Source organism: Talpa europaea (genome assembly GCF_964194135.1).
Source record: "Talpa europaea genome assembly, chromosome: 7".
Lineage (NCBI taxonomy): Eukaryota > Metazoa > Chordata > Mammalia > Eulipotyphla > Talpidae > Talpa > Talpa europaea.
The window spans coordinates 85,805,667-86,052,845 of record NC_140074.1 but is presented as its reverse complement, the minus strand read 5'-3'; the positions used below and the strand labels follow the sequence as shown (position 1 = coordinate 86,052,845).

The 247,179-nt window shown below is 43.2% G+C and overlaps 3 protein-coding genes and 1 pseudogene across 5 annotated transcripts; 2 read left to right on the top strand and 2 right to left on the bottom strand.

Moving 5' to 3' along the window:
- Positions 1–67,463: 67,463 nt before the first annotated feature.
- Positions 67,464–70,788, top strand: LIAT1 (ligand of ATE1; the record flags this gene model as incomplete). The annotated part of the gene is made up of 2 exons (XM_084237854.1): positions 67,464–67,665; positions 70,295–70,788. The coding sequence occupies 2 exons, from the start codon at positions 67,464–67,466 to the stop codon at positions 70,786–70,788; spliced, it is 696 nt and encodes a 231-aa protein (XP_084093980.1).
- A 15,944-nt stretch (positions 70,789–86,732) lies between these two features.
- On the bottom strand, positions 86,733–91,888 carry RFLNB (refilin B; the record flags this gene model as incomplete). The annotated part of the gene is made up of 3 exons (XM_084238785.1): positions 86,733–87,063; positions 88,809–88,918; positions 91,673–91,888. The coding sequence occupies 3 exons, from the start codon at positions 91,886–91,888 to the stop codon at positions 86,733–86,735; spliced, it is 657 nt and encodes a 218-aa protein (XP_084094911.1).
- A 17,252-nt stretch (positions 91,889–109,140) lies between these two features.
- On the bottom strand, positions 109,141–245,576 carry VPS53 (VPS53 subunit of GARP complex; the record flags this gene model as incomplete). 2 transcript variants are annotated; one of them, XM_084237193.1, is made up of 22 exons in its annotated part: positions 109,141–109,311; positions 109,758–109,862; positions 110,544–110,681; positions 120,568–120,637; positions 124,578–124,726; positions 136,035–136,113; positions 136,995–137,077; positions 142,822–142,969; positions 145,185–145,427; positions 158,793–158,887; positions 164,851–164,952; positions 180,504–180,645; positions 182,901–183,043; positions 183,784–183,927; positions 188,485–188,563; positions 195,691–195,810; positions 197,397–197,512; positions 200,354–200,440; positions 233,703–233,769; positions 235,367–235,416; positions 243,415–243,495; positions 245,490–245,576. In XM_084237193.1, the coding sequence occupies 22 exons, from the start codon at positions 245,574–245,576 to the stop codon at positions 109,141–109,143; spliced, it is 2,499 nt and encodes an 832-aa protein (XP_084093319.1). The 2 variants fall into 2 exon arrangements, with proteins under 2 accessions (XP_084093319.1, XP_084093320.1); XM_084237194.1 differs by lacking the exons at positions 109,141–109,311; positions 109,758–109,862; positions 110,544–110,681; positions 200,354–200,440 and having other exon boundaries at positions 120,559–120,637.
- LOC311173415 (signal recognition particle 14 kDa protein-like) lies at positions 202,916–203,238 on the top strand (annotated as a pseudogene). The gene has a single exon. The product of its transcript is annotated as a signal recognition particle 14 kDa protein-like (transcript).
- Positions 245,577–247,179: the final 1,603 nt, after the last annotated feature.

The following is a 247,179-nucleotide window of genomic DNA, read 5'->3' as shown; positions in this document are numbered from 1 at the left end:
AAGTGACAGTGACAAGATTGTACATGACTGGCAAGACATCAAAGGGTTAGAATCAGAAAGAGACACACCTCAGCAATTTTCAACTTAGCTGGCAAACCCGAGAGGGCATCTGATCCCTGCGCCTTCCAAGTACAGCCCGTGCTATACTTAGCACATTGTCTGGCAGGAGGGGTGTGGGCCAAGAGGCAGATGGCTAGACAGCCTGGGCAAACCCATCACAGCTCCAAACTTGGGACCCGCAGTTGTGGCCCCAGGCGCATGGGTGCAGCCTTCATGGGCTCTGGTCCCCAATCACAGTGCTCTCCGGAGGGGAAGAAGGGCAGGGAGTGGCAGCTGCAGACAGGACCACCACTCTACAACGCAGGGGGCACCATCCACAGGGATCATAATGAAAATAAGCACCCTCGGGAATCCTGCAGGGAGAAGACTCTGCTCCAGAACTTCCTATGGTTTACTTTATATAGTTGAACTTAGTTGGCTTTTTCCTTGCCATTGAGGACATGACCACCTCTGATGCATTCTGAAGAGAGGGTGTGTGTGTGTGTGTGTATTTGGGGGAGAAAAAGGAGGGGCAGAGATGAATCGGGGGGCATTTCAATACTGGAGCAAAGATGAAGGGCTATATATTTTTTTTTAAGATTTATTTTTTATTTTTTTATTTATTTGTTTGTTTGTTTGTTTATTTATACAAGCACTGGGTACAGTCAGAAGCGCGGGAGGGTGAGAGAATTCACCAGAGCCAGAGCGGGGAGCAGAGCAGGCAGAAGGACCGAAACACACTACTGAGGGGAGCAGCGGGTGGCAGGAGAGGTCTGTGTGCCATGTGGGACCCTCCTCCGGTGGCCGGGGAGCAGCCGGGGATCGAACTGGCGCTGCAGAGGCCGCGGGCAGCTTCTCAACCCAGCGCTCAACTGCTGCGCCACCAGGGAGGCCCTGAAGGGCTATATTGAGTTATTCACATCCCACCGGTCTAACCTTGCCTAGACCATTGGTTCTCACATACGGACTCGTACAGTCTTAAACATTATGAAGGTTAGAAATCAGCTGGCAGTTCCCCAAAAGTTAAACAGAATTACCATGGCCCAGAAACTACTTCTGGGTATCTACCTGAAGCAGTGAACAGAAAACAAGAAAACGTATGTTCACATAAAAATCTGTAGACGGATGTTCACAGCAGCATTCTTCATAATGGCCCCAAAGTAGAAACACTTCTCATGTCCATCAACCGAGGAATGGATAAAATGTGGCATACACATACAATGGAATATTACTTAGCCAGAAAAGGGAATGAAGTATGGACACATATTATAACTTGGATGAGTTTTTCAAGGTCTTGAAGACCTTGTGCTGTGTGAAAAACCTTGTGCTGTGTGAAAAACCTTGAAAAACCTTGTGCTGTGTGAAAGAGAGAAGCCAGTCACAAAATACCATATACTGTAATATTCCATTTATGTGGAATGTCCAAAACAGGCAAATCCATAGAAAAAGACAACTAGATTAGCGGTTGCCAGAGGCTCGGGCAGAGGAGAGGGGTAGGAAGGGATGGGAGTGACTTCTAATGGGTTCAGGGTTTCTATTTGGGGTGATGAAAATGAATTAGATAGTGGTGGCAGCTGCACAGGTTTGTGGATACACTAAAACCACCAGATGACATTTTAAAGTATGAATTTTATAGTATGTGAACTAAAGCTCATTCAACCATTATTAAAATTCTTGGGGACCCCAATGATATTGGTTGCATTTATTGACATTTACAGTATGTATCAGATATTAAAACAGAAAAATTTGTAATTCATTGAAAAATTATATATGCATGATGACCACATATTTTACCAAAAAACCTATACTTTTGAAAAAAAAGCAATTAGAAAAACATGATTTTACATTTTTATAAAGCTCAGTAATGTATGGCCTAGCAAGCTGGATATTCTTATATGATTTTGCATCCATTTTTTTTTGCAATATGTACACAAAGATGTGAAGGACAAAAAAGCACAGAGTACATGAAGGACATGCAGACTCTCACAGAGGTGTACTATAGTTGGAAAAGGGAGGGGTATTTTAATATCCTTTCCAGATAATTGTGACTGTTCCACAACGCATCAAAACTCAACAGATGGTAGTTTCTTAAAGATTTGTTCCAATGTGGCATATGAAACCATATCAGTGAACTTTTCCTCTGTACATTTGTGAATGAGATCAAGTCTCATAATTATGAAAACAGCTTTGACCTGTAGACCCCTAAAAGGTATTGGGGACCTCCAGACCATGGTTAATGAGCCACCGTTCCAGACCAGTGTCACCCATTTCCCCTGTGGCCAGCAGGGGGCAGCATGCAGGCTGCCCCTTACTCACAGGCAAAGGGATCTAGCCCCAAACTTTGTCCACCTGGCTCTGTCCCAAGGGGCACATCCAGGCATCTGCTTTCCACTGCCTGCTGTCTCAAAAAAAAGACCTGGGCACCTGTATGCCCCAAACGGCCATGTATGGAGACCCCACAGCCAGGCCCAGCACTGGGAAGGCTACTGGGGAGCAATGGTCACCAAAGGTCTCTTCATTTAAAGTCTTAATCTTTTTCCCAGTGATGTGAACATACAATCCAGGAAAACGCAATAGGGTCAAAAGTGACACGCTCATCAGACAACTTTAAACTGGTGTCTTCTTTCAGCCTTTAGTGCACTATGCTTTGTTTTGGTTTGTTTTAAAAATTTCTGATATCTTGTGAATAGCATAGTCACACGGCTGTGTGGGTGTGAAACGCGTTACTCTGTTCCAAGCAAACATTTAAAACATACTACAACTTAGAATCTCTGTTTCTTCGCTATTTTTCAATATTCTGGGAGCTTTAAGAAATGGGAGTGCCCAGGCGTCCCTGACCAGGAGAGGGTAAACCGGGTAGACTGGGGGTGGGCAGGGCCACCTGCCATCACCTGCCTCTGCCTGCAGGGGGCATCACTACTCTGAGGTCTGCAAGATATTGATTCCTGCCCATTCTGTGGGAGATGAGGACAGCCAAGAATGGAGGCGGCCCCTCTGCTCTGCCAGAAACTCCTGTAGAAGCAGGGGTACACATGTACTTCTCCCCAAGGTGAGAAGCAAGCCAGGGTCCTTTGGAGTGGGAATTTCATCTTCTGCAGAAGCTTCTGAACCAAGATTATGGAGTTGGGCAGGGGGAGAAGGCAGGAAGAAGGTGTCCTGTGTTCTCACACTCAAACCTTCACTTCTTTTACTTGGGGGGGTGGGGGAGACAAAGGGGAAAGATAGCTACAAAAGTAGAGATACAGAAATTCCTCACCTCAAATGAAACTCTAGGAAAGGAACCCCCTTTGCCCCCTTGGGTCACTTCCTAATAGGGACAGAGTTTGGGGATTACTGGTAAAGGAACCCCCAAACTAACATTAATCACGTTTCTGACCCATTTAGGTATGTTCCTTTTTCCTTTTTTTCCTCAAACTTTAGCTAAAACAACTCTGTGATGACCCACAGACTATTCCTTTTTATTTTTCCTAAATATGATGATGTTTTCTGATCAACAGAAGAGAGGGTACTAGATCAAGAAAAGGTCACACAGCTAGCTACGCCTGCCTATTCACCTTAACCAATGCTACTTTCTCTGCACCAGGTCACTTTTCAAGAGAAGGGTTTTGTAGCAGTTAGGATAAGCTGGAAAGACGACTCAACCAGGAGAGAAAAGACTAGAGAAAGTCTGGGTTTTATGCAAGTTTCCAAGAAGACAAGGAATAAGCCAGTTATTTTCCCTGGGCCTCTGTTTCCTCATGGGTACCCAATGGGTTGAGATGGCGGGGAGGGCTGCCCTGTGCAGTTTCAACACCTGATTCTGCCCTGCTGAGCTGCAGGAGGAGGGCTGAACCAGGGTCCTGGGCGGGAGGCTGGTGACTACGCCAACCTGGGAGGTAGGAACAGAGCCCCCACTCCAGCCTAGTTCCTAGAGAGGGGAGAAAGAGGGATCCCCCCTATCGCCCCAATGCCTTTGCTTCTGGAACTTCACAGAAGATGAGCCCACCAAGTGAAATGCTACAGAGAAGTCTAAGAGCATGGGAAGTCGTCACCTCCCCTGGGGCTCAGGGCACTGGCTGGCAAGGTCTTCAGCAATGGTTAAATCCTAACTGAACATGTCCACAGGAGTGGCTCTGAGTGAGAACTCAGCGTCCCTGCTGCCCCCTCTCCCCCACTGCTGTGCCTGCCCCAGGCTGTGGCTGACACCCCAGAAGGCACAGCTGTCCTTTACCCACACAGAGCAACCTTGGGACAGATGGTGGGAGAGGAAGGGCAGCTCGAGGAGCCACACTTTAGGAAAATGCCAACAGAGTCAGCTTGGGTTCTCCAAACCTCTCCAGTATGAGCCTGCTGTCAGCTCCCTGACTCCCAGCCGACTCCTGTCCCTGACTTTCCACATACTTGGAGGCTTCTCTGCCAAGCTGTGTGCCTACCACACATACCAAGCTGTGTGCCACCAACACACACCTTCTGGGCTCTGCTTTTCATCAGAGGGGGTCTCAAGGAGGAGGGTGAAGAGAGCCCCTCCCCAAGGCCTCATCAGGCCATGCGCTCTAACAGTTGGGTCCTGAAGTGAAGGCTGCACACCCTGGTATCTTAAAACCCTGCAGCAGGGGAAGGGGGAAAGGAGCGGCCTGGGTGATAGTTTCCCGAGAAAATTCTGTGGGATCCGTAGGCAACTTTCTGAGGTAGATCTGTGGAAACAGACATTTTAATAGGGAGATCCAATTCCCCTCTCCCTGAAGTCAAAAGTTCCTCAGTCACCTGAGGTGTTAATCATTGAGGCACAAGGAGCAGGCATAGCCGCCTCTCAGGCAGAATCAGCCTCAGGGGGTTGTCTCCTGGGCACTGTAGAAACACCATGAAGACACCCTAGACTCACTCATCACCAGCCCCCACACAACACATCTTAATGGAAGGCTTTCCAACTGTTTCTAGGTATTTGTGTGTAGATTTTACGTAAAATTGGGTTCCTACTACATACCCTGTTTGCTTATCACATTGTGTTATCTCACATTCTTAAAATTAAAAATCATGATTTTTAATGGATATATTTTTTAATGGATATATTTTGTGACTTTATTGTTTGGGGCACATAGGTTATTTCTAGCTTTGCTCTATTATGTATACTAAAATGGATGCCCTGGGAGATAAATCTGTGCATAAGATGTATTTATCTCTGATTATCTTTAGGATAAATTCCCAAAAGGGAAAGGAAGTATATATTTTTGAACTGTATTTCTGAGATAACTTTCTCTGTAACACTCATAGCCACTCAGAGCTGTCAGGGCAGGTCTCACACCCACTCTCTCCAAAGTGCTTCTAGAATTGTTCATGACAGAAAATTCTGCTGGACACAGCTGTGTCCCATCAGCCTGTTGTGGATTTTGTCAACTCAGGACTTAGAGATGGTAAAATTTATCTGTAAATCCCCAATAAAGTGGTTTTAATAACGCATACTCCTCTAGTGACTAAAAAGAGGCTCTCTCGGCAGATATTTCCACCTACTTAAAAGACGCCTTCTACCCCCTTAACAGACTTGGTGGGCTCAGACTCTAGTAAACTGAGCACTGGCCTCAGAGCCCCAAGCAACCAGGCGGTCAGTCACCCAACACCTGGTCAGTCACCCAACACCTTGCAAATTGCATGTTCTCCTCTCAGAAGGGGTGGGGGCGTCTGCCTCCCCTACAGCTCCTCATGAGGATGAACTAACAGCACACTCTTATCTACTCCAGAGAGAGCACAAACCGTTACCAATTCAGGAAGACACTGCTGTTTGACCCCCAAGCTTCCAAAACATACAAGCCCTTTACCACACTGCGGAAAATACTGCCAGCCATCAGTACTGTCCCTGAGATGCACCAATCATGAGAGAGATCCCGAGGAAAACAATCTGCCCTTAGAGTGGGCTGGGCACATCAGCCACGGGGTCTCCACCCGCCTCTCGGGGCACCTCCTCCTTCTCACCCACCCTCTTTCCCCACTGCTTCTCTCATCTTTAGGCCCTGGCATTTCCATCTGCTTAATTTTGTTTCAGGGAACTCTCACTGATACAGGAGAACAATGGACTGCTGCATGGTGTGATGGACAAACGTTCATCAAGTCACAGGGTCTGACCTTGTGGGGAGAGAAGAAATGATACAGGGAGAACAGCAGGCAAGAGGCAGGCAGCATGGAAGGGCAGAAGAAAACCCAGGAGTCTAGGAGCGGTCACCATGTGTAAAAGCAGACCCAAGTCACCAGGAAGCACAGGATGCTGGTTCCCAACAGCCTGGGAGAGGGCATGAAAGGCTGTCTAGCCACAGAAGATTCTGCAAGCCACCAGCATGGTGAAATATGCAGCCAGCCAAGAGCAGAAGCCAACCCTCAGACTCAGGAGCAGTGATAAAGAAATGTTGTAAACCACTGAGTTTGGGGGTGGTTGTTATGCAGTGGTGTTCTGGCAACATATAACTAACACAAAGAGCATGTGGCAAATAAAGCCCCAATCCTACCAAAACTCTTCCTGAGCTGCTCGTTTGATTTTCAAACTTGTGATCAGTGGAAGGGCTGAAAGCGTTGATGAGGGAGGCAAACAGGCATTGTAAGTGGTGAGCAGACCCACTTGGCTCCCGGCCCACTTTCCAAGGGCAGAGCCCTGAGGAGAGGGGCCTGGGGACAACCCCAGAGGCTTTCCAGGTGAGCTGTGCAGGGCTAGAAGAGGCTTCATCCCAAATGACATCTGGAAAGGACTCAGAGTCTGCATTCAGCCTCTGTGGGAAGAAATGCTGGGATCCTTTAGTCATGCCTGCTCTGGATGTGGGAGAGAGGCTGCACATTTTCTATCGCAGAAAGCTAGCTGCACTGGGCTAGGGTGGCTGGGAAGAGATGAGGGTTTAAGGAGGGAGGAAAAGCAGGTACAAATAGGAAAGAATACTTACCACCAAGCCAGTCCTTCCTGAAGTCTCAAAGACACTGTGTAAGAGCCCTAGGTTCTACACCAGGCATTAATATTCCAGGGAACCCTTAGCAACGGGCCCTGACATCTGCTCTGTTACTATGATATGGGAAACATGATAATAGCAGCAAGATAAGGTGAGCCCAGACATCAACATTTCCTCCACCTGTCACGCTGCACTGGGAGGATGAAAGATCCAGACAGGGAGCCTCAAAGGCCTGTCTGAAACCGCAAGGAGCCTCTCTGCAGGCTGATTATGCATGAGGCGTACCTCGAGTGGGTTTGGGAGATGAGAAGAGACACCCCGGGGAAGCTACTGTCTGACAAATGTCGCTAGAGCCCACCTTGTCAGCAGGTGCCCCACCAGACTGCTTCCTTGAGTGACTTGTTCCTGCCCCCACACCCCAGCTCCAGTTCTCCTCTTCTTATGGGACTTTGGACCTCCTGGGGCTCACCCATGTCCCCTTATGAGTAACCAGAGTGTAGTCCTTAAAGCCTGGAAACTTCACTTGCCCAAGAACCTTCAGTGGCTCCCAACTGCTAAGAGAAAACAACCCAGCTACACTACAGGCTGTCCATGATGTGGCCCAAGCTACCCTCTCACCTGCCACCACACCCCAAACTTACACTTGTCACTGGAAACCTGCACATGTTCTGGCTGCTCAGCCTTCTGATGTGGGGCACCTTGCCTAAACTACCACAGACACCTGGGGGATTCTCCAGCTCCTCCCACCCTCTAACTACTCCCATTTGCAACCAAGCCTTCCCTGCCTACAACATTTCATTCCACTTTGTTCCTAGGGAGTCTTTGGGCCTATTACCCCTATGAAGACTGAAGCTCTCGGGACACATCTCAGTGTCCCTGGGCCAGCACAGTGCCTCAAACTTGGCAGGTGACCAGCACACCTTTATGGAACAAATTCTAACCTCAGGGGTTCACTGCATCCCATGAAATAATGCCCAGCCTCCATGGCCTCCAGTTTGGAATTTAAGGCATGGCAGTATGACCCCTCCTCCCCGCCCCCTTCTCACCCTGCTTTCCTCACAGGCACACTCAGTCCCTCTCATTGGACAGGCCTCATCTGTCCTATTCAGGCCACTTTGGAAAGTGGCTTTACACCAACTAAAAACCCTGGGCAATCTAAAAAGGACTCCAGCTCTGGCACAGCAGGATATAACCAATGTTACAGTCACAGTCAAAAATGACAAATGACCTGGAAAAGGGTTCACAGCAAGACTGGGTACCAGAAGTAGAACCAAATGGTAGACACGCTCCATGGCCTAATGTGTGGAAGATGCAGTTATTGCAGCAGAGGGGCAGGATGGGGGGTTATGGGTGAGCTTATTTGTGTCATCATTTTCCAAGGGTGATTTAGCAAGAGTTAAACAAACAAGGTTGCCCTACCGAGCCTGCTCCTGCTCAGATTCCTTCTTAGGATGAGGCTAAGACTCTGTAGCCCCTGTTCAGATTCCTGCTGCCTCTCTTGTCTACGCCCTTTCAGAAGCAGTCAGTCCTGAGTACCCCACTGCCCATTCCCTACTGAATCACAGCTATTGTCCTCAGAAGGATAGGGAGCAGCTACTTTGGATTCGCTGCACTCATTCGTCCCACCAACATGCACTGAGTGTCAACAATACACCAGACACGTGCCTGGCATCTCAGTTGGCCGCAATGCGGGTAGGGGTTCTCCTCTGTGCCCCAGCAGGCCTGATGTGGTACAAGGTAGAAGGTGTCACATATTGCTGTGGATCATTTTCTCCCCAGAAAAGTAAATCCCTAACCCCTTTAATGGCCTAAAATGCCCCTTCTAGTGGACCCCAATCTCAGCCTGTCTGTATAACTGAAATCATTTTCTCCTTCCCAGGCTGAAACCCCTGGCAAAGTCGCCAAACAAAATGAGATGAAATGCAAAGCATTCTGCTTCCTTCCCTCTCTCTCTCTAAGTACCAGCCCACCAATTTTCACAGCCACAAGCTCTGCCTACTGGTACCCAGAGGCACAGCTCGCTTTTGTCATTTTTGAAAGGCAAGTAGGAGCCCCGGATCAAGACAATCAGAGCTGAAGGCAGCTAGCTACAGGACAACCAGACTCCTTGAAAAAGGAGTTAACCCTCCAGCACCCTCCAGGAGAGGATGGCAGCCAGGCTCAAAGCTGTGCTCGTTCCCAATAGTCCCCTAGGGCTGCCACAGCAAATCACCACAAGTCGGGAGGCCTAACAGTTGTAGAGTCTAGAAGTCCAAAACCAAGACAAAGCAGGGCGGACTTCTCTGAAGGACCTGAGGAAGAATCCATCTGTGCCCCTCACTTAGCTGCTGGCCTTCTGGCAATCCTTGACATGCGGCACTGCGTTGCTCCAATCTCTCTTCATCTTCACAAAGCCATCTTCCCTTTGTGTCTCACGTCTTCTCATAAGGATGCTCACATTGGATTAAGAATAAAGTAAATTCCAGTATGGCCTCATCTTAATCACTTCTGCATGCCCCTATTTCTAATTAAAGTCACACTCCGCATTTCAGGGGGTGCAAACTTCAACATATCTTTTTAGGAGACACAATTCAACCCATAATACATGGGGAAAAGAGAACCTAGACCCCACCTCTGGAATGGTGTCAGCAGACATGGTAGGCCCTTTATTATGTGTGCACAAATGTTTTTAATGAGGTCTAATATACTCCTCTGGAGTTTCTGGGATTCTAAGGAGTCTTAAATCCGAGGCAGGGAGTTGCCACAGTTGATGCAAGAAGACCGGCACAGGAAAACAATCTCCTTCGGTCATTGCTTACTTTGGGAGTCTTAACATGGGAACTGTGAATCTGGGTGGGAACAAATTATATCTTTAGTTTCAGTCAGCTACCACTGAACATTTCTATTTCCTTCATTTATGAGCTAGGCAAGAATGATGGTCACATTATCAGTGCCTGTGCCTTGGTCATCAATAGAATCAGATATTTTCCCATCACATTACAGAGCAGTAGAGATCTCGAAATGTTATTTATGCTCGTCCCTACTTATAAATTATAGTGTTATATAATTAAGTAGCAATATTAGTTATTAGACCTACTATAAGGCTATTTACTTCATGACAAAAAAAGCAGCACTCAGACTACTCTAGCAAACCTTATTTTTAAAAATATTCTGATAATAAGTCAATTGTTCCCTCTGTAATTCTGTTATTGAGAAAGCATTCACAGGATTTACACGACTATCAAAAAAAAAAGGGGCCGACGGCACACACACACACACACACACACACAGAGAGAAGATGGAATTAGAGCTCAGCTCCAAGGTTACCAGTATAAAATCAAGTCTACAGGGTAAGTAGATGTATGTGGCCCCAGGGATTCTCTGCTCAGAAAATGTCCACCCCTCCCTGGGGCTGCCAGGCACCTGGCTTGGTGAGGGTGTTAATACTGTTTGCCTTTTACTGCAAAAGCACAACCCTGCTTCCATGCATGCAATTTATGTGGGTCTGAAAAGACCAAGGCAAACAGAAATTTTGCAAAGGAAACCTGATTTTATTTCACACCTGGGAGCTGCTTGTTGAAGCAGCCCGAGAGAAACCTCTCCATAAAGCAGAGAAGCTTCTGGAAGCAAAACAGGCTTGCCCCTTCTCACCTGCTCGGTAAAGTCCCAGTCCTCAGGTTTGCTGACAGGGCCCAGCTTCTAGGTCCTGGGAGCAGCTTCCTGTACCAACAGCTCCCTTAGCGGCTTCTGCACAGCCCCCCAGGAACTAGCTTTCAGGTCGCTCTTCTCAGGCTCTGCCAGGTACTTCTCCATCCTTCTTCCGCCCACTTCACTAGAACTGGGGCGGGGACCCTGGCCCTGGCTGTTTGTTTAAATCAGCAGCCAAGGCAACCCCCAGCTGACCTAGCCTGCTATCTGCGGACCAGCTGTCCCCTCTCGTTCATGGAAACATAAACAGACGTTTCTCTGTTCCAACTCCAAGGTTAAGCACCGTGCTGCCCGGGCACCAGCTGTCAACTTCTCCGCACACTCCCTGTTTCTCTGGAAGGGGCTAAGACCCCAAACAAGTGGGGATGCCCATCAGGAATGACAACAGTGTAGAATGCCAAGGGTTCAGCCAACACTGGGGGGGGGGGGTGCGGGGGCACCTGTAGCGAGAAAGGGGACAGCCACAGGACATGGCTTTGGAATGGGGAAGATGAGTAGGGAAAGTAAATAAAGGCCAGACAGAACTACTGACACTTTTAGGAAGAGTGCACATATTTAAAAATGTTCTCAGCACATACTCTACCTGACCAAATTGGGAAGGGACAATAGCTGGTTTCACAGGGCACTGCCTACCTACCTGCTAGGTGCTTGGCACAGGTTGGCCAGCTGAGATTCATCACAATCCCAGGGGCAACCATCCTCTTCCTCCAGAGAAGTGGCACCAGACCCAAAGCTGCCACTGAAGGTGCTGCCACCGAAGGCCTAATACAGAGGGCACCCAGGAGCCAGTCTGGCCCAACAGAGCCCAGCTGAGCCCAGGTGGTTGCTCTCTCTGCCTCCAAGGAGCCCTGCAGGCAGCATGTGATGTCCAAAGAAAGCGAAAGGCCAGGGGGTATTATCTCCCATGCTCTCAGGAGTGTGCCAGGAGTTCATAGAAACCAAGATATACAGGAATTGGCCAAATAGTAGTTCTGAGAAGGTTACGTGGTCCAGAGTAGCCTGGAGGTACTGCAGGCTGTGTGTGTTTCCCAGAGTGGTGGAGCTGGGTTCCCAGTGTGAACCTCTTCCCTGCCTCCCTGCTGCTGCTGTGCACCCTAGCCCCAGAGCAGAGGGGAGGCAAAGGAGTGTGAACAGGCCTGGGAGGTCCCTACTCCCCACCAATCTACTGCCCTGGGTGCTCACCCAGATCTGTCACCCTATGATCCTGAGTGGTTTCCTGCCTCAAGGCTCCCTGCCCAGACCCAGCCTACCCTGCCACCAAAGGCCTGGCTCTGCTCAGACACTCCCAAATCAAGCCTAACATCCTCACCTAGGAGTTCATGACCATCCCCAACCTGCAAATTTGTCTCCAGACTAAGAGAAACAGTAGGCATCCTCCCCTGGGTCCAAGCCCATGTCTCCCCCAGGCAGGCCCCTCACTCCCCACTCCATACCCACTCCATACTCCCAGCCCCAAGCAACTACTCCCTCCTCTGCATCTTCATAAACACTTATCTTTTAACTCTTCTCAGCACTTCCCAGTTTCTGGTGGTTTGTGTGTCTGATCTCTGCTTTTGGGCCAAATGCCCCCATGGCAGCAGGACAAACCTCGTGGCTGGATGATACTCAAGACATGTGCACTGACTAGAATAGAATCGAGAGTCCAGAAATAAAACCATCTATATCAACTGATTTTTGACAAGGGTGTCAAGACCACTCCATGGGGAAAGAAGTCTTTTCAACAAACAGTGCTGGGACACATGGGTAGCCACATGCAGAAGAATGATGTTGGGCTCCTGTATCACATAATATAAAAAATTCAATCCTACAGGAATCAAAGACCTAAATGCAAGAGATAAACTATAAACTCTTGGAAGAAAAATCTTCCAGGACAAATAGGGGTAAATCTTCATGACCCCAGATTTAGAATTTTAGATATAACACCCAAAGCATAAATAACAAAAGACAAAATAAACTGGAATTTCTCAACATTAAAATCTTTTGTGCACCAAAGGCACTGTCAAGAAGGTGGGGAGACAACCCGGAGTGGGGCAAAATATTTTCAAATCATGTATCTGATAAGAATTTAGCATATCTACAGTAGCTAAAGAACTCTTACAACTCAGCAAAAAATGGGTAAAAGACTTCAATAGACATTTCTTCAAGGGAGATATACACATATCCAAAAGCACATGAAAAGATGCCCAAGAGCTTCTCACAACCCCAGCTATGAATGGGTAGATAAAACATTGTGTGACAAACAATGGAATATTATTTGGCCACAAAAGGTACAAAGTACTGATTCACGCTGCAGATGACTCACAGATGAACCTTGAAGTCATTAGTTAGAAGAAACATGTCACAAAAGGCCCCAGAGCCTATGACTCCATTTCTATGAAAATTCCAGGCAATCTGTAGAAACAGAAAGATTAGTGGTTGTCTAGGGCTTACAGAGGAAGAGGGCAGGCAACAGCTAAGCAGTATGGAGTTTCCTTCCGTGGTGATGAAAATGTCCTAAAACTGGCTGCAGTGACTATTCTGTGACTATACAGAAAAGTGCTGAATTACACAATTTAAATGGGTGACCTGTATGTCAATTATATCTCAATAAAGCTGCTAGGGAAGTCTTGGGGCACGGTAAAAAGAATGAGCCTGGGGTCTGAGCAGGACAGGCAGGCACAAGTGTCCAGTGGGCGAAGAGCTGGCCACTTACATTTCACCCCTGATGGTCTGGGGACAGATTAACTGCAAATTAACCTCAATAAAAAAACAACAGATGGTGCATTTGTGAAACACTGTGGGACGAGGTGAGAGGAGAGAAAGCAAATATGATCCAATGCTAAAGGTGACCAAATCGCAGTGGAGGCATGATGGGTTTCCTTGTGCTCACCTTCCAGCTTTTCTACAGTGATTGAAAATTTTCACAATAAAAACTTTAATAACGAGCTCTCATGGCTAAGATGGGAACAACTGAGTAATAAAGTAAGTAACAACAGTAGTGGATTATAATCTGTAAAATAAAATAAATGGTTCTAGGTCATTTTTCCCCATTTTAACAGCATAACTAATTGGCCATAAGGCAATTTTGACATTAAAAAAGGAGGAAAAATAAAAAGGATATTCAAAATGATACCATGAGACATGAAAAATTAGTAACAAAATTAAAAATATAAAATATTCAAATATGAATATATAATGACAAATATGTGAATATGCTTAAAAATGGGTGCAGATTCACAGTAATGCTGTGTAAAGAACCGTTTTTGCAGACTGTAGCTCACCACTCGTCTTCCAAGTCTTCCATTCATCGATAGTACTGAACGTTTTTTTTTTTTCAGTCATCAGACTTACTGGAAATGTTAGAATTAGAGTGCAAAGCCAGCTAGTACACACCGCTGTACTGGAAACTGATAACACGTCAGTCTGTTAAGAGTTGGATCTTTATTTTGTCATCGGAGAAATTAAACCAAACTGACAACTAGCTTCAATATAAATAAAGTCTGCCAAAGGCAGTTGATTGATTTGTCAACGGAGATGTGAAACTGAACTGTCAACCAGTTAGTTCTATTCTCTTTTATGGCAAAATCGTCTTATGGTCAATTAGTTACATGGTGAAAATGTCTGCACTTGTGATGAAGTTGACCAGACACGAAATTAAATACCTCTGAGTCCTTATGATATAAATAATTGAACAAATAAAGAATGGTGAGGGGGCCAGAAGATTCACCATTAAAACACCGTAGTAATAACTGTCACAGGCAAAATGCATGAATAGATACTAAAATTAGTAGGTGAGAGACTGAGAAGAAACAGTATTTGCATAGCCTCAAAGCATCTCCCCAAGGATCTGAATTAATTAATTACAAAGGGAAAAAAAATAGAAAACTTTATAGGGAAGAAACCTGGCAGGCACTACCCTAACCAAGTGACCATGACCAAAACCAGCCGGACAGGACACATGCACATCAGGGCTGGTCACTTCCATGGGATTCTTACTATAAACCCATAACCATGATCTAGCCACGAGACAGTACAGGACAAACCCAGACTGAGAGAATCCTATAAAATAACTGGCCGGTACTTTTAAAAAATGTGAAGGTCATGAAAATGAGGGGAAACATGAGGGGTGGTTATGCTGTTCTATAGGATGCCAACAGAGCAAGCTGGGTAAAGGATAAACAGGGACTCTGCCATTTTTGCAACTGTTATATAAGTAACAATTTCAAAATAAAAATCTTTAAAATTTTTCCATCATTAAAAATCAAGATTTTTTGTATTCAAGATGTCTATGTTTGGATTCATTTGCCCAACACAGATGTGATGTGATGGACTTCACAGGATGGGGTGTGCCCGGGAACACCTGAAGCAGTAGCTGAGATGAGGCCCACTCATGAGGGGTGGACTCAGATGTGATTCTGGCCCGGGGAGAGCAAGAGTTAGCTGAGGAAGGGATGATAGTGTCTGCCAGAGTTTTTGAGAACTCTGACACAGAGGAAAAGAGAGGACGATAATCTAGAATTTCACAAGTGTGGCCTTCTCTGAGTCAGGCAATTCATAAGACTTATCTTGTTTGAAACTTATCCTACTTGTATCATTTCTATATTTTATTTATTTATTTATATTTTAAAGATTTATTTATTTATTTATACAAGCACTGGGTACAGTCAGAAGCGCAGGAGGGTGAGAGAATCCATCAGAGCCAGAGCGGGGAGCAGAGCAGGCAGAAGGACCGAAGTACACTGCTGAGGGGAGCAGTGGGCGGCAGGAGAGGTCTGCGTGCCATGTGGGACCCTCCTCCGGTGGCCAGGGAGCAGCCGGGGATCGAAACAGCGCTGTAGAGGCTGCGGGCAGCTTCGCAACCCAGCGCTCAACCGCTACGCCACCAGGGAGGCCCCCATTTCTATATTTTAAAATGGCATGAATTAAATGCTGGATGACATTTTTAAATCACTTCCTCACCTACTTAGTAACTTGTTTTCATTAGTTTTGCTTTAACAGCCAGTAGGCACATCCCTGACCCCCTCCCTCACCCATCAACCTGGTTAATTAAGGCCAGCTTTGTCTCGTTACCTCTGTCTGTTATTAATGTATTCTCCTTGTGGGGAATTTATAGTGTGCTCACTGACCAGCCAGGGATCACGCTGACCTGGGCTCCAGAAAGGGGAAACAGGAGTATAGGAAAATGTTACTAATAGAATTGAAGGGGTGGGCATGTAGGTGTTCACTATGCAATCCTTTCAACTTTGCTTTATATTTAAATTTTTCATAATAAATTTTATAAAATAAAAGAGTCACATTACAAATGGGTATTTTAGGCATTCAAGGTGTAAACCCAATTCACCCTCTCAGTGGGAGAAAACAGACAATGAGCCTAGGAGGCTCCATTTGCAGAAAAACATGCCCTGTTCCTTCTCCCCACAGGTGTCTGCAGGTCCCAGGGCTTCTTGAAGGAAATAGAAGCAGTGGGATTTCCTGAAGTGGCAAAGGCATGGGGCCTGTAGAGACAGTCTCCACGTGAATACATTCAGTTCTCTGGGTCCAAAAGGAATTGGAAAATGGGCAGCTGCTTGTTTTTATTATGGCCAAATGAATTCAGCAACAGGTGCCCGGGCTGACCCCACCGGCCCCCAACTGCAAAGGACTTGTGGTTACGAGTTTGTTCTATGGGTCAAGTATCTAGGATTTACGTTCTGGCTCTGTGAATTGGCTCAGTGACCTTGGACAACTTTCTTTATTTCTCTAAGCCTTAATTGCCTCATCTGTAAAATGAGTAGCTGCCTCCTGGGGCTGTTGAAGAGAATAAATTAGATCAGTGGTTCTGAGTCAGGGTGACATTGGAATCCGGGACACATGGCAATGTCTGTAGACATTTGGAAGGGGGGTGCTACTGGCTACAACACAGTAGGGAGGAGGAGAAGAATGCTGCTAAACATCCTTACAGCCCCCTACAATATAAAATTACCCGGCTGAAAATGTTAAAAAGTCAAGTTTGTGAAACCCTGATTTATATAGTGCAGGTGACACCCAGCACAGGACCTCTGACATGTGCTCTTCAGTGAAAGTATGTCTTTTAATTATCTATTCCAAGAACCACCATGTATTGAAAATTTACTATTTGTCAAGTTTGGGGCCAAGTGCTTTCTATAGTCTATTCCTTTATTTTTCACGGCAGGTTTTAACACCCTCATTTTGCAGGTAAGCAAACTGAGGCTCAGATAGGTGAATAACCTACCCAAAGTCATACAATTATTTAAGTGGCAAAGCCCAAGATTTGAACTTCAAGTCAAGCTCTTCATCTCAAGGGTGTCCCAACATCTTAACGATAAACAGAACAATGTGTGTTTGAGGGCCTTTTCCACGCCAATCACCAGCCCCAATCTTCTTTCCTTGTCCTTTCAGACAAGTCAGAGATAATGAATAAGATTTTAAATGGGAAAGCACTATTTTCCCCCAAAAAAATACATACAATGGAATGTAATTCAGTCACAAAAATGAGCTATCAAACCGTGAACAGACATGGAGGAACTACAGCATATTGCAAAGTGAAAGAAGCCAATCTGAAAAACTACGTTCTGTATGATTCCAACTACATGACATTCTGAAAAAGGCAAAACTATAGAAAAAGTAAGATCAGAGGTCTGGAGGGAGACGGGGAAGAATGAATAGGTGCAGCACAGGTGGTTTTCAGGGCAATGAAGTGGTTGTCTTGTATGAGACTATAATGGTGGATATAAGTCATTATGCACTTGCTAAATACCATAAAATGTATGACACCAAGACTAGCTAACCCCTAATTTAAATCATAGACTTTAGTTAATAACATATCACTATTGGTTTATCAACTGTACCACATCAGAGTAAGATGCCATTAATGGGAAACTGGGAGAAAAAAGGGGGTCTATAGAAACCCCCTGGACTTGTGATGCAACGATTTTTGTCAACCCAAAACTTCAAAAAAAGGTTAAACAAAACCAACTCAAAATGGATTAAAGAACTAGACATAAGACCTGAAACCATAAAATATATCGAAGGAAATATAGGTGAAACACTACATGACATGTACCTCAAAGACATCTTTACAGACGCATCACCCAAAGCAGTGATAGTGAAGGCAAAGGTCAATAGCTGGGACTACATCAAATTAAAGAGCTCCTGCACAGCAAAAGAGACAATAACCAAAACAAAGAGAAATCCCACCGACTGGGAAAAATTTTTGCACCCAACACTAACGATAAAGGACTGATCACAAAAATCTACAAAGAGCTGATGAGACTCAACAAAAACAAAGAAAACAATCCAGTCAAAAAATAGGCAGAAGAGCTAAAAAGACACTTCTCCTAAGAGGAAATGCAAATGGCCAACAGGCATATGAAAAAATGTTCAACGTCACTTGCAATCAGGGAAATGCAAATCAAAACTACCATGAGATACCATCTCACACCAGTGAGAATGGCACATATTAAAAAAACTAGCAACAACAAATGTTGGCGAGGATGTGGAGAGAAAGGAACTCTCCTGCACTGCTTGGTGGGAGTGCAAACTGGTCCAGCCACTATGGAGAGCTGTGTGGAGATTCCTCAACCTACTAAAGATAGAGCTTCCATATGATCCAGCAATTCCACTCCTAGGTATTTACCCAAAGGACACAGAAACATTAATTCCAAAGAGCACCTGCACCCCTATGTATATAGCAGCACAATTTACAATAGCTAAGCTTTGGAAACAACCCAAATGCCCAAAAATAGATGACTGGATCAAGAAGCTGTGGTACATATACACCATGGAATATTACTCAGCATTCAAAAAAGATAAACACATGCAATTTGCAGCAACATGGATGACGCTGGAAGGGATCATGCTCAGCGAAATAAGCCAGAAAGAAAAAGAAAAATACCAGATGGCCTCACTCATAACAGGAATCTAGAAAACCTAAATAAGGGAGCAGGAAAAAGAATAACTATAAGAAAGAAAAAAATCAAAATCAACAAACAACTATGAACCAGAGACATACTTTGGTGGGGGCGTGGGGAAAGGAGGGATTGGGGTCCAAATCAGGGGGTTGCAATTGTATGGGGAATATAAAAATAAATAAATAAATTTTTTAAAAAGTTAAACACTATAATGCAATGAAAAAAATTGTAAAGTTTTCTTGTACAGAGGAAAAAATTACTAATCTTCATCCATGGGAAAGAATCTTGTGATAGCATTACATTTGTATAAAGTGTCACACCAGGGCCTACCCTGGTGGCGCAGCGGTTGAGCGCTGGGCTGCGAAGCTGCCCACAGCCTCTGCAGCGCCAGTTCGATCCCCAGCCACCGGGGTGAGGGTCCCAAATGGCGCGACATGGTGAATTCTCTCATTCTCCCACGCTTCTGACTGTACCCAGTGCTTGTATAAATAAATAAATAAAATCTAAAAAATAAAATAAAATAAAGTGTCACATCATTCAAAATGCTTTTGTGTTAACAATTTGATCTCTTCATCCTCTGCTGCAAACAAGGAAAGTGCCCGGTTCACTCCTTTATGCCACAAACATCTACTCCATCACATGGTCCTCGTTAGGGACACAGCCAAGTGCAGAAGACTGAAGGGTCAACAAATACTAGCTCCTGATTCTTTTTCTTCATGGAATGCGACACAACTCGGATCTACATTTGTTTCTTTACTTGTTACTGTCTGCATGGTTCCTGGGGAGAGGGACCCCCTCTGTCTTGTTTGTCCAGAACATCCAGTGTGGAGCTAGTGGGATGAATCCTCAATGAATCAGACAATGCTCTAGTATAAGCTGGGACTGAGAAAAGAATAGTGAGGCAGAGAGAAGGCACAGTTAAGATTCTCTTGTGGTTATCCCAGAAGGCTTCTAAGAGAAGAGCCTAGTAGAGGAAGGGAAAAGTAGGACTTGGCAGGCAGAAGACAGACATTCCAGGAAGACAGTCATCCTGGCAGAACTGCCAAAAAGGAAGAGGCCTCTCCGACTGCTAGAACTGGAAAGTAACTCAAAGAATTGTTAGGTAAGGTCATGAGCAACTGGGATACCCGGCTCCCGGGCACCAACTTTGGGCAGGGGAGAAAAGAGACCTGGGAGCACCCTGAAGCCATGAAAACAGCAAAGTGCACCTTGATTTTCCAGCTTTCACCTACATGAGAGAGTGAGCAAGGGCTGTACACCATCCCATCCCCTACAATTGCATCCATCCCCGACCCAGGAACCTTAAGTATGGCCAGAAACAGTTTGACTGTGAAATGTCTGTGAGGTCCAATCTTACCATTCTGCCCTGAATATATTATTTTAAAATTCAAGCAACATTTTCCCCTCCATTTAAGTGATATCCTTCCCAAAATATCTTCTAGTAAAATTGATGTTCAAGATTTCCCAAACTCTAGTTTTATGTAATAACAGTAGCAGCATCAGCTAACACTTAAACAGCACCTGGTCTGTATAACTCATGCAATCCCCAACGCAACACTGTAGGGTGCTGTTAGCACTCACATTTTACAGATGCACCCCTGCATTCTGGCGAGTTCATCCCACACCTAGATAGGGGAGCTCAGACAGTGACCCATTTTTCCCAAATTAAATATATTGTTCACAGTCTCACTCCTCCAAGACAACATCAAGTGCTTGAGTTTGGAAGCAGGCTGTAGTTAACCAGGTAACTTGGGACTAAATTTCTCCAATCCTATTTTCCCTTCTGTAAAGTGGGGATAACACCTTCCTCAACAGGTTTTGTCCAGGATGATCTCTGACAACAGAGTAAATGTTCCAAACACAGTATCTGCACATAGTAGGTCCTCAAAGGGAAATAAATATTCTGTTTTTTTAAAACCAAGCTGGTCTCTGAACTGGTGAACTACTCCCCACTACAAGGTAGACATGTGAGAGTTCAAACAAACAAAAACCTGTAACCCAAATGACAGTAGGTCCTGCTGATGAATGAAATCTTGACCAGCCAGGCTGTCTGGGCCAAACTGCAGGGCAGGAAGCTTTGTGCTTCCTCCTGTAGGAACTTGGTGCTCTAGTCCAGAGAGGAGCTTCCGTCAGCTGACCCCACACATTTCCCCCAGAACATTCCATGCATGGCCAGGAGATCCCAGGCACAGGTCACTGGGTCCACCTGGGAGAGGTGGGTACTATCTTCCCAGCGTCCATGCACATCCTCTGACTTGCATCCTTCCCCAGCTCCCCACTCTCTCCCCAACAGAGACCAAGGCTTGGCTTATCCCAAGAAGCCCTGCCTCTCTCCAGTGCCTCTAGGCTGCTCATCAGAGCCAGTGGAGACGGGTTGGTGGCTGGGCTCTGGGTTTTGGTCAAGGCCCTAGTTCTGCCTCCTATACTATCTTTACTTAGGCCCCTGACTCTTTATCATGCCTCCACTCCTGGTATCCACAAGTGAATGCATCTACTCCACGATAGTTATGAACAACTCTCCTCCTCAAGCACCTTCCATGGCTCCCTCTGCCCCCGAGTGAAGTTTAGAGTCTGCACTAGCAGACTCTACACGGTCCTCTACAATATAGTTCAAGCTCCCCAGCCAGTCCCTACAGGACTCATATGTCACAACCGACTTGGATTATGCCAAGATATGCACACATATTTCTAGACCTGAAAGTACAAATTCACCCTCTACACCTGGCTGTACCCTACTCATCCTCTATCTCACCTGACTCCTTTCTTTCTTATCTCTGAATTCCTCTAGCATGCCATGTCACCTGCCATCCCCACATGAATCCCACATAATTCTTAATATTTTCCTTTAAATCAGCTCACTCTTTTGCTTAACTTTATTTTCAAAGGAAACTTTAAATTATCTCCATCACAAATAGAAAACCCTATCATTTGCATAAATAGAAAACAACTGGAAAAAAAGTTATACTCTAGCATACATAATAATCATTTAAATATTTTCAATATTCATCTGTCCACTATGTTTAGTATTACTGGACAATATATTTAAAATCCTCTCACACTCTAAGAACACTTCCTTGGCTATTTATTTTTGCCTCCTTGTGACCCTTGGTTTTTCTGATAGTTAGTATCAGAAAAACTGATAGTTTTTCTGCTGGAGTTATCTGGTAACTTGTCTGTCATGTCCTGGTTGACCCCAAATGCGAGTACTTGGGGGGCACATATCCTACAGCCCCTCTTCCAGTGCTACACATAGTATGACATACAAAACAAATATTTATCCAACAGAATGTTCCAGTTTTTCAGTACCATTAACAAGGTCCCATTCTCCTGGCCCAAGGCCCATCTGCTGCTCCAATTTCTTCGAAAACACACTTCCCTTCTGCCCACCACCCACAAATCAACCCCTGGGATCTGAGATCCACTGGATCTCAGAAGATGGTAGTGAGAGTGTCCAAGTGTCAAGGAGGTGCCTGGAGAGGCCCCAGTCCTAGACCCTCGGTGTTCTTTTCCTCTGAAGCAGCAGGGTGTCGGCCAAGCCGGAAAAGCAGGTCTCCAGTAAACCATTAACTCAGCATGGACACACACCCTCCCCAGGACTTGGAAAAGTTCTGGGAAAACCCCCTTGTGAACTGTGCTCCCGGCTCCAGAAAACACAAAATTCATCTTCTGATCCCCTCAGAGCCAGAGACCCCAGAACACCTACCAGGAATCGAGGGGGCTTCGCCCGGGCCTGACTTGGCTGGGGCCCCAGACTGGAGCAGGAAGGCACACTCCCTCCCACCACTTGTTGTCAGGGCGACCCTGATGAAGATCTGAATCACTCAGACTTAAGTCAATAAGTGGCAGCCGAAGGGAATGGCCCAGCTGGAGCCAAACCAAGGCCTGGATTCTCCTTGGTGGATGGCAGCCTGGCTGAAGCCAGCCTGCTTGTTGGGGACCATCCTCCCTGGCAGAGTCTTCCCAAACTGGACAGACACCCCTTCATAGAGGGAGATCTCCTGTGGGAATGTTTGCATTCTTTTTTGGTGTTATTATTTTAGTTTGGGTACTTTTATAAATTTTAAGGATTTGGATTTTGTCAGAAAGGGCACATTTTATGGAAAGGTATCCAAACTATCTATTCCAGGCAGAGGTCGAGCAGGGCATGTCAGCATCTCATTGCTTCCTGAAGCCTCAGCTGCTAGGGCTGGGATGTCCATCTGGGTGTGGCTCCCCAGGAAGAAGGTAAATTGTGGCACAGATAACTTGACCAATGCAGTAAATGGAACAGGCACCCACGGGTGGCTCCAGGAAGACAAGGGTGATGAAATTGTTAGGGGGAAAAGGATGTCCCAAAGCTAATTCCATATAGGCTTTGTGGACTCCACCCCCACCCTAGGTCAAAGTCAAAGACACTGGGAACTCCAAATCCCATCATCACCAAAGGAAGGTGGCTGGGACCTGAGGGTGGGGTTAAGCAGCCAGGTGGATATAAAAGGCAGACACGTGGGCTTTGGGGGCTCCCCCATTTTGGCTCTCCGCCAGCTTGTAGCGTCCGTCCGGCCAGCTCTGAGAGTGACTTTGGGTTTCCAGGTCGTCGGATCGGGTAGGACGCATTAAAGACTTTATTTCCCTATTTTTTCCCTGAGTTGTACATTTTCCTTATTTCCTTTTCTCTTGTAAATAAACATTTTATTTACCTTTTGTGTGTGTGTGTAGTAGAGTATTCATAAGTCCCTTTAAAGCGCGCGGGTGAGGACCCACAGCCAGGAACCCGTTTTAATATCGGAGTTGCTCTATAACAAAATGAAATCCCCTGCAGAATCAGGAGTGCTTACCCCTGATATCTGAGTACAGTGGGAAGGAAGATGACAGGCTCTCCTTGTTAATCTTTTCATAGTACAGACAGGCTAATGACAGGAAAAATGTGTGGGGATAAGAAAAACACTATCTGGCAACCTATCCCTCATGGAACAAAAGCAGGTACCACCGAGAGGGACAGACATAATCATGAAGAGCTTCTCAAAATGAGTCCCAGGAGCCCTGGAAGTGACATGCACTTCTACAGGACTGCTGCCTGGAACAGGAATGGGGGAGTAAAAGGGGTGCATTCTACCAGAGCAACTTGGCTCTTGTTTTCTTCATATATTGGACTTGAAGGGAAGCTTTCATTTGAAGAAAAGATCCTATAGCTAATAGTGGTGAGAAGTGCTGATGTGTGATAACGGTTGTACCGGACAGGAGAATGTAATGTAAATCGTATCTGTGTGTGCTGGGAACCAGCTGGTCCTTCGTCTTGAATGTCTGCTCTGAGTTCAGGAGAAGTAACGAAGGAGAGGGGACTTCCTTGCCAGATCCAGCCCAGCTACAACCTTCCCCTAGTGGGACCATAGGCTGGACACTGCAGGTGACCCCAGGATCACATTAGAGCCTTAAGTCAAGTTGAGGCATTCAGGAAAGACCCAAACCTTAGAAGGCACAGGGGCCAAATGCAGACATCTGAGCCAGATTTGTGGATCTAGGGACTGATGGCCGGAGAGACAGGAGAAGTGGTGTCAGTAAATGGAGATGATCTTGGACAAACATGGTGATCAGAGTTGGTTTCCATGTGCTCCCAGAAGACGGTTGGTCCAGGATGGCCCAGACTGAGGATGTGAAGGAACCTGAGTGTGCATACTCCACACCACTGAGAACCACAGGCCCGCAGCCATGCTGCTATGCTGGGGCACCCTGAAAACTGTCTCCAGATTCCAGACAGCCATTTGCCCATGTGCAAATGGCCTTCTGCAATGAACATACATTTTATCCAGCATTACTTTCTTTGAGAATGACTCTTCCTCAGGGCAAGGAAATAATGCACCATCCTTCTGATGGGAAAAACCAGGCCTTTCTTCTTCTTCCTCAGGGGAATGTGACAGGGGTGACCAGTTAGAATATCCCCACACCCTGGGCACAGTGACTGACTAAGGGCTGGGCATGTGGCCAGGCCAGAGAGTCTTCGCTGGGCTCTCACCAGAGTAACTTTCTTATTCTTGCACTTTCTCTGTGAGTAAGCTGTGAGAACAATGTTGGCATGTCATGCCCACTGGCCATCTTGCTGCCACTAGGAGACAGTCCATCTAACGAGGAAGCCAGGAGGAGCTGAGCAATGGAGGAAAATAATTCTGCTGGCACTGTTAATTGCTGGATCCACTCATGCCTGAACCACTGCTTTGATTCTCAAGTTGCCAGAACCAGAGGCCCCTTTTTGCTTAAGCTAGTTTCAGTTGGGTCTTTATCATTTGCAACCACAGGTTCTCATTAAGTCCCCTATCCAGGAAGGAGGAGGAAAGGGAATGTACTAACTTGAGTAAGTCTGATGTCTTACTGCTCCCATTCTTGACTGGCCCTTTGGCGGTCTGTGTAAACAATGATGTGAGCCAGAGATGCCAGGGCAGTTGCTGCTTTCCTTTGAAGCACCCAGTGTTCATTTCAGGGCCTACTTTGGCTCCACTGCAACAATTACATGGTCCAGCAAGAGTTCCTCCACTGGCTTCCTCCACGGTCCCTGCGTGCTGTGCCAGCCTCCCCTGCCTGTCAGCAAGTGTGAGTTGTTCCCTCAGCATTCACCCAGACCACTACAGGGGGTTCATCAGTTCGCTCATGCCCCCAGGGATGGCCACAGCTGTCCCAAGTCATTTAAGACCCTGGCCCGTCTCCCAGTCTCCATGTTCAGACTCCATCATCCACCTCTGACAATCCATGGGGTGTGCCAGGCTCCTGGACTAGTGCAACTAGAATGAACATGAGCAGGAATCTTGTACACTGACTCGAGAGCCTTCAGCACCAATATATGGGGAGTGCGCGCATCTGTCAGCATCTCGTATAGAGGTCCCACTGCTGGAGAGTGAGGAGATGCTTCTTTCTCACATTCCAGTCAAAACATCGCTGAAGATTTGAACATGAAAGTAGGAGCCAAGATGCTTTAAAAATCTACGTGTAAGATTTTTAAGAAGGAGGCCAAAAGGAATACATTGAATGACTCATACATAAAGTAATGAGTAATTTGGTAATTAATACAAATAGAAAATAAAAGTTTTCATAGATAAGTGGCTGGAAAACATCTTTACAAGCTCAAGAGGAGAGAAATTACAACGATAAATCAATATCTGGAAAATAAAAGCACTGAAAGAAGCTATGCTCAAGATAACATGCTATGAATATAAGCTGGGCCAGGCCAGTGGGTGAGGGGAAGGGGAGTAAGCTGGCAGGTCCTAGGGAGAACCTGCCAGAAGGTGATTCCCAGGGGTGCACAGGCACAGGAGAGGCAGGCGGTGTAGTGAGTTCAGAAGCAAAAGCTACACATTCTCCCAGAGTACCGCCTCTACCATTCATAGCCAAACATGGGCCAAACATGATTTCCACAGCCTTCCTCCAGCCTGCCTCTGCCTGCCTGAGGTCCCTCTCACTCTGTCCCTACTCCACTCACAAATCCGCTGCCTTTCCCTCTGCTCCTAAGTCAGGCCTGGTAGGCAAAGCTCCAGTAGCTGGCTCAGACCCATCTTTCTTGGTACAGCCGCTCCTTTCCCTGACACTGCCCTAAGAGCTCCCCAAAGTAATTCTGGCTCCTCTACTCCAGCTCCCCCTCTCTGCCTATGGTCCTGTGGTCCTCAAGATGCCAGAAGTCCCTCCCCTCCACCCCATCCTTCCAGACCTAGCAAAGGGTGCTAACCATGCCTTCCTCCATCTCTCCTTCCCTCCGGAAGTATTAGTCTCTCCCTTCCTGAAGTCCCTCAGCTGCTCTCCTGTCCTCTCCCTTCACACTGAGCTTCTGCCACCTCATGCAGTATTCATTTGTGCCTTCATCTTCTTTCTGCTGGACACAATCTGCTTCATCTGTACACCCCTTTATTCTTTCATTCATTCATTCATTCCACAGTTATGTATTGAGCACCTGCTACAACTGGGGATCCATTATGAAAAAAGACACTGCCACCTTGGAACTCGTGTATCATGGGGGGAGACTAAACTAATAAGCATAAAAAATATCATATGAGCTGTGACATGGGCATGAGAGCCAGGTGAGAACAACAGGATTTGTGAGCGCTGATGCAGAAGATCAGTGGGGGAAGGCATCTCTGGGGAAGTGATGTCACGCTGGGACCAGAGGGATGAAGACAGGGGTCAGGCACACTCTCTAAGCACACAGAGGTGTTTTCCAAGTATCTGTAGAACAAATCAGTGGCTAATGAGTCAGCAATGCCTGGCGTGTCCCTATCCCTCCAGATACACTCACCCCCTCTCATCACCTGATGGGTCACTCCAACTGGCACCTACAGGGGTTTTATAGCAAATACACCTCTGCTGGAAAGAGAACATGCCCACCTATGTCACCTGTGAAGAGGTGCTTGCCACAACTTAATGTGGTTCTCTATTCAGAATTCCCTCTTGACTCCCTGATCCCACCATCACCCATAGCGCAGGAACAGCAAGTGGGGCTCGTCTTGCTGCTGTCCACAACACCACACCAGCAGGACTGTGAAACTCTCTGGCCTCAGTGGGCAACGGCTGTGACTGATGAGTGGGGTCTACCGTGGGAGCAGACCAGAGACAGCAGCACATGCGCCATACCAGGTCCTGCAGATGACCACCCAGGCAAGAAATTTCCTTCAGCTCTATTGGTCTGGAAAAGCTCTCAGCATCTGGTATCCTTTTCTTTATGGACCACATAAACCATGTAAATAATAATTTTCTTCCTTTGACTGCTCATTAGTTCAGAGCTAAATCTCTGGTTCAATGAGGTGCACTGTGTAGTTCTCCATGGCCTGAAAATGTATTCTCTCTCCTGGAGGCAGCCTTCAGTTAATCTATATTTTCTTGATCTTATTTTTATGGGTTTCTACCTAATCACACACACACGAAGATGCATATATATGTATATAAGATATGTATAGGCCTGGAATATAGCATCTACTTTACCTTTTATTATAAATACATATTTCTGTACTTCTTATATAGTCACTAGGGAAAGAGAAATATATATTCTTGTGGGAATTTTGTTTCCTTTATAAAACAAGATGGAGGAATAATTGGAAAGATGATGAATGACAGACAGGAAAACCAGGAAGAATAAGATACAGTCTTTGCCTTAAAGCATTCTGAATACTGTGACTCCAGTATGAGATTAGAGATCAAAAACCAGGCTTTCAGTCCCAGCTCTGACCAGATAAATAACTAAAGAGGGAAAAATTTACACACACATACACATACAGCCTCCCTACACCCAGGCAACCTGAAGTTTTTTATCAACTATTAAATGCGTATAAAACAATATGTCTTACTTACTTCACTGTGCTGTAACAGAAATTAAGTAGAGAGGTTCATCACTGCTCAGCAACAGTAAGGCACCAGCTATGTGTGTGCCACTGGCATCATTATTAGTATTGGAAACAACATTCCAGGCAGCCAGTCACGGCGGTAAATAAAAAGGCACAAAACCACATGGCCTCCTATCATGCTGCAGGAATTCAAAAAGGAATGAGCCTTCGGAGCCCACATCTGCATGCAGTGTCCTTCCCTGTCCCCCACTCTGACGTCTGAGGGCAGTGTGACTGAGGACTTCAGTTCCTTGCTTCTCACAGCAAGAGAAAAAGCACCATCCAGTATCAATCACCCTCCTTTGGACTGGAAACAGCTGCCCCTGGGCGAAGGTCCTGGGGCACTCAGCCCACTGGCAGTCTCTTGACCACAGAGTGCCTTTAAGGGCAGCCCAGCCATTACCTGCGGGCCTGTTGAAAGGGAATGAGCTGAGGCTGGAAAAACAGGGGCTATGCGAGGCCATGGCAGCCGACCCTCACAGATGCCTCCTGCAGGACTTCACAGACCTTTCCTGTCCCCAATCAGAGGCCCATTTATTCCACAGTCCCCAGGGTTTCCAGACATCTGAGAAAGTGCCACTGAGTTTCAAACATCAGGTGAAAATGAGACGACAATAACTGGGGTCCTTTTCAACAAGTTTTTAGTAGGCACGCGCTAAGTCTTTTCTGGGGGAATAGAATTCATAAAGGTAAGTAAGATTAATTACAAATTCTGGAGTATTCCCTGCCCAGTCAAGAGCTGAAACTAAAAACAAAAAGGGGAGGAGGGACACGGAGTCTGAGGGTCGTACTTGCAAACCAGTACTAATTTTAACTGATAAAATAAGGTCACAGGTAATTTATCCCTACAAATCCTAAGGAGTGAGGTAGGCAATCTCATCCAGAGACTTAGCCATAGGCACCTGGCATCCCTCCTGATGTCCCTTCTTCTCCCTGGCCTTACTGCCTAGTTCCCTGCCCAGCTGCCTTCAGGGTAGGCTCCAGAAGCCCCGAGGTTATGCCGTGGCCAGTTCCTTCAGGCTCACCTGACCGCTGCTCCAGGCACCCGTCAGCATGTAGCCCAAGCAGTTATGTCAAGATCCCTCCCTTTGGAATCTGGGAAATGGGTAGGTAAGAGAGTGAAATCTCAATTCAGCTGCTCTCTTGAACAATAAAATGCAAGTTTAGAAGCTGGCGGAGGGGCTACTTCCCCAAGTGGAAATGCCTAGGAAAGAGAAAATTCATCTGCAGAGAGGGAAAGAAGAGGGGAGGGGAAACTGAGACAAGCAAATGCAAAGAACAAGAGGGCTCCTGGGTTTCCTTCTGGCCTGTGTGCTTGATTCAGTCCTTCCAGGGGCCGAGGCTTCTATGAGATACTCCAGTGTTTTACAATAGTTTTTGTTCAACACTATTGTATTTATATACAGGCTGATTCTAGTTAACACAAGACCTGTGTAGGGTAAGGTAAAAGGGATCAGGCTTTTCTGCCCTCCTGCCATTAGGATAGATGACGGACCCCTGTGGTCCTGAGTGCATGCCTGATGGCGGGCACCTGGAGTAGGGTGTGGGCATGCTTAGGTGGGTACACCTAAGAGACTGGTTTATAAGGGTGGTGCAGCAGAGTGCGGTGTGGTGGTGGTGCGGTGTCAAGGGTGGAGGAGTGGAGTGTACGGCAGAGGACGGCTACTACAAACAACAGCAAAGAGCATGTGGCTGCTAGAACCATTCATAAACCTACCCGGAATGGGTTGGTTGCCTTACAACCTGCTTAATCAGGTTAGTGTAATGTCAACTTCCCTAACACCCACCCTCCTGGTCAGGAAGGAGGGTTCAGCTACTCTCTGGATTGATTAAGATTATCTGGGGGATTCACAGCAGAAGCCAATAGAGAGCAGAGATTTGGGTACCAGGTCTGGGCTTCCTCAATTGGGGTGACCTTAATGATAACCTCCCAAAATGCAGGTTCTTCTCACCTAGGCTACTGCCAAGTCACCCCAAATCCATTCCTAAACCTCTCCAAACTGTTCTCACATAGTCACAATGATCTCTTCAAAAGGCCAGTCCTGCAGTGAGACTGCCTATGAAAATCACCCAGGGGCTTCCACTGCTTTGATGATAAAACTATAATTCCCCCTCCCCAGCCCCCAATCATGTTGGGCCTCTGTATTTCCCTTAAGACATATCATATATTCCCTTTGGGGCCTGTGGACCCTGATACTTCTGCCTGGGGAATGCGCTCCCTAATTCTGCTCTTCCCAATCCCTTTTACCTAATTTAACATTTTTTAATTATCACCATTATTGAGATTTAATTTACAAAGCATAAAATTCACCCATTTAAAATGTACTGCGTGTGGGTGTTAGCATAGTCAGAGTTACGCAACCAGCACCACTATCTCTGACCGTTTTCATTGCCCCAAAAGGAAACCCTGTACCCACTATCTGCCACTCCCCAATCTCCCTCTCCCCAGCCCCTGGAAATCACTCATCTATTTTCTGTCTCTATGGATTTGCATATTCTGGATATTTCCTATAAATGGAATCAAACAATAGGTAGCCTCTTCTATTTTTGATTTCACTTTTTGTGTGCTGTAATCTTTATTTTTTTTTTCTGCTTGCTTTGGATTTAGTTTGTTCTTTTTCTAAGTTCTTAAGGTGAAAGGTTATTAATTTGAGGTCTGTCTTCTTAACATAGGGATTGACAGCTATAAATTTCTCCGTAAGCACTGTTTTCACTTTCTTGTTATCCCATAAACTTCAATATGTTGTACTTTCATTTTCATACATCTCGAAGTATCTTTAATTTCTCTTGTGATTTCTTCTTTGGCTCATTGGTTATAGAGGAGTATTTACTTTACTCATGTGTGAATTTCCCAAACATCCCTTTGTTATTGATTTTTAATTTCATTCCACTGTAGTCAGAGAACATATTTTGTATCAGTTCATCCCTTCAGAATTATCAAAACTTATTTAATAAACTTATTTATTGAAGCCTATTTTATGACCTAACATCTGGTCTCTCCTAGAGAACACATCATGTGTACCCTGATGTTGTAGGGATGTGATTTTCTGTAGATGTCTGTTATATATAGTTGGTCTATAGCTGGTCAAGTCTTCTGTAATCTTGTGAATCCTCTATCCATCTATCCATCACTATCCATCACAGAAATCAGAACACTGAAGTCTCCAACTACTATTTTGTTGAATTATTTACTTCTTCCTTCATTTCTGTTAGTTTTTGCTTCATGTATTTTTGGGGGTCTGCTAGATGCAAGCATGTTTATAAATGGTATGTTTTCCTGATAGGTTGACCTTTTTATCATTACAAAATAACCTTGTTTGTCTCTACTAAAAATTATAAGGTCTATTTTCTCCAATATTTAGTATACCCACTTCAACTCTTTCTTAGTTATTGCTTACAAGGTACGTCGTTTCCACTCTTGAACTTTCCTCTTATGTTATCTTTGAACCTAAAGTGTGCTTCTTGTAGACAGCACAGAATTGGTTTTTTTTACCCACACTGTTGATCTGTCTTCTATTGGACAGTTCAGTCCATTTGCATTTAGTATAATTACTGATAATATAGGATTTATGCCATTTTGCTATTTGTTTTCTGTATGTCGTCTGTGTTTTTGTTCTCATTATCATTCCATTACTGCCTTCTTTTGTGTTAACATCTCCAAGCATATTATTTTAATTCTCTTTTATTACCTATTATTTAGTTATTTTCTTAGTGGTTGCTCTGTAGAGTGCAATTAACATTTCATCCTAAAATAATCTAGCTCTGATGAATGTCAAATTAATTTCACTATGTACAAAGACTATGCTCTAATATAGCTATTTTCTCCCTTCTCCTCTGTGCTATTAATATTAAAGTTATACACAATACATCTTTGTACATAATAAATATGTCAACACAGTTTTATAACCATTGTTTTATGTAGATAGGGGAAGAAGAGAGTTACAAACAAAACACATCGCTACCTCTAAAGGTGCTCCTTATTTCTTCATATGGATGACTTACTGATTAATAGCCTTTCATTCAGCCTGAAGGACTCCCTTTAGCATTACTTATGGGGCATGTCTGATAGCAACAAATTCAGTTTTTACTTATCTGGAATGCCCTAATTTCACCTTCAGTTTTTTTTTTTTTTTTAAGATTTATTTGTTTATGCATACAAGAACTGGGGTACAGGCCAGAGGTGGGGGGGCAGGTGAAAGTATTCACCAGAGACAGACTGGGGAAGAGAACAGACAGACTGACTGAAATACACTGCTGAGGGGAGCAGCAGGCGAGATAGGAGAGGTCTGCTGCGCTATGTGGGTAGCTCCCTGGCCAGGGATCGAATTCATGCTGCAATGGCTACAGGTAGCTTCATAGGGTTGCATCTTAACCCCTTGCACCACCAGGGAGGCCCCCTTGAAGGATACTTTTTCCAGATATGGGATTCTGGGCTGACAGTCTTTTTCCTTCAGCACTTTCACTCTGCCATCCCACTGCCTTCAGGCTTCTACTGTCTCTCACGAGACAGCTGTTAATCTTATTAAGGAGCCTTTGCCTAATTAACTCTTACTCTTCAACTGTGACTATCTCTTCCTCCCTGGATGAGATCAGGTCCTTTGTACATGCCCTTCAGAGTTTTATTCATCTCCTCTGGAATGATGATCAAAGTGTAATTAAATAATTAATGACAGAAGTTGCTGTTTTATGTGTGTTTCCATTACTAGAATGCAAGTACCATAAGGCAAGAACCAGATCTGCCTTGTTACTACTCTATCGCCAGAGGCAGCACTGTGCCTGGGACATGGTAGTCTTCCAAAAAATATTTACTAAGTTAATGAATGAAATTCATCTAAAGTAGGCTGAATTCTTGGCCTAATTCTGCACTCTCTATAATAGCATGAAATAGCCACACCTTGCCACAGCCTAATGAAAGCCAGTGTGCTTCCTGGCCCTTGGCTTGGGACTGTCCGTCAAAGGTGCTCTGGCTAATGGGATGATAGTGGGGTAAGAGGTGAGCAAAGGCTTGAAATGTGCTGATACACGTGTTTGCTCTATTGTACTCCTATCTGTCACCCTCACAAACACCCGTGGGTGGTCACTGGTCCAAAGAGAAAAGAGATACATGGAATATACCTAAGCCAATTTACAGCTTAAAGTGAACTAAGTGCTACTAAGTACCACTGAGATCAGCCTAGATCAGCCAAACCTCACCCAACTCACAGATATGTGAGGGAGAAAGAAATACTTATTGCCATATGCCAGTGGGTTCTGGGTTTGTTACACAGCAATATTGTGGCAATAGATGACTGAGACATATGCCCCGACAAACTGGAAGAGTGGGAGGAAGTCCTGAGGAAGGTCTTACATCTGGTCCTCCATATGGCCCACAATGAGGTCCAGGCTGACTCTGCGGGCAGAGTCACGCCGCTCCTCCAGACTTACAGAATCAACTTCCCAGTACTCTACAGCCCCACAACCAGATAGCCTTTTCTTCCAGCAGCCTCCTCGAACAGCCCAAGTGTATTAAGGACTTACACAGTGTCAAGCAGACTCTAGGTGCTTGATAAGCATTGGTGCTCTTTGTCATCCTCCACCCACCCCTCACCAATGCCACCACTGGGCCTGAAAATGCATCTTCATGTCTCTGAAAATCTGCAGTTTTTCCAGTACTGTGGGGCAGGGGTAGGGTGGGAGATGCACACTAATCTGTCCCAGGGCTGATCCTTCCTATATCTCAATTGATCCAGACTCAGGCAAGAGTGACCTGGGTGCAATGCTTGCCCAGGCTCAGACAAAGAGGGGGAGGGGACAGGGATGCAGGCAGGCAGAGTCTACCGTCTCACACTGTAGCTGATTCAATGATGTATGACTCAAAATTATATTTATTCATTCAAAATTCATAACTGCCTATTTCAAGAATAGCTTAAGGCAGCTTAGGGGCTAAACACAATAAAAAATAAACAACTTAAGGATCAAAGAGAACAGAGGCCAGGCAGAAAGCAGAAAGAGAAGATGTCACCAAAAATCTGAAGATTAATCTGAGCAACAAATCTGACTCTAACTTTTCCAGCAGCCTATGAAACAAGGCAAGATACAGCTACAGAATTCAATATCAAATCAAAGCAGCGGCCCCTGAGTCTGAGAGTGAACCCCATTCACAGGCAGTCCCAAGGCCACAAGGACACTTATCAGGGCCAAACTGGGAAACCCGCAATACTAACAATAACAACTGTGACTAGCCACACACCAATCACTGCTCTAAATGCTTTGGACGAGACTTCTCATTTAGTCCTCATAACAAGACAGATACTATTATTTTCATTTTACAGACCAGGAAACTGAAGCCCGTAGAGGCAAAGTAACTTCTCGAGCTCATAGAAAGGAGTCTGGGGGAAAACCCTCAAGTCTAAACCCAGACACCAAACCCTTAATCCCTAAGCAAAACTTAGCTTCTGCTTTACTCATGCTGGGCCTACCACAGGCTGCAAACCCTGAGCACCAAGCCTCTGCCTCTTCCCCCACACTTCTGAAGATCCCCTGTCCTGACACTGCCCATTGCTGGACCTGCCTGGTGAGACCCCTGAAGACAATGGGCCTGGATTCCCACCTGCCAACTCCTGGACATGTGCCTTACCTTCCTGTCCCCCAATAACCCTGCAGTGCCAGCATGTTCCCCTTGACACCCAGGCTTCTCTCAGCTACTCCCCATCTGCCTCCATGTGTTGTCCACTCCCCTGCTGGTCCAAGATCCCAACACTAATGCTATTATAAAAGACATCTGTCAGCAATACCCAACATTGAGAGTGAGGTACACGGAATCTCCTCTACAGCGATGACGCCTGGAACGCCAGCCTTCAACTCCCTAGCAGCTGCCCTGTGGGCCTGTACAAGGTGGGGTCAGCCCACAGGTGAGACCAGGCTTCCCCTGGCCTGCCCTCTGTGCCCTGACCTCAGACTGGGACCTGAATGCAAAGTCTCTGGAATGATGATTTAGATTTTATACAAAGCCTCCTCGCTCCCATGATTCCCCCTTAGTTGAGGTGTCCCCTATCACCCAGTTCACCACACAATACCCAAACCTGAGGATGGGTCTGTGGAAGCCTGAGGCCATCCCAGTCCACAGACTTGTGTGAAATGAGAACAGGTACCCACCCCTTCCTAGAGATGCTTCTTTTACACTCATTTGAAAACTGTGGTAAAAAAAGCGATAATGCTAAAACAAGATGCTTTATACACATGTCAGGAAGCTTCCATCAAAAATCACACAAAGCAAAGTCCTCTTCCATGTGGTGCCTTTGTGTGGCACTCGATCTGCAAGACAACGACAGCAGGCCCACCATGCCTAGTCACCTGCAGCTCTGGCCCAGCGAGATACCGAAAGCATCTAGTTACCTGTTCCATGGTGCCTTGGAGATGGGGAGACTGTGGTAAACGATGATAGCCTGTTTCTGCCCAGCTCCAGTCAAAACTTTACGGTCCCAACAAGCCCAAAGAGTATAAGAAAGCTTTTCATCTCCAGGTTGGGGCCATCAGTCTCTCACGCAGTGGCTTCTAAAAATGAAGAAACCCCCAGCAAGATTAGAATTGGTAGCTAGAGGGGCCTCCCCAGTGGCGCAGCGGTTGAGCGCTGGGTTGCGAAGCTGCCCGCAGGCTCTGCAGTGCTGGTTCGATCCCCGGCTGCTCCCGCTGCTCCCCGGCCACCGGAGGAGGGTCCCACATGGCGCGCAGATCTCTCCTGCCGCCCGCTGCCTCCCCGGCCACCGGAGGAGGGTCCCACATGGCGCGCAGACCTCTCCTGCCGCCCGCTGCTCCCCTCAGCAGTGTGCTTCGGTCCTTCTGCCTGCTCTGCTCCCCGCTCTGGCCCTGGTGAATTCTCTCACCCTCCCACGCTTCTGACTGTACCCAGTACTTGTATAAATAAATAAAAATAAATAAATCTTAAAAAAAAATTAAAAAAAAAAAAAGAATTGGTAGCTAGAAATCACTGCAGGAAAGGCCATGAATGACAACTGGGAAAAAAGTCAACTTAGTGGGGGCTCCGAGACACAGACCAGACTGACTGCTACCATTCGGGGTTAAAAAGTATTTCACATTCATCTCTGACCTTTTCTTGCTGAACTTCACCCATGGCACCTTCCCTTTGATCAAATACTTTCCCAGACTGACATTAACAAGGACAAGCGCTGTTACAACCCAGAGGCCAGTCAAAATTGGGTCGCTTCCTATCACTAATCCATGTGATTCGATGACATTAAAAAAGAAACCAGAAGAGAATTCATTTCCTTTTTTGCTTTTAATTGAGGCCCCACTTAGAGCAGAATAAAGCAGATGTTGAGCCTTCTCAAGCGAATAGTTCCTGAGGGATGACACAAGAGAACTTCGGGCCCACCCTTATTTTCTGATCACCGCACCAAACACCTCCTCCCCTTGCCCCCTGTATTTTACATCGAGAAGCAAGAGAAATGAACCTGGTTTCCAAAAATGAAATCCAGAAAATAACACACACGCCTATGGTTCATTTTCTAAATTAAGCCAGTGTTTTCCATTAACTTTCCACTAGGGACTGAAAGAAAATTGTTCCAAAACTGCAAACTAAATTAAAAGTTAGGGGGTGAAAAACGCTTACCAAGCCCAAATGCAGTGAACTTTTTAAAGTTAGATCTGAAGTGACAACCTGTTTGAAAGTTTACTTTGTCAGCCCAGGAATCTAAGTAGTCAAATGGGATCATGTAAAAACTAAGGGATTGGTTTAAGACAGCTTCTACCCCTGAAGGTAGAACTCCAGTAAATTTTGGTATTATGTCTCTGATTTATAATTGTCTGTTTTTGCATTGTTGTGTTTTGTACTGTTATTATTTTTTTACACTGATGTCTTATTTGGTTCCCCTATATTTCTTTTATAAATGAAACCATCCGATATTTTTCTTTTTCATTCTGGCTTATTTCACTGAGCATAATTCCTTCCAGCTCCATCCACATTGCTGTGAATGGCATGAGTTTATCTTTTTTTGATTGCTGAATAATATTCCATCGTGTACATATACTACATCTTCTTGATCCAGTTATCTATTTTTAGGCATTTGGGTTATTTCCAGGTTTTATTTATTTATTTATTTTTTGTGTGGGACCCTCGCTGGCGGCCAGGGAACAAACCAGCACTGCAGAGGCTACGGGCAACGCTCAACCGCTGTGCCACCAGGGGAGGCCCTATTTCCAGGTTTTACCTATTGTAAATAGTGCTGCAATAAACATAGGTGTACAGGTAGTCTTTTGAATCAATGTTTTTGTGTCCTTTGGGTAGATCCCTAGGAGTGGAATTGCCAGGTCATATGGTAGCTCGATTTTTAGCAGACTGAGGAACCTCCAGACAACTTTCCATAGTGGTTGGACCAGTTTGCACTCCCACCAGCAACATAGGAGAGTTCCTTTTTCACTACATCCTCACCAACATTTGTTGTTGCTTGTTTTTTTGATATGTGCCATTATAAATCAGAGACATACTGCAGGGGAGGAGGAGGGAGAGAGATCAGAGGAGGGTGGGAAGAGCACAGAGGACTGTGGTGATGGTGCACGGGTGCCTTGGGGACGGAAATTCTATGGGGACTCAATCTGAGGAGGTGGGGGGGAAGCAAATATTGTTTTAAAAAAAATAAAATAAATAGAAAAATAAAAAATAATATTAATAAATAAAAAGTTTCATAAAATTAAAAAAAAATTTTGGTATTAGTAGTTGGGCACAACGTTAGGAGACTCTGGTTATAAGCAGGGGAAACCACATCTGACTGACATAGCAGGAATTCACTAGAGGTAAAGCTGATAGCTCAAAGCAACGGGAAGGCTGAAGATCCTGATATGGAAGAAAACAGGAATCCTGGTAGCTGCCAAGAGCCTCAGCTTCAAAGTCGCATAAGTTGCCACTGCAAGAATAAGTGGTTCCAATATCCTTTCCCTCCTTGCAAATTTACTCTGCTAAAGTTCAGACCCCACAAAGGATAGCCCAGTTAAGTAGCCCAGCTTGAGCCAAGATTCCACCTCTTGACAAGATTCCACCCCCTGACTTGGTGATGACCACAGGGGTGTGTTCACTTTGTAAAAATTATTCACGCAGTACATTAGGATTTGTGCAGTTTTCTGGATGGACCTTATGCTTAAAAAAAAATTACACCTAACCTATGACCCAGCAATCCTACTAGCAGAAGTAAAATTTGTAATGGAAATAATATAAAGAAATGAAAACAGGGCCTCCCCGGTGGCGCAATGGTTGAGCGCTGGGTTGCAAAGCTGCCCGCAGCCTCTGCAGCACCGGTTCAATCCCCGGCTGCTCCCTGGCCACCGGAGGAGGGTCCCACATGGCGCGCAGACCTCTCCTGCCGCCCGCTGCTCCCCTCAGCAGTGTACTTCGGTCCTTCTGCCTGCTCTGCTCCCTGCTCTGGCTCTGGTGAATTCTCTCACCCTCCCGCGCTTCTGACTGTACCCAGTGCTTGTATAAATAAATAAAAAAAAAATCTTTAAAAAAAAAAAAAGACATTAAAAAAAAAGAAATGAAAACATGGCAACAAAGGACTTATGGTCATGCTTTTTATAAGAGCTATATATTAAAAACGGCCCAGAGGTTCTATTAGCAGGTGAGTGGGTAAGCAAATCATACATTTTCATATAGTGGAACAGTACTCAGCAATAAAGATGAGGCGTTTGGGCAGTAATTAGGTATAGTTAAGGTCATGAGGAAGGGGCCTTCATGATAGGACTAGTGCTCTTCTGAGACACCAGACTTCCCTTGCTCCCTCTTTCCTTGCACATCATTAAGGCCCCAACCTCTCTATGTTTAAAAATAAAAATAATGAAAGAAAAACCAAACAGAAAAAAATCTGTTTACATAGATGTAGGTCAATAGCCATAGATAAACATGTTAAATAAAATGCAAGTTATAAAATCATATATAGAGGGCCTCCCCGGTGGCGCAGCAGTTGAGCGCTGGGTTGCGAAGCTGCCCGCAGCCTCTGCAGCGCCGGTTCGATCCCCGGCTGCTCCCTGGTCACCGGAGGAGGGTCCCACATGGCGCGCAGACCTCTCCTGCCGCCCGCTGCTCCCCTCAGCAGTGTACTTCGGTCCTTCTGCCTGCTCTGCTCCCCGCTCTGGCTCTGGTGAATTCTCTCACCCTCCCGCGCTTCTGACTGTACCCAGTGCTTGTATAAATAAATAATCTTTAAAAAAATAAAATAAAATCATATATAGAATGATATCAATTTTTTTAGATGTTAAATAGTGGATATCTCTGGGGGTTGGGAATCATAGATTTTTATATTCTTGTGCTTTTCTAAATTTTCCACATAATAAACACAAATTAATTTTATAATTATGAAAGGTGACCATTATTTTAAAGAAGTGTCTTGTCATGATTGAGTATCATCTGGAGCAGAGGGTACAGCTCTGCAGGACTTTAGGAGGATGGCTGACACTCAGCCAGAGCCTAAGGAAGGAGCCTGGCACAGCCTGGAGTCTGTCTTATTCGAGATGGCTCCATCGGGACAGACTCAGGCAAAGTGACAAAGAGCAAGCTCACAGCTCAACAGGGGGAAGAATTTCTATCTATGTGAGCTGCCTAAATGCAAAACCTTACACAGTGAGATTCCTGTCACAGTCCCTCCATCCATGACTCAGAGATGGATGGAGGAGGGGATCTTGTATCAGAAAGGGGTTAGAGTAGACATTAATTATGTAAGTACTTCTTTTATGAATTTAAAACAGAAATTCACATTTAAAAACAAGTGAATTTTGTGATATATATCACAGATATACAATATACATATATATGTTTAATATATATAAAGTATATACTTCAATAAAATTATTTTAAAATATTTAAAATATCACAGAAAATGCTGAATTTCTCTTTGATCATCCTCTCCTCATACACACACACACACACACACACACACACACTCACACACACACACACAAAATCAGGTCCCCTCACCTTTTCTCTAAAGCTAATAGCTGTTATAAGTTTGAAATGACTTTCTCTAAACCTTTTAGTATGCTTTTGCATGTGGGTGTGTGGTACATACATTTTATTCACAACAGAGGACTATGTGTATATATTTTTGCAGGGCACATCATAATGTACTCATCACTTTGCAACTTGCTTTCTTCATCTTACAACCTTAGAGATTCATCAATTACTATACAGTCATGCATTGCTTAACAACAGGGGTAAGTTGTTAGTTGATTTCATGGTGTGGGGACATCACAGAGTACAATCACACATATCTAGATGACACAACTTACTACACACCTTGACTTTATTCAGGGACCAGTTTTGTCATTAACTGCATAAAGATTTAACTAATTCCTTTTCTTTTTTTTTTTTTTTTTTAATTTTCTAGAGGCATGCTTTATTTATTTGTTTGCTGGTTTGTTTGTTTGTTTTTGTTTATACATGCACTGGGTACAGTCAGAAGTGCGGGAGGGTGAGAGAATTCACCAGAGCCAGAGCGGGGAGCAGAGCAGGCAGAAGGACCGAAGTACACTGCTGAGGGGAGCAGCGGGCGGCAGGAGAGGTCTGCGTGCCATGTGGGACCCTCCTCTGGTGGCCGGGGAGCAGCCGGGAATCGAACCGGCTGCAGAGGCTGCAGGCAGCTTCGCAACCCAGCGCTCAACCGCTGCGCTACCGGGGAGGCCCTAACTAATTCCTTTTCAAAGAAGCATAGTATTCGCAGGTAAAAACATTCCCAGTTTGTGCAGCTATTCTACTACCAGCAAACATTCAAACTTGTATATGGTTATGCCAGAGTTTCTTTAGGGCAGATCTTGAGAAGTAAAATCTCTATGTTGATTAAAAAAAAAAAGATGTTGCCATTTGGGATAACGCGGATGGAATGGGAGGGGATTATGCTAAGTCAAACAAGTTAGGGAGAGAAAGACAAATATGGGATGATCCATTCATATGTTGAAATATATGGAAACAAAACAAAGGAAGTGACAGAATTACACTAAACAAAGTCTAGAAATGACTGCAGAACTGAGGCCACCAGAAAGGGGGGGATGGGAACAAAGTGGGCAGGAGGCCCAGTAGTATACCCCACCGTGGCCCGGCGGGGTGGGGGCGCGGCCCAGTGCAGGGATTTGGGTGGTCAGGAGTGGGTGGAGTGTGTGCATCTGAGGTGTGAACCCGTTCCTCTGAAGGTTATAGAGTGATGGAAACCAGTGTTACTTCAAATGACTACATGAATGAGTGTCTATGTTGTGGGGCAGACACATATTTTACCAGGTCCTCCCAAATTGCTACCCATTGTGATGTTTCTTTCCAAACCTTGAATCCCATGCATTTAGAAATCTGATCCCAATAGAGTTTCTTCCTATCAGACTCAGTCCAGCATCTTGGTCTACTGGGATGTTCTGTGCCTGGGTTTTGCTCCATTATTCTACTATTCAAATCATCACCCAACAATGAGCTGGGAGGCCCTGGTCACTGGCAGCATTAACGCACAGGCCAAATGGCTGCCTGCTGTAACTACTCATTGAGGGGATTCCTGCAAGGAGAAGAGGCCTTTCTTAACTCCAAGACTTGGAATCAGAGGATGCTCCATCAGAGCAGGGAGCAGGGAATGACAAAGGGGTGGGGGCTGAGCAAGAGGAGGCTTTACAAACTCTGGCATCAACTCAACTGCTTATATTTTGGATCAGACCCAAAATGAAAACACACCAACTCATAATCAAGGCCTGAGTGCCAATGAGGCAGGCAAGGCTGGATATTGTTGATGTTCACTCTTTTCACCAGGCAAACCCACCATCAATTTCATAACGATGCCCACAACAGTCACTGCAACACCCAACCGATTAATTGTCCATGGTATACAAAGTGCTTTTACATAAGGTGCTAACTGCGTAACTGCCATCTTACATAAGGTGCTCTGGTATTTTTAGCAGCACAGAACTGCCATGTGAGAGGAGGGGCTGCTCTCCTGATGAACACCGCTGACATTACAGGCTGGTGCAGTCCTTGAAATTGCCGATGTTTTGCAGGCAGCTCATTGCTGTCGGAGGTTTGAGGATGTCTGTGCTGAGGCTGCAGCACCAGCTGGATCTGTAGTTTCCCACAAACCAGCGAAGGCAATGCACATCTCCTCTCTATCCCCAAGTATCACGGTAGTGAGGAAAGGGCCACTTCATGGACTCAGCAGAAACGGTCACCTTCTAGTTTAGTAAGCTCTCCCCAAACTGCATGGAGTGGAAGGTGACAGGAGGAAACCAGAGCTACTCCTGCTCCTACATCCCCAAGCCATCCCCCATAGAACGCGGGCATCCCCTCATGTCACCTCCTACTTGTCATGAGAACCCCAAGACTCCAGGCACAGTGAAGGCAGAGGTGTGGCTTCTCATAAGGGAATGGCATGTCTGTATTCATATCCTAAGCTTAGAGTCACTGCTGCCTATTTTCCTGTTTTGAAAAATATCACTGAAGTATGACACACATACAGACAAGTACACATCTCAAAATTGAGGAATTAGGACAATGTGAACACACCTATGTGACCAACACCCAGATAAAGTAACCAAATATCACCAGCCTCTCAGAAACCTTCCTCATAGCTCCAGGAACTCACTATCCTACTATCCTGGCTTCTAACACCTTCTTTAAAAAAAAAAAAAAATTTTTTTTTTAAAGATTTATTTATAAACACATGAACTGGGGTACAGGTCAGAGGTGTGGGGCTTGAGAGGATTCACCAGAGATAGAGCAGAGATAGAGCGGGAAACAGAACAGGCAGACTGACTGACATACACTGCTGAGAGGAGCAGCGGGCAAGACAGGAGAGGTCTGCTGTGCATGTGGGCAGCAGCCTGGCCGAGGATCGAACTTGTGGCGCAGAGGCTGCGGATACCTGGATAGCTTCACAGCGCTGTGCTTAACCCCTTGCACCACCAGGGAAGCCCTCAAACACCTCCTTAGTTTTGCCTTTCTTGCACTTTACATAAATGGTATCACACAGTACATGCTCTTTTTTTACCTTGTCCCTTAACTCAAATTGTGAATCATCCATGTTCTTCCATGTAGCTATAGTTGTTCATTCTCACTGAGGTATAGACGTCTATTGTATGTATTCACCCCCATTTATTTGCCCATTCTACTGCTGATGGACATTCGGTGATTTCAAATTATTTGGCCATTACAAATAGTGCCTTTTCACTGCAGCCTTCTGCTCATAGTAAGAATTGAAAACTACCACTTTAAGCCTCAAAAGCAACCCACCACACCTCCTCTCCAATTCACCCTTTCATTTTTTATAGACAGCCCTTGCTCTGCATGCACTGTGCCAAGTAAAGAGCACTGGCCTTTGGGGCAGACTGCCCATGACCGAAACCCAGCTCTACAACGCACTGCTGTATGTGCTCGGGCAGACACTGCCTGCTCTGTGCCTCAGCTTCCTTGCCTGCAAAATGGGGATAATACTATATCTCAAGTCACTTGGTTGAAGATTAAATAAGGAAATAGTGTCTGCGCACAGCAGGCACTCATCAATGTTGGTAGCTATGATTACTGCCAAAGCCACCCTGTCTTTCTAAGCACCCGAGGCACCCTGCTCTGATGGCACCTGTCAGGATGACTGAACAGGGCTTCACACAAGAGAGAGCAACTGAAATCACCACCTCTAACTGGAGCTGAGCTGCACCAAGGCTGCCCACACTGGGCCACTCTCCCTCTGCTTGCCAGTCATCAAGGATGCATGATGGCCACAGCTACTGTCCTTTTGCCCATGGGGTACCAGATTTCACCCAAAGTGTGACCTAAACCAGGGGCACCATTCTGGATCATTGTTTTGTTTTGTTTTGTTTGTGGGACCCTCGCCGGTGGCCGGGGAACGAACCGGCGCTGCTGAGGCTGTGGGCAGCCTCAAAGCCCAGCGCTCAACCACTGTGCCACCAGGGTAGGCCCTCTGGGATCACTGTTAATGGTGTGCCAGCAGCCTGTGATAAGGTGTTGGGGCACCGATGGTGACAAGAAATCACTATCTGGAAGAATATTTTTTTATCATCCATGCAAAAGGAGAGTGAAGTGGAGTCTTTCGGTTTTTTTAGGTGACAAAGAAGGAAAAAGCCCCTTGAAGTCTACAGTGCAAAGACCTAGGAGCAAGAGACTGGGGCTGCACACTATGGTTGCTATGGCAACCATATTTCACAGCAGGAGCTCATTTTCATATGACAGTGACCTGCTGAGGGAAGGGAAGGACGCAGTCTCAAGAAAGTTATTAAAGTGTTACTATTACAAGGGTGGAGGTGGTTTAGTTTACAAAAGGAAAGAGAGAAAAAGCATTTAAAAGAGTCAGAAGAGACAGAAATGAGAAATAACCCCAGGACCCCTGCTAGATTCTCTTCCGCAGCTCTTACGACACACACTTGCACACACACACACAAGTGGCCTATTTCAAAGGTCTGGTGTAGGCAGATGTCAAGGCCTCCCTGAGTCACAGTCCCACCAGTAACCACCTGTTCTGTTACAAAGTCCTCTCCTGGAGTCCAGCGGAGTCCCAAGCAACCAGCTGACCACGTCACCAGTACATTCCGCACGCCAGGTGCTGAAGGGATGCAAAAGACTTGTAATGCACACCTTGGACTGAAACACCTGCTTTCCTGGATAAACAGCAAGTCCTAGTATCAAAGAACAGTCTCAGGAGCCTGACTTGAGCTCTGCCTTTGCTTGCCACTATACAAGCTGTGTGATTTAGGCAGGTCATTGGACCTCTCTGGGTTTGTGTTCTCCTGGACAGAATGAAAGCAGAAGCCACACGCCTACCCCTCCAGGCGTGGTAAGCACCCCCTCCCCCTCGAGGGAACACCTGGCGCGGTTGGCACACTGCCCCACTTTTAAGGACCACTCAACAAACAGCTACTATGATTAAGAGCCAGAGAAGCATCTCTCACACCCAGGACACAAGTGCAGGCTGATAGCAGAGAACAAAGTATTAAACTGGGTGTAATCAATACATCAATAAGCTCAACAGGAGTACAGACAAAAGGAACCTGATGACTGGAACTGTCTAGGGTGATGGTCTTTGAGCGAGACTCTGTAGAATGACAGAGATGTTCTTGAAGGTTTGGAGGAGGGGTTCTTTCACCGAGCATCAACAGGGTGCCCATTCCAAGGGATCCAGGAGAAAAAGAACAGGTTTCAGGGACACAAAAGGAGGCAGATGTGGCTCCAAGGGCAAGGAGGAATGGGGAGGCCAGGAAAGGAGGTCCCAGAGCAGCCAGGGGAAGCTGCACCTGAGCTGGGTCCCAAGCGTGAAGGGCAAGAGGCCCACCTACGATGGGCAGGGAAGGGCAGTGCCTCAAGAGAAGCTTTCAGATTCCAGTGGAGGAGCTGGGCTTTGTGTGGGAGGAAACTCAAGCCTTTGAAGATTTCTGTAGGAGAGAAAAGCAACAGTTAGGGACCTGCAGCTGAGGGGTGACACACCAGATGGGCTGCTGGGGCTGGAGGGGGTTCTAGAATCCCCAACAGACCAGCTAAGGACTCTGGTCTGAGATGCTCAAGTCCTGGAGTAGAAGCCCAGGCACAAGGAGGGGAGGGAGGAAGTGATACTTTAGGGAATAGAGTGACAGAGGAGGAGGAGGCCCACTGCTGAGGAGTGACAACTGCCTCACAGGGGGAGACCAGACTGGAACATGCAGAATTTGGGGTGTCACTGAGGCATCCAAGAAGCCAGGACTGGGGCTGAAAATCAGAGGGGGAGTTCCCTGAGGGGTCCTGAAGAGAGTTCCCCAGAAGGTAATGACCAAAAAGAGGTCCCAGGCCTCCCTGGTGGCGCAAGGGGTTAAGCACCACAAGAGGTTAAGCACCACAGGGGTTAAGCACCACACTATGAAGCAATCTGCAGCTTCTGCATCCCTGGCCGGCCAGAGAGAAACCCACAAGGCGAAGCAGACCTCTCCTGTCCCACCTGCTGCTCCCCTCAGCAGCGCGTTTCAGTCAGTCTGCCTATTCTGTTCCCCACTCTGTCTCTGGTGAATCCTCTCACCCCCACCCCCCCCATCTCTGGCCTGTACCCCAGCTCTTGTATGCATAAATAAATTTTAAAAGGAAAAACAAAAAGAGGTCCCAAAAGAGAGGGAAGAGGGATCAGAAGAGAAGAAACAATGGAGAAGTAAGAACAAAACGGGGTGGGGGCTGTGGAGGAGCAGAAATCACAGCAGAGAAGGATGCTGAAAGGACATGGGCACACAGGGGCTGCTTCTCTGAGGAACCACCAGGCCCCCGAAGAGCAATGTTTGGAAACAAGATGACTTTCAGGAAAAGCAGCTTCAGCAGAGTGGTGGGGCAGCAGCCAGCCTGCAGAGGATTAAGAGAGAAGGCATGGAGCCGAGAGGCAGGCAGCAGGTGCAGAGCACTTGTGGGAAAATGTGAGAGGAGAGAGGAAAGGAAGCTTACTCAGAAGCTTACTCACTTCCCCCAAAAGATGGGAGGTGAAGTGGAGTCAGAGGGCGAGGATGGAGGGGCAGGGAGGGGCAGAATCTCTCAAGGGTGGGGTGGTGAGGGGTGGGGGTGAAGGGAGGGGTGAGGGGAGGGCGGGGAGAGCAGGACTGGGCTGCAGCCCTACCTCTGCCTGCCTGAACACCCCCCTCCCTTCAGAGTTTTCACTTCCACATCGCACCTTTCCCCAGGGCAACCTGGAGGAAGAGGGAGACAGGGGCTACAAACCACCCAGGGGGGGAAGCAGGTCCTCGGTCTCCACAGCAGCCAGACAGGGGGCAAAACTCCCGCCCCCGGCCCCAGCAGCGCCCTAGCGGCAGCTTTAGAGGGGGGTGCCACACCCGACAACACAGATGTCCCCCGCACAGTCGAGAGTCCAGGGCCTGAAGGCGGCGAGGGCCGCGGGCGGATTTCAGCACTTCCTCAACCCTCTGCCCTGGAAAAACAGGGGGGCCGGCCGCCTGGGAGTACTTTTTGGGAGGACTGGAACACAGAGCCCGGGCGGATGCTCAGGCCGGGAAGAGGTGGGCCGGATGGAGCCTGTCTGGCCGGGGCAAAGTCCCTCAGCCGCCCTCACACACCCCTGGACGCCGGCGCGCGGCGGAACCCCACGGGCAAGCGCCAGGCCCCCCGCGGCGCCCCCCCGCCGGCCGGAGCGCCGGGTCCTCCTCGCGGGCGATGCCGAGCGCCCAGGGGCAGGGGCGCGCCGCCCCCAAGCAGCTGCGCGGGGCGCAGTGCCGCGGCGCCCCCGAGCCCCCCCCCCCCCCCCCCCGCACCCCGGCACGTGCGCGCCCGGCAGGCGCGGGGTAAACACGCCACTTGTTGACGCGCGCGGGGCCGCTCGCCCCAGCGCCGCCTGCCGACCGCCGCCGCCCCGGCGCCCCGCCCGCCCCCGCCTCGCCCCACTGGCCCCTGATTTGGGGACGCCAGACGGCCTCCCTCGACCCCGAGCCGGCAGCAGGCCACGGGCCGAGCGCCAGGCGCCCCGGGGGCCGTCCCCAGGCACCGCCCGGGCAGCTCCGGGCCGGCCGCGGGATCCGGGCGAGGCCGGCGGCGGGCGCGCGGGCGCGCGGGCGCGGCGGGCAGGGGAGCGCGGCGCCAGGCCCTGCCCGCGCCCCGCCGGCTCCCGGGGCTCGCCCTCGCCCGTGCGCTGAGAGCGCGCAGAGCCCCCGGCACCCGTCCCCTCTGTGCCCCCGAGACCCCGTCGCCGATCCAGACACACTCCCCAGCCCGCTGGCACGGGGCCCCGAAAGGGGCGGCCCCACTTTTGCCAGACTTACCTGGGGCTTCAGCCCGGCCGCCGGGCGCGCTCCCCGGCTGCCCTCTGGCGGCGGCCGCAGGTAGCCCGGCCCGCCCCGACCCGCCCCGCCCCCTCCGGCCCGGGACCTGCCCCCAGGCGGCCCGGGGGTGGGGGAGCGCCCCTGGGGTTGGCTGCCCCCACCACTGCACGGGGCTCGACGGCCCCTTTTTGGTACCGGATAATAAACATCGCTCCCCAAGTAGCTTCAAGTGTCCAAAATCGAAAACCTTAGAACCTTAGAACCCGTTCTAAGAACTCCGGGAGGCAAAAGGAGGGCAGGAATGGGTTCTGCAGCGCAGCATGAGGGACAAACTGAGGCAGCTTGATACAGTCACTAAAGAGGCACAACAGGCTAAAGCTTCCACCATCCTGGTGTCCTGGCGTCAGCATTTCAAAAACATCTGTAGTGTCCTCCAGTTCAGCCACTCTGAGTTAGGTGCCTGGCATTGTATCCAGGTGAGGTAGGCGTGGGGGAGAAAGGAGAGGCAAGGCTAAGCACTGTTACCCACCCGCCCCCATTCTCTACCTAGAAAATAAGACAAAAAGAAAATTTTGTGAAATAATTTCCTGTAATAAAGCCAGAAATCAGTAGCTCAGTGATAACACAAACTGGGAGTCCTGGTTTCCCACAGTACACAGCAGCCCCCACCAGTATGTGGGCCAGACCTGCATTAGGGTTCTGGATCTTCCCTGTGTGAGAGGTGATCTTGGACAGGTGAGTAGTCTCTCTAAACTAGGACTGCCCAGTAAGCTTTCTGCAACTATGGAAATGTCACCTTGCTGAGCAGTCCCATGGTCAGTGGCCACATAGGATGGACTTTTTAATTTCATTTAATTGTACCTAATTTAAATTACCAGGATGGCTAGTGGCTAAGACTCATTTCTTTATGCAAAATGGACTTAATACTGTGAGGACTGAGTAAGATCATATAAGGGAAGCTCCTGACAGGCTGACTCACTAAGAGCTCAGTGGGGGGCAGTTATTAAAGTCATCACCACTGGTTAGAATAGTGAGAAGGGTCTTGCCTCAGTGCTAGAAAAAAATTAACCCCAAATTACATGCAGTTCGGTTCCCAAATAAGAGAGCTAAGACATCAAGAGTGGAAAGTATCAACCGCATCCCAGAACAAAGTTTAAGATATTTACAGGCTTTCAAAAATATCCAGCACCCCAGTTAAAATTCACCATGCCTGGCATCCAGTAAAGAATTACCAGGCAGACAAAGAAGCAGAAAAATGCCACTCATAATGAGAAAACTTAATTAACTGCAACTGACTCAGATATGACACAGATGATAGAATTAACAGACAAGGGTATTGAGACAGCATTTAAAACTACATTCCAAATGTTCAAGAAAGTAGAGGAAAACTTGATATGTCAAACAGGGACACGGAAGTTTTAAAAAAGAGCTAAATTGAACTTTTAGACATGAAAACTATAATATCCAAGATGAAAAATATACTGAATGGAATGAATGGCAGATTAGACATTGCAGAAGAAAAAATGGGTAGCTCACCTACATAATCTTCAATAATGTCTGCTTATCTCTCCAACACATTTAGATGGCAGCTTTGGGGGGAGAACGCAAAGACGGATTGAGTTTCAAGACACAGAACAGCTGAGGACACTGTAGAGCCCTCGTCAGGGAGCCTTGAGAGAGTAGTATCTCAGTTTAGGATGGGTCCTGCTTTGATTTCAAGACTTAGGGGCGCCCCAACTGATATCCTAATTATAAAGAGTTCTTTCCCAAATTTTCTATGGTGTTTTCTGCAAATTAGCCCCCAGCACTGGCAAACAGCTCCCATGTTCCTGAGACCACAGCCGATATTTGACTTGGATGATCTTTGAAATCTGCTTTGTGAGAAAAATGGGTAAAATGCCTGGTCTTCAAAACCTATTAATTAAGTGGGAAAAAATAGAAATGGAAAGAATAACCTCCAAGCAGTGGAATGCATGCCACAACCTGTAGGCTACTGTGTCCTGGGCAGCCTCTAAAGGAGGACCACCTTTATGCCCATTTTAATGCGGAGAACATTGAGATATAAATACCTTAAGTACTTTGCCCAAGGTCATACAACCAGGTAGTGGCGGAGCCATTATGCTATCTTACCCCTGTGGCTGTAGAAGATACAAAAGAAACAGATGAGTGAAGTACAGTGTGAGCTTTCCAGAGGAAACCCTTGCACAGGACTTGAAGGATGAGTAGTTGTCTACCAAGTGGGTCAGATGGGGAAATGGCATGCAGTTAAGAAGAAATAGCAGGTGCAAAGGCTCAGAGAAGACAAGAAAGTAAATGAGAAGTTGGGAGTGGCAAATGGGGATGCAGAGTAGAAAAGGAGCCCAGATGGTACGTTGGGACCAGGTGAGTCTGGCACAGTGGAGTTCGCCCTTTGTTTTCTTTTTTCCTCACAACTTGCCTTTCTTTTCTTTCTTTAAATCTTGGTAATAGGCTATTTTTAGACCAATTTTAAGTTTACAGAAAAATGGAGCAGATAATAGAGTTCCCATATCTACCCCCACACATAGCCTTGCAGTTTTTCGTTTTATTAACATTTGAATTAGTGTGGTACACTTGTTACAATTAATGAAGCAATATTGACCTGACAAGTAACCACTTGAGCTAAAACCTATCCAATAAACCAATATTGATACATTATTATTAACCTATATCTTTTCCCAGGAAACCATATGCAGAGATTTGAAGGATGAGTAGCAGTTTGCCAAGGGTCAAGCCGGGAAGGACAAGCAGGTGGAAGAAACAGCAGGTTGGAAGGCTCAGAGAAAACTAGAGGGAGTGTTGAAAAGTCAGATGTGGCAAACAGGGAAGCAGAGTATTTCCTTAGTTTTTGCCCAATATCCTTTTTATATTCCAGGATCCTATCCAAGATATTGTATTACATTTAGTTGCCATGTTTCCTTTTAGCTGTGACAGTTTCAGACTTTCCTTGTTGCTGCGGACCAGCACAGCAGTAGACGATGAGGCCGTCTCAGGGTTGAGAGACTGCGCAGGGTGGTCAGGGATTCGGTTAAAGAAATGACAAACAGACACACTTCAAGAAAGTGTAAATCTGAGTGCACTTTTATTTTTGTTAGTGGTCAGTATATATATGTTTTTTCTAAAGGCATAGGAACAGTGAACATCAAAGAAATCAGTTTGCTCATAGGTTTAGCTTATCATTGACAGGGCAGTGATTTATGTCCACAATACATCTGGACCTAGCTGCATTCCTAAGTAGACAGGTTATTAACTCTTTCTGTATTCTTGTACTAATTACTACTACTACTACCTACTTATGTTTACTCATAATTAATTGTCATGGGTGAATTTATATTATAATGCAGTTAATATCAAAGGTACTAAAGTTAAGCACATAATAGAAAGATTATTAAACCAACAATTCTATTATAACACAGTGTTTAGTAATGTTTCATTTGCATTAGCCTAATTATTGAATTACGTATGTTTTTTAATTAGCAATCAATGACCAGAAAAAGGAAAGATTTTAGAGAGACAGTTGTAGCAGAATAAAGTTTGTGGGCCTTGAGAAAGTGAGATAAGGTTCCAGGTGGTCAGCATTTCTTTTAATCATCTTTGTGGCGGCTTCTGGTGGTCGTTATCTCTTGGCAGGCATTCGGCTTCTCTGCATCTTAGGGAGTTTGCTGTTCTCCCCCTGCGCGCATGGTTCCTTGCCCACAAGGGACCTCAGGGACCATGGCAACAGCCATTAGCCCTGAGGGTCACTGCAGGGGGAGGTGCAGCACCTTGTACCTGATAACCTTGCCAGTTTTGAGAAGGACTTGTCAGGTATATTGTCAGGTACCCCACTGTTGGAGTTTGCGTGATGTTTTTTTCTCATAACTGGACTAGGACTATGGGTTTGGGGAAGAAGACAATGGAAGCAAAAAGTCATTTCCTCACACTGTATCAGGAGTGCACAGTATGGACATGATTATCACCATTAATGTTGGCCTTCATCACCTGGCTGAGGTAGTTTGGCAGGTTTCTCCACTCCGAAGTTATTCTCTTCCCAGGAGCCACTGCACACACCACGGAGTGGGGCTCCTCCTCCTTCAGGTTGGAATAGCTACACAATTTGTTTGGAATTCTTCTGTGTAGGATATTTGTCTCTTCTCCCCTGTTATATTGTCATATAATATATATATATTATTCATAGATAGATATATTTTCTTCCCAAGTCCAGGTCAGATTTCCTAAAAACCCTTCCAATTTCCTACATGATAAGAGCTATGGAACTACCCTTAGTTACAATGTCTGGTTTTTGTTCCAGGCTCCTGAAACAGCTCCAGAATGATAAAGGTATGAGGAGCCTGTTTTATTATTCATAATGGAGCTCCAATGGTTTCAGTCCCACCCCATTTGGTTGACTTAATCATCAGTGGCCTATGATCTGACGGGTCATGCTCTTGTAAGGAAGCCTCTGTAAAGATCCTAAAGGGGGGCCTCCCCGGTGGCGCAGCGGTTGAGTGCTGGGTTGCGAAGCTGCCCGCGGCCTCTGCAGCGCCGGTTCAATTCCCGGCTGCTCCCCGGCCACCGAAGGAGGGTCCCACATGGCGCGCAGACCTCTCCTGCCGCCCGCTGCTCCCCTCAACAGTGTACTTCGATCCTAAAGGGTTCAGAGAAATTCCAGGCTGGTGAACACATGGAGGTCGTGGGAGGGTGGTGTGTCTGGAGAGAGCATGGATGCTCTGTGCCCCTTCCCACACACCTTGCCCTCTGTGTGCATCTCTTCACTTAGCTGTTTATTTGTATCCTTTAATATATCCTTGGTAATAAGTTGATACCAGTAAGCAGACTGCTTGCTTGAGTTCTGGGAACCATTCCAGCAAATAATTGATCCTGACGTAGGAGGTCATGGGAATCCCTAATTTGTAGCCAATCAGAAGTACAGGAGGCCCAGACTCGATATTGACATATGGAGGGGTGGACATATGGTGGGATGGAGCCCTTAACCTGTGGGGTCTATGCTAACTCTGGAAGGATCAGGATTGGGTTCAATTGTAGGACACACAGCAATTATCAACTGAGAATTGAAGAATTTCTCTTTTTTTTTAAGATCAATTTATTTATACAAGAACTGGGGTACAGTCAGAGGCATGGGAGGGTGAGAAAATTCACCAGAGACAGAGCGGGGAGCAGAACAGGCAGATGGACCGAAGACACTGCTGAGGGGAGCCACGGGCGAGGCAGGAGAGGTCTGCCACACCATGTGGGAATCTCCCTGGCAAAGCCTGGGAATCGAACCCGCGCTGCAGAGGCTGCGGACAACCTCACAGCACTGCACTCAACCCACTGCACCACCAGGGAGGCCCGAGAATTGGAGAATTTCTTGTTGTAGAAAAACCCATACGTCAGTATTGTAAGTGTTGTTAGACTAAAAGGAAACAGAAGAAAGTTTTCCATTAATTGGTGTCAGAGAAGTGGGATTTGCTGGAACAGCTCTGACTCCCGGAAACGCGTGGTGGGGAAGTGAAAAAAATGAAAGGGAGAGAATGAAGAACCTTAGAGTCCTAGGCGGTCACGGCCTGGAGCAGTTCTCTGTGCTGAGTTAATAAAGGCAGATACTACCGATGGAATTTAGAGATCAATCCACCCCCAGTTGGTCCACTGAATGCGTAGGGAAATGCAAACTCCTTAGAAAAAGGCAAAATAGCCCATCCCTTGGTTATTGCTATCTATAATAATAGAATGAAATAATATTTATATATTATTAACATATATATTTATAATATTTCTATCTATAAAACTAAAATGAAATTAGAAGAGTTCTGGTTTGATGCTAGACTAAGCAGAAATCAGGTTAGTCTATGCTTTGACCATCAACCTCAAACCCCCGGGCCCCCAAGAGAAATATGCTGGGACAGCAGAAAGTACCTCTAGGATCTAGATTGTCACATTTTGTAGATTTGTACCATTAGCTTCCTGAGGCACCTTTTACTAAAATGGATTGTGAGTGTAGCTTAGGAGCAGTGACACTGGTTTTAAAAGCTGCAGCATGGAAGAGCATTTTGGGGTTGATGGACCCACAGCTCACTATGGAACATGCACAGATGACTATGCATGGTCCAGACACAAGACAAGTTATTCCCAGGGAAACAAGGAGCCTGGTAAACTGGATAAAAGCCACATCAGGTCTGTTTTCCCTAGGAAGGAAGACTATCCACCTCCCCCTATAAATGCCCAGGGGAACATCCTCCAATGAAACATGGGGACACTCCCCATGCCAGCCATGTGGGCTTTCTGATGCCTGGGGTAGTCGCCCCTGAGCAGGCCCTTTATACAGGTTGTGGTGAACACTGTGGTTAATGGAGACCTTTACATAGGCTCCCCATCTAACTTGACTGTTGTAAAACTGAGGGGCGTCCAGGAAACCTTATTGAATTTGCTGTCTCAGCTACCCCTCCTGAGCCTTACACATGCTAATAAAAGCCTTAGGCTAAGTAATGACAGAGTGGGGAAAGGCAGAAAGTTAAGGGACTGGGTTAAGCACAGGAGAAAATTTTAAATGGGTATCAAGAAAGGAGGCAAATAAAGCAAATATCAATAGGTGTGAAACGAAGAGGAAAGCAGAAAATCAGACTTGTCACAGCAGAGTGGAATTTCCTGAGAGTTGTTAAGAAAAGGGATGAATACAACAGACATTGATGTGGTTAAACAGAGGTTTTCACATACTTTTGGACAGACCAAAGGTACTCCCAGCTGATTCTCTGATATTAAAGGTCCCCAAACAAGTCTGCTGTATTTTCCCCAGTTTGGAGAAATTTCAAAAGGCAGAGATTATAAGAAACCTGAGCAGCAAAGCCTCAGGGACAGTGGTTAGTTAGATTCATCAAAATAAAGACTGAAAAAAGGGCCAGGTAGCGCAGTCCCTACTGGGGACCCCAAAACCTTTTTTGCCTTATGCCCATTAGAAAGAGAAGTTTGTACGACTCCTTTACATGGGAGCTCCAGGAATTGGGGTACCAAAATCCACTGGTGAAGCCCCAATTTCGGCTATGATTAGACAGAGAAAACATAGCCATAGAAGGGTTCATAGGACTGTGGGAGCTGGAATATTTAAGTCGACTTATCAATATATATAGATTGATAAGTGTCTCCTTTACCTGAATGTTTTAGGAGAATGGGCATTGTATTTCTGGTTGAAGAACTCTTTTTCAAAGCTATTAATAAAGTCCCAATGGATGCCACAGTTAGGAATGTGAGGGTTGATGGAATGAAGGTGAAGGCTTGTAGGAGAAATGATGCTTGAAGAGATTTTACATGGAGTGACCACGTGTCTTTTACTTGGTTTGTGTTATGGGGACATTGGGTCTGACCGAGGAACTATTAGCATGAGGAAACAGAAGGCATGTAAGTTGCCCTACACGCAATACTATTTGAATATGCTAAGTGGAAGCCAGTAAGATGGCTGAGCCCATGCAGTGGCTGTAGAAATAAATACAAACTACCGCTGGTAGATAAATGCTCTGGGTGTTAGAGTGTAGACTGGGGCTTAGGGCAAAACCTGTGAGTGCCTCCCAGCAACTAGCTGGCTCAGACAATAACTGAAGCTGCCACTATATTTAAAGGACAAAAATAGCCGTGATGTCCAAGAGGATGTTGGAGAAACTTTCCACTGGGGAGGGCACGCCCTGAAGAGTCCAGGGCGAGATGGAAATGGTTCTTTTGTGCAGGATCGTGCCCCAAGGGAATGCAACATGTGGATCTTCCCAAGAAGGGAGCCCCTGACCCCTGAGTACTGACTATGTGAGGTGCTACTGAGTCCTGAGTCCTGAGTCCTGAGGTGCTACTGAGTCCTGAGTACTGACTGTGTGAGGTGCTATAAACAGCTCTTGACTGACCATTAAAGAGTTTCTGGGCTTGTGGAGAGCAGTTCCAAAGTGAATGGACAACATCACAGTGCTGAAGCAGGGATGGTTCCTAAGTAAGAATCTGTGACAGCATTTTTAAACTTCATGTTATGATTCCTTAGAGTAAGGTGGGTGAGTTGGGCCTTCACCCCATCTGGTAAAATCGGGGTTAACAGTGAATGTGGCTACATTATCTGATGGTAAAAAATGCCCCACTTCGCTCAGGCAACATAGCTGAGCTTGGGGCTGTGCCTGTGTAACCTTACCCCATGTGAACGGGGTTGGGCTGAGGGGGAAGCACTTGCCAGACCAGTATTGCTGCCTGCAACTTAGACCAGCCCAGTGACCCAACCAAATGTCCCTTCTGAAAGCAGAAAATTTGGGGCATAAGTGGAGAGAAGGAGGCATAGCAGCTGAATGTGAAGGAATGAATAAGTGGGATATGCAATGAGGGAAATCTACGGTTGCCTGAGCAAGAGGCCACAGCAGGAGATGCTATTGTCTCTGAGCTCAATTACACCAGAAGTCCGAAAGGGTGAAGTTGTGTTTGCTGAGACCATTCCTGCTTCTGGAACCTGACAAGATGGAATGTAAAACTTAGCACCACACCCTGGGATACATTTTCATACTGTCATGTGATGATGGGTGGATAAATTACTTAGGACTACATGGCATTCTGCTAATGTGACACATCTGGACAAAAGTATTGAGAGGCAAGCAGAGTGTCTTCTTTTATCCTCCATTCACTCAATCATTGATTTATATCAGCATGTACTTTTGTTGGTGTTATTTGGAGTTATAAAGCAGTATGACTTCATTTTTTTTATTGCTCAAATTGCTCCCGCTTTGGCTATTAGGAACACTTTCACTTAGTTCTGGTGCCCCTTTGACATCTCCCTATTGTCTTGGCTTAAATAAATTGAGGCAAGCACAAGGGAGTTTATTAAGGAATCAAGATTAAGGCCTTGAGCCCAGAACCGCCTCCAGATAGCTCTGGGAGAGCTGTCCAAATTCCGAGCTTCTCAGTAAGGATTACATACAGTTTGCAAGGACCATTTCAAGGATTTCTGCAAAGAAAATCTGGATAGGGGTCCAGTTAATGTATCTCTCTGATGTGGTCTATGCATCAAGAAAAACAAAGAAGGTTGTTAAAATTAGAGCCTATCTTCTGGGAACTAGAGGTTTTGTCACAAATCTCTCACAAATCTCAGAGTTGACCTTCTTTGAAGTCGCTAATCTGTCTGGAGGTCACAACTTCCAAATGCTGGTTTGTTTTTTATCCTCCACAGAGAGAATGGGTTTCTTCCCTCTAGCATAGCCTCTTCACAGGATCTGACTAGCTGTGTCCTTACTCTTGACTGGTGCCCCTTAACTGGGACCAGCAATAGGGGTCCCCACCTAATGGCTAGCTTTGATTTTTGTTGTTTGGGTGAGAGGTACCTGTTTTCTTTAAGGTATTACAAGATCCTTGAGGCTCATCTCCATATTTCCTGTACCAGTCTTAGATTTAGCATTTTTCAAGGAGCCCTGCCTTCTATTATTGGGGAACAGTATTAGAAACCGTTCACGATCTGGTGGCCAGGTGTGCTCTTTATTACTAGACGCATACTTTTTGTAGTTAATAAACTCAAGAGGCCAAGGGACATTAGCCCTCCCCGTCCCATCCAATGCTCATGTCTGCTTATTCCCTGAGGACTTGGGGGTCTGGCTTCAAAGGGAAACTGGACATCAGGCCCTGGAGCAGAAGTGGGTCATGAGGAGGCAGTCTCAGTGCCTCAGTGCACTGAGGAAATATCCAAGTGACCTGCAGGCCAATGTGAAGGTTTCGGGGGTCTTGGTGCCTCCAAGTTGGCGAGGTAGTAAGTATCCAACCAGGGAATCATGCAAGGCTGCACCCTATAGATAGGGGGGGCCATGAAAAACTAGGTAACAATAGGAGTTAGGGCCCAATAGACATGATGATGCCTGAGTTTCTTGGGAAAGAGATCATGACTATGGGTTCTTGGCTGAAGAAGACTTTGGTTGTGCTGTGTCTGTGGGAGTGTTTACACTTCAAACTAATTTTTCAAAAAATGACCTGGGGCCACTTGTGTCAAAAACTCCTGAGCGTTCATGAAATATACAAATTCACAGGCCCTATTATTGAATTTGCAGATGAAGCCTGGAATATGTATTTTAATATATTCTCCCAAGGATTCTGGATGCACCCCATGGTTGACCTTTCCAGAAAAGATTGTAAGTCCATAGCCAGGATACCATCTAAGAGAGCATCTGTGACTCTTCTCTTTCTACAGATGCCACCATTGTCTGTGTTGCCTTGGTTCTGTTTTAGCCATGTATGGAAAAGTGGAGCAAACATTTTGCTCATTTTGAGTCTCTAACTCCTCAGCAAGAATGGCTTCTCTGATTCATACTATTTGCTCCTGTCAATAGGCTCATGGGCTCCATTTTTTTAGGGCACTATTTTTAAAATTTACTGTTGAAAATCTTTTCTTGGTGCTTTTAAGACGTGCATGTATCTCCTAGAATCTGGGAGTGTCTTTCTCAAGACCTGGGAGCCATTCCTTTGAAATGTACTTATCAGGAGGGACAGGGCCTCTGTGTCCTAGTCTCTGTGGAGAGTAGGAGCCTAAGTTAGCAGACACAGAGGGCCTAACCACACTGACATCGACACCTGATTTTGTGATTTTTCACTTTTTGGATTCTGCTTCAGTCCCTACTCGCTTCCCTGACTTACTCCCCTCATACCTATACACAGAGCAGAATTGCCCTCAGTTCTATTCCAGAGTTCTATGCAGCAGTCCCCTCTCCCTATTCATAGTTAATACATTCCAAGACCTCCAGCCATGGAAAATACCCTATATTTCTATATATAGATTATATTTCCCCCCCATACATACATATTTATGATAAACTTTAATTTGTAAACTAGGCACAGTAAAAGATTAACAACAATAACTAATACAATTAAAACAGTATATTGTAAAAGTTATGTGAATGTGGTCTCTCTCTTTCTCAAAATATCTTATTATATGTAACACTATTTGACTACAGTTGGCCATGGACAAGGGGGTGGTTTTGACTACCCCTAATAAGAATAAAAGAGTTCCTTTTTCTTGCTGCAGTAGAACTGAATAAAATCTGCCTTTACCTCCAGTGACTAGTGTCCAGCTTTATTTCTCTTTAACACTTTCTAGGAATGTTCCTGGTGAGACAGAGCCTTGAGGTTCTCTCACTACCTCAGAACCATTAGGCCTCTGGGACCCGCAGTTAAATAGCAGCCCACAAAGACAGGCAGGAGGGCAATTGTTTGGCTGTCAGCCAACAAGGCCTGGATCTATTCCCCCCCAGGATTTCCCCTTGCTTATTTATGCAGGAAGGCTCTCAAGAGGCAGGAGGTTTCCTATGGAAAGGGCAGCATAAATCAACTAATACAGGAAGAAACTTAGATCTTTGAGCTCTGGAAACAGGCTAGGAGCCAAGGTATAGGCACAGCCATTAACATGCTAAAGGAAACTAAAGTCCAAAGAGGGGACCCAACTTCCCCACCAGCACAGCACTGGATTACAGATGGCATTGTTATAGGACAGGGAGAGGGGCAGCCCAAACCCCGCAAACCTGCCTATTCTAAATGGGTTCTGCCATCCGCCGCATCAACACAAAACACATGGGACTTTAATGGGAAGGAACTTTAATAAAACTAGGAAACAATACAGGTAAGGCAAAGAGTCTAGTTTCTAAATGAAGCACCCAAAGTTACCCGTCCCCTCGTGGGTAAAACTCCATCCATATGGGATCGGCCCAGAACAAGGCCCCAAAGCCTGCTACAAGTCTAAAGCATCTTCCAGTGGGGACCCCCAGAAAAGGGTCACAAACAACCAGACAAGCCCGGAAGGAAAAGAGCAAAATCAACATCAAGATAAAAGCTGCCATGGTCACCTCCCCACGGGTCTCACCCACATCTGTGTCACCCTGTCCACGACCAAAAGACAAGCGCAGTTTCTTCATGTGTCTCTAGGCTCCATGTGCCTCCTCCAGGTCTCCGGGCTCCATCCTGCTTCCTTCCTCAGTCTCTTCTGCAGCTTCTCCTCTTCCTGCTCAGCTCCACCCTTCCTTGGGTGGGGCAGGGAACCTGGAACTTCCCCCTTTCCTGGGGACCACCCTGTTACAATCCCCCCTTTTAATTTTTATTCCACCATATCTATGGTGGCACAGATCTCAGGGTGTAATCTTAGGAGACAGTCTTTTTTTCAGGGTTACAATGTGTGTAAGAGAAGCAACAATTAGTCAGCAGCATTGTCCATGAATGTCCAGTATGAGTTTCATTACTTAAAAATAGTCCATTATCCAAGCCAAAATTAAAAAAATTTGGAGCATTGGCTAAAACAAGATAGCAAATATATCAAAATCACAGGGAAAAAATGTTAAAATGGTTCAACTTATGCAAAAACGAATTCTCTCAACCTTGATCCCAAACTTTTTTACAGCATAGCAAAAGTTTGCAAATTAAATTTACTTTTAAACCATTTTTCCTATTTTTGCATAAAATCACAGGGCAGAAATAACTAACAGCAATTTTTAGCTGGCTTTGTTGAAATATTCCATACAGGATCATAGCGAACCGATGCCATCCAGTCGATGTATGCTTCAGGTACAAAGTTGGTCTCATCAGACTCCACCTGGGCTTTCCTCTTCTTGAGGGTACTAGGGCATTTTCGTTGGCCGGGTTGTCCAGTCCTGCCAATGGAGGCAAGCTTCCTCACCTTCTTTGGAGGTCTCTGGAACCCTACAAACAAGGTAAACAGGTTCTCCTCTTCTTGGTTCAGCTCTTTTTCAACTTTCCGGAAGAATTCCACACAAAGCCACACAATCAAACTCACGTCCAATTTTTGTTAAAACAGACAAAATCCCTATGGAAGTTATGCAAAAACAGACTCTGAAATAAGTAGCAAAAATTACTGCCACTATTTGTATGTTGTGTTGGTATCAAGGGGAGAGAAAATGTGACAAGACTGTCTCCTAAGATTACACCCTGAGATCTGTGCCACCATAGATATGGTGGAATAAAAATTAAGAGGGGGGATTGTAACAGGGTGGTCCCCAGGAAAGAGGGAGGTTCCCTGCCCCTCCCAAGGGAGGGTGGAGCTGAGCAGGAAGAGGAGAAGCTGCAGAAGAGACTGAGGAAGGAAGCTGGATGGAGCCAGAAGGAGACCTGGAGGAGGCACATGGAGCCTAGAGACACGTGAAGAAACTGCGCTTGTCTTTTGGTCGTAGACTGGGTGACACAGATGTGGGTGAGACCCGTGGGGAGGTGACCATGGCAGCTTTTATCTTGATGTTGATTTTGCTCTTTTCCTTCCGGGCTTGTCCGGTTGTTTGTGACCCTTTTCTGGGGGTCCCCACTGGAAGATGCTTTAGACTTGTGGCAGGCTTTGGGGCCTTGTTCTGGGCCGATCCCATTTGGATGGAGTTTTACCCACGAGGGGATGGGTAACTTTGGGTGCTTCATTTAGAAACTAGACTCTTTGCCTTACCTGTATTGTTTCCTAGTTTTATTAAAGTTCCTTCCCATTAAAAAAAATAATAATAAATAAAATAAAATAACTATTAAACGCATGTGGTAAAAGTCAAGTATCACAAGTGATGAAAACTAAGGTCTTTTCATCCAAAGAGACAACCAATTTACCCTTTTCTTATATATTCTTTCAGCAGGATGCCAGGCATATACATATATAGATCTTCTTTGACTTATGATGGGGCTATATTCTACTTATTCCATCATAAGTTGAAAATATTCTAAGACAAAAATGCATTTAATACACCTAACCTACCGAACATCATAGCTTAGCTTAGCCTACTTTAAACTTGTTCAGAACACTTTTGTTAGCCTATAGTTGGGCAAAATCACCTAACATGAGGGAGGGTAGTGGGTGTAATAAGCCGCTCACCCTGCTCTGCACTTCGCTGCTCCTCTGTGAACACCTCTTGGCCCTTTGTCCTGAATCTGCCTAAACCAAGCTGCCTCATTCTGTTTTAGAAATTCCTAGTGGGGCCACAATATGAATATAGCGCGATTTATTTAACTGGTTGGTTAAAGAAAAAGGTTTTCTTTTTTAGTCTTGTTTGTTTGTTTAAGATATTATGAGGTAGAAGTGAAAATCAGGAATTGTTTAGAATGGGGTTACAAAAAGAGCAAAAATAAAGAGCAGGCCTGTTCTTACAGTTGGAAAGCTCAGGGCAAGCATACAGAGACACATACCATACGTCTAAATATTACAAGTCATAAATTAAATCAACAGACTGGTAAGTCAAATAAATGTTGTCTTCCTACCTTGACAAACAGACCTTCATGACAATCTGGAGGGCTGAATTTCAATTTGGAATTTCAGGCTCCTTGGGCTGGTTGTGTACCCAGCCCATGGCCCATCTTCATCTCTTCCCACTCCCAGCTCCATCCTGCACTGAGAAGGCTCTTGAATACACAGATCTGGATGCTTCCACCTGCCTGTTGAGTTTCCATCTGTGAAAAGTTGGCATCTGTAAAGCCATTTAAAAAATGGACTTGGAGAGCCATTACAGCAAAATCACATTACCGGCTCCTTGTACTGGGCCAAAAACCTTTGAAGTAGGCCAAAAAGCATTGTTCTAAGAAACCTTTGGCACACCCTGGTGACAAGGGGTTAAGCACAGCACTGTGAAGCTATCTGAAGCCTCTGCAGCATGAGTTCGATCCCCTCCCTGCCAGGTAGCTGACCCATATGGTACAACAGACCTCTCCTGTCTCGCCCGCTGCTCCCCTCAGCAGTGTATTTCAGTCAATCCACTTGTTCTGTTCCCCACTCTGTCTCTGGTGAATTCTGTCACCTCCTGCACCTCTGGCCTGTACCCCAATTCTTGTATGCATAAATAAATAAATCTTTGGGCCTCCCCGGTGGCGCAGCAGTTGAGCGCTGGGTTACAAAGCTGCCTGCAGCACGGGTTCGATCCCTGGCCGCCGGGCAAGTGTCCCACATGGCACGCAGACCTCTCCTGCCACCCGCTGCTCCCCTCAGCAGTGTATCCTCAGTCTGCCTGCTCTGCTCTCCCTTCTGGCTCTGGTGAGTTCTCTCACCCTCCCGCGCTTCTGACTGTACCCAGTGCTTGTATAAATAAATAAATAAATCTTAAAAAAAAAAACCTCCAATAGAATGGAGTCCAATAGAATGGACTAGAGAAATAGGCCAAATAGGCCCTATTGATAAGCAGGCTGCGGCCATTTAAGCACCAATTCCAAGGTGCTCAGATTGTGGATGAGAATTTGGGGAGTGGGTAGTTGCTCAGTGGGCAGACTCCTGTATTTCATGGACTTCCTGTCCCATAGGACAGCTGAGGCACAGTCAGTGCAGGGGCTCAGAAACAGCACCCCAGCCTGCTGGAGGGACCAGACGGAGCAGGTAGCAGAAAGAGACAGAGCTGCAAGCTCTATGCAGAGCATGCCCATGTTAGCGCTGGTCAAAGGGTCTTTTTTCCTTTTTTTTTTACATTTTATTTTATTGATTTATTAAGTTATATCTATTTTCTTATATTGTTGTTCATTTTCAGACAGTGTTTGATTTCCCCCCTCAGGCGTAGTCCCTGTAATTCTCCCACCACCACAGCACCCCTGATCAGTCACCCTAGTCCCTTGTGCTCTTCCCTCCCCTGCTTTGACCTCCCTCGCTCCCCCTTCCCTGCCGGATGCCTCTGTGGTCCACTCGCTGAGTTTTGTCTTTTAAAAGGACAGGTTTTTGAGGAAAAGGAGAAGGGAGGGCAGAGAGCTGCTGCTTTTGAAAAGAAAATGTTTGTGAAAATTGTGAAAAGAAATGGCTGCAGAGACACAGGCAGACAGCCTTGAGACAGAGCTGCCTCAAAAGGGAAACTTTGATCCATATAGAGATGAAACTTCAACTTTTACCTGCTTATAACCATAATAGCCATGAGACTACAAGGAGAACATGTAAACAAGGATGCTAAGAAGGAAACAAATAACGAAAATATCATCTCTTCTTTTTGTCATTGAAAAAAATTATAAAGTTCACTGTCTCCCCTCCAAGGCTTGTAGAACTGGGAATGTGGATTCCAGGCCCCACGTGGTGGCTAAGTAGCATTGAGAGGCTGAGTAAGTCACTTTGCATCATTCTGTCTGTTTCCTCAAAGATCAAACAGGGTTATACAATATTTGCCCAGTCTCTCCCTATTTGCAAGAGACTTTTGTTATTATTCAAAAAAAGTATTACTTTGCCACAGGTGAACTTTCCCTTTTAAAGCTGACTTGATTATGCTAAGCAAAGTAAGTTAGAAGGAAAAAGAGAAATACCAGATGGTTTCACTTACATGTGGGGTAAAGAGAAACAAAAGAAATGTATCAAGAAAAAAAAAAAAGACAAAACTTGCAGGCTGACCCCAGATCTGAGGCATCCAGCAGGGGAGCGGGAGGGAAAGGGATCAAAACACCCGAGGGAAGAGCTCAAGGGATTATGGATCCTGGGTGCTGCGGTGGTGGTGTTGGGGGGAAAAGGATGTCCTAAAGCTAATTCCATACAGGCTTTGTGGACTCCACCCCCACCCCAGACCAAAGCCATCAAGACACTGGGAACTCCAAATCCCATCCCCACCAAAGGGAAGGTGGCTGGGACCTGAGGGTGGGGTTAAGCAGCCAAGTTGGTATAAAGCCAGACACCTGGGCTTTGGGGGTTCCCCCATTTTGGCTCCCTGCCAGCTCGCCTGCTGGCCAGCTCGGAGAATGACTTTGGGTTTCCAGGTCGGTGGATCGGGTAGGACGCATTAAAGACTTTATTTCCCTATTTTCTCCCTGAGTTGTACATTTTCCTTATTTCCTTTTCCCTTGTAAAAAAAACCTTTTATAACCTTTTGTGTGTGCCTGCAGTGGAGTATTAATAAGTCCCTTGTAAGCGCGCGGGTGAGGACCCACAGCCAGGCAACCCGCTCAATATCAGGGCTGCCCTATAACAGCAGGCGGACTACAGGGACTACAGTGGAGGAGAGAAATTAAATAGTATCCAAAAAATTAACTAAGCTGTAAGAAAATAAATACACACACACACACACACACACACACTACATAAAGTAAAGCTGGTTTGGCTGGCTCAACATAACCTTCACTAAAATGGTCAATTGCCTCCTGCCAGACAAGCATCCAGGCAAGGAGGACTGAGAGGCAAGACAGACCAACCTTTAAGGGAGGGCAGCGAGCCTTTCCAAGTACCTGTCTGTGGGAACCAGGATGAGGTGTGTAGAGCACCTGAAAAGCAATTCCCAGACATCACTAGCAGGTGGTCATTTGCATAAAAGACCTTTATCATTTATGTTTCTCTTAGCTGCTAGGGACAAAAGGAGGCAGGCAAGGGGCAGATTCCAAGCACTCACTCATTTTATTTATTTTCTTATATCTTTCTATGCTGTGCTGTGCTGGCCACAGAGAACTTGGCAGTGGATGAGAGAACTATGTATATGTATTTAGAACCACAGATGGGGGCCTCCCCGGTGGCGCAGCGGTTGAGCGCTGGGTTGTGAAGCTGCCCGCAGCCTCTGCATCGCTGGTTCGATCCCCGGCTGCTCCCCGGCCACTGGAGGAGGGTCCCACATGGCGCGCAGACCCCTCCTGCTGCCCGCTGCTCCCCTCAGCAGTGTACTTCGGTCCTTCTGCCTGTTCTGCTCCCCGCTCTGACTCTGGTGAATTCTTTCACCCTCCCGCGCTTCTGACTGTACCCAGTGCTTGCATAAATAAATCTTCAAAAAAAAAAAATAGAACCACAGATGGGTCCTTTACAGAACCTGTGTCCACACAGGTACACGTGGTATGGCACTAATGACCATCATTACTAAGAGTCTAAGAGTGCCAAAACTTACAGACTTGGTTCAGCACCCCTCAAAATCCCTGCTGCCTATTTTGAAACACTAGACTAGCTGATTTGAAAATGTATATGGAAAAGCAAAGCTTCTACTCAAGAAATCTTCAAAGTGAATAAAATTAGAAGACTTACATTACCTGTATGAAGACTTACTATAAACTGCATAATCAGAACAGCATGGTTAGGCGGAGAGACAAATAGAGATCGATAGAATGGAACAGAATTCAGATTTGTACAACATACAATTAATCGAGTTTCTACAAAAGTACTAATTCAAGTCAATCAGGAAAGGAATGTCTTTTCAATGCAAATTGTTGGGACAACAGGAAATCCGTTTGGGAAAAAAAAATGAATCTTGACCCCTATCTGACTTTATTCACAAGATCTATTTGCGATGAATCATGGACCTGACCTTAAAACCCAGAACCATAAAACTTCTTTAAGAAAACAGAAACCATATTTGTGATGTAGGAGTAGGAAAAAATTATTTGGGCAAAATGCAAAAATGAAAAATTGATACAAATGGATTCATCAGAATTTAAAATTTCTACCTACTTAGAGACACCATTAAGACAATGAATATACAAGCTACAGACCTGGGAAAAATATCTTTGTAGTCACACATCTAACAAAGGATGTATGCAAGCATGTAAAGAACTTTTACAAATCAGTAACAAAAATATAATTTAATCCAATTGCAAAACGGGCAAAAGACTTCAATAGACACTTTACAAAGTAAGATACACAAAAGTCCAATCAGCAGTTTAAAAAGCATTCAGCATAATTAGTCATCAGGGAAATGACTCTCCAAATCACAGGGAAATAAAACTTGATAAGTACCAGAGTGGCTAAAATCAAAGCTATCTGTTTCTGCATAACTTATCATCTCCCAAACATTAGTAACATTAAGTTAATACCTTAAGCAAATACAATCATTTCATTATCTCTCACAGTTTCTTTGGGCCTGGAATTCAGGAAGGAGTTGGCTGGGTGGGGCTGGCTTGGGGGTCTCTCCTGCAGCTGCCACCACTATGGCTAGCTGTGGAAAAGTGGGGACTGCAGCAGCTGGGGAAGCTCTCACTTCACATAGTCTTAAGGTCTCTCCCTGTAGTCTGGTTTAGACTTCCTCACAGTATTGTGGCTCAGGGTACTCAGCCCTCTTCCCAGAAGGCTGAAGTCCTCAGGAACAAGTTTCCCCCTAAAAGGTGACTGCTGCACTACATTTTATGACCTACCCCAAGGAGTCACTGTGTCATTTTCCTCACATACTATTGCTACAAGTGAGTCAACAAACCACCTAGATAGAGCCAAGGGAAGTGGAATTAGACTTTATCTCTCCCTGTGTGTGTGGCAAGATTCTAGAAGAGCACTTGGGATCAGAGAGATTGTAACCAATTTTGGTAAACACAGTCTGTAGTGGATAAGCCTAGAAACACTGCTGACAGATCATACCAGGCCTTGTAAGCCACACTAAATTCAATATTGATATGGATTGTGATGGGAAACTACCAGAGAGTGTGTCATAAAGAGTTCATTCTTGCAGCTGTGTGGATAAAGAATGTGTGGGGTTGGAAGCAGAGTTCAAGGGCCAGACAAGGCAGTCAGTCCTAACCTAGTTGAGGACCCCAGGGAGGCAGTGGGGTCAAGGAAAGTCGCCAGGTTGCTGGCTGGCCCGGCTGTTTTGTTTACTGGGATGGAGAAAGATGGAAAGGTTTGTCTGGGATTGTGGAGCTTGAAAGGCCACAGTAGACGTGTAAGACTGGAACTAGGACGATGAAAATGTTGGTAAGAATAAACAACATTTTAAAAGGCAGAGGAGTAGGTGAGATACGTGTCAGCCCGAGCATTTAGAATCCCTCCCCACTGTCCCTCCTTGCACCACAGAGCCTACCAACTTCTCAGTCTGAAACATGCGAGCACACACCTGCATGCAAGGGACAAACTTGAGCGGTCAGGAAGGTTCCTGACCGCGCATGCGCAGAGTGGTCGCCATGGAGACGCGTGACTCCGGCCAGGCTCCGCGCTGGCTTGGCAGCCGCAGTTCCTGATCCCCGACATCTGGCTGTCCCGGGCGCAGGTCGCAGCCCCGCGGGCCGGGCGGATGGACGGCCGCAGCGGGGCCCGGGCGTTAGGGTACAGTGAAGCCGGAGAGGATGAGGACGAGAGCGAGGAGCCAGAGGGCAGCGCTGCGGCCTTGAAGGGGTCCAGACTGCCGCCTATAGCGGGCAGCACCTCCCAGCTGACCCAACGGAAGGTGAAGAAGAAAAAGAAGAAGAAGAGCAAGGGGTCGGGCAAGGGGGACGGTAAGAGGAACAACTAGTGCGGCAGCTTCCACACCTGAGATTCTTCTCTGAGGACACGCGCTCCTCACAGACACCCCTTTACCCGAGATGCCTTGTAGGGGCAGGAATGGACACAGTGCAGGTTTTCTGATCCAGCAGACCGGGTGGGAGGAGAGAGTCCTGGAGCCCTCAGGGGCTTTTGCAGGCTTTTATTGGGGTTTACCAGGTACACAGCAGGCAGGGGTACTGGGGGGCGGGGAGGCGGGCAGGCCTCCTAGCCCTGGGCAAGTCTTCACTCTGGGCTCTCCAGCGTTCTCTGGTGGTCTCTGCTGCTCTGCTCTCTCGGCTTCTCTGCTCTCCGGCTTCTTCTGGCATCCCCGTGACACTGCCCTTAAAAGCCCAGTCTTAGCCCAGGTGAATCCCATCTACATATGCCCAAACCCTACTCCAGATGCCCAGCATCAGGCATGCATTGGGGACCACAGGGTTCCGTCGTCTATCCTAATGGAGGGAGGGCAGAAAAATCTAATACTTTTACCTTACCCTACACCCCTTCAGACAGAAATCTGCCAGTCCCAAACAGAGCCTTCCCCTCCCCACACATGCCATGCACCGCAGCGCTAACCTGCAGACCACAATACCTAGAGACCCCTCCCCAGTCAGCAGAGACTTTTTATTACCACAGAGGCCACCAACTTTGCACTATCCTAACCTTACACACAGTCCCAAATCTTACAGGGATAACTCAACATCCATGTAGACCCCAACAGCAACTCAACTTTACACAGCTTTACACAGACACACTCTCAATTTCCTGACCCCTCAGCTGAAAGTGGTAATCCTAAACATCTATACCTTCCCCACAGAAGTCCCAAGCCCTCCTACGAGGATCTCATCCTCATGCAGAGACTTGGCCCACCCAAAAGGTACTAAGACCCAAGTGACGGATACAAACATGAACACAATCTCCTCCCTTCTGCCAAGAGGCCCTCCTTACATCATCCTCATTATATTCCAGACATCTGCTTCTGGGTGTTCTGTGGACACTCAATAAATGCATATAAATTGTCCTTCCTTACAGTCATCCTTCCTCACTCCACCAGCCAAGCTCAGTCTTAACTGCACACGCGCCAGCCATCACCCCGGTCACTGCTACATACATCCTCAGCAACAGCCCCGTATAACCATAACACCACCAAGCAAAACTAAAACACAAACACCCTATCAGGCACTCACATTTATAGTCCATACACACACACACACACACTCTGCTACACACCCACATGTGTAGGCCCCCTCCCAAATAGTTCTTGTGTACACACAACCATTATGCCACAGGTTCTCACTAAGGCTCTCCTGAGGACATTTCACATACACACAGCAACCCCTGCCACCCACCCACAGAGCCCCTACATCTCACCAACTTCCTTTCTTAGGAGCCCCAATTTCTCAACAAAGGCACTGAGTACGCATTTTATGGAGAAAGTGCAACCGTGACATACAATACACCTGTCTGCGTGCTGAAGTCTCCACTGTCACTGTGTGCTTGTCTGTCAGGGAGGTGGCTCTTACTGACCCTGGCACAGCAGCCCTTCCTCTAGGGTGACTATCCTGGGGTCAGTCTCCTGGGCCCTGGGCCCCCATGTGCAGAACTGGCACCCCTAATACCCTAATAAGCTGAGGCAGAGGGGCAGGAGCCTTCCCATGTCAACCTTGCAGTTTGCGGGAGGAGCAATAGGAAGATTATGATAACTTCTTCAGGTGGAATCATCATTTTAAAAGGGCAAAAAGATAATCCTAGCATTTAGGTCAAAAAGCCTGTGTGTGTCTGCAAAACAACATGGGGAGCTTTATCGTCTTTTTGGCTTAGCTTCTGACTCTAGAAACGGCAGTGGCATGTACCTCATACTGTCAGCAGGGGACACCAAAGTTTTCAGGGAGGAGGAGGTATGAGAAAACTTCGAAAGGGGATTTTGTTTTCTTTTCTCTTTTGGAGAGGGGAATAGTCCCAAGAAATAGAAGGATGAGCTGATGAAAGAACCACAATTTGTATTATTTTATGAACATGTTATGTAATTCAGAAATGCTATTAATAAAAGCAAAAATCAGTACAAGCCACACGGCAGAAATATTTCCTGGCTTGGCATGATACAGCTCCCTGCAGTCAGATGTAGGAAGCCTTCCTTGTTATTCTCCATTCTTCCATCATAAAGCGTCTAGACTAGCGCTAGAGTCATAGACGCATAGCACTGGAAAGGACCATGTGAGATGTGGAGAGGCGAAGTGGGGGATATAGTGGAAAGAACAAAGTACTGCGTGTCAGGCCTGCTTTCAAGTCCTAGCCCTGCCACTGGCCACTTGTGTCGGCAGTTACTGGGACTTTCAGAGTCTCCGTTTCCTCACCTGGAAAATAGGACCAAGAGCTTTCTCCAGGGGCACTGGCTCTTAGTATGTGCTGCATATGTGCTTCCTCTCTTCCTGAAAGCATATAGCCAGCTGGGGGGTATGTGCAAGGCTTGGCGGGAGTAGTCACATGAGTGCTAAAGAAGGAGGGGCCTCTACTCCTGTCCATCTTTGGTGATTTTGGTCCATCCCAAGTAGGCTGAGGGCAGGAATCATCCCCAAACGCTAACAAGGCTCATCTGCTCAGCAGATAAACATCAGAGCCGAGGCCTGAAGAATCAGCAACTGTCTTCATCCCTTCATGACATCTTAAGTGCCAGCAAAGATCATGACCCAGGGTCAGAGTACAGCCAGGAAAAGGGTGAAAACAAGCTCATCCCTTCTTACTCCTCCCCTGGAAGTCTCACCGACTTGGCCGAAATAGAAGAGAAGCTTTCAAACCAGATCAATGAAAGTCTGCGCTGGGATGGCATCCTGGCTGACCCGGAAGCAGAAAAAGAGAGGATTCGCATATATAAACTGAACCGAAGGAAGCGGTACCAGGTTTTCGCCCTCAAGGGCTTCCATTCTGACCCCTGTGCCAAGGAGACCCCGGAGAACTTACTCTTCCTCTCAGATAAAGACGGCATTATTAACAGCAGGCAGCCCTCATTAAAAGCTGACCACCCTAGTCAATACTTCACCGGAAACCTGACGGCCAAGCCCCTACACTCTGACTTAGCCACCACTCTGCCAGAGTAAAAATCTGCCCACGACACTGACAAGCTCATAATTCATCCTTATTCCAAGTTTATGTGTTTAAAAATAATAATAAAAGGAAATCAGGTCTACTTTTGAAGGAAGCAGATGTCTGGTGTGTGGATGAGGTCAACCTCTCCTTTCACCAAGATGCACTTCATTGCCCAGGAAAGCTACAATTTACGAACATAAGCAACGTATTGAACAAAGTTCTTTCCAGAATTTCCTTTTTCTTAAAGAAGCTGGCATGTCTTATTTAATTTCTCATCACAGATGTCTACAATCTGGCACCCCAAAAGAGAAAGTATAGATTATATCAATTCTAAATCTTTACTTTCAGGGGTAAAACGCCTCACACAGCATGTCTCTATAGGTCCAAGGAAAATACCTCAAATATCCTGGAGGCTTTTTTAAAATATATTCCCTGCCCATATGTGGCCTTTAAACTACATGGATTTCAAAACTTCACCACTGGGAGGTTATTATGAGAAGTCGCAAAAGAAATCTTGCTTCTCTTATAAATATGGTCTTTCCTTATCCCCAAGACAGCATTGTTTTTTAAAGATTTATTTATTTACACAAGAACCGGGGTACAGGCCAGATGCACGGGAGGGTGAGAGGATTCACAGAGATAGAGTGGGGAACAGAACAGGCAGAAGGACCGAAGTACACTGCTGAGGGGAGCAGCAGGTGAGACCAGAGAGGGCTGCACCGCCATGTGGGATTCTTGCTGGCCCGCCAGGATCAAACCCACGCTGCAGAGGCTGCAGACAGCTTCACAGTACGGTGCTCAAACGCCTGCGCCACTGGGGAGGCCCCCAAGACAGCATTTTAAACAGTTCTGGAGCATTAAAAATGTCCAAGTGTACTGCTTGTTCCAAATTAATATTCCTTCCGCAAATATTTATGAGGGAGACATGTTGTCTTACTTCGGGTTCTACCAGTAGCAGACCCTGAGACAAGGATGCACATGCCAGTGAGGCTGTTTCGGAGATGAAAGGAAAAGCAGCCCAGATCAGCACAGAGGATGCAGGGAAGGGAAGAGCCTGTCCAGGCAGCTCTTTAGGCAGCTTCCACACTGGGCTCGGCCCATGGGGAAGTACTGTCACAACTGGGGTGTTTATACTCCCTAAAGGCATTTATTTGGTCCAAGGGAGAGGGTAGTCTCTGGGGTAGCTTCAGTTACCTGTGTGCCTCATAGTGCAGGGCTCGAGAGGGAGAGAGCGGAGATTAAGATGAGGCCCCTGACTTCCAAGGAATTAAAATATTTTGGGGTAGGCAAGACATGCAGTGTACATAGAAGTTGGAAGCCTAAATAAAACATCACAGAATGCTTATTTGAAAGTTAAGGGAAAAGTGGTCACCTTGGTCCCGGGAGGCCCCCAGCTGACAGCACAGCCCTCTTTCCACCATTCCCTAATAGGCCAACTACAGAGTTTTCACAGTTTTGCCAGCATACCCTGGCAAGATGGAGTGAAGGAACTTTTGGAAAAGCCCTCCCCTCCCCTAGAGCAGAGTTTAGCAGCCTGGCCTGGCAGGGCCCCTGAAACAGACCAAAATGGCCAGGCTTGTCCAGGTTAAGGGGCATCCAGGGAATTAATCAAAGAAGAATTGGGCTTTGGACTCAGCTCCATGGACAGGAGGAGATGGGAAACATGCTAATGCTCAGCTAATGCTCTGCCTGAGGTAAAGACGGAAGAGGGTGTCTCAACTGGACTGGCATCTCCAAGGCCCTTTGCATTAACCACAGTGACTGGGTGTGGTGGCGGAAGAATCTGAGGGCACACCAGCCTTAGGATGTCTTGGTGGTTTAGCATTGTCTTCCAAGGGGGTGGGGGTGGCCCAAGATCACTGTCAGTCATGAGATATTCTAGGATAGTGGTTAAAATTTTGAGTTTTGACATCAGAGCTGAATTTATCTTTCCCAAGACTTACTAGCTGTGTGACCTCAGGCAAATTGCTTAACCTCTCTGAGACTATTTACCACATTTGAAAACAGGAACACAAATACCTACCTCTGTGGTGAGAATCAAATGCAGTGATCACAGCACCGGCCTCCCCCCTACCTGAAAGTAGAGCAATCCTAGTGAAACCTTTCCTAAGAGGAAACAACATAAAGCAAAGAGGCAATTACCATTCATATATATGGGGAAAATTTTGAATGTTCCAAGACCCAGAAAACAATCTACCAAAGACAAGAAGTACTAAAAATAAAAGAGAGAGAGAGGAAGAAAGATAACAAAATGGAGCAATTTGAGTCTGTGTAAAGGCAAATCGGAGTCAGGAGTCTGTTGAGGGACAGAGTCCCAGGTATGTCCAGGCAGGTGCTACATATTCAGGCAGGCCCAGGCACATCCACCTCAGAGAAGAAACTGAAACACAGTCCACTGACCTGTAACATTTCCACTCCCAGGACTGAAACAGCCAATCATGCAGACACTTATTGTTCACTTAATTTGCATGTTATTGTACCAATCAGAATTTGACTGACTTCTAATTTGCATAATGGACCTGAATGTGAGCTATCCTGCTTTTCTTTGTTGATAAGCCCTCCCTATCTGTGGACAACTGGAAAATTCCATTCAAGCACTTCTTGGGTCTGTGTCTTCTGGCTGCAGTCCTAAAGCCCCAAATAAACGCCTCCTCTTTGCTCCAACTTGACCAGGTTTCAGACCAGGTTAAAACAAATCATACCAAATAATGATTAAAAACTAAACACTAACATGAGTAAAAGCAGGAATGATATAAATGAAATACACAGCCTGTGTAAGGTAGTTCTAGGGAAGGCGCTCAGGCAACACCACTTGTGCTACTTGGGTGTTCCTCTATAATGATTCACTGGAAAACCAACACTGAACACTGAAACCAACACTTTACACCTTTTGATGTAAAGGTGCAAATCTTTGGACTTTTTTCAGTTAGCAAAAGCAGGTGGTAATATAGGCCTTTCATAAAAGCACAGTGGCTTAATGCACACTATAAGGCAGGGAGATACCAGTACCTCAGACCTTCAGCACAGTGCCTGTACCCAGGAAGCGCTCATCTATGGTAAGAGTTTTGATCAGTGATATCTTAGGTTATGGTGGCTACACAGACACTGCAGAAACTGTCTCAGGCAATGGTGTATAACTTCACAAAGAAATCTGGCTTTAGGAGCCTGGCAGGATGGTGGCAAAATGAAGACTCTGGGTTCACCTCCTCAAGACAGGCATAACAATACTCAAGTAAACCGAAGCCAATCCCTTGATGGAAAAACAGATTATCAGCATGTACAATAGAAGTATCAGATTGACTGAAAGGGGTAGGAAAAACTTGCAGTGAACTTTGTTTAAAATAATGGGGAGGAGCACAAGAGGGAGGAGCAACAGCTTTGCAGAACCCTCCAACAGCTACTGACTCAGGTATAAGACAACATCAGGGTTCCTAAGATTTGGCACTGCACTGGATAAGGGTGGGGGGTGGGCACGAGTAGGCACGCAGGATGGAGGGTGCATTGCTAAAGAGTGACAGAGGTGGGGGCACAGAGTGAGGATTAATGGCTTGAATCTGAGGCTCATCACACAGCCTGCATCAGGTGAGAACACATGGACCTCCTTATAGAAGAGGCTACTACTGAAGTCCAGGCTGAGATACCTGCCACCCCACTACAAAGAAATGCTTCACAACCGGAAGTTCAAATCCCTGAGTCTGCTGGGGTTGGTCCCTTGATGCCTAGTGCCCTGTTCCTCTTATAGATCTACTACCCCTCACCAGTACCAGTCCTTTGGCTATTCCAACAGGTGCAAAAACAACAGTTTACCCCTACTAAAACCCACAAAAAATAAAAAATAAGGAGACAGAAGAATGTTAGAATGGCATATATTAAAAAGACCCCTAAGAATAAATGCTGGAGAGGATGCAGAGAAAAATGAACCCTATTATACTACTGGTGGGAATAGGAACTAGTGAAATCTTTATGCAAAGCAATCTGGATTTACCTTAGAAAATTAAAATGGAAATAGTGTACGACCCAGCAATCCCACTCTTGGGTATACAGCCACGGAATATGAAATCATCTATTTAAAAAACCCATATGTTCCACAATAGTCACAAAAGCACTATTAACAATAGCTTGGACATGGAAGCAGCCTAAATCTCTTTCAATGGACAAACGGTATATACACATGATGGAGTATTCTATACCCACAAGAAAGGATCAAGTGAGGTCATTTTCAACAAAATTGGAAGAATTGGAGAGAATTATGTGCAGCAAAGTAAGTCAGAATGATAGGAACAAATATTGGATATTCACATTGCAGAAATTCAACAGCATAAAATATTTTCAAAAACTAATAGACATCAACAAACAGAGCTCCTGAGAGCTCTGAGGTTGAAAGAGAGGGGGGAGAAACAGAAGCAAGGGGTCACAAGGAATGCTGATAGGAAAACATAATGGAAGTATCTGAATACTGAGGGGGAAAATAGAAAGAAACCAGTCTTCAGTGGCTGGTCCATAGACGTCATTCATAGATGTAATTCAAACCAACCACAAAACAAATCCCAGAGGTCTGGAACAAGAGAGAATATAGGAGGAATGAAGCAAGTGTCTCAAAGACCAATATTCTGGGGAGGGAATTTTGGGTCAAATAGCAAAATGCCTACTTGTGGCCTGGAACCAATGGATGTCTTTGTTTTAGATTATAAATAGAGGAAGCAAGTAGGAATTAATGACCCCACAGCACAGAATTGGCTCCAACTCAAGCCAAGTTGGCTATATCTGTTTGGATCCCTCCAATGGCAAGGAACTGGAAACTGGCTTATCGACAAAAGGGAGTAATGGACTCATAAACCTAACGGTCCAGGGTTGACTGTGACTTCAGACATGGCTGGATCTAGGACACCATCCAAATTTGTCTCCATATCTTGCTTCTGCCTCCCCTTTTACTGGTTTCATGTTCAGGCAGTTTCCCATAACAGGACGACAAAATTGACCACTGAAATCCTTCTAGCTCTCTATAAGAAAGAGAGTGACTCCTATGTCCTTATACATGTTCATATCAATCCCAGCGAAGGTCTCCAGCCTGGCCCAGGTCAGAGGCTCATCACTGGGCTAATCCCAGCTTCCAAGGAAATGGAGTCATTGACTGCTGCACAGACCTAGGGTATGATGAGCAAAGGGGGAGAGCAAGAGCATATGAACCTTCTAGATACATGCCCTGGACAGATCATTTTAGAATTCATATAAAACCTTTATAGAATACAGTGAATCCCTGAAGAAATGTCAAGTAGAGATTTCCCATTACTCTCTAGATGAAGAACGATTCATTTTAAAAGCCCCTGACCAAAGGTCATGGGGATTGATTGCAAAATGAGTCAGTCTCAGTTGGCCTGGATCCACTGCACACTTATCTCTAGAACTACTGGTCTTGGCCAATACTACGGGATCCATTAACTAAAGAAGAACCATGTACCCATGTGTCCTTGAGTTGTTTGAATGTGTCCATCAATCAGAACTGTTTAGTAAGAATAATCGCATTTATGATTTGTACCTGGTATTGGTAGTGCCTAGGGGTGATTTTCAGTCTGGACACAGAGTTAGCATGTGCCTGCATGATGAGTTCATCAAAGACACTCCTACCATACGCACGGTAGACTTTGGACTTTTCCACACCAGTAGTCCTTGGAGACTGGGGAACAAAGTGCTCCCGTGCGAGCCCTGTGAATGTCCGCTGTGGGCACTCCAGGAGGACAAATTCCAGGGATATAAAGACTTTTGTGTGGGTTGGGGTGGTAGATGTTCCCCAGTGATCTGTGCCTCCTGGTATGTCCACATCCTTCCCCGGAAAAGCGCTGAACTTAAAGTGATGGGATGTCAATTCTGACATGGGGTTACAAAAAGAGACTGTGTTCTGGAGTAAGAAAGAAGGGTGAGTGGATGGAGCATCGGTGAAGGAATGGCAGAAAGGACTCCTGGGGCAAAGATCCTGGAGAGGTGGAGATCTCCATCAACTGACCCAGAGATCTCAGGTCTCTAACCAACATCCTTAAAAATGTGCAGGCTACCATATTGGCTTGCAGATAGCATAAAGTGTGACTCACCATGGTTTCTGATCCTGGTGTAAGGGATAGGCAAGCCATTTAACTCTGGTTTCTCTACTTAAATCACCGGAAAGCTGTGTAATGTTCTATACTCAGGTTTTGCTTTTCAAATTACAAAGGAAATGCACATAGACATAGGTCATAGACAGGAGACAAATGAAAAAATACAGATAAGCCAGGGTGTTTTTATTTATTTATTTTCATTTAAAAAATCATTTATTTATTTATTTAAATTTTATTTTTATATTCCCCATACAATTACAACCCCCTTATTTTGACCCCGAGCCCTCCTTTCTGCGCTCCCCACCCCCCCCATAGAGTGTCTCTGGTTCATAGTTGTTTGTTGATTTTGATATTTTCTTTCTTATAGTTATTCTTTTTCCTGGTCCCTTATTTCAGTTTTCTAGATTCCTGCTATGAGTGAGACCATCCGGCATTTTTCTTTTTCTTTCTAAGCCAGAGTGTTTTTAAACCTCTACTAGCCCCACTATGCAGAAAGAGCTAGCCTCCTCTGTTTCATATCCATCCATCTGGACCTACATACAGAAAAATAAGTTTAATGGGGAGAATACATGGTTTTTAAAATAATTCTCTTAAAAATGCTGCATGAACATCTTTCCTAAGTCACTACATTGATAGCTACATCATACTTTGCAATGCTTGCCTAGTGTTCTGTTGTATAGACTATTTATTCAATTCCTATTTGTGGACGTTTATTTGGTTTCCTATTTTCGGCTATTCTAAACAACTTTGCAAAGAACATCCTTATATGTACATTTTAGTGCAACTTTCCAGTGCTTTGGATACATTCTTGGAGGTGAAATTACAAGCCAAAAGATAATTAAAACAATAAACATGTGTAGAGCTTTTAACTCATGCCAGGTACTATACTTAGCATTTTGCATATATGAACTCATTTAATCCTCATGTCATCTCTATGAGAAAAAAAGAAACAACTGTTGCTACCTCCATTTTAAAGAAAGTTTAAGGGACTAACTCAAGGTCACACAGCTAATAAGAGATGGAGCTGATATCTTATCCCAGGCGGTCTGGTGAAGGGATCCAGAATACACCACTCCAAAATTTGCCACTTTGGTATAAGGATTGTTTTGAGTTGAAGGCAGTTGAGAACAAACAGATGTAGGAAAGTTCTTTGTTCTCCCCTTATCCATCTAAGAGCAGGGCATATTTCCCTTGTCGAAAGTGACATACATGCCCCCCTACTCCAGTACCAGGAATGAGGAGAGTGACTCTTGTCGCCAGAGACAGAGAGCCAGCACCAAGAGGAGGCTGCATAGACTTACTAGACTAACCTTTATCTTTCATTAGTTTCCCTGCTGTATTTCCTAGTCACTTTTCCATGATTTCTTGACCCCAGAAGCCCAAACACCTTTCCTTTTTCTTATCAATTCTCTTCAATGTATCACCCTTTGTTAAAATGGTATATAAGTTCCCAAGTCGAACTACTATTTTTGGGTTCTCACTTCTTTTCTGTGAAGCCCCCATGCATATAAACATTTTAAAATAAAATTTGTATGCCTTTTCTCCTGTTAATCTAATTCACAGGCATCGGTCACTGAACCTAAGAGGGTAGAAGAGATTTTTCCTGTCCTGCAACAGCTCAAGAGTCTATGTGGATCCCTACCACTATGTATAACTGCTTATTTTATTTTTTAAAAGATTTATTTATTTACACATACAAGAACTGGGGTGTAGGCCAGAGGTTTTGGGGGTGAGATGAGAAGATTCACCAGAGACAGAGTGGGGAACAGAACAGGCAGATCGACTGAAATACACTGCTGAGGGGAGCAGCGGGCGAGTCACGAGAGGTCTGCTGTGCCCTGTGGGTAGCTCCCCGGCCGGCCAGGAATCGAACTCATGTTGCAGTGGCTGTGCATGCATGGCTTGATAACACTGTGTTTTTAACCCCGGTGCCACCAGGCAGGCCCAAGTGCTTATTTTAAGTAAGTGAGACAGCTTAGGAAAAAGAAATTGCTAACTGGTAGGATGAGTTGCCTCAAGTCCTGTTTGAACAAGTGGACTAAATCATGGACTTGCCAGTCTGACCCACCACACTGACCATGAGAGCCTTAGGGCCTGACTAATGATTCTTTCACAGTTTCTCAGAGGGAGAAAGTTGAGAGCCCACACGCGTAGTTGGAATGTAACCCACCGGTGCATGCGCATGCGTGGCCCAACTGAGATGCTGCTCTCCTCCCTACCTCAGGGACTCACCCTTAAAATATTTCTCCCTAACTCCCCTCAGAGAGCCAGGCTACATTCCTTCCCATTGGGCTCCCTCACGCATGAGTATCTCTCACAAATTCTTGCCTGATTCATCTACACTAGTGCTCTCTGGTGAATTTTTTTCCTAGAGGGCAAAGGGCCTACTCTTTTGGGTCAAAGGCGCTGGAACATAAGTCCTTCCTTAACTTTCTCCAGAGTCAAATGGGAAGTGGTATTGGAAGACTATATGGATCTTTGCTTTTCTGTCTTTTATAAAGATACGGACAGTAACGTCTTAGTGTGTAATGCCAGGAAAAATTCCTGTCTTTACAGGCATCCTTACTGTCACAGAGGCTGTATTTCTTTGGGTCTTGCTTGGAAGGGAGCGCAGGACTAAGTTTTGTTCTCAGGTATAGCAGCTCTTCTTCATCTAGGTTCTGACTCCACCCACCCACCCTGCACTCCTGGCCTTTATCCTTTCCCCGTGGATATAGTACTTGTATCACATACTGACTCTTTTTTATTGTTATCATCATTACCCGGTTTTGAAAATAGGTGGATACAAATAAATATATGCAGGAAAATGAGGGGAAAAATTCATTTAAATTATTTTTTCAGATCTTCATTGCTTTGTAATAACTTCTCAAGGTAAGGAAGGTGGAGTGCAGGCATTCAGAATGTTATCCTTTTAATTGTGCTTGCCAGCTTAATGATTTAAACAAAGCCCAAGGCTTAAGGAGAAAAGGAACAATATGTAATTACCAGCAATCAGTTGACACACCCAAGACCCCCAGCATTCTCATTTTGAAAAGGAAACCAGCAAACTTAAAGAACAGAAACCACACACACACACACACACACACACACACACACACACACAACCTCCTTGTCCCTGATCCCTCATCTATTGATTCAATATAAGGATGAAAACAGTATTTATAAAGGCTCCTCCTAAAGTATTCTCTCAGATTGGCCCATTTTTACCACCAGCAAAAGCTATAATTCTCAAAAAAAATTAGCAGGGGTTTACCTCTTGAGAAAGTTATGAAAGTTTGTTATATTTGTCAATGTGTGTTTTCTGATTTTTTAAAATGAGCACTCATAAATTGTGTCAAAGAAACAGTGAAGATACTTTTTTGAACTTTTATTATGGAAAGTTTCAAATACATACAACGCAAACATAGCATAATAAAATCCCATGTACCTGTCACCCCATTTCTAGATTTTTTTTTAACATTCCACTACTCTTCTGACAATTTTTATTTATTTGAACAAATTTGACATGTGACTGTGTAAATTTAAATGTACAAAAATATTCTAGCATTCTTGTTTTATCTTTATCTCTTCCTACTCCCCAACCCTCCATTCAACTGTTTCCATTTTTTATGATTCTTTTCTTTGAGACAAAAATAGTATTAGAAAGTATAAATATTAGCTATACAGTTTTGACAAGGTATGTACCCATGTGACCCATTCCTAACATCTCCAAAGAAAGTTCCATCTCCAAAGAAAGTTCTCTCATGTCCTTCCCAGTCACCCATGTAGGCAATCACTATTTATCATTATTGTCACTATCACTATTATTATTATTGAGGTAATGTTGGTTTACACAATGTATATAATTCAGAGGTACAGATCACATCTTGTCAGAGATATGTTACCACACTACACCCACCCATGATCAAGGTGCCCATAGACCTACCTCATAGTTCACTGGGTATCTTCCACACTTTGCTCTCTACCCCCCACCCCACCACGTAACTTTAATTCTACAGTCAGATTTCTAGGGTTTATTTTTGGTTTGGTTTTGTCTGAATGATCCTTTGTCTTTGTTTCTCTCTATTCTACATATGAGTGAAACCTTTGATATTTGCCTTGGATGGAACTGGAGGGGATTATGCTAAATAAAATAAGTCAGAAGGAAAAAGGTAGTCACTATTCTTATTTTTTTTCAGCTGGGATTAATATTTTCTGTCCTAGAAATGTCAAACATATATGGAATCATGCAGTATGTATTCTTTGGTGCACATCAGCATTTTCTTTGAGCTTTATTCACAAGTTGCATGTAACAACCTTTCATTCCTTTTTATTGCTAAATAGTATTCCATCATATGAATATGCATGAGCTTATTAATTCTCTTGTTGATGGACATTTCAGTTACTGTAGCATACTGCTCTTGGGAATAAAACTGTCAAGAACATTCTTGTGTAACCAGCCTTTTGCAGACCTGTTTTCATTTCTCTTAGATAAGTAGTGATATTTCATTGTGATTTTAATTTGCATTTCCCTGACAGCTAACAATGTTGAATACTTTTTCATGTGACTGTTTTTCATCCATATATATTCCTTCATGAAATGTCTGCTCAAGTCTCTTGTACATTTTAATTGGGTTGTTTGTCTTTTGATGTTGACTCGTAGGTGATATTTATAGATTCTAAATATAAGTCCTTTGCCAATATTTGTGAATATCTTTTTCTTGGTCTGTGGCTTTTATTTTCTTAATGGAATCTTTGAAGAGGTTTATATTTATCAAAGTTTGAGTTTTTTCAGATTTTCTATTTCATCTGTGTCAGTTTGGAACAATAATTTTTTTAAAGGAATTTTTCCATATTCTCTCTTAAATTGTCAAATTTATTGGCACACTGTTGTTCCTAATATTACCTTATTATAATTTTGATAGGAGGATCTCTATTTCATCCTGTTATTAATGATTCATGCTTTATGTCTCTTGATTAATCTAGCTGAGGTTTATCCATTTTTTCAAAATACATTTTTGTTTAAAAATGTTCACATCATTTGTTCCTATTTTAGCTGAACCTTTATTATTTCCTTCCTTCCTTTGACTTTGGGTTTAATTTGATCTTTTTCTAGCTTCTTAAGGTGAAACTTGCCATAAGGGGATTATAGAGGCGGGAGCTGCTTCCTGTAGTTACTAGTAACTGGGTTACTTCAGGGTCCTGTTTTTGTTCTTTTAGTCTTCCAAACAGCTGTGAGACGGGCTCTCCGTATGAACTTCCTTCTGTTGGGAATAGCTAATGTGATTTTGGTTATCCTGATCAGACTTGATCGTTACACACATACACTAGCACCTCTCCAAGTGCATTCCAAATAAACATTGGTCCTATGCAAAGCTCATGGGTTCTCTGGTCCAATGAGTTTGGAAAAATGTTACATAGAAGTTCTTCCCCTTTGAAGATTCTCCGTGCATATTGCATGTTGAATGAATTCCTGTTGAATTGAATATTCCTTCCACTCACATCCCTGGCTCCCCGACATCAGGTTTAATCAGACAACCTGATTTGGCTAATTACTCACTTTGGGTAGAATCTGGGGTCCGTTCCTAGTGTAGACCTTAAAAGGTATTGTGCAATTCTACTTGTTCCTCTGGTGACTTTTTACCTCTGAGAAGATTGTGCCCCAGGTAACCACTCTAGCCAGCTTCAGAGCCAAGTGGAAAAACTTGAACTCAACACCCATCCACTGGCAGAACTACCCTATCAAACCTATAGACTTGTGAGCAAGAAACAAACGCTCACTGCTGCAGCCACTGTGATTCTGTGGTGGTGCTTATGCAGCAAAAGCTGATTAATGCAAACTTCCAGGCAGCCCTGCCACAAACATAGTTAGCATTGTTGAGCTTTTCATTTCCCCAAACTTACTTGATCATAGAACTTTATTTTATTCTATGGAAAGCACTTTGGGAAATCATGATATAAATAAACTACTTGATAGTGATTATACTCAAATCAAGTTATTAGAATTTAATTTTGAAAAGAGGCACTCCTTGTAAGAGGATTCATTACCTAATCACTAGGGTCATCTACTTCTTAAGTTTCTGGGAAGTATACCAAAAAGACTGCCTAAGATTTGTCATTTTATTATTAATTATGCCTACTACTGTTTTTCTTGAGGGCATCTGCTTAATCAGATATTCTTAGGAAACTTGGAAAAACTGAAATATTAGTTTCAACATACTTTGAACTGAAAGTTCAGCACTGCTGATTAACACATTCATTTTATGGAAAATTTACACCATGTAACCTAACTGGCAAAATCAGCCCTCATTGTCATCCCAATCAACCAAATTAAACTTAATTTCTATTAAAGAGACTGGCTTCAAAATTCATAGGAATGATAATATGCATTCCCAAGACATTTATTTGCATGTAACTTAAAAACTAGCAGAGTCTTGCCATGAATTTGCCACTTGCTTGAAATAAGATGTCTTCACTTTCATGATTTCGGTTTACCCCCACTTTGCTTTGCCCAAAGGGACTTTCCCTCAGGGAAGACTGAGGTTGAAATGTGAGGCTATTAAATGGAAAGTGTCATCCTTGCCACTGCCTTGCTTTATGAGGTACGGGAAGTGAGAACTTGGGATTTCTTCTGCAATGTGGGCCCAAAGTCATTTGGAAGGGGAGGGAGGGAGGGGGGCTGGAACCTTACTGCTCAGAGGCTTAACCTCAGAGCAAATAGTTTTAGAAAAAAGATTCATCCAGTCTGGGAACAAATTCCTAAAAACTGAATGCCGGGACCCCTTGGAAAATTCCCTAAGGGAGGGCAAGCAACACCCAGTTAAAAGTATCATGCTAACATGGATGGAGCTGGAAGGGATCATGCTCAGCGAAATAAGCCAGAAAGAAAAAGAAAAATACCGGATGGTCTCACTCATAGCAGGAATCTAGAAAACTTAAATAAGGGACCAGGAAAATGAATAACTATAAGAAAGTAAAAATCAAAATCAGCAAACAACTATGAACCAGAGACACTCTATGGGGAGTGGGGGGCGGGGAAAGGAGAGATTGGGGTCAAAATAAGGGGGTTGCAATTGTATGGGGAATATAAAAATAAAATTAAAAAGTATCATGCTATTAAAATACAATCATGTCAAAAATTTTTTCCAAGATGAGGATCCATTTTTCTTAACCAAACATTCTATTTTTACTTTTAAAAAGAGAGACAAATAATTTTTTAAAGATAATTTATTGTTAAATGAAACAGTCACAAAGCAAAATGGAGTGGGACAGATATCAAAGGCGAATTTTAAAAATAGTTTGTCAAATACTATTCTGGATTTTCTATAGTTAGAAACAGGAAAAGTGTCAAATGAAGGTATTCATTCTTTTTAAAAGGTCTGTGATTTGAAAACAACTTTTCTCTGAAAGGACAAATCCTCCTTACTACTCTATGAAAGTCATAATTTAAGAAACTGAGAAATCTTTTTAATTAATAAGTAAACTGTATCTCCCAGACATGCTTAGGAATGTTACTGACTTGAATCCACCACTGAGCCATGTAATTTGATCCACCCTAAAGTGTCCCATTGTGTCTTCACCTGCTTCCTTTTCTGTACATCTCAGCTAAGCAGGTTTGGAGAAAAAGAAAGGCTACGAAAGAACTACAGCTGGTTCCCTAGTGAATAACTTAAAACAAAGCCTGCTTTTCCATTTACATTACACATTCACAATCGCTCACTTACACTTACTTGACTGATCTATTTCAGAGTCTCCCCATGCCTAGAATGATTTACCTGAACTTGACCCAGTCCCCCTAAACCAAAACAATCTCATGATCATTGCTATGTTCAACATGTTATGTTTAAAGGTCATGTTTTCCCACAGTCTCTCCCACCCAGCTGCCCACAATACTGTTCTGAATTCATTCAAGTGTCCCCTTGTGGCCAGGGCAAAACCTTGAGAATTCTCTTCACATAATTTAAAAATTACATTTGCCACTTAAAGGACAAGATCATGAAATCAGAGAAAAATCCATTTTTATCAGTAAATGCTGTGCAATTTACTCTTTCGCAGCGTGATGACTGGGACTACAGGGTTCCTGTCTGCAGGGGTCCCTGCTGAGCTTTCCTCTGGCAAATTCAGGACCTTCAAGTTAACGGCAGGCTCCACCAAGAGGATGCATCCAATCAGGGGCATGGCAGACACAGGCGTTGTTAAATCTGAAGAGGACACCAGGCAATTTGACACCCTAGGTCTCCAATGACTTGAAATGAGGGTGATTATCATCACACCTGCTCTCTTCCTTGGTCCCTGCTGCGGCTCCAGGATACCCACAGAGCTATTGATTCTGCTTTCAGGACAGATGGAAACTATCAACAGAAACCCAGAAATACAGCGGGAGTTCATGCTCATAATATTCTATACCTTTGAGCACTTGACATAATTTGGATATATTCGAAGGAAATCTCCACAGTTTGTTCTTTCCAATACTGGAAGAGAAAAAGCCATTTTCGACACTTTTGCTCAAAACCCACATGGACTGGCAGGAGAGAGAAGGGTCAGGGGGCCAAGGACTGAAGCTCGGAGGTGCCCAGCCACCACACCCTCCTGGTTTCTGCAGCTGACTCAGTGAATTCACATAGTTTCTTTAATTTCACACCCAGCACTGTGATTTTAACTTACACTAAAATGAACACTTAAAAGAAACATACACCATCATGACAGCGCCCAGGAGCACAGTCGGACTCGTGACATCACGCTCTGTTCTGAATTCCCCTTGGCCTAACCTGGGGCAGGAGGGGGGAGGCAGACTTCCTAGCTTTCTTAGCTTAGACCTAAGGCACTGGCAGAATCCCTCCTTGATGAGGACACGCTCCAAGCCTTAAGGAGGAGGCCACCCAGAGTCCTTGGGGAGGACACTCATCCTAATGAGCCAGATCACCAGAAACATCTGTACCTGCCTTCTCCCAGCTGACATCAAGTCCCAGGTGTGATCATCAGTCCTCGTGGTGAGTGAACCCCCACCTCGGAGTCCCCAAAGTGTTTTTCCAAAGCATCCTTTTAAAATGCTGGTTTTCTCAAAAGGGCCCTCACTGTTTTGTTTTATGAAAATTAAAAAAAAAAAAAGTAGGAAAGAATTTGGAAACCCCAAAATACATATCAGGAGAGTTACACAAGCCTGTGGAGACATGACCAAATGCCAAGGGTGTGAAGGGCTTTGCCAGAGCCCGAGCTCCCCAACCTTGCAGCTGGGGGAGGAAGCCGAACAGAAGCCAATGCTCCCAACTCAACCGGCGCTGACCTGACCCTCCTGAGGCGGCCAGACCAGGGTGACCCTTTTCTTTCTTTCTTTTTTAAAAGGCATCTTCTGTTGTGGTTTGGGGTTTTTTGATATCGTGAAAAAGATTTAGAGAATTCCAAGATTTTTGTTTAACAGGAAATACAAATGGAAATGGAAATAAAAAATGGAATGGAACTCAACTCTCCACAGATTGAACCCATATGGGTGTCACAGCTTGCTGAATTAGCACCACTTTCGAGCAGTGAAGACACCCGGGGCTGAAATTTCTGAAAACTCACTTTTTCCATCCCAGAGACTTTTTCCACGCTCTTCCTCAGATACACTGACCAATGGAAAAAGAGCTCTCCCTCCCTATTTCAAGTCGTGGCCATTTTCCTTTTGCTCCAGTCATCTTTGTATTTTCTCATCGAATTGAGACTCTGGGGAAACTATACAGCAGCAAACTAGGACATATGCTCCTTTCAAAAACAATTTGAACAATATTTTAAAACCCAAATTCTCTCAAGAATTAGAAGATGCCAGGACATTTGCTGTCCTTCCCCGGGCCGGGTAGAGGTATCGCGAGGTTGGCCTCCCCTGGGCTGGACGGAGTCAGCACTCATCCTCAGCACTCATCTGAGAGGTAATCGCTGCCAGGGCACTCCGCGGCTTCCAGCTCCACGCTGGACAGGAACCTCCTCAGCGTCTTGCGGCAGTTGTAATCCAGGGTGGTGGTGTAGACGGTCTTGGGGTACTTGGGGTAGACGATGGTGGTGCTGAGAAAGCGCGTGGGCTTGTGGCGGGGCTCAAAGCGCACCTCGGCCTTGTAGTTGCGCCAAGTGCAATTGGGGATGCAGGTGACCGTCTGGCTACAGGAGGCCACGGCCAGGCCCAGGGGCAGGTGGACATCGTCGATGAAGTGCCGCTCTGAGTCGTACTTGACTGAGGAAGTGTACCTGGGGTGGGAGACATAAGGCAGCATGAAGCTGCTCCTCTGGGCTGGGGGCGCGGGGGTCCCTACTGTGACCTTGAACCTCTGGTGGGATGCACACCCAGAGATGCGGCTATTCTAGTGAGATGCAGCAAAGTTGATGAAGCACTTACTGTGTAGCACTATGCTAAGCATTTACCTACAGGGTGCAATTTAATCAGCCCAACAACCTGGGAAAGGACATTCAGGTGCAGGGGTGAAGGCGGCAGTGGGAGGGAGAGGTGCAGGAGGGATTGAAACGCAGGTGCGCACACTTTGCAAGGTTTACCGGGCACTCACGGTTTCTCATTACAGGCAGCAGCCCCTGGAGTCTACCCCCACTTACTTGAGCTATGAGGCCTTGGTCAAGTTACTTAACTTTCCCAAACCTCCGCGTCCTCTTTCTGTAAGAGATGCCCAATGGTAACTGGGTGGCGTGTTAAAACATACCAAGTGTTGTCTGGGTGACTTATATACCAAGGTGCATTCTACTGCTCCACTAGGGGTGAACTCCTTTTCTGTCCCTTTAAGTGAAATCAATTCTTTATTGAGAGGAAGAAGAAACCCAGAATCTTGGACGCTGGTTCTGAAAGCTCAGTTACACTAAATACTAGCTCTTGGCCCACTTTGGCCTTCGGTTTGAAGACTCCTCAAACCCAGGGACTCCAAGATCTGATCTTATCAATCAAAGCACATTACAAACCTGATTTCTATAAAATAAATAAACATCCATGTTCCTCAGCAGCTAATTTCTTTTAAGTCCTTCTTTGGTAATAAGGGAGCTAATTAAAATTATTTTTTTAATTGAAATAACGTTGCATGCTATGTAAGTTTCAGGTGTGCATCATTATAAGTCAGTGTCTGTCTATACTACATTAAGTTTACCTCTGGTAGTTAATTTTTTAAATGGAAACAAAGCATTAATTCATTTTGCTGTGTAATTAATTACTGCAGCTTCATGGATAACCAAGGATGTCCCAGCATCACACATAGACACGCGTTAACAGTGCTGCTCCGACCCTCTGGTCGGGGAGTGAAATCCACATTCTTTCAACAAATCAGACAGAAACATCTATTCTCCTTGGGGAAGGAGGTAAGAGGTTGGTGGAAGCTAATGTCATGAAGTCATGGCTCCATTTTGTTCAAAATACAAGCTCCACAGGAATAAAAGTCTCAACTGCTCACCTCTAAACTGCAGAGCCTCCTTTGTTCCGCGTCAAAGGGCCCTTTGTGTTAAGGCAACTGAAACTCTAGATATAAAACCACCAGTTACCAAAAGTAAAATTCCTTTCTCTAAAAAGACCTATCTTTAACAGAGCCTCTCAGTGATTCTGCGGGTTGATAATCCCGGAGGAGATAAATTCCCAGAGGAAGAACAGTACTTGCCATGAAATTGCATGAGACAAGGTTACAGCACCTCGAAGCAGGGTGGGGGAAGGGAGGGGAATGGGGGAGCAGCTTCTGGAAAGTGGAACTGGTTTATAACAAAATCTTAAACATCTGATATATGAAGTGTAAAAAGCAAGTTGCAGGACTTTATATATATATATATATATAATATGATCTTTTTATTTCTAAAAGTGTATATAGTTGATTGGTTAGAATGCAGAAATTAGTTCAAAAGTGTACCCACTGATCACCAGTCATTGGCATACTTATATAATTAAAAAAAAAAGCATCAGTTTCTGGAATGAACAATGAAAAGCTAAAATCAGGACCTCCTTGATTTACCTTACTTCCGTTGGTGGTAAGGGGTCAAACTCCACTCCTTCGCCAAAGGACAGGGGGCATAACCTCGGCGAGCAGCCCGGTGCCAGGGGGTTGGGGAGAGATGCTGGATTCTGCAAGGATGGAGAACACAGACCATGTTTCAATCCCCCAGAGAAGAACTTGGCTCTGAGTCTGCAGCTGATGGCCCAACTGGGATTCCTGTCCATCTCCTAAGAAGGATGCCAGAGAGAGGCTGGCTGACCCACAGCGCGAGATGAACACTGGAGCAGTCAAAGGTTTGGGTTCGAATCCTGGGCCTGTCACCGATGCGCCTTCAGAATAGTCACATCACATACCCTCTGACCTGATCTGCATGCCCAGTGGGTGTCCCCTTCCATTGCTGAGGTTTTGTGAAAGGCTACAAAGTGGAAACAAATGCCAGCTCAGCACCATGCCTGTGGGGCTGCTGTACCATCCAGCAGCAAGGCGGTGAGAAACCTCCATGAACCCTCAATTATGCGCCCCCAGCCCTGTCATTGTCTCAGCAATACTTTAGAAAAGGCCAAAACAAACAAACAAAAAATGCTACCAGGGATTTTTTTTTTTTAAAGAACATTCAGTCTCGCTTCCCCCAACTCAACTGCCTCTGAGACCCCCACATCAACTCCCAGCCAAGATGGAGGCAGCTGTAGGATGAACACCAACAATTTCTCTAGTCACCTTCCACTATGCAGAAAACCCAAAGAACCAGAGCCCAGCACGCCTAGGGGCTGTCGTCCAGCCTGCGGATTCCTCACACAGCCTGAGCTAGACACAGGTCCACCCTAGACACAGGTGCTAGTTTCACCCCGTTTGACTGGAATCGGGGCTTCTGCGTTAAGCACGCAAAGACAGATCAGAGTTTGAACTTAGCAGCCCTGTGGGTCCCTGGGTTTACTCAAGACCTCTCATTTCCTGTGCCCAATTTGAGATAAGGACCCACACTTGGGCCAGGGTGTGGAGGTGGAAGCCCCACCCCTAGTTCTTCAAAGACAAACATTTCTAGAAGATTGACTTGAAGCTTAAGTTACCAGGATAAGGTGTCAGTTGGGGGTGTAGGGTGGAAATGCAAAAGCCGGAGGGGACCAGGTTAGGTCAGGGAGAGACAGAGTGTCCAGCGGGTCAGGCTGCCGAACTTGAGTGAAGAGTTTGGTAAGCCCGGCTGGGGGAGGGACTGTGGCTAGAACCAGGGTCAGTGGATGGGGAGGGGATAAGGTGTGAGACTGCTCGCTGCTGCAGAGTTTTTGGAAATAGCCCTCAAGCAGTGATAGTAGGGTCTGCTCTGTCCCCAGAACCTGCTGCCAGACACTCTCCAACCTCAGGGGGCACCTTCCCGGAAGTCCTGGGGGCTGAGGATGACAAGCCACCCAAGGGAGGCAGGCAACTCTCCAACACTCACACTGCAGCTTTCCTCCAGGTGTTCACACAAGCACACAAGTTTCTTTTGCCCTTGCCTTCTCTGCTCCCCCATCCTGCCCACCCACAGGCACTCCCTGAGAATCCACCTTGCTTCAGCTGCAGACTGGGGGTGGAGTCTGGCAGCATGAGTTATAACAGATGCCTGAGCTAGGTGCCACCAGGGAATGGGGGCTGAGCCAAGAAATCTGTCTGGCTCTGGGAAGCATCCAGGAAAGTTTCCCAGAGAAGGTGACAAGTTAGGCATTAAAGGGCCAGCAGGGCTTTGACAGGTGGAAACCTACTGGGTGTTGGGAGAGTTGGGAAGGGATAGGCTTAGACGGGAAAAGGCCTGCAAGGTGGAGGGAGCATCATCAGAGGCCCCGATGTGTGTATTTATCTGAGGTCAGGGGATGTGGAAGATGAGGCTAGAAAGGGTCAGATGATGAGGCTCTGAGGGTGGAGTTGAAGCCAAGGGCTGCCTTCCAATGGAAAGGAGAAAATGCCCTGATGTAGAGACAGGGCCAGTGGGTCAAGAATTCCCCAAGCCACCACAGCTTCAGTGGGTCCTCAAGGAGCAGCAGCAGCCATGACTACTTCACCCTACCCTGGGGAGAGGGCTCCACATCCTCAGGGGGAGGGGCACTAAGAGCTCCACTTTGAGCTTTGACTGTAGGCAGGATGTGGCCTTGCCTGAGTTCTAGGTAAAGGCAATTGAAGCAATGGCTTCTGGGAGCTTCCTAAGGCAAGAGACTTGGAGTTTTTTCTTTAAATATTTTTAAATACAATGAAAGATTCGTGTTTTGTGTGTTTTTTTTTTTTTTTTGAAAGTTTCTACCCACCTACAGGCCTCTGACTTATCTTGTGGCAGACATGGGTTAGGTGACAGGACATGGGGAACCACTGGGAGGCCTGGGGTTCATGGGGTGACTCTTCTTTAAAGGTCCCCTCCAAGGCCATCAGCACGCTTCCCAAAGGCTGTCCCCGTTTGCTCTCGGAATGGGGGAGCCCTCTCCCTAAGAGGGAGCAAGGAGGAGGCAAGCCAACGGGAGGGTGGAGAGGTGGGTGCCTGGCCCGCAGTAGGGGGAAGGCTGGGGTTTCCTCTCGGGGACCCCAAGCCCCACTAGTCCGGCCGGGGCAGGAATGTAGCCTAGTCGCAGGCTGGCAGCCCCGGGGGCCGCCACCCCGAAGGGAGGAGGCGGCGGCTCGCCTCTCCCGGGGCTCCCGCGCCTCCCAGGCGATGACAATTTTCCAGCCACCGGCTCCAGCTGGCCAGGCTCTCGCCGCGCTCCCGCCCCGGGCTCCCGGCGATGGCCACGCTGTCCCGACAGGCGGGGGGCGACGCCGACAGCGCACCCCAGGCGAGTAGGCACGACCGGGGCGAGTGGGGTGTCCCGGGGCCGGGCCGCGGGTGGGGTCCAGAGGGAAGGGGTCGGGGCGAGGCTACTCACCGGGACCACGGGAGTCGCCGCCGCGTCGGGCTCCAGCGCCCCGGGGGCTGGCGCGCGTTCCCCGCCGCCGCCGCTGCCCGCGGCCGCCGCGAGCCCCCAGTGGCTGGGGCTGGGGCTGGGGGGCAGCCCCGAGTCCGGACTGTCCAGGACGCCGTCGCCCTTCTTCTTCGAGTCCACGAGCTCGGGCACATCCTGCAGGCTGAGGCGGCCCACCATGGCTGCGCGCGCGGCGGGGCCGGGGGCCGCGGGCGAGCGAGGGGCGCAGGGGCGCAGACGCGGGCCGGGGCCGCTGCCCGCCCGGCCGCCCTCCCTGCCCGCCGCCCGCGCGCAGCTCGGGTCTCGCCAGCGGCCGCGCTCCAGGGCTCCGCCCCGCCCCGCCCCGCCCCGCCGGGCCGCCCCGCGGCGGCGGTGCCTCGAGGCCGGGCGCCAGGGGCCGCTGCGCTCTCGCCCTGCGCCGCCCGCGCCGCGCTCTGCCCGCCGCCCAGCCCGACCCGGGCGGACGGTCGCAGCGCGCCGGGGCGCCGGGGCGACTTCCCCGCGGGAGGGAAAGACGCCCCCGGCCTCTTCCCGTCTCCGCCCCGCTATAGGTGAACGACGGGGACCATGCGCGCACCGAGTCCCCGAAGGCTTCCTGGGCCCGCGCCCCGTGCCGGCAGCGCCCCGCCGGCGCGCATCCCGTGCGCCCTGGCGGCTGAGGGGAGCCCAAGTAGAGCCCCTGCCTGCAGAGGCCTGGGGAGCCGGCCGAACCCAAGCGAGCCAACAACTGGAAATTATTAATAGTTAATGTGCTTCGTATGGCTCCAGCCGCCTCTTGGCTCAGCAGGGCGGGCTCTTGGTCTGCTCTGGCTCTTTTTTCTGCCTGGGAGGAAAAGAGCGCCTACTTAGTTTATCCTCTGGGGACGCCAGGGGGGACCATCGCTGCCTCCCCTTGGTGCTCAGCCGCTCAGCCCAACAGGCTGACCACACTGGGAAGCGAAGTTCTGCCGCGGTGCAGACGCGGACCTCGACGAGGGGGAGAAGCTCAGCAGGCTGGCCACCGGGCGGATGTCTGAAGGGCCAGGGGCTCGCCGGTGGGGGCCTCAGCTATTCACTCATAGGTGTTTCCTTCTAAAAACCCGACTGGGGATTTCTCCTCTCCTCTCGTTGGACAGAGAAGCCCTGTCGGAGTGGAAACTCGTTTCTGCGGCTGCAGCTGTACAAGGGGACTCTTCTCAAATCTAGTACTTTTTCTCACAGAGACGCCATGATTATCACAAGTATAGGAAGTCCCCATCCTGCCCTCCCCTCGGGGTTGCTGATGGATGTTGAGCCAAAGGCCTTGAGTTGGAGCTGTGCCCAGACCTGCCTGGTAGATGCCCTCTGCTCAGGGACTTCCCTGGCCAGGTGACAGGAGGGCTCCACACCAGGCCCATGAGGGCAACGTGGTCTATGTCCCTGCACAAACAAAAGATACTTCTCTTGCTTGGGACCTGTCAAAGGCAGAAATTTAGAGTGGGTAGATGTTAGACATCTGCTGGCAAAGGTCAGCCCTCCTACCCTTCCAAGTAATGAAAACAGAGAAGGCACTTGATTTACCCCAAGTCACACAGCTGGTATAAGGCAGCTTGCTGTGATGTCTACAGTCATCCCCTCCAGAGAGTAACATGAGGTACCTGCCTTGGTGCTGGGAGGGCGTTCATTCATTTAGTGCTTATGGGAACAGGATCAAAGATCCTGGATCAATTGTTAGTGCAAGAACATGCTGTGAGGAGCGGGTCTTCAAAGCTGGACCAACTACACAACTGTGCCTCCTTACCCTGCTGATCACACCATCTGCATAGGCCAGGCTGCCCCTAGGCAGGGCATCACAGGAAGATTCCAAGTGCTTTCTGGGGCTGTGGAAAGGCTATATGTTGGCAGTGGGAGGACTTGGCACCCTGGAGGGAACTGCCCACCAGCATTCCCAGGCAGGTCCTGAGAACTCTTTCCTAAACCTGATCAAGTTGGGAAAGGTGTCCAGGAAGATGGTGAGGAGATAGTGGCCTTGAAGGTCATCAGCCTGGATGAGATGGAGGAAGAGACAGGAAATTCAGCATGCTAAGTCTGTGCTGAGCTTTCTCCACTGAAGTGTGGATTGTTGTAAAGCACCTAACAAGGGCTCTTGATCTGGACCTGATAAAATCTGAAGACTGGGGAAAGGCTGAAGTTGCCACCTTCTGAGGAGAATTCTGAAGGGCCTAGATTCTCTCTGGAGACACCACAGCTGCCATGGCGAGTGAGGGGGTGTGAAGCTGCCTGCTATGGAGGATCCAGGCAGAGCACTTTCAAGGCACCCTTTCCCTCCCTGGCACTAGGATCATCAAGCAGTGGGTAGGGTTCCACATGAGCATCTCAGCCATCAAAATGGAGCTGGGAAGCATCCCACATGCTGACCTCTATCCTATGAGAGCTGTCTGATTCCCAAGAACACCCACTCCCCAACTCCACAGGGGCATCTGGGCAAACCCTAGAGACTGGGCAGGACTTTCTGAACCCACAGAGCACCTTCAGGTCTCAGGCCAACTGCCAAGATGCTCCTGAATCATAATAAGACCACCCACCAACCTCCTTCGTTACAGAGGAGCTCAGCATGGACATATATACTAGAAACTGGTGGGGCTTGAGGCGTAATCTAGCTCTGGGACCTGACATTGCAGGAGAAGCAGTGGGGGGGACCATAGGCCTATACCACTGCCTCCTCCCCCCATAAGCTGTACCAAAGTCTGCCCCTGCATGGGTCCCAGAATTCTGTCGGGCCAATCAAAAGACAGGGGCACCAGGCTTGTTCACACTTGTCCACATTGTCTTTGAAGGACTCAAAGATAAGCCTGAGCAGACTGGAAGCCCGAGGGTTCTGAGGATATCCGAAGAGCCCCTTCACACCTGGCCCAGGCATCTCGCCTCTCTGAGAACTCCTGGCATTCCTGGTGGAGACAAGCAGAGGTGTTCTTCCAACAGAAACCAGCCAACTTCAACCTACCTGAGTCCTCTGCGTGGGAGAGCAGGGGGATCGCCTCTGCAACCGCATGGGTGTCATGCAGTCAGAACCTGGAAGTCAGCTGTATTTTCTCAGCCCTGAGCAATGAGTTCACACTACAAATCTACAGTCCTCCTTTGGAAGAGCCTCAGCCTGAGCTCATCATGGGCCTATATCTTATTCCCAATTGTTTTCCAAAGACATTTCTTTAAAACTCTAATCAAAGCTTGCGAAAGACAATGGCTTCCACCTTTACTAGCTCCTGGTCCCACTCTCAAGACAAGCCTTCTTTCATGGAGCAGCTGGTTCCACATAGAAATCAGGGATGAGTTACACAAAACCAAATGAGCATGGCCCAGTGAGACCACAGAGTCTGCATAAAGAGTGGCCTCTTCTCAAAGCTGTCCTTTCAAAGCAGGCCCTAAGTCCTCCTGCCTGGATCGCAGAGACTGGTGTCCTCACAGGACTTGGCTTCTGGCCTGAGGCCTTTCCCAGCTGGGTCTGAGGAATAAAAGCTGCCTAGCAATGAATGCCAAGCCTGCGTTTTCCCTTTTTCTGCACTGAATTAAGCTGATGCCTGAACAGGAGTTGAGTCAGACAAGAACAGGGCAAGACCCCCACAACGGCTGCTGCTTATTATTTTGGTACAGCTTGTCTTCAGTAACCCCACTCAGACAGCAGATTTAAAACCCTGCCGGTCCCAGCGTGCTGGCTCTGCCCCGGGCTGTGGCACCTGGCAGTCTCAGCCCTGGAGCCCGCGTGCTCTGTAGATTTGCCTTCTTGATGAATCAGGTCCTTTCCTTCATTTGCACCTGTGTCCACCACAATGCTTTAAAAAAATATAACTTTATTTGGTTTCCTCAGTATTTTAAGACCAGGGTTATAGTTTTCAAAGAACATTGAAAGGGGCCTGCCATATTCAATAAAGAACTGAATTTAAGGCATACTTGGACATAACACAGCCCATAGGAGTGGGCGCATGTGCATCATTGAGGTCATTCAGAACCCCAAGCCCCTGGGGCCCACAAAGGTGGCAAGACCCAGACAGAGACAAGGGATGCCAAAGTCTGGTGTGGCTGGCCCCTTCTCTGATCCTCAATTGGGAGACCATCAGGTCAGGTGCAGAGCTGGGATCTGGTAGAGCCCAGCTGTTGACAGGCTGATCCCTCCATGTGCAGATACTCACAACTCCTGCAAGGTAGAACCCCTCCCCCTCCCAGGCCTATCTGTAAGCTGAGACTATTCTCCCAAGGCTTCCCAGTTACACAGAAAAGAGCTGTGGCCTCTGCAAAATAAAACCCAGATGGGATTCTGCAAAGCTGGGGCATATGGTCTCCTTGGAACTGCATCAATACACTTGCACTCCTGGCTCTCTTCTGCGTATTCACACTGGACAAGCACTTGCAGCCCAGAAAAATAGCCTTTGGTTGAGCAATGCTGTTAAGACCCTTGGCTGCTGGGCTGAGAGGCATGACAGATAGAAGGGCGTGCTGTCATTATCCCCAGGAACAAATGGCTGGTCTGCGTGGTCTCTCCCCAAAGGCAGCTCCGGAGGCCATGGTGTTTCAAGTCCACCTGGGAATCCGTCCTGTAGGGGCTCTGTGGGAAGGGGAAGGGATGGAATCCGTCCTGTAGGGGCTCTGTGGGAAGGGGAAGGGATGGAATCCGTCCTGTAGGGGCTCTGTGGGAAGGGGAAGGGATGGAATCCGTCCTGTAGGGGCTCTGTGGGAAGGGATGGAAAGTGGGCGTGCGTGGGGGTGCCCAATTGGTTCCACTGCGATGGTCTGACCTGCTGTGTCCTTCCTAGGAGCAGCAGCCCCAGAGTGCATTCCTCTCCCACCCCAAATTCAAAGCAGAATACGCACAGGCGGGAGGCAGCTGTGGTTTGCAGCTACGTACTGTTGGGAACTTCTGATACTTGCTGAAGACATTTACATGTCTTTGAAGACATGTTTTCCAGTTTTGAATCTTTACTGAAAATTAGCCAGGGGTGGGGGAAGAACTTGTGGTGAGTGGAGAGGTACCAAAGAAAAATTTTGTATCTCATTTTCTCAGGGCATATCGGCTTGGGTGGGGGTAGGGAGAGTGCTCACCTGATTTTTGCTAACTCTTGCCCCACACTTTTGCAGGACCCTCCAAGTCAGTGACATGTATTTTTGGAAATCCCTGAAGGTATCTTTCATACACAATGCTGCCTGCTATTAATTTTCTTTTCCTCTCCCTGCCCCCCAGCACCCCACCCAGCCTCTGGTTCTGCTAAGTTATGGTACGGTGCCCTTCCAGAGACTACCATCAGCCCCACCACGCACGAGAAGCTGGAGCCAGGCCACCATGGGTACCACTCTTCTGCCCCTTCCAGGCACAGTACCCAAAGCCCTGGATACTGTCTCCACACTGCTGGTGGAGAGAGGGCCCCGAGGCTTGGAGGTGCAGAGTTCTGCCATCTTATGTAGCAAGGAGTCTCTTACCCCTTCTGGTCACTTGTGTAAAGTGGTCATGAAACAGTGTGGCTTCCTTCATGCCTGTCTCCTGCCCTAGGATTCAAACTTGAACCTTGTAGGGTTAGACCAAGAGACAATACAACAAACAGACAGCCCTCTTACAAGTCAAATTGCTCTCTCCTGAGTTAGGCCTACCTTTGGGATTTCTCTAAAAGGGTCCCAAGTTCCATGTTCAAAGGGGTGTTCTGGGCTGGGTGATGACAGGAATATTCAACTTCAGCCCTAGCTAGAGCCAGAGAGCCACTAGACATCTAACAATATCACCAAAATCCCATCTCAGCACCTTGCTTTTCAAGAAGTGGACTCTGCCACTTCCACAGAAGTGAGCTAACCTCCTTAGCATCAAGGCTGTCTGCTGCCACCTGAGAAAGGGCCTTCTGGCATTAGCAGGCTATGTTGAAAGCAAGAGTTTCTAGAATGTCAAATATCATCTCCCAAAGCTCAAGATGAGCCTTCTAAACAGCACACAGTGCCTGCCTGTTCTTCTAACACTTGTGATAAAAAGAGAAACTGATACAAGCTCCCTCCTGGCATTCCATCACATGGAATTTAGGAATCTGAGTGTTGTGCTCCTAGTTGAGATACTATTTACCTGCAGATATCAGCTTTGTTCCTCCCAGAACCCATTTCACCTCTACTCCCAAGGCTGATCAATCTTATCCAAGTCTTCTTTGGGTTAGAGTTCTTAGGATTCATGTCTGCTGTTCCACTAGACTTACTCATCGCTCGGCCAACACTGATCAGATGCCAACTGTGTGCCAGGCAGAGTGGGAGCACAAAAGGAGCTTCATCCAGCCTGGTGGGGGGTGGGGGAGAAGATTTCCAAGGAAGTGAATGCTGTGCTGATCCTAAAGCCTCAGATAAGATCTAGGCTGGCAAAGAAGGGAGGGGGAGCTTGTTCAGGCAGAGGAAACAGTGTGGCAAAGGTGGCAGCTCGCTTGGTCTCTGCTTATCAATGAGAGTAGACCGTGAGCATCCTCCTAACCAAACATCACCTGCTTCCTGGTCAACTTTGGGAGTTCTTGGTGGCCACACCCAGGCATGCCTCAGACTGACTGCATGGGAGGCAGGGCAAGTTGGCATGCAGTCAAGTTTCCCTGAGTTTGCTCATACTCTCAGACCAAGTTTCAAAAAAGACCTAATGGCAGAGCTTTGGTGATTCCTTCTCTTCTGGCTGAGCCTCACTGAGTGGAGGGCATTGCAGACCCAACCAGGCCTCAAGTTCAATCCTTGGAGTCAGCTCTATTTCTGCACATGCAGCCTATAAAGGTGTTGCACAGGTTACAAGAGTCAGGAAATGTTCTCTCAGGTCCATAGCAATGAGCTATTCATTCTTTTGCACTTGTGGTGGGTATTGCTTTGTGACTATATACTTTGGCACACAAAATCTTCCTGCTCTTTTTTCTTTTTTTAAAACTGAACTCAACTTGCTCATACTTCCTTGTTTCTCTCAAGATTGGAAAAACTGCTTTGGCAATTCAGATTTTTATCTTCTGGAAGTAATTAATGATTTTGTACTAATTACTAGTCTCCTCCTTCCCTTTTGTCAGGGTGGCATCTGAGGACATTATGGCAACAAAGATGGGGGTGGTTGGTGATATCTGGTTCATGGTTATTTTACTACCTCTCTGGCTTCTATGGATCTAGGACCTGTTCTACTCAGGCACAAAATGCCATCTCCTGCTTTTGATGTTCTTCTGCCACCTGTTCTGCATCCTACTTGTCCCAACCTAAGGTCTCGTCCAATCAGCTGGTCCTTTCACTATTTCTGAAGCTCTGGAAAGGGAGCCATCCCCTCCCCAGTATGGGATGTGAGTGACTCTGTGAAACCTGTGAGGGACGCCCTGAGGCCTGTCTGGCTGGAAATACCCTCAGATACTGTATCTCCTTCAGGTACCTTGTTGAACAGAGCTTCTCTATGGGGCCCAGGTGAATTGCTGGAAGCCAGAGAATGATGGCTTCTACATCAGATTTTTCTCAAACTTATGAGGATTTCTCTCATCTGAACCAGCCCAGTGTGGTAGGGTTCTGGATTTCTTCTTTCACTTCTAACCCAAATCATACTCCCTCTGATTTTTCCTTCCCTATCTGCTGGTCAAAATCCACTTGTTTTTTTGGGTCTCCCTAGTGGCGCAGCGGTTGAGCGCTGGGCTGCAAAGCTGCCCGCAGCCTCTGCAGTGCCGGTTTGATCCCCGGCCACTGGCGAGGGTCCCACATGGCGTGACAGACCTCTCCTGCTGCACCCACTGTTCCCCTCAGCAGTGTATTTCATTAGTCTGCCTGTTCTGTTCCCTGCTCTGGCTCTGGTGAACTCTTTCACCCTCCTGCGCCTCTGACTGTACCCAGTGCTTGTATAAATAAATAAATAAATCTGAAAAAAAAAAAAAAACTTGTTTTTTAATGGAAAAAAATGTTTATGTTAAGATCTACCACCCCTGTGCAGATATTGTGGATTGTAAGCGAAGCCCTTTAGGATTTTGTCTCTTAGAACTTAAAGACACAGTTTTAGAATAAGAAAAAACAAAGCAAAACAAAAACAAAAACTACCCCAACATACTTGACAACTTGAAAGACTTTCCTTTCTGCTAGAGAATTGCAAAAGCCCATAAGGAGTTCAACTTAAAAATTTAAGCTATTTATAAATCTTTATATATCTCCACCATGCACAGGATGCCCCACCAGCTGCTGAAGTGACAGACAAGGGTGGAGCTAAAGAAACAGAGAAATGCTCAATTTAACATCAGACTATTATCTCTCCAAATGTACAAAGGATGGTCATGGCGTTCATGCCATGAATGATGTGAGGGAAGTTGGAGGCCTTTTGCACAACAGACCTGGAATAAGATGTTTTCTTGCAGCAAAACAATAGGGCTGGTTGGGTCACATTTGGTTTTGTGCAATGAAAACCAAAGGGGAACTTCTGTTTACTGGGTTTCTACAGAGAATTGCAGAACTACATCCTCTAGATCAAAAAGCAGGAAAGACAACATCTAGGGTGAGTGAGGATGTGGTGACACTGTACACATGCACCATGATGAGAGGGAGTGTGCAGCAGAACCATCTTTGTAGAGGGTAACTTGGTGAGAGGTGGCCACCTCTAAATGTGCATGCCCTTTACTTTTTAAATAGGAATAAAACAGGGGCCTCCCTGGTGGCGCAAGGGATTAAGTGTCAGCGCTATGAAGCTATCTGCAGCCACTGGAGCACAAGTTCAATCTCCAGGCAGGGACATGGTGCAGCAGACCTTTCCTGCCTCGCCCACTGCTCCCCTCAGCAGTGTATTTCAGTAGATCTGCCTGTTCTGCTCCCCACTCTGTCTCTGGTGAATCCTCTCATCCCTGCACCTCTGGTCTGTACCCCAGCTCTTGGATGCATAAATAAATCTTTAAAAAAAATAGGAATAAAACAATTTTAGATGAGTATCCTACAGAAACATGAATACAAGTCAGCAAAGATATTTACACAAAGATTTTCACTGATGATGTGCTTCTAATACCTGCAAAATAGAAGCCAGATATTTTTGTATTGATAGGAGAATGGCCAAGTAAGTGATGGTATATCTGGACTATAAAACACCATGCAGCCAAGAAAAAGGAGAGCTCTATACATGCTGAGGATAAGGATGTCAATGATGCACTGTGAAGTGTTAAAAAATATGCAAATATACTTAGTTTTGATTTTTTGTTTGCAAAGTATCCCTTTTCTTCCACAGGATAGACACAGGGAAAGTTTGAGGGGAGAGCAGGACCTTTAATATATTACCATATTGTTTTAATTTATTAACAAGCACGGTAATATTGTGCTTTGAAAATGAGCATTACTAGTACAATGTTTTATAAGGTATAGGACAGAGACAGCAGTGCAGAAACAGCCAGTTTCTTCTGAGGAAGAGGCTCAGGGGAGTGAGACTCATACCAACTTCTGAGAAACCCCTAGGGCAAAGAACATGGGTGGGCCCAGCAGGGAGACAGGGAGAAGGGCTTCCTCACATTGAAATGCCATCTCCCTGGCCTTCTTTGATGGAGAGTCTTGATTTAGGGGGGCAAGTTAGATTTTCTCTTGAGTTCTATGACTGTTATTTGTGTAATTATTCATTAAGACAATTTTCTATGATACGCTATATTTGTTGACAAAGAGCATTGTCAGCGATGACTGATTCAAGCTTTGAGACTGAGAAGTAGGGAAGAAAGGTGGTGCGATTTAGAGGCAGGAAGTTCCAGGCAGGCAGCTGTTTACCTGGAGATGATACACATGTGTTCATGACGGGTTATGCAAGTGACCTGCAGTCAGCTAAAGGGAAAGGACAAGAGCTAGAGATCTGATAAATCTCAGAGAGAACTGCCTGAGATCTTCAGAGAACAGTTCTCTAAAGGTGTTTGGAATGAAAACCACAGGGGGTCTTAGACTTAGGGACTTGACTGTGTTTAAGACTCAGAAGGAAAAGAAAATCAGTGAGGAGACCAATAAACACTGGAGCCAGTAAAGCAAGGCACCAGAGGAGTTAAAGGAGAATTCCCAGGGGGAGGGGAAGACTTAGAAATAAGTGGAGAGTACAAAGAGGATGAGACTCAGCAAGAAGATCCTAGACACAGCTGCCTGCCCCAGACAAGACTCAATCTGGGAGGCGGACTCCACGACTCTATACAGGATTTGGGTTCAGGCGCATTGTTGAGTGACTGGTGAACTTGAAATGGGCTCTTTCCTGTACCAAGTGACACTGCCAAAGCTCCCCTGCCCCTCTAAGGTCAGAAACAACTTACAGGAGCTGTTAATCCAAACTGACTTCTGGGGAAACCTAGAATTCCTCAAGATGTTTTGATGCGTGAAGGAGCTCTGCAAAGGTTTCATTTTAACGTCCTTTTAAGAATGCATTATTTTAAACCTTTTCTAAAAGTAAACATTGAAAATGGTACTAACACAACATGCACCTTCCAATGTGTTCTAGTTGCAAATGTAAGATGAGCCATCTTGGTGTCTTAGCCTGTTCCCATCTATGTAGACCAGCAGGTAAGGAGCCCTTGCTCCATCTGTGTTGAAGTGTCTGGGATGGGAAAGAGGCCTGTTCAAAGCAAAACACAAAACAAAAGTGGTATTATTTGCAAATTTTGGCTGGATTAAACCAAGATCTCTCTTTTATGCAACCCAAGCAAAACACAGAAATTTTATGTTGGGGTTGATATATTTATTAATACTTTTATCTGTTTTGTATAGTGAAGTCCAAGGTAAAATTGTCTCATAAATTTGAAAACCATTGGTATAGTACAAAGAACATGGATGATGGATCAAAGAGTCAAATTCTGGCCTTAGGCGTATCATTTGCCCTTCAGGCCTCCAGATCCTGATTCACAAGAAGGAGTTTAAGTAATACCTACTTAAAAGGGATTTTGATCCCTGGTGAGATATAATTGATATTATGATCCAGGATGTATAAGCACTCAGTAATTAGTCCTCCCCTACCCACATGTACAGAGAGCATTGAATGGCTCAGACCCTCTCTAGCCACCTCATTATCAAAATATCTGCTAAGGCCAGGGCTAACAGAGTTGGGAACTTCAGTACCATTTGCGCCCTCCTGTGGCAACTAAGCCAGTCAGTGGGAGAGTCCACACTTGTGATCCATGTGGCAGCAGTGCCAGGGGTGAGGTTGTGGGGGGGTGTCTCCCTGAGAAGTGCCTTCCTTTTCCAGTGGCACAAAGCTAACAAACTGAAAGCTATTGTCCACTCTTAAAATACTTTTCTTTCTTAAATTTTTTATAAAGATTTATTTGTTTGTTTGTTTGTTTATTTATTTATTTCTATAAGCACTGGGTACAGTCAGAAGCGCAGGAGGGTGAGAGAATTCACCAGAGCCAGAGCGGGGAGCAGAGCAGGCAGAAGGACCGAAGTACACTGCTGAGGGCAGCAGCGGGCGGCAGGAGACGTCTGCGCACCATGTGGGACCCTCCTCCGGTGGCCGGGGAATAGCCGGGGATTGAACCAGCGCTGCAGAGGCTGCAGGCAGCTTTGCAACCCAGCGCTCAACCGCTGCACCACCGGGGAGGCCCTCTTTTTTTTTTTTTCTTAAAGATTTATTTATGCACACATGCATAGAAGAACTGGTGTGTAGGCCAGAGGTGTGTGCGTGTGTGAGGGGGGTGGTGGTGGTGGTGGTGGTGAGAGGATTCATCAGAGACAGAGTGGGGAGCAGAACAGGCAGATCTGCTGAAATACACTGCTGAGGGGAGCAGCGGGCGAGACAGGAGAGGTCTGCTGCACCAGGTGGGTCAGCTCCCTGGCTGGGATTGAACTCAGGTTGCAGTGGTAATAGTGCGACAGGGCTAAAATTTAACCCCTGGGCCACCAGGGAGACCCCAAATACCCAGCAGTAAAGGTAAGTCTGTTGATAAGCTCTTCCTTCTTTCTTACTTGTTGAAAAATGACCCCCAACAGAAGCAGGCAGAACAATTGTGCAAATTCCACCTGATTACTGAGCAGAAGCTACCAAAGCCAACAGATTAAGTGATAAACATTCCTAGGCCAAGACATTTATGCTGTTCTTACCAGAATGTCACAATTTGCCAGCATTTATTCTATCAATATCCCCAAAGGGGCCCAAGAGAGCCGATAGGTGCTTTTCGGCTGATTATAGGGATTCAGCTGGCCTTGGGAAAGGTTTTAACTTCTTTCAAAGGCAACTACAAAGTAATCCAAATAGCTGATGAGCCTCAGCCTTCCCAGCTAGGACTGCCTGTCTCAGGATAATCTCAGTTACAATTTTTGGCAGTGTAGATTAAAATAAAAAAAAATAGGTGCAGGCAAGAATTGTGTCCTGCCAGGAATGGCAGCTGAAGTCTGGTCTATGGACATCAGACACCATATCTAAAATGTTTTTGGAAGGAAGCCTTTGGCAAGTCTTCTGATTTGCATTCAGAGGAAACGTGCCACATTTTCCACACCAGGCAGCCTGGCAACGCCAGGAGGAAGGATGCGCCCTTCTCAGTGTCTACAGGTTTACCCCAAAATGCTACAGAAACAGCAGCTTCCAGGGCAAGTGGAATAAAGGATAGAGTCTTTTTAAAAACATTCAAGTAATCTGGGTATCACAATCATGTCCTAAAAAGGTGAAGAGCAGTACTCTGAAGCTCACTGTGGATACAGCCTGCACACAGCAGCAGGTATGTTGTCACCTGGTCATTTGGTTCAAGTACCACCTGGTGTCCCACATCAGCCAACCAGTCAGGTCAACCCCTTGTGGTTCAGACTGGGCCAGGGATCACAAACACTTCAGTTTATACTGTGTTATGGCGTAAAGTATATGCACACAACCTGACATCTCGGGTGACCTTTCCAGCCCTATTAAATAAAAAATTAACATTTTACAGATGTTAAAAACTGAGGCTCAGAAGATCAATGACTTGCCCACTGGTTAAGTGCCAGCCCAGATCTGGAGACTGGGTTTTCTGTAGAAGTTTCCAACCCCAGGCTGTTGTGTCAAACGGACACATTCTTCATATCCCAGTGCTTACCAGCACCTCCCATGCCTGGTTCTGGAGGTGAGAAAAGAACCTGGCAGGTGAGTGATCTTGTACTGCTCTTCTAGGTGGATTATAAGGAAGTTTCTTTTCCCATCACATGGATCTCTGGCTTCCCTATTAAAGTGGGGAGCTGGTGAAAATAAAGAATGGAAACTAGGTGACGATCTTGAAGCCAAACGAAAGCAAGAGCTGCAAGATTTTCCACTGCCGAAAGAACCAGACTTCCCCAAAAGTTCACTGCAAAATGCCCACCCAATTATTAAGGAAACAGGATTAATTTAATGCATACAGAAGAGAAGTAACTTGGAAAGGAAAAGGAAGGGCAAGGAAAAGCAGGTTATGATCGGAAAAGAAAGATGGAGAAGGGAAAGTCAACATGGCTGAAATTCAGAGGACAAGGACGTTCCAGATCAGCAACAGAAATCTTCCTACACCTTTACAGGGAGGTGTTCCCCGCAGCTGGACAAGCCCCCACCTTGCCGGTGAATGCCACACTCTGTTCTCATGCAGGGCTTCCTTAGGCCATCAGGGAAGGGGCACCTCTTCACCAGAGAGGGGGCAGACGGCGAGAGGGGATCCCAAGGTTCACAGACTTGCTAATTCTTTCCTTTAGTCTGCTCTGTTTTCTGTCAACAGTAAGGAAATACATTCTAGCAAATGACAGCCAGTAATGCTTTAATTAACTGTAGTATTTTATGCTCCACTATGCACCAAGAAATCACTTCCAGATGGGAAAAATGAAAGATATTTACACAAAAAATGCAATACCTTTATTTTAAGGAAATTTATATGTCTCCAAGGTATAGAACTCTGTGGGTCCTAGAGGTTATCTATTTTGATAAGTACTTAGAATGAGACAGGAAATTTTTACTTATTGTATAAAATGCAACACATTTACACATGTCAGCTTTTCATGTGTCCATGTTTCCAAGGCTTTTTGTTTAAATGGCCCAGTGCAGTCCTACTGGTTTTATTTTTAGGACTTTGACTTGGAGTAGACAAGAAGTGTGAAACACTTGCTTTCACCCTCAAGCAAGCTAGTTATTTTGGAGATTTTCCTCTTCCTAGGAAGAGAAATGACAGTTCCAGCTGTGAACTTTTGGCATTTTCCCTAGCATTCCGTAAACAGGGAGCTAGGCTGCTAAAGGCAATTCAGGATGGGCTGGTGAAACACCCCTCCCCTGCATTAGGCAGCAACCTCAGGCCTCCTTACTCGCCCTGTCTGCCCAGTGCCTGTTCACTGGTCTCTCAGGCTCTGTTCACTGGTCTCTCAGGCAGTCTGCTCTGGCTCCTGTTTGATCTGCGCCAAGGAGCCACCCTAGGCATGAGAAAGCAGGCACCCTTTCCTGGGTGGCAGGCAAAATCCTGGAGACCGGTTCTTTGTTTTTCAAGAGAAGGAGGAGCGATGATAGTCAGCTTCAATTCCAGAGCTGAATCTGGAGGTCAAAACACCCTGTGCAGTGTGGTTCCTGGCTTACTGCTATGATCTAAACAGATCTTTCTCCTGGGCACCTCTAAGCCAGCTATCAGAAGCCTGTCCATAAGAACAGCAGCCAACAATTTATCAATTATAAATTACCAATATTTATTTTAACCACATAAAATGACTTCAGAGTATTTTTTTTAAGGGACCAGAGAATGTGGGGGGAGGGTGGGCTGGTGGTGGAAAGAAATGATGACACTTAAGTTTAATTGAAAAAGAACAGTTAGTGTTTTCACTCATGAGTGCTCCTTGATGTTTGTGACAATAAACTTGTTTGGGGCTTGGCATCAAAACGGGAAGAATCCTAGTCAGTATGGGGACAGCACAATTTCTGCCTTATCCCTACCATCAACCCAGGTTTTAAAAAAAAGCTGCTGGCTATTGGCAAAGAATCTTTACCATGTTACCAGCACAATTGTACAGTAATTGCAATCCATTTAGAGAGTCAGAAAAAAGTATACATTTATGAAAATGTGCTACAGGAACCCTTCAATAAAGCAAAATTCTCTCTATGGCAATGGTTCTTAACAAGGAGTAAACATTATAATAACCCATGGAACTTTTAAACTTACATGCTGGGTGCTACTCCAGACTTAATGATTCAGAATCTCTTGGCATGCGCATTTGTAAAAGGTGATTCTGATGCCTAGCCCCCGTTGAGAGACAAGCTCTGTCTTTACAGGATGCAGACGCAGCATTCAGATCCCATCAACAGACATTTAACATAACTCCTACTGACATCTGTTGGCTCCTTAGAGATTACTGACAATATAATAAATCAAGACTGCAACGTCCCTGGCTGTGACCACCAACTAGGGGAAAACCAGCTTGACATCTCAATGCCATCACGGAGATGTCCAGAAAATGACTCCTTATGAACAAACTAAAAGAGAAGTGTGGATCCGTAAACAATGAGAGTGACAAGAACCAGATGCAGGAGGCCCCTGGCTTCTCTAGCTCCCCAGGTCAATAACAGATAGTTGAAATGGCAGTGCTGTTTAAGGTGGGCCCGCTGCCCCTTCTTTCAAGAGCAGGAAGAGAATGTTCACCTGAATCAGTGCAGGCTGTATAACTTTACCAGAGCAACATGCCGGCTGTCTGGGCAAAGTGGACTTCATCTACTGAGCTGCCCCTGTGAGCATCCAGCCCCTTCCTCGCCATCTTTCCTGCACTTGCTATTTAGCAAGCGTTTCCTAATAGAGCTCAGCTAAGGGCCATACCACTTTCTTCTACCACTTACTTTTCATCTCGGTGCTCTTGAGTTTGAGATGCTCAGTACCTGAGAGTCCCTGACCAGAAAGAAAAGCCTGGGAGCTGATGAAGTGAGGCCCAGGGTCGAAGTGAGGCCCAGAGTCGAAGTGGGGACTAATGGTGGAGAAGTGCAGAGTGCTTACACTGGGAAAACAATACAGGGAGAAATAAAACCTTAAAGTCTCCGACTAGGTGTCTGTCACAAGTTTTATGGATTTTCAGGAAATTTCCTCTAACCTGATAACTCACTTTTCAATGCTATTTGATAATCTGATTTCATCCTGAGGCCTGTTATGAGCAGTCTTTGAAAGAATCCACCTTTTTCCTTACTCTCTCCTCACTGGGCCAACAAATTGTTTATAATTCCTGAAAAAATGCTGACACTGGTAGTGGATACCCTGAGGCCCTGGTCACGGTTAACTGAGGCTTGGTTTCCCGTGAACCAGGTGAATCAGGGCAACTACCTGATTGGTTACCCATTCCTGTGGTGCAGGGTGATGTGCAAGGACTGAAGCAGTTGTATGAGGCAATTCTCTTCTGCAAAGCCATGCTGGCCAACAGCCCGTGGGAGACAGGTAGGGCAGGCCGGGGTGCATTTAGGACTGTGCCAAAGGTATAATACTGTGTTCCTGAAGTGTCCAAAGAACCAGGCTTTTTCTTGTTAGTAACAAAGTAATGACACACTGGCACTGCACATCACCTCTGTTGTTTCAGATGAATCTGGAAAGTACTTTGGAACTGAAAATGAATGGGCAGAAGGGGATCAGAGTATCTGCACCTCCTAGGGTGTCTCACTGCTTCAGCTGAGAATGCCCAGGATTTTTTTTTTTAGAAAAACTTTCTGGTTTCCCTTCACAGAAAGAAACCCATCACCTAAGTCAAGAACAGAGTGGGGATAAAGAAATGGAGAAAATAATCTGCTTACATCACGCCATGAGGCGCAGAACAGAACCCCCTTTCTGAGGGAGATATAGGTCTGCCCCACACTTAGCCAGGAGCACTAGGGCAGAGAGAACACCTGTCTCCAGAGCCTGCCACACACGATCCTCCAGAGAGATGCTCTCTATAGAGAGGGAAATGGAGATTATTAAGAACTGGGGAGGACAGAGAATAACTTGGTCAAATCATACAAAGTAAAGTACCAGAAGCAAAATTTGGACCAGGCACATGGAGAGGGCTCAGGTTTCTACGGCCTCCATAAAGAAGGTGACTTTCCTAAACCTGTAATCTGCCACTTTGTTAACTTGGCTCCAGAGCCAAACTCAGTGAGAAGGAGGAGAGCCTGGCTGCAGCCGTGAGCTCCAATAGTGGCAGATGGAGGAAGGGGTGAAGTCCAGGCTTTTTTGCCTGAGCTGCCTGGACAGGCACATGATAGGGAACAGGTCTAGGTGCCAGAGGGTGTGGCTGCAGAGGTGAGGTTACAGAGCCAGTGACAAGTGGACCAGTCCAGAGCCGTCCAGAAATACTGAGTGATCTTCAGGGCCCTTCATTCCCTGCTGCCTCTACTGCAGGAATCAGAGACCCTCTAAACTGCCATTTTACAACCCAGTCATACTCAGTTTCTCTGGCTAGCACAGAAATTAAGACAATGCATGGTAGAGAGACATAGACAACCCAAAATTCAAGATCAAGGATCTGAGATCAGAGCACAGGAGAGGGACTTCCTGGGAGAGGGGAGTGGAGGGTCACTGTTCAAGGGGGAAAAAAGTGTCCTTTGTATGCTCCTACAGTCTCTTTTTAATTAGTTTTTCTAGTTTACGGATTCGAGATGATTCCTGTTCGGGGGTTGGAGCCAGCAGGGACAGGGAGCTGGAGCCTTCTGGCCCTGCGGGCGGGGTGGGGAGCCTCTGGCGGAAGAGTTCCAGCATGCTGCTCTGCTCACTTCTCTTTAGCCCCTGAGGATGAAAAGAAAGGAGAATAACTGTGAAGACTGGCACCAGAATGGCCCACAGGGAAAGTGTCAGTATGCTCTATGATGTAGGCTCCACGAATAGCACGATTACTTTAGGCTGAGGGTCAACACTTTCTTCAGGGGAGCTACCAGCTCTGAATTATAACTGGGGAGAAAAGCAGAGGAAGAAAAAATGGTAATAGGCTAGGTTGAGAGAAGAAAGGGTGGGGGAGGATAGTTCTCTTCATTCCCCTCCCTCCAACTGCCTCCACTGAGCATGGAGGTACCATGAGAATGAGGAAGTTTGTAACACCCAATCCCTTCCCTCAAGAGGCTCTTAGAATCTGGTTTTCCGCATGGGGCCAAGCATATCCATTTTGAGAAAGCCCATTAAGGACCACTGAGTGTGAGAAGGATGTGCATGTGGACAAAACAAGACACTGAGCTAACCTTCATGTCCAATATCTTCTGGAAGGTTTCTGTGTTGCAGTCTGTGAGGAGTTTGATATAGTTGTCAACAAACACCACTGGCGGTTCATGAGGGGCCATCACGACCTGCCAAAGGAGAGGTAATAGTAGGCCCTCAGGGAAAACCCACAACAGGATGGCAGGGAAGCATCTCTCCTCGCTTGTGAGCTAACCAAACAGACTCTGAGATTTCCTTAAGCAGCAGCCACTCCAAACTTAGAAATGTCCTCATGGCCTATTTCATCTCCACATTCAATTAGTGCAGTGATTCCTGCTGCTTGCTACTTTTTACTCCTGCTGTCATTGCCCTACATGTAATAATTTATAATATGGGGCTACAGAAAACCCATTTACTAATTAGACTCAGTCACTGCGAAAGCTGTTCGGAGTTCTTGTAAAGTTGCAGAGTATAGAAAGTCAAAGAGATTTCTGTGGAAGGGAGGGTAGCTGTGCCAAAAATTCCTGCTGAGAAGCAGAGATCCCTGACTCAGACACTTATCCACAGTGACAATGCCACCCAACTTCCAGTCTCAGCCAAATCTTATTACAAAAGAATCTTATTACAACAAAAAATTCATTTGTCATAAAGAATTACTAGTTCACTGACTTTCAACAATATCCGATGAGGCCTGAGATTGGACAATCCTTTAGAATAGGTGGGAATTGATGCAGAATAGGTCCTACCCATGCTTTTGAAACCAGTGCTCCTTGGAATAAGTGATTAAATGATCAGTCCCTTTTAACAAAACCCTGAGGAAGACGGCCCACCTTGAGGATCATCTCTGCCCGGGTCATGCCTTTCACGACAATCTTAGTGTAACTGGCAGGTGCTTTCCTCACCACCTGTGAGCCAATGGAAGGCAGATCAAGGAGGACCATCTTCAGGGAGTGGGTGTCAAGCAGTAGCTGTGGGGGAGAAGCAGAATATTACCAGCCACTTTATACGGACACAACCTACCACACCCAAACTGATTTATAATATTTTACTGTATAATACATTCTCATGAAGAAAATTTGGAAAATAAACAGAAGTAAAAAAGGAAAAACACTGGTTATAATTCTTATTACCCAGGAAAAATAACCAGAAGCCACAGTTAAATGTGGTATTGTTACCTGGAAAGTGGAGAAATTCATTTTTCAGTGTTCTCACCAGGAAAAAAAAGAAATGGTGGTTCTGTGACAGAATGGAGACCAGCTAATGCTAGGGTGGTGGTCATTTTGCAATGTATAAACATATCCAATCAGCAGGATGTACACATTAGACTCACACAGAATGTCAATTATATCAATAAAGCTGGAAAAATGAGGTATTATTCCTGCCAGTTTGTGTGTATAAAAAACCAAATTAGATTTATACTGTATATACAATTTTATAACCTTGTGTTCCCACTTCAGATATGAAGTTTTTTGTATCCTGTTTTCTTAGCTTAGCAGTCTTTTAAAAAATGGTATTTTTTTATTTTTATTTATTTTTATTTTTTAAAAGATTGATTGATTGATTGATTTATACAAGCACTGAGTACAGTCAGAAGCACGGGAGGGTGAGAGAATTCACCAGAGCCAGAGCAGGGAGCAGATCAGGCAGAAGGACCGAAGTACACTGCTGAGGGGAGCAGTGGGAGTGGCAGGAGAGGTCTGCGCACCATGCGGGACCCTCCTCCGGTGGCCGGGGAGCATCTGGGGATCGAACCGGCGCCGCAGAGGCTGGCAGCTTCGCAGCTTCGCGACCCAGCGCTCAACCGCTGCGCCACCGGGGAGGCCCCCAAAATAGTATTTTTTTAAATGGCTATACAGTACTCTATGGGGTGAGTGGGTGTGTGTGTGTGGGTGTGTGGGTGTGTGTGTAACTAACATATTTAACAATTCCCCTACAATTTATTTCTAGGTTTTTATTATTTAAGTAATGAATATTAAGTTGAACAGCTTTGTACATACAATTCTAGATCTATCAACAGCCTTTCCTTAGGAAACAGTCTTTGGGACAGATCAAAGAGTAATTCTTGATACATATATCTTAAACTGCTTTGCAACGAAAAATACCTTTTTATATACCTGCCAGTAGTAAAAACTAATGAAAACTGTCACAAAAATCTTGCTTATTCAATAGGCAAAAAAAAGGGTAACTCAGTACTGTTATGTTTTCAATTTGTATGGATCTAGTGAGGACTTTTCAGATACAATACAAAAGCAATCCAAAAAAGAAATAATTGATAAGTGGAACTTCATTGCAGTGAAAAACTTCTATTCTGAGAAAGAAAGTGTCAAGAGAATAAGAAACAGGCATAGATTGGTAGAAAATATGTGCATACATATTTGATAAAAGGCCTGTTATCCAAAATATACAAAAACTCTTAAAATTCAACAATAAGAAAATGATACAATTTAAAAATGGGCCAAAGACTTTCATAGACACTGTACCAAAAAAGATACACAGATGGCAAATAAGCATGTAAAGATATTCCACATCATAAGTCATCACAGAAATACAAATTAAAACCCCAGTGAGTTACAACTACACACCTATTAGGGTGGCCAAAATCCTTAACACTGACAACACCAAATTTTGATGGGCATATGGAGCAACAGAAACTCTCTCTCATTGCTGGTAGGAATGGAAAGCAGTGCAGCCATTTTGGAAGACAGCCTGGTTGTTCCTGACAAAACCAGACATATTTTTACTGTATGATCCTGCAATTGAGCTCTCTAGTATTTACCCAAAGGAGCTAAAAACTTAGGCCCACACAAAATCCAGCACAGGGGTGTTTATAACAACTTTATTCACATATGCCAGTTGAGTGCTGGGTTGCGAAGTTGCCCGCAGCCTCTGCAGCACTGGTTTGATCCCCGGTCGCCGGGCAAGGGTCCCACATGGTGCGCAGACCTCTCCTGCCACCCGCTGCTCCCCTCAGCAGTGTACTTCCGTCAGTCTGCCTGCTCTGGCTCTGGTGAATTCTCTCACCCTCCCGTGCTTCTGACTGTACCCAGTGCTTGTATAAATAAATAAATAAAAATCTTAAAACAAAACAAAACTGAAATCTTGTCATTTGTTATCATATGGATGCAAGTGGAGGGGATTATGCTAAGTGAAATTAAGTCAGAAAAAAGAAAGACAAATACCAGATGATTTCACACATATGCAGAATATAAAAAGCACAGCAAAGGAAAAGACAAAACAAAACAGAGCCTTGAAATGTGACTGCAGAACTGAGGCTAAGGGGGACAGGGCCCAATGCACTGTTGTGAAGGATTATAGGAGCTTTGGTGGTAGGCATGGTGCGAAATCATGTATTTGTAGAGGTGTGAACCTATACTCCTAAAACATACAGTGTTGTAACCCAATGTTAGTTACCTCAATCAATATAAGTTAAAAAAAAAGAGCTATCAAGGTATGAAAAGACACAGAGGAACCGTCAATGCCTATTTGAAAGGGCTGCATACTGTATGATTCCAGCTATAAGACATTTTGGAAAAGCAACACTATGGAGAAAGTGAAAAGACCAGTGGTTGCCAGAAGGTTGGCGGTAATGGTTGGGATGAATAGGTAGAGCACAGAAGGTGATTAGGACAATGAAACTACTCTGGAAGATAGCATAATGATGGATACATTTCAGTACACATTATCCAAATCCATAGAATGTACAATACCAGAAGTGAATCACAGTGTAAACTATAGACTTTGATGGTTATGATCATCAGTTATAACATATATACCTCTCTGGCAGGGGATGCTAACAGTAAGGGACGCTGTGCATGTGTGGCAGCAGAAGGCATATGGAAATTCTCTGGACTTTCCCTTCAATTTTGCTGTGATCTTAAATAGCTCTAAACAAAAAACAACTTAATTAAAAAAAATAGTGGGGAAACTACATTAGGGAGTCATTTTATGCAGTACTGCAATTCACTGAAGGCCTGAACTCTGCAGGTTACTCAGCTGCATTCAGGAAAGTGCTGGCATTTTAAACTTTCCTAGATTTTTAGAGATGAAAATGTGTACAGTGCAGGGGAGAAATGAGTATAGACTGCCTGAGGACCAGATGGAGAATCCAGCATCAGAACACATCCCACTGCCCCACTAGAAATGATTGCTGACTGTTCTTCCTTAGAGAGGCATTTCCTGTACATGCCTGTAAAGCATATGTATGTTAAACTCCAGGTGGATTAAAGACCTTAACATAAAACAAATTTTAAGAATAAAATAGATTATTATTATTTAGGGATAGAGAAGAATGTGAAACTCAGGAAAGACTGAAAAGATGGAAAGAACTCACTTATATCCTTTAGAGAAATCTACTACCTTAAAATAATCTATCACTTAAAGCTCATATCAAAAGACACATGAACAAATTAAAAAGACACAAACCAGTAGAGGACAGCTGCAATATTGGCAAAGGAATAATACTGAGAACACACAATAATTCTTAAACATCAGTAAGAAAGAGACCAGTAATCCCATAGCAACAGTAATAATAGTGCAGCAGAAATATGAATAGGCTAAAGCCTATCTGCACAAAAGGCATGTGAAAGGACATTTAACATTATTAGTAATCCAGCAAATGTAAATTAAAAGAACAACTATGTACCATTTCACACTCATCAGATAGGTAAAAGTAAAAAGGTCAATAATACTAAGTGGTGACAAGGATGTAGGGCAATAAAATTCACACTTAACGGTCAGAGTATTTGCTTACTTGATGATGTGCATAACCCATAACATAGAACTCATACTTTACATCCTTTAGAGGAATTCTGCCCATGTAAGAAAATGTTCCTTGCATCTACTATTTATAAAAGCAGAATATTGAAAACAACCTAACTGTCCATCAATAATAAATTGGATAAATGGTGGTATATTCATGCAGTGGAAATGAGACTGAAGTTAAATGAATGAACTCAAACAACATATTTGAACATGGATAAATCTCAAAAAGCATTATGCTGGGCCAAAAAATTCCAGCAGGGAAATGATATACATAGTACCATTTATATAAACCTTTAAAAAAAGGCAAAACAAAATCACATATTATTTGCAAATACATGGATATATAACATATCAAAACACATATGGGAATGATAAAAATCAAAATCAGAATAAAGTTTACCTCTGGGCATGACTGGAGGGGAATGACTAGGTAGGGCCCATGGGGACTTTGGCAATAAACTGTAATGATTTGCTTTATATTAAAAAGATCTAAAGCAAATGTGGGAACATGTTAGGATTTGACTGAACTGAACTGGTATTTCTGACATGACTTTTTGTATTTTTATTAACAGGAAATATTTCTCTCTGTTTTTAAAAGTATGCTATTTGAGACCTGGTGAGGATTGAACTTTATCTCTCATATAGCAAATTTTCAGAGCCTTGTCAAAATCAAAGCCATGTCTCAGCATTTATATGATGGTAGGAAAAGACCATCAATGATTATAAACTTTCTATACTTTCTACTTCCCAGAGATATATTATATGCATAAAAAATTGTATAGTCTTAAATGACAGGATAAGTTTTGAATGAACCAGACATAATTCTCCAGTGTCTCTCATATCTTGAGAGAGATGACATTTTCAATCCATGGTCAGTCACAATAAAATTCTGTCCTCACCAGATGGTTGAACAGATGGAAACCTTGGTCTTAGGTTTTAGCAAAAGCAATGCAGTCAGAAAAAGCAGGAGCTAGTCAGACAGACTTAGCAGCTGTCTGTGGGAAATGAAGGTGAAAGGTCCCATTTTTCTTGAAATCTACTGTTTTTCATTTTTGAAAATAGCTAAGAGTTCCTCTCCTCAGGCATGAAGTATTGAGCAAGAGGTGGCCACTGGCCAATTTGTTCTAGACTTAGAGAAAAGTTTTGGGTGGGGTGGCTCAAGTCATTGATGAGGTAAGAGGGCCCAAGGCTGGTCAGCATGCCATGCTGGTGGTAGGGCATCAGCCAGCAGTGGAAGGCTCTGAGAGGTTTACTTCTTAAGGAGCCTCCTACAGTTCCTGGGGGACACCAGGGCTGTCAGTAGTGATAAAAAAATTTGAGTAGGTAAGATAAAGGTACACTCCGGAAAAGTAAAGAGCCATATATGTAATGCTAAATTCTTCAGTGAAGTAGCACAAAAGAGAAATGTCTGAACCAATCATGAGGTCATGCCCTGTTTCTTTAAATTTAAATTTTGGTATAACTTTCACACAGTAAACTGCACAAAGACCAAGTATACAGCTTGGTTAACTTATACACAGCTATACTCTCTACTACCTAATTTAAGATTCAGTCACACGTCACTTAACTTTGGGGATATGTTCTGAAAAACCCTCACAGAGTGTAATTACACAACCAAGATGGCAAAGCACACCACACATCGAGGTTTACAATACAGCCTATAGAGACCACAGTTATATGTTTCGTCCTTGGTTAACCATTAATGCTTAAATCAATCCTTGCTTAAGCATTAGGCAACAGGTGACCAGATAGGACACTCCAGAAGTTACTACTGGCACCTGGTGGGTAGAGAGGTAGGGGATACTGCTAAACATCCTATAACACACTGGATAGTTCCCAATTCAAAGTCTAAACACCAACTGTGCAGAGGTTGAAAAACCCTGCGGGAATCACTCCTTACCCTTCACTCAATTTTTTTTTTGAAGTGAACTGTACATGCAATCTTATTTATACAATTTTGAGAAAAGGATTTACTCATGATCTATATTCTCTCACAAGTTTCTATATCTATCCTTTTCCAGATTCAACAATTTCCCTTCTATTTCTAATTTACTAAGACTTGAAATAATCTATCACTTATAGGTATTAAATTTTATCAATCCATTTTTTAAAAGGAGTGCTTAAAAACACTCTGCCACATTTAAGAGATTTACTGAGAAGAACTGTGTCTGAGAATAAACATCCCACTTTCTCATTTTTCCAGCTGCCATGATAAACACACTGTCTGATTCTCTTTATCCATTTACTTGATGCTTGGGCTTAAAAAAGTCTAAAATTCATTTTAAACACTCTTTTCCAGATGGTTTTGAATTATGTGAATTTGAAAGACAAAATGTGATATAGACAGACAATGGAATATTATTCAACCTTTTAAAAAAAAGCAAGGAAATTCTGACACATGCTATAATCTGGATCACCCTGAATATATGTTAAATAAAATAATTCAGACGCAAAAGGGCAGAGATTGTATAATTCTGCTTATAATGAATGAGGTAGTTCAAAAAGTCAAAATCATAGAGACAGAAAGCAGAAGAGAGGCTGTCAGGAGCTGGAGGTTGGAGGGGAAGGGAGTTGTTTAGTGGGTGTGGAGTTTCAGTCTGGGAGGGTAACAAAGGCCTGGAGGTGTAGAGTTGGGATGGTTACACGACAATGTGAATATACTTCATACTAAATAACTGCACACTTGAAAATGGTTAAAATGGTAAATTCTATGTTACATATATTTTACCACCATAAAAAGTCATTGTGGTTTATATTATAAAACAAAGGACAAATAATTTCATAGATATGAAATCTGTGGCTCAAAATATTTTAGAACCACATTAAGACAGATCTAGAAGGGGAGTTTGAGTGTCTCACTTAGGGCTCTTATTTAAATGTGAGGGGACTGAGCCCAGAGCAGGGAAGCAACTACTCGTAATCACAGGGAGCACAGAAAGCAGAGTGGGGACTGAACCCTAAGTTTCCTGAAAGTTCAAGATCCTATTCCCTATACTATCCTACGTGATGGCTTCTATGGTAGGTTTGGATATCAATTTTACTGTGTGCTCAGTAATAGATACAAAGCCACAAGCTAATTAATGACCCTGCAAATCCCTCAAGATTCTCTAAAGATCACAAACTAGCAAGAAGCATTACAAAACTGGAATGGCTCGGTTTCACATGCCCTTGCAATTGCTCAAGAGAATCCTGGGACCCAAAGACAACTTTGCTTTATATAGTAACCAAGAAGAGAATAAAGAACAGGAAAACATATTCTTTCCTTTTTTCAGCAGTAAGTATTAAAATATAATCTAAATTTAGGACCTAGTACCTTTGTGGCAAAGCAGAGGCAGCAGGGATTAAGCTAAATTTTCGTTTTGAGTTTCACAGTTTTTGTTAAAGCTGGGATTACATATACTATCAGACTTGAGGCAGAATCTGTTCCCTTCTATGAACCCCTCTTTAACATCTCGACACCTGTTTCCTGCTGACTGAGTATCGCGCCTCCAGCTACACAACTGCTTGGATTTCCAAGTCCAGATACTTGTAGCACGCATGGACCCAGCGGAACCTGAACTTCATATGGGAATCTTTCAAGGGTCATATTGCCCCATAGGTCCCACCCATGTTTTCCCCAGGCTGAGCCTACTGAGACCCACGCGGCCCTGCAACCCATTTGTATTTGCTTGGGGTCTGATAAGATAAAATTCGAGTTTCACAGCTGGTTTTCTTATCCAATATCAAAGTAGAAGTAACTACTGGCCATATTGATTTTTTTCTGAAGTTATGGGCATTGAATCTGAGCTGATTATTTCCCCATTCTTTTTTTTTTTTAAAAGATTTATTTATTTATTTAGACAAGAACTGGGGTACAGGCCAGATGCGTGGGAGGGTGAGAGGATTCACCAGAGACACAGCGGGAAACAGAACAGGCAGACTGAAGATATACACTGCTGAGGGGAGCAGCCGGCACGACAGGAGAGGTCTGCGACGCCATGTGGGGCCCTTGTCGGCAGGCCGGGATCGAACCCACGCTGCAGAGGCTGCGGACAGCTTCACAGTGCGGCGCTCAACCGCCTGCGCCACCAGGGGAGGCCCTATTTCCCCATTCTTTTAAAGAAGAGAAAATCTGAGTAAAATAGATATGATATTGGATTTATGTGATGATGGGACCATATCAAGGTTATTAGACACTAAATCAGTTAGCCAGGCCTGGGCAAAGCTGCCAACTCATGAAGACATGTTCTCAATGAGTCAACTATGTGTTCCAGTGCCTTCATCAAGTCTAGAGGTAGAAGAAACCTAGTAACTGAGAACTCCAAAGCTTCTCTCAGATACACAGATCATAATCACGCCACAACCTCTCAGATTGCACACAACAGTGAGGTGAACAGAATGAGCTCCCAGTAAACATGTGCTAATGAAACTGGAGACATGTTGGGGCATTATTCTGCTGTTTCCATCGGAGAGAATTTGTTCTAAGGTTATGACATGCAAGAGGCAAGAATTTCAAAACACTGAAATGCTATAGTCAGACACAGTTGGTCAGTGTCTGAAGCCATGAAACCCCCCAGGAAGTTTTCTGAGACAATACTTTTGATTCTGGCTAAATGTTGGTCAGTGAGGGCAGGTCCTGACTCAGTGTTCTGATGCAGGGAGGTCGGAATTAAAAGCAGAAACAAAGCTGTGTCCTTGGTCTGAGAAAGCTTAAATTGGTAAAAGTTGGCATTTGTTGAGGGTTTACCATGTGCCAGGCATTGTGTCAAGCACTTTATGTGCAATGTTTAATTCACACAACTGTTTTGTGAGGCAGCACTTGATTATACAGATGAGGAAACCAGAGTACTGAGGTGAAGAAACTTGTCTCAGGACAGTTACTGTGCTGCAGAGACAGGATTCAGCCTCAGACCTTTGTGACTCTGGAGCCTGTGATCTTAATGTTTATACCATACTGCCTTGGCAAAATCTAGGAAGGCCACTGGCTTAAAAAGAGCATAAAAAACATACTGCAGTGGTCAGATTCATAGGTATTAAGTCTCTGGTTTTGATGCTTCTTTAAACATAAGATACCTCAGACCATCTTCCTGGTCTGCCTCGTGCCAGGCAGCAGAGAGCCAAGGGTAAGAGGAAGTCACTGAGCTAGGAGACAGTGAAGCTTTACCAAGTAGAGGTACCACTAATTCTAACTGGGAAGAAGATCAGGATATTTGGAAATGCTTTGTATTATACAATATTTTTACTTAAAAATATAGTTTGAGTTCTTTTAATATAAAAGGTAGCCAAGATAGGTTACTAAGTATTGCCAATGCATGAATAGTTTGCACCTAAGTAGTTGTTTTTATATAATTAAGGGCTGAATATTACTTGTTTGTTTAAAGTGGTTTAAACTATTCTCTGAACTTAAACTGCTAAAATTGCAGAGAGTCTGGAATAGGTGGTAGCTGAAAAGAGGTGACTTTGCTGCAATATAGAACTCACTTCATCCGTCCTGAGCTGTGACCAGATGTCGTGAAGCACAGAACTCAAGTGGACAGAGTGGGGTTAATCAAGGAAGGCTTCTAGGGTGAGGTGAAGAGAGCTTCAGCACTACAAAGATTTGCTTTCTTTGCTTGCTACTCTGAAGTGGGCTCTGCCCCAGTCACTATAGGATACAAAATAATCACTTTTGTAGCAGGCTTTGCTGCTTCCTCTGACACTTTTCTCCTAGCCCTTCTCAAGCCCCAGCTCTCACAGCAGCTTTCTCTGAACATCCACTACTTCCTCATGCTGCTAAGATATTCTTTCACAAAACTTAGTCTTAGATCCTTTAGCATACTTATCTTTCATTTGTTAACTTGTATATTATCATATATCTCTTCTTACTAGCAAAATGAAGGCGAGATCTTCTCTGTTCTGTTCGCTGTGATATACCCTGCACCTAGAAAAATGCCTGGTAATTAGTAGGTGCTAAGGAGAAGAGTTTTCAATAAATGGATTAATGAATTAAGATGCCAGGTCATCATTCTGACCCAGACGGGAAATCAGCAAATTTATTTCTCTATAGTAAATCTATATGAGAAAGTTCTATGACAAAAGCAATAAGGAAAAAGTCCTATACTAATTTCATCTCACCTGTTCTGCTCCCACCATGCTAATTGGCTTGCACTTGAAGAGGTGGGTGATGAACTTGGGAATGAAGGAGCTGTGGATACAAAAGAAATGGCAAATCAGACTCATTCTCTCTTTGGTAAAGAACTGCACAAACTCTTTTCCTAGGGCTCCTCTTCCTTCTATGGAAAAACAGAATCAAAGTAGGCCATACGGTCACCTACCAGCCTTTTTATTCTTTCCAAAGCCTGGATTTATTTCGGTATACATGGCCTTGGATGGGGTAGGGAGCAGTTGATTCCTCTTAAACTATTAATACAAAGATAAATTCTAATTAGCCATGGACCAGCAGTTCCTTGGGGACTGTTGTTGGTCCTGATAGGGGACACAAGGTCAACCCACCTGCTCAGCTGGAGGGAAGGACTTCATTGTGGGGCTAGGGTTAAGATTATAGGGTTAAGATTATTGCTCTTCTTCTTCAGGGTCTCCTTGTGTGTGGATGTCACATCTAGAGCTGCCATTTTATCTCCATTCTAAGGATGAAGCTGAGAACCTGGATCCCTCATGACACTGCTGAACCACTAAACCAACCATTTTTGGACTTCTACTTATTAGAAACATTAAAAAAAAATCCAACTTCTGTATACATCACTTTATGCCAGGGTTTCCATTACTAGTAGCAGGAAACATCCTAGCAGATATAATTGTGGAATATATACAACGTAGGTATGGGGTCTCAAATGCAACAAAAGGAAATAGTTGCTCAGGGAGTAGCTGTTAGATCAAGGAACTAAATATATGATCTCCAAAAATATCTGCTCGGGATGGAAGGGCAACCTGGGTCAGGGGGTCTGATGGTACTGGTTGGGGGGAAAGAAAAATGTAAATTAGGAGAATGTAAATTAGGCTTATAGGGTTTTTAAGAAAAAATTGCAGAGTTCTGAGTAGAGGAAGATGGTTGTACTAGTATAGAACTGAAGATATGGGGACTAGAAATACCTATAATCAAAGCCAGATCCAGGATTTGTAGGTTGAGATAAAAACAGGTGAGCAAACTTCTCTCCTCCTGAGAGCAACCTGCTGCTCTCAGGCTTGTGACCTCTATTCTCTTTGAATTCTCTACATCTTTTCTTGTACACTTGTGATCACTCTACTGTCCAATGACTCACCGGTCTTCTCAATGGAATGACCCACTGGCACCTCAACCCCAGCACATCCAAGACTCAGCCGCACTTCAGGATCCAGTCTCAGTGGACTAGATCTCATCTACCCACCCACCTTAGTCAGAAACCAGACAGCTCCCTCCCCTTTCATACCAGCATCCATTGTGCTACCAGTCCTTCCCTTGATACCCATGTCTGTCCCTCCTGACCATCCTCACTGCTGCTATCCTTATTTTCTCACTTGAGGCCTTTCAATTATTTCCTAACTAGTCTCCCTACCTTCAGCATTATTCTTTCTACTCTACCTGCTGCCGAGAGCTTATTTCAAATATAAATATGATCAAGACCCTCCCGTGATTAAAACTCTTGTAATGGCAACAGAAAAAGACTTCCTTAGTTATCTTGATTCTCTGCCCCCAGCCTCATTGTGCTGAGCCCTGGCACCTTATGCTTCAACCTGGTGAGTTGCTTGTAGATTTCATAATTTTGCAGGCTATTTAATGCCTCTATGCCTTTGCTTACATTACTCCCTCTGCCTGGAATGTCCATCCTTATGGCCTCGTGGGTAAGCACACACACATCTCTCAAGGACAACTCTCCTTTGAAGCCTTTCTTCAGTCACCTCCACCATACTCTACATGAAGTCCATAGATCTCCATGCTAACATCTAAGCTACTTTATTATACTTATTTGCTTACATGTCTATTTCCTGCCGCTAGACTCTAAGGCAAATGAAGATAGGGGCCATCCTATTAAGCCAAAGCACTTAATTCTGTGCCTCAAAGGAATGCATGTTAAATAATAAATAATAAAGGTAGCAGCTACCACTTTTTGCATGCCAGTGTGATATCAGCACTTTACCAATGTGTTATCAAGTATACACCTGACTTCACAATGAACAGATTATTGAATGAAGAAGTAGCTTAGAGGATGAGGAACATCCCTTGTGGTTCAAAGTGCAGTTTCAATGGTGGTTGTGTGGGGTGATCTTGATGTCTAAACAGGAAAGGGGGTTGTTGCTTCAGGGACAAAATGGAAATATAAGGACATAGCTTTGGCTTTGCATTAGCAGGATAAGAAAGGAAGTTAAATTTCAATGATCAGATTTGAGGAAAGGCCTACTAATCAGGAGAAGGAGAACAAAGGACGATTTAGAAGGGATTCTTCAGTGCTCCAAAGTGAAGTAATGTGAGATAGAATTCATGCCTAATTGCCATGCTACACACAGTTTATAACCTAAGTTACTTTACATTAGAGTAGATTTCAGCTGTATCTTTCAGCTGTGTGTTAGTCTTCAGTGGGTGTGGTGGGAAAATACGTGGGCCACAGACATGTCTTTGGAGAAGTCCTGGCAATGTGATGGGTAACTGCCACGGGCTTCTCCAGGCCCTGGGGTGGTAGCAGCTATTGCTCTTGGCTAGGAAGGGTCTTCTACACCTCCTATCTCTGAGGTTGCTAGTCTTCAGCTGGGATTTTACAAGGATGAGAGGGGTACCATGGATTAAATCAGAAAACCACTTTCTAGATCACAGGTTAAACTCTTCCAGATGTGAGAGATGGGCATCCTATTCCCAGCTCACCCAAAGTGGCCTTAGTAATAAAATTACAGGACTCTGACAGGATGTGAGGCTGATGTGGACAGGCTAAGTAAATGGACTCCTTATTCACTTTAACTTCAGTTCAGTCAGGCCCCTGTGTGACCACACTGGAGATTTTTGGTCACAGTAAATTTTTACAGAGACACTGTTTCTACCAGGGGTTACGGGGAGGGTCACGATGTGATTTATCAGCACCGCTTTTCACACACACTAATGAGCACCCAGAGAGCAAAGGGAATGTCAGCTCCTGGTTCATTGGCCACATTGCAGACGTTGATGCCTCCCAGGAGAGCGCAGTCTATCCTTTCTTGACAAACTGGAAACTGGAGCTTATGCCACAAGCTACTCCATAATTGTTGTTCCTTAGGGATTTCTTTGTGAGGGAGAGGGAAAAATCTTAATTGAATACAAACTGGGAGAGATTTGGGGAAGACAGAAACTTGGAGTCCTTAATCACCCTTTGGGACTTGGATGAGAACAACCTTAATACGGTAGCTTTGGACTGGGCCGACCTTCCTGAAGGCCTTCTCTGAGAAGTTTGCCAAAATGCTTGTTTGATAATTGGTCAGAGGAGGCACTGACCCTCTGCACTGTCTGGTCTCAGGGGAAACTGTGCTACAGCCAGATGCTGACTGACTGGCACAGGCCCAAACTATTTTCTCGCTTCAAAACTCAAGCCAGAAATGGCCACACACGAGGATGTGGCAGGCAAACACGCAGCTCAGTGTTCACTCCATCCACTTTGGCAATGGAGCTCCCTGACTTGCTCTTCCTAATTTCTAGTGCTTTCCCTGAACTCAAGTATGTCCACAAGTAGATAAATTCTGGCAGTCACAGTAATAAGTACCATAGGGAAGGAGGAAGAAAAGATGTAAAAGAAACAGAACTGATGGTTCCTATCCTTAAAAACCTTATGATCTAGTTGGAGAGGCAAAGCGCATACAGGAAATCACTGAAAAATAATGTTACTCATCCAAACCCGGGAGAGGCGGGGCATGATTATGTTCATGTAATTGAAAATAAGAGGGCCCCTCAACTCATTTATGTTTGCCTTGATGTGCTTGACAACTGTATTGCTGTTACTGTTAGATATGTAATTTTAAGTAGCAGACTTAGTTTTATTATTATGCTTCTTCTGGGAACAAAAAAATCAGTTTGCCTGCAGTTCCCAGAATAAGTCCCAGCTGGATAGTGGCAACACCTGGGCTGTGAGCATGTTGGTGGTTAGTACACATTCAAAATAATCTAGTGATGAACATGTTCCAGGACTTACTTTGCAAATTTAATGCAGAACTGAGTGAAGTATTTCCGTGTAGATGCCAGGTTGTCACGGATGATGGGGACGTTCTGTTTAATGTGAAGAATGACAGAGGTGACATAGGGACTCTGGTCACCCACATGTTCCACATTCTGCCACTGCATCTGAAATGGAGACAGGCCAGACAATCAGTTAGACCCCTCAGAGGACAACAACCTTACCCCTTTGAAGAGAGGTAGCGGGGGGGGGGGGGCCGTGGAGGTGGGGAATTAGGCTTGTTATCACAAGGGGCAATGGGCCCCTTTGTGGGGGGGGGGGGGTTGTCATGCCTTATGAGAAGTGACTGATTGTGAATAAAAATGAGGATGCCCACCTTATCCCTGACACTGAGGTGTGACACAGGCATCTTTTCCCATTCTGTCCCCTTCGGGCTTCAGACAGTCTTTCCTTCCCAGCTAAGAGGCCATGTTCTCAGGCACCAAACATATGAATTGAGGATCCTAATCATCTGTCAACTGTTCCCCCAGGAAGGGATTGAGGAGATCAGGGAGGGCCATCTACTTCTGAACAGAATGGCGGCTTGGGAGACCAGAGAGGTGGCTGGGCTAAACAAAATGAAATCTGGGTGAGAGCTGATTTATACCTTTCTCTTGAGTAAGCTGGGAAGAGTTGAGGGATTTTTTACAAAGGAAACTAGAAATGATATATTGCTTCAACATAATCAGGGGTTGGGAGGAGGAGATGAAACAAGATTTGAGAAGTTGGGTGATGGGTCTATGAAGTTGATGACACTATTTTCTTTACTTTTGTACACATTGACATTTTCTATAATAGAACAGAATTTTATTCCTAAAAGCTCAAGGGAAAAGGAGAGAGGATCTCTGGCAAAACTGACAGGCAGGTCAGAAGGCAGTGACATGGGGAACGGGGCGGGAAAAGGCACAGGGACTGGGGTGGATGCCAGATGTGGGAAAGACATGAACTACTGAGAAGACTGGTATGGTCCTTGACCAGGCCATGAACCAAAATGAGAGCCCTGTTTGGCTCAAACTCTAACAATCTGAGGAGAGTTAGGGAAAATGCTCTGGAAAACATCTACGATAAACTGGCTATACACACTTTTTTGAATAAGTGGTACTTAGCAGTATTGGCCCCTGGAAAATGGAGATAAAGGCAAAGCTGTACTGTCACTTCCCCTTTGCATATATACAGAAGAAGAGAGGCAACAGCAGCACCCAGGCTGCCCGGAAGCTGGCAGCGGATGGGCACTCTGATCCTGAAAAGAATGAGAATGTGCTAGAGGAGGTCTGCTGAGTCAGCTTCCCCGGATGGAGCTGGGCTGTCTGTTAAAAAGATCCTAAGCCAAACACAAACCATATATAACATATTCATAGAAGGAGGGCAGTAGTTTTGAGGCCTTGCTGTCTCTGGCAAGAAAACCCTATTTTTATAGAGCTCTTGGGGAAAAGAAAAAGTCAGTGCTGAGAGAACTGGTTTAAGGGAACCATATTGTATGTGGATGATTCCCAAGTTCCTGGGAAGCTCAAATGACTCTTTGTTTTGTCCTAATGTGTCTTCAAATCAGCAGATACTTATATTCTCAAAGATTTAGGTACATGCAAGCACAGAGCCACAGGGGGGAAAAAGCAGAAGGAACCTCCATCTCCACTTTGAAGATGAGAAAACCAAGATAAGACAGTACAGTCTTATGCAAAGTTTCACAATGAGGTTCCACATAGAAAAAGGTCTTTACTTTTTGACTGGGGAAAAAATAGAAACAAACAATGAAAGAACGGTAGAAAAGTCTACTATGAACTTACTTTATATCCTAATGCTTTGGTTATGTGCAATGTATTTATCATTATCTTTTATCTTACTCCAGAGGCTTCTTTTTCCATCTGATTTTAGAGATTTGACCCATCCAAACAATGAACATCCGAGGTGATTTTAAATGAGCTCAGAGGGTGAGGCCGAAATTGACAGGTGCTGTTAATGTCTGCACCTCATCCTCTTTCCCCAGTTCTGTGGTAAGACTTGGAGCAGAATGTACTGAGTAAACACAGTGAATGGGGCAGGGAGCTCAATGCCCATCTTCCCGCTGGTACACAGCTCTCCCATAGTAGGGACTATTGTTTCCTAGGTTGGCAGCATTTTGTATTTCAACATCTCACAAAGTTTATAAATGATTATCTAAACATTACAGTTCTCCATTAATAGAAGACCATAAAGCAAGATGGTAACATGCCCTGTCGTTGGTTACAAAGCAACTCTGAAGCGAGACAGAGCATGGATTGTGGGCCTTTTTCAAGTTCCTGCTGGTTAGTCTGTACGTGCATAATTTTACGACTCCTGATCACCACTGGTCATGTCAGTGCGTGTCCACATTCAGAATAAATGTGAAAAGATCTTGACTTGTTTTAGTACTTCAGCTAGCTATGACTCTATTGGTCAAGTTAAACAGAAGTATTAGCAGAAGTCAAGTGGATTCATGATTTTAAATTTAAATCAGATTAATGAAGTAAGAAAACAAAGTTCTGGAGAATGATTAAAGTTGATATTGCTTTTACTATTTTTTTAAAAATGTGCACAATATAGGGCCTCCCCTAGTGGCGCAGCAGTTGAGCTCTGGGCTGTGAGGCTGCCCGCAGCCTCTGCAGTGCTGGTTTGGTCCCCGGCTGCCGGAGAGGGTCCCACATGGCGTGCACACCTCTCCTGCCGCACCTGCTGCTCCCCTCAGCAGTGTATTTCGTCAGTCTGCCTGTTCTGTTCCCTGCTCTGGCTCTGGTGAATTCTCTCACCCTCCCATGCTTCTGACTGTACCCAGAGCTTGTATAAATAAATAAATAAATCTTTACCAAAAAAAAAAGTGCACAATATAATCAGTCATGATTCTGTCGAGCTGTCATGGCCTCAATGGCTCATACATTCCATTATCCACCCTGGGTGACTCAGGGCTTGGGCTGTGACTTGAATGGCCCACGACACCTACATTAGGACCTACAATGTGTAGGTTGCTTTGTTTTGTAGACATCACCTCCTTTATTATTCATATGTGATCTCATTTAGTTCTCTCAGTGATCTTGTATCTGAGGAAAGTGAAAAAGTTTAAAAAGTTAAGTAACTTTCCCACTTGGTAAAATGGTAGCATTGGGACAACCCTGTTCTATCTAAACCCCAAGCATTATAGTAGGCTATTATCTAGACACTTGCTAAAAAAAAAAAAAAATAAAAGAATGAAAAAAAAAGCACTTAACCAGGCATCAGTTCAAGGGAATAAGCTGTTTCTCAAGATGCTAATGAAATACATAGTTATCACGCAGTGTTCTCTTCAAAAAGGAAACAAAGAGAATGCTTGCACTGAAAGAACAAACATCATGAAAAGTCATCAGTAAAATAAGACTCCAACTTTTCCAGGTAAACCTCACATTTGACTTCAAATTTATCGACCCCCCTACCCCAAATTTATGGCTTTTCTTTTTATTTCAGGGCTTAGGTGAGAACCAGGTTGTGTTCTACTGGAACAAAAACAAGTACTAAGATATAGGTTTGATAGAAACAACAAGCAAGGAAAGGATTGAGATAACGATGCTGAGGGCCTCTAGACCCCACAGTAAGCCACAGGGAGACACGTGGGGTGGGGGCTCAGGGCCTAAGGAGGAAGTGTGCGGTTGATGAGGACACCCCACAGAGGCAGCCAGGGAAATAATCACTTCCTAGAGACAGCACACATTAGCAGATAATTCTGACCAATTCACAGATCAGAGAACAGAGTTCTACACGAGCTTAATATGGAACTTGGTTTTTTCTACTGCTGTCTGAAACTTGAAAAGTGGCCTCCCGGGAAACTAACTTTCCTTAACTGAAAATTTCCACTCTCACCTATTCATTTTGATCACTCGACTACAGAAAAACAGCACAGACTCAGATATTTGGATTCTGGGAACATTTCAGGCAATTGGAATCTAGTGTTAGTGTTTAGGCAGCTGGGCTTTGGTCCCAAGCAAAAACCTTTGCTCAGGTATATATATAAGCATGGACTCACTCATACATTCTAAAGCTTGTGAGGGTTACTTTAACTGATACAACAAGCACTTGCTGTATTTATAGGTATCTTCTGCATGTACAGCACTAGACCAAGCACTGCTTGAGGAGTAAGGTTTATCAAGAACCTACTATTGTACTAAACACTATGATTGGCACTTTCACATAAACTTACTGTTCAGAATTACACAGTGAAAGGAAATATTAATACTCCTCCTTTATAGATGTTAAGACAGGTTTGAGGACAATTAGCGACTAGTTTATGGAGCATATATGACGAGTCAACACGGCTGAGATCTAGACTCTGGTTTGTCTAACTCCAAAGTTCATGTTTTTTCCATTTTACCATGATGCTTTCCAAAAGGAGTGTTACCACCCTAAATGAACGTGAATTAAGCTGAGGAAACTGGGGCAAGCTAAATTGATATATGGAATAAGGTTGTACATATGTGGATGATGTGGGAGTGGAGATGGTGGTGCAGAGGAGGAGGAAGGAGTGTCTCTTGTCACCTTTTTGCTCAGGGATACATGTTCCTTACCTTCAAAGGGAAAATGCAGAAAGGAGAGTAGAAAAACAAAGACTTTATGATACATACATACATACATACATACATACATACCTATCTGTATATTTCCCCCCCTGTACTATCTGACCAATGGGAAGGTTGTTTTGTACCATCTTACTTAAAAGCAATTTGAAAATATCTTTAAAATTTGTTAGCATTTTATATAGCTTTTGACCTCTCCAATTCCCTTTAAGGCAATTAATCTGAATGTTCCAAAATACACACACATGTCTGTCAACTGCCAGACTGTTTATAAATACGAAAAATTGGAAATAACCTAAAAATCCATCAAAAGTGAACTGAATACAAATGTTTTAAGGGAAGCAGTAGATTACAGTACTTAATATGATGAAGTCTGGAGTCCGCCAGTCATGAGTTCTAACATTGTCTGTGTGACCTGCCAGATGCGTGACCTGGGCAAATTGTTACCTCACCTCACTGAACCTCAGGTTTCTGATCTGTCAAGTTGGGAGATAATATCTATAGTCTGTAGATTTATTGAAAGATAATGTGTGGAATGCTCTTAGCACAGTGGCTGGCATGTACTAATTCCATGACAAATGTTAACTATTGTTACGATTTTAACATTAAATGCTCTGTACTACAGAATACTATGCAGTCACTAAAAATATCATACTTTTAGATTAATGACATGGAAAACTATTAAAAAACCTGCTACATAGAAAAGATAAACAGGTTATAAAAGAGTCTGTAAAGTATGGACTTGCTTTATTTAAAATATATATGCATAAAAAAGGGCCTCCCTGGTGGCGTGGCAGGTTGAATGCAGTGCTGTGAGGCTGTCCACAGCCTCTGGAGCGCAGGTTCGATTCCCGGCCAGCCAGGGAGATTCCCATATGGTGTGGCAGACCTCTCCTGTCGCACTCGCTGCTCCCCTCAGCAGTGTATTTCAGCCAGTCTGCCTGTTCTGCTCCCCGCTCTGTCTCTGGTGAATCTTTTCACCCTCCCATGCCTCTGACCTGTACCCCAGCTCTTGTATAAAAATAAGTATATCTTTAAAAAAAAATAAAATATAAAATATATGTGCACAAAAAGACTGAAAAAAAATGTTAATTGCAATCATGGGTGATTTCAATTTTCTTCTTTTTTTGAATTTGTATTTTCTAAAATAAAGGTGCTTTATTTGGTGCTGATCAATTTTTTTTTTAATAAAAAAAGAAAGATGTGCTTTGAATATAGGTGGTAAGTGAACTAGAGGATTTGTTAATCACAGAGTTCTGTGGGCCTCCTGAAATAGATCTACATTTTAATGACTGAGGAAAATGAGAACAGATTTGAGGACTGTTTGAGCTATTTCAAAATGTCTTTGGGGAATAGTTATGCAGTCTCCCAAATTAGTACATGTTCACAATCCTGAGACCTAATAGAAATTACATGCCAAACTGTATGAAAATGTAATTTGTTCAGTTTCTTCTTTCTGCTTTATTCTAAAACTACCATTAATGGGCAAAAGTTGCATGTGTTTGATTTTGGACAGAGACTTAAGATTCTTTCAACCTAGTGATGTGAGTATCCTTAGAAGAAAGGGCACAGTGGAGAGGACTAGGGTACTAATGACATCTTTTAAAGAAACCATAACTTTTCTCTTTTTAATCCACTAGTGAGCCCATAATTAGACATACTAATTCCTAAAGACTTACAGAATTCACATTCAAAAGACAGAACCTTCATATTTCTATAAAACACTTCACACACCTATCTTTTCAAGAATCAGGAGACTTGGTTTTATTTCTGTCTTCACTATTAGAAAGCTATGTGACTTTGGGTACATTATGAAAAAGAAAACTATGACCCAAGAATGACAATTCATCAGTTTTCAAGGAGAATATGCAAAGCAGACTGGAATACTGGGTTGGCTGTTTAACTGTATCAGATCAAGAAAGGCTGAAGAACATTACCTAATAGGATGACTAGGAATGTCTGAAGAGCTCACAATCAAGTAAGGACAATACTCAATGTGAGCGTAGCAGCATGGGGGCAGTGACTTACTGTTCATTGGCTTTTAGGCAAGTTACTTAAGCTGATTTTGCCTCACTTTCCACATTTGCCAAAAGTACTTACTTTTACTATGTATGTATGGTGTGGTACGAAGCTTTAGAGAGACCTGAGTATGAATCCTGGCCTGCCACAGGCTAGCTAAGAGATCTTGGGCAAGTAACTTCTCTGAGATTCAGTTCCCGTATCTGTGCAAGGCAGATGGTGAGAACATAAACACCTGTACACTTACTGTCAGAATTAATTGAGGTAATGCATTTGGGTGCTGATTCCTAGTATGTGCTCCATAAATAACAACTTACTGTCAACTCACAGAGCTCATCTAAGAAAATTGCAATATGGGAGGGGAAAGTGATCTGAAAGATAATTCTGACATAACCTGTCAGCAACACTACTATAATCTCAAAGTTATAGCGAAGTTCTCATCATCACTTCCCCTACTTGGGCCTGGCCTGTTTAAGTTTCCGTAGATTTTTCTACCTCACTTTGCCACTCTGCATTTTCCTCTCCTATTCCAGCAGCAGGGTTCTTGCTTACGCCCAGGGGAGCCAAATAGCTGGATGCTTTAATTCTGATTTTTCTTCCAGGATGCTACCTGTTAAAGTAAGAAGCCCTACTACTAAGTACCATCAGGGAGCATCCTATCATCTTCAAAAGCACTTGTCATGGAAAGGAATGAAGAACTAAAGGTGCTGCCCCATGGATAAACATTGAAAACATTAGGTGAAGTGAAGAAAATATGGGATAAAAGACCATATGTTATATGATTCCATTTATGTGAAATGTCCAAAATAGGCAAATTCAGGAGACAGAAAGTGAAGTAATGATTGTCAAGGAAATGGTTGAGTGACTGTTAATGAATATAGGGCTTTACTCTGGTTTGATGAAAATGTTCTGGAATTAGAAGGGACGGTGGCTACATGGGCTTGTAAATTTACTAAAGACCACTGAATAATACATTTTCATAATACACTTTGAATTTTGTCGTATGTGAATGATACTTTATTTTTAAAAAAGGCAATAGACATTTGAACTGGATCATAAAGGGATGTGTTCACTGGGTAGACAGTAGGAAGAGAATTCTAGGAAGAAAGAAAAGAATGAGAGATGGTATGGAAGTCACAAAAAAGTAACACACTCAGGGAAGTGAAAGTAGTGTAGAGGCTGGAATATAAGTACACACACAGGAATGGTGGGATGAACAAGACGTGACAGACAGAGAATGACAACCCCATATGCTAACCAAGGAAGGGGTCACAGGGTGTCTTCAATGAGAACGAGGTCTCTCCCAGGGGAATGACATCACTGCCTGTTCAACCCGTCATGTCAAAGAAGCTTCTTTCCATTAACGCAGAATCACCTCACAAGTCCTGTCCACTTTGGCAAGCCCAACACTCATTTTCTCACCATTTATAAAATACACTTATTTATAGCATCAGTTATTCTAAATATTCTCTTCACCAGAATGTAACTCCTTGAAGGCAATTCTGTTTCCAATCTTGTATAAGTATAAATATGGAATACCCTGTGGAATTCCAAAAATGTGTGATGAGATTGACAATTCTGTCAAAAAGTCTGTGTTGACAGACTCCTGGCTTCAAAAACTTTTGTTCATATTGTCACTCTGTTTGGAATGCCCTCCAAATCAAATACTTGTTGAACACCTTTCCATCCTTTCTGGTCTATTTCAAAGGCCATTTCCTTGTGAAAGCTGTGCTCGCCTCCCCATGTAGATAAGAACTTTCTCTTTGCAAGAAATGCAAATGGCCAACAGGCATATGAAAAAAATGTTCAACATCACTTGTAATCAGGGAAATGCAGATCAAAACCACAATGAGATACCACCTTACACAAGTAAGAATAGTACATATTAAAAAAACTTGCAATAACAAATGTTGGTGAGGATGTGGAGAAAAAGGAACTCTCTTACACTGCTGGTGGGAATGCAAATTGGTCCAACCACTATGGAAAGATGCATGGAGGTTCTCAAACTGCTAAAAATGGAGCTTTCATATGCTCCAACAATTCCACTCCTAGGGATCTACCCAAGGACACAAAAACATTAATTCAAAAGGACACCTGCACCCCTATGTTTATTGCAGCACTATTTACAATCTTCTTGATTGGATCAAGAAGATGTGGTACATATACACCATGGAATATTACTCAGCAACCAAAAACGATAAACTCATGCCATTCACAGCAACATGGATGGAGCTGGAAGGGATCATGCTCAGTGAAATAAGCCAGAAAGAAAAGGAAAAATACCAATGGTTTCACTTATAGGAGGAATGTAGGGGATCCAAATAAGGGTTTGGGGGAAAATAAGTAATTATAATAAAGTAAAAATCAAAATCAACAGGCAACTATAAACCAGAGTCCCTGCGGGGGGAAGGAGAGAGTTGGATCAAAATGGGGGGTGGGAAGAGGACAAGGGACTATGGTGATGGTACATGGGTGAACTGGTGGTGGGAATTCCATGGATACGATACCCGAGGTAATAACGCATACATTGTATAAAAATGAAGAATGTTGTAAAAAATATATAAAATAAAAAAAAAAACCTTTCTCTTTGCAAAGGATGTATATTGTACTTTTCTTAGGTACCTCTTTCCTCATATTTTATGTTACATTATTTGGGCATTCCTCTCATGTCATACACAGCCCTTGCCCTACACCTTCTGGAATCTAAGCATCTTGGATCTATGTCTTTCCTGGCCTTGCAACTTCTGGCACTGTGCTGGGTAGAATCTGAAGTGAACTGTTCAAATAGCAGCAAAAATGACAGAATCAGAGATAGAAATAAAACAAAAGGTCTTTAAAATTCTAGAAGAAACTACACAAAACAGGATGCAGGCACAAATAACAGAGTATATGTTGAATCAATTTGTGACCGCTTGCTTGGCTTGTTTATATCTGGTCATTTTTATCACATGGATTTCATTTTGCTAGAACTCCAGAAGACTCAGACAAAGAGTAATGGCCTCCCAGCTGCTGCGTTCCCAAGTCTGTGGTTTTCCTATGATATAAACAAAAGATCCTGGAGGTATGGTCTCTGTTAATATTTGCTGGTTAGGGTCTGGGGGAGAAATGGGTAGTGGGGTTGCAGGGGGATTTGAGAGAAACCCACCTCACAAACTGACATTTCATATAAGCAACACCTGGAGTGTTAACCTCCTTCCAACTGTTATTCTACTGAAAAAAAAAAAACCTACTCTTCCTTTGGTAAATGTAAATTTTTTTTTCCACCAGCTGCATTCCAGTCTAAAGTGTGTGGCAGTTAGGAGAAATGGCAGCTGGAACAGATCATATTCAGGATGCAGTGAACATTCACCAGCAGCTAGGGGATAATCAGAGCCCACAAAACGAATCTTCAGAGCCATGTTCCTTTATGAAAGTGGATTCACTTCCATTTGCCTGCTCAGAGTGTTCTGCCTGTAAACACAGAATACTGGAAATACGTTTCCGTATCGGGCTGGTGAAAAGGATCAGCCTTTTGAATAAAGACTGAGACATCAGCTATTCAAGACTCCCCACTTAGCTTCTAAAACTCTTAAGCTTTAGTATTAGTCCTATTTTGTTAAATATTTACAATCTACTACAAATCCAAATTCAGACCAAATGTCTGCTTACACAACCTTGTGACATGCCTGCTCCTCCTGATGAGAGGGAAAGAGAACTCAACATTCATTGGCACCAGGCCAGTCTCTTCCTCGAGTTTGATCCTCACAACAACTCTGGGAGGCAGGTACCTCTTTCACATGATGAGGTAACTTGGGTCCAGGGAGGTTAAGTCATTTGCTCAATAGCAACCCCGAAAAAAAGTAGAAGAGTTTTGTCTGTCTGAACTCAAAGCCAGTGTTCTTTCAATTGTACTCTGCTACTGGTCAGCATATGCTAGAGAAGTTCTGTCTCCTGAATTTGTCAGAATGCTAAAAGAGTGTATGACTGTAGGCACTGGAAAACATTTTTTGTAAAGTGCCAGATAGCAAATATTTTAAGTTTTGTGAGCCGTAAGGTCTCTGTTGCCATTACTTACTTTTGCTATTAAAACACAAAGGCAACCATAGATTATATATAAATGAATGAGCATGGCTGTGCTCCAATAAAGCTGTATTTATGAAACCAGGCAGTGGGCCAAATTTGATCCACAGGGTGTAGGTTGCCTACTGCTGCTATAAAAGGTTCCAGAGTGGGCAGCTTTGTTTAATTTGGCTTAGATATCAATAAAGAACCCCCTATTTCCAAAGTAATTAATCAACAAACACAAGAGTCCTTATATTCTATATTGTCTATGCATTTAAGGAATTTACACTCTTTTGGAAAGAAAAGACATGGGCACATAAAAGTCAAATAGCAACACAAGGTAGCACGTGGTAAATGCCAAAAGGAGGGACGTGAGGACCAAAAACTGACCGATGGACTGCCATGATATTAGAAAACCAGAGTCCACAACCTGATCAGTGGCCCTAGGGCTCAGAAAAAGCTGGAAAAACTTCCCAGCGGGGCAAAAATGAAGATGAGTCAGAAGTTACAGCCATAAGCACTAACAAAAACATCCCTTCTGGTGAGACCACATTAAGGTTTTCAGCATGTGTCAGATGCTGATCAAAGACAACATTTCCTCTAGACTTAAGTGACACATCTGCTCCCTGTCTCATTCTCAAAGGACAAGCAACTGTCCTAAGTTGCCAGATAAACTGAGCCCGTTAGGAAACTCCCAGAGGTCCCACAGGTCTCCTCCTACTCAACACTTTCAGCTCTGAAGAACGTGAATAAGTCATAGGCAGGGCCTGAGAAAAACCGAGACTTTTGGAAGTCTAGAAGGAAGCCACTTGTGAAATCTTACCTTGCTCATGGCAGTCAGAGCAGGGTCACAGGCAGCATCCAGATCCTGAACCAACAACTGGATGCTACTAGAGATGACACTGCAAATCAGACAAATTACCATGGTCACGACTTTAAAAGAAAAATAGACTTTTCAAAATAATTTTTTAAATAACCAAATGTTTTTTGTATAAAAATTAAGATTCACCATTTCATCAGAAAAGCTTGAGTTTCATTTTAAAAGGGAATTAATGCCAACGAGGAGCATTCCTTTCTTTACTCCTGCCATGTGCCATGTGTCCCCCCTCAGTTAGGACAAAAAATTCCCAAGCTAGTCTCCCTAATCACCAGGCCAGGATTCCTCTTAGCGTCCTTCTCCGAAAGTAACTGCCCAAAATATTCAAAGCAGAGCTTGTGGGATAGTGGGCAGTTAAGAAAAGAGGAAATGACCTAGGAAGAGAATTTTAATTTTTCTGGAATTAGAGGTTGATATGATTAGTCTACTCAATCTCACTGAAAGACCGTAACAAGAACACTGGTACCCGGGGGGGCAGGGGGGAACTATTTCAAGAAGGTATTACATACAGTTTGAACTCCTTGGATGGACACACCTTGCCCACAAACACAACACAACACAACACACACACATACACACACGGCTAAAATTAGACTGCCAATATTTTACATTCTAAACAGTGATCCCCTGTGGATCTAGAGGAGCAGATAGGAGGCCTTGGGCCTGACCCTTCTGCAGGGATAGCCACGTAAAGTTAACATAAGCTGAAAATGACTGCATCTGAAAAGGCAGAATAGAGGCAGTAGAACCAATTTCTAAAACTTTTTCTTAGTGGTGAGTGGAGAACAAGCATGGTTCAACAGAAGGCCCGAGAAACCTCTTAGGTTCTATAGACACCTAAAGTAAGACCTGCGCTTCAGGAAGGATAAACGGCAGGTCTTGAGCAGATATGTGCATGGTACATACGTGCTAAACGTGTCCATTTCTCCAGTCAGATTGATTCGTTCAATCAGACTTACATCCACTTTTTCTTTGAGTTTTTCTTCTAGCTATTAGAAAATGAGAGAAAAGCATGTTTTAATGATTATCTAAGAGAATACCATGATACGCAAGAATACTTCACATCTAATGAGTTCAGGTTCAAACCTAGGCACTTCCATGCATTGACCTAAGGGAAGAGTCTATTATTATCCTCATTTTACAGATGAGAAAATGGAAGAATGATCTACCCAAGACAGCAAGTGGTAGGGCCGGGAATCAAACTTCCTCCAGAACCTATGTCTTTTAGCACCAGGTTACACTTTCTACTTCCTATTCTTGAAAACCCCCTGCTCACCCTCCTATCCATCTTCCTTGCTTTGCTACCTCCCCCTACCTCCCAACCCGCCTATGCTCCTCACTTGGCAGTTTCTTTCTCAACTCTCAGGTATCTGGCTTCAGCATCACCTCCTCAGGGAGGCCCTCCTTGACCACTCTACTTTAGTAACTTCCTGCTAACCACTGCAACATATTTCCTTCCTACCACTTGCTACATAATTGAAGTTACATCTTGGCTTATTTATTATATGGCTCCCCCATTAGTTTGTAATTCCAGGAGTTAAAGCTATCTTTTGTTCACCATTGTTAATTATCATCAAACATAGGGCCTGCCAAGATAGTTAGTGCTTAATCGAGATCTTTTAAAGAATGAATGGAACACCCTATGCAAATAAAATGTTACAATCAACTATGTTTTTTTTAAGTTTCTTTTTCCAATTCTTTACTGTATGGATTCTGAAAGTCTTTTTAGTTCTTCCCTCCATTTCTTTTCACCAACCCCTCAACTTCCTTGCAATTTTTTTGAGGGAATTAGGTTGTTTGCCTTATAAAATTTCCCATAGTTTGAATCTTCTTGATTGTACCCACAAGGTATTAACATGTTCTTCTATGCCTTCTGTGTTTTTCTATTCCTATACACTGTAATTTGATTTAGAAGTCTGCTCAAATTCAGGTTTTTCTTTTTTTAGAAAACTACTTCATGATGGTGTTGGGTACTTCTATCAGGAGACAAGTGATGTTTGGTTGTCTTTCTTGTTATAACATCAGCAACCACTGATGGTCAATGCCCAGATCCATTATTCCATCAGAGAGTATAGATGAATGATATTCTACTTCTTTCTTTTCTTCTTCATTTATTAGTTAAATTTCAGCTATAAAGATATCATTGCAAATTATCTGGTTATTCTGAAGTGCTAGTCAGATAGGGAAGGCAGGCTAAGACCCTTCCCTTTGTTTACCAGTATTTAATTCATACCAGGGCTTCCTTTGTATCTTCAAAGGTAAAAAATTAAATTTTAACAAAACTTAAACATATTTGATGTTTTCAATCAACCATACTTCATTTTCTCACTGATGTTTATATATCCATCTTTGATCAGTAGCGCTTATTCAGATTGGTTTCTGTATTAGTTTCATAGGGCTGCCATAACCAATTATGCAAACTTGGTGAAGAGAGAAATTTATATTGTCTTACAGTTCTTGAGACTAGAAGTGCTTTTTTATGAAGATTCTGAGGGAGAAGCTATTCCACGTCTCTCTTCCACCTTCTGGTGGTTGCTGGCCATCCTTGGTATTCCTTAGTCTATAGATTCATTATTCTACTCTCTGCCTACATCTTTACCAGGACTACTTCTCTCTGTCTCTGTGTGTCAAATTTCCCTCTTCGTTCTCAGGACACCAGCCATTGGATTTATGGCTCACTTTAAATACAGGATGATTTCATCTTGAGATCCTTAGCTAATCACATCTTCAAAGACCAGATTTCCAAGTAAGGTCACATTCACAGGTACTGGGAGTAAGGACTTGGACATATCTTTCTTTTTTTAAATAAAAAGATTTATTTATTTTTGCATAGAACAATTGGGGTGTAGGCCAGAGGTGCAGGGGGTGAGAGGATTCATCAGAGACAGAGTGGGGAGCAGAACAGGTGGATCTACTGAAATATACTGCTGAGGGGGAACAGTGGGCAAGACAAAAGAGGTCTGCTGTACCAAGTGTGTCACCTCCCTGGCCAGGAATCGAATTTAGGCTGTAGTGGTGATAGTGCTGAGACTTAACCCCTAGGCCATCAAGGAGGCCACCTTGGACTTATCTTTTCTGTACAACAAACCTATTATAGCTCCCAAGTCTTTCTGAAATGAGTCTAATAGTCTTCAATACTTTTCGTGCATTATGTGTGATAGTTTGTTCCAAAGGTCATCCTGTACCTTCGCAGGACAGCCAAGGAGCTCCCAGGCCAGATCTATCAGAAGTAGCCAAACCTTCTGATTTGGAGAAAAAGACAAGCACTGAACATTGCTATTCATCAACCCATCTCTGAATGAATCCCCTCAGCTAAGACTTAACAGAGTAGAAAATTAGGAAGGTGAGAAGTTGGTACTTGAATTTCTTTGGGGCTTCAAGAAGAAACGGGGGCAGGAGGATTAATTTTAAACATTATGTCTAAAGACCTGGATTTGTCATTTCTCCAGAAATCTCTGGTTCCTTTTAGTGGAAAATGGTATGTAGAGATCACAGTATAGGTGCTATAAATATATTTACTGTCATAAACAGTAAAATTAATTTTTATTAAGCAACAAAAAATTGACTGCATCAATCATGAGTCATCAAATGGTCTCTGATCTACTAAAACTTCTAAAACTTCCAAGTAATGCAAAACAGATGTCTCTTATAGGATTACTTATAAAAGCAGCATAAATAATTATCAGGGATACTGTTAAATACTTTATGGTATAGTCCCTTAGTGAAATATATTATCATAAGGATGATGCTAATAAAGATATTATAGCAACAAGAAAAATGCTAATGCTATGGTGTTAATAACAACAAAAGGATATAAAAGTATGTCAAGATTATAGCATTTAAAACTATGCCCATGAAAAACCACTGAAGGAAAATACTACCAATTGCTAATACGACTATTTGAGGATGATGGAATTAAGAGTCATTACTTTTATAGGTTTTCGGGTTTTTTTTTTTTTTTTTGTATCATGGCTGTTTTACTTTTAAGATACTATAATTATTTGTATGTCTTTCTCTTTCCACACACAGAAAATAGTTGAGTATATTAAATCTATAAAAATAAACAATTCTGGGATTCCTGCCTTAGAGGGCCTCACAGATAGTACCATCTTGGCCTTGGGATGCACGGGGGTGAATGGATTGCAGTCTTTGACTCCAAAGTCAAATGTTTCTAGATCATTCTGAAACTGAGCAAATCTGGGGGAAAAGGGTGCCTGGATGGTCCTCACCAATACTGCAGACACAACTCAAATACAGACACCAGGAGAAACAATGATTATTTATTAAAAGGGTTTATTAAAAGGGAGTGAGGAACAGAGAGCTTAGAGAGCGAGTGAGCAAGCATGTGGAAGATGGTGGCTGACTGCTGAGCAGAGGCTGAAGGACAAGTCCAACTGCATTGTAGAATATGATGGCCAGCCCCCCAGTGAGAGCCTGCAGTTGGCCACACATGTGGAAGAGAAAGCGACAGTGTACAAATCAAAAGTTAGAGCCCAGGGTCTGGACATATGGAAACAGCCAGCAGACATCAGAAGCAGCACCAGTATTGCAGGAGGCATTGCCACCAGGGGGAGGAGCACTCTCCAAGACCTGCGCCCACTTCCTCACACCAGACGCCTTAGACTACAGTTTCCAATACACTGTGAACCAGATTTCCTGAATGGGGCTGCTGGGAAGGAGGAAAGAGTGTGGTGGGCATGGTGTGAAGAACAGAGGTCACAAAGGCAGGCAGCTCCTGGTTTTTTTGTTCTTGGAAGCTCTAGCACTTTTGGCAGACAGGCTCCTCAGAGACAAAGGCAACTGCTATCTTAACCTCATGGTAGATAATCCAGCTTGGATGGTACATTGTGAATTTCTGGTCTATCCTTCTGTCTGAGCTGAGTGGGCACTGGCCTTCTTGCTGGTATATACCTGGGATTCATTCTGACAGTCTGCTTTCAGGTCTCAGCCATCCTGCTTTGACCAGGCCTCTTTGGCTGAGCAATTTCAAAGTTTGATCAGAAATTTGTATTTTAAAATCCTTCTCTCCCCTACTCTTCTTTTTTCTCTATTAAAAATATTTTGAGCATATTAAAAGTCTGATTTCTTTGCTTTATGCACACGGGTAAAAAGAACACTTAGAATGCACAACATGGGTTTTTTTCCCTTTAAACGTTCTGCTTCTGACTAGGAATGAGACTCTCAGTAACACCAGGACCAGATATGGGCAATAGGGAAAAGGCAGATCAGAAAGCAGTGACCAAAGGTCAAACCAACATCATCATTCAAAAGAGTAAGACTATCGACTATTCCCATTTTTAAATCCTTCATGGCCACTCTGGCTCTGTCTTGGTTCCCAGCCGCCCTTGTTCAGGAAGTCAAGGGGCAGAGTGGGCATTTCTGACCCTCTAGCGGTTGGTGCATGGCAGTGAAGTTTGGGGGGCTACAGGGAGAGAACTCCAGACCATGACTGGTCCTAACCAGGGCCAGTGAGTTGGAGCTGGATACTTCTTCAAGTGTGCCAAGGAACTCACCCAGGATGACATGGGCTCCTGCCACACTGAGGGCTTTAGCTGTGTGCTGGAGGTACTTCAGCTGTGAGGTGTATGTGCAGCTTTGCAGCACCCACACAAGCACCCAGCAGCACACCTTCACTAGGAGCCACAGTGCATGTGGCCCAGTCACCCAGATGAGGTGTGGTCACATAGGCGAGGCATTGGGGCTGGCCTCAGTGGCCAGGGACTGCTGGTGCTGGTGTGACTGCTCCTCAAGATCACCAGATGCCTTGGACTGCAGCTCTGGATATGCCAAGTCACTGGTGGTGACCACTGGTGGTGGTGTGGAGAGCTCCTCTTACAGTTCACTGTGCTACTCAAAAGTGACCACATTTCCAAGCAAAGCACACTACTGTCTCTACCTCTGGCAGACTTAATCTCAACTGTGTTTTGGAGAAACACTCTTATTTGGCCTCCTGTATTTTTGCTCTAGCTCACAGCACCTCTGAGTTGTAATGTCTGAATTATAATTTATAACTGTCTTCCTATGATCTAGACATGTGTAAATAATATATCTAAATGGGGGGAAGAGAACTTTGCAATTATTTTCTTTCTTCTGGCCTTAGGTGAATTCCAGACCAAATGTGAAACGGAACTTCTAATCCCACATCTGAGGCTGAATGGAAAATTCTTCTGGGTCTTCCTTCTGCTAATGGGGAGATCCAGTAGAAGCATCATCCTTTCCTGCTTCACAGTTCCTGAACGTCAGCATCCAAACAATGGTTATTTGTTTAGGCAGATTGAGAACGCTATGTAAATTTCAGGAGACACATAAAAGCCCAAAGGATTTTTGCTTAGTCTATTAACACCTCTGAGAATGGAATAACTGGTTGTGATTCATCATCACCAAAGGCTGGGTCCTGGTACCATTAAGTTTGTTATTTGCTTTTTTTCTTATGGGAGACGGTGCCATTAACCTACTTTCAAGAGGGCCATGCCCTCTGCGTGGTTTACACAACTCCAGGGAGGAGACAGTCACACTTTTTAGCCCAGTCTCCCTTTAACAAGGCCCTTCTAGACCATGGCTGCCTGGGTCATCTTCTGGTTGGACAGCAAGTTTTCTTATGTGGAAGGTCAAATGGTCTCCCTAAAGTAGAATATGGCCTTCCTTATTAGGGTCCATATTTTTACCAACTGGTCCAGGTGGCCCAGATGGATCAAGAAAAGGAGGAGGTGAGTGGGCAGCCAGGGCAGCTCACCTGCTGGGTAGTGGCCAGACAGTACTCTGCTGTGCTTAGGATGCTGCAGATGAGGCAGAGTTCCTCAAGAGTGAACTTGGCCACTTCTGAGCCCTCCTTTTCCTTGAGGAGGCTGCTGATGGTCAGTCCTCCACTGCTGCTTGTGGTTCTGAAGGAACAGGAACTAGTCAGGTTGGAACTTCCCATATGCTTCCTAAGTTAGAAACTGCTCATCTTAAGACAAAGAAAAGGGGGAAGGAAAGGCTGGATATCGTCCAAACACATTTATATATAATCGGTCCTTTTCCTATTGACCTTACCTTGACTATCATTTGTTTAAATTCTCTGACCATCAGAAATTGGAAGACACAATCCAACAGAGAGCCAGTAATCAGTCATATTAATATGATGACGCTGATATTCAGAGAAGGCTGCTGAGAGGCCTCTCTGCTGAGTTTGGAATTTCCTGATATGTAGAGCTCACTGAGGATTATCTGTAGCACAAAAGCTAGCTCCCCAAGTGTTTCAGTTGAGAAAATTCTGCAGGGAAATTTGCATGACCTGCTTGTTGAGGGTTACAGAATGGATATTAAGACACAGTTCCTGCCCAAAGTCCTGGTTGCCTCAAGAAACCAAAAGCATTTCATCTTCCTACTTATCTGTGTGTTCCCAAAACTACGGTTACAAAATTTCCTACTGCTCACCTGTGAGATTCTAAATTTTTCACAAAAGACAGAATACAATGACATTTATCTTAAAAATGAAAGAGAAATTTCTCCTATTAAAAAATGACCTTAAAACTGCCTAGTTTTACTGGTAATCAAAAAATTGAAAACATCTTCCCTTCCAGAGGTTAAACAGATGTAAGGAAATTGGCACTCTCTTACATTATGGGTTGGGAGCATTAAATTGTGAAGGTATATTAATTTCTGAAGGTATATTTCAGGAACTCAAAAAAATGTGTAGACCATTTGACCTTGTAGTTCTGTTCAAGGATGCATTTCTGATTGTTATTTTATTATTTATTTAAAGATTTATTTATTTATTTATTTATTTATTTATTTATTTATTTATGCAAGCACTGGGTACAGTCAGAAGCATGGGAGGGTGAGAGAATTCACCAGAGCGGGGAACAGAACAGGCAGACTGACGAAATACACTGCTTGAGGGGAGCAGCGAGCACAGCAGGAGGTCTGTTGCACTATGTGGGACCCTTGCAGGTGGCCAGGGATCGAACTGGCGCCACAGAGGCAGTGGGCAGCTTCACAGCCCAGCGCTCAACACTGGGCCACCAGGGGAGGCCCTGATTGTTATTTTAAAAATACCAAAATAGTGACTCCAACATTAATGGTTGATTAAGAGAATGACCCCACAAACAAAGAAAAGCACACACATCATATGTAAATATATAAAAAATAGAATAATATACAACATAAAGTCAAAGTTGTTTTCTTTGAGAGGTGAAGTTATGGGTGATTTTTATTTTCTACTTTGGTGCTTTTCTGTGTTTTTTAAACTATAGTGAACTTGTATAATTTTGATAATCAGAATAAAAGTTATGGGAAAATGTTCAATATTTTTATCATGGTCAAAGAAATTCTTACTAGTCCAACATGTGTTCCTTCAAATATCTCATAGAGCATAGGAATTTTATTTTATTTCCTCCAAATAAGTAGAACTTCCATAAACGACACATTTTATGACAACAAAAACTAATTCTGGAGTTACTGAATTTAGCTATGGGAATGATCTGAAATTCCTAAATTCAGAAGCATTACTTTAGATCATATTATAATCCAAAAAAATTATGTAGCTAACATCTCTAAAACTCTAACTGAACAATCCACATTGTTCAAATAATAAGCAATATAACAACAGTCTAATGCCCCAGAACACTATAGTGGCGTCACATAGTTAGAAGCTGTGCTATGCAACATCTTCCTTCCCAGATCCCACCACATCTTTATCATTAGACACCATCCAGCATGGATATGAGACAACTCTGGAGCTTAATCAGTCCAAGGAAAAGCAGACTCATACACTCATTGAACAGGGTTTGAATGAAATTGCCCATGCTGTTTAATAGTTATTTCCACCACCACACTTTTTTGGCCAAGTACCCCTTGTTGAATCTATGCAAATTCAATACACATATCATGGGGCTGACTCATGAGAGTCTACTGTGGTAAGACCTAACCCACGCTGGCAGTTAGTATGGACACTTCCCAAACAGTCTTGATCAGCTGTAAAATCCCGCCCAAGAGGAAACAGTCTCAGACCCAGCAGTTCAGTAAACAACTTCAGAGTGGATTTACTGACAGATTCCCATATTGGCATTTTTAGACTCCTACTTCACCACTCAGACCAGAAAGAAGAGTACTTACTTGGGCAGGTTGCCAGAGAGGATTTTCCAGGCATATTCTCGGAGGTACTTCTGGAAAATGGTGGTCAGAGCAATCATTGGCTCCCCGGTGCTAAGTTGTGAACACTGTACCATGCACTTCTTATAGTAGACAAAGAGGTCGGCACAGCTGGGGAGCACAGCACCCCCTTCATCAGTGTTGGGCTTAGGTGGCCCCTGGGCTTTGAAATCTGTCACAAACCGATCTATCAGTTCGCCAAGGTTTCTAGAAAGCAGAAAAACTGTTATTTTATATTTTATAGCCATATTATTTTATTTCAAGAAAGCTAAGCAAATGTTTTCATTTGTAATGTATTTAAATAACTCCTATGAGTAATCATGCCTATTGCTTTTCACATTTAAAATTGGACCCATTTTTTTTATCAATATTACTATTAACCCCACCATCATCCCATAATACTATCAGTAATAAAATTTGGCATTTGTGAGCTGCCATATACTTTTCTTTTTTTTATTATAAATTTTATTTTTATATTCCCCATACAATTGCAACCCCCTTATTTTGACCCCAATTCCTCCCCTCCCCAACCCTCACCCCCCATAAAATGTCTCTGGTTCATAGTTGTTTGTTGATTTTGATTTTTACTTTCTTATAGTTATTCTTTTCCCTGGTCCCTTATTTAAGTTTTCTAGATTCCTGCTATGAGTGAGACCATCCAGTATTTTTCTTTTTCTTTCTGGCTCATTTCGCTGACATGATCCCTTCCAGCGCCATCCATGTTGCTGCAAATTGCATGTGTTTATCTTTTTTGAATGCTGAGTAATATTCCATGGTATATATGTACCACATCTTCTTGATCCAGTCATCTATTTTTGGGCATTTGGGTTGTTTCCAAAGCTTAGCTATTGTAAATAGTGCTGCTATAAACATAGGGGTGCAGATGCTCTTTGGAATTGATGTTTCTGTGTCCTTTGGGTAAATACCTAGGAGTGGAATTGCTGGATCATATGGAAGCTCTATGTTTAGTAGGTCCAGAAATCTCCACACAGCTCTCCATAGTGGTTGGACCAGTTTGCACTCCCACCAGCAGTGCAAGAGAGTTCGTTTTTCTCCACAACCTCGCCAACATTTGTTGTTGCTAGTTTTTTTTAATGCCATATACTTTCCAAGGCATTTTATGCTTGCATTTGACTCCAAGTCCCTGTGAGGGAGTTAAGGTATTACTGGTCCCCTAAGAGATGGAAAAATTAAGACGTAGCAGTTTTGTTACATGATTTAGTGGCACAGCTGAGCTTGAATCCATCATTTAAGTGCATTCACTGGTTCTACTATCACATTAGTACCACTCCTCTTCTCCACAAAGAAAACCCTAACTAATAACAATAATGGTCATTTTTCTGAACACTTAAACAACATGCCAGGCACTATGTTGGTGCTCTATAGGCATCATTTCATTGTGATTCAATTAATCTTCACAATAACCTTATGAAGTGAGCACTATTCCTATGCTGATTTTCAAATAGCAAGGTGCAGAAAAGTTAAGGACCTCGTCCAAGGTCATATAGCAGGAGAGTGGGGGAACCAAGATTCAAACCAAGCAGCCTCACTCCAAATCTTATGCTTTTAACCACTCTACTCTATTACTTTCTAGAACACGAAAGATTATGCCAGTAGATAAACATGATTAAATGTGCCCATGAGCTGGATAGCTACACAGAGAGAGACTAAGGAAATACTCTAAGCCGCTTCTTCCATAGTGCAGTTTTTGTTAAAACTCCCAGAGCCAAAGGTGTAAAAAATCACATAAGAAAGGGTTTGAGCAGCCTTAGGCTTGCTCCTGGCCATGATGGTGATGAGAGTTGCAATTTTTCTCCCACTTCCAGTTCAAACATCACTGAATTTGCCTCAGTCACCAATGGAGTCATTACCTGTTAGAATCCAACAGGGCTGTATTAATTGTTCCCTGCACAGCTGTGTGGTATGAGAAATGCAAGGGGTCCTCATCCCCTTGACATTTAGCATCTTTATAGATGCTAAGGCTACAGGAATCCAGCTGTGCTTTTAAAATATATTTATATAACAGTCAGGGAGAAAAAGACAAGAGCCACACACAGCATTAATTAACAGGAATAGGAGAAAATTGACTTTTTACTCAAGAGTTTTTGTTATGGAAAGTTTATTATATACAGATGTAGCCACTCTGCCCTCAAAGAACTTCAGGCCTAGGCTGGGTCTTTGCATGTGGTGAAGGTCGGAAAGGAGGGAAGGAACTCATTAGTAATTAAGAGTTCCAGGGTCGCCACAACCACTCCTCACCATTGCATCTTGCCTCGCTTTTCCATTTAATCTCCCACATCCCCTCCTCAGTGACCCACTTCAGCTCAAGTCAGACTCACTTCAGCTGCTCCCTTGTTCCAGCTCCTCCCCCAACTGCCTGAAGGCCTCCCCTGGCCAACATGCTCTCTACCACCTCTCCACTGATCCTTAAGACCAGCTCAGGCTGTATTCAGAAAAGTCCTACTCACACCGGCCCTCTCTCTCAATATGAACTTCTGTGTCTCAAAGATACAGACCCTTGATTATTTATTTTTTTTTAACATTTTTGATGTCAAATATTCAAGAAACCTGCAATATTCTCCCCGCTTGGGACTTCAGCAGGCAGTGCTCATCAATAATGGCTCTTTTTCACTAATCTTTGCATTTCAGAATGGTCCTTGAGACTGTACTCATGTGATAAGATGTGATATACGATAAGATGAAGGTGGTACAAAAGATGAATGCTGCATGTTGTATAGCAGCATAAACATATGCATAGGATTAGGTGTTTCATGTATATTATCATAAGCTCCCTGAAAGTAGGGATGTTTGTCCCACTTCTGCTCCCTACAGGTCCGTTTCGCAAGCTGATCTGTGAAGCTAATTTCCCAGTGATGTTGGTGTCTAATACATAGTCAGCTGAGCAACCTCCACACTTTGTTCTGAAGGGATTTGAATGGAAGGGTGGTAAGGTGGAGGTGGGCAGGAACTAGTAGAGAGAGCATTTAACAAAGGCAAAAGGTTCCACTTGAGTCTTCATATGAGAGATTCTAAGTCCGAATCTGCAGTACCAACCCAAACAGGGGCCAGAGCGCACAAGTGTTTTTACTTTAATCACTCATCTAATTCCCCTAGAAGCTGAAGTCACGACACTTAACTACCATTTCAGAGCTAATCCAATGAATGAGATTATAAAATTAAGAGAATGTAAAGAAAATTTTCACTTAGGAAAAAAAAATCTCTAAAGATTTTCTATATTCTGTAGACTGTCTACTGGGGTATTTTTGACATTGATCTCTGGTGTGGAGGAGAAATAAACAGGTCAGGGTAACCATCCCACCTCCCCCTCTTTATATCGGCACATATAAGACATCAGAAAATGAGCAATCAACATTTCAAGAATAAAGAGTAAAAGTTATTGGGTGCCTCCCTGGTGGTGCAAGACCTATGAAGGTATCCGTAGCCACTGCAGTACAAGTTCGATCCCCAGCCAGGGAGATACACACATGGCGCAGCAACCTTCTCCTGACTTGTCCACTGCTCCCCTCAGCAGTGCATTTCAGTCAATCTGCCTGTTCTGTTCCCCGCTCTGTCTCTGGTGAATCCTCTCACACACACTACACACACACACCCCTCTGGCCTGTACCCCAGTTCTTATATGCATAAATAAATCTTTAAAAAAAAAAAGAGTAAAAGTTATCCCAATGGGGATGGGTAAGGTTCATTAGATTGAATACATAATTCAAATACTGATTGAGCACTTAGTACATGTCAAGCTCTGTGGATGGTATATATAAGATACAAGTAAGAGCAATCAAACCAAACCATAACAAACCCAAAATAAGGTTATCACTTCTTCCAGGCACCAAATACTATGCTGAGTTCTGACAGGATCTTCTTGTAGAACTACTGGAGAAAAAGATGTGTGGCTTAATGACCTGCTGACAGAAATCACAAGGAGGTGCCTATCACTCCTAAGGCAATTCCAATTAAGATTCACAAAGAGCCAAGCCGTGATCAACGTCCTGTGCAGGTAAAGCAGACAGTACTTGCCCACCAGACACTTTGACCTATTTGGGAAGACAAGACCTACATGCTTATAATAATTAGATTTCAAGATAGCAACAACATGATAATTTTGCAGAATAGACAATATTAACAATTAGGTTCAGACATAGGAAAGAATAGAGGAGACTAGAAAGTTTCACAGCAGGTTCAAGTGAGAGAATAAAGGCGTGGAGTGAGGAGTGAGCACAGGATTGGTAAAGAAGACAAGATGGTGACACAGGCCTTAGTGATCTCTTTGTAGGCTTGATTCCAAAGAACAAAGAAACAACAGCAAAAATAAACAAATGAGGCTACACCAAACTAAAGTTTCTGTGAAGCACAACAAACCATCATTAAACCTGCAAATCCATATATCTGACAAAGCATTAATACCCCAAATATAATGAATTAATACAACTCAACAACAACGACAACAAAAAACAAAGAACATGATTTTTAAGAAAGGGCAGAAGATCGAAATAGGCATTTCTTCAAGGAAGACAAAAGGATGGCCAATAGGCCCATGGAAAGATGTTTGTCATCACTTATTCTCAGAGAAACGCAAAATCGAAACCACAAAATCTCACACCTCTTACAATGGCTAGTAACAAAAAGACGATGGCCAACAAATGCTAGAGAGCCTATACAGAAGAGGGAACCGTAGTGTGCTGTTGGTGGGAATGCAAATTGGTGCAGCCACCATGGAAAATAGTATGGAAAGTTAAGAATAGAAACACCAAGTGAGGGCCTCCCTGGTGGCACAGGTTAAAGTCTCAGCATTATCAAGCTATTGACAGCCACAGCAGCATGAATTCCATTCCTGGTCAGGGAGCTAACCCACATGGTGCAGCAGACCTCTCCTGTCTCACCTGCTGCTCCCCTCAGCAGTGTACTTCAGTAGATCTGCCTGTCTCTGGTGAATCCTCTCATCCCCCGCAACTCTGGCCTGCACCCCGTTATTTTTTTAAAGATTTATTTATTTATTTATACAAGAATCGGGGTACAGGCCAGATGCACGGGAGGGTGAGAGGATTCACCAGAGACAGATTGGGGAACAGAACAGGCAGACTGATGAAATACACTGCTGAGGGGAGCAGCGGGTGTGACAGGAGAGGTCTGCTGTGCCATGTGGGACCCTCGCCCGTTGGCCGGGATTGAACCGGCGCTGCAGAGGCTACGGACAGCTTCACAGCGCGCGCTCAACCGCCTGAGCCACCAGGGGAGGCCCTACACCCCAGTTCTTGTATGCATAAATAAATCTTTTTTTTTTAAACAAGAAACACCAAATGATTCAACTATTCTACTTCTGGATATTTATCAAAAGAATACAAAAACACTAATCCAAAAAAATATGTGCACCCCTATGTTCACTGCAGCATTATTTATAATAGTCAAAATACGGAAACAACCTAAGTGTTTGTCATCAGATAAATGGATTAAAAAAAGAGGAAATCTTGTCATTTGTGACAACATGAATGGACCTACAGGGGATTATGTTAGGTGAAATAAGTCAGATGGAAAAAGACATATCATAATGCTTTCACTCATATATGGAAGATACAAAAACCAAGCAAATGAACAAACTCATAGGTTCAGAGAACAGATTGGTGGTTCCCCCAGAGGGTAGGAGGTTCAGAGGTGGGTGGGTGAAATTGATAACAGGATCAATGGTGTGGTGGAGGATGGCAACTAGAAATCAGTGATGCTCACAATGCAGATGTACAGATCTTTAAGTATTATGCTATACACCTGAAACTCACATGTGTTTTTTGTTTGTTTGTTTGTTTTAAGATTTATTTATTTATACAAGAACTGGGGTACAGGCCAGATGCGCGGGAGGGTGAGAGGATGCACGAGAGACAAGCGGGGAACAGAACAGGCAGACTGACCAAAAGCTCTGCTGAGGGGAGCAGCGGGTGAGACAGGAGAGGTCTGCCCCACCATGTGGGTCTCTCCCTGCCCAGCTGGGAATTGAACCCGCATGCAGAGGATGTGGACAGCTTCACAGCACAGCGCTCAATCCCCTACACCACCGGGGAGGCCCTGAAACTCACATAATGTTATAAACCAATGTTACTTCAATGAAAATTAAAAATAAAAAGAGGAGAGGATGGGAAGCAGAAGAAGGGGTTGGCTGAGGCAGAAGAAACAGGTGACCTGCAGTTTCATCTGGACACTCATTCTTCAAATCTTTGCCCTTTCACGTTGTTCACCACAAACTTTTGTGGTCTCTCCCACTAAGCTATAAACCTATAACCCAGGTAATGTGCTGGTTGCTGTAGAACTATAATCTCATTTAATCCTTGTATCAGCCCTGAGTATTACCCTCACTTTACAGAAGAAATAGCAGCGGAGGGAAATAAAATAACTTGCCCTAGGTCACAGAATTTACCGTGCTTGAATTTGAACTTGAGTTTGACTCCAAAATCAAGCTTTGTCCACTCTATCATGCTTTGATTTCCAAATGGTAAAGCTTTATTCATATTTGTGGCATGATGATTATTGATTGCTGTTATTCAATTTCTCTCCAACTTAAAAAAACATGTCATGGATGAAGATGTATCTTTTATCCTCTTCCCTGCAGCTTGAGCTTTCCACCCAAGAACTGTGTAAGCATTTCAGGGGGTTATGTATTTCACGAAATACTGCTGGGTCAAGTGAAATCCACTGATAAATAAAGTCACCTAGGAATAAAGACTACTGCAGAGCGGTTAACAGTAGAGGGAAAGATTAAAAATTGAAAAGAAAAACCGCACTGCAGAGCAAGTTTATCAATGGATGACCAAGTTGGTTTCTTCTGGTGGATCTGCAGTAATGGAACAATATTCTAAAAGGGAAGTAAAGTAGAAATGGCACTGGGAGAGGAAGATGGCAGTCAGACAAAGTCAGCTGGGAAGATGAGCAAGGCAAAGCAGCCTGAGCTCCTAAGGAAGTTACAGAAATTTGTTAGAGGTTCCTCAAACTAATTAACCCCTTCCTATTCCCTTTGGTTGGGGCGGAGGATTCGGCTCTGGTGTGGCCAGTGTGTTCAAGGAGTTAAGATCTGGTTTGAGTACAACTGAGAGATGGGTTACATACAAGTAAACAGAACACATAGGTAAATATATAGAGGATACTTCAAGTTTCTCACTGCTGTAGTAGGTAGTTATAGACAAAAATAAAACCTGTGATGTTAGAATAGAATTGGCAATATCAGTGTAAACTCGCAGGGTTTTTTTTTCTTCTTCAAAAAATTTAGTTTTCATTAAGACATCCAATTAGTTTTCTCTCATCTGTCTTTTCTAACTTAATCTCCTTCTTTCATAAATGTCCCTTCTTAATTTCTTTGAGTGCTAAACCAATTACTTTCATGTCATGCACAAATTACTCCATTATTTTTAATTCTTTTCTTTTCTTTCTTCTGTCCTCTCCCTCTTCCTTCTCTGATTGCTAGCTCGCACGCTCTCTCTCTCCTTCCTTATGGGAAATGTTCATTGGAACTACTCATGGGGAATACCTTCAAATTCAATGGCACTGGAATTCTACCCTTTTGTTTTTGGGTTTGAAACAGAGACATTTTCCTTAGCAAACTGCATCCATTCTGAGCAACTAACACTGTGAAAAAGCAAAGATTTCTCTGAAATGATGAAGAAATAAGAACAGTGTCAGAGGGGAACCATCCTAACTCCCTGAAAATTTATATATTTTGCTATATAAACATGTAAACTAGATTTAAATGGGTACACACACACACACATGCATGCATGCACACACACACACAGACACCTCTAATTCTCTCGGCTGAAAGGACCTAGAAGCAGTAATGAACATATCTGATGCCCAAAACTTAGTTTCTAAACATTATTCCGAACCAAAGGAACAAGGAATCTTTGGAAAAATGGATGACTACAGAGTTAGGGTAGGGAAGTACAAGATGAACCTGGCATTGTGTTGTGCCAGAAAGAAAATGCCCCAAAATTGATAGGGGAGGGCAAAAAAGATTAAAAACCAGCTTGAAGGGGTTCCAATGAATGACCAAACGGGGACAATTTTAGCATTAAAATAAATGATGATGGATCCTGGAAGAGAAAGAGGACATTAGTGAAAAATTGTGCAGTTCAAATAAGGTCTAGTATTTAGGAATGAGTATCACACAGTTAACTTGCTGGTTTTGGTAACCATCCTACGGCTATGTAATATGCTAACATTGGGTAAAGAGGGGAGAGGGAATGTGGGAAACTTGTATGATTTTTTTTTATAGAGGCATGTTTTATTTTATTTTATTTATTTATTTGTTTGTTTGTTTTGTTTATACATGCACTGGGTACAGTCAGAAGCGCAGGAGGGTGAGAGAATTCGCCAGAGCCAGAGCGGGGAGCAGAGCAGGCAGAAGGACTGAAGTACACTGCTGAGGGGAGCAGCGGGCGGCAGGAGAGGTCTGTGCGCCATGTGGGACCCTCCTCCGGTGGCCGGGGAGCAGCCGGGGATTGAACTGGCGCCACAGAGGCCGAGGGCAGCTTCACAACCCAGCGCTCAAGCGCTGCGCCACTGGGGAAGCCCTAAACTTGTATGATTTTTAAAATTTTTCTGTAGGGTTAAGTTTATTCTACATAAAGTAAGAAAAAGATATAGCTATAACTCATTGAATGAAAAAGAAATTAATGAGTCCATGCTGATATTAGTAAATGCGGAAAACAAAGTTTCTGCTTAAAATAGAATGAAGTAATAAAGGTTGAAGAAATGATGAGATTAGAAACAGCATCGTTTAGTAATTATGATTTAGTAATAAATGTATCATCAATAAAAGTATCATCAATGGGCAGTAAAACAAGTAGGTGAAAAATGATTAAAACGGCTATTTTATGCTTTTAAGGTTTCTCTCTACATTTACTAATCAAAAAATGATCAATAAGAAGAGAAGCCAAATAGACAGCATCTAAACCAAGTAATAAAAATGAATGGTACAAATGGTAGAATAAATGGACACTATGTGGCTCCTAATATGAATTACTCAGAAGAACACAGTATCACTTCTCCATAAATCATAAATCAGGAGGAAAAGCAATCAAACCCAGACTGAGGAACATCCCACAAAGTCACTGGCCTGATCTTTAAAAAAATTTCAAGTTATACTTGAAAGATCGAGTTATACTTGAAAGATCGAGTTACACTTCTGGATTGAAGGAGACTAGACATATGACAAATAAATGCAATTTGTAACCCTGAAATGGATTCTGGATCTATTTAAAAAACATGATTGTGTGGCCTCCCCAATGGCGCAGCGGTTGAGCGCTGGGTTGCGAGGCTGCCCGCAGCCTCTGCAGCACTGGTTCGATCCCCGGCTGCTCCCCGGCCACCGGAGGAGGGTCCCACATGGCGCGCAGACCTCTCCTGCTGCCCGCTGCTCCCCGCAGCAGTGTACTTTGGTCCCTCTGCCTGCTCTGCTCCCCGCTCTGGCTCTGGTGAATTCTCTCGCCCTCCCACGCTTCTGACTGTACCCAGCACTTGTATAAATAAATAAATAAATAAATCTTAAAACAAACAAACAAACAAAAAAAAACTATATAAAAAACAAAACAAACAAACAAACAAAAAAACATGATTGTAATAACTTGTAAAATGGAATGGGGGCTATGCATGAAACGGTAATATTTTCCTGACTCTGTCTGTGCTATGGTTATGTAGATTGTGTCCTTGTTTACTGTTGAAATATTAAGGAGCTATGGAGTTCTGTGTACAACTCCTGGGACTCTTCTGTAAGTATGAAATACATTCAAAATAAACAACAAGCAAAATCAGTTTACAGAAAGACTCCAGGTTTGATGAAGCTGGAGGGGGACACTAATGAACCAAAGCTACCATAGGGAACTTAGAAGAACAGGCTGAAATGCAGTCACTAATAATTTTTCTGGCTGAGAATATCACTGAATGGAAAGTCCTGCAAGAGTCAGGCTAAGGAAATCACACATCTTCCAAAGTAGAAAATACACTAACATCCCAAAGTAGAAAATACACTGAATGTGAATGCAAACTGAGAAATCTACTTAAAGATGCAAGGACAACTTTAGCCCAACCTGCTAAAGAGGTGGCTTTGGGGACATCCTCTCTTCCTGCCTCCTCCCTGGGTACCAGCCCTATAATCCCTCCTAAAGCAGCTTGAACTTTCCCTGGGCTAAGAAGGTTGGGAGGTGGGAGGGTAGATCCCATGCCAGACCCAGCGGAAAGCTGGTAACACTGACCGGCCACCCAACTGTCTTAGCGTCCTGAACAAGATCCAAGGACAGGCAGGGAAGGTTTGGCTTATGTGTGGCAAGCACCAATATGTCATCCATTTCATCCTCACCTTGGAGCCTGTGAGGCAGCCACTATTAACTTCAGCATGGAGAGGACAGAATAAACCCGGAGAGGGTGAGCACCATGCTCATGGGCTCAGGTCAGTAAGTATAGAGCTCTGATTCTGGCATTCAGACCCATGCTCTTTCCACTGCTACACTGGGTCTCTGTCATCTAGGATCTTGGTCTAAGATTTTCTTTCTTGCAGATTTCTGAGTCCATGCTAAAGAGTAGTAATTGATACAGAATCAGTCCCCACCCGAGTTTCTTCCCCAGCCTTAGGCTTCTTTGACTTAAGGAAGGAAGGGCTTCCTAGAACCACTTTAAACAAGACCCAAAATAGTGTGTGGGTTCATGTGGATTTTTGGGCAAGTGGTCTATGGCTTTCACCAGGTTCTCAAAGGGATCTATGATGCAAAAAAAGTTTAATAACCACTGCTTTAGGCATTATTTTGTCTGCTTCTCTCTTTTAACAGATGAGGAAATGGATTTCTTGAACTCTATTTTCAACTTCAAGCTTTTGCTGCTTATTCTGGAGCGACAACAGCACAACCTACGCAGTTCTCCTCCGAGGAGCTTCCGCTACTTCCCCAGCGCTGTGGAAACAGCCAAGAGCAGCCAAGCAGCAGGGTGAGTGGCCAGCACTTCATTTTTCATAGAGAAATGGAGAGTCCCTGAGGAAGGGAGGTCTGGCTCTTTGCCCAAAGTATCATGAACAATGAGTATACTTCAGATGAATCAAGGCCGTGTGAAAAGAATGGAGACCAGAATTACAAGAATTCAGAAAAATGTCTCTTTAGAACAGGTAGGTTTTGGAAAAGGATGTGGTTCTCTTTGAGAGGTGCTTCAAACCCTGGACCCAGCAGCTTTTAAGACTTTTTGAAAATAGGAACTATGGTTGATAAGGGAAGAAGGGGCATGGTCCAAATATAGTCACCCAGGTGGCTTGCTCCAAGAGCTGCTAATCCCATTGGCAAATAACTGATGCCCCTTTCCTGCCCCATAGGGCTGTCTTATTAATGTGCCAAGAGAAGAGTTTTTGCAGAAGAGAGTGTTTTCAAAGGACTAAATATAACAGCAACTCCTGCCCTCGGTGTGTCTGCTGGACACAAGCCAGGCTAGAGAGCAGGAGGGAAACCCTGGCTCTCCCAGGCAAAAAACATTAAGGTAACTTTTTAATAGGGGTGTTGGTGAGGAGGTTGTTTTTGTTAATGCAAAGGTTCTTTCATAAAATAATATTTTTCTGGGATTTTAATATGTGCTATTTTGTAAGTGAGAGGAAAAGCATAGAAGTAAAATAGACGAATAATTATATTGTTCCATGTAGTACTTCCACTTGAAAAAGTTTCTTAAGGTTAAGAGTTACCCCTTAAACATATTTGGAAACGAGAATTTTTCCTAACCCATGACAGAAGCATTTAAAAAAAAAAAGACTGGACTTCAGGGCTCCAGGGTCTAAATACTTTCCCAGAGAAATCTGCTCAAGAACTTTCTCACAGCCGCTGTTCTCCCTCTCTGAGCCATTCTGGTTCTTAGCCTGTTCTTTTGGCTGCCAGGCCACCTCTAGGAGTCCATGTCAGCCTGTCTCCAATCAGTCACCTTGGTCTGTCCCAGAAACCTATTTTTCCAAAATTTACGTGCCAGTGAGGAAGGGCCTTCACCAGTTACTCTGGCTGTAAATACCCACAAACAGAGGGTCAAGGATGAGAAGGGGTCTTCCTGTGTTGCATGAGAAATGGACACTGGAACATAAACATACTCTCTGGCTATGAGGAACTGTGGCTTTTAAAATGTTCTGGAGGGGGCCTCCCTGGTGGCACAAGGGGTTAAGACACAACACTATGAACAGCCACTGCAGCATGAGTTTGCTCCCCGGCCAGGGAGTTGACCCACATGGTGCAGCAGACCTCTCCTGGCTTGCCCACTGCTCCCCTCAGCAGTGTATTTCAGTCAGTCTGCCTGTTCTGTTCCCCACTCTGTCTCTGGTGAATCCTCTCACCCCTATTCCACACCTCTGGCCAGTACCCCAGTCTTGTAAATAAATCTTTTAAAAAATGTTCTGGAGCCCCTGAGTTTGTGAAAAGCATATACTATATATTAAATGGATAATAATCCATAAAAGAACTCATGAGTCCACATGGATATAAACAAACAAACAAGTGGGGGCAGAGGAAAAGTTCTTCCTTACAGTGGAGCTGCATTTAGTAAATGTCGGAAAAAAAAGATGAAAATAGACAATCAGCATTAGGCAAACACTACAATAATAACTGCTTCAGGCAGGAATCAATCACAAAGGATGTCAAAATGACAGGAAATGTGTGATGAGAAACAGGGTGCTAACATAGTTTCAAAGTATCTCCCCATGAGATATTTAGAAATTACAAAGAGGAAAAACACTCAATAGTAACTTCACAGAAGAGAAAACAGACACCACCTTAAGCAAGTGAGTAAGTCAGCCTCATCAGCAATGGGACGATTCAACATGATGTGACTCTTGATATGATGATAGGCTGAGAAGGACACATCACCTGTATGCTAAGCTTCCCAAAGAACATAACCTGATCCAAACCATAAAAGAGGCCAAATTGAGATCACTGTACAAAATAACTGGTCAATACTCTTTTATAAGAGAGAGACAAAGAAAGGCCTGAGGAACCACATAAAGGTTAATGGAGACCTGACAAGTAAACTCAAGACTCAATCCTGGACCAGAAAAAGAACATTCATGGGATGACATTACCTTCCTGATTTTGCCATGTGTGAATCTGTAAGATGTTAACATGCTTGGGAGAAAGGGTATTTGAGAAATTTTGGGCTTTATTTCTGTAACATTTTTGTAAGTCAAAATTATTCCAAAATGAAAAGTTACACAAATTATACTTAAAAATCGATATTAGAGATTTGGCTTTCGTTCTCCCTTTTCCAGGCCTGACACTATAAAGCCTTGTGTGCTCACATGTAGAGCTGTTCAAGGACTCAGTGCCCACATGGGAAGGGGGAGTTGGGATTCATTTCGGACCTTATCAGAGTCCAACTCAGGTTTCTGAGATTTATACAGGTAGTAAATGACAACATTCAGAAGATATAAAAATATCTTTAACAGCTTTCCAGGAAGGATTGTAAGCATGCCAAGTCCCTCCTTCAGCCTCTGGAAGGATCTGTGCCCTTGTGAGGCCCAACCATGACCTGGGGAAGGAGAAATGAGTAGAAAACAGTAAAGTATTCATCACTCACTTGTCTTGGGACTCAATATACACGTAGAGATGAGGTTCAAAGCACTTGGAAACAATGCCATGAAATGGATTGTCTGGGACTTTAGGCTTCTTTGGCTGTAAAGAAAAAAAGAAGAAGAGAAAGCCTAGCCTTGAGCCATCTTTGAAAATGTTAAAGCAGTTTCAAAGAAAATATCCCTTCAGAGTTCACCTTTAACTTAGAGATAAGAAACACCTGATGAAAATAGACTATGTCCTGCATTATGATTCACAGCAGCTTGTGAATGAAAAGTCAACTTTGTTAGCATCCTTTAAATTTTGCTATGTATGGTAAGAGATTTACTGCTACTTTGATAACACATATGTTTTCAATTTGGAAGCTATTCATTATGTGACTAGCTAATAACAGCACCTTATATTTGTTCAGTGCTTTAGAACTTACAGAGTACTTTCACATGGTCTAACTTTGATAGTCTCCATTTACTGATTGTTATTATGGGTCAACCACTTTGTACAAAGACACTTGCCTTGGCAATGGCCCTGATGACTGCAGCCTCCACTAGGTTCCAAGGGACAACCTTCTTACTAGCCCTGTCCCTGGGCATGCGCTGGGTGCAGCTGGTACAGTAAACAGGCCACACATACCATAGCCCTTGGGGCAAAACCTTTGCGTTCCTTCTTTTCTTTGTCATGTTGGGACCCGAGCGAGGACACTTGAATTTCATCAAGTAAATGTAAGGAAAAAGCAGGGTAGGGGACCAACAGAGGGTTGTTAAGTTTCTGTTTTTCTATTTGTTTTCATCACAAGTCCCAAAAGAAAGAATATTTCATACTCAAACATTATATAAGGACAAAATAGCGGCATAAAGGCAGTCCTTCCTAAGAAAATACAGTAATTTTATCTGTTTAGTGATTGATAGATTGATTGACTGTGTGGTCTTGGTCTTTACTTTTTGCCTTTGAGCAATGAAAAACTGAGCCAGCATTGGTCCCCAGACAAATACTTGGAAACTACTGATATATAGGTCATATAGGCAAACAAGCATTTAAAAACTGTTTGCTATATAAAAATATTTGCTACTTAATTCCTTTCCAAAACATCTAAAAAATAAACAAGGATCTTCTTACATTTTTTTAGTCCTTAAAAAAGTCAATTCTATCTATTGTCAAATGTCCAAAAAAGGACCCACAGGCTTTGCTGGGATTGATGCCAGATACAATTTGAGTATAAATTGGCAACCAGAACATATCTTTTAGCAAATATAGGAAAAATTAAGGCTCCAATGGTAGGCAGAAATAATGATTACCTTCTTCTATTTATTTTTAAAAATGAAAAGTTGAAGTAGTTTAAAACATTTGTAAAAACTGGCAATTAAATATCAACCTGAGATGTATCCTATTCAAGTTCTTGGCTTTCTTCCCTTCACCTTCTAAGAATTCTGTCTTTAATTTTCTAATGATTTCATTCTTTTTAGTAAAGGGATTTGTTAAATGATCAGACAATTTAATTTGTATAACTTTGTTGGACTTGATATCCTGGTTTTAGAATTGGAAAATATGGTCACTGTACCCAGATGCCTGTTTAATACTTATAACACAGCTATCGTAAGTATCATAATTACCCCCTTCATATTTTCATCCCACTGGAAAAAATACTGACATGCCTGCAGGATAACCTCTGGTAATTACAAATGGGAATTTACATAATCCAGAATGTTGTCATGTTTTCAATCCACAAGTATATTTTGTATTTAGTTTTATTTATTTAATAATCTATGTGCACTTTTCCAACAACTGACAATGTTCTAACTGATCACCTTAGAATGGCTACATTACAAAATGTAAATAAAGCCTGTAGATTATATAATTATATTAATGTTAAATTTTATGACTTTGGGGCCTCCCTGGTGGTACAAGGGGTTAAGACGCAACCTATGAAGCTATTAGCAGCCACTATAGCACGAGTTCGATCCCTGGCCAGCCAGGGAGCTACCCACATGGTGCAGCAGACCTCTCCTGACTTGCTCGCTGCTCCCCTCAGCAGTGTATTTCAGTCAATCTGCCTGTTCTGTTCCCCACTTTGTCTCTGGTGCATCCTCTCACCCCCCACACCTCTAGCCTGTACCCTAGTCCTTGTATGCATAAATAAATAAATCTTTAAAAAAATTATGACTTTGATCTGTGGTAATATAAGTGAAAGTGCTTCTTAGAAAATGCATATAGAAATATTTACAGGCAAAGGACATAGTATCTGCAAACTTATAAATTGTTCTGAAAGAGAGAGAGCGGAGGAGGGAGAAGTTGGGAGAAATCATAAACTAATTGTAATAAATTGTTAACAATTGATATCCTCAGGTGAAAGGTATTTGAGAATTCCTTGTAATAGTCTTATACCTTTTCTCTAAGTTTAATATTTTTTTTAAAGCAAATATAATAATAAAAAAACTCGGGGGACTTTTGGAGGATGGGTGCCAATGGTCTGACAGAAAATCCCGAAGATAACAGTCGCCAACACTATTAAGGAATGGTACATCATCATACTCTGTGGGAAAACAGACACCCAGGCCTGAGTTAAAAAGGGCTTTCTGGTTTCAAGATGCCTTCAGCTATGTTGGCTGTCACCACTGAGGAAGCTGGGAGATCCGCTCTGTACTCTGCAACTTCTTATGAATCTACAATTACTTCAAAATAAAAAGTTTTTTAAAAAGTGGCTCAGTAGAATTCAACTCCGAACGTGAACAAGTTTTAGATATATCTTAACCCATTTACTTTCTATGTATGAACAATAGTGATATATGATAAAAATCTGTGCCTGGATAAGTCTGAAAAGCTCATCTGTAAGATTCCAAGTGAGAAATGGAAAAGGCTACGTGATATTCCATCAAGCTCATCCTGATCAGTATTCCCCAGGCCCTGTGCTTGATAAGCCCCCACTGAACACTCTTAGTTTGGCATGCAGAGAGCTGTTCAAGCAGACAGTGCAGGCATCCCAACCCACCCCACAGGTGACAGCTCCACGGAGGCCACTTCTGGCAGTGAGGACAGACCCACCACCCCCGCTCTCAGCTCTCAGTCTTCCTACCGCATGTTTAGTGAGCACTGGAAGCAAGGGGGAACACTGGGAGGGATTGTCTGAAGCTTCCTTGTTTCTTTTTGTTCACTGGACTGCCTCCTTTCTATACTTGCTTTATACATGTGTGCATGTTCAAATAGGTGCTGGAATTTCAGCTCAGATTGGTGTCTCCTTTTATACTGTCCAGCTCCCCAAACAGTTGATCCTCAACTTAAAGAACATACTAAGTCATTTAGCAGTAGCTTGCAGGCGGGATTTCTGAGTGTGTGAATTCTGTCCAAAAGCTGCAGATGTTTAAGCTATTTCCTCCTGGAGTTTGATGGAATAATAAAAGGTTACTGTTGTCACAGTAAGGAGGTCTGCAGCTGGTTCCATTTCCTTTTATTACTATCCAATGTAAACAGATTAAATCTAACTGCTCAGATCACCAGGAGGGTACATTTTACACCAGAAATTCCTTATTTTTTCTTCTGTCTTTCATACTTTGAGCACCTTTAGACCCCTTGCAAATGCCATTTTTTTTTTTTTTTTTTTATCACTAGAGAACACTGGCAACTGATTGTTCAAGCTTAATACTTCTTTGCAAATTTGCTCTCCCTTCTCAATTGCCAGGCCTAAACTACAGCAGTGAGCCAGGGAATGACCCTTACCTTGAGGGCCTACTGCCTACTGGTGACTGAGGTCAACCTACTCCCCTCTTGAGGCTTAGCTCACTGCTAGCATCCTGTGGACTTCCTCCCCAACACCCCTCCAGGGCTCCTGTTCTTCCTGTACACCCAAATCCAGAAGCCAGTAAGTGGCTGGGAAGAGCAGGATGCTGGGGTTCCCACTTAACCAGAAGCAAGACAAGTGCTGGTGAGGTAGTGGGAGGTCAGGGATGGAATGTGAGGAGTCATACGTGTGTAAGCTTTATTCCTAATAAGTGACAGCCTGAGAAATTTTAGGTGCATCATTTAGTCCAAGGGCTTAGAGGACTTTTTTTAAAAAATAGAGCTAAAACCCATGGTTTGTAAGAAAGTTCACCTGGAAGTCCATGATAAAAGTGATTCAACATAGAACTGCTCTGTTCACAGGGACCTCAGGCCCTGGTCTCCTCCCACAGCTGTCTTTCTTCCCACGGTGATGCCTAATGGGCACCAAGGAATACAGTTGGAAAGCTACTGACTTTCTCCAAGATAAAGAAAACAGGGAAGTCCAGAGAGAGTAATGAAAGTCACATGCTAAGATAATGATGGAACAGAGTCCGGCATTTCCTAACACCCAACTCTGCTTCACCCCATGTATTTGTGTTCTGTGTCCCTAGAGTGAGCAGATCTTGGTCCTTATGACAGTAATCTCAAGCTTCCAGAATGAGCAGGAAGCTCCATGAAAAAGAAAAGTCATATTTTACCTGAAAAGATTAATTTTGTAGGTGATGGGGGAAGTCTATAGATGAGTTTAATAACATCTAGAGATGACTAGCTAAAGGGATAGCTTTTCATGGGTGCACTACAAGCATCTGAATATTCAACTGGACATGACAACAGCAGCTACTAGCACTGGGGAGACACGAGGACCCTGGCAATGGCACTACTACACAAAGCAAGCTCGGACAGTGCAGGCACCCGAATATTCCAGAATGAGCTCTATGTCAAACTCCTGCTTCCCAGCCCCGTCCTTCCTCCCATAATGCAAGAGATGCATTTCTTTAGTTCAAAGAAATCGCTTGCTTTCCCCCCATGCTAGCTTATATGATGGCTTTAGACCAATTACATTTACTCCCATAGCGCTCTGGGTGAGTCTCAAAGTACACCTTCAGTTTTTATTCACTTTTACCCATGAGATTCATTTCTGTGTCCTCTATTTTTTATTGAGACATTATGGTGTAAAGAAGGGCAGAAAAGGAATTCTAGTCTCTGACTTCTAGACCTGGCTTCCAGTCTGAGCTCCTCTACTTCTAAACTATCTGTTCCTGAGCAAATCACTTAACCTCCCTGGGCTGCAGGCATTGCAGTTCACATAAAATCATATAAAATGAAAAGCAGGCATTGTGAAGACGAAATGAAATAAAGCATGTAAAAGACCTTTAAGCTATACAGCACCATAAAAATGTGAGGTATCCATGTTATTGCAATTATTTAATCAGTGGACCAGACACATTTTATTGCATCACTTCAAAACTGCTCCTGGAAATTCAGCTTTTTTGGCTCCTTCCAGGATTGTACACCTACCCTCAGTTGGCCAGGAATGTGGGGTTAGCTATGTTTCTCAGAGCTGGTCTTTACAGCCAGACTCCCTCTCGGTGGTATCTGGAGCCAAACAATATTATAAAAGACTCTCTAGCAGCCAAATACAGAAAATTAAAAAGAAGGATAGTTAATCCAGAAAGGAAAAGTTCTGAGTCCTTGCTCTAACCTTTCTTGTCATAAAATGGCAGTGAAACAAAATATTACTCTGTAGGATGAAGAGAGAGGAAATTTAGAATTGGACAGAAAAATCCGAAGGAAATGAAAGTGCTAGAGTGTTCTGAAAAGTAACTCTCCAAATATGCCATTGGTCACCTTGCTGTTTCCAGGCCTCTCTGATGGCTTCCAGACCTAAAGTGATCAACTTACAGTGTAGAGGCCTCTCTGAGCTGCTGCTGCTGCTGCTAACTTCACCAAGGATCTTTTAGCCTCTCACATCATCACTGTACCAGATGAGAGCACAACTGAAAGCTAAGCTGACAAGCTCAGGGATGATGAATGAGGCAGAGGATTCTGCTACCCCACCAAATGGGCTAATTAAACTTGTGCGTGTCCTTAATTCCGGTGGTGAGGCTCTTCAAGAGCAGAGGTGGGGCAGGAAGGGCTGTTCTTTCACTCAGTTTTCAAAATGCACTTTCAGACAAAGCCTTTCTATAAAGACCACCAAAGTTGTCATCTCCCAATATAACCAGCAGCCAAAGGATGGGATTCAAAGCAAGCAAACCCTTTCTCAGTAACAAACATGAGGTAGGTTGCTTGTGGGAATGCAAAACCAGACTTACTTGATCTAAGTCTCCTTTCTCTATAGCCAGTTCCTCCATCTCTGGTGCTGGCTCATCTTCTAGGAATGGATTGGTGGATGGAGGTGGAGACTCGAGTTTTTTCTGTTAAGAAGACATGAGAAAGAGATAGGTAATTTAAGAGTATACTCAGTAACTTTCCCTGTTGATCTTCTGCTTTTGCCAAGTCTCTCCAACAACTAAAAAAAATGAAATTTGATCTCATAAACAAGAACTAAGACAACAAAGACCACATTTTTACCTCCAGGCCTTCACATTGCTTTTCCACCTTCCTGAAAACCCAGCGTCTATCCCACTCAAGTGCCATTTGGCTATAATTAGCACTCAATCTAGTCTTCAAATCAGAAGTCTCTTCTTTAGATCCCTTTCCTGTCTGGCACATTGGGTCAGATATCCCTGCCATGTGCTCCCATCCACCTGGTAGGTCCCCTTCCCCTGTGTTTATTAAAATCCCCAACTATTTGTCTTCTCCCCACGAGATTCCATGACAGTAGATATAGATTGTCTGTCTGTCTTGTTTGTTAACTTCTCTGGTGCCTAGCATGGAATAGGCTCTCCATAAATATGAATGAATCAAAATGCCAGATGTGTTTGAATTTAAGAACAAATTACTAAGCTAATCTTACATATTCTACGATTAGAGAGAGAAGTCCCTTCCCAAATAAGTCCTGTTATAATAACCACAGCAAAATCTCCTTGAGAAAAGTTACTTCCTAACACCTGAACATGGCCACTTCTTTCAAAATGTATCACTGAATTGGACCGTGGGTTAGTGGAAAAGTTGGAGGCAGGAGATATGTGCTGACCAAAACCATTCGGCTTCTCCGAGCCACAGCACAGACACCTCATCTGCTGAATGAGACTGTGTTGCAGGACTACTTGAAGGATCAAATGTGATCAGTGTGTGAAACCCTAGAGGAAGGGGCCTCCCCTGGTGGCGCAGCGGTTGAGCGCTGGGCTGATGAAGCTGTCTGCAGCCTCTGCAGTGCCAGTTCGATCCCCGGCCACTGGCGAGGGTCCCACATGGCGCGCAGACCTCTCCTGAGTCGCCCGCTGCTCCCCTCAGCAGTGTACTTCATCAGTCTACCAGTTCTATTCCCCACTCTGTCTCTAGTGAATCCTCTCACCCTCCCGCACATCTGGCCTGTACCCTGGTACTTGTATAAACTAAATAAATAAATCTTTAAAAACAAAACAAAAACAAACAAACAAACAAAAAACCCTAGAGGAAGCACATGATACATATAAGAGACATCGGTGATGATAATTCCAGTACAACAAAATCAAGGCAGCTCTTTGGAATTTTTTATAAATTTGACCTCAAGATGTTGTTTATACGGGGGAGCTGGGAATTCTAACAGAAAGGAAACTAAGTGGTCAAGCAGGATGAAAGGGATTGGTTGGTGCCGGGGCTGAGGGAAAGGGGCAAGGAATGGCTCTCTGGAGGCAAAAAGTCAGATGGAGTTTCTAAATGTACTTGTGATCTTTTAGCACGAATCAGTGGAGCAATATGAACTAATTCCTAAGCCGGAGGGATAACAGAGGGATTACAGTGTGAATGACTTTGTCAAGCGTGTGGCTACCAGCTAAAGAGATTGCCAATACCAAAACAAAAACCCAGAAAAATAAAAAATAAAACCTAAGCACACAAAATCAAAACCACACCTGTGTCTGGTTTAGCCTTTAAGACAATTCTGCTTATACTCATGCGACTAATTCTTGGCCAAAACACTTGGACACTTGGATGCTATTATGTTGCCAGAAAGACACTCAGTGCATGAAGAAAGCCTGTGATGAATGCATTAACTCAAGGTAATCATGAACAGGACAATGGTTTTTGTGGTATCCTGCTGAGAAACAATATGGTCTAACAAGCAAACATTTCTAACTACATTCTTAACTTTGGCTTCCTCGCCTGATATGGAAAAGAAATTCCCTATAAATCTAAAGTTACTCCAGTTTATTTTTAGAATTAAACTATTTTCAGAAGGCTATATTTCTTTGGAAACAATATTTCTAAGCTTCAGTTGTCTTTGTAAGGGTTGCTGGTATTTTAGGGAGAGGGCTATGATGAGAAAGGGAATCCGTGAAGCCTAAACTCCAATGGCAACAAGTCAAAATAGGTAACAGAACTGGACTCCTGATGCCAGTTTTAGGCACAAACTGAGGCCTTTGGTCCTCTCTAGATGTAGAAAGCAAGTCAGTTAATTGAAATTAAAAGTTCTGTTTAAAATCAGTCAGTGATAGAAACAGGAGTAATTTCTGAGGCCAATGTTCCTCATTCATTGCCAGGTCTACCAGGACTGATAACACCTCCTCACAGTTACATACAATAGGGCTTGTTCTAAAAAAGTAATGCGTTCCTGGCAATTATGACAAAAAATGGACACTGGTGAAGCAGACTTAGAGGTTTCCTAGGCCCATGCTCACTGGTGGGGTGTTCATTGCATGGATATAAGTAGTAAGAAGCACAACACAAAAGGCAGAACTGAAAAGAAAGAGCAATATTTGAGGTAGTATAATGTATACTATTTTTTTCAGTTTGAGCAAGATGGAAGGTTCTTTCCTATCCCCAGTCTGTCGCTATCACCATACTGATGAGTTAACTGGGGGAGTCATGAGCACTTAGGAGTCCCTTGCTCATTCATTTGGGGCACCTACATTCCAAGCACAGACCGAGCTGATGCAAGCAAAGTGATTCATCCTCCATCCTCTCAGGGGACATCTGGGCACTAGGAGTAAAGCAGGGAGTAAGACGGACTTTAATCAAATAATCACACAAACACATGATGGGGGGGGTATGATGGAAAAGGAGAAGGTGATATGGAAGGCTGCAACAGAAGGTTGCAAAAAACTTCCTGAGTGAAAGGATGTTTGAGCCAGAACTGAAGTATACTTCTGAGCTAAATACATGCAGGGAGTGGGAGAGTCAGGTGGGGATGGTCAGAGGTTTCTAGGCAAAGGGATTAGTATATGTCTGACATTCATTCAATGACTGAATGTACAAGAGTTCTTCTAGACACCAGGGAAACACCACCACATAAAAAAAAAAAAATTCCCTCTCCCTAAATGTTCAAAATTAATCAATGATCCAAACAGGATTAACTTTTGAGCCCAATGTTACTCATTCTTTGCCAGATCTACCAAGACTGTTGAAAACAACTCACAGTGGGCCTCATTCTAAAAACGTAATGTGTTGCTGGGAATTATGACAAAAAGTGGACACTGATGAAGCACTGACTTTGTACAGGTGTTGTTCTACACAGCAGGGAAACAACACCACGTAAGACCAATGATGGGAGGTACTGCCATAAAAAGAAAATTTAGAAGCTGGGATGGGCTGAGGATAAGGGTGGGGTCATCAGAGAAAGCCTCTTTGAGGAGGTGATATCTGAGCAGAGACCTGAATGACAAAGAGCTAGTCTTGGGAACATCTGGGTCAGCAGGGAAAACTGGTACAAAGGCTGCAATGAATCTGGTAAGTCTGAAAGACAGAGGGAGGAGGGTGCACATGAGGTAAGAGAGGCAGTGGGAACCCCATTATATAGCCTGTGGGGCCATGGTAAAGGTTAAATTATCTTCTTATGCAACTGGGCTGTCACTGGCAGTCTTAAACAGGGAAGTGAGATGATCTCATTTAGATTTTTAATATGTTATTCCACCAGCATGAGGAGAAGCAAAAAGACCTGTTTAAGAGGTTCAGCAGAATTCCAGGCAAGGGTTGATGGGGGACTAGAATAAGTTGGAGCTGTGAAGAGACAGAAAAGTGGCCATACTTGGGACATATTTAGGAGTTAGAGTCAAGAGGACTTGCTTAGAGTGGATGTGAGGGTGAAGGGAAGAAGGAAGTCAAGCATCATTCACTTGGTTGCCTAAGCAACTGCATGACTAGAGTTTTCATTAACTGAGATGGGCACACTGTAGAGAGGTGAGCGCACAGGCTCTGGATCTGATAAACTTGGGTTTGAGTCCAAGTTCTACTATTTGAGTATGCTGCTCAATTCTCCAAGCTCAGTTCTTGTATTTGCTATGTGAAGGGGTACTGAGGAGCTGTCATGAGTATTAAATAAAACAACGTAGAGAAGATAAGGTGCCTATATATATATGGCAACTTGACACAACATCTGGCACAGAGGGATAGCTCCTAAGTGGGCGTTTCCACTTATGCCAATATTTAATAGGGGCTGGCAACTAAGCATAGCAGCAGCTGGGCCTCTCTCAATGAAGCAACTCTCAGATGGGAAAGAAGATGGAACATAGGGTTAACAAGTCTTATAAAAAAGAATTCCTTTTAAATGTAAGTGAGATCCTGTACCTACTACTATTTTGTCTCTTTGGGCTCTCTCTAGGAAATGAAAGTAAAAGACCCATCAAAATACAAAGCAAAGGTCACCGAGCTTCTTCTCTCTTTCCTGGTGTCCAGTGAAGCCCTCAAAGTACCACACATACTGCCTCATGGGTAAATGTTAAATTACAAAACCCTGAGGGGCAGATACAGGTGCCTGCTATTGAGAAGTCTACACTACTACCCAGGTTAATTTGCTGTGATGAAAGAACAGAGCGCACACACTCACAAGTCAGCCTTCTGTGCAAGAGCCCTGTTACTGGGGCCAACCAGACCACACTTCTCATTCCTGCTCTGCAGATGTTGTAGACCATAGAGAATTACACGTTTGGGTTTAGATTTAAATAACTTGAATGACATATCCCATGAGTTGTGGAGCTACTAGATGAAACAAAAATTTTCCTGAGAAATGAATAATTTTCCAATGTTAAAAGAATTCATTCTTTCTGCTACAGTGACAGCTTATTTGAAGTCTATAAGGAAGGAAAAATTCTTAATATAGCAAGCTAATTTCTACAAATTAAACCACATGGGATTACCAACACCTTCAAAACAGCAAGGGACACAGGTGGTCAAGCCGTGTAATTTACTGGTAAGAAGAGCGAGCCTGGTTTTACTCAGTAATGTATCTATATTTGGGTCTTGCCTACACAAATTTCATTTTGATGGTCTAGCTGGACACGTCAGATGATCAAAGAAGGAGCTCTGAACTACAAGACTGATCTTTTCCTTTTCCCAGAGGAAATGAGCTGATGTTCAGTGATGAGATGAAAGTTCCACAACTTCTGCATTTAACATTCCACAAACACTTTACTATAGCCCAATTCCTGATTTATCTTTTACAGAGAAGTCTGGAAGCTTCAGCTGAAAGCACTGTAAACACAGGGCTAGGCACATCAGGCTTAATATCACAGGGACCCTGCTCTTCATACCACCACATTTGTATCTTATACTGTGACAATAATGTAGAGGTTTCTTTGCCCTATTAGACCACAAGCACCTGTCTCAGTTAATTTTTCACTGTTTCCTGCACAAAGAAGGAGACTGAAAAACATTTGAGGATAAATGCTGACAGATAAGAGGCACACAATAAAATCCCTCTTCAGAAACATGGGCAACATTTTCTACTTTCTGTAAACAAAACAAGAAAATCTCTGTGTACATGAATGTGTGTGTGTGTACTTGTAAGAGAATCTCAAAAACAGATCCCAAGCTATTAAACAATGGATATCTCTGGGATGAGGGATTTAGAGTAAAGAAGAGATCGTTTTTCGAAATATTTTATTGTGTTTGAGTTTTAACACACATGCATTTCTCTCTCTCTTGCCCCCTCCCTCCTTCCCAGTCCTCCCTGCCTTGATAGACAAGATATTTATCTGAAGAGTGAAGATGATTTACAACTAAACTTAGACAGTATTTTCTCAGACTCTTAATATTTAAAACATAAGCTTTACCACATTAAGATGATTTACAGTTCAGTGGTTTTTAGTACATTGACAAAGTTGTGCAACCATCACCACTATCTAATTACACATTTTTTACCCAAAATAGAGCCTCATGTCCATTAGCTACATTTCCCAATCCTCCTCCAACCCAAATCCTTGACAACTACTGATCTACTTTCTGTTTTTATGGGTTTGTCTGTTCTGGACCCTTCATATAAATGAAATCATCCACTATGTGCCTCTTGTGTCTGGCTTTTTTCACTTAACACAGTGTTTAAGGTTCATCCATCTTGTGATATGTGTTAGTACTTCAGTCCTTTTTAGGGTTGAATCATATTCTACTGTATGGACAGACCACATTTTGTGTACCCATTTGTCCACTAGTGGACATTTGAGATGTTCCTAGCTTTTGGCTATTGTGAATAGTGCTGCTACGAACATTTGCATACAAGGGTTGAATGAACATGTTTTTAATTCCTGGGAAAATAAGAGTGGAAGCATACATTACTCTTGTATTTAAATGTTTTTAGATTGCCTTGCTTCTTTTTTTTTTTTAAATCTTTGACCCTTTATATCAGGCTTTGGAAAATTCACACATGAAGTGCCCTAAAACAAAGAGTGACTACTTCTGAATCTTAATAAGCTCATCACTAATATCAAGATTCAGGGTTTAGTGATGTTAAGCAGGTATTGTTCATAATAGATCAGATATTGTTCAGAACAGACAAGAATACAGAAAGCAGTTGAAAAAAGGCCATCGTTAAACTTGAAAATACTCATGTCTTTGACCCTATAATTCCACTTGAATCATAAGAAAATAATCTCAAATATGAACAAAAATTTGTTTACAAAAATGTTCATTGTGGCCGTATAAGAGCAAAAAAAAAGAAATGATAAGCACCCAACATTCCAATAAGAAAAGAATAGTTAGGAAAATTAAAGAACACCTATATACTGAAACATTACATAGTGATTGAAAAAATAGTTATATATGACATCCGAAGAAAAGTGGAATACAAAATTATATTTATATATCATATGTAAAAATTAACTCAAAATGGAACAAAGATGTAAATGGAAGAGCTAAAACTATATAAAACTCTTAGAAACATAGATACATATTTATGACTTTGGATGTGACACCAAAACTCACATAACAAAAGAATAAAAAACGAGTCCTGGCACTGGAGAGCAGAAGAGCAGAGGAGAAGCAGCAGCACCTGACCATCTTAAAGCTGCTGCTCAGCACTTTCCAGGGCCTGGACTCCACTCTTCAGGCCCGGGGCCTGTACAAGAACATAGTGCACATCCAGTCCACAGGCCTGCAGAGAGTCACTGCCTGCCACCTGAGAGAGCTCCACCGCTGGGAGCAGAGGGCTCAGGAGAGCCAGGAAGCTGCCATGGCCAAGAAGACGGAGCTCCAGAAGCGCAAAATGAGCAATGGACACCTCAGGCAGGAGCTGGCAAGACCGGAGGTCAAATACCATCTTTTCCCACATGAACCTGGGGCGCCTCCCTAGAGGTCCTGCGCTGTCAGGGGCTTTCCTGGGTCCAGCTGTGGTGGAGCCTGGGAGTGGGGTCCCCTCCAGCTACTGACACCCCATCCTGTGAGCTGTCTCCTCCACTCACACTGAATGCCCCATAGATGCCTCACCCCATAATATCTAGTATAGTTTGGTAATTTAAGATTGTATTTTAAATAAAAATTGTTGATGATTAAAAAAAGAAAAAGGAAAAAAAAGAATACCTGAATAGATACTTCCTTAAAGAAATGCAAAAATAGTCAAGTAAGCACATGAGCAAGATGCTCAATATCATTAGGAAAATACAAATCAAAATTATCCTACACTGGGCCTCCCCAATTGCACAGTGGTTGAGCGCTGGGTTGTGAAGCTGCCCGCAGCCTCGGCAGCAGCGGTTTGATCCCCGGCCACTGGGCGAGGGTCCCACATGGCGCACAGACTTCTCCTGCCACCCGCTGCTCCCCTCAGCAGTGTACTTTGTCAATCTGACTATTCTGTTTCCCACCCTGGCTCTGTGAATTCTCTCACCCTCCTGCGCTTCTGACTGTACCCCAGTGCTTGTATAAATAAATAAATCTTATTTAAAAAAAAAAGAAATTGTAAAGCTCTCACCCCTTTATAAAAAAAAACAAACAAACAAAAAAACAAACAAAAAACTATCCTACACTGATGGTAGGAATGCAAAATGATGTAGCTGGTTTGCAAAACAATTTGGCAGTTCCTCAAAAAGTTAAAAATAGAGCTGCGTGTATTTACTATATTAAATTGATCCAGCAGTTTAATTCCTAGGTATATTTTCCAAAGGAACTGAAAACATATGTACCCATGAAAACTTGTATATGAATGTTCATAGTACTGTAATAGCCTAACAGTGGAAACAACTCCAGTTCCAGCTATGGATCAACAGAACATATATCTATGTTATATGTTGAAAACATATAACATATATGTTTGAAAACACTATGCTAATGAAGGAAACCAGGCATGGTTTGCCTCCATTTGTAAGAAATGCCCAGGCCAGGGCCTCCCTGGTGGCGCAAGGGTTAAGAAGCAACCTATGAGGCTCTCCGCAGCCTCTGCAGCGTGAGTTCGATTCCCGGCCAGCCAAGGAGCTGCCCATATGGCGCAGCAGACCTCTCCTGTCTCGCCCGTTGCTCCCCTGAGCAGTGAATTTCAGTCAGTCTGCCTGTTCTGTTCCCCACTCTGTCTCTGGTGAATCCTCTCACCCCCCTGCGCCTCTGGCCTGTGCCCCAGCTCTTGTGTGCATAAATAGATGAATCTTAAAAAAAAAAATGAAAAAAGGAAATGTCCAGGATAGGCAACTCCATAGAGTCTGAAAGTAGGTTAGTAGCTGTGTAGGGATGAGGGGATGGACATTGAGATTGACTGCTAAGGTGGAGAGGGTTTCTTTTTGAAGTAATTGACATATTTTCAAATTGAACAATTAGAACAACTTCGTGACTACACTAAAAAGTGAGCTGTTTAATTAAGTTTTATGTGAAATTTTATTACATGAATTATATTTCAATTTAAAAAATAAAATCAGAGGAAAACATATTGAAAAAGTACAATTTCAGCTGGATAAGATACATAAAACACCAAAATCCTCATTTCTGACTGAGGAGGAAATGAATGGCTTTTTTTCTGCTTTTCATTCTTGCCAATCATTTCCAAATTTCCTGTCTTGCTCATACAGGTTCTTCTCAGAAACAAACAGAAGTTAATCTCCTCTTAGGATGCTATTCAAATGAAAGAATATAATTCCTTTCACATCAAGTAAAGCACATATAAAATATTTAGAAATAATGAAGGGGGCTCAGTGGATAAGGGAAAGCTACTTCCTTTTCAGGACAGAAGTCCTTTTATGGTGGCAGAACTGCCTAAAATGCACCCCCTTCTCTCACATATTCTCCCTAAGCAGGTGTTAAATTGCTGGTGCAGGGCGAATCACTCTGTGTGGGCTTTCATAAGTAGTGAGCTTTGTGCAAACACTCTTTTGCTCAAATTGCATGGCTGAAAATCACACCTATATCTTCTATATTTATAACATAATTGAACAAACTGGACAAATATAAATGTATATGAGAAAGACTCCTCTAAGCCCAAGGATGATTCTGTTCTGAAAGGCAACTTATGCAATAGCCAAGAGGACAGTCCAGCTGCATGAAGTGGGACATTTTAAAATTTTATTAAAAAAAAATCTCCAAAATCAGTGAACCAGTTATAAAAATTTAATTGCACCTACTCTGCTTTCAGCAGAAGGCTGAATGTAATTTGTTCACCTTGAATCTAATCATCAAGTCACTAATAATGCATGTGGGTATAGTTAAATCACATCCAGACATTTGTTTTTAATTTCAAGGCATTTTAATTTACAGACTACTTTGAATCCCTCCAAAGGGTCAGAAGTTTAGGCAATTAGCAAAAAACACAGGCAAGCTCACTACCTCCAGTAACAGTTACAGCACAGGACGTTAGAAACTTGTTAAGGCTAGTATAGTAAAAACAAAGCAAGTCAGGCACTTAAGGTTCTTTCATTTCTAAATTTCTATCAGATGTCAAAGTCACACATCTGTCAAAAAAGAGCAAAAGATGATGTATCACACTGATCAGTTAGGAGGAACTGAGCCTTACAGGTCTTTACAGGCGAGCTCATCACCTTTCAAGCTCATCCTCATTGTTTCTCTGCCAGTCAGTTGCTGCTTAAAAGGTTCTTAATGACACAGGAAGTGGGGGTGGTGGTGATGACTGAAGTAGGCAACAAAGGAGGGTCAACAACCACTTGGCTGACTTCTTACCTGCTCTACAACTTTCCTAGAGGATTCACTAACTTTCTATGAAGTGTCCAAGGGTATCAAGATCTCTGGTTCATTTTGTGTTTATTCTGATACTTTGAAATAAAATGGTAACCACAATGGTTTTCCAAAAAACATATCCTGGGAGTAAGACAGCATGGGAAGCTTAGGAGCCAAGGAGAAGCAAGTCTTCAGGTGCCCAAAGGTTAGACAGAGACAGACCAGTGGAGCCCCTCGGCCAGCCCAGGCCAGCTCTTCCCAGCACTGTCTGTTAGAAGCATGGTCAGTGGCCATGACTCATCCACCAAGGCATCTGCCATGAGGGCTTTTAGGCTATTTTAGGAGATGTATGTATGGGCCCACAGCAAGGAGATGGTAGGACCAGGCTCAGAGTGAAAGTTCCCTACATTGAGAAGGACCTTCACATCTCCTCACAATAGGACTGAAGTGAACCAATAATTCAAGACCTGGTCTGCCTTGTTAAAGAGGCCATAGGGGTTCTTTGCCTTTCTAGAAACTAATCTTTAAGGGGAAATCCTTGAAGACTATGGAGTGGTCATTGTCAGGACTTGGAATGAAGAATGGTTGCTGGGTAATGATAACTGGGACTAAGAATAGTCCATGGGAAGATGCTGACCTAAAGAAGTTGAATAATTTGGGGAAATCTGAGAAGACAGATGACTAACTGAAGGGGTAAATAAAGAACTTGTGGTTCTGCAGGATTTTCTGGCAAAGGATGTGTAATTTGAAAACTGCAAAATTGATAGGAAAGGAAGACCTGAACAGCTGCAGGGGATATTTCTAAATTGATTATGGCAGAAAATTTAAAAAATGGAGACCAATGATGAATGATTTGAGTGTTCCTAGCTGTCCAGGACCAACATGCCAGGAGAAGGAAGGTTTCTCCAGGAGTGTGGCCCTGGCTGAGTGAGTGAAAGTGGCAAGAGGCCATGCTGCTTGGATAACAAGCACCTCCAGTCCTTTCCTCCCTCAGACAGACTGGCTTACAGCTAACCACCTTCCATTCTGACATTCCCATACCTGTTCTCAATGAAGAAAACATAGTTTTAGCAAACTAATGTACAGCTCCTGCTAGTTTTCATGGCCTCTATATTAATAATTTGTCATTTGAAAGCTCTGCAAAACCGATAAGAAAACAACAACTGAACAGTTGCAGGGGCCTCACTTGTCTATCTTCCCTGCCCATGTTACTCTAGCTCTTTCGACCTTCGGGGCATTTCCAAGCATAAGTGAGAGAGCTCTGATATATCCTGGAACAGCCCCAAGTTTACAGGCTAGCCTGTCATCAGATATAACAGGTCATTTGTTCCCCAGTAATCCTATTCCCTAAATGTAAAACCAAAATCACCAGGAAACAGGGTCCAACTAAAGGAGGGGAAGGATAGCTCAAAAATAGGGGTGTTTCACTAATGTTACTCCAGCACTCTGCAGTAGGGCCTAATTAGTTGGATAACTGGCTTATAGGACCAGGTGCTCTGGAAGCCACTGGAGTTCAGGGGTCCCTCCCAGGGTGGGGTCTCTGCTCAATGCTTAAACTTTCCTGTCTCCAAACAGTTCTCTGAAGGGCTGAACCCAAAGTTGTATGAGTCTTTCCCTGAAGCCAGGCCAGAAGCATGACTTGTGTAGGGCTGAATGGAGAGTCAGCATGAAGAAAACAGCTGGTGCTGAAGTTAACTAAATACCCAAGTCAACTAAATATTCACAGAAGAGATGCCCACTTCCTTCAGTGGGTATTTCTGTCCCCTATTGTCTTTTGTGACTTGCCTTTTAAGGCATTTTCATCCATTTCATGTCCTATTTTTTCCTTGCTACTAGAAAGAAATCAAATTTGAGGGCCTCCCCTGGTGGCGCAGCGGTTGAGCGCTGGCTGGGCTGAGAGGCTGCCGGCAGCCTCTGCAGTGCTGGTTCGTTCCCCGGCCGCCGGCGAGGGTCCCACAAAAAAAAAAAAAAAAAAAACAAATTTGAACATGAGTTATATAATAATATTTATATATTTTTGGGTTTAGCAAATATATACACATATATATAATCTAAAACTCAAAAATATATAAAAATATACATTTAATTGTTAAGTATGGAAAGTGTTGAGGAGAGTGAAAAAGCAAACAGGACCCCAGGCCCAATCTCTGTTCTTAGTCCCCTGCTTCAGAGTAGCTCAGTTTTTATGTGTTTACATATTAGCTATGTGATCTCTGTAAGTTTCAAATGAGCAGAGCACCTACCTGCTACAGGCAATGAAGACAAGTGATTAACTGCAGGAAACCACACCTAACACAGCATGGGACACAGAAGTTGTCCAAAAACTGTTAGCTGACACTATGTGCAGACTCCACATTAGACTTGTTAGAAGAAAAGGTTTTGCAACCTATGAAGCTGTTCGCAGCCTCTGCAGCACGAGTTCGATCCCCTGACAGGGCACGACCCACATGGCACAGCAGACCTCTCCTGATTCGCCCGCTGATCCCCTCATTGGTGTACTTCAGTCTATCTTCCTGTTCTGTTCCCCACTCTGTCTCTGGTGAATCCTCTCACCCCCACCAAACCTCTGGCCTGTACCCCAGTTCTTGTATGCATAAATAAATAAATCTTTAAAAAAAATAAAAAATTAAATAATAAAAAATAACTTCATTAAAGTACATAAATGCTAAAAGCATGTTAATAAAGTACGTAAATGCTTTTAAGAAAAATACAAACAAGATAGAATAAAGTGAAAAAATTTTTTCTTTCCTTTTCTACCTCCTGACTCCCACTTCCTTCCCCAGAGACATCCATTGTTATTATTTCCAGACCTTTTTCTTACACATTTATAAACATAAACATGATTTTTTGCTTTAAAGATAAATGGAATACTACCATGTGTATCAAGCTGATGTTACACTCTGCATTTAATAATGTATTTGAGAGGTCTTTTTTCTTCTATAATAGCATATCTATCCCTCATTCTACCACTTTTAAACTGCTGTACAACATTCCACAGTATGGATGAACTGTATTTTATTGAACCATTATTCAATGAGAGATATTATATAAATCTTTCTTTTTTGTTGTTACTAAGGCAGCAGTTCCTCTTTTTTTGTACATCTTCTGCTACATGCATAAATTTTCTGTAAACTTCATATCTAGATGTGAAATTGTTTCCTGACAGGGAATGCACATTTAAATTTTTGAAAAATAGGGGCCTCCCCGGTGGTGCAGCGGTTGAGTGCTGGGTTGCGAAGCTGCCCGCGGCCTCTGCCGCGCCGGTTCGATCCCCGGCTGCTCCCCGGCCACCGAAGGAGGGTCCCACATGGCGTGCAGACCTCTCCTGCCGCCCGCTGCTCCCCTCAGCAGTGTACTTCGGTCCTTCTGCCTGCTCTGCTCCCCGCTCTGGCTCTGGTGAATTCTCTCACCCTCCCGCGCTTCTGACTGTACCCAGTGCATGTATAAACAAAAAAACGAACAAACAAACAAATAAATAAATAAAACATGCCTCTAAAAAAAAAAAAAACCTATTAAAAAAAATAAATAAATTTTGGAAAAATAACAACTTGCTCTCCAAAAAGACTTACCAGTTTGCACAATAGCACTAAAATCCTCTATTGCTAATACTGTAGCTTGTTTTTTTTTTTTTGGCCATGAAAAATAGTATCCTGGTCCCTCTTTTGTCATGCTTATTAGCCTACTTAATTTTCTTAGCGATTTTCTTGTTAGGCCCTGTAATTATTTTTTTGATGGGCTACTTGTTCTTATTGATTTTTAGGAACTCTTTATACTTTTGGAATACAAGTTGTTTGTCTTATATATAGCTTAAACTATTTTTTTCCTAGTTTATTGTTTATTCCTTAATTATGTTTATGGTCACTTTTTCTAAATAAAATTTTGCTCTTTTTATGTTGTTAAATCTTTCATACTTTTTTTTTAATAACATCTGGCTTTTATGTCTTGTTTATTTCCTCTAGAATTCTGTTATTAAAGGATAATTTATTCTTTTCATTTAACAGAAAAGGCAATTCACTGATTTACAGCAGAGTCAGGACTAGACCCCAAGTCTCTCTTGACTGCTGATTCAAGGATTTTGCTATTATATCCTATTGCTTCTCTGTTGCTATGACCAGTTTTTGAAAAAATCCATTTTCAAAGGAAATTCAAAAGATATGCATCTCTCAACTTTGCTTTCTACTTTCTTCCTTCCTTTTCTTCCTCATTCCTGCCTGACTATTCTGTGCATGACTAGGGAACTGACAAGTTAGCCATGATTCTTGCATTTAAGAAGCTCAAACTCTCTCTGTATATAATGATATAAAAGAAATTACAATAAAACATAAAAATTTGGTATTCATATGGATCAGAAATCTGAAGATAGGGGCCTCCCTGGTGGCGTAGTGGGTTGAACACTGCACGGTGAAGCTGTCCATAGCCTCTGCTGCGCAGGGTCGATTCCCGGCTGGCCAGGGAGAAACCCACATGGCGCGGCAGAGCTCTCCTGCCTCACCCTCTGCTCCCCTCAGCAGTGTCTTTGGTCCATCTGCTCCCCACTCTGTCTCTGGTGAATTCTCTCACCCTCCCGCGCCTCTGACCTGCACTCCAGTTCTTGTATAAATAAATAAATCTTTAAAAAAAAAAGAAAAAGAAATCTGAAGATAGCATAGTTTTGTGTTAGCAGAGAGCCCGAGTTTTTAAAAAGAGGTTTGCAGATAGACAGTTTAGACCTGCTATTTGATTACATAGAGATTGAACGATTTTATTCAACACCACCATATTCTACCTTTCCCACAGAGGTGCACAGTCCTCAGAACTGTATACTTTTGTGTTTCAATCTTTAGTATTGAATATCTTTCAGACATGCAGCTCTACAGACCTGAATTTGATGTTTATAAAGATATACTGACCTGGTCAGAGACAAGGAAACAAACTCTAAACACAGCTAATTGTAACAAAACTCAATAGTTGATAAAGTAATAAGGAATTTGTGACTGAGTAAATGAGGTCTCTATGACTCACAAAATCACTAGTTTGTAAAGTGGGACTAATACTGGGGGCCTCCCTGGTGGCACAGGGGTTGAAGTCTCAGCCATTGTGGCAGGAGTTCGATCCCTGGCCAGGGAGCTAACCCACATGGCACAGCAGACTTCTCCTGTCTTGCTCGCTGCTCCCCTCAGCGGTGTATTTTAGTAGATCCGCCTGCTCTGCTCCCCACTCTGTCTCAGGTGAATCCTCTCACCCACTGCACCCCTGACCTACACCACAGTTCTGGTGTGCATAAATAAAATAAATATTTAAAAAAAAATAAGACCAATACTTAGATAAAATGACAGAACAATCTAAAGACATGCTACGCTGAACAACAGAAAAACAGTAAAGCCATGTATCATCACTACTCACATGAATTCAGTGTAATCCCTGTAAAGGGGGCTTAAGTACATGAGTCAATGGAGGGAACCACCATACTGTGAGAGACTGAAGTGAATGAAGCCTACACACCTACCCCATTGATTTCATGTTCCAGCCTCCTTTAGGAAGGTCTTACCAGGGTGCAATCTGTCAGGGTGCATCCAGAGAAGCGTTTTGCAAGAAATCCCTCAAAATTAGTTGTTCTCTGAATAGCAAAAAGCAGCAATTTCACTTCAATTTCCTTAGCTCTGGTACGCATAATCTTAGCAAGTTCTGTCCTTCAAAATAAAGAGATAAGAATGTTGTCAAAAAATCTGAACATTTAAGATGAGACAAAGTAAATGGGGCCTTCCTTCCTGGTGCAGCAGTTGAGCGCTGGGCTGCGAAGCTGCCCGTTCAATCCCCGGCTGCCGGCGAGGGTCCCACAGGGCGCAACAGACCTCTCCTGCCGCGCTCACTGCTCCCCTCAGCAGTGTATTTCGTCAGTCTGCCTGTTCTGTTCCCCACTCTGGCTCTGGTGAATTCTCTCACCCTCCCGCACTTCTGACTGTACCCAGTGCTTGTATAAATAAATAAATATATTAAAAAAAGACAAAGTAAATGGTTTTAGCTTATATTTTTAAAAAAGATATGTGGGGGCCTCCCTGGTGGCGCAGCGGGTTGAGCACCACTCTGTGAAGCTGTCCGCAGCCTCTGCAGTGAGGGTCTAATCCTGGCTGGCCGGCGAGAATCCCACATGGTACGGCAGACCTCTTCTGTTGCACCTGCTGCTCCCCTCAGCAGTGTATTTCTGTCATCTGCCTGTCCTGCTCCCTGCTCTGTCTCTGGTGAATCCTCTCACCCTCCCATGCCTCTGGCCTATACCCCAGTTCTTGTATAAAAATAAATTAAAAACAAAAACAACCATTGCTTAAAAAAAAAAAAAAAAAGATATGTGGTCATTTCAAATCCTGAAGACCATTACAACTAGTTTAATATTAAGGTGAAATTATCTACCAGTCCAACAAAATCAAGGACTATGGGACACAAATTTGTTTACACAGTTACCATTTTTATATCTTTAAACCTTTCATTAATTTATTAATAACAACAAATATATGAAGAACTTAGTGTTTTATAAAAATGCATATAATCAACATAATTTTACAAATCATTGATTACTAAATTTCAAAGCCCTCCCACTTCCAGACAGCTCAATACCTCTCTTTAACTAGACAACAGAAACCTGTGTGATAAACAGGAAAGGCCAGAATCCCTTATGAAAAGTGACATTACGTACTTAGGAGGTCTATGAAGCTAATGTGCAACCCATTCATGTGTTCTATTTCAGAATGGAAGGTGTTCTGGAGCATTTACATGAGAGTTCTTAGTAAGTACTGAGCTATGATCCTCTTTCCACACAAATAAATGACAAAAATCAAACAAAGAGCCTCCGAGTTTATTTGAGAATTATGTATCTGTAGGATTTTAGCCAAAATTCAAACAATGAGAGCTTGGCAGCAACACTGCCACTAGCTGACACAACAATAGCAGCTTTGTTGGCTTTAGTGTACTTTTAGTCTGCTGTGGGCTTCATTTTTCAGAGTTAGTTTGCAAGTTTTTGAACTGTAGGCTGGAGAGAATCAGTTATCAATTTCTCAAGAAAATTCTCAAGGAAATCTCACTCTTTCTTTGCTAATCAGGACTTAGAAAGTGACAACTACAATTGACCCTGACTGAATACTTAAAGGTTATCTAAATCTATGGCAGCAAATGTGTTTTTTTAGAATAGCCACATTGAAGAATGTATAACACCAAGAGTGAACCTTAATGTAAACTATGGACTCTGGGTGATAAATGATGTGTTAATGTAGGTTCACAGATGGTAGTAAATGTACAACTCTATAGTAATAAGGAAGGCTATGCATGTTTCGGGTAAATAGAGGTAAACAATCTTGTTCTAGCTCTAGCTTTGTCATGGATACACTAATCTAACCTTCTGGACTTTAACTCTTCCATACAAAGGGACTATACTTATTGATATTGAAGATAGGATGGATGAAAGGTCTTTAAAATGCTTATTAGAACACTCAGATGCCAATATTATTAACTATGCAAAGATTGTACACACTCCCTTGGGGTGAGAAATTTGTTCAATAAACATTTCCTGAGTATTACTATGTTACTGAATTAGAAACTATCCCTGTTCCTATCAAACCATCTATCCAAACTCTCTATTAAGCGAGTCAGAAAAGCTAAATAATGATGAACATCTACACTGCACACTGATATGTGCCATACAGAAATGGGGAAAATGTGGGGTGATGAATCAGGGAAATTTGCCATTCAAGGCAAAGGCTAGGCCAGAGGAAAGTCCCAGCAAATCTGGGAGCAGAGAGTGGGTTGACAGTTTGGATATGAGGGTAGTTATATGAGCCCGGAAGTAGCACCCAATCCACAAGTCAACACAAAATCCCTAGAGACTGAGGAGTGATTTTAATCAACTGATTTCAACTGATCTCAACACCAAAACCAGAAGTGAGTTGGGAACTACCTTGTGATGTGGCAAAATTCTACTGCAATCCTCTCGGTCATGTACCACTCACGCGGAAACATACGACCGTATTTCTCATCATAGTCCACAATCTGGCGTTTTATCCAGGCATAGCGTCTGTCAATTTTGTCCAGCCAGGCGACCTTAGGAAGACAAGGCACACAATTCACCCCAGTGCTTAGAAGCAGTATTGACAGTTTAAGAAAACAAAGACACAGAACCAAGAAAAACACAACTATTTCTCACAGTTTTAAAGAATCTAAACTTTTAACTTTTTACTTGATCCAAAGGTACTTAAACCAAGGGTCTATGGCTGGGCTTTTAGTATCTGTAAATTTCCTGAAACAGTATGCAAAATTTTATGCAAAGGCATATTTTCCTGGGCCTCCCTGGTGGTGCAGGCAGTTGAGCGCAGCACTGTGAAGCTGCCCGCAGCCTCTGCAGTGCTGGTTTGATTCCCCACTGGCAGCGGAGCAACACACATGGCACGGCAGACCTCTCCTGTCTCGCCTGCTGCTCCCTTTAGCAGTGTATTTCAGTCGGTCTGCCTGTTCTGTTCCCCACTCTGTCTCTGGTGAATCCTCTCACCCTCCCACACATTTGGCTTGTGCCCCGGTTCTTGTATAAATAAATAAAAAAATTTTTTTAAAAGGCACATTTTCCTGGGAAAAGATCTGTGCCTTTCATTGCTTTCTCTAAAGGGTCAGACTCCAAAATGGTTAAGAACCACTGAACTGTGCAGTCAGCAGTTATGATTCATGGTTCAACAATCAACACTGTTAAGAAGGCTGTACTAATAAAAAGTAAAAATCAGGGGACTTGAGAGCATTCATTTTTCAATACAATTCAAATTTGATTTTGATTCCATTTGGTCAATACTTACATCTTGGTTTTCCTGAAAAAGTACCAGATACTCTGACAGATGCTGTTTAATAAACTTTTTGATGATTTCCTGTTTGATTTTGGGGTCCAAAATATTAGCAACCAGACATGCATCTCGTAGAACATTGCTGGGTCCTCCCGGCCTCTAGTAAAACAAACAACATGTACTAGGTCAAAAGCCAGAAACAACCTAAAACCTTATAGCCTCTGACAGCTGCTACCTCTTGTTCTCTCTTGAAGTTATTATTACTCCCACTCCTCTGACACTCATTATTCTGCTATGGATGGAAAATTTAGCTTCTTGTCCCTCAATGAAAGAATTGTTAAACGAGTTTGTAATAGCCAATATAAAAGCTTTTCTGTGAATCAGCAGTGACACATTTTGGAAAACATGGCCAGTAATGATCACAGGAAATTTTGCTTTTTGAATATCAAAACTGAAATCAGGGGGCCTCCCTGGTGGCACAAGGGGTTGAGCTGCAACCTAGGAAGCCATCTGCAGCCTCTGCAGCATGAGTTTGATTCCTGGCCAGGGAGCTACCCACATGGCGCAGCAGAACCTGACTTGCCTGCTGCTCCCCTCAGCAGTGTATTTCAGTCGATCTTCCTGTTCTGTTCCCCACTCTGTCTCTGGTGAATCCTCTCACCCCCTACACCTCTGGCCTGTACCCCAGTTCTTTTATGCTTAAATAAATAAATCTTTAAAAAAAAACTGAAATAATCTTCTTGACACCCTAAAGTCAGAAAGACACCAGTCTTTTCACATGTGTCACCTTCCTCTGATTCCAACCTCAGATTCCTGTTCTTAAGATGCCACAGTTGTGCCAAACAAGAGGTGGCATTTAAAACCTAAAATCAGGTTCCAAAATACCAAACTTGCTTCATTGATAGTCAACCAACACATCATAATGGGAAGACCACTGTTATGACCAAAGGCAATTCAATCTTGAAGAACTTTTCTTTATGGTAAATCACTGAATGAACACTTTATGGTAAATTATTGAGTGGATTAAAATAAAAAGAATACTTGGAAACTACTCTTGGCTTGGCTACATAGCCATGTAGCTTTGAAGCAGTGATTGAACCTCATCTAAAATATAATGAATGGAAAGTTAGGTGGAGGACCCTCAAATTATTAAAAATGGATCTACCATATGAACTAGGAATTCCATTCCTAGGAATCTATACAAAGGACACAAAAACATTAATTCAAAAAGACACCTGCACTCCTATGTTTACTGCAGCACTATTTACAATTACTGAGACATGGAAACAATTTAAATGTCCCCCAAAACGATGACTGGGTCAAGAAGATATGGTATATATACAAAATGGAATACTAGTCAGCAATCTAAAAAAATAAACTCATGCCATTTGCATCAACATGGATGGACCTGGAAGGGATTATGCTCAGTAAAATAAGTCAGAAGAAAAAAGAAAAATATTGGATGATATTAGTTATAGGAGGAATATAGGGAAACCACAAAGGGTCAAAAAAACGACAAAACTTATAGGCAACTATAGATCTGAGACTTAAAGCAGGAGAGGAGGAGGAAAAAGGATTAAAACAGGGTGGAAAGAGCACAAGGGACCATGATGATGTGGTGGTGCGATAGTTAAAGAGACTATACCTGAGAGGAGAAATCAAATACTGTATAAAAATGAATAGCAATGTAAGAAAATTTTAAAAATTAATGAAAGAAAAATATATATAATGGAAAGTAAGGTTCTTCCAAATCTTTATGACTATTTTCTTGGTCAATTCTGACCAATTATCTACCTCAATTGAAGTCCAAATGTTTCATAAGTGTTATCTAATTGGCCTCATAGCTAAATTATTAAAACGCTGACTAGCGGGCCTCCCCTGGTGGCGCAGCAGTTGAGCGCTAGGCTGTGAAGCTGCCACCAGCCTCCACAGCACCAGTTCGATCCCTGGCTGCTGGCGAGGGTCCCACATGGCACGCAGATCTCTCCTGCTACCCGCTGCCCCCCTCAATAGTGTATCATCAGTCTGCCCGTTCTGCTCTCCGCTCTGGCTCTGGTGAGTTCTCTCACCCTCCCGCGCTTCTGACTGTATCCAGTGCTTGTATAAATAATATAAATAAATCTTTAAAAAAAAAAAAACTATCCAAATTAAAAAATAGGTGCAGCGGTTGAGCGCTGGGTTGCGAAGCTGCCCACGGCCTCTGCCGCGCCGGTTCGATCCCCGGCTGCTCCCCGGTCACCAGAGGAGGGTCCCACATGGCGCGCAGACCTCTCCTGCCACCCGCTGCTCCCCTAAGCAGTGTACTTTGGTCCTTCTGCCTGCTCTGCTCCCTGCTCTGGCTCTGGTGAATTCTCTCACCCTCCCGCGCTTCTGACTGTACCCAGTGCATGTATAAGCAAACAAACAAACAAACAAATAAATAAAACATGCCTCTATTTTAAATAAATAAATAAATAAATAAATAAAATGCTGACTAGCATCATGCTGAGTGGCTGTTGTGTCATTTTTTTTATTTGAATGAATATTTTATTGATAGCAGAAAATTTAAGCAATTATTATACATTGGTAGAATGCTATTTACATTTTTTAAATTTCCCATCTTTTTTTATTATATTTTTTATTTTATATATTTTTTACATTGTTTTCCATTTTTTGTACAATGTATGCTTTCTCATCTAGGCATAGTCCCCATGAAATTCCCACCACCCATTCACCCATGTACCACCACCACAGTCCCTTGAGCTATTGGGGCCATGATAATCTTCTCTGTATTATTCCAATTTTAGTATATGTGCTGCCGAAGCGAGCATTGTTGTGTCATTTGCTGTGCATACTGACTGCTCAACTTTTGATTCCGGAGGAAATTGTTTGATCTGCTAGACAAGTCATAGAAGCCAAAACCTGTGGGCTTATGCTTTTGACTTTTTTCATTTAAAAAAGACTTGACTTGAGTTAGTGAGTGTGTGTGTGTGTGTGTGTGTGTGTATGTGTAAGAACTGTAGTGTAGGCCAGAGGTGCAGCAGGGTGACAGATTCACCAGAGACAAGGTGGTGAGCAAAACAGGCGGATTTACTGAAATACACTGCTAAGGGGAACAGCGGGTGAGACAGGAGAGAGGTCTGCTGCGCCATATGTGGGTTAACTCCCTGGCTGGGGATCAAACTCAGGCCATCGTGGTAATAGTACTGAGACTTAACCCCTAGGCTAGCAGGAAGGCTGAATCTCATATAATTTTTTAAAAAAAAAAATCTTGATGTTCATTTGTAAAACAGTAATAGTAACACAAGTTCTTTAAGAGAAGTTTTAAAAATTTCCTTTAAGAAAAGGAAAAAAGAAGACTCTTAAAAAAAGTTTAGTCATCCAGTGAGAGAAAAAAGAAGTGGCTAAGAAAAGCCATTTTAACTTCACCTGCCTGGTTCGGGATCTGAGGAAAAGATAAAAGTAGGTCAAAGTCAAGGTTTATTTCTCCTAAATAATAAAGTTGAGTTCCATTCACATCTTTCTCAAACTTTCTGAAACTGGGATGGAGTAGCAGAGCATAGCAACTCAGTCCCTAGACTAAGAAGAACCTAGCGCTTATGATTTGTGAATAACTTACAATCCCTTCTTATAGAATGGCTTTCCAACATCCATTCCCCACAGTTATATCAAATGACTAAGGAATATGAAGTCCTCAAAGGAACAAGCTTTACAAATAAAATATCTGATTACTAAAAGATAGCCATAATCAAGCAGCATTCCTCACTGCACTTGGTGCGGTGCCCTAGAAGGTGGGACTATATTGGTTTCATTTACCTGGAGCCAAAGGAACATTCCCTGGATCCTGCTCTATAATTCAATAACTGATATTTCCAGTTATTGAATTATAGAGCAGATCCAGGAAATGTTCCTTGGCTCGGTAAATGAACATATATCCCCCATCTCCACCCACCAAGTGCAGTGAGGAATGCTGCTTGCCCATGTATGCTTTGGTTCATTTCTGCACTGAACAATTCTTTCTCTTGAAATAGCTCAAAAAATAGAGCAAAAATGCTTCTGAAGGTTCTTTCTCCTAGACACATGCAAAATATTAAGATTACATCTGCTACAATTTGAAGGCTAGAGCTCAAAGCAGTTACCCAAGTACAATGACAGCCAAGTGAGGCAAAGCTTGTTACATGAGAAGTGTAACCAATAGCACACAAATGAAATATTGTGGTTTTCGCAGACACAACACAAACAACTACACTACCAGTGAGGGCTAAAGGGATTAACTCCAAAAGACAGGATTCTGGTCGTTAAAAGCGAGTCTCTGAACAGTGTCATTCCGAGAGTTACATAACCCTGTGGATGCTCCTCCCCATTGTCTTTTTACCAAACTGAAACCAATAAGTTATATAACAATCCTAAAAAAATTGCAGCTTGAGGAATTTTTTTTTAAATACAGCCATGAGAAAAAAAGAATTTAAGGGGCAGACAACCTCTTGGGTTAGACACACATTGAATTAAACCGAGACAAATCCTTACTTTTTGATGCTAGAAGATTACAGATGAGGAATCAACATTGCTTTGGGATATTTAAAATCTAGGATGGTTTCATTACACTGAACCTTTGACAAACAGACTTACAGCTGCCAGCAAATGTTTTTGGAATGATAAATGAACAGCAATTGTAGTGAGTGTAAATTAGTCAAGAATGGTGATAATATCTAAAGACCAGTGGGAAAATGCAAATACCTTGGTACCCTGGGAAGGAAATGCTTCTTCAAAGTCGGCCAGGATTTGCTGTCCTAACTCAGTCTGGGCAACCTTCACTCTGCAGGGAAAGAGAACATGTCATTGTCTGGTATACTTTTCAAATATCCATTAAGTGATGATGCAGAGATCCAAAGGGGTCAGAACTGTTGAAGTCTTTTAGCTATTATACAGAAAGGGGAGCTGTGTGTTTAGAGAGGTTATACACTAGTTAGTAGCAGGTTTATCTCCAGGACCTTTGCATCTGATTTATTTTCACATTGGATTTTCTATATCCCTAGGTTCTTCTAGGCTACTCCTCACCTGTCATGAGATGGTAATGTTAATCTTTACAAAATGCCATTAGGGAGTAGTTACACTGCAGGCAAATGCTATATAATATCCCAATCAAACAGAAATCATTTTGGATTACTGGTATAACCGCTCTCCCATTCCTTGGAATCCAGGATGGGAAGAGGGCTCCAGACAACAACATCAGGATCATAAGTTTTAACAAATAAACAGAAAGGGGACGTTTTCTAAAAACTCAACACGATGAACTGCTGGTTGAGAATGAAGTCCACTGAACGAAAATTTAAATTCTCTCAGAAGATTGAGACTATGAAGGCATTGAGTTACAATGAAAACAAGTTAGAAATGGGAGGTTGGTGGTCTGCAAGCACACTAGGCACTTATAAAATGTTTTTTAGTTTAAATGAAAGGGGAGGAGGAGAAGCAGCCGGGATGTGTCCCTGCTATAATCACATCCTCTACCAGCTGCAGGAGCTGGCAGATGCCTCGCACCAGCCAGCGTTGCTTTGAGGCTGGAGTATGCCGAGCCTGAGATTTTATCTTTACTAAAAGCACTACAAAATAGTGTTCTTCCTTTCTGAGTCTCCACCCTATTACTTCAAAATAAATTTTATGAAGTTTTTAGAAATAGTGAACAGCTCAAAACCACAATTTCTTTGGCTAATAAGCAGTGCCTGGCAATCTACTGGGATTTTTTTTTTTGTAAATGAAAGGATAGGCAGGACCCAAAACAATCTCTTTTCTGTGGCATAGTTAAAAGCATGCCTTATTCTAAATACTTTCCAGGGTTTTCCCACTATCTTCAAAACTTTTAAAACTACTTTTATAGGTAGATCTGCAGCCTCTGTAGTCAGTTTTCATGAGAGCTAGAAATGACTGAGATAAGCCTATTGCTAGCAGAGTCCCCCAAATCAGAATCAGGGCCATCCATCTAGAGTTGCCCCATGGACAATGGAAAACATTCCTGAGCTCTGAAAGGAGAAAATATACTTTGGTAAAACCGGACCTTGAAGGTCTTGTGACTCCACATAATGGGCCAAGCAGACAGACTCCCTTGGTGCCAGGTCACAAGACGGAGCTTCCGGAGGCTCAGCAACCCTCATTCCCACCTCCTCTAGGCAGCACACAGAAAGCATGGGTTCCCCCTCAAGCCACAAGGACTCCTGGAGCAGAAGTTCCACCCTGCCAGGATACTCACAGTCATATTCTCAGGACTCCAGAGCATCTCAGTGACACCCATGGTCCCAGCTCTGCCTCTGCCACTCCACCCACTCCACCATTTCCTAACTACATATTCTTTCTGGACTTGAAATGGGGAACGAGAAAAGACAACCAGAGCCTATGATAGGGTTCTGTACTTCCAGCATCCAGAAGAGTATTACAGACTCCCTTACCATCTTCTTCAATCCATGCTCAAAGTCTGCTTCTTTAGATAGTCTAGACTTAATTGTGATAGTCTAGACTTAACTTAGACCTTCTCCTCTGTGAGTCACAACTAAGAATAGTTGTGAAATAAGAGGTGGATGGAGGCCTGTACTAGCTGTCTTTCAGTGTGCTCTCTGGTGTTGACTGTTCCATGACACCCATCCTACAGTGCTAGCTGGACACAGTATCCATTTTTATTAAAGCTGACTGCAAGTTGGATGTATAATTAATGTTGGAGCAGAAGAATGAGCTTCTGCACATAAAAGCTTCCAAGCTCAGTTTTTAAAGTGTCTTATCAGTGACTAAGATAAAAGAGCAACAATTTCCATACTGACATTAATGATGGCATATATATAAACTCAAACGTAGATTCCATGCAATCCCAGTAGCAGCCTTCACCATCAGTTGCCTAAACAGGATCCTAGAAAGAAGTCAACAGACTTAAAAAATGTATTTTTGGCTTCACTCCTCTATATTCTTTCCTTTTATAATAATGAAAAGTAAACTGCTATTGTAAAGAGAAGGATCCACTGAGACTTTGTTAGCAGAGGGTGTGTGTGTGTGTGTGTGTGTGTGCGCGCACGTGCACACACATATGTTACATTATCTACCTACATTTCCTAATCATTCTTATGAAAATCATCTAAAGCTAACAAGAAATAGGGTAAATAAAGTTCAGCCTCGTTGGATAGTAGCAACTCCATGTTGATTACTCTTAGGAAATGAAAAATATCACTGAGCTGCCCAAAAAGGAAGGTCGACCAAGCAGCCTCCTCCATTCCATGGGACTGTAGGGTTGTTCACAGGTGCACTTTCCTAAAAGTGTTTTCATAAGGGGTTGTAGAGACAGCAATTATGAAAATTATTCAGACACTGTACTACCATTACCTTATGGATGACAGTTCCAAAGAAAATATTCTCAACAGTTCACAATAAACTGAACTCCCAAATACAGAGCCTGTACTGGACAGAATGATTAATTAGTCAGATTAGTTAGATGCTCCACTTCCAAAGAGACAGGCTCTATAAAAGAATCTCAACCTAGAATCTCAGTGACTCAGTAGGACACTTTTGAAATCAATACAATCTTTATATTTTTGAAACTTATACTTTCAAAATTGAGATCCCTTCAGAAAGAACTTGCCAAGGTAACACAGCTAGTTAGATCTTTTTTATATCTCTCTCTATCACTATACCCTGAAAGCCTGCAACCTGACAAGTATCTCTCACACTTAAGAAGTCAGAAATAGCCCTGAAAAGGATATTTTACTGTAAGGGTTTCTAGCGGATGCCTGAATCTTCCATTCTTTCTCAGGAAATATTGACTGATTACTAGAAATGTTTACTTTTCATGGATATTCTTAAGCCAGGAGGATTTGAAATGTAAAGACCATATTAAAGAAAAAAATCTTTCCTCCAATGCTACATTAAACATTTAAGCTTTTTCCAGACAACTAGTTGGAAGAAATGGCTATATTCCAACCAAGGTCCATGAACTTCATATTTCAAATGTCCAGGCAAAGATTTCAGAACACAACCTATTGGATGACTTCTACAACTTATAGACAGCAAACTATGGAATTAGAGAAAATGAAGCAATGCATAGGGTGTATTTTTTCTGCCTTCTCCCCTCCCCTCGAACAAACAGCTATTTCTATCATTTCCAGATGGTCCTACCATCATTATGTAAACATACGAGAGGAAAACTCACCAGAAATGATGCTAAAAATAAGAAGTCTGGACTTTCCTCAAACTCTCAGTATTTCTTAAAAAACAATTGTAGTCAAGCACTGAAAGCAAGAAGGTTTGTTCTCTTGTGTTTTTAGTGTTACTTAATAGCACATATTCTTTATTATCTGGCAAAAAAATTTCTAAATACAAGTTATGAAATGAATTAAGAGAAAAGTAAATCTTCCTATAGTCACAGCAAACTTACATGGGAATGAATGCTTGGAGCACTGAAATATATTGACAGAATGTTAGATTTTTCATTTTTTTATTTAAAGATTTATTTATTTATGCATACAAGAACTGAGGTACAGGCCAGAGGGGTGTGAGTGTGTGGGGGGGGGGGGTTTGAGAAGATTCACCAGAGACAGAGTGGGGAACAGGCAGACTGACTGAAATACACTGCTGAGGGGAGCAGTAGGCGAGTCAGGAGAGGTCTGCTCCCTGCCCAGGAGCAGTGGGTCACCTCCCTGCCCACGGACTGAACTCCTGCTGCAGCGACGACAGTCAGCTTCATGGGTTGCGTCTTAATCCCTTGCACCACCAGGGAGACCTAGATTTTTCTCTCTCTCTTTTTTTTCATTGTTGTTGTTGTACTTTTTATTTTTTATTTATTTTTTAATTTTATTTATTTTATTTTTATATTCCCCATACAATACAATTGCACCTCCCTTATTCTAGCCCCAATCCCTCCTCCCCGCCGCCCCCCCCATAGTTTGTCTCTGGTTTATAGTTGTTTGTTGATTTTGATTTTTTCTTTCTTATAGTTATTCTTTTTCCTAGTCCCTTATTTAGGTATTCTAGATTCCTGCTATGAGTGAGATCATCCAGTATTTTTCTTTTTCTTTCAGGCTTATTTTGCTGACCATGATCCCTTCCAGCTCCATCTGTGTTGCTGCAAATTGCATGAGTTTATCTTTTTTGATTGCTGAGCAATATTCCATTGTGTGTATGCACCACATATTCTTGATCCAGTCATCTGTTTTGGGGCATTTGGGTTGTTTCCAAAGCTTAGCTATTGTAAATAGTGCTGTTATAAACACAGGGGTGCAGGTGCCCTTTGGAATTAATGTTTCTGTGTCCTTTGGGTAAATATCTAGGAGTGGAATTGCTGAATCATATGGAAGTTCTATCTTTAGTAGGTTGAGGAATCTCCACACAGCTTTCCATAGTGATTGGACCAGTTTGTATTTATACAAAAGCTGGGGTCCAGGCCAGAGACATGGGGGTAGGGGGTAAGAGGATCCACCAGAGACAGAATGGGGAACAGAACAGGCAGACTGACTGAAATACACTGCTGAAGGGAGCAGCAGGCGAGTCAGGAAAGGTCTGCTTCACCATGTGGGTTGCTCTCTGGCTGGCCGGGGATTGAACTCAGACTGCAGAAGCTGCAGACAGCTTCATAGTGTGGTGCTTAACCCCTTGTGCTACCAGGGAGGCCCCCCCTTTTGACATTTTTTTAAAGAGATAGTTTTATAAATTTAAAGGAATTTTGTGATCACTATTGTAATAACACTCCCGGAGTGTATTTCAGTCAGTCTGCCTGTTCTGTTCCCCATTCTGTCTCTGGTGGAACCTCTCACCCCCCCACCCCCGTGTCTCTGGCCTGTGCCCCAGCTTTTGTATAAATAAAAGTCTTTAAAAAAAAAAGTCAAGAGTCCTAAAGTACATTTTCTTCTTTGTCTCTACATTACTTTTTAATGAATAAAATTCACTTTTGCCACGATCCTGCCATCAGCAATCCCACCCACACAACCAGCAGGTAATAACGAACTCCTCAACACATTCTCCTGACCTCTTAATCACTATCTCAGTAAGGTCTTTATCTTTTCATAGTTTGGAACATAGTCTTAATCTCCAGTTTTGTGAGATCAAGTGAGATCAAGCCTCTCCCTGCTTAAAATCTTTTTTTAAAAAAAAGATTTATTTATTTATGCATACAAGAGCTGGAGTACAGGCCAGAGATGTGGGGGTGAGAAGATTCACCAGAGACAGAGTGGGGTTTCTCCCTGGCCGGCCGGGGGATCGAACTCCTGCTGCAGAGGCTGTGGATTGTTTCATAGTGTGGTGCTTAACCCCTTGCGCCACCAGGGAGGCCCTCCCTGCTAAAAATCTTTAATTGTTCATAAAACAAAGAATAAATTCTTTAACAAGGCATATAAAATCTGACCCTACCTACCTATGCAGTCTTTTAATCTTCATCTTTTCCCAAAGCACCATACATGAGTGTTCTTTCTCTTCTATTTCCATCCTCCTGACCCCACTCTTCTCATATTAGTGATAAGATAAATACCTATTGCTTTAGGATCAGACTAAAATTGAATTTTTTTATGACTCCTCCCTAAAGGTAGAGGCTATCAATTCCTCTTCTGAGATCCTGTATAGTGCAGTTTTGCTACCTGAGCTATATTGATCATTTCTATTAAGTATCTCTCTTCTCCACGCAAAAATGAGAAACTCCTTGAGTACAGAGAATATGTTCTTTCTTATCTTTGTGCTTTAGTATATAGCCTATGATACAGTAGGTATGAAGTAAATATCTATTAGATTAATGAAGAAAAAATAAGTGAATGGGAAGAAGAGATCAAGTCTGGATTATCATGAGGATAGAGGGAGGTGACAGTGCCTCCCTCTCCTTCCCCATCCATTGTGAGCAAGTTTGCCTTCTCCGTCCAGGCTTCCTTCTTTCTAGCAGTTCATAAAACCCTGTGTGTCTGCACTCTTGGCTGTTTCACATCCCCAGTATGATATGGCGATTAGCCAGCTCTAAGTGCTAAGGGGTTAGGAAGGATGAGGGAAAGGGTGGTGATTTCCCTAGCATACTGCCAAGCTGTTCCAACATTCTTTATTAGTTCTTTGGCATTTCCACTATAAGATGGCACATGGAGCACATGTTGTAACTTCTACTTCCTGTTACAGATCCTTAAAAAGGAAAAGATTTTAATAAAATTCCAAAACCCAGCAAGAAAAGAACTGGTAGACCAGAAACTCCGAAGACTCCCTGGTAGGACAGAATTGAAGAAGGAGATCACTGTCTAAAACTGCTTCTCAAAAATGAAAGTCATGAGAGTAGCAAATGCCAGGAACCCTGAGGCAACTGCCAGTGGGATATATTGGACTCCTTCCTACAGGTAAATGAAGCTAGTGTGCATGTCTGCATTTCTGCTGTGAACGCTCAGATCAGGAGTATGTGTGGATCTGATAAATCCCACCAGTGACCAGAGGGCTGACAACATCCAGGCAGAGTAGGAAGCCTTCACTGATATGCCACCGGCATGTCAATCCAGCCACCCCTCCAGCTCAAGCCCTACTTCACTTCAGAAGAGCTTATCCCATCTCTTCTACTTCTCATCTCACTGGCCATGAATGAACATTTCTGAAAAAAAAACAAGATCTCAAAACCAAAAGTGAGTGGTGTGGTAACAAACATCTGGAAGGGTATGAACCTATACCTCTGAATCATACTCAGAGTTGAAAACCAGTGTTACCTTAATAAAAAGATAATACAAAACAAAGGTATAAACTTTAAAAAAAACAACAACAACACAGTAACTTTGGAAGACATGGTAAGAAGTTGGTAAAGGGACTCAGCTGGGATATCTGCATCATAGTTAGATCAGATGATATCAAAAGTTCCTTCTTAAAATATAATGAACGTAAGGAACTACAAAACTCAGTGCTTAAATACTTCCTAGCACTATCTTTTCTTAAAATGGAAGTTCATTTTCTTCAATGACATCTTACCTTTCTGAAAGCTGTCGGATCTGTGGAATTCCCATATATTTGTGGAAGTGCTCCAGAACATTCATTACACCCTGAAGAAGGTTAGCAACTTCACCATACTGTCTTCTCCTGGTCATGGCTCTGAAAGAAAAAAGAAGCTGAGAACACTAGAGAAACACTAAGGACACAAGGTACAATCACTTTGAGCTCTGAAACAGACCTTAATTCAATTTAATAAGCATTTACTGAGCATGACAATGGGTGGGGCAAAAAACAACAACAACAACAACAACAAGGTCTGGTCTAAATCTTCAAGGTGACATCATTTAAGAAAAGGAGAGAGTCAAGTGCATGTTTAACAGATACCAGGTAAAGTGAACTGAGTCCGAAACGGAAGTATAGGTTATGTGCTTTTCTCATAAGAATGTGAGAGTGATGGATTCACAGGGTGGGAGGGAGGGGAAGTGGAGGGGAGAATCTGGGAAGATTTTATGTATTTGGGATCTGGGTTGGGTATTAGGGGATTGAAAGGTTTTTGACAGAGAACAGGGGTAGGGATCTTACTATCTGAGGATTACAGTACATGAGCAAAGTAAACACATCTTCCCAAGATGAAATGGGGGTATTTATATACATTTACATGTTAAATTTGCAGGTGTTAAGTAACTCCATGTCAGAGACATCTATTTTCCCCACTGCTAAGGTTAATGAAATATAGATAAAAGGATGCTGATAAAATCAACAGTTACAACAATGAAGGACAAATTATTAAATCTAAATTTTTCATTAGGGTTGAACTTCTAAATTAAATTTGTAATTTTATGACTTCCCATAAGAAGCATTTAAAAAGACAGGAGTGAGTTTAGTCACGAGGTTTTGTTCTACCTCTGCCTGGTCTGGTGGAAGCCAACGGGGGAGGACAAGGAAACTGCTCTTCTGGCTTCCCTCTGGTCACTACTCACAGGAGAATAAACCAGGATTTGCTGAAATTCATGCAAAGCCTGGGAGAAATCAGTAAGTCTGAACTCCAGCCTCTACCCTGTCTTTGGATACTATATTTAAATGTAGTATTTTCTCTGTCCACACATAAGATCACACTGAGGTTGGTGTAGAGGGAATTCTCAGGCTCAGAGAGACCACAGCAGTGAACCAGAAAGTCACAATCTTGCCTGTGGATTTGCTTCTTTGGATTGCTTCTTTGTGGTAAATATCTAGCTCTTTCTTTTAATGCTATTTCCAGTATTCTCATGTATCATTCCCTGTGGCTCCTCTATCAACCAACAGGAAGCTCCTATCTTCCTGAAAGCTGGAAAAAAAAAGGGGGGGGCGCTGAATAATAAAGATCTGTTTCCATTTGGGATATCCAGTGACAGGACAGCTCAGCCTGACACAGCACAAAACTTACCCGGGGAGTGCTGCAGGGAGCAATTAACAACTTGAATACCCTGTCAGCCTTAATGGTAGAGATCTACCACATGGAAACAATTCATATTCTTGAAGTCATTCTCTACTTGCACCTCCCTTAAAAGTTGCAGGTCTGTTAAGTTTTGAACATGAAAGGGCACAGAACAAAAAATTGTGATTGAACATCTGAGACTGATTTGCAGAAAGCGGAGCAGGATAGTGAGACTTTCCTGGCTGAGAAATAAATAAACCTATGATGCCACTTTCTATATGTAACATATTCATTTCCTGTGGACCCAAGAAAGAAAGTTGACACTACTCACTCAAGGGAGTCGACCCCGCCTGCCAGCATGTGCAGGTGGTTCAGTGTTGTGATGGAGGTAGTCAGGTGGCGTTTGGCGTGATCTAACTGCTTAATGTCACGGGTGATTTCTTTCACCTAAATATTGAAAAACCACAGGAGAAAAAGGAGGAAGGCCATCAAAATACTCTTTCTATAGGGGGTGGGGAGGTGGAGGAAGGAAGGTTAAGAACTGTGACCTCTTTCCTGAACCACTGAGTTTGGGTAAAAAGATCAAGAATGGCATAATAAACCAGATACAGTTTATAGATATTCATAATCTGATCACCCATTTCCAACACTGAAATCATCCTCTTTCCTACAAAAAAAATCCCTAAGGAGACTTTACCTGGGCTCCTTAGCTCCAGTGTTAAACATCAGGGTTCTTTAACTACTATGTCATCTATGACTCTTCTCAGTCCTGCATCATGAATCAGTCACAAAATCCTGAGTATTTTTCCTCTGCCTCATCTTAAGAATCTGTCTCACTGCTCTGCACTGGAACTGACGGGTCTCTTCATCCTGGCATCTCCCATCTCTCCCCTACATATATCCTGTGCTTCTCTAGACAAACCAAATCACTTGATATTCCCTAAACAACACCTTTAATAGCAGCTCATGCATGGGCACTCATGTCAAACTCACAGGAGACCAATCTGCACACAGATCACCAGTAGTTACTCTACCTTAACTGTTACCCACAGGTAGCCACAAAAAGGGCAGAACTTGATAATGATGTAGCAGGTTTTGGAGTCAGACAGCCCTAGAGTTGGATCCCAGATGTTCTTCTTCTTTTTTTTTTTTTTTAATAGAGGCATGTTATTTATTTATTTATTTGTTTGTTTGTTTTTGTTTATACATGCACTGGGTACAGTCAGAAGCGCGGGAGGGTGAGAGAATTCACCAGAGCCAGAGCAGGGAGCAGAGCAGGCAGAAGGACCGAAGTACACTGCTGAGGGGAGCAGCGGGCGGCAGGAGAGGTCTGCGCGCCATGTGGGACCCTCCTCTGGTGGCCGGGGAGCAGCCAGGGATCGAACCGGCGCGGCAGAGGCCGCGGGCAGCTTCGCAACCCAATGCTCAACCGCTGCGCCACCGGGGAGGCCCCCAGATGTTCTTCTTACCGGCTCTATCTCCTAGACCAAGATGCTTAGCCTCACTGAGTCTAAGCTTCCTCATCTACCAAACGGGGAGTCATACAAATTATCATGGTAACAAAACCTAATCCATCACATTGTTGTGAGGGCTAAGATCACCTGCAGAAAGGGACTGGCAGTGTTTGGCACATTGAAAGAGCTCAATAAATATCAGTTCTCTCTTCAGTCGTGCTTCTCCTTCCCTTTAGTAAAGCACGGTCCAGGAAAGCAAACTTTTTTAAAAGAAAACATCTAATAGCTATAGAAGCAGCCTACTCAAACTGTTATCGCATGCCCCTCCCCTGCCACACTCAGTCTAGAAGAGGGAGTGTAGACCAGAAAGGAGACTGGAGTCATCAGGGTATCCATGAGTAAGAACTCTGAGGACAAAAAACTCTAGCAAAGGTCACATCTGATTGTGTCACCTGGTAATTGTGCTTCAATGGCCCATGGATGGTGCGGAGTTCAGTGCACCCTTGGAGATAGAACCACAAATCCAAATCCTTCTCTGATGATATCAGTCTCCTCTCAAAGGCTATTTAATTCTGTGATGAAGCACAAATACTAATTTCTTTCCTTTGCCAAAAGAGTTCTCCTCTTTTGACCCTTAGTAGTTAAAGGTCCCTAACACCACCTGCCTGGGACTAGGAGCAAGAACAGCTACTATAAGAACAACAGCTGACACTTGCTAATGCTTAACTGTGTGCCATGCATTAGCTCATTGAATACCCACGATTCTATGGTGCACCCAAATATCATCTCCATTTTATAGTGAGGACACAGGTACAGAAGAGTTAAATAACTTGATCAAAGTAAGTAAGTAGAGGGGCTGGATCTGAACCTAGGTGGTCTGACTCCAGAGGCTATACTTTTCACTACTAAATCAAACTACCTGTCTCTCTCAGCTGACCCCCTACCCCACACTCTATCCCCTTCTTTATTTTACCAAACAGCCAATGAAGAGAATGAAGGATATATGGAGACGTGAACCTCTCAGATCTGTTTCTGGAGATCTGTTTCTGGATTATAAGAAGATGTAGGGAGACAAATCTGTAAGAGCTTGGGGGTGGGCGGTGGGGAAAGCAGGGGACAAATGACATTAATAATGACTTCTACTTACTGAGCAAATTAACATAAGCCTAGTACTATGTTCAGTGCTTGATAGACATTGAATTCTTACAAAAACCCTTGGAGGTAGATGCTGTTCTTATTTAACAGTTGAAAAAATTGGAATTCAGAGACATTACATTATGTAGACAGAATCTGAGCCCAGGAGCTAGCATTTCACAACACCTCCCATGGAGTAGAAATGGGTGAGACTGGATTCTCAGTCAGCAGAGGGGCCTTCTGAGTATATCACCCAAGAATGCAAATTTGTAGAGGGAGAGCTTAAATCAAAAGCATAAGTATGTATCACAACAGGATATATTTCACCTCCCAGATACCCAGTACCAGTTTCCATGTGATACCAAGTTACATATCATATACCTCTTACTTGAGAAATACGTGATATAAACAATGCGAGATATAGGAATCCAAAATGAGTAGGAAACTATTTTGGGGGTAGGAAAAGGAAACTTTTCCTATTTAAAAACCGGGCTGCAAATGTAGGGCAGCAGGAGTGGTGAGTCACTGCATGTCTAGCAGCTCCTCCTGAATGAATCTGGAATGTCCTCAAGGGCTTGCTTTGGAGATGTGAGTGCTGTGGTTGGCGGCAAGTGGGAGAAAAAGCCACAATGGACGAGAATGACTTGACAGCTAACTTCCTCCTCTGGTGCAGAAAAGTGAGGAAGAAATCTAAACTCACCATTTGCTCTGACTTTTCTGCTTTGTCTTTGATATCTTTGATTTTGCCAAAGAGCTGTTGAATAGCTTTTTGGGCCTCTTCAAGTGCCTAGAATAAGAGAAGTAAGTTAGTAACAAGAAGCAGTGTAAGACAGCACTAGTCTCTATACTGAAACCAAGCTCAACCTCAGGAAAAAACAAAGTTCTCAATTCAGTGAACTTCCACGGTTAATTTACTGCACCAAAGACAAGAGTGTAGCATCCAGTTACAACAAACACTCAAAATTCTTGCCAATCAGCATCATAAAGTTTTAGTTTAAAAACTAAATGACTTCCCTCTACCTCCATGATTATTGTACATATTGATCACAACAAATAAACAGGACACATGCATGTTTGCGCATGTGGGCTCATGTATGCAGTAACCTTCATAGAGAGACAGAGGCAGCTAAGTTGGGGGTAGAGGAAGCTCTGAATTTTGGAAACTGCAGAAGGTTATGTCTTCAAATAAACAACTGTGCATGGAGACTCCAGAACTGTGGTGAACCTTCCAGATATCTATAGTATTCCATTTGGAAACCAATGAAATGAAGTTAGAAAGGGATACTTAAAGCTAACAATGGTGAGCAAGTGTTTCCACTGAAGTTGAAGCCCACAAAGATGTACACCACACATGAAAAGTATTACAAGCACAGTAGCTTCTGTGAGCAGAGGAAGCAATATTCCAGGAGTTGAGAGGGCATTAAAGCCACACACGTGTAGAACAGATGGACTCACAAAAGATGCAGCAGTCAAAAGAAGCCACACTTCATTGTATCCAAAGCACTTTATTTATTTTATTTGGATTTAAGAGTGATGTGTTCTAACTGGGCCTCACAAGCCCTTTATAATTATAACCACAGAGCTGTATAGGCCATCTTTACCTCTGCAGAGAAACAGCCAGCCTCCCTGAGAAGGACACTCTAACAGAGGAAAGAGGAGAGCGAGGCTGAGATGAAAGGTAGAATTGGTTGTTTGAACCTCTACCCTCAGCTGTACCCAATGGAAAAGCTACTTCCAGACTACAAACTAAACATTTTCTTCCTTGCTTAAAAAAATAGCTTCAAAAAGCAAACTTAAGCTGGTTTCCTCTGCAGGAAATTCCTTCTTGTTAGAGGTAACAGTTGCATCTCCCTTTCCTTCCAAGATTTCCTAGGCTGCCCGCTTCTTCTGATAAAGCGAATCCTTTACTACCCCAGTGGGTCCTTTGCCCCATTGTGGTTCAATCCCAAACACAGCTTTGTTTTGCTCTTTGTCCACCTATGGAACTTACAAAAGTTTCACATGTGGGGATAAGAGCTCTAAGACGATGTGAATGGTTATGTTACAGGTTCAGAAATGAATGTCCAGAAGCGCCTCTGCTCCCCCACCTCTTTTTTTTTTTTTTTTTGCCAAATCTGAGGGGATGCTATTCAAGAAGTTGCTTACACCAACTTTCTGGGGTGGCAGGTGTGTTTGCTCTGGAGCATCCATCACTTCACTTATATCTACAAAGGTCTGTGAGTAAGGGTGCTTTTTTACTTGTCATTTCTGTCACCTGGAAACAGGTATTTTAACCATTAGAAAGTTGGTCCTGGAATAACAGCTACCAGAGCCACAAATTCATAACTTGGGAAATTTTACTGAAGAGTAGAAAGCAATCAAAAGTGGCAACAGAATGGAATTTGGTCATGCTGAGCAGACCCTTTCAATCCTCCCCTTAGCCGAAAACGACACCTCACTCAGCAACTCCTTCTTACCATCCAAAATAAATAGGATAAACATTGAATCTGTAAATTGCTCCTTGGTAGGATGGCCATTTTCATTCTTCCAAACCATGAAATAAGCCAGAAAGAAAAAAGACAGATACTGGATGGTTTCACTTATAGGTGGAATGTAGAGGATCCAAATAAGGGATCAGGACAAAAAAAGGTATTATAATAAAGTGAAAATCAAAATCAACAAGCAACTATAATCCAGAGACATTCTGCAGGGGGGAGAAGGGAGTAGGGTCAAAACGAGTGGAAAGAGCACAAGGGACTGCAGTGATGGTTCACATGTGAACTATGGTGGGAATTTCACGGGAACTATAACTGAGATGAGAAAGCTTACATTGTTAAAGAAAAATGAAGAACGATGTAAAAAATATATAAAAAACAAAACTATTAAAACAAACAAACAAACAAACAAATAAATAGGATAAAAAGGAATAAACGGCTGGATGTCCATTTACAACCAAAAGTGTGAACCTTCAAAGTAAAATTTATTCAACTTGGATACTGTCATGGTGCAAATCTTTGTAGTTTCTCCCACCTAGTCTAAGGGCTATTTCTTTTTGTCTGTTTGTTGTTTCTTTGTTTTTATTTTTTTATTATACAGAATTTTAAGTTACTATAAAGTAAAGGTCACAGTTGAAAGGAATCCTTTATATAAGTCAATATCAACAATACTACCGATATTTAGCCAGTTCTATTTCATTTTAAAGCAAATCTGAGAAAGCAATTAATTTCAGGAATAATTCCCTATGTATCACTGACACTGACCAAGTGGAACCAACAGCGCAGGAATGGTACTGCTGGAGAGCGAGCAGTTCCTGCTGGAGCTGACCAGGCTTTTCCAGAAGTGCCAGGTGTTGGGCAGTGTTTTCATCACCCTAAAGAAGTATGATGGTTGAACTAAGCCTATTCCAAGGAAAAGTTCTGTGGAGGGGTTTGAGCCCTCTGACAAGTGTCTATTAAGAGCTATTGATAGGAAAAAGATCAGCACTGTGGTGAGCTTCAAAGAAGTAAGTTTCAGAGGGCTTATTCAAACCTACTGAGGACTAACATGGACAGTCTGAAAAAGAAGGATAAAAACAGCAAGAATAAGAAGAGCAAAGCAGCACAGTGAAGGGCAACCGACTTCCAGCTTTCACCAACTAACCACTGAATTGCTGTTTTTCCTTTTGGCCACAACGCTTGATCTCTGGTTCCCCTACAATAACAGTCCTCATGTGAGATAAGAGTTACTCTGGATGAAAGAAGGGCTTCTGTGTTTACAGGGTAGTTGTAAGAAGCCACTTTATTTGAGATGGCTAACTGATCTCTGTTGCATGGTTGTAAATTCTTGGATTATAGTTTAAAGTCTCTGTAGCCGTCCATGTGAAAAGAATGTATGGTCATTAAACCTGTTTATCAACAACAACAACAAAATAGTAATTCCTTATGTATCACTGACTGATAAAACTTTCACTTTTTTACATAACCATCATGCCATTATTATCATGTCTCACAAAATTAAAAATTCCTTAATGGGGGTTAATACCCAATTCATATTTCCCAATGTCACAAATATTTCTTTTTACAATATGTCTTTTAATAAGGACTCAAACAGGGTTTACAAAGTGTTTGATGTTGTTATATTTTAAAATCTCAGTTAAGTGTCTTAAGTTCATTAAATCTCAGATTCACACACTCCACCAAATTTTTTCCCACGTCACTGACCCACTGGAAAATGAGACTTTGTCCTGTAGTAAGTTCTATACTCTGGATTTGGCAGATTACTTCCTCGTGGTGACAGTCTCTTCTATATACTCCATATTTCCTGAACCATTTAAAAAATTTAACCAGCAATGTATATGGGAGCCTCATTCTCCATATGCTCCTCACAAAGTGGGTTGTCAAACTTTGGGATATTTGCCCATCTGATGGATGGGAAATGGTACTTTCAGCATAATCTTCTTTTTCAGAGTAAGGTTGAGTCTGATAATATGTATTTAAAGGCATTTCTGGAATCTGTGTGTATTAGAAACATTAGCCCTAATGTAAGTTCCAGTTATTTTTCCCTTTTGTCACTATTTTGGGGTTGGCTCACAGTTATTCATGTCAAGGACCATTTTCTTCTCCATCCTTTCTGATTTCCGATTCCCTTCAATACCCTCTCCCATAAACACAGCACATTAAAAAAAAAAAATATATATATATATATATACATACACACATCATTGTTCATTTTTGCACAATGTATGCTTTCTCCTCTCAAGTGCAGTCACCGTAAAATTCCCACTATCAGTTCACCTGTGCACCATCACCATAGTCCCTTGTGCTCTTTCCTTCCCTTAAACACAGCATATTTGTCTGCCAGACTTTCAACAACATATGTAATTCAGTTTTGTAATCCTTACATACTGAAAATAATACAAGGTTAATTAACCTAAGAAATTAGACAGCACAATTTTTTAATGGCCACATTAAAGTTATAGCAATACTAGTTGTAGCAAACTAGTAAATTTTTATTTTAAAGATGTATTTTTCACTCAATTCATTCACCATATGGATCCCTATGGTCCTTTATATATACTTAACATTGTAATTATTTTTTTGTGGGTCTATCTTTTGATTGTCCTATCAGATCCTAGAGGGCATGAACCATGTCTCATTCACTGGGACTCTGTCACCTAGGACACCACCCAGAAGAATATAATAGGTGCGCAATACATGTTTTTGTTTTATAAGATTTATTTATTTATACAAGAAGTGGGGTACAGGCCAGATGTGCAGGAGGGTGAGAGGATTTTTGTATCAGAATGTCCAACCAGAGACAGAGTAGGAAACAGAACAAGCAGACAGAAGAAATATACTGCTGAGGGGAGCAGCGGGTGAGACAGGAGAGGTCTGCCACCCCATGTGGGCATCTCCACAGCTGGCGGAGATGGAACTGGCACTGCAGAGGCTGTGGACAGCTTTCTAGTGCTGCGCTCACCGCCTGCGCCACCAGGGAGGCCGTTTTTTTTTTTTTTTTAAGATTAATTTTATTTATTTATGCATACAAGAACTGGGGTGTAAGCTAGAGACGCAGGGGATAAGAGGATTCACCAGAGAGCAGAACAGGGGAGTCCACTGAAATACATTTCTGAGGGGAGCAGTGGGTGAGACAGGAGAGGTCTGCTGTGCCATGTGGGTCAGTTCCCTGGCTGGAGATCAAACTCATGCTACAGTGGCTGGTGATAGCTTGATAGTACTGACACTTCAACCCTTGCGCCACCAGGGAAAACCCCTCAATACATGTTTATTAAACTTTAAAACTAGGGCCTCCCCTGGTGGCTCAGTGGTTGAGCACTGGGCTGTGAAGCTGCCCACAGCCTCTGCAGCGCCAGTTTGATCCCCGGCCACAGGCGAGGGTCCCACATGGCGCGCAGACCTCTCCTGCCGCACCCGCTGCTCACCTCAGCAGTGTGTTTCGTCGGTCTGTCCTGTTCCCCGCTCTGGCTCTGGTGAATTCTCTCACCCTCCCGTGCTTCTGACTGTACCCAGTGCTTGTATAAATAAATAAACAAATATTTAAAAAAAATAAACTTTAAAACTAATCAATCATCGCACTCAAGCTTTCTCCCTCCCCCTTCTCTTTCTCTCTCTCCTTTGCCATCCCCCACACACAATTCAATTTGCATCCTCACATACTAAAAGGTATAGGGTCAATTAACTTAGAAAATTAGACAGAAAAAAAATTTACTTGCTATGCCATCAAATTTTGTAAAGTTATAGCTAAAGCAGGAAATCATATTTTTTATATATATATGCATTCTTTGCACACCAGAAGGTCTCCTTAGAGCCCCCCTCTCCCCATTTAAGAAAGACTCTTTGGGGCTGTATATGTGTCCTTATTTTCCCATAATTATGTGCATAATTGCTTATTAGTAAAAGCTGAACATGTTCCTATTATGGATATGAAAATAAATATCTGGGACATTCTGATACCAAAAGATATCAGAATTTTCATTTTTATAGCTCCCTATTGTTCCTTTGGCAATGTTTAACCATAAGTGGCAAGAACGGTGCTTTTCAAGCCTGTCTTTTAATATACTGTATGTTAATATTATTTCACATGTTTTAAAATATCAGATCCCATTTTTTTCCTTTCATGATTGCAAAATCATTTTCTATTTTGGCTGTGTCCCTCAAGAACAAGAACTAATTTTAATGTCTACTTTGATGAACAAACACTATCTTAAACATAATTCTTGCTCTCAGGAGCTTGTAATCTAGTTAGGCAAAGAGGCAGGTTAACAATAAGAACACTGAGATATAATAAAGATATGTAGAGAGTGTTGTGGGACCCCAAGAGACCATCACTATATACTAGCTTCTTTGCTAGTTCTGCAGGAAGAAAAAGATTAAGAAGAAAGGTCTGAGAAGGCTTTTTGAAGGTCACAACTTCATATCTTATTCTTTGGGCCAGAATGTTTTAAGCAGCTATTAGAGTAGTAGGTACTTAATAAAAGGCTGTTTTTCAAATCAACGCTTTACCATAATTTATCATCTTCCAGCAACAAAGACTTTGAATATCCAGTGACTGAAACTACCATTAGTTGAACTGTTACCCTGAACGTCTGTGGCAATTATAGTTCCAACTACATTAGTGAGTGCTATATTAATTCCTTCAAAATTCTCTATATAGACTTGAAGTCAGAACAGGCTCTCCCCTGTTCTGTGAAGTGGTCTCAGCAAAACTCTGCTGTCTTTCACCCCACTTGTTACCAAGGAGCTGGATACAGAAGATTCAGACAACGGGCACCCAGCTGTGCTTCTCCATGGAGTGTTCTTTCGTGATCAGGGAAGTGATTAAACCCTGGCATTTGCACACAGACAACATCCACATATCTTTAGGTCAAGATAACTTAGGAAAATGAAAGATCCATAGGAAACCAGAAGCCCCCTCATTAAGTTATTGGAAAAACAACTAAATAGAGAAGAAAATTTCAATTTTTTTTTTGAGAAAATTTCAGAGTGAGACAGGTATGATGAAGGAATTAAGTAGAGAGTTGAGAATAAGAAAAATGATAGTCTCAGTTGGTCTCCTAAGAAAGAGCACATGGGCCTCCATGGAGGCGTAAGAGGTTAAGCACCACACTATGAAGCAATCTGCAGCCTCTGCAGTACGAGTTCAATCCCTAGCTGGCCAGAAGATACCCACATGGCACAGCAGACCTCTCCTGACTCACCCGTTGCCCCCCTCAGCAGTGTACTTTGGTCAATCTGCCTGTTCTGTTCCCCACTCTGTCTCTGGTGAAGCCTCTCACCCCCCGCATCTCTGGCCTGTACCCCAGCTCTTGTATGCATAAATAAATAAATCTTAAAAAAAAAAAAAAGAGCACATGGACTGGGATTTGCAAAATTAGAGGGAGACAGGATTTGTAGATCTGGAGTAAGAAAGTTCCAAGTAGAAAGAGCAGCAAATAAAAGATTCTGATATGGAAAACATCTTGGTGGAGCAAAAAATAAAGCAGTGGAGGGCAGGCTGTATTACAGTGGAAAGTGTTAAGAAATTATTTGGAAAAACAGGCAGGAGCCAGAGCATGGAGGGCCTCAAAGGCATGGTAAAAAGCACTGGGATTTTTTTCTAAGTGCAATGAGAAGCCACTGAAGGGTTTTAAACTAGGAACTAGCAGATGGTTTACATGTGCAGAAGACCGCCCTGGCTGCTAATGGCAAGATGAACATGTAGAGAGACAGGAGTGAAAGCAGGACATAGAGACACATTAGCTGCTGCAGTGATGCAGGTGAGGACAGAGAGAGAGAGAGAGAGAGAGAGAGAGAGAGAGAGAGAGAGAGAGAGAGAGAGAGAGTGTGTGTGTGTGTGTGTAGGTGGCAAAGGTAGGGTCCAGATGAGGTGGCCAGGGTGATAGGAAGTGAAGTGACTTGGGATTTATATGAAGAGATAATGTGCAGGAGTCAATGATGGGATGGATGTGGATAATGAGGGAAAAATCAAGGCTTACTCTTAGGTTTAGGTTTGAAAGGCAGTGAATTATTCCATTTACTAAGCTAAGGAAGACAGGGGAAGAAATAGGTTCTCAGACAGGTGTGTGAGGTGGTGGTAGGGTTGGAAATTAGTTCCAATTTTAATATGTTAAAGGCGCATAATCCATTTCGTGTCAAGTGGAGATACCGAGTGGGACACAGGAGTCTGGAGCTCAGAAGAGAGGTGAGGGTTAGAAATTTAAATTTAGAAATCTTTTTTTTCCCTCTTTGAAAAAAGATTTATTTTAGAGATACTAATAAATAAGGACTACAATAAACAAACAAATACATTTTTGTTCCTTGTAGTGTGGTCCTTGCATCAGTGGCAATGGACATAAGGGCAGTCCCAACTCAGAACTCCCGTATCACACTCAGCCTTTTAACAAAAGCCCTGTGCGATTTGTGTATACAAATCATTTGTGTATATATGAGCGTTTGAGTGGCTCAGAGCCCAAATCCCATGCTCTGTTATTTATTTTAATTATTTATATTTAGTGAGCTTAGTGAGCACTTAATTGGTCAATAAGCTTTATGAAAATTAATCTTTCAACACAGTTAGTGGTATGGAATAAATTTAGAAATCTAAAGTTCATAGACGATATTTAGTCTGTGGGACTGGAAGAAGTCACTGAGGGGAGGACAGAGGAGAGGAGAGGAGAGAGGAGGGGCAGAGAGATGAGGGAAGAGGGGAGGAGAGGACAGAATAGGGGAAATGAAAGGAAGGGGGGGTGCTGGGGGGAGGAGAAGGCGGAGAGAGAGCGTGGGGACTAGAAGAGCAGAGCAGAGCCCAGCCCAGGGCTGAACCCTGGGCTGCTATGGAGTTGAAAAGACTAGGAGAAAACAGGGAAGGAAAGATGCAAGAGAAAAATCCCCACTGATGAGAAAACTAGGGACTGCAGTGTCACAAAAATCAAACAAAAGTACTTGAAGAAGGTAGACAAGAGTGACCATGTCTTATATTGTTGAAAATTTCTGTTAGATTAGCATAGAGAAGTGCCACTGAAATTGACAGCAACCTTGACAGAAGCAGTTTTAGTGGAGTGGAGGGAATGGAAGGGAAAGTGATAAAGGGGACAGTGAGTACAGAACAAGAGCCAGCAAATGATGCCATGGGCCAAATCTGATCTACTACCAGTTTTTGAAACTAGTGTTTTCTTGGAATACTGCCAGTCCCATTTTTTAAGGTATATGTCCACGGCTACTTTCACCATATAATAGCTGGGATGAATAGTTGCAAGAAAGACCAGGATGGCACTTAAAGACTATAATCTTTACTGTCTGGCCCATTACAGAGAAAATTTGCTGACCCCTGGAATAGATTATTTTTTCAAGTGGATTTTGCTATGAGAAGACAAGAAAAATGAGCAACAGATGGGGAGAATGGAGGAATATTTATTTGTTTGTTTATTTTGCGGGGAGGAATTTTTAAAGGTGAGAGATGCATAGGTCCAGTGTGGAAATGATGCAAAAGAAAAAGAGACACTGATTTGGGAGGCGGGATAACTTAGAAGAGTACTTTTTTATAATGTTCTCGAACTGTTGGCAGGTAAGTGTTAGCTCTCTCGGGCTATCAGTATTTCCACCGTGTGACTCAGGAGAGGAATGGCCTTTCTCCAGCCCCTACAGTTTAGACAATCATTCATTCTGATGCCAGAATGCCAGATTCAGCTAATGACTACTCTCTCAGTATTATTACCACCTCTGTCTCAGTCCTGAAGGTGACTCTGTAGGGAATCATATGGTCACCTTACCTAAAGCATCTAAGCAAAGTTAGGGCACAGTTGGAAATATCTGCCAAGTGATTAAAAGTATCCCAAGGCACTTTTCAGAAGAGCATCCATCTGAGACATGTGGTCTGATTAGGGTGTGCTGATACCCAGGGCTCTCAGGTACAATTACAAGTACTGGTTCGGAAAAGCATCACTACTTTTCTTAACTGTTACCTACAAGGCTAAAAAGGAGTCTAATGGCCTCAATGCTCTAGGTGTTCCATAAATTCTAAATCCACTGGCGCCTGCTGAAAATGGATAGAAAAGCACTACTGAGATGTCTGTAGGCAACAGCCCAAGAAAGGACTGGCTTTGGGACAGGGCCTCACAGAATTCTGTGATGGCATCAGTCATGCCCTGTTACAGTGAGGTGCTGAGGGAATTGCAACTATCATCTTCCAGCCACACACCCTCAGACAGATGACACTCAGGTAAGAAAGGGAAAAAGGACCAAATTTTTATACTTAGGTGCAAGGCCTAAGGAAGTTTGCACAATCCCTTCTGAGAGAAAGGTTTTCTATTTCCCTCTTATTCTCAATTTGGCATCCTTCCAGAACTGTCTCCACTGAAGGTACAACTTTTTTCTTCTAGCAAACAAATGAGATTCACACAATCTTACATTTCACGGTCTTAAAGAAAGATAAACTGTCTGCCAGATTTTTTCAGACCTGAATATTTTTGCTTGTTATACAAAGCCAAAGAAACTTAATATAATTTATTTTCCGGAGTAAAGAAGGTTCTTCTGAAGCATTCACACTATCAATACACATTCTAATATCTGATATTTAATCTCTAATAATCAATTACAAGGAAGAAGAGGGTTGTTTTTTTTTTTTAAATAGAGGCATGTTTTTATTTATTTATTTGTTTGTTTGTTTGTTTGTTTTGTTTATACATGCACTGGGTACAGTCAGAAGCGCGGGAGGGTGCGAGAACCCACCAGAGCCAGAGCAGGGAGCAGAGCAGGCAGAAGGACCGAAGCACACCGCTGAGGGGAGCAGCGGGTGGCAGGAGAGGTCTGCGCGCCATGTGGGACCCTCCTCCGGTGGCCGGGGAGCAGCCGGGGATCGAACCGGTGCCGAAGAGGCCGCGGGCAGCCTCGCAACCCAGCGCTCCACCGCTGCGCCACCGGGGAGGCAAGAAGAGGGTTTTGTAATTGGAAGAATCACAAGACCTCTATGAAAGGTTAAGCTTTTATTTTTTAAATATACTAAAAAAGCTTTACTACCTGACTAATCAGAAAATGTGCTGAAAGATCCTGGTATTGTCCCTAGACCATGCTTAAAATAAAATGTGGCTACTTTTCCATTCTAAGCTGTATGTGGATTTTTTTTTTAAGATTTATTTATTTTTATACAAGAGCTGGGGTACAGGCCAGAGGAGCAGGAGGGTGAGAAGATTCAGAGACAGAGCAGAACAGTCAGACAACCAAAATACGCTGCTGAGGGGAGCAGCGGGCGTGACAGGAGAGGTCTGCCACGCCATGTGGGAATCTCTGTAGCCGGCCGGGAATTGTACCCATGCTACAGAGGCTGCGGACAGCTTCAAAGCACTGTGCTCAACCCACTGAGCCACCAGGAAGGCCCCTAAGCTACGTGTGGATTTAAAACAGAACTAATCACTCCAAAATGCCTGCCTTCAATCTATCCTTATCAGAGTTTCTGAACTGAGCCCTCGAGTGTGGGTACAGCCTGCATTCAAGGGTGTTATTAGCAACCAGTTACTGTAATGATCCTCTTTAGTAAATCAAATTCTGCAATCGGGAGATGCTAAGCAACCCACTGGGCTAGTCTAGAAGACTCAGCAAATCCAATTACACAATCTTTAGATTTTTGCGCATCATTAACAGTAACCATCATTCTTAATTTTTCCTGCCTCCAGAAGTAGACACTGAGCAGGCTACCAAAGCCATACTAGGTCATGTACACAGAAGATAAGCAGCGTGGAACCTGGCAGAGACTACTGCTTTCTTCTCCTTTCATCTTTTATGTTTTTTTTAGAACTGTTATCTGCCACCTGTGTAGACAGAGGACACCTGAGCCAATGAGAATGCCTTGAAAAATACACATCTTCTCTGGCTCTTAAGCATCTAATTTTGCAGCTTGCGCTATCAGAGAGTTATATTACCTTTATCCTGAGTCCACAGGCAGCCTTTAAGAGATTTTAAACTGAGATCCTATTTGTTGCCACCACAGGAAGAAAAGGTTGTTCATTTTTGGAAGGACAGGTATGGATTTAGACTGTTCTTTGAAAAAACAAGGTGCAAATACTCAAGGTTACTGGAAAGAGAATGGTATTTTCCTGCTCTTCTATCACTTCTATCGTCTAACATTAAGTATATCTGCCAGAAAGGTCATCAGTTCTACTATTTGAAACTTTGGGGGACAGACTTGTTATCTCATGTATGAATTTAGATCTGAAATGACATAATCTGTTTGACAGTGTTTTTGGCATCTTTAATTGTGAACCATCAACATACAAAATTAAATTGTAGGGCCTCCCCGGTGGCGCAGCAGTTGTGCACTGGGCTGAGAAGCTGCCTGTAGCCTCTGCAATGCCGGTTTGATCCCTGGCCATCGTTGAGGGTCCCACAAGGCGCGCAGACCTCTCCTGCCATGCCCGCTGCTCCCCTCGGCAGTGTACTTCATCAGTCTGCCTGTTCTGCTCCCCGCTCTATCTCTGATGAATTCTCTCACCCTCCCTCGCCTCTGACTATACCCCAGTTCTTGGATATAAATAAATCTTTAAAAAAGAAGTATATCTGCCAGTTTCCTTCCTCTTACTTGTTGAAGCAATGCATGGTATTACTAAAAAAGTAAGGTTTTTTTTAACTAGCAGACCAAGATTTGAAAGTTGGGCTTGTACTTCCTGTGTGATCTCTGTCAAACCACTTAACCTCTAGAGGCACAGATTCACCATTTCTAGAACAAGAGTAAGAGAGCACTGACTCAAAGAGATTTTGGAAGGAAGAAATACAGAGTTTAACAGTGAACACCTCTGGAACTATTTACCCAACATGCTTCCATCCTCCTGGGAATCTTGCTCTTACCACATTCTTAGGGAGTCTGCTGTCCCAGAGGCAGACCAAGCCTAAGCTGGGCCAACTGGAGTTTTCCTCGGTCCTTCTAGGATAAATCATTAAAGAGAATTCATCTTTCTCCAGTGATGGGGGCCCCAAGATGTGAAACTGAGTAGGACAGCAGTGAGGGGGACAGTTTGGTCACCAGATAGACATGATGAAGCCAGCACATAGAGAGACAGACAGAAAGATCCTAAGCATTATTCCAGTCCTGCCTTCAAGTGTTTGACAAGCCCAGCTGTGATACTATGCTGCAGCAGTCTGACCAATGTCTCCTTCAAAACAAGAGCCTTCTAAATAACCCCCCGTCTTGCCTAAGTCTGTTTGAATTAGGATTTTGTCTTCTGCAATTGAGAGTCCTGACAAAGGACACAACTCATAGGACGAGCTCACTAAATGGCAACTATTAATATTGTTTCAGACCTCCCAGATGGAGTACAATATTTCAGATGGACTATCCCTCCAAGAGTCAAAGGTGGCTGGCCCATCTGTTAAAGCTTTGTAAGGAAGCTGGATAGGTTTAGCATCTGCGGGTATACATACAAGGGCTCATGGATCAGGAGGATGGCCCCTTCAAACCACACAGAAAATGATGCGTTTTCCAGGAAAAAAAGTTTCAATCTTTTGTTCATTCCCTCAATAACAGTGAAGGCCCACTATATGTACTGGGTCAGTTACTGAGGGAAAAAGATCCCTAGATGGAGACATGTCTTTAAAGAGCTTGCAAAGAATAAACATCAAAAACATAAATACTTGTAGGCATGATACAAAGAAGTATGAATAAAGAATGCCAGAATCATCTGGAAAGCAAGGGACTCCTCAACAGAGCAAACACATGGTTGAGAGACAGCACATCCGATGAGTCCTAAACAAAGGCCCCGTGACATCCACTGAAGAGAGACACCTAGGGGTAAGTAGCCTCTATTTATGGAATGTCCCTTCTTTTGATCCTGTTGGCCACTCATGCACCATGGAGAGCTGTTGCTACGGAAACAGAGCATCCTCAGCCAGAGCAGAGGTGCTGTAAGAAGCCTCTGCAATAATAATGCGGCCGGTTCCCCACCGTGGAGCCAAACAGTAGCACAGATGCCAGAAATTTCACAGCCGTGATAGCTGCATGGGCACAGCATCGTGCTTTCCTGTGTCCTAGCACATACGAGGTACCCTCAGGTCTGGCAGGCCAGGTCAGATGCCCAATGGGCACCCATCAGATGAGAATTGCTGGTATTGACATAATTCCTCCATAGCCTATTTGGAAGCCTCAAGTCTGAATGGGCTTTATATAAAGCACAGATTTCTTTCCAAGTTTGTGAACCAAGAGCATGTAAAGGGCACAAGGAGTAATTCTCCCCTTATTTGTTAAAATGCTCTATTCCATGTAAGTTACTTTTATTTATGATTTCTGCAAACCATACCCACTGAAAACGTGAACCAAAAAGTTCATTTTTACTGTTTTTAGGTGAAAAGCCAGAAGTTAAAAATCCCAAGACAAGGCTGAGACACAAATTCAGCAGTGCCCAAATAAGACTAAACATTTGCATTTGAAAGTTCTGCATATATCTGTTATTACCCATAATTTAAAGTATGTTAGCCCTGAAATAGCTAGGAGTGAGTGCATTCATGCACCACTTCCTTTGATGAAATGTAACCCTTGAGGACAGTGCATTTAAAGCAAAAAGTCCAAATGGAAAAAAGAAAGAAAGATTTAAGCAAAAGTTTCAACTGTTGCTGCTAAAATAAAAGGCACATAAATTCATATTTTAGGAAACAGGACACATTTCAAGGAACAATTTGTCCAGGTTTAACGAAGAACTACTTCACACAAATAGTTAGGACTTTCCAGTGGCCAAGTTAAATTCAAATCCCCCGTATCTTACTATATAACTTTTAGTTCTAGTTACTTAGTAATACTCATCTATGTTACAGACATTCATTCAGGAGAAAAGATCTGTTTGTGGTATCATCTGGATTTTTTTGAGTTGATTTTTACAGACATCCCTGTACCAAATGCCCCTTAGGGTATGAGCCCCCTTGGGGTTTCAGCTGAATGTTTTTCTTTTCCTCTTTCACTTGACACTCTTCATTATCACAATTGTGCAGAGAACAGAGTTTTCTTTTCATCCTGGAGCTTTTCTCTCAGCATCCAGTTTCCTCCTCATGCTGAGGAGGACCCTACTGGTTCATGAGGCCATGGTGACTGTAATTGCTTGAATTCCCTTATGAACCAATGAAGTTCAAAGAGTTCATAGTAAACAAAACAAAGAAAGAGAGAGAGAGAGCAAGCAAGAAAGAGGGTGACTCCTGAATCTGCTTTTAAAGTTTGTCACTATTCACGAAAAGAAGATCATATGGACAAGTAGACTGCATATTAGGAATCAAAAAATCTGGATCAGGACCTCCCTGGTGGCACAGGGGTTAAAGTCTCAGTGCTATCAAGCTATCACCAGCCACTGTGGCATGAATTCGATCCCTGGCCAGGGAGCTATCCACATGGCACAGCAGACCCCTCCTGTCTCACCCGCTGCTCCCTTCAACAGTGTATTTCAGTCAATCTGTCTGTTCTGCTCCCCACTTTGTCTCTGGTGAATCCAATCACCACCCCCCCGTACCTCTGGCCTACACCCCAGTTCTTGTATGCATAAATAAATAAAAATAAATATTTTTTTAAAAATATGGATCAGTGATTAACTCATTGAGTGCAATTTGGGGCAAGTCATACAGAACCTAACCAAACCTGTTTCTTCATCTATAAAATCAGGAGAATTACATCCATGTGGCTGAATTCACATCTCTGTAGTAATCAAGTAAAGTAATATATGCAACAATATTTTGTAGAACATAAGGTAAACATTTATATTGTTATAAATATCAGCATTATAGATCAAGACAAATGATTCAAATGTGCCCTCAGGCAAAACACTTCAGAATGTGTCTCTGCTCACAGTGACTCAAATGAGACATATTAGCCTTACAAATGTATATTCCTACTTCTAAAGACCCCACTGAACCTGACCACAAGATACTAATCCAGTTACCGGAAGCTCCAATCATCAGATCTCCAAGTATTCAATGAAAAAAAAAAAGTACAGCACTTGACTGAGCATAAACAGTATCATATTTTTTTAAAAGATGTATCTATTTATACAAGCACTGGGGTACAGGCCAGAGCACGGGAGGGTGAGAGAATTCACCAGAGACAGAGTGGGGAGAGGAACAGGCAGATGGACCAGAAACACTGCTGAGGGGAACAGCGGGCGAGACAGGAGAGGTCTGCCATGCCATGTGGGAATCTCCCTGGCCGGCCAGAAATTGAACCGGTGCTGCAGAGGCTGCGGACAGCTTCACAGTGCTGCACTCAACCTGCTGCGCCACTGGGGAGGCCCAAACAATATCATATGAATACAGTTGGCTATGTGTCCCTAGTGTGCCCATGTGAATGAGAAGAAGTATGACTTCTAGAAGAAATCTAGCAGTATGACAAGAAGACAAAGGTGAGTAATTGGGTCTGAAATGGGGAAAAGACCCATAAATTCATCTCTTCTGCCTTATAAAACACAATATTTGAGCCACTGAATTTACTTGTCAGTGAGTTTATCTCCAGGAGAAATGTCAGCCTTCTAGTGGGGGACATTATGAGAACAGCACTAATATATTTCATTTTTTGTTTTTTTTTAAAGATATATTTATTTATGCATACAAGAACTGGGGCACAGGCCGGGGTGGGGAGGTGGTGAGAGGATTCATCAGAGACAGAGTGGGGAGCAGAAAGGCAGATCTACTGAAATACACTGCTGAGGGGAGCAGTGAGCGAGACAGGAGTGGTCTGCTGTGCCATGTGGGTCACCTCCCTGGCGAGGGATCAAACTCATCCTGCAGTAGTTGCAGATTGCTTTATAGTGCTGACACTAAACCTCTTGAGCCACCAGGAAGGCCCCTAATATATTTTGTATCACATACAATACGTAGAAATGAACACAGCACCTATTCAGAGTCCACGGTACATATGGATACAAAAATCGGAGATCTTGGTATGTGATTGAATCCTATATGAAGGCGATGTGTCCTGATACTTTAGAGCTTTCAACTACAAAACTAAAGAACACCAAACCAAAACAGACTAAAAAAGCATTATCTCTGGTATGGCAAAATAAATCCTCTTCCAGAGGAAATCTGAGTCCAAAGCAGAGCAAAGGAAAATTTATAGTTATATTACAGATTCCTAAAAATAGGGATTTATAAATGGAAATGTTGACAGAACAACATAGTGTTGCATTCATGCTGTTCTAAGCTCTGTATTTTTCATGGATGAAAGAGAAAGAAGAAAAGGAGGTCAAATTCTTATATGAAGACAGAGATTAAATGCCTGTGCATATATGAATGACTTATGTCAAGGACCTGAAACCCAGAAAGCTGTGCCCTGCCTGCATTAACACTGCAATTTTTCTAATGTCCAACCTCAAACTAAGGATAGAATTTTCCTTCCAAAATCACTAACTATGCTGTCAAAAGCAAGAGTAACCTGGGCAATAGCCAAAGCAGTTACAGTAGTGATGAATGGCATTTTCCTCTTTACATGTACAAACTCTAGTTTAAACTTGTAACTGCCTTTAACATGGAAACAGCAGATGGCAAAAGTTATGCTTGACCTTATTTCTTGGCTCCTGAAGAGCACCAATTTATATGGAGATGGCTCAGAAGAATAATAAACCTCAGTGTTCCTTCTGGGCAACAATTTTCCTGAAACTATTTTCAATAATCATGCTGCACACAAATGGAACTGGATGTGTTTCTAAGGTCAGGAAGAAAATAATGAAATGCGGACTTGCTTACGAAAAGAAATAATTATGGTAATGTCGAGAAAGCTTTCGACAAAGTGCAACACCCATTCATGATAAAAGCCCTTGAAATTCTTGGGATACAAGGAACATACCTCAACATCATAAAGGCCATATATGACAAGCCAACAGCCAGTATCATTCTCAATGGTGACAAGCTGAAAGCATTTCCATTAAGATCTGGAACAAGACAAGGATGTCCACTCTCACCACTGCTTTTCAATATAATACTGGAAGTCCTAGCCAGAGCACTAAGACGAGAGAAAGACATCCAAGGAATGCAAATAGGAAAAGAAGAAGTCAAACTATCACTCTTTGCAGATGATATGATAATATACATATAGAACCCCCAAAACTCCACAGAAAAACTAATTCAACTCATCAATCAGTTCAGTAAAGTGGCAGGATACAAAATCAACACGCAAAAGTCAGTAGCCTTCCTATATACAAACAATAAATCTGAAGAAGAAATCAAAAAAACCATCCCTTTATCGAAACAAAGAAAATAAAATACTTGGGAATAAATCTAACAAAAGAGGTAAAGGACCTATACAAAGAAAACTATAAAACACTGTTAAAAGAAATAGAAGAAGACACAAAGAAATTGAAAGACATCCTCTGCTCATGGACTGGAAGAATAAACATTATTAAAATGGCCATCCTACCAAAAGCAATATACAGATTCAATGCTAATCCAATAAATTTTCAATGTCATTCTTCAAAGAATAGAACAATTATTGATGAAATTCATATGGAATCACCAAAAACCCCAAATAGCCAAAGCTCTCCTGAAAAAAAAAAAAAAAAAAAGAAGGGAATGGAGGCATCACACGCCCACACTTCAAACTATATTACAAAGCCATAATCATCAAAACTGCATGGTACTGGAACAAGAATAGACACACAGACCAATGGAATCGAATAGAAAATCCAGAAACAAACCCACAGATTTATGGTCAACTAATCTTTGACAAAGGAGCAAAGAATATGAACTAGAGCAAAGAAAGTTTGTTCAATAAATGGTGCTGGGAAAACTGGGTCACTGCATGCAAAAGAATGAAGCTTGACTACTACCTAACACCATGCACAAAAACCAACTCAAAATGGATTAAAGAACTAGACATAAGACCTGAAACCATAAAATAAATACAAGGAAATATAGGCAAAACACTACATGATATACACATCAAAGACATCTTTACAGACACATCACCCAAAGCAGTGATAGTGAAGGCAAAGATAAACAGCTGGGACTATATCAAATTAAAGAGCTTCTGCACAGCAAAAGAGACAATAACCAAAACAAAGAGAAATCCCACCGACTGGGAGAACATTTTTGCACACAACACTAATGATAAAGGACTGATCACAAAAATCTACAAAGAGCTGATGAGACTCAACAAAAAAAAAGAAAATAATCCAAAAAATGGGCAGAAGAGCTAAAAAGAAACTTCTCTGAAGAGGAAATGCAAATGCCAATAGGCATATGAAAAAAATGTTCAACATCACTTGTAATCAGGGAATGCAAATCAAAACTACAATGAGATATCATCTTACACCAGTGAGAATGGCACATATTAATAAAACTAGCAATAACAAATGTTGGTGAGGTTGCGGAGAAAAAGGAACTCTCCTGCACTGTTGGTGGGAGTGCAAACTGGTCCAACCACTATGGAGAGCTGTGTGGAGATTTCTTGACCTACTAAACATAGAGCTTCCATATGATCCAGCAATTCCACTCCTAGGTATTTACTCAAAGGACACACAGAAACAGCAATTCCAAAGAGCACCTGCACCCCTATGTTTATAGCAGCACTGTTTACAATAGCTAAGCTTGGAAACAACCCAAATGCCCAAAAACAGATGACTGGTTCAAGAAGATGTGGTACATATACACCATGGAATATTACTCAGCATTCAAAAAAGATAAACACATGCAATTTGTAGCAACATGGATGGAGCTGGAAGGGATCATGTTCAGCGAAATAAGCCAGAAAGAAAAAGAAAAATACCGGATGGTCTCACTCATAGCAGGAATCTAGAAAACTTAAATAAGGACCAGGAAAAAGAATAACTATAAGAAAGAAAATATCAAAATCAACAAACAACTATGAACCAGAGACACTCTATGGCTGGTGGGGGGCGGGGAAAGGCGGGATTGGGACCAAAATAAGGGGGTTGTAATTGTATGGGGAGTATGAAAATAAAATTTAAATTAAAAAAACACAATAAAACAAAACCAGACTATTATAAATCAGAGACATCCTGCAAGGGAAGAAGAGGAATGAGAGGGAAGGAGGGAGGAGCACAGGGGACTGAGGTAATGGTGCATGAGTGCATTGGTGAAGGAAATTCTATGGGGACTACATCGAGGGAGGGGAAATAAATACTGTTTAAAAATGAACAGTGATGTAAAAAATTAAAAAAAAAAAAGCAGGGGTTCTTAATATGAAGTCCACGCAATGGCTTTACGATGTCTGGGAATCCTATTAAATTTTGTACAATTTAAAAAAAAAAGAAAGAATTATGGTAGTTTTCTCTTTTAGAGGGGATGAACTGTCACTATTATTAGGTCCTGAACACAAAAACTTATGCCTCCATTGGTCATCTGAAATATGTAGTCTGCATGGATTAAATGAAGACAAAATAGAGACATATGCCTGTTTGGTAAAAAAATAAATGTATTAAGTTCAGAACAATATGGAAAAAAACGTTTCCAAAGAAATTAAATACTGAAATGAGTAAAAATTACCATATCATTCAGCAATTCCATGCCTAAATATATACTAAAAGGAACTAAAAGCAGGCACTAGATAGGTATTTGTATGTCAATGTTCATTACAGCATTGTTCAAATAACAAAGAGGTGGAAATAATCCAAGTGTCTACGAACAGATAAACAAAATGTAGTATATACATATGATGGAATAATATTCAGCCATAAAAAGTTTTTTTTTTAAAGATTTATTTTTTATTTATACAAGAGCTGGGGTACAGGCCAGAGGTGAGAGAATTCACCAGAGACAGAGTAGGGAGCAGAACAGGCAGACGACTGAAAGCACTGCTGAGGCGAGCAGCAGGCAAGCCAGGAGAGGTCTGCCGCACCATGTAGGCATCTCCCTGGCCGGCCAGGAATTGAACCCGCACTGCAGAGGCTGCGGAAAGCCTCACAGAGCTGTGCTCAACCCGCTGCACCACCGGGGAGGCCCAGCCATAAAAAGTTTTTGATCATGAATGAAATGATTATTTCCAGATGAAAATGCCAGTCTTCAAACTTCATTAAAAGGACAATATACAGGGCCTCCCTGGTGGCACAAGGGGTTAAGATGCAATCTATGAAGCTACCCGCAGCCTCTGCAGCATGAGTTTGATCCCCTGCCAGGGAGTAACCCACATGGCATGGCCTACCTCTCCTAACTCACCCACTGCTCCCCTCAGCAGTGTGTTTCAGTAGATCTGCCTGTTCTGTTCCCACTCTGTCTCTGGTGAATTCTCTCACTCCCCACATCTCTGGCCTGTTTCCCAGTTCTTGTATGCATAAATAAATAAATCTTTAAAAAAAAAAAAAAAAAAGGACAATATACAATGACTCAGCATTATTTACGGAGGGTTAAATTAAAAAAAAAAAAATCCTAAGCTAATCAATGACACAGAAAAGTCATATGGTCATATCAGTAGAAGCTGATAAGGTCTTTGATAAAATTCAACATGTATTTTCTGGCAAACACGCTTAGAGAACAAAGGATAACTCCTTAATAGTCATGGAATCTGGAAACGAGAAAACATCGTATTTAGTGTCGGCTATAGGAAGAAGGGTCTCTGCTTTGTTGACTGCATCATCCTCAATGCCTAGAATAGTCCTTAGTTTACAGAAGGCACTCACTGAGTGAGTAAATGAACAAACATACTGACAGTCACTGTCATTAAACTAGAGGACAAATTGCGTGACATCCCTTCAACACTAAAACACGCAGGGAACATTTCTAAAACTCCTTATCTCAGAATCCCTTTATATTCATGGAAATTACTGAGGGTCCCAGAGAGATTATGTTTATGCGGCCTATATCAATATATACCACAGAAGAAATTAAAACTGAGTTTTAAAAATATTTATCCATTAATCCATTTAAAAATAACAACAGACTGATTACATGTTAACATAAAAAGATGCTTTTATGAAAAATAACTGTATTTCCCCCAAACAAAGCAAATTTCTTGAGAAGGGTGCATTATATCTGTGTTTGCGATTACCTTTAGTGTATACTTTAACAGAGACCACCTGGACTCTTACATAGGCTTCTGTATTCAATCTGTTGTGATATGTTGTTTGGCTAAAAAAATACCATAAAGAAAAAAAAATAGGATGAAAATCTGGCTTCATTCAGATATATAATAAGAAAAGGCAGCAATATTTTCATGCTCTTTTCAGGTATTTGTTCAGGTATTCCTTTTTGAAACTACACTGAAACCTGAAAAGTGGTAAATTCTTAAAGATTAGTGGCATTAGGAATCTGAAATCTTATTAGAAATCTCATTAATGAACTGAGTATGCTAGACTGAAATCACTGATCAGCTGTGCTGCCTAGAATGCAGAAAACTGGAAAGTGTTGCTCTTATGTTAACAATAGAAGAAAAATAAACTGCAAAATCACAACTTTTCTTGAACCCATAAGAGGGCTGACGGTAATTAAACATGCTGAAATTCAAGAAGGGAAGGCTCCCGAAGGAGAGATGCTTGCCTTGTGGCTGAGCATAAGAGGAAAATGGGGATGCTATACAATCAGTAGGAAAGAATCCACTGAAGTTTTTAACAGAAGAGTACTGGCCAAGTGCAGGCTAAGTGCAACAGGTCAGAACCTCTGGGAGCCCTGCACACAATGCAGTTTGCACCCACGCTTGGGGTCTTTCCCAGCACCTCTACTGGGTGCTCCTGAGAAAGACTGCAGGTAGAGAAAGAGCTTCTTTACTTGGTGCAGAATTGGGGGACAGGTGCATTGGCCACTCAAGGGAAGGCAAGAAGCCCTGATCACCATCCCCTTTATTTGAATCTACCTCTCAAGTGAGGGATGGCGTTGGCAAACATTCAATGTAGGTCTGAAGGACAGAAAATTTTCACCACCTCTAACACCACAGCAGATGTTATGGACACAGGTAAGCTGTGCTGAATTTTCATTCAGAGAACAGCAAAGAGGAATGGTAGGGAGGCTCTCGGCAGGGCAGTAGGGATGGGAAAGAGCGGAGCTAATAGAAAAGTCACAGGAACTTGACAAATGCCTGGGTGTACAGATCCATATGCAGTAGTTACAGTATAACATCAGCAGCAATATTGTTGCCATTAACTAAGCAAGACTGAGCCCAAGGTTAAGCTTGGTATTTTGAAATAATTAACTCTAACCACCCCTCAACCCTGAAGTAGGTATCATTATTTCTGTGTCACAGATGAACTAGAGTCTCAGAGAAGTCAAGTAACTTGCCCAAGGTCACACACCTAGAGGCTGGCAAAGCCAAAATTTAAAATCACAGCTTCAGTTTTTTCACTTGACTCAGCTGCCATCCAGTATTGTATTAGTGATAATGTCCAGTCCTTAATTTAGACATACCCCAATTCCTAAGAGAATTCAAATAAAGTGCTCAGCCCTTCACTGTACATAGGGGAGAGATAAGAGCTATTTGGATTCCTTACAGGATGTCTTAAAAATGTGAGGTTTTAGAGGACAAGAGGCAAAGGGTTCCAAAATGCAGTAGACATGTCACTCTGCCAAAAATAGCTACTAGGGCTCATGTGCAATAAACAGGATGAAGCACGCTGATAAGACTGAACACGGTCACCCCTGTGCTAAACAATAATGGACATTCTCTGTGTCCTTGCCTCAACTACAGTCAACAGTGCTCTAGAAGTATGTAAAACTAAACATTAACTTGGATTCCACTGTCAAATAAAGGCAAGCCAACCTTGACCTCTATAACAGATGGAAGAAATCTTAATTGTGAATGGCAGAAAGCCCCAATCAAAACCAAGGACATGGTGACCCTACAAAAGCTGACTCCAGCACTGCCACACTGAATCACAGAGCTTTTTGCACTCCCAGGTCATTTGCAGGCCATAGCTATTTCTGAAGTTGAATGTCATCTGCAGACATTCTGAAAATTACAATTCAAAAAAATTTTTAAAAAACAAAAAATGCCGGGCCTCCCCGGTGGCGCAGTGGTTGAGCGCTGGGTTGCGAAGCTGCCTGCAGCCTCTGCAGCGCCGGTTCAATCCCTGGCCGCCGGGCGAGGGTCCCACATGGCAGGCAGACCTCTCCTGCCGCGCCTGCTGCTCCCCTCAGCAATGTATTTCGTCCATCTGCCTGTTATGTTCCTCACTCTAGCTCTGGTGAATTCTCTCACCCTCCCGCGCTTCTGACTGTACCCAGTGCTTGTATAATAAAAATAAATAAATCTTCAAAAAAAAAAAATGCCTAGCCATTCTTGGCCACTAATGGAAAAATTAAAGCCTATGGAAGTTCAAAGACTATGGGGCCCCTCTCCCCACTGGTGGCGCAGGGGTTAAAGTCTCAATGCTATCAAGGCAGCCACTGAGGCATGAGTTCCATCCCAGGACAGGAAGCAACCCATATGAAGCAGCAGACCTTTCCTGTCTCGCCCATTGTTCCCCTCAACAGTGTACTCAGTAGATCTGTCTGTTCTGCTCCCCACTCTGTCTCTGATGAATCCTCTCACTCCCTGCACCTCTGGCCTACACCCCAGCTCTTGTATGCATAAATAAATAAAAATAAGTATTTTTTTAAAAGTTCAGTGGCTTTAAATTTAGTTATGTTTCAGCAGAAAAAAAGTGACAGTTGCCTTTCCCCAAACTTAAATACTAACACCATTTATTTTCTTCTATCAATGGATCCATTATCTCCCCAAAGAGAGGATGAAATAAAAAGATAAACTTGAAATGGTGGGAGGGAACAATTCAATCACCCTGCTAGTGAGCTGATAATTATAAATTCATAATCCCACATAATGAAGATCGAGCTATGCTGTGAAGTCCCACCATCTACCTCATTCAGGGACTTGGAGAGCAGTTATTTTTGTTCTAACATTTGAATTAAATGATACGCCACTTTTGAGGATGAAAAGTAAAGAACACTCTTTCCATCATGCTTTGCTGATTTACTTAATGAATCTTTATGACATCTTTATGAAAAGAGAAGGCAAGTATTACTAGCCTCCTTTTCTGAGAAAAGTCAAGAAACATGGCTTTGATAGAGACTTGAGGGCAGGAAGAGATCCTTTGTTTTCTGGGCTTGATTCTTTGTACAGAATGAGGATAATGAAGAAAAGAAGTCTCTGATAGCACACCACATGGCCCCGAACCCATCTTGTTCAACCTTTTTTTCCTACAACTTGAATGAAGACATAGAAGGCATGTCGGTGAATCCACAAACAAAAAAATGGGGAAATCATCAAGATTCCAATAGATCTCAATAAGCTGTATGATCAAGCAAAGCTGGCAAGATGAAGCTAAAGGTGAGATTCATAAAGTCCAACATTTAATTTCAAAGAATCTCTAAAATAAAGAAAGGGAGGGAGAAGTTTAAAAGCAGTTCATGTGAAAAAAGACCTGGGGCCAGTATCATAAACTGTTAGCCCATGGATAGGTTTTGTTTAGCCTTTGCAGCACTTGAGAAAAATACTAAATCAACCTTTAAAAACTGGGAGTCACTTAAAATTTGGATTTCTGGCTTCTCTTGAAAAACTGATCGCTCTGGCAACTCCAGATCTGCATCCAGATCTGACAACTGGTTAGAATAGAGCTGTGGCTTCCCCTCTCCTCTACTGGATGCCTATGGATGTACAAAAGTCTGCTGAGACCACTGAAACAATTTTCTTACCTCTGTGGGCATCTGTTTGTAACCCTAGACTTGGGAATTTCAACACAATAGAAATCAAAGTTACGATAATAAGGCTGTCAAAAATTTCACCTAATCTTAGGTGATGGAAGTAAAGTGCCGCCAAAATCAGTGTCAGTGTAATTTTTGAAGAGCCAGAAACTCATTAGTGAATCTAGAAAAATCAGATGGCTCTCCAAAAATATGTCTATCTATACAAAAATTTGCAATTAATTTCAGGGAGTTGACAGACTCCAGTAGTCCAGAGTTATCAAGTGAATAACCCAAGGCCAGCATAAGGGACCAAACTGTCCCACTGTGTGTTCACACAGTGTGTGTCTTCTTGGGCAAGAACCACATTTTATTTTACTTTAAAAGAATTATTTTTATTTATTCATGCAGACAAGAACTGGGGTATAGGCTAGAGGTACAGAGGGCTGGGAGGATTCACCAGAGATAGAGTGGGGAGCAGAACAGGCAGATCTACTGAAATACACTGCTGAGGGGAGCAGCAGGTGAGGCAGGAAAGGTCTGCTGCGTCATATGGTTTAGCTTCCTGGCCAGGGATGAACTCATGCTGCAGTGGCTGGCAATAGCTTGATAGAACTGAAACTTAACCCCTCTACCACCAGGGAGGCCCCAAGAACCACATTTTAAGAGAGATGCTGACAAAGTGCAAGTAACCTGGAAGACAAAGGGTCTGGAAATCATATCATAAAGTTGAGGAAAGAAAGAATGGTTAGCCTAGGGAAAAAAATGAACACTCAGAAAAGAACATAATGCCATTTCAAATTTTAGAAGCTGTAATAAGCAAAAGGGATTAGGTTTACCCTAGTACAACTGGCAGAACTAAGATCAATGAGAAGTTACAAAAAGGTCCATTTTACTATTTCAGTTCAGTCTAAGAAAGAAGTTTCTCACAATTAAAACTACATGAGGGGCCTCCCCTGGTGGCACAAGGGTTGAGCGCTGGGCTGCAAAGCTACCCACAGCCTCTGCAGTGCCGGTTCGATCCCTAGCTGCTGGCGAGGGTCCCACATGGCACGGCATATCTCTCCTGCCACACCCGCTGCTCCCCTCAGCAGTGTATTTCGTCGGTCTGCCTGTTGTGTTCCCCACTCTGGCTCTGGTGAATTCTCTCACCCTTCCATGCTTCTGACTGTACCCAGTGCTTGTATAAATAAATAAATAAATCTTTAACAAAAAGAAAAGCTACATGAGACTGGAATAGACTATCCCATGGAAAGATAAATAGTGAGCTCCCCATCACTGCAAGTATCCAAGATCAAAGATAATGAAATGTCAGCCATAGAAAGATTCCTGAATCAGGTAGAAGGTTGTACTATAATTATCTAAAATTCCTTCCATATTAAAGTTTTAGTGATCAGAGCTAAAGATGGAAATAACAAGTTTTTTGCCCTCCCAAACTTTAATCTTGCTCTGATGCAATAGTTACATGTGCTTCAAGCTCCATTCAAGAGTCAGAAGGTCTTCTTTTGGGAATATGCAGTGAGCTGACTGGTAACTGGCCACTCTTTTGCCAACTTTCTCTTCTTGTAATTCACTCTCTATTCACCTCTCTTCCTACCTACCTTCAAGCTGAATTCATGGGAAGCCATTTAAGTTTCATAGCAGAGCAGATCATGTACTTGCTGCATTGACTCATCTTATCCACAGTTTTCAAACATGTGGGCATTTAGTTAGAGCTTTTGCCTGATGATTTCAACAGATAAAAATGGGGAGAATTCAGTGCTCCATTAACCTTGTATGAGCATCACAGTCTGGTCTGAAGAGGTCACAGACTAGACCAGTTCGAGTTCGCCTACGTAGGGGGTGGTCAATAACCAAAGGCTCTCCAGAATGCATAGCAGTGTGCTAATTTCAGGCAGCTGATATTTTAGAAATTCCAACAAACTGTCTCACTGTATCTTCAATTTATACGTTACTCTTTAGCCACAAATGATTTTTCAGTCACTAAAACTGCTTGTCAAAAGGAATTTTTCTGCTAAAAGTCTTTCAAGATAATGAATGTTAAGTAAATACTTTCCCCTTACTTATGCAGCTTAAAAAGCACATCTGTTCTGGCTGAACACAACGAGATAAAAGGGAAACGTCCTTTTGCTCTCCTCCCGAGTGTTGCTCAGCAGCTTAGGAAACAAGTTCTGAAAGCAAATTTTTCCTCTGTTCCAGGGAAAAGGGGAACCTGGGGCCTCCTGACCTATAAAACTCACTATTTTGGAACATCCATAACTCTCCCAAGTCTGTGCCAGTCAAACAGTCTCCCAGCTGCAAACCACCAGGCAGCAGGGTTGGAAAGCAAGGCTTTCACCCCGAGGAGTTGACAAGGATAGGAACCAAAAGTTCCCTGGAAAAAAAAGTCTCTACTTCAGCCTGCATTACAAACTGTTTGGAAAAGACAGATGGAGGGGATGACAGGAAAAGCAATTATTTCTTCTGGGCTTCCTTTCTGTCTGGATTCTAAGGAGACGAATACAAAATTCCATCACAGATTGAAATGCTATCTAAACATTCTTGAAAATGTGGTCCTGCTCTCTGAAATATGACCTGCTCAGCTGCAGCAACCTGTAACCTATTAATATGTGAAGGTGGAGAAGGCCGACATTCCTGAAAGCTGTCTAATTCTGGGTCTGACTCTCCACTACTGCTAGCTTATGACCACAGATTAAAATATAAATAGCCAAAAGATATGTATCTACAAAGCATGACCCAACAAAAAATCCTGATGAATCATTCACTTTATTTTCACATTCTGGAATTTTAAATACCTGAGACTCTCATAAGTATTTTAAGGTTTCTAGTGAGCCACACTAAATGTAGGCTGAATCACACTAAATAAGTGTTACTATTTCAAATCATAGTAAGTTGGGACTAATCATACACAAATCAAGCTTTAAACAACTTTTTTTTGTTGTTGTTAATTTTTTTTTAAAGATTTATTTATTTATCCAAGAACTGGTATAGGCCAGAGCGAGGGAGGGTGAGAGGATTCACCAGAGACAGATTGGGAAACAGGACAGGCAGACTGACGAAATACACTGCTGAGGGGAGCAGCGGGTGAGACAGGAGAGGTCTGCTTCGCCATGTGAGACCCTCGCCAGTCGGTAGGAATTGAACAGGCACTGCAGAGGCTGCAGACAGCTTCATAGCGCTGCGCTAAACCACTTGCGCCACCAGGGGAGGCCCAACAACCTTATTTTTTTAAAGATTTATTTATTTATGGGGCCTCCCCGGTGGCGCAGCAGTTCAGCGCTGGGTTGCGAAGCTGCCCGCGGCCTCTGCGGCGCCGGTTCGATCCCCGGCTGCTTCCCGGCCACCGGAGGAGGGTCCCACATGGCGCGCAGACCTCTCCTGCCACCCGCTGCTCCCCTCAGCAGTGTACTTCGGTCCTTCTGCCTGCTCTGCTCCCCGCTCTGGCTCTGGTGAATTCTCTCACCCTCCCGCACTTCTGAATGTACCCTGTGCATGTATAAACAAAACAAACAAACAAACAAATAAATAAAACATGCCTCTATTAAAAAAAAAATCTAGAAAAAAAGATTTATTTATTTATGCATACAAGAACTGCGGTACAGGCTAGAGGTATGTGGGGTGAGAGGATTCACCAGAGACAGAGTGGGGTACAGAACAGGCAGATCGACTGAAATACACTGCTGAGGGGGGCAGTGGGCAAGTCAGGAGAGGTCTGCTGCACCATGTGGGCAGCTCCCTGGCCGGGGTTCGAACTCATGCAACAGTGGCTGCGGACAGCCTCATAGATTGCATCTTAACCCCTTGCACCACCAGGGAGGCCCCTAAACAACTTTAAATGAACACGGGCACTGATCAAAAAAATGTTTTTATGATAAAGGGCTGTTGTTTGTTTATAATGAATAAATAATTTCACACAGATCAGTCAATAGAGTTGAATAAAATGTGGACTATGTTCTGAGAAATGGGAAGATGAGGAAGATACAGTTCTTCCCTCAAGAAAGTATAAACCTGGGCATCCCTGGAATGTATAAACTCAGGCCTCCCTAATCGCATAGGGGTTAAAGACACAGCACCATCAAGCTATCCCCAGCCAGCCAGTGAGCAACCAACATGGCACAGTAGATATCTCCCGTCTTGCCCACTGCTCTCCCTCAGCAGTGTATTTCAGTTGATCTGCCTGTTCTGCTCTCCACTCTGTCTCTGGTGAATTCTCTCACCCCCTGCACCTCTGGCTTACACGCCATTCTTATATGCATAAATAAATCTTTAAAAAAAAGAGAAATGTATAAACTCATCAAGGGGACAAGATGTGCTTATTAGTCAATGGAATGAGATCTGCAGGAAAGGGCTGCAGGAATTTGTAGGCAGAAAGGATATACAACTTAATGAGGGAATACCGGAAACCACTTTCTCATCTGCAAAATGAAAGTGGGCCAGATGAATCTCAAGGGCCTTTTACTTCTAAAATTCTCACTCCTTCTGTATATACAGAAAATTTCATGAAAGTAGCACTTGAGGGGTCTCCCTAGTGGCACAAGGGGTTAAGTCTCAGCACTATGAAGCTATCCGCAACCACTGCAGAACAAGTTCGATCCCAGGCCAAGGAGGGACCCACATGGCGCAGCAGACCTCTCCTGCCTCACCAGTTGCTCCACTCAGCAGTGTATTTCAGTAGACCTGCCTATTCTGCTCCCCACTCTGTCACTGGTAAATCCTCTCAAATCCCTGCGCCTCGGGCCTGCTCTTGTATGCATAAATAAATATTTTTTTAAAAAACGTAGCACTTGATCTACGGTTTTAATGGGTAAGATTTTGAAATGAAGCTACTAGAAGAAAAAGTAAAGTGAACATTTCAGACAAAAAGCAGCACATAAGCACAGACCCAGAAAGCATAGATCATACTTGTAGAGTCCTGGGTCTTTAGTACAGATGCTTCACAGAGGAGATAAAATGGAAGCCTTGAATGCCAAGCAAAGGAATTTGGATTTAATTTGGTAGACAGAGGCCAAGGTTTCTGAAGAAGTAGATGACATGAGGAAATTGAAACAGCAGAATGAGGCTGGACTGTTTGCAGGCTGCCCTGTTCCTCTTTATTACCTCTAAGGGCTTATTTGCATGGGCTTCACCTGCCAGAGAAATGGTGTTACTTGGGAGAGACCTAAATAGACAAACATGAAGCAATAAGGACTAAGAATCATGCCAAGACCAGGAAATAGGATCAGTTTTAGGAACCTAATACATCTATGCACAAATACTGATGATAACAAGGAAGAAGGTAGACTACTTACAAATAAGCCAATGAAAGATGATTACTAACAGGAAAAAGAAAGTACATCATTAAATATAGGAAAAACACAGAAACGGCCAAAACAAAAAAGTCAAGGGAAAAGACCACTAACACCTTTGAGCTACTAGCAAAGGAAACAGACATATGAGAGATCAACACATTTCTAAATGGGATTATACCACCACTACCCCTGCGCCTTCCAACCCCACCTGCAATACCACCCACCAAAAATTTGGGTAACATACGAACATTTTAAGAAATTAGCTAAACTGAAAAAAGTCAGTCAAATCACAGAACAGAAGATAAACAACAGAAGTGGAACTATCACAAAGGTGCATACTCGAGCTAACTGAGTTAGGACTGTAACAGAAGGACCAGACACTGTCTGAAATGAAGACTAGAAAAGGCATGCTCAGCATTTCTGTTATGATCACAATTTCTGAAATATGATGCCTAAACAGGAGAACAGAATCCAAATGAAAAGGAAAATGGTTAATAGATAACATCTGGTCTCTCAATCACTTTTGAAAAAGCCCTCCTCAAACACTTCTCTTCCTTCACTCCCTTCTAATAGAACCTCCTTAGATAGATCTAAAAAGAGCTGTAAAACTTTGAAATGAATCTACTTACCTGTTTCCCAACAAAACTAGGTATGAGGAATTGTAGCTATGTCAGATTACTATCTTTTTCCCTTTTTTACAATAATGAACTTTACTTCCATCTTGATTTAAAAAATTTTTTTCGGGCCTCCCCGGTGGCGCAGTGGTTGAGCGCTGGGTTGCGGAGCTGCCGGCGACCTCTGCGGCGCCGGTTCGATCCCCAGCTGATCCCCGGCTGCTCCCCGGCCACCGGAGGAGGGTCCCGCATGGCGCACAGACCTCTCCTGCCGCCCGCTGCTCCCCTCAGCAGTGTACTTCGGTCCTTCTGCCTGCTCTGCTCCCCGCTCTGGCTCTGGTGAATTCTCTCGCCCTCCCGCGCTTCTGACTGTACCCAGTGCATGTATAAACAAAACGAACGGACAAACAAACAAATAAATAAATAAAAACGTGCCTCTATTAAAAAAAAATAATAATAAAATAAAATTTTTTTCTTTGATTTTTCTGTACTTTATTTTATTTTATTTTTTTGATTTATTTATTTATACAAGAACTGGGGTACAGGTCAGAGGCGTGGGAGGATGAGAGAATTCACCAGAGACAGAGCAGGGAGCAGAATAGGCAGACGGACTGAAGATACTGTTGAGGGGAGCAGCGGGCGAGGCAGAAGAGGTCTGCCATTGTGGGTTTCTCCCTGGCCGAAAATCGAATCCGCGCTGCAGAGGCTGTGGACAGCATCACAGCGCTGTGCTCAACCCACTGTGCCACTGGGGAGGCCCTAAAAAATTTTTTTCTAATTGTGGTGAGATTCCTAAATGGGAAATTTACCCTCCTAGCCATTTGTCACTGTACACTTCAATGGCACTAAATACATTTACACCGTTGTGCAACCATCACCACCATTCATTCCAATGATTCATCTTATAAAACTGAAATTCTATACATATGAAACAGTAAATCCCCTTTCTACCCCTACCCCAGCACTAGCAATTATGATTTGTCTTATGATTTTCACTACTGTAAGCTTGCCACATAGGTGGGAACCATACTGAGTTTGTGACTGGCTTATTTCACTTAGCATAATGCTCTCCAGGTTCACCCATGTTGTAGCATATTAAAGAATTTCCTTCCTTTTGAAGTCTGAATAATATTCCATTGTCTGTATAAATCATATTTTGCTTACCTTTTCATCTGTCAAAGGACACTTGGCTTCCACATTTTAGATGTTACACATAATGCTGCTACAAATATGGGTATTAAAATATCTCTTTGAGACCTTGCTTTTGAGTATATACCTAGAAGTGTAATTGCTGAATCATAAGGTCATTTTATTTTTAATCTTTTGAGGAACCACCATACTGTTTTGTACCATCTTACATTCCTACCAACAGTATGCGAGATTCAATTTTTTCACATTCCTGCCAACACTTGTTCTCTGGTGTCTTGATATTAGCTATCCTATTGGGTACAAAGGTGTCATCTCACGACAGTTTTGATTTGCATTTCCCAAACAATGAGTGATACTGAACATCTTTTCATGAACATCTTTTGAATTTCTATTCAAATCCTTTGCCCATTTTTTAATAGGGTTGCTTGGTTTTTTGTGGTTGGATTTCAGGAGTTCTCTATTCATTCTGGACGTTAATCCCCAATCAGCTATGATTTGTAGATATTTGCTCCCATTCATAGCTCATCTTTTAACTCGGTTGATAATGTCTTATTTTGCACAGGTTACTACTATCTTTGGCAGCAACAAAGGTAAGATCAAAAGCCTAACAATTTAACTGACACATAAAAGCAGCAACCTTCTTTAGTCATAGTATACAAAACAAAGGAGGATACAAATGATGTCTGACACTAGGGAGAAAGTCAAGGAAACTCTGGTTTCCTTTTTTCAATGTGAATGTCCTTGGACCTGGGTGACTGGGCCATAATACATGCTTTTGGTCCAAGAGACACTCAGAGAGAGCTCAGGCTGGCCTGGGCAACCTCCTCCTGCTACCAGGACATAAGTCATGTTCACCTCCTGCTGGACAGATCAATAAAAAAGTGCTCTGCAAGAAGGCAGAGAGACATTTTGGTCACTCAGTCATTGGGTCTTAAAGAAATTAGGGTAGTAGTATGGGAGAGACTACTTACTTGCCTGCCATCCTGGCCCACATTTGTTTGACCTCTTACAACAGTTCGAATATTATCATCCAGTCGCCTAGTGAAAAAGTTAAAAGGATACAAATCATTTAACCAATCTCTAATCTAGGTTGACCCAAGTAGGTGACAATTAGTAATTTATTCATCAATTTCAGCAGATTGTACTCACTTGTCCGGAAAACCAAACAAATTTGACTGGTATAAAGACTGACACTCGGACCCCAGATGAGGGGGTGGGGGGCGGGGAGGGCAGCAGCAGTGGTGTAAGAAGCCAAGTCCAGCACAGACTGGTGAGTCATCTTTGCTTTAAAAAGGCTATTTTCACTTAATATTCAGAGTTGTCCAAAAGGACCAATATAACTTTTAGCATTTTTCATGGAGTAAACCAAGGATGACAAAACTGCTGAGCTTTAATGGGAGCAAGCCAGGGAGTTCAAATTACTTCACACAAAATCATTCCTCAGAAACCCTAAAAGGGATAGGAGCCAGGGAAACATATGAAATCAGTGCTTTGCCCTCTGGGCCCTGATCCTGCAGTCTATGTAGTAGACAGATCTGTGGCCTCCAGTTCCTCTTTCTACTGCAGCTCAACAGAGACCACTTAATGGCATCCCAACCAGAGAAATTAGTATCAATTTCATTTTTCATTGAAGAAGCCATTAAAAGTACAGCGGAAGAAAGCTGCAAATAACTGTTTCACAAGTTTTTTTTGGATCATCAGGGAATTTCCATATTTGTGCAAACACTGGACAACTTAGTGGTCTCTACGAGAAATGTCATAGCCAAAGTCCACCAAAACAACAAACAGGCTACTTTGCACTTCTTAAGGCATCCAACTGAATAATACATTCATGGCAAAGGTCTTCAACAAAAGACCCAAAAGTAGTAAGAAAAAAAAATCTCCCTCTGGATTCAAAATGAATGCGTCTTCTCATGGAAAGTTTTAAAAAATAACAAAAAACTATATTTGAAGTAATGACATCATTACAACCATTATAATAATTAGAATGAACAAACACTAACCTTGTACCTACCATGTGTTAAAACTGGAAATCCAGACATAAACAAACCAGAACAAGGGCAGGAAGGATACTTGACTACCATCCTAGATAATCACATCTGGATTAACCACAGTGTTTAATCCTGGGCCACCGGCAACCAGCAGATCTGACCACACTGTCAGTTGATATGTGGTCAAGGGATAGACATATGTGTGTGTGTGTGTGTGTGTATACACACGTATGTATGTATATACATATCCATGTATGTATGTATATACACACCCACATATATATGTGTATGTGTGTATATACATATATACATATATAAAAGCCCATTTTCATATCTAAGCCTTCAGAATTTTTTAAAAAAAGTAAATTTGCTACACTGAAAATAGGAAAATAGTAGAAATACTATTGCCTCCTAATATAACCAACTGTTCTGACTTCCTTTTTTGGTATAAATATAATTGAAGACTGACCAAAGAATAAAGTCCTTTGCTACAAGAACTTGGAAAACCCAGAAAAAATTTATTTAAAAAATTATCAATAGCATCCTGGAGATTTCATTATTCTCCCAGATAAGTGTGATCCAGAATGTAGTTGATAACATTAATAACATACTTTCAATGATTAATAATCATACTGTGTACTTACCTTATTTTCAGTCTAATTTTGTTCACAACTTCATCTATGTTTGCCAGAGACTACAATAAAAAAGGAAGAGTGCCAGTTATTATTTACTTCCAGAAATTCCTCCTTCCAGAGAAATGAATTATAATTGATAATTAGGACATCACAAAAAATTTAATCATGCAGTATGATACAATTTTTTACTTTTAAAAAAACGTCGTAGCAGTAGTTGGCAACTACTGACAAATCCAGCCCAGAGCCTATTTTTTGTAAACAAAGTTTTACTGGAACACAGCCATGCCCATTTATTTACAAATTGTTTATGGATGCCTTGGAGCTACAAAGGCAGAGCTGACTAGTTGCAACATAGACTGTATAGTTCACAAAGCCAATTGTATTTACTATGTAGCCCTTTATAGAAAGTTTGCTAATCCTTGATGTATAGGATCATACAAATTCATACAACAAAATACTCACTTCAATAAAAATTAATGATTACAACAAATACATAGACAAATCTCACTAACATAATGGTGTAAAAAAAAAGCTAGACATAAGATTATATTATCTGATAGGACTTATATAACAAAATCATTATTCAAAAATGGGTAAAACTCAATGGTATCAACTTAATGCCACCTACAGAGAAATGACACAGTTGCCTGGGAGTGAGGACTACTGTGGAAGTAAATAAGATGTGGTGAAGGCAGAACGAAGACCATGACAGAGATCCAGGATGTGAAGGTTTCTGTCCAATGTCCCAGTCTGGTGCTGACAGGCAGGATAATACCATGTGAGCACTGCAGCTGGAGATCACTGCCAGAGCATGAAAGGAGTAATCCCTTCTCTGAGAAATAAATACCTACACCTTACATCCCTTTTGTTGACATATGTGAATCTGTGTCCACAGCACAGGCAGTCTCTTTGATAGTTATATTTTGATCCCTTGATTTCTAAGTTCTTCCCTCTTACACTGAGAGCTAGGCTGGATGTGACTATTTAAAATACCTTTTAGGGTCTCCCTGGTGGCACAAGGAGTTAAAACTCAACCTATGAAGCTATCCGCAGCCACTTCAGCACGAGTTCAATCCCCGCCCAGGGAGATACCCACAGGGCGCAGCAGAACTCTCCTGTCTTGCCCACTGCTCCCCTCAGCAGTGCATTTCAGTCAATCCTCCTGTTCTGTTTCCCACTGTGTCTCTGGTGAATCCTCTCACCACTCCCATACCCCTGGCCTGTACCCCAGTTCTTGTATGCATAAATAAATCTTTTTAAAAAAATACCTTTTAAATATGGAGTTGACACATAATTTAAAAATTAGTAAAGATGAGAAGACAACAGAATGGGACAGGAAAGTGAGTATGAAAGTTAGTGAAGAAGATGAAGAAGAGGTGAAAACAGAGTCAAGTGGAAACCAGGAATATTTCAGCATATTTTCTTATGCCATTTTATCATCCCCTTATGATCTGGAAAACAATGTGCTACATAATTTTTAAAAAATGAGAAACTATTCTCGGGTGTTAGAAGACAGGACAGTGGTCCCTATAAGGGAGGTGATGACTATAAGGATGTAGAAAGGGCAGATCTGAAGATGTTTCAATTTCTTGATCTCAGTAGGAGTTAGAAACTTGGTTGCATTAATTTTGTGAAAACTTATCAAGTTGTACACTTAATATTTGTATACTTCTCCACATTGCAATACTTTGATAACTAAATCTATCTTTTTCTAAGTGTATAAATCCATTAGAAAAGAATGTGGGCCGCTAAATACAAGAGTAATCTCAACTGCTGATCTCCGTGTGATCAGTAGCAGTACTTGTAATATATAAAAGCAGGATTTTAAGTTTTTCTCCTTTGTGTCTGAGTATTTTCAAATTGTTCTATACTGCATATGCTTAACTATTGTAATTATAGCAAAGTTATTTCTATTTTTAAAACAATGACAATAAAAACAAGCTGACTAGTTCCAAACCTAGCTAGGAGAAAATGTGAGGAAAGAGTGCCCCCTAATGGAACAGAGAAGGTACGAATTTTACAGTACCAAGTTCTTAAAATAGGACTTTTTAAGTCTTTTTTCCCTCTCCCCCAACAGCTGAGAAGGAATTTGAGGTGATACAGGAACTGCCTGCCAGCAACTTCTGCTGGCAGGAGGAGGCCAGGAGCCTGCCAAGAGCAGGTCACAGGTGTTCAAGGTGTCAGGCTGAGCCATTCTGACAAAGCCAATGGTTACTCAGAATTTTCAGAAATCTAAGAACAGACTAAGATAAAGATGAATCTCAGAAAAAGGAAGTTACCTTTATTGAGGCGTGCACTGACAAATCTATCACTTCAAAACTGAACTGGGCATAAATCACACCACATTGTATCAGGAGCTGAGATGCCAAAGGACCTGGACTTGGCCCAACTCTACCACTACCAACTTGCTGTATGCCTACAGGGCAAGCTGTTTCACCTCTGAGTTTCTATTTCTTCAGGCAAAATGGATAAAATAGTTCCTGCGTTGCCCATCTCTGCTGGAACCCATTTTTTATTGGGGAGGGGGATGAAAGGTTTAAAAAAAAAACAATTTTAAACATTACTATTTGGGGACTCCGGGTGAAGGATAGTTATGAATTCTTTATACCATTCTTGCATCTTTTCCAAAAATGAAAAATTATATCAAAAGTTTAAAGCAGTAACATTTTTAGAATAGTAAAACATGTACATAACCAAAAATGCAAACAGAAGAAGAAAACAGTGAAAAGTAAGACTTCCTCTCCCTGGCCTGCTCGTCCCCCCAGCTCTCCTTCCCAGAAGCAATGGCCTTGAGACGTTTATTTAAATCACATGCATAATGTCCTGAACCATGCTTTCTTCACTTAACAATACACTTCGAGACAATTCCAGGTCAGTCAACATTGATTTTAATAGTATAGGAACCATTTCTCAAATTTAATACTTCTTAGGACATGAAGGTCTTGCTTAACCCATAACAATTTTTCTCAGAAAAATAACTCAAAATATTTGCACCTTCAGATGTTCACTTGTATTTAAAAAGCAAAAACCTGGGAGTCACCTAGTGCCCATCAATAGCAAATTTAAACAAATCAGGTCACATTTACTTGATGAACTTTTATGCTACCATTAAAAATGCTGGTCTGGGCCTCCCTGGTGGCACAAGGGGTTCAGCACCGCACTATGAAGCAATCCACAGTCTCTGCAGCACGAGTTCGATCCCTGGCCGGCCAGGGAGAAACCCACAAAGCGCAGCAAGACCTCTTCTGTCTTGCCCACTGCTCCCCTCAGCAGTGTATTTCACTCAGTCTGTCTGTTCTGTTCCCCACTCTGTCTCTGGTGAGTCCTCTCACCACCCCTCCTCCCCTCATGGCCTCTCTGGCCTGTACCCCAGCTCTTGTATGCATAAATAAATAAACCTTTAAAAAAAAAATGCTGGTCTGAAACAAGACTGCTTATGCTAACAAGACAAGCACCCCCCGAATATGGGAATTACTCATCTACATTTTGGTTGCAATGTGGTTACATAGTTTAATTTTATCATTTAATGTCCTGATGATTGAAGAGAATTTCCTGAAACTAACAGTGATTCTTGCTGATTACAGAAAATTTATGAAATTATCCGCACTCTCAGCAGCATCTAGCCACTATTAGCATTTTATCATATTGCCTTCTACTGCTCTTCCTGTACAGATACATGGCTTTTTTTTTTTTTTTTTAAGATTTATTTATTTATACAAGCACTGGGTACAATCAGAAGCATGGGAGGGTGAGAGAATTCACCAGAGTCAGAGCGGGGAGCAGAGCAGGCAGAAGGACCGAAGTACACTGCTGAGGGGAGCAGTGGGCGGCAGGAGAGGTCTGCGCGCCATGTGGGTCCCTCCTCCAGTGGCCGGGGAGCAGCCGGGGATTGAACCTGCGCTGCAGAGGCCTCGTGCAGCTTCGCAACCCAGCGATCAACCACTGCGCCACCGGGTAGGCCCTACATGGCTTTCTTAAAAAATTAAATGGGGATGATAAGCAATTTCACATCTTATTTTTTTCACTTAACAGTATAATCCAGGGCGGTCATAAAAAATACTTTATACTATATGACCCTTTTTTTCCAAAATCTCAATTATATTAATTTTATAGGTTTTTCTAAAACACATTTCATTGCGATTCCAACAACCAAATGTCTAGACAATATAACAAATGGTTATCTTCAGTTTCTACTAGGAGACAAATCGTTCTTACCAAACCTGGCTACTCTTCAGGACCTCCTAGGGCGCGGTTCAACACAGAAACCTGAGTTATTCCCACCTGGACCTGGTGAGTCAGCAGCGATATCTGCGGGATCTCTTTGGACCCCTGCCTGCAGACAGGCGCCTTCACTCAGCAGAAACACATCCACATTCTTCTCCTTAGAGGGACACTCATTTTCTTCTTGACATACTGACATCTACTTTAAATAACCTAAACTCATGAGTATGAGGCCCATGAAGTATATAGATGGGTTTTTGCCTAAGGTCTGGCAATAGCTGAAAGAAATTAATAAACCATGCCACTACTTTCTATTACCTTTTCATTAAGATCCATGGGGATCTGGGGTGAAGGATGAACTGCTAAGTGCAACTCTGGGACTGGGAAAATAAAGGGAGCCCTGTGTCATAAATTAGCTGAATCTCATAAGGAACTTTGCTGTACATTATCACATACATGGGGCATAATTAGACAAGACACATAAGTGACTCTAAGGAACAACAAATGTCTTAGGCTACCTTTAGTAGTTGAGACGCAAAGACACACAGCAGGAAAAGGTGAGAACTTAGTGGTTTCCTATATAATTTTCAAATCTAATACTTATTTTTGTTTTGATGAATCAGCATTTTTGATAAAGTAGGGTAAATGAAATATTTTCTTCTTTTTTTAAAAAAAGATTTATTTTATTTATAAATACAAGAGCTGGGGTGAAGGCCAGAGGTATGGGGGGGTGAGAGGATTCATCCAGAAAACAGAGTGGGGAGCAGAACAGGCGGATCTACTGAAATATACTGCTGAGGCTCCGGAGCAGTGGGGGAGACAGGAGAGGTCTGCTGCACCATGTGGGTCACCTCCCTGGCCAGGGATCGAACTCATGCTGCAGTGGCTGCCAATAACTTCATAGTGCTGAGACTTAACCCCTTGTGCCACTAGGGAGGCACCATAAGTGAACTATTTTCAAGGTTAAAATGCTTATATTTATACCAGTTGTTCCCCAAAGTCTTTCTTCAGCTAATTCCTAGAATTCCCCTTTCATAGAAACTGATGAGCTCCAATGGCTATTTGTGAAATCCTAAAAAAGACAATCACACAGTATGACATCATTTTTTCCAACTTTATTTAAAAATTTAACATGTCCATTAGAAAAAATTTGGAAGGATTATGTCAAGATATTAACAAGTATGGGACTTATCAGCTACAGACTCAATTATCCAATACTACATAGTTCCATCTGTATGGTACAAATATGTTCAAAATTGAAGTCACCCTCATACCTTCATACCTCATACTACTACCTGCCAACTCACTACTGAAACCTGCTCTTCCTCATTAGTCCCAATACAGGGTAAAGGTGCCAACACCCACCCATTCTGCCAGACTAGAAATCAAAGTTCAAAATTCTTAGTATGGCCTATCATGCTCAGCTTAAATGCCATTTCCTCAGAGAAGCCTTTTGGATCCCTCACACTAAGTAAGGCCCTGGGTGTTGTTATCGCAGTATTTAGCAAGCTTCCTTTATGGCAATGCTATCACATTTAAGCTGAATGTTTATCCTTCTGTGCCTTATTATTCTCATCATAAAACAAACATGATAACAAAATGGAGACTTTATGTTTAAGTGCTTAGAATGGTGCCTGGTGCATACATAGCATGCATCCAATAAATGTTAACTATTATTATAGTTGCCATAGAAGTTAAAACTCTTGGGAGAAAGTAACAAATAATAATATATATTATACAAACAAGTCATTGTAACTCCATATTAATTTATTTATACCCAGCTAATGGTATAATTATTGATGATTGAGAAAGATTGGAAGTTTTTAGTTGGTAAGAACGGTATCTGTCTTGTTCACTCTTTTAGCTCCAAATTTCTTACAGAGCTTGGCAGAGGAAATGCTTTTTGTTGAGTACATCAATGAGTGAATTTGAGTTTCTAGTCCCCTCAAGTAATAAATCCCATGATTTATGTCTCCTGAATAACTCAGATCTTGTTGTCTCCCTGCCAGTTGTCATACAAATTCTCACCCTCTGACAATCTATCACAATAGTCAGCTAATTGGTCTTTCTGACTCCCTTCTGTTCATCTCCCCTGATATCAGTTAGGATTTTTAAACTGTAAATCTGATCAAGTCATTACCTAGTAAAAAGTCACTCAACAAATACCCACTGCCCAGAGCAGCAGTCTCCAGAGTATGTTGTGTGTCTCCCCAAGGGGTTTGCATATCAATTAGGGGGTGAGGAGAAAACACTGATACCTCTTTTAATTTTTTTTACTTATACAGGCAATACACTAAGGTCTAATTTATTTAACACTGATATATGGATCTTATTACAAGGAAAAAATGTGTAACTGTGTGCTGATAGATGCCAACTAGACTTATTGTAGCAATCACTCCACAATATACACATGAGGCCAGGAACTTGCCTGTTACACTTATCATTTCTCCCCAGTGCCAGCGCCTGACAATTAGTGGACTCTTAACAAATGATTACTGAGTTTGACTAAATGAACGAATGAATCCCTCAAGACTTGGTGGAAGACCTCCCTCTTCTCTAATGTTTTGATTTTCCTGGTTAGCACTTCTTTTGTGAGCTCCTCTCTCACTGTTACATACCATGGTATCACTCACCAGTATCTCCTCAAATTGACCATGTACACTTCAAGGGTATGGAATGAGTCTCATTCATTTTATATACCCTACACCTGGCACAGTGACTGACAACCTGACTGGTGCCCACTGAATGTTTGCTGAATAAGAGAAAAAACAAGCAGGACTCGAGCAGAGCTCCCAATTCTGCTGCATCTAATTTTGGTCGACTTCTTACCCAACCTAAATACCCTAAATCAGTTTTTTTACAGGGGCCTCCCTGGTGGCACAAGGGGTTAAGTATCAGCACTAAGAACCAATCCACAGCCACTACAGTACCAGTTCGATCCCCAGCCAGGGGATCACATGGCGCAGCAGACCTCTCCAGTCTCGCCTGCTGCTCCCCTCAGCAGTGTATTTCAGTAGATCTGCCTATTCTGCTCCCCACCCTGTCTCTGGTGAATCCTCTTATCCCCCACGCCTCTAGCCTATACCCTGATCTTGTATGTATAAATAAATAAATCTTTAAAAAAAAAAAAAGGTCTCCCTGGTGGCACAAGGGGTTAAGCACCTCACTATGAAGCAATCGGAAGGCTCCGCAGCACTAATTAGATCCCCAGCAGCCAGGGAGCAACCCACATAGCTCAGCAGACCTCTCTTGACTCGCCCGCTGCTCCCCTCAGCAGTGTATTTCTGTTAGTCTGCCTGTTCTGTTCCCCACTCTGTCTCTGGTGAATCCTCTCACTCCCCGCATCTCTGGCCTGTACCCCAACTCTTGTATCCACAAATAAATAAATCTTTTTAAAAAAAAAAGGTTTTTACCAAAAAAAAAAATCTGGATAAATTACTCAACAAAACAAAATAAAACACAAAGTCTAAACATTTACATCTTGAAATAGGGCTGAAAGTAACTTTACGACTCCAGGCTTATCCTGTCTACCTCACTCCTATTTTTTCCCTATTACATTTACAAAATCATTTTCATTTTCAGTTTACTGCAGATAATTTGGGGGACTCTTTCAACCAGAGGGTACAATTTCTAGTGATATGCTCACTATACAAAGAATTCCACTCCACAATATTTGGTATTATAAGTCCCAAATGGTTACAATGAAGCTTGCTTTGATTTTAATTTTCACTTGTTTATCAGGGTTCCTTAGATTATGCAATAAAACACACCAATCATAGCACCCAGGAAAAATTAGAAGTTACTGAAATAAAGGAAATCTAAAACTCTTTACTTACTTGCTCTGTAGGGAAGAGTGTATTGATATATTCCACAGCATTGAAATCTGCTCGATCTAGAGGATCCTGGCTTGGAAATACCTGTATAAAAAAAGAGGTTTAAAAATAACTGTCATCTCTTGCAATGGTTCCATTAAGAAGCTATTTCAAACGTATTATTAAGCACAATGATAATTTATCGCAAAGTTTCTGGCCATTAATTGTGATTACACTTTTTTCCCGGATAGTGAAAGCTTGAGGTAATTAACAAGTGAAAAATATTTATTTCTGTAAGGGAAGAACTCTGAGTACATGAAGCAATTAAAAAACCAATTTTAAAGTAAAAAAAAAAACAAAAAACAAAACTGTCTCTGTCTTGTTTTATGTATTATTTCCCACCCACCCACCACCACCTCTAGATGGTAAGCTCCTTGAAGACAAAAACCCATCTTTTTTTTTCTTCATTTCATAATTGAGTATCAACAGCTACTGAATATACCTGTTACAATAAATCTTTCATTTTCAACATCATCTATAATTTAATCATTTTGGTGCTGCTAACAGAATGTACAGTGAAAATTTCTATAGATATCAACAAAAGGCCAAGGGATACTAAATGGGCATTGTGCATTATCAGATTAAATCAGCTAGTGACATGGTTTGTATTAAGGAAGTCTTGAAAATAGATTAATGCCCCATATCTCAATGACGTCTCATTGGCAGAAGTCACTATGCGTTAGAGCAATCTTTATGTTTCAGATAGCATCAGGAAATGGACAGCTGGTGTTCTAGAACTGGTCATCTCTTTAACAGAAGGAAGTAAGTTGCTTCCTGAGAAATATACCTAACTCCCTTCACAAGTTACAACTTGAAGAAGATGTAACAAGATGGATTATAAAAGCAGTTAAATAATCTCCTGGGTATGATTTCACCAGCTCAAGACAGTTATAATTTTGGAAAGTGAATTCTTTTCTGATGTGTGCTTATTCAATAAACTAATGCTAGAATCAATCTTATGAATAGCAAAAATGAACTCTGAAATTCCTGTCAAACACTGACTGTGTTAGTTATTTTTTCCATTAGAATCCAGTACATCCACAGAGCAAATAAATGGATGTCTTTTTCTGGCGGATGAAGGCAGGTGAGGGAGCAATGTGGCCTGAAAAAAAGCGTAAAGAAAGTCTGGCATCCTTGGGAAATGCTTTGTATGGGTGATCCAAACACTCCTAGAAAATACACATCCATAAATATATAAATGGGACAAAACAGTAAACTACTTAGTACAAAGGTAGGTCCACACTAAGTATTAATGCTAAATAAGTATTAACAATTAATAGTAGTAGTAGTAGCAGTAATGTTTTTACTTTGAAAAATTTCCCAATGGTCATTCAATGTTGCATAACCCTCCTTTTCTTAAATCAAATCCTTTCCCAATTCCTGTATGGGAGATTTGGCCCTTTTATCGGAGCGACGCCCTGTACAAGGGTCTAAATCACTATTTCTAATATTATTACCCTTCAAGACGCAATAAACTTTAAAACAGAATTTAGTCAACTGAAGAGTCCATTTAGGTAGGGAGGTCCCTATAAAATATCCTCCAAACTAATCACTGCAGGAATTCTCAACCACATAAGTATGATAAGGGTCCCTTTTTCAACAATTTCCTTTTGCTCTAACATCCACTTCAAAAATTTACGTTAACTCCGTGTCACTCACAAAGGAGCTAGATTGAAAAGCTGGAGCAGCAGCTCACAGGCTGGTAAATGAATGAGTAGCCCCACCTCATACCCAAAATCTGAGGCTGCTACCCACGAGGTCCCTTCCTCTAGGTTCATCCTGTCCGGGGAGCAACCGCTTTGCCCAACCCACCAGGACGCCCCACCCTCCAAAAACAATCACGGCCTAGACAGGTCTCTCGCCTCAAGATTCAAAACCGCTTTCCACCACCACCTCCTCCTCCCAAACCGCCCCAGTATTTTCTGCTCCTAGCCTTCACCTCTCGGTCCTAAGACCCCTCGTTCCCCGTCACACCCCGGGCGCTGCCTCCCAGAGCAGCCCCATCCTCCGGACTCTCCCCTCGGGGGCGGGGCGGTCACCTGCTCGATGGCGAGCTGCACTTCGGGCGTGAGCTGCAGCACGGCTTCCAGCTCCTCCACGAACTCCAGTTCCTCTTCCTCCATCATGCCGTCGCCCGGTCCCTGACTGGCCCCCACCCCAACAGCGAGTCCGACCTCAGCCCTCGCTCACGCCCCAAAACAGCAGCGCTCGCGTCGCGGCGCCCGGGCACGCCTCGGCTGTGTCAGCCAGCCGGGAACTTCCGGGAAGCCGGGTACTTCCGGGATCCCGGGCACTCTGGGATAGCGGAGGCGTGACCTCCGCCGCCGAGGGGGCGATCCCGTCTGGCCCGGGCGGCCCCGCGGGCCTTAAGTGCCCTGACGGTGGCGGAGACCCTCCTCGCCTCGCCTCGGGCGCGCTCCCCGCGGAGGGCCCTGTTTGGGGAGGGCCTGGCGGCCCCGGCAGGACCCCGCAGTGAGGGTTGGCCCTAGCGGCGTCGCGACCGACGGACGTCCACGGTCTCGGGCCGGGAAACCTTCGATTCTCAGCCCCAGGGCTCTTTGCTCCGAGGCAGTAGGTGCCCCTGCCATCGGGGGAGAAATGGCCCAGCTGGTAAGTGGCGATGTTACCCAGGACACTTTGCAGGACGGGACCGTGTCCACCTGGCAGAGTCAGGTGTGCCCCGTGCCAAACCACCAGGCAGTTTTCTAGGAGTGCCTGCGGCTTCCTTCTTGTGGGGGAAGGAGAAAATCCAGATTAGAGGGTACACCCCTGCTGGGGAAATGTTTACTTTCCGTGACTGAGTATCTGGCGTCTAAGCCCCTTTCCATAACTGATGAAGTGTGTGGTCGTGAACAAATTACCCCACCTGCGCTACTTACCCTGCACGGATGTGGTGAGGGGTAAATATAAAAAGTGCTATGCAAATTTCAGCTGGTAATACAGGTAATATTAGGGTGTCTACCCCGTACGCACCGCAAAGGAAAACAAGGCCAGATCATCCAGTGAAACTACTTTTCCTTCAGATACTTAAAACACTGAGAGGATTGCAGCCAAAAGAAGTGTTGTTTTACCTGTTAAATGTTGTGAAACTCCGTGATGGAAGAGTCCCTGGCCCCACTGAGCTTTTTTTCCTTCTTCAATGTTATCAAAGTTGGTTGTAGTAAAGAAAGCATGTTTTAATGTTGTAATTTCGAACAATAAAGGAAGACTTAAAAATATAAATCGATTATACAATGGAATATTATTGACTCGTAAAATCATAGTTTGGCAAGCTAATGGTATGGAAATGTGCATATTTCAGAAAGCAAAAATGTACAGCATAGTGTCAGTTGGTGTGTTATGTGTGTGTCTTACGCCTATAAAATGATATAAAAATAACAGCAAGGAAACATTATTTATTGGAGATGTTAGAATGTACATTCTTTGTACATTTCCCCAAAATGTCTACAATGAACATCTAGTAATTATATAATCTAAAAATATAAATGATTTTTTAAAGAAAAAGGTAATTATATCCACTTGTCTTGGGACATTTTTTTACATTAAGAAATAATTTAGGGCCTCCCCGGTGGCGCAGCGGTTGAGCGCTGGGTCGCGAAGCTGCCTGCAGCCTCTGTAGTGCCGGTTCGATCCTCGGCCGCGGGGCGAGGGTCCCACATGGTGCACAGACCTCTCCTGCCGCCCGCAACTCTCCTAAGCAGTGTACTTCATCACTCTGCCTTTTCTACT